Source organism: Chroicocephalus ridibundus, chromosome 7, assembly GCF_963924245.1.
Source record: "Chroicocephalus ridibundus chromosome 7, bChrRid1.1, whole genome shotgun sequence".
Taxonomy (NCBI): domain Eukaryota; kingdom Metazoa; phylum Chordata; class Aves; order Charadriiformes; family Laridae; genus Chroicocephalus; species Chroicocephalus ridibundus.
The window spans coordinates 50,041,525-50,292,630 of NC_086290.1; the positions used below are offsets into that span (position 1 = coordinate 50,041,525).

A 251,106-nucleotide genomic window follows, 5' to 3' on the forward strand; every position below is an offset into this window, starting at 1 on the left:
CCTATGACTGGCTCCATTTCAGCAAAAGCGCTCGGAGTTGGGTTTAATTAGAAGCTGATAATGGCCGTTGAAAGGCAGCCTGGTTTAAAAGGCTTTCGGCAATCTTGGGAAATGTGCACTGTTCCGTTTTTTCCCTTTGATAATTAACTAGCCTGAGTCATATAATTTTATATATAATGATTGTTATTTGCCACATGCACGAGAAGAATTAAGCAGCGCTGGCTGTAAAGTGCTGCTGCCGCCGCATCGCCCGCGGCCCCGGCCGAGGGCTCCGCTCCCTCGCCGACGCTGAGGAGCGAACAGTGTCTCTTTGTCGTTCTTGTCTATCGTCTGTCTTGGAACACTTCTTTTTAGGTGTGGCTTCTGTGCCGCAGACATCCATTTGGTGTGGAAAACCGTTTTCTAACCACAGTGAGACATCCTTGTCAATAATTGGTGGTGGTGCCGGGTTTTCAGGTGTTACCGTGGAGGCGTGTGTGGCAGGAGGACGAGCAGCTTCACGTGCCTTGAGTTTCTGTTCACACGATGGGTGTGCCATAGCACACTGACCAGCCTTGTTTTAAAATACACTTCTAATGTCTTACCGGAGCTGTCTGCTGGATGGCGGCGCTGCTGACGCTGCCTGAAGATCATCCCTGGCTTTACAGCACACAGGAGCAATTAAGTTTTATAGAGTGCCTCGTGCTTCGTAGTTAAACTCAGCGTCACCCTGAGATGTGCAGGAGTCGGGGCTGGTGGCGGTGGGCCGTAATGTCAGAGGGGATATTTGCGTTTCCCTGGCGAAGCACCTGGCAGGCGGCGTGTCCTGAACACGGTTTGCGGCTCCCCTTGGGCAGCTGGTGCCGTGGCTGCTCCAGCGGCCGCGCCGGGCAGCCCTTGGGGTTCCTCCCGCTCAGCTGCGGTTGGGCAGCGGCCTTGGGGACAGCCTGGTGTCACCTGCGGCCAGAGGCGCCGGCACTGAGGGCCGGGCGAGGACGGGCACTGGCTGCCCAGGGACACCGGCCGCGGCGGTTCCCCCTCCGGGTTCCGCGGCAGCGCAGGGCTGGAGCGATGCCGAGCGGCCGCAGGCTCACGCTGCCAGATTTCTCCGAACAAACACTACATTACGTGTCATAAACAAGGTTACTGAACATTTTTTTAACTAAAAGCATGCAATATATAGGTTTTAAGTTGTTTAACGAAGCATGATAGTTGAATGGTAATAGCTGTTCTTTGAAAGTCCTGGAAATAGATGGAAATCTGTTAGGATCAATGTATCGTCTACAGGGAACTAATCTATCTCTGAAAGAAGCTGGTGATTTGTTCTTGTTGTTCTGTGAAATTAGAAAATATTGCTATTTATGAAGCACATTTATAAAACTTGCTCTCTACTTTTAAAGAGTTGGCTTTAGGGCATTTACTATGATTCACATTTATCAAATAACGCACATGCAGCTGCATTACGAAACCAACTTCAATTAAAAACAGATTTGGAAAGTAATGTAGTATGTAGGCTGTACAGCTCTGGTGGAAGGAAAAATGTACCTGATTAAAGAATCAAACGCGGCTCTTCAAGCCTGGACTGGTGGCTTTTTAGCCTGTAACACAGTTGCGTCCCCATAAAAGCTTTCCTTGGCGTGCTGCTGGTCCTGGAGACGGCTGCCAAAGTCATCCTGCCAGTGACTCTGCAGCATTCCGTCTGCTTACAAGGGAACAGCAATGCATGAGTAACTAAGCAAGAACGTGCATTTTTTTTATGAGCGTTCAGACTAGATCTATATCCTAAGAGGAAATCAATGTTTGGGTCACAAGGTGGGACAGGAGGACGGGAATCTTAAATCCCATGGGAAATAAAAAATAAAAGTAACGTTGACTATTAGGATGTACATCAGTTTTCTGCAGTCAGAGGTGTTGTATCTTAAAAACCACTCGCCGCTGTCGTATGTTATCAAAATCCATTCCAAGCTCTTACGCGTGCAGTTGACTTCTATGAAGAGAAGAGTAAAAAGAAAATGTTGTCGTGGATTAGAGAAAGCTAAACAAGCCAGCGCCTTTCAGTGGGAGCCTGTGACATGTCAGAACAGGCAAAATATTTCACTGTGCCAGTTATTAAAAACGAGGAAACTGTATACGGTGTAAAGTTTGATCTTGATTGATTGTGTATGCTTAGAGCTAAGTCGGGTCAATCCGAGCCGCTGCATTAAAAAAGCAGTGACTTGACAAGAATTGCACAGATTGCTAACACGCTCAAAACTATTTTCACTACTTTGCTAAAATAAATACCTCAGTCCTGCCAAAACATATTAAAGGCAAAATGAGTCACCACTAAGGCAAACGAAAAGAGATCCGCCCTTGCAGGGAGGACCTAGTGAGGTCCATCGGGGGGGTGAGGTCCGTCAAGGAGGGTGGAGTGGTGGCATGATCTGGGCTTCAGCCTGGGGCCGGCTGAGCTGGGAAGACTGGCTGAGCTGGGAAGACTGGCTGAGCTGGCTGACAATGCAAAATGTCATTGCGACGTGCCTGGGTCTTGGATGCTTTCCGTCAGGGCTTGCTGCAGCATGGGAGATGTCATAAAATAGCTCTTTCTCAGACTGGACGCTGATGAAAACATCCAGCTCCTAGGACAGTTCGAGAGTCTCTGGGACAGTTGATGTTGCCCCCTTTTATTCTTTTAAATTCCATTTGTGGATGATATTTGGGGAATTTGCCCCCGGTTGCTGTGCTAGGTGTTCACCCCGAGGACAGCGAGTGCCTGTGGCTGTCGGTGCCGTGTGGAGGCCAGGTGGCAAAATTATTGAGCTTTCTCCTTCCCAGGGCAATTTGCTGGTTTGCTTGTGGAGGTTTTTTCTCTTTTTTTTTTTTTCTTTTACTGAGTTGAGGCATCTGCGGCAAAACAATCCCCTCTTAAGAGTTTGTTGAATTTGCCTCAGCTGCAGCTCCCGTGGGGAAATCACAGCTGCTCATACACGCGCGTGGCGACATAAAAAATAACAGCAGTATTGAGACGAGGCAGTGGAACCTTCATTCGCTCGGGCGGAACCAGGGTCGGCCTGTGTCTGTCTGACCCCCCCGGTGTCTGACACCCCCCCCCCCCCCCGCGGTGTATGTGTGTGCACCCAGTGGGAGGAGAAGCCTGCAGGGAACAGTTTCTTGGCTGGGCGCCGGGCTGAGCAGAGCAGACCGAGGGGCGCAGCCTTCGCCGGGTGCCGACCGTCAGCGCTGCTGTGGGCGGAGGGTCGTGTCCGTCCCCTGCAGACGGGGTCTGTGCCGGGCTGGCCCCCGCCGTGCTGAACGCGGCTCCCCTGCCCATGGCAGCGAGCGGGGTGCAGGCAGGGGGTGCAGGCAGGACGGATCCCGCAGCCGGGGCTGGCGGGTGTCCATCCAGTTGTCGGCTCCCAGAGCAGCTTCCCAAACACCGCCAGGGCAGGGAAGAGCCTCCCGAGATCGAATGTCTTCAAATAGCCTTCTTCCCTCGGTGACAGGGAAAAGAAAAAACCCTCATTTTTAGAAAACCCGATGAGCAGAAATTAGCTCGGGGTATGTGCCTGCGCTGAGACTAAATCTGAACCAACTATAAAGACCTGCAAGTCCTCAGGAAAAGAGAAGGATGTGGAGCTCCCTGAATGTCTCTAACAAGCAGAGGAGTTTGAAAAGGTCTTTTTTGTCTTTCAAGTTCTTTCCCCATATCAAATCAAGGAGAATTGAGAATGAATCCCTAAATCTCTAATCTCTGCTTTGTGAATATATTATCTCCATGTCTGAAAAGTTCAGCTGTTTCCATTTTTTGAGCTGGCCGCAAACATAACTAAAAGCTGTACATGAAAGATTGAAATACAAAGTTAAATTGCAGATGAGGAGCAAACTTTTTCTTAGTATTTTTTTTCAGAGGAAGAGCATTTCTATTGTGTTGCTCACTGTGCAATCTGCTTTCTCCTGGCAGGCTGAGGAGCGTTGGTCCCGCAGCAGGAGGCGGCTCCACGGCTCCCACGGGACACCCCAGCGCGTTTCCCCTCCTCTCATCCCGGGTCAGGGACGCGGGGGGACCATGGGACCTTCTCCTGGATGGGTTCGGGGTTGGTTCCAGGTGGGAGATGGTGCTTATGTTGCACAGCCCAAATGCGGGGCCGTGCTCGGCGCCCCCAGCCGGCCCAGCACGGCCAAGCTGCGCCCACCAGCCACCGGCACCGGGAACACGGCGTCTGGCCCATCCTGCAGCGGACCCTCTGGAGCTGAGGTCTCGATTCCTGATCCCGACCTGCCCTGGCGGGAATGGAGTAGCCAAACCTGCCCTTGGCCGCCTCCGGACTCGGGGCTGGCGTTTGTTCGGGCTCCCCCAGGCCACTGTGAACAAATCGTGTAACTCCTCCTTGGTTTAGCTCCCTGGCTCTGGAAGGGGAATAATCGTGTCCCTGCCAGGCGTTCGGGGATGCTGATCCCAAGTGGCAGTGACCCCCCCGCCCCTCGCTGCTTCATCTTAAACTTCTCTCAGTCGTGTCCCAATGCTGGAAGCCCAAAACCCCACAAAAAGTGGTTATTTACCAGCCACGCGGGGAGGGGATGGGGCTGAGCACTCGCACAGTCGCCGCATGGCCGGTGCGGGAGGTCGAGACCATTGTAAGGGGCGGCCACAGCTGCTGTGGGCGAGGACAATCATTCCTGGGGCTTTTTAAAGCCATCAGGATGCAATCAATGGTTGCTTGGGCCGTTTTAATGAGGAAGCAGAATTTTATAGAATAGGCTGCAGATACAGCCCGTGCGTTGCGTGGTGAGTTGCATGAAACTGTTAGTGGGCTTTTTTTCCTCTGGTAAGTACAAATTGTGCAGGGGACTAAGCAGGGGAAGAGCTTTCTGGTCTCCTGCATTAAAGTTTAAGCGGCTCTGAGCCACTGCGAGACTCCAGCAAATGGGAGAGATGCGGAGAGGCCCGAGCCCATGGGGCTGGCCACTAGCCCAGCGGCCGGGACGTGTCTTCAAAAGGTGTTTTGCAAGAGCAAATAGCCAGAGACGCCTTGCTCGTCTGCCGGGGAGCGCAGGAGGGGACAAGTCCCTGGAGCCAGGGGCACCTGGTGGCCCCGGAGACGACCCGCCGCAGCCAGGACCAGCTTCTCGGGAGCAGAAATTGCCAGTTCATGTGTTCACTGAAAAGAAACGCAGGGCCAAGGTGTCAGTTTGGCTTGAGTGCACCGAGAGTTTCTGTCAGAAAGTTCAAAGTGCAAAAAGGTCCGTGTAACGGTTCCTGTTGATGTTTTACAGGCAGCGGAGCACAGAGGGCCGGGGGCCGGCGGCTGCGCTCGCCGTGGGGCTCTTCAGGAGGAGCCGCTCGAGGGAACTGCTGCAGGCCCAGGTTTGGTTACAAACAGAGCACCAAGAGCTACCGAGGCCTGGAAAAATAATATTACACCTTAAACCAGCTAAACTTTGTCCAAAAGGACATCCTGTAATGAATTTTAAATTAATTTACGCAGGCTCGAAACACGGTTTAAAGCGTTGGAAAGGACATGTGCAATCTCAGGACTTGGACAGCCAGATGCCACAATCCAATAATTTAATATAGTCTTAATTAAGTTTTGGTGTTGGGTTTTTTTTATAAAGCAATCTGTCCTTTGCTGTTCGGAAACCTCCTTCACGCAAACTGTGTGGCCATTACGACGAGCCGAGCCTGCGGCTGCCGCTCGGCTTCTTGCTCGAGAGACGGGAACGGAGCGTTGTGGGTGCGGCGACCAGAGCCCTCCCGTCCCTCGTAGCTGTGGGTGAGCGAGCAGAAGGCAAATTACTTGAAATAGTGCTAGGAACAGGGGTATCCCTACAGCTGAGAAAGGGGCAGCAGCGGGTGGGATTTTCCCCCATCTCCAGAGCTCCTGAGGCCGCGCTGGATGAAGAAAAGGAGCTTTTTCTTCAGCCCTAGAAGCCCGCCTGCATTTGTGAGCGTCTGGAGGTGCCCGGGAATGGAAAAGCCACAAGCTAAAGCTCGAAAGAAAAATGGTCAGCTATCTGTAATTGTCAGTGCTGGCCAAGAAAGCAGAAATGGCTCTTTTTATAGAGCTGTAGAGGTCCGGCAGTAATAAATCACTGCTGCAGCCTGGTGCTCGGGTTGTGGTGACCTGTCACCAAGGGTGCATGACAAAGTGACTTTGTGAAAGGGAGAACACAAGTGGCATGTAAACATTGGGGGGTGTTGGGGGGGAAAGCGAGAGTGCTGGGGGTCGGAGCATCCCCAGCCGAGGGTTGCTCGTGGGGAGGGAGGGAGGGGGGCTGCCCCCTCGGCGTGGGACCCCCAGCCCGGGGACAGGCAGCTGGGGCTAAGCTGAGTTTATGCACAGGGACTGGAAACCAGTTTGGGGAACAGGAGAGCTGAAAAGCTTCATTTGTTGCCAGATGTGGAAGAGTTTTGGTGCTCGTGTGGCTGGCAGGGGCAAGAGCAGGTGGCCTGTTTTGGTACGAGGATTGGTATGAGGCTGCCCTTGTTTTGGGTGACACGAAGATGACAGTTTGGGCTGGGCATGAGTTTTACGAAAGAAAGGCTGAAGAGCCTCAGCAATTTCTGCTTTCCAAAGGACTGCAGACAGTCCCGTCCTCGTCCAGAAGTGCTGGTGAAGTGTCAGTTTAGGAAGAGAGCCAGGGACCGGGGAAGTGTTGGGGAATTTATGTGGCACCCCTTGAGATGAATTAAACAGAGGGTTGCGCGGGTACCACATAAATTCCCCCAGGAGAGGCGCAGAGCCATGGGTCAGGCATAACGCTATGCCTTAGGTTTTGAAATCACGTACAGCCGCAGCTCCCCACTCATTTCCGACTGGCTTTCAGCATCAGATCATCGCTGCAGTTCAATTTGTTGTAACGAGTAATAAATATGATGTATTCCCTGTTTTATCTGTGGCACGGTCTTTTATGGATGTCCCACGCCTTCATTAAAACGTCTGCCGTGTCGGGGTTGTCCAGGAGGATTACAGCGGAAATCGGTTCACAAAGGAAAGAACGTTAAGTGTTCGTTAGAAAGAGACGAAGCGCTGGCGCCGGTCGGCCCTGCCCGGGAGCTGCGGCTGGGCACGGCCAGGGCCACCTGCCATGGGCCACCGGGGGCCATATATGAAGGGCCACTGTGGCTGCAGGGCGGTGGCACCAGCTCCCTCCCCGAGAGCTCAGCGTGCTCTGCGGACGGTATTTAAGCAAACTCCAGCGGGGTGCCCCGGTGGGTGGCTGTAGTGCAACGCTCAGCACTTCTGGAGCCCATTGGCATCGTGTAGTGGTTTTGCGAACACCGATGGAGCCGCACAGATGCAGCGTTCCCTGGTGTGGGAGCGGGTGGCCAGCCGGGGGCCGGCTCCCGGGGCTCCCGGGGCCAGCGCTGCTGCTGGAAATGGCTTTCCTGGTTCCTTGCGACAGACAGTTTTCCGCAGAGGGTGGAAGTCCCCGCTTCACACAGCCAGCTTTTTTATTTCCGTAGCTGATGAAGAAATTACATTTGTTCGTATTTTAAAACCGGTCAAAGAATTATGTGCGTATTTTCCACCCCGTGGCTTAAAAGCCCTTATCTGCGCTTTTTTTCTGTACTTGTTCTAAAATGTGTTGGCTTTGGCAATTGATTACTTTAATTTCCCCAGGCAGGCATTCATTATACGGCACCACTCACATCGTTATGAAATAAGATGCTTTATGCAGCAAAATGACTCCGGTACAATTAGCAAGAGATTGTTTCTAAAGGAGCCCTACACTCCTGCGCAGGTAGAGGGGCAGCCAGAGCGATCATTTAAAATAAAGGGTGATAAATCACTGAGGAATCGATGCCTTTCCCATAATATTTGCTCCTTGGCACTGATGGTCCCAAGCGTTTAAAAAACATGAGTCAGGCTTCAAAAAATAATCATGAGATTTCCTTCATAACGGGGGGGGGGGGGAGTTGAAAGGGAGCGGACGGGGCGCTGCGAGCACCAGGTTCTGCGGGCTGCGCGCCACGGCCACCCCCCACGAGGTAGTGTGTGGAGGGTTTCATCGCCGGAAGGACACCTTTTCTTGCAGAATTAACCCCGGGACTTGCCCCGAGCCCGCAGGCAGGTGCCGCGGTGGCGTGGCTCAACCAACCGGTGCCCGCGGCGCGTTTGGCATCGCCGGGGCGGCCGGTGCCCCCAGGACGCTTCGCAGCCAGCCCTTGGGTGATCTGTTTGCTAATCAAATGCAGAGAATGAAGAAAAACCTTTTATTTTCCCTCTGTCTTGCTGGGGAAACAAGAGAAATTAATAATAGAAATTCTAAATAGAGGCCTGTTCTTCGGTCTGTCTCATGCAAGGATTGTTACGTGGTGATTGTGATGAAGAAAAGTAATTTTCTTCTTTGCAGACTGTAACGGATAATGGCCAAAACAAGGCCCTTTACAGTCCCCATTTTTTTGTGTGTATTCACCCTGGAAGGAAACCCTCCACCCAGGGCTGCCTGGTGGCACGGGGCAGCCACCACCCCGGGGGCTGCAGGGTCCCCCGGGCAGTCGGGACCCCGACGGTCTCCATCACGGGGGTGTGCTGGGGGCTCGGTTGCAGCACCCCCAGGAGAAGGTAGAAAAGCTCAATTGGTTTTTCTTTATTTGTTGAAACCCATTTGTTGGCAAGAGCTTCGGTCCGCCCCGGGTGGGGGGGGGGGCTCGTCCCATTCCCCCACACGCAGGTGAGAGGCGATGGCCGAGCGATGGCGGGCGCAGCCGCGGGGGACGGGTGGCGACAGCCCGCTCCTGCCCTGCCACGGGCCCCCCAGCGACGGGGTGGGGGGCTGCCCCCGGCCGGCACCTTCACCTGCCCGCGGCGTAAGGGATGCACGGCTGGCTGCTCCCATTTGAACAATAAATACTACACTTCTTAATTAAAATAAATTAATTAAAATTAAGTTAAAAGGAAAAATTTATTTAAAATAAGAATTTAGCAGGGAATTTTACAGCCCCGGCCCAGCTTTGTGCCAGGGGCGACGCTGGGGCACAGGAACCAGCACAAAGCCCCCACCCAGCGCAGGGGTCCCTGCTCCCACCCTGCGGGGCTGCTGCCGGGGGGGCTCCCCCAGAGCCGGGGGGTGTGGGGGTGTGTGAGCCCCCTGCCCCCCCGCCCCCCGCAACCCCAACCGAGGAGCTCTCTGTCCGTACGGCTGCTGGGGTGTCATTAGGATCTTTTCTGCTGATGCTGCCGTAATTAAAAGATTGCTAAATGTGAGCTTCACACCCCGCCCCCCCCCCCCCCCCCCCAATAAAGAGTTATTTTTTTGCTAGCCAACAGTTGTGCTGTAGCCTTCATTCCAGTAACACTGGTGCTTGAACGCAGCGAGTGGAGGGATGGGGGGAGACCTGCAGCCCCGGGACGGGACGGTGACAGCGATGGGACGGTCACCTGGCGGCACTGGGACCCGCCTTGGCCGGCTGGGGGGGCGGGGGGGGCAGCTGCCAAACCCACTTATCCCTCAGCACGGCGGCAGCGGCTGCGGTCTCGCTAATGCCATCCTGCTTGAGAGGCTCCATATGCTGAGTCACTCCTTTCTGGGTAAATATCATGGTAAAAAGACATGACATTTTCTGGGCCATTCTTCGGTATTAATAAGATCCCAAGTACAGGGTGACCTTTTCACAAAGGATTTGTAAATGCCAAAAAGCGCATAAAAATCTCTCTTTCTCAGGCAGACAGAGGCGTCATAACTTTGCATTTATTTCTTAAATGGTGTCTTCCTGCCTTTCCCCTTTGGTTTTTATCATCTCTTTCCGCTGAATGCATGTCATGAAATCTGTACCTCCAATAACGGCCACAAAAGAGAATGAGGGGGAAAAAAAAAAAATAATCCAGCAATAAAATAATTGCGGGCCCAGGAGCTGAATGAATTCAAACAGCCCATCCAGCCCGAGGGGCCGAGCCCCGGCTGGGCGGCGCGAGCCCCAATGGGCGCAGGGACCGCAGGCACCGCGCTGTGCCTGGCACCCCCCCGGGTTTCTCCTGCATTCGGGAGCGGACGATCGCTGCCTGCGAGGGGGGAGGTTTGGCTGGGGCTTGTGGGGGCGCGAGCTGCCGCTTGCAGTTTGGGTGTAACAGGGGCATAGGCTGTTTCTTGCCACTGAACCGTAGGCACACAACAGAGAACAGGAAATCAGCACAAAATAACCACTTGAGGTTTTTCTATTACATTTCATTTGGGCTATTTTACTTATTCCTGCCTTTACGGCAGGCTTTGTTATTCTCGGTACGTGTATGTCAAACAGGCCGCAGCAGAGCTACAGATGTCTACTTTAAAAATAATTAAAAAAAAAAACCCAAACAAACCGACAAACCAGAAGGTTTATAATTTTACCAATGAATAGCTGAGGCTTCCTATAAGAGGACAATGCCATTCCAGCCCCAGCAGAGCCAGCGGGGCAGGGGCTGCTCCCCCTTGGCTCCCCCGGCCCCTCGCCGCTCTGCCGTCACCTCCAGGGACTAGTGAGTGGTTTGAGGCAAAAATCCCGCACAGCAGCGAACGCCCCCGGCCCCGGCGCTGTGCCTGGCAGCCGCTGCCAGCCGTGGGCCGCTCCTCGTGCTAAGCCATCCCCGGCAGCCGTTGGTACAGCATACCCTCCCGGGGGGGGGAATGCAGCTCCTTTTCTGTTATTTGCAGAGAAACACAGACACTGTTTTACACACATACACCCCCCCATCCCATCGAAGGCAGACTCCAGGGCACGGACCTTCCCCGACCTCTGGCCAACCTTCAGGTGAGCTTTGCTCCACGGGAAGCTGGAGGATGGGGGGAGGACTTGTGCTGCTCATTTTTTGCAAGCTGAAGAGCTTCCAATTGAAGGCAGCCACCAGCCATGCTGAAGCCATGCTGGGTGTCTCACATCACCACGGCTCTCCAGCTGGTGGGGCGGCAGCAGAACCACCGAAGCTGCACCGTGAAGGCTTTGTCTCTTCTCAAGGGTTGTCTCTGGCCACCGCGTTTGTGCGCGGCAGCGGCAGGCGGCCCAGCAGAATTCATCATCCGAGAGGCGACGGCTGTCCCCCTGCCTCCGCCTCGCTCAGTGACCCTCACCAAAGGGATGGCTGCAGCTGCATTGCCTTAACTAACACCCCATGTAAGTAGGCCCGCCGGCTTTTTGTTTCAACTACATGGCCACCACCTCTGCCCTTTGACCTGTGCCTGCATTTCTCCTTTCATTTCATCAGGGCTTCACCGAGACGCCCAGCTCTAACACCATTTAATTCATTCTCCCGTCTGCCTTTTGCAATCGCCCAAAGACTTCACTCGTTACTGGCACGGGCTCAAGCTTTTCATAAGCTACAGCTTGAAAAGGAAAAATTAAGCCTGGATCTGACTCAAATGCAAGTTTCATATTTTAATGTTTTATCACCTCAAAATACCATCCTCCTTTTAATTTCCTGAGTGATTCCTTCGCCCGGCTCACCAAATGCTAATACACTCCCTGTGATTCCCACTCAGATTTCTCCCAGGTTTTTCTCGTTTTCACTCTCCATTTCAACGAGACGCATGCGGTCAGAAGGAGCAGGAGCAACAACCTGTAGGTTGGTACCTAATGCATCACTTCAAATAACGAGGATGTACACAAGAACAGGAAAAATGTCCACGGTTGAATAGGGACCACGAGCTACATGAAGCCAGCAAAACATCACCTCTAATGTACTGGTAAATTATCTGGAGTCCGGCCAGATGCTTGCATTTTTCAGTTGTCTGAACTCCACCAGGTTCTTCAGTCAAGGCCACTGGAATCTGAATAGTTGCTTGCTTGGTAGGCTTATCATGTAATGATGCTTGGCAGGTTTAATTTTCTTCTTAAAAGCTGCATATTATGGCAAAAGAAACACTATACAGTGGTGACACAAGTTAATTGCTCAGTGGTCAGAGAACGAAGTGCTTCTACTGGGCGCGTTTCAAAGGTGTTGGGGCACTTTCAGCTTTCATCAGGCTCCACGGCGTGGGTTCGGCAGCAGGACCTGCAGCTCCTGCTGGCAGGGAGGACAGCCGGGGGCAGTGAGGACAGCCGGCGGCTGGCAGGACATTGGGAGAGGGGGCTGTGTCCCGGCTGCGGCAGCTGCGAGCCTCAGGCAAGTTCGGCGATGGCTCCAACCCAGCGCCCGCCACCCACAACAGGGTCCGTGCTCCGGCCCGGTCTCCTCCCCAGCGCTGTTGGCAGCACAGGCCGAGGGATCAGCTGCCCCGGGGCTCGCTGCAGGGAAAGGATTTAAACAGAGCAGCTTCCACGGTTGGGCAAAACCGCAAGGGTCCCTGTACCAGCAGTGGGGGGGGGTCTGAGCATGCACAACCAACGTTCACCAACTTACGGACGCAAGTTGCTGTTTCTGGGCAAGTTGGGCATCTGCCATGCACAAGCACTTGAGAGCCCTCCAAGAACTGAAGCACCTCTGAAATCCACCCCCCGCCCCGGGGCAGCAGGACCACCGCCTTCCCCTGGCAGTCCCTTTTGTCCTGTTATTCTTCAAGCTTTTCCATCATAATCGACGTTTCCCTTTTGCAGCATAAAGCATTACTTCTTGTTCAGTTCGCACTGACTAATGAGAGTAATTGGTCCCTGTCCTCTTTATTATGTCCCTCTAAGTATTTGTAAAGAGTTATCATGGCTCCCTCCAGTCCTCTTTTCTCTTCACTTAAAGATCCCCAATTCATTTTAATCTGTCCTCCCTGACCCTCCCTCCCACTCCCACTTTATACATCAAATAACTGAGCCTAATTACTTTGCGGGCGTAGCACATTAGTATGAGGAAATTAAGGAGGGGGACAGGAAAGTGCACTCGAAAAGCAATTGTTTGACTTCCTGACTGACCAAAAGCTGCCACCGCGGGCGAAGGGCAGCTCGGCTCTGGCAGCTCAGCTCCGGGTGCAGGAGCCCTGCAGCAGCTTCCACAGCTCTGATGTCCCCCCATGCCAGCAGCTGAGGCCACACCGGGCATTGCCAGGCATCACTGAGCATTGCTGGGCATCACCAGGCATTGCTGGGCATCACTGGGCATCACCAGGCATTGTCAGGCATCGCCAGGCATCACTGGGCATCACCGGGCATTGCTGGGCATCACTGGGCACCACTGGCATCGCCAGGCATTGCTAGGCATTCCCAGGCATCGCCAGGCACCACTGGGCATTGCTGGGCATTGCCAGGCATCACCAGGCATCGCTGGGCATCAGTGGGCATCACCGGGCATCACCAGGGATCACCAGGCATCTCCGGGCATTGCCAGGCACCATCAGGCATTGCCGGACATCACCAGAGACCACTGGGCATCGCTGGGCATTGCCAGGCATCTCCGGGCATCACCGGGCATTGCCAGGCATGGCAGGACACGCAGCACCATGGGAGATGCAGCGACATGAGCAGGGGCGCAGCATCCCCCTTCCTGCGCTCCAGACCATTAAGACGGGGGTTAATTTGGATTTACCAAGCGAAAATGTCAAGCTTCATTTCTATTCTGGCGCCCAGCGTTAATTACCTTTCCCTTTTTTTAGCAACCATTCTTGTGTTCTGTTTCTTCACTTAAAGCTGATAATAAGCTGTCCGTCTCTATAACCATTCTGCTGACACAAATCATGATGGATATGAAAAGCAATAAAAAGCAAATCTAATGAGACATTGCTCAGAATGAGACAAAAAAAAAAAAATTGAACCACGTTCTTTAATCATCAATGTGCAAAGCCAACCGGAATAAATTTGTTTCAAGGAGGCCTCATTTCTATTTAAATGTAAAATACACTGGAATGCTTTAAGAACCACGGAAAACCATGCATTTCTGATAAAGTAGGATCCTTGTAATCCCAGCCAAAAAAAAACCCCCACCAACCAACAAATCCACCCACCACCGCCCCGGCATTGCAAAGAGGCCGATGGCATCTCTTGCTTAAATTTTTCCAGAGCAAAGTGCAGAAAACTGTAGCTACAACAAGGTCACGGAAAACTTTAATCACTCATTTGCTCTAGAGGACAAGGACTCACAGAATTGCCAGCATCATCATAAACACTGGTGGAAAAAGCCCAATTCTGACCTGATGAAGTCATGAATATCATTGCATAAAATCAGTACGAGATCACGAGCAACTTGAAAGGTTTAGTCCTTTGCCCTTCTTTTGGGAAAACAAACAAACAAACAAACAAACCCAAAAAAAAGGTATTTCCATCCACAAGCAAGAGGAGGATGAGGACGCATCACTGCCACCTGCCGGTGACCCCCCAAGCAGATCCTGAACCCCCCAAATCCGCACATCTTCCCTTCCTCAGGAGGAGCGCGGGAGCCAGCCCAAGGGGGTGAGAGCTCAGCAGAGCCCCGGGGCCGTGGCTGCGACACCCCCGCAGCAAAGGGGGCATTGAAAACCCCAGACAGACCCATCGGGTACCACACCGGGTTTCATCCTGATGAACTAGCCATGAACCCTTTTCTCCTTATCTATGCCGAATCAGCTTCTCGGCAATATTTTTTCTCTTCTCCCTTTTGCACTTCCTCCCCCCGCCCCCCGCAGTCATATTTTCCCACATTTTCCTTTCAAGCTGTATCTCTAATTGCACCCGTTGCAGAGTAAAACATAATGGCTGGCCGTAACACCCAGCTCCACTGTAATGATCCAAATGTTTCAGAGCAATATTCCAAATGCTGGGATTCCAAAGCGAGCTCTATATGGGGACGAATTATGAAATTTAGAGTAATAACGCCAATCTTTCAGAACAGAGAGTCAATTATAGAGCTCGAGGGTACCTAAAAATAAATCACATATTGCCAAACTGTGTGCTATTTGCTTCTTCCCCCTTCTCCCCCCACCCCGACGCAGTCTATCTTGGCTCAGTTTCAAAGGCTGTGTCGCCCTTTGTGTGGGGTGGGCAGGCCGGGGATCGCCCCCTGCCCTGCGCTTTCTCATCCCCGGCTTCTCCGTTGTCAAAGAATTGTTTGCCACGCGCCGTCGCCGAAGCTGTTGGCTTTGATCCGCGTTACCGCTCTCCGCTGCACACTGCCGAAGATCAGGGCGAACAACTTCTAAGGTCGAACCCGCACAGGAGAATACAATTAGGGGTGACGTTGAGGTTAACTCCCAGACACGGGCTGGACGCGTGGATGGGGCTGGAGCTGAGCCGAGGAGCTTCTCGCGGCAGAGAGCGAGTGGCTGCAGCCCCTCAAACCCGGCACCCGCCTCGCTGAGCTCCGGCTCCCGCCGTCTCTCACGCACTACTGCACGTGCTTCACAAATACAGATAAACTGCAATATACGGAACAGTTCCTAACACCCCTCCCGTCGGACGGAGAGGTCTCCTCTAGCAGCACCCCGGGCTGCTGAAGCACGAGGGAACCCCAACGCTCTCCAGCCCCATCCCTATGCTTTCGCACGGGGAAAGCTCCACAGAGCCCACATTCTGCTTCACCATCTACTAAATAAATACACAACATCGCGATGAACCAGTTCCTCCTCTCTGCCACAAATGTGAGATTGGCTTAAAAATCCTAAGGCCTCAAAATAGAAATTCACTTGAGGGTCTTTGTTTGCCTTCTGGATAGAGATTTCAGAACTTCCTCAGTTGTCATCCCTCCCTTCTCTATGCACCGATAACATCATTACGAAAAAGAAAACAGACTCCCCGTCCAGTGACTTCAGAAAGTGAGACATTAATAAGCATCAGATGTTGCTTGTGAGATTTTGGATAAATGGTGTGAAGAAGGTGAGAGTACGAATGTCTGTTCCTTATGTTCGGTACAACGGGAAAGGGGCACCCAGTTAAATTGTCAGGCACTGTGTAATTAAACTGTGAGATGCATGACGGCCAGAAGGATAAATGGGTTCAAAAAGGGATTCAATTAATTCAGAGGAGAAACCTATCTGTGGCTATTAAGCCCCTTGGTCCCAATGCAACTTCTGGCTCAGGAAGTCTCTAATCTGCTAATTACTAGAAACTGGGAGGCTGATTTGTAGGCACGGATCACTTGGTCTTTGTCCAGTTTCTGCTGGAGACAGGGTACTGGCAAGATGATTTTGGCTGCTCCAATGTACCTAGTCTTTTGTTTGGGTCTTTTAAAGTACCGGACACTCCGTGGTACTCACAGCCTCCAGCATCCTTCGTCCCTGCGGTGGCTTTCCCCCTGAAGCGAGGGCCAGCGCTCCCCTGCCAGCGAAGCCCTCACAGCCAGGGTCTGCACGGGGGCTTCAACCACGGAGGCTCGGGCCTCAGTTATTGTCACGCCGGAAATCGCAGTGGCACGGTGAGCACCGAGAGCAGTGCGGGCAGGGCGGGGTGGTGGGTCTGTGAGCAGTGCAGGCAGGGCAGGGTGGTGGCTTCCGCACACTGCCCACCTCCTCGGGTCCCAGGCTCTGCATCCTGCCCGCAGGCAGACACCACACTTCCACAAGGCCCTCTCACTCCGTCCGCAAGCCCCAGGCGCTGAGGAGCAGAGGTGCCGGTGGGCAGCAGCAGCACCAGCACATCGGAGGTGCTCTGGGACCTTCCATGGGTGAGCCCAGGACCTTGCCTGCATCTCTAACGCCACCGGTGAATGACGAGGGCAAACCCCCCCAGACGCAATGGCCGGTAACTCCCTTGGGGGTCCGACCACAACGCAGTGCTCAGTGCGTCCCAGTTCAAATGGGAGAATTCATGGTTACCAGTAAAAAACATCCCATGACCTAGGTCTTTAGTCCCAGATAGACCCCCAGCTCTCTTCCAGCCTCGGAGCAAACCCCTGAGACCACAATCTCCTGTAAAAACACAGAGACGTTCATACTATGGCTATTTTTAAAGCCACTCCTGAATCGCAGGCTGTCTCCTGGCACGGCGTGTTTGCAGCAGCCCCAGCAGCCGCCTCTCCCCAGGGATATCCCTGCTCTCTCCGGGCTCTGCTCCTTACGGCCAAGCCTCCGCAGCCGTGTGTCAAACGCCCCAGAAGATCCCAGCGTCGTTTCGTGTTTCCACTTTCCCATTCAGCTGCCCTTTAGGTTTTTGAGGGCTCTTTTTCCCTTCATGTTTCTTAAATTATTTAGATGATATTTTATTATTGCAATAAAGTGATTGCACTGGCACAAGCTGAACAGTAACATTTGCAGTGTGGGTTGAGAAAAAAAACCACTGTCTTTAAGCCTCCACACCAAAAATGATGCCCACCAACAAATGATGGTGTCACAGCAAAAGTTCCCCCTGCGACAGGAATCCCCGCTTCTCCTTCAGGTCTCTTGAACTTGAAGGCCTCCACTGCGAAGGGCACTAACAAACAACAAAATCAAACCTTTTTTTCCCCAACAGACACCCCGTCCTCGTGATTTCAGATGCATTTTTGTTTTCTTGTTTTATCTGCATGAACAGTTTGAATGGTTTTATAATTTGCCTGTGCTTCCATCTTATCCTGAACAGCCTTCCATCTGTTATTTTTACGGTTTGTGTTGCCATTCTCCCCTCACTAATGCCAGTGGCTCTACTCTAAAACCGATGTCGCATCCTAGAAACTTATCACCTCACTCGAAAAACACATCTGTCTTGTGCGCGATGGTATAAGAACCGCCTGGAGAAGAACGAATGGATCTTTTATTAATGATTTTCTCGCAGGACGAGCCCACGCGATAGTCGTCCTTGGTGCGAATGCGCCTTCTCTTCTCACTGCAAAAGTCACGCTGGACGACGTGGAGCTCACTCACCAAATGTAAAGAAAAGCCCAATTACGCAGACTCCATCCTTTGGATGAGGGATGGCAGCCCGTCCCACGTGTTTAGGGAGCAGGCTGTGGTGAGGGGAGCCCTCGCCGCGTACCGCAGCCAGTGGGAACAGAAAGATCCCGGAGCGCTGCCCGGCTCCTTCCCAGCGCCGTCCTGGCACTATGGGCTCATCCCGGCCGGCGGGGATGCGCCGGCACAGAGCCGGCCCCGGGGACGCTCCAGGATCCCCGCTTCTAAGGATTTCTGCGGGTCATCGGCCAGGGATCTTCCAACAAAACACTTTTTAATCAGAGTTAATCCATGGAAGCCGCACGGTCTCACAACGTGACCTGTTAGGCCGTGCCGGGCAGGCGTCCCGGGGCCGCAGAGCCAGGGACGGGGAAGCCCAGGGGCCCGGCCCCCCACTGCCACGCGGGACACGCACAACCTCGGAACAATCCTCGAACGTGCAAAATAAATATGGATTCCCTTCATATCGCCTCCAATGCTCAATTCTCAACCTCGGACAGACAACAGATGAGTCCCGCACGTGCCGCGGTCTTAGGCCAGTTAAAATTTTCACTTATTTGTGGCACCACACAGTTTTTCTCCTTGTTTTATAATTTTCCAAGCACAAGTATAATTGGCTCTGGCCTGCTACCAAGAGGTTTATTAAAACGGCGAGGGATGAAACTAATGATTGTTAAGCAGATCTAATTCCAAGGATAGCGAGTTGTTCATTACACTTTTATGGCTACTAACCAGCAGCGCTCGAATAAAGGCCTGTGGATTTGTTTACCTTGCCAAGGCACGAAGATGCATCCCGTCACAAGAATTGAAAGATTGAGGCAGAAATCAATACGGAGCCACTAAACACCCTACTGCGCAGCTGGGAGAGACTAATTTGATGATGAACCTATGAGTCCAATAAAAATGTGCATAATTTAAAATGTATTAAAACCATAAGCTGCTAAAGCATCAATATTTAAACACCATCGCCTGCAGTGCCACCAGAGATTTTGTGGGAAGAGCAGATATTGTTGAATGTGAAGGTGACAAAGATGCAAGAATTGCCTGAAATACTTCTTTGGACAAATTCCTGATGCGGATTTGAATAAAACTGTCTTGGGGATAAATTTGGCCCCAGGTGTTCTCCCTCTCGGCATTAAGAACTACTTGGATTGTGAACAGCAGTGAAGAACTACTGGAAAATGGGTTTCTCGTCTCTGTGAGGGCAAAGTGAAAGCTGGGGGGATGCACGGGGTTAATTTTCAGCTGGAGCGAGCACACGCTGCTGCTCCCACCTTGGTGCAGCCGCTGGACCTGCCTGGGTGCCGCTGGGTGCTGCCAGGTGGGACTATCCTGAGGCAGGTCTTGGATCAGCCAGCCCCGGAGCCCGGGCAGAATAGCCAGGTTTCAACACGGTCAGTGGAGGGGGGGCTGACCTGCGTGCTGGAACGGCCCTTTTTCCATGGGATACCTACTGGGAGCCTAAAGGTGAGGGATGCTCCAATCACTTCAAGTCACTATGAGCGCAATCAGGGCCGGGTCACAAGTGACTCAAGAGCTCCCAAGCCCTGCTGATGCTCCCGTTCAAACGCTGCTTCAGAGAATCGAGGGCTGCTTGAGAGGGTGTTTTCAGCTGCCGATCCTAAATCATTTATCGTCTGCTTTCCAGCATCGCTTCATCCCAAGCGCTTCAAACCACCAAGATTATTGGACGATGCAAAAGAAAATCTCGTGCAGGGGACAGATGTCACCGCTGAGGAATGTGTCTGGGGACGGCGCGAGCCTGAGCGCAAGCAGAACTCCACCTGTCATTTGGGGTGAGGGAGGCACGTTTGCTTCTCGGGAGGCTTCTCTGCCAAGGATGGAGCTCCGGGGCTTGCAAAGGATGAAGGTCCCCAGCTCAAAACCGCCAGGTCCCTGCTCCCAGCCTGGGACCCCGGTCCTGGCCGGAGCACTCCCACGCCAAGCAGCGGTGCTGCACTGGCTCATTTGCACGTTAACTAGCTTGCTGTTAAAGAGCTCCTTGCATTAGTTAATCCAGAGGCCATCTGCTGAGGAGAATGCATTTATTACTAAGAATCTACCTATCGGTATTGTACGAGGCATGCACATGGTGAATCTCAATCATTTTAACTTAGACACTCTATTATACATACCATGAAATTTAACAAGGTATGTCCTATATGGGGGCTGTAACATTGCAGCTGTGTGGACTAATTAGATAACACTCATTATTGTTCATTCAATTTGCGTTTGCAGACGCAGGGAGCTGAGTGCCGACTGCTCTCGGGGCTCTGATTGATTGCTCCCACTTCGCATTCATTAGGAAGGTGGCCTCAGCACAGTAGTTTTACAACATGTGTTTGCTACCACTTAACTGGATGTGCCAGTCAAATGCCTTGAACTGTGTCTCTTGATTAACAATATTTTGCAAATATGGCGCAGTCTATTTTAGTCGCTTGACAGGCGGATCGCGGAGCCGGCCGAGCGCCGCTCCCTGCAAAACCTTCCCCTTCCCGCACGCCGAGCGGGAAGAAATACAGCTGTGACAGTAAGGGCTGATGACAGCTCGCCAATCCGTCAGGTTCAGAGGTGGCAGCGTCCATCGCTCATCTCCTCCAGTCAGACGTGACTTACAGAAATAAATGGGCCTGTCAGAGGCTTTGACTTTGTCAGATGAATACCAAGCCCATAAAACTAGGGCAAATACGGTTCACATTGACCTCTGTGGCTTTTTCCCTGATGTCCCTGTGCAGCTACAGCCCGGGGTTCGCTCCATCCCTCTGGCATGGCCCTGCCCCGCGCCAGGCGGGTCCCCGGGGGGACAGGGGCTGCAGGGGCTCTTTCTGCAGCAGCAAACCCCAGCCCAGGAGCGCCTGGGGGTCCCAGGGTCCCAACCCCCCCCACCCTCCCCATCTCAGCCCTTTGCTGGGGGTCACACAGATGGTGACGGCAGGGCCGTGCCACAGGGAGAGGTGCGGGGTGAGCGCACCAGGAGCTCCAGCCCTTCCCAAAGGAGGCTTTTCTTCAGCTCATGCTTTAAATCAGCTCGGCAATCAAAACCTGTTAGAGAATCGGACGTGTTCCCGTAGGGCTGAGTTTGAAATGATGCCCCTCTGTAAATTCTTCAAGAATAGATTATGTCTTGGCAAAGCCCATGGTCAAAATAATAAAGAAACAGTGCAAAAAGGCAACTGCTATTCGTGAAAAATAAGTATTGTCAGAGCCTAACTCCGGGGCCAGGTTGGCAAGCAGACCGAACTGCCAGACTGGAGCGTCTCTGAACGCTGGCTCCGGCCAAAGCGGACGCCACGAGTCCTGCTGCGGTGCCGCAGGCTGCGCCGGCGGCGTCCCAGTGTGGGCACTGCAGGGCACCACCGGCAACCACCTCCCGGCTCTCCTGCGGAGGAGACGCTCCGGGGTCCCTGACCCACAGCACACCCGGCGGGGACGCGGGCGCTGCTGGGGGGGAAGGACCGGCTGTCAACAGGAGGATGCTGGGTCTGCAGGGGAATCTCTCCATGGGCACCTCCCCGTGACGTCTCCCAGCCTGCTTCCAGTGGGGGCGAGTGCACTGTAACGGCACGAGGATGTTCAGAGCTGAACTGATTGCGGGGGATTTTTTTTTTTTTCCATTCAACTCGGTGTTGCTAGGCTGCTAACACAAGGCAGCCCCGCTGCCGTCGTGTCGGGCAGATGAACTGTCGCTTCAGCTCATTTCAGTGTGAAACACTGTCACTTTTTTCCATTTTGCATATGCAATACTCACTGGGTAGTTCAGGTCTACGCACAACATATTTATTCAACAGTAATCGTTTCATTTCTGCAAAGGAAATATGTTCCACTTCTCCTGCAGCTGAGAGGCTCTGGCATAAGTTGGAAGCTGAGGCTCCAAAAGGAGGGAGAATATGTTTACGGGATGAACCACAGCTGTTTGCAGTATTCCTCTGCCCTGGCAATTATTTTAATAGGGAGAATTCCTGGAGGGTTATTTGGCTTCTGCACGGCGTGTGCTGTGTTCACAGTCACTAGTTCGGGTATCAGACGAGTGAACCTCTGAAGACATTTCTGTTCTCGTAAAGCATTTTTTAAAAAGGAAGAGGGCTCAATTCGGCAGCCTGCTCACACACCGGAAAATACTTGCTGCCATGGGGAGCGCAAGAAATGGTAGCAAAACTGGTACATTTCCATACTCTGCACTATAGTAACATTGCTCACGCGCATTGCTGAAGGGCCCCAGATCTCCCCCAAGGTGTAAGAAGAGATCGCCACCCAACTTAAAGATGCAGAGCAAGGTGAGGAAGACACATTCCTACAGAAAAGGTGAATTACCTGGCTCCATAGGTTTTTGCCTCAGGAAATCAAGGTGGGACCGTTAGAACCTGCTCCCGTGGCACTGTGGAGTCTGCCCGTGCCTTAGAATCATAGAATTGTCAGGGTTGGAAGGGACCTTGAAGATCATCTAGTTCCAACCCCCCTGCCCTGGGCAGGGACATCTCCCACTAGATCAGCTTGCTCAGAGCCCCATCCAGCCTGGCCTTAAAAACTTCCAGGGATGGGGCTTCCACCACCTCTCTGGGCAACCTGCTCCAGGGTCTCACCACCCTCACGGTGAAGAGCTTCTTCCTAACATCCAGTCTGAATCGACCCATCTCTAGTTTTAATCCATTCCCTCTGGTCCTACCATTACCCGACACCCTAAAAAGTCCCTCCCCAGCTTTCAGAGCAGTTTCTGGAGGCAGAGTCCCGGGCCGGGCTCGCTGCAGCGGTGCTACGGGGGCGGGGGGGGGGTTGCTCCATTGCTGCGTTTCATCGATAAACTGGAGTCTATTTAAAATTCAGCAGCGCCTTGTGAATGCGTTGCTGCTTTGCTTCAGAAATAATCTCTGTCAGGACAGTCCTCAGACAGCACTGCTCACTAAATAAAAACCCCAAATTCCTCTCTGAGGGGCAAAGCTCCCTAGGGACTAGCAATATTTTAGCCTGCTTGTCATCCAAGGGTTTCCGAGTGCTTCAGAAGCATTAATTAAGTCTGGCGGCACGCCTGTAACGTGGAGGTTTAATGTTCCCTACAGCGGGTAGCTCCGGGGTCTGCATGCTTGCGCAGTGGCTGGGACCGCGGAGGTTTGGCTCAGGCGTTGTGAAGCCCAGAACGTCACCCGGTGCCACCAGAGAGGGGGAACCTCCAAAGCGCCAGTGAACCACCCGCCACCTACCGCGGTGTGTGCCCTCGCCCGAGCGCAGGGGCCCGGCTGATGCGGGTGTGGGTGCAGGGGAAGGGTCTGGTCCCCAGGGGCTGGGTGGGTGCAGGAGAAGCTTTTGGTCCCCAGGGCACAGGTGTGGGTGCAGGGGAAGGTTTCGGTCCCCAGGCCGGGAGATGCTCCGCTGCCGCAGCCCTGCGTGCCCCGAGGCAACGAGGACCCAGGACGGCGCTGGCTCTGGCTGCCATCCCCGCGACTCCGCCAGCGCAGCGCTCCCAGCCCGAGCCGTTTTGATTAGCACTGGCAAAAGTCCCTGTCCTTCAATGAAAGCATCTTGCGCAGCCATTGTGATTTGTTTCAGGTGGCTTAATGAGAAAATGAGTAAATCCCTGCCTGGATTTTCACTTTCAAATCAGCTGTCCAAAATGTTAAATATGGGAATTGCTTACAGCTTTAAAATGTTATACTCTCATTTTTCTATGTAGAAATGCGCGTGCTTTTTGTGCACAGGAAAGCCCTAGCAGTTCATCCCACCAACAGGACTTTATTGGCAAATTTATGAGTACGTAAGGCTGAATATCCAGGTGGAGGGATTCATTTAAGGGACCTGGTTACCAGTGGGATCAAAGAGCAGCTGAATGGCATTTGCACGGCGCAGCATCTGGCAGGACTCGAGCCACTACAGAAATGAATGCCGGGATGAGCCCCTTCAGAAGCTGCACTGGGGAGGGAGAGATGGATGGAGGGATGGACATCACCTTCCTCAGAAGACCGGCTCCTGATGGGCTCCGCTCAGGACGGCCGATGGCAACCCATTAGTCTAATCCATCAGCTGCCGGGTGCCCCCGGGAAGTTTATTACTGTTGACATTTCGGTTAATAACAGTCTATTGTGAAGAGACCGTCTCCATCATTTCTACTAATTAATATGCTTCAGAAGTCCACCACTATGTGCGGAAATCACACTACTCTTCTTACCCCAAAATTGCCCCTCCGCCCTCCGGTAACAAAGCTGAGGAAGACAGAGGATTTCTTTGGCCACAACGCCCGGGTGCCACCAGCAGCAGCAATTCGTCTGCAGAGAGACCCTCCACTCCCCCTCCCACGCAGGGTCTGCTCTGTGAAACTCTGGGCCATTTGCACCACGGGGAGAAAATCCTCTGCCCACCCCCAGAGCCTGCAAACCACTTCACACCCGCGTTCAAAGGGAGTTCTCGTCTTCGCAGGGAGCAAGGGCGCATCGCGAATAGGGAAAGGCAATGGGAAAACAAACTCCAAAAAGGCTTTACCCTGAAATGAGCCTTTTAGCTCACTGCAGTGGAGGAAGACAGAAGCAAACACACCTAAGCCTGTGATTATGAACTCCGGGTCACAGGCTGGGTGTTCCTAAAAATCATGAGTTGTGCACGCCATGCTCAAAGAAGCTTAAAGCATCCGACAAGAACTAGGTTACTTACTCTTCACGTGCCTTGAACATCTAAGCCTTTATGATCACATGTAACATAAAATTAAGCCTCACCTCAAGTCCAAACCCATTTTCGGGTAAAGAATCATAGAAAAGAATCATAGAATAGAATCATAGAATTGCTGAGGTTGGAAGGGACCTTTAAGATCATCAAGTCCAACCTTTAACCTACCCTGACAAAAGCCACTTCTAAACCATGTCCCTAAGTGCCCCATCTACCCTTTTTTTAAACACCTCCAGGGATGGTGAATCCACCACCTCCCTGGGCAGCCTATTCCAATGTTTAATAACCCTTTCAGTGAAAAAATGTTTCCTAATATCCAATCTAAATCTCCCCTGATGTAACTTGAACCTGTTTCCTCTCGTCCTATCACTTGTCACCAGGGAGAAGAGGTCAGCCCCCATCAGCCCCCATAAAGGCTGCATCCGGCTTTCGACTGCGCTTCATCTCTCCGAAAGGATTTGCTTGGGAGGATTTGCAAATCGCACCCAAGACCAGAGGTCCTGGCGTCGGCATCCTCAGCACCACGGGCGGGCTGCGGAGCGACGCCGTCGGCAGTGACGGCAGCTCGCGGCCCCCGCTCCGCCCAGGTATCAGACATGTTATTTCTAGTTAAAGTCGTGGGAATCGGTGGCCTAAATGACAGTTAAACGCTTGAATACTTCAGTGGAAAAAGATGTAAGAGAGCAAAGCACGAGTAAATAACATCTGCCAAAACAGGTTTCAGAAAGTTGGCCAGCAAAAAGAAAAAAACCTAACAAATACCCTGTAAATCACAGAAGGGAAAACAGATAATGGTTTGCTATCACCAAAAATGCTTCTCGCATACAGAAAATGCCATCTTTTATCTAGATATTTAGATGAGAACAGAAGTTCAGTGATTTTTGTCAGTGCCATTAGTTTCTCTGGAGAGAATATTAGCACGCTGCTACCGACAGAACATCAATAACAGGGGAGATAAATTCTTCTGAAGCGTTAATTTTCTCAGCGTTGTGAAATCTAACTTATGCATCATCAGTATACATCAGTGAGGGATAATGCGAGCAGGCACTGTAAACACTGTGCTACAAATAAAACAATATAATTCGAGTGAAATCTGTTTCCGAAAGAGATTTCCATTTGGTAACGGAGACGGGGTTTCAACAGTTTCCAATAACAACACTGCAGCCCGGCACGGCTCCTGTGCCGGTACCTGCCTTTGCACAAAACAGCTTTGCAATAAACACAAATGAAAACAAGGGCCAGATCTTCCAGGTATGAATTGGCAGAGCCCCATGAATCCAGCAACACCGTAATCACGGGAAAAGGCAAGGCAGGAGCAAACGGGGAAAGTAAACGTCATTTCGTCATTATGGGTAGTTAGACGCAAACTGACCCTTAGTTGCGCTGAGCGCAACACCACGGGAAAAGGCAATTTTCTCCGTATTTCCAGGGCAGGCGTGATTTTGATCTGCAGTCTGGATGCCCTAATCATTTGGACCTTGTGAATATTTAATTCCCACCTAATTGCTTCAGTGACAAGCCATTTTCTCGTACTGCACCTTCTTCACCCCGTAACGGGGTTAAAGAAGGAAGAAGGGCCTCCCGGACGATGCAGCGCCTGTGACCGCGGGACACGGGCTCCTTCTGGGACCAGAGCTGGGCACCCGGCGCTCTAACGAGAACTGTGGAAGAGACTGAGCTACTCTTTTCTTTTCATCTGCCTTCCCATGTGTTTACTTTACCCAAGCCATCACTAAAACTGGGCAAATACCGCAAATGCTTATGCACAAACGTTCCTTGTGATTCTTTTAATTAATTAGTCTTGACCATTTTCTCACTCCTTTTATGTGGGGTTTTCACTCCTGTGACTTTACTCCACCAGCTCTGTTTATTATCAGGGTATTCACTGAAGCAGCAAATTGTACATGATTATTGGAGATTATTCACTGAGAGTAAAGTGATAAATTAATTATTAATTCTCATTATTAGCACTGCTGTCCTGTTGCCTGGAGGCCTCACTGAAATCAGGACCCCGTTGCTCCAGGTTCTGTATAAGCAAATAGGGAGAGACAGTTCTTGCACCCAAAGGGCTTTCAGCCTAAAGAGGTGACATGGTGCGGGGGGGAAAGGATGCAAAGAGACAAGATGACGGGCTCAGCATCCCACCCAGCCCCGCGGCGGCAGAGCTGAGGACAGGGCTGTCCCCCGGCAGGAGGGAACCTCGGGGTACAGTTTCTTCTCACTCCCTTTGTGCATTTAGACTCTCCTCGAGGCGGGCCGATCCTCCACAGGGAGACCACGTCTCTCTTCCCCCATTTGTGCATCCTTTTTAACAGAAATGTGCACAGAGAGACGGGATTAACACCAGGGAAGGCAGCTCCTACGGGCTCTGAACCAGCCCCACAAGAGGCCGGCTCTCACTGGGCTGAAGGCACGCTTGCCGTCTCTGCTGGGTGGGGGTCCCAGCCCCTCCCAAACCCCCTACATGCCCCTCCACGCACAACGGCTACCCCAACTGCTCAGCTAGCTCCCTGCATCCCCACGTCCATGGCCTCCTCCGAGGGGAGGCACCGCGGCTCCTTCCTGCAGCCCGTCCCGTGGGCTGCTGCCGGCAATGCCCCTGCACCACGAAACCAGCCTCGCGTTTGCGAGACAAGGCGTCACCTCAAAAGACATTACTTCACCGCTACCCTAGTGCACTCCTCCAGCAGAGGCAGGTCCCTCAAACCCAACGCCTTCTGACCAACATACAGCTGAACTTCTAGAGACAGACCCCCGGACCCGGGCTGAAGAGCACTCAAGGTTTATCTCCCCCGTTGGAGATCAGCTCCAGCCCAGCGCGATTACTGCTGGCCTATCGTTACGTCAGCCTGACTATTGCAGGAATACTCAGGCTCGGATAAATCCAAGTGCCCAAGTGGGGGTGAAATTAAAGATGGGCTGGAGCTGGACCCTGGGTAGGAGAGCAGCCCCACGGCTGCATTTCCACCGCTCTGGGTCCGGGCAATTCACATCCCTGAAGGAAGGGGGAGCCCGGGCAAGTATTGACAGGATGAAACATGGTGCAGTCACACTCTCTCCCTTCTTGAGGAATGCTGCATTAGCCATTAATTTTATTTAAGTGCTTTCTAGTATGGTGGTGTTGAACTAAATTGAAGCTGTCCACTGGAACAACGCCCTAGGAACAACGCAACAAGCATGCGGAGCGCGTGGGACCGCTCATAAACCCAATCCATATTCCTCTAGCGAAGATGTGTTGTGAGACAGGCCTAGATCCTTCATTTAGATTGACAGGAGGAGACCCGGTAAAGTGGCGGAACATCATCTCCGAACTACTGTCTCTTCCTCTGGGGAAGACATGTCACCAGTCCCCAGAAAATAATATTTTAATTCATAAGTGTCTAGAAATGCCCAAGCAGCAGACCATTCCACTGCAGTTTTGTGAGCCTTCATTAGCACACTCCTCATTCCAAATTTGTAACAAGCTCTCTGATGAGTTTTTTTCTGCCTTTCACGCCCATTGTAAACGCCCTGGAAGCTCAAGAATTCACATTTAAATCCCATTTAAAAATATCTTTTAGCCTAGAGCTACACCTAAGGCATAAACCAGGCCCGGTGAAATGCTGATGTTGATTTTCCAGGTCGTCTGTGCAGCAAATCCGCAGGTATTGAGCACGTAACTGCTGCAGCCCGTCCCGCCGAGGCGACCGCAGCCCTCCGAAGGATGCGGGGCACAGCCTGCCACCGAGACAGACCTGCTGCTGCTCGGGGTCTGCCTGCCACCGAGACAGACCTGCTGCTGCTTGGGGTCTGCCACCGAGACAGACCTGCTGCTGCTCCTGGTCACGCAGGTTTTCCTCACATACAGCAGCAAGGAGAAAGGCACTGCCCGCCCACGGTATATTCTTATCATTATAGCGCTGATTGATAGCAGTAATGATACTTTAATCAATATTAATAACATTTAATATGAGCACTAAAAGGCCCCATTATTTTTTCAGTGTAGAGAGCTATGAGAAATAAATACCCTTTTCCGCAGAGTTTGCTGTTCTACACTCAAAGCAAAAGGCAGACAAAATAAGTGGCCTGAAAACCCCAAGAAAAGAATAAGAAAATATAATGAAGGAAAAGTTTTTGTTCTGTTTTGAATTAAGCCTGGGGTTCAGCTATTCCCTTACCATCCCTTGCACCAGGCATCTGAACTATTCCTAGCGCAGTCAGAGTCTTGCTGAACAGACAAGATGATTTTAACCTTTCTGGGCAAAAGCTTTGTGCAATACGTGCAGTTCCTGCTGAGACAGACATAAATTCCAGGCAGGACAAGCTTGCATATTTTAGGAGCCCTGGGTTTTAACATCACTATCTGCAAACGTAAAAAAAAAAAAAAAAAAAAAAAATCACACTTTTCCACTCCCTAGGGGTAAACTGTAGGAATGAAACAACATCTCTACGCAATGCGCAAGTACGTTCAAACCAGCACCGCCACTGCCGACGTCCTTCGCTAGCGGTCAGCCGGGCTGGCGCTCCTGCTAATCTCCAAACAAGAGTAAGTCTAGGTGTCTGCTCCTTTACGGCAACCCTCAAGCTACCAACAGACAAGTCTCCGGTTTTGAGCAAGATACTGCATTTTAAGGCACAAACCTTAAACGGCTGGTGGTGTGTGTTCGGGCTAGGACAGGATTTCAAAGCCTGGGGGATTCTGCACTGAAAGGGTGCCCGGAGGTTTCCTCGTTTATTGTGTCTGTCGGGTTGAAAGAACCTGGAGAGCACCTCACCCTGATTCAACACTTCCACAGTGACAAAACCCCAGCGACCACCCGCAGCACCTCTGCCGCTAACGAACGCCTCTCGCAGCTCTACAGGTTTATCCCTGGTCATTTCATTACTTTGGCATTTTCTGATCTTTGGCTCAGAGGCTTTCTTGAGCCTCACCTCCAACTTCCAAGTCAGGATCCCGAAGCGCGGATGCTGAAGCCGCTGGGGAGGAGGAGGGAGGGGAGAAAAACCCCAGGGAGGAACAGTTTCTCCAACTCCTACCCGGACTGAAGCTTGCAAAATGCGATCGATATGATGTATAACTGTGGAAACCCACACACGCGCGCATAAAACAAGAAAGGCGCTGTAAAATGTGTTGGGGCAGGAAAATGAATGATCTCTCTGTCAACTATTTAAAAGCAATCCAGTAATGCGAACAATCAGAAGTGAAGAAAAATCAATACGCTTCTCATGGTACAGAAATGGAAAACAAGCTGGATTTTACTCCTGCAAAATCCATGCAAACAAAACCCAACAGATTAATCCTGCTTGTCAGTAAATGTGGCCGTTCCTCCAGAAACGGAACCACCTCCAGAAGAGCGCGCTCTTTAGACACAACGCCATGTTTATCGACGTCCATTATAAATCCCCACTGGTGTCAGTGGTACACGATTCAGTCTTTACACGGTCATTACGAACAACCGTGTTTTGTTCCCGATACATCTGTTTAATAAAAAAAAAATCCACCAGGAAGACCTCAAGCAAAGCAAAGAGGGGGGAAACAGAGCATGCCAAATTCAGCCCAATCTCTGCTTCTCCACCTGACGTGCAGGAAGGGCAGCAGAGGAGAGCAATACTGTCCCTGTTAGAGAAAACAGACAATTAGAGGCATGATTAGAGTGTCCCAAAGCGGCTATTTCTACACTCCAAATCACAGCAGCTCCTGCCTGCAGGTACCAGAGGGGAAATGGCACCAGGAGGTTAAAGGAAGAAATTTCTGTAGCAGCTCAGGAGGTCGGGGGGGTCCTTCCCAGGAAGAGGTTGATGGGAACGGCGTGGGGGGAGTGCAATATGGGAGGGGGGCAATCAAAGGGGAGATGGATGAGCGGACAGAGTGCGATGTGGCAGTACAATTTATCACGCTGCCCAGCACTCTACAGAGCTACATAATTTGTCTCGCGGGTCTCAGTGCCACGCGTGCACAGAAAGACACATCTATTAGTTTCCCTCTCCCAACTTTCCTCTCCTATTGGACATATGAAATATAGCCCGAAACATCACGGAAATTAAAGACCGTGGCAGTGGCTGTAAGACGATGGGAACTGCCAGATGTTTAGTCAGCTCTTGAGCCTTGGCCAAGCCTGTGTTTGTCATTATTGGAAGTACACAACTATTCAATGATCTTCTCTCCGTGTCTTCCAGCGGCAAACACAACGGCCATCTCCACCTGGCATTTGGCTCCTCCGCTCTTCCGAACATCCCCACAGGTGTCACCCAGGAACGCAGAACTCGGGAAACCTGGACACGTAACAGCCCGGGCTGTACTCTAGCTTGGGTACCCAACGTGGACAGTGCACGTGGCAAGGCCTTTAAATGGAACCGGCCACCTCCACCAAGATCAGGAGCAGAGGGGCCGGCGGGGGGGCTGGCAGACACACCATGGTCCCCGCGGCGGCTCCTCGGCCTCCGCTCGGCCCCCGGGGACCGGGATGTCCTCAGCAGCGCTGCAGGTCCGACTGCCGGCGTGAGCTCCTCAGCATGATCCCGTTCTCCAGAACCTCAGCTCTCACTAACAACAACTCAGTCACCGGTTCCTAAAGCGGGAGAAGAAAACTCCCCCAAAAGGCCCATTTTGTTTTCAAAACACCCTGCAGATGCGCACGGGGCACTCGGATGCAGGCAGGACGCTCTCGCTACAGGCAAAGCACGGCTCCTAAGTGGAAAATTATGATGCTGTGAAAATCTTAACTACAAAAAATACCCAATTTTTCCTGGAAATATGTTCCCTAAATCCATTCTCATGGCAGGACTGCCTTCCCCTCATCACCCTTCCTTTTTGCTGAGCTGCTTACGGGATTAACCTCCAAATCAAACTCCTGAGAAAAAACAAAGTTCATGGGAATCTGTCACCAATCCCCTTCCAAACTTGGGGAGGAAAGGCTTCGCAAAACCGCAAAGGCTTCAGCTCAGTGAATTGTCAGACCACGAAGACAAACGCAAGGGAGCAGGCTCCGAAAGGCTGTTCCCAGAGAACAAACCAGCCCGTAGCGCAGCCCGTGCGACCCCTCTGCTGGGAGCAGACGTCTCCGGGGACCCAGGGGTCTCCTGGGACCCCCTGGGTGAGGTGCAGGCTCGGGGTGTCCCCCGGCAGCGGCTGGGTGGGGGCGCGGGGACCCCACAGCGAGGGGTGACAGCGGGCGGTGGGGACCAGCACCCCCCCTCCCCCCCCCACGGGGTGAACGCTGAGCCCCTGCAGCCGCCTGCGGGTAACGTGGAGAGCCAGGTCACGCTGGAAGAATTTCAAGCAAGCCTAATCTGTTTCTTCTAATTAGGACAAAAAAATTGTTTGAAATTGTAGCATTTGGTAAAGTTGTAGAGGAAACTTCATTAACGCGATGAAAACAACCCTGCCCTTCGCAGCTCGCTGCACGCCGTGGCTGCTGAACTGTTCCGAATAGCTGCTCTTCCCTTTCGGAGAAGTTGCAATTTTTGAGGTGTCTCGCAGCATCTCCAACATTTGGGGGGAAAAAGAGAAAGAGAGAAAGATCTTCCCATTTTAGTCAAGCATGCGAGCTCTGAGCTCCTACAACTAAAATGATTTATTTTTATTTTATCTTCAGCATCTACATTCCGTGGTGCGCTTGGATTTTGTTTCTGGAGTTGGGAGGAATGGCAGGCGGCGGCGAAGCCCGTCTCTGCCGAGGCGATGCTGCCGCTCCGTGGCTCCCGCGCGGCCGGACCAGCCTCCCCCCACGCATCCCAGGGACTCCGGGGGCTGCGTCCCCTTTCACACAAAGCACTTAGTCCTTATCCCCTTTGCAGCACTCCGGCTGTTCGCGTAGTTCAGGTTAGCTTGGAAGAGCTTTTCGTCCTCTCCCTGGGAAGCTGGGGTCCCTGTTAGCTGCACGTGGGGTTAGGAAATGAGCCATCACAGTCGGGGGGGGGGGGCAGCTCTCGGCCGCGCAGCGGGGGCACCCACGCACCCGCTGCACCATTAACGCAAACGCAGCCACCCAAAGGGCAGCTCCCTCCTCCCCAGCACTAAGAGGAGTTGGAAAGAAGATGGCACGCGTCACCTGTCAGCGTAAAGGACAGTGCTGCACAGGCCAGGCAAATCCTTGGCCACCGGCAGCTTTTCACTCAAGGCACCCTTTCCACACACGGCCTCCGCTCCCCCAAAAACACTTAAATTCGGTTTAATGCAGGAATACAAATCTCTGCCCTCTGTTCCAAGCAGATCAGCTTCTCAGAGCAATTGCTCCAGGCCTCTCGGGATCCGTGGCCCATCACACGCACCTGCTGGTGCCCCTGGTCACGGTAACAGATTGGCTCTCGTTTGCTTTTTGGCCAGCAGTTGCCTTTTCCCAAGCAGGCTGTGAGCTTGCAGAGCCCATCCGCCACCACAGCAAAACACCCATCCTTGGTTACAGCGCGCCAGACGGGCTCTCCGGGCTCTGGTAGGTCTCCTTCAGGCAATCCGAAGTGAAAAGCCGCTCGTACCCGCGGGCTGCAGGTGGAGTCAGACACCCCTCGCTATTTGCCAAGAGCTGCGGCGGCCGCCTCAGCCCGTACAGCAATAGCCAGCACAGACACAGGCAAACGCCAGCAAATTTGAGATGCAGAGTACAAGTTTCAGAGTCTTTCGGCAAATGTTTTTTGATTTCCCTTCTTCATTCATCCCTTTTTCTTTTTATGGCTCGGCTTCTTTGCTGTCTCCTATCCTCAAGTAGCAAATTGAGATTAGAGAGAAGACATCTGACCAGCTCCTTCTGCCTTCCAAACTAAACACTAAAGGTCTTAAAAGTAGCTCTAAATACATTGTTTTAGGATAGCGCGTGCCAAGGGATAAACTACAGCGGTGCCATTTAAGGCACTTTTGATAATAGGGATCAATTCATGAAAACGCTTTTGCAAACCCTGTGGCTTGTCTCCAGCCGCGGGCAGGGCAGCAGGAATTACTCCTTCACTCCTCCCTCCTGCAAGAGAGGAGAGGGGGAGTATGCACCAAGAGCATCATCTCCATGGAGACAGCAGGGAAGCAGCGGGAGCTTTCCTAGAAAACGTTGGGTTTGGTCCGAACTGGTGCAGAAAATAAAGCGGCTGCAGAAAAACCTTTTCAATTATTCAGCTGGAAGAAACAGTGGAAAGCGATGTTTCTAAACCGACGGGCAACCACAGGATCTTCCCTGGACATCTAGATAAGCCACTATCTGCCCAGGGCTGGCTGTGCCATAAGCAATCGAGACCTGAGTCCGTTTTAAAGCAAAGGGCATCCGTCCTTAGGCTAATGGCATCAGCAGAAAGTACAGTGACACGTCCACAAGCGCACGATTTCCAAACCCACTTTGCTGCCCCCCCCACCTATCCCCACCCCAACGGCATTCTGAAGCAGCAGAGGCCACAGAAACGGCACCACCGTTTCTAGGAATAGAGCCAAAGTCATTAAACTAATAAAGTAACGTAACTGGCATAACAACTGCTTTTTCAGCATACGGCACCAAACTCCGTAACTACTCACCCCAAAACTGCCCTGCTTAGTGCCTGTCACGACACCGCAGTCTTACCGGGGTGGAAACCTCACCTCCGTTATTAAAGCTGAAAAATTCTACAGCTAAGTATAGCTGCCAGCGTGCTCTTGCTATCCAGCAATGTAATAACGAGAACGTCGCTATTTCTCTCTTTCTCTTGCATTGCTTAAATTACTCATTGTATTGTCATCTCTAATTTTGCTGCAGCTTTCTGCAGAAGGAGCCCCGTCTCATACCTAGAAAGTATAACGCATAGGAAAAGCACTGTTTAAATAAGACAACTGATGCATGGCAAGAGAGACATCAAATTACCACTTAAATGCTGCCTATGCAAACACCCCAGCGGGTGCTGATGAACTGCAGCCACTTCTGCCTCCGTCTTCCTACGCTGAGCTTTCGGGGCTATGACAATTTACATTGGATGCTAATTCATCTGTGGAGCTCAGACATGTTTTTAGTATGTTCTGCGGTAACTTCCATTAGCTCTGTAGTTTGCTCAAAAGCTCTGTGGGTACAGACTGGAAAAAACCCCGCATTTCCCAGAGCCAGCTGTGCCGCTGGCGGGGATGGGACCCCCATGGGAGCACATACTGGACATCTCAGGAATTCCCTCCCAAGCCAGTACAAGTCACCTGGTAAATTAATCCTCTGCAAGAGGCTGAGCTCTTTTTTTTTTTGTTGTTGAAGGTGAGAATAACCCTCTGACAAGATGTTATTCAGAGGCAAGCCTGTTTCGTAGAAGCAAGCGGAGGGTTATGCTTTCATTCCTGTGTTCCCAGTGCCACCTGCTGCACAGAAGGGGAAACTTTTGAGTTTCAGGCGCTCCAAGGAACGGAACTGGAAAATTCTTCCCCACCCACGTGGGAACACAGTCACTGCTGAAATTAAATGCTGGAAGATTTACATTTTCAGCAGCTCAACAGCATATTGAGTTGTGTGCTTAAGACACCCACATGTGCCAAAACCTTCTAATTTTACAAAGAAAGTACATCAGCTTCACTTTGTGTTTTCCATAAATTCATGCAGCTTATGGGATGACATGTAACAGATGAGAGAAATAAACACCCATTATAATTTAAAAAATCGAACTGAAGTATGAATCTGGCTATAAATATCAAACCCTCTTGTTAAATGAATGCACAGGACCAGAATTAGAGTATGTGAACAGGGATAGCTGGTTTTCCCCTCTGTGTGGTCCCAAGCCTTTCCCCAGGGAAGAGGTTTGACGTGATGCTAAGTTCCACAAGCCCGACGGCACATCGCCGCCGCACAGCCCTCGCCGGCCGCAACGCACTGCCCGGGCTTGAGGAACGCACACCTCCTCCTCCAACACTCCAGCCAACAGCCTGCACAAACCACAGCTCTAAACATTTGCTGTCAATAATTTTTCCATATTGTATCCAGAGCTCAGTCTTAAAAAACATCCTGTAAATTGGATTTTCTTGTCCCCGGTTCCAAATTTAAATATTAAGACCAAACCTGCTTTTTATTAGCAATTGCCTTGGTTGCTTCTTGAGCCAGACAAAGCCATCCATCAGAGCTGGGTCTGGACCAGTGACCCATCATTGGCAGCGTTCAAAGTCAGGCTGGGGCTCTGAGCAACCTGGTGTAGTGACAGACGTCCCTGCCCAGGGCAGGGGGGTTGGGGTAGATGATCTTTAAACGTTCCCTTCCAACTCAAACCATTCTGTGGTTTCGTTCTTCGTTCTACTTTCCAACGGTGGCTAGAAAATCACTTGATAAATTACATTTAGGAGGTTTTCCAATGAGTACTATTCAGCATGCTTATCTGGTACATATAGACTTCCATTAAAAAGCCAGACAAGGTCTTATCAGCTTCCCTAATAGAGGTACCGCGCTGTTCTGCCAGACCCGATAAGCTCTGAAGATAATTTGGAACAGCCTTAACATGTTCAACCACCTTTAATTGAGGTTGGAGCGAGACGGTGCGCTCAGCTCTGGCTCCGCGCGTTCATGCAATTCCTTCGCGAAGGCGACTTCAGTAGTCACTCTTGGTTCTGTGGTCTGAGCTTCAAGGAACATGTAAAGACTGAATTTTTCAGCTGAGTTTTTAAGCTATTTACCTATTTGAGGGAGGTTGCTGACAGGAATATTTAGACAATTATCCGCCAAGACAAGTGAGCATCTGTGGAACTAGGAAAATGCACAGGGAGGTGATCACCACCTGGGAGAGGCTGCCAAGGCACAAGGTAAGTTACTCACTGTGTTGCTGATATTTTCACACTTCCTGACTGATTTTCTCAAGTCAAGCCCGAATCACTTGACTCCATGCGACACCTGAACCCTTAGGACACTGCGTAGATGTCACTCCAGACATTGCCAGCAGTCTATTCCTGCTGACACGGTAGTACAGAACAGTAATACTTCACAAAAAGAGCACGAGGAAGCTTGGACAACTACACCGTGTCTTAAAATAGGCCTGTAAAGTGGGAACTCCGAAGTGCACAGGTCTGGTACCACGCAGTATCGTTAACAATTGCTGTAAGTTTACAACACGAGGTACTTCAAAGGCAGTGGCTCATGTACGGTTACATGAAACTGGGCTGTGTAGAGGGTATTCCCGGGTTTGGAGGAGCAGGAGTTTTCCTGGCCGGTGTTAATGATGAGTTGCGCTACAACACCAAGGCAGAGCGGGAACTGAAGGAATTAAAGACTCAAAGCAAACTCCTAAAGCCTTCTGGAGCACAGAACAATCACCTCCAAGGAATAAAACGACTCAAGCCTATAGACAGATGCGTGTCCAAAGAAAGTATCTTAATTCAGTAAGTAATCCAGTAATAAACCTCTAGGAGGTAAATGCTGTAATGATTATATATATTTTCCTCTTACGCCTGGATTCATGCTTGATTGGATTCTCCGTAGTTCGTAAGAAAAGGAAAAGCAGCAGAGTTTCAAAGTGCCACTCATCATGCGTATCTGTCTATAGACAGAGCCCAGAAAATTAGGATCCTGATTGGAGCATCTCAAGTTCAAAATTATATGGAATAAGACTGAGCTGTAAAATTGTGTACACAGCATATCATAATTGCAGCTACTGCTGGAATAAATTATGGCGAGTGTCTTAAATATTCTAGGGCTGAACTGAAGAAGGTTCTTCAGCTAAAACTAGAAGAGCTTCCTGTCCAGAAGACGTAGATCCAAAGGAGAGATCGGCCCGAGCTCAGGGACCTCCTGGGAAAAGGATCTGCAACGGGTGGGTTTGTGTTTCACCCGATGAAGACGACTCCCAGCAGACGAGCCCTCTCAAGCCCATTATTTAAGGATTTGGTCAATCTCAGCTATAAAAGTGAACAATTTAGCTCAATTACTATCCTCCAAATCCTCTGAAACCTGGATTTAGGCAGTTGTTTCCATAACACTCACAGTTTGTTTAAATGATAAGAGTGAGTGAAGCAACCCTCGCTGAGCAGTCTGTTTTGAGGAGTTTTTCAGGAGCGCCTGCAGAATTACAGTTTCCTTCCCACCCTCTTTTATAGTCCAGATTCATTACACAACTTTCCAAATTCTGGCTGGAATATTCAAACATTAATTCCCAGCTTGCCCATCTGCTAGCTCTAGGAAAGATTTCTGTCCCTTTAAAACGTGCATCTGAAGCGCTTGTTCAAGTGTCAACACTGTCTCACACCGTTTTAATTCTAAAGCTTAATTTTTAAGCCTCTCGAGGTTGATACTGCTCTGTATATGAGGAACTGTCAAGAATTCTGCATCCTGTTTTCACTTGCTGTCTGGATTAATGACAAAGCCGAGTATTTGATGTCCTGTGTGCTACATAAATACGTATCGTTTTTTACAGACCAATAAAAGCTAAATTATGAAGGAAAAAAAAAAAAGAAAGTTTTGCTTTTACGGTATACACTCTTGCCACTGAAAATGCAAGAGGAAAACCCAGAACCCCCCCCCCCCAACATGCACTTTTTGCTCAAGCCAGTCACAAGCGCGCCCGGAGCGGGGAGGGCCCCGGCCGCAGCCAGGCTCAGGGCACGGACGGGCCCCGCGGGGGCGCAGTTCCACCCCCACCCCCCCCGTTCCAGGGGAGCCCTTGTCCCCGATCCTCGCCACCTCCCGCACGACGAGGTTTTCCAGCGGCCCCCCCCACCCCAGACATCAGTTCTACATCTTTTTCCAGACCCCTTCTCGGCCTCTGACGGTCCCGCACCCCCCGGCTCACCCCGCACCGCCCCCCCCACCCCCACCCCCCCGGCCCGGGACGGGCCAAAGCGAAACCGAAAGCGGCGCCGCGGGGCCGGGGCAGCCCCGCCATGAGCCGCCGCGGGGGCTCCGCCGCAGCCTGTTGCCTCCTCTGCATCGGTACGTGCCCCGGGGGGTGCGGGACGGGGCGGGGGGGGGCGGCTGCGGGACCCCGGGGCTTTTCGGGAGGGAGGGGGCTGGCGCGTGTTCCCGGCTGGAAGCGTTCCCCGCCGGGAGCGGGCGGTGACCGAGAGGCTGGGAAGGGCTTGGGGCAGCCCCGGGGCTAACGAACCGCCTCGGCGTTGCCGGGAGTGAAGCGGGCCCAAAAGTCGCACGGTTAAGAAGCCGCGCGGGGTTCCGCAGCCGGTCGCGACGGGCTGTGGCGGCGCGTTTCGGGCTGGGGACGAGGTGGCTCGGTTTCGGAAGGGGATTTGGTGAGGGTGAGCCCAGCCGCCGTCCAAGAGCGGCACCTTCCACCGCGCTGGCCCGTTTCACCGGGCAGCGGCGTCCGCTTCCAGCACGGAGGGACTGTGGGCACAGCCGGCGACATCCCACCGCGTGTCACCGCTCCCTTCCCATGTAGTCAATGGGTGCGTCTCCCCAGTCTGCCGTCCAGTAAGGTTTCACCTCCTCTCCTCTATTCCCCAGCTAACTTAACAGCCCCTCCACGGCACAGCGGTAGGGTTTCCTCACTCCAGCAGGTTCCCCATCCCTAAGGGCCTGTCCTGCTTCCGCCAGTTGCAGAAAGTCTTGTTAAGCAAAAAATCACCGCGGTTACGGAGAGCCCCGCTGCAGGGCGGAATAAGTCAACGTTCACACATCTCTATTCCTGCTGCTTCAAACAGCTCTCCCCAAGAAACCCACAGTAATTAAGAACACCTAAAATCAACGGTCTTAGTAACAGGGCTTGTACCATTATCATCCAGGCTGTACTGCGCCTCTACTCTTGAATTCCATGGAAAAAATGCTGCCCTTACAGCAACGGGATTGACAATGCATTTTCTGTAATTAGGAAGTATTTTGCAGTTTCAAATGACTTTTGCTGTGCCGTACCGAGGAGAAAAGTAACCTCTGCACCAAAAGTAGCACTGCGTTTCAGAGCCCTCCCTACCAGCTGTCCAGATGGGACAAGGTCTGGCTCTGGAACTCGCTAACGCCCATCTCTGACCACTTGCCCCAGCCTGAGGAGCTGTGTCACCCCGGTCCCTAATTCTCCCCACCACCCTGTGGGGAGGGTCTGTGGCTGGGCTTCCCCAGCTGGTGCTCCCCGAGCTCCTGGGAGCAGCAGGGGGGCAAAGGGCAGGGTGTTGCTGGCTGCGCAGCTCCTTCAGAGCACCCCGGCACCCGGAGACCCCCACCCAGATAAAAATGCTTCACCCATTCAGCAGATTTCCCTGCAGTGCTCTTCACAGCATTATTCTTCCCTTTCGACTCTTGGAAGAAATGTTATTTTAAAATAATAGTCATTAAAAAGTTATATTTTTATGAAAGGAAGATTGGGTATGAAGTTTAAGTTTTTTTTATAAAAGCGTTCCCCGACATAACCGGCCTGCTGTGAGCTAAATGCATGCATTGCACGCGTAGGGTACTGGCTACACAGTTTTTCTGCTGTTAGCAGGCTTCATTTCGTTACTCTTTCAAGATCAGCCATGACATTTTAAAAATATCTTATGTATGCGTGGCCATGTCTTTTAGGACTCGTGGGGAACCTAAATGGAATCGCTACAGCGGGCCCAGGTTTCAGCAGGCAGCTTCCCTGCGTGTTTGAGACGAGCAAGTTCATTCCCTTGTCAAAAGAGACCGAGATCATCAGGCTCAACGTGCGGCTCCTGCTGAGCGGGACGGGATCAAAAGGTGGCCAAAGGCCTCAGCCAGAAAACCTTCCTCCAGACAAAATCCCCTCATTTATTGTGCAAGGTGAGGTATTTGCTGAAGCCAAGTGAGCAGGTCGCGCTCCTCGTCAACGCGAGGGGTCACAGACAGCATCCTGCGCAAGGGGCGACAGCTCTCCCGGCTGGCAGGGCAGCTGCCGCGCTGCTGGAGCCGAGCGCTGAGGAAGAGCAGAGGTGCCCCCTCCCCTTTTTGTGGGGCCCGGGAGCAGGCTCCGGTTTGATGCCCGGCCTGAGGCGATGCTAATTGCATCCACAGTGGGAAAAGAACCTGCGATGCTCTGAAAGATTCAGAGGAGACTTTTTTTTTTTTTTACCCAAGATTCACTGTGGTTTGGGTACTAAAAATACAAAAAAAAAACCCAAACCAACCACCTAGCATTTCAAAGCTCAGTGCCTGGCTCGATCTCACATTCCTGTGAGGACTTGTCCTTGGATCACCTTGTGAGAGCCTGGTTTCGGGTGACACACAGCTTGCCCCGACTACACACCGAATAAAACGGGAGTCGGGCGTCCCCTCCTCCGGGGGAAGCCCCCGGACCCTCCGCGCTGGGTCAGGGGGATGCTACACCCTGCGGGGGTGGGACGGAGGGTCAGGGTTAGCTCCTGGAGGAGCTGTTAACTGGTGGTGAGACCGACCACCTGCGGAGCAAGGCCGGGCTGCGCCAGGAGCTGCGCGTAGAGGCGGGCTGGGTTTGCCGCACGTTCAGATGGGCTGGGATCAAAACAAGCCCTTACTTGCTTTTTCCCTTAGAGTCCTCAGCGGATATTCTTCCGTACGCCAATGAGGATATCGAGATGCTTGACTGTAGGATCAGCCCTTACTATACAGCGGGCACCCAGATCGTCTGGCCTGGGAGGGACATCAGAGCCAGCAGTTCCGACGCCTGGTTCACGTGCACCATAACACACACAGCGGGGAAATACACCACTACGGTCTTCCTTGTGCAGGAGCGGAAAGAAAAAGAGGACCCAAATCCTGGACAGCTTCTCCCAGGCATTGGAGAGCAACTGCATGTTTCAGGTAACAGAAAAAGCACCATTCCCCTCGGGACTTTTGTGCACTCAAAGCGTGGGAGGGACGCGGAGCCGGCCAGGGCATTGCAGCCATCCCAGGAGTTCACTGGTGAACAGCCACCACTGCGGCGTTTCAGCTGCATCCCAAATTCCAGACCTGAGACCTTTTCAGAAGGATGATTACGTAGATAAAACCTACATTTTCCTCCCCATCTACGCTAGGGTGTTACAAAGTCATACTCTGGTTTTACACATTGCAACATCTCCATGTTGTCATCTCCGTGTCACTTCCCCATACTAAGCTTCTGGACTTCTGGGATTATGCACCCCAGCCTATTTTTAAAAGCATCCCGAGTTTACAAATAGCTTTACAGATAGCTTTTTAACATACTGTAAGACAAAATGCTTTTATTAAAAAGCATATGTTCCCCCTTGTGTTGAGGATTATGCACACGTTGCAGAAGTTAATAACTTCAAAACAGCTTCTCAAAAGTGTAATTGTTTCCTGTTTATATACTTCCATACCATCATGGCTAGAAGCCCTGACAGCAAATACTTAAATCACCAAAGCTTTAACATAGCCATACCCATTAAGCCTTATCTTAGTTTTTCAGCAGACTGGGCGCTCGGTGTTTGCACAGAGAGCAAACTGCTGTGTGAGACTGTTAGGGGCAGGGAGGAGTTTCGGGTGAAGAAACCGAAAGGAGCTGGTGAGCTGGCATGTGCAGAAGGGCTGAAGGTGCCCTGCCAGTCCGGGTCAGAACAAGAGCACAAGGCTCTCCTTCCCACCTCCAGACCACAAACTTGCGTTGCGTAAACACCATTCCCCAGGACCTGGTGTTATCTGGTCAAGAGACGCACAGCTGCGGTCTTTAGAACCGGCAGGATGAAGCCCCTGAGGTGGAGCAGCCTGGGATGTGGTGGCTAGGCCATAGCAGCAGGGAAGCTCTGGGCACAGACCCATGGCCCCAGCCCCTGGCAGGGCTCCGGCAGCCGCAGCAGCTCCCGGCATCACTGCAGGAGCTGCAGAGCCCATCACCAGCACCTACAAAGCCCCACCTGCACACCGAGCTTCTCCGGTCCTCCCACTCCCCTTGGCCCACATCAGCCTTTCCCCCATCCCATGTTAAAAAAAAATAGATAGATTTAAATTGGTTGCTTACCACATCAGGAGCACTTTACCGAGGCTATAGAGCCTCGCTACATCCAGGCAGGTAAAACACAGCAGAACCTCAGCCAAGGGAAGGACAGCCTCACAGGACCCTCTTGCAGGCAGCTGCCTAACCCTACTGCTGCCACCCAGCTGCTTTTTATTGCCCCCCCCGCCCCCGCAGGTTAATTAGCCATTAACCTGGCCATTGGCTGGCTGGGTTAATCAGCTCGATTCTATTTGCCACCCCAAAGTGTCGGGATGCTCTTCGGCACTTCCCAGTGCCGGGGTCACACCTGGTCACCTGTGCACCTTCCCTGGCGGCTTTTAGGTTTGCAGTGGCTCCCGAAGCAACGGGTCAGGGTGGTTGGGAAAGAAACGCTGCTTCGTTACCGCGTCCCTCGCAGCAAGGGTTACGGAGGAGCCACCGCAGCTCTTACTCTGCACGTAAAATAAGGCCAGAACAAAGTGTAACGCGGCAGCGGCTCAGGGACAGAGGAAGAGAGTTATAAACATGCCTTTGGGGCAGCGTTAGGCTGTGCCTTCCCGACTAACAGGGGTTAACAGGGACTGGCACCGGGGGGGCCGGGTGGGCTGGGGCTGCAGTACAGCGTCGGGGCACTAGATGGCAACTGGTCCTCACTGGTGCCGCCCCAGTCCCCGCGGCAGCCCCCAGCCCCTCCCCGTGTCCCCCCAGCCCTCGCCCTGTCTCCCCCACCCCTCCCCGTGTCCCCCCAACACCCCACCGTGTCCCCCCAGCCCCTCGCCCTGTCCCCCCAGCCCCTTCTGGTGTCTCCCCAACACCCCACCCTGTCCCCCCAGCCCCTCCTGGTGTCTCCCCCACCCCTCACCCTCTGCCCCCTATCGCCCCTTGCCCCCAGCCCCTCCCCATGTACCTCCAGCCCCTTGCCGTGTCCCACCGTGTCTCCCCAGCCCCTCACGCCCAGCCCCTCACCGTGTCTCCCCAGCCCCTCGCCGTGTCCCACTGTGTCTCCCCAGCCCCTCACGCCCAGTCCCTCACCGTGTCTCCCCCCAGCCCCTCGCTGTGTCTCCCCAGCCCCTTGCCATGTCCCACCGTGTCCCCCCACCCCTCACCCTGTCTCCCAGCCCCTCACCCCAGCCTCTCGCTGTGTCTCCCCAGCCCCTTGCCGTGTCCCACCGTGTCCCCCCAACCCCTCACCCTGTCTCCCCCAGCCCCACTGCTGGTGCACAGCTCGCCCACCCTCCGCCGCTCCGGGCTGGCCCAGGACGTCTGGCTGCACTGCGCCTTCTCCACCGCACACCGGGCAGAGGCCACCGTCCAGTGGGTGCTGCAGCAGAAAGGGGGGCACCGAAAGCGCCTGATGGCTTACAGCGGGTCCAGCAAGCGGGTGGAAGGCCTGGCTGGGCGAGCTGAGATGGTCCTGGAGGAAATCCCCAAAGGAAACGCCTCCCTGTTGCTGAGAAATACAGAAGTGAGAGATGAAGGAACCTACTCGTGCTCGGTGTCAGTGGCCTCGCTCACTGCGGAACAGGCGATCCAGCTGCAAATAGAAGGTAACAGCATGGGCTTGGGCGTTTATTGTTTTTAAGACTGCCGGGAAGTCCTCAGACACAAGGCGTGTAAAACCATATTTGGTTTTGTTTAATGATGGAGGCAGACTTTATGAGTTGAGAGACTTAGCAGCATAATAAATTTTCGCTCACCAGAAAAACCCACAGTGACCGTCAACGTTAACTCCCTGTCGCTGGTGGAAGGAGAGCAGCACAAGCTGGTCTGCAATATCAGGCACTACTACCCACACGACATCCAGGTCCAGTGGCTCCGGGAGCCGAAGGACTCCTGGAAGGTCCCCGATGTCGTGAAGAACGTTCTTTCCAGCAGCCACCGGCAGAGCAGCAATGGCACCTACAGCTCCTCCAGATACTTCCTGCTCACGGCGTCCCTGAGGGACAATGGCCATCGGTACACGTGCCGGGTAGACCACCCGAGCCTGCGGTCCCCCATCAGGAGAAGCGTGACTGTGGAGGTGAGAGGTATGCTGCTCGCCTGGGGACGTTGTCCCCGCACACCGGACCCCTGGCATTGCCTGGGGGGGTAACTTTCTACTGATCTATCCCCTTTCAGCCAGTTCCCAGCCAGTTCTGGCCCATAATTAACAGTCTTTTTGATAAGCGAGAGCTGGGTGTCTTTTGAAGCATCTCCCAGGTGCCCTTGGCAAAACAGAGAACTCCCTCAAACAGCTTTGAAATGTGAGGTGGTCCTTTTTTTGTCTTGGGCCACATGAAAGAGAAACTGCAGTGAGGATAGAATGGGGACGTCATTTCAGACCAAATGTGAGTGGAAACCTCATGCCAGGGTATTTGGGGTAAATCTAAATTTGGCCTTTCGTTCAGTGGGACCAGTGGACTCCAGTGAAAGTCCTGCAGCCCGACTGCGGTCGCAGGCCACCGCCTGCCCACTGGGACGCGTTCTCCCCCCGATCCCTGCAGTCGCCCTGTGGGAGCTGCTGCTCCCGTCCCTGTCCCTGTCCCCATCCCCTGCGCGCGATGGCAGCGTGACCGGGGCCGGGCACCACAGCCGTTGTGTGTCTCTGCCATCGGCCTTTCTTTTGTTCATGAGCAGAAGCCACCTCCTCCGCCTGGCTGCTGCTGCTGCTCCTTGGCCTGGCCGTGAGCCTCCTGGGCGCCCTTTGGTACCATCACAGAGGTAAGACGACCTCCAGGCTACCAAATGTGGGCTGTGGGGAGGGGAGGACGCTGCTGCGCTAGCTGTCCCCGCGGTGGGTGGCCATGGCTCTCCCCAGGGAGGTGGAAGCCGTGCTTCATCCTTCTTTTACTCACAATCTCTTTTTTTTCCCTTTTCCCCTGCCCTAGTGAGGAGCACTGCTAAGGTAGGTGTGGGTTTTGCTGTCCGTTTTCTACCCAAAACACATTTGGTGCTTTCCATCCGACTCTCTGCTAATTCATCGCTGTTTTACCCCCCCAGACCAAACCTTACTAGAGACGGGACCTCCGGTGCCTGCCAGGTGAGCAGAGCTGCTCCGAAGAGCGCACAAAAGATGCTGGGTGCTGAATCTGGAAGGGGGAGGGTGGGAAACGGCAGCGGGAAAGGCTGCTGTCTGCCAAGGACACGCAGGCAGCGCCAGCCGGACGCTGCCAGAAGCGATGGCGGCGGGCAGCACGCTGCCTGCGGGACGCACGCTACGGGGACTCCGCACCTTGCCAAAGCTGCGGCACTCCTGCAAGGCATCCCGGAGCAAAGGGCAGCAGGACACTTGGGACAACGTTTTTTTTCTGGAGTCTGTGTTACCACGGCAGTAGGACGGGGGCTCTCAGATGCGCTAGGCACGTACAGCAGGGAAGAGAAGGCAGTAAAACCGAGACAGCATTCAGTACCGTGCATTGCAGGGCAAGATGCGCACTTGGCCTGCATCCTTATGCCATCCATTGTTGTGCAGTCTTTTCTTCTTCTGAAACTTCTTTTCCTTTGGTAATTATTGCCCCCAGGTTGAGCACATAAAGCTGTCATGAGCATATCCCAAGAGCAATCAGTGGAGGTAGCCAGCAAAGGACCTCTTTGTACCAGGCACGGCATGTCGTCCTTGGCCAAAAATAGGCTAAGAGTGGGAGGAAAGAACCCATATCCCTGTCTGACATGTGGAAAATGTCAAAGGTTGCTCAGTGTCGGGGTAGGCTCCGCTCCTCTCCTGATTTCGGAGGACGGGGGATGCTCAGAGCTCTCCTGTAACTGCTGGCTGTGTGCTCCGAAGGTGGCGAGCTGCTTCCTCCATGGCTGGTGTGGCTGGTCCAGACCACCCCAGATGGCTCACCCAAAGTCTTTTGTTCTCCCGATTTATGAAGGCCAGTCTGGCACTTCACTGATGACCTGGAAAGTCATGGAAATTGCTCAGTTGCCATATATTTAAATTCTGGCAGGAAGCAACCACAAACCCAGCCAGTCCGGTTGGATCTTTTGGAAGAGCCAAATTGCCTGAGCAGTGTACGTTTCCATCTTTTTTTCCGATAACATGCTTGGATTTTAGAATATTTTCTTATCAAAAATGAACCCCAGTTGGCTAATTTTGACAAAGGGATACAATTCTCAGATATAGTGAAGTTCCTGGCAAGAGCATTTGTTTTCTTTGAAACAGAAGTCCATGCAGAGGAAGAAGGCCTTGGCACGGGAAAGGATACAGCCTGGCTCGGGTGTTGTCACAGGGTGAGGGGAGAAAAGAGCTGACCAATGAAGGGGAAAAAAAAGTGATAAAAAGACGGATGTGTTTATTCTGATTCAACAAAAAAAAAAAAAAAAAAGCATGGGTGAAGAATTCAAGAGAGGATAAATATCTCCAGCAGATTGCCAAAACCCCTACAGCTTACTTGCCTACCAAATGCCAGTAGCGGTCAGTCCCCGGCCGTGCGTGTGCGGGGCAGGGCGGATGAGTTGCCCGTTGCCAGCCCTCGGAAGCACTCGCCGCTGCTTCAGTTCTGCTGTTCTCCTCACGACTCCGGAGCCTGGCCACGGCCGGCGAAAGAACCAGCTTCATCTTGGGCTGGGCTCGCTTTGTTTCAGCCAGAGACGGGATTTGGCGACACAAAGATTCAGCACTGGCTCATCATCCTCTGGAACAAGGGGAGAATCTGGGTTTGGTAACTGGGAATAATTTTTACAATAAAGATCCGTTAAGAGAAACAAAACTTTTTTAGGTTTTAGGTTCTTCATCTGCTATTCCTGGTGGAAGCCGGCGGCTCCGATGGACGCATCCCCGTAGCTCAGGCTCTGCTGTAGGGGGGTCTGCAGAGCCCGAAGCAAAGTCCTCGCTCTTTGATTTAAGGGAGGCTGGCGTGACCCCCCCCAGGCGCTGCCCCAGCCCCTTTCCCGGGCAGTTTGTGCTTGGCTTTGCTGCACCTGGGTGAGAGCAGCCCCAGCCACAGCGCGTCCCCCACCGCTGCAGCCGGCATCCCCCTGAAACCCCCCCTGAAACCCTGGCACCTACTCAACAGCACCCCGGGACCCTGTCCCAGCCCTCCCGAGCATCCCTGCGCCACCGAGCTGGGGCTGCCACAGGGTCCACAGGCACCCGAGCCGGGCGGCCGCGCTACGGAGGGCGAGCAACATGCTCCTCGTGGTGGAATTTTTTTCCCTGGCAAAGGCAAGTATTTTATTCTCACATGTACAAATTAATGCATCCATTCCCCTCGTCACAAAATGTAAAAAAAAAAACTAACGCCGGCTAATAGCTTTGTGCTTCATTCAGCCTGAGCCGTGGGGAAAACATACCAGACACGCCGCCTCCAAACAATAACAGCTTTTTTCTGAGCGTCCTGGGAGGAAGCGATCTGGGAAATTAGGGGGATTTGAAAGGAGCCTGAGGAGCTGGAGAGAGAAAATCCAATTTCATAGTTAGCTCACAGAGGACATCCAAAGGCAGCCAAGATGCCAGAGACCGATGGCCCAAGGTAAACTCGGCTGGTTTAGACTAACTGAATTGCTGCCTGTTTATTTTCTTTGCCTCGTGTGGGCTGGCTGCTGCCAGGGGCCGGTTTATACTGAGGGGCCGGTTTATACTGAGCTTTACGTGGCACTAATTCCAGTTCAAACGGAACGGTTCACTTGATTAAAATTGCTAAGCGTTTGTAAAAGAGAAGCCGGGTCCTCCTCTCTCCATCCGCTCCCAGCGTTAGGAACATCAGCAGAGGTGTCCCGATTTACACCCTCTTGCCCTGGGGTGTAAATCGGTGTAGGAACTGACGCTCCTCTGCGTCAGTTTGTGCCTTTGTGAGCTCAGCCGCACTCACACCAGGAACGGCTCAGCCCCGGCCTCCGCCATCGCGTGGCTTTTGCAGGGACGTAAAGATCAATGTCTGTTCCCCAAAGAGCTCGGTCACTTCATGGACATACACAACGTAGTACGCATACGGACACAAAATATGTTATTTATTGTGAATTTTGCAAAGACACATTTAAGCAACAAAATATACATTTGTGAACCTTTAGTTTTATACATAACAAATACAATCTGCTACCATAGCAATAAATTAAATGTACATTATTTACAACAGACATAGGCCACCAGGAACTACAAAGCACCGCCTCTCTACATAAAAAATAAACTTTGTCAGATACATTTCTTCAAGATTTCTTTTCACTCTATAAACTCTCTTCACATTCTAATGATATAAATTCAGCATTTCCCTTTGCAGGATATACGCAGTGCTACATTCATTAAAACATAATGAAAGCATGCCCTAGGCGCGGGGGGGGGGGACAGGCTCCGCCAGCCGGAGGGGACAGAAGCCGGAGCGCGGGCGAAGCGGCGCGAGCACGGGGTGCTGCGCGGGGGTGCCGAGCACGGCCCCGCCGACGGGGTCTGGCAGCGGCTCTCGGCGCGGAGCACCTCCGGCAGCCGAGCCGAAAACAGCCCAGAAACCTCAACCTGGGTTAACAACCCATCCGTGCCAGCGGCGCGCCCTGGCTCCTTCACCTGCCGTTCCTGAAGACCCTCAAAACTCTGGGAAGAAACGGAGTTTGTGCTTAGGATCCCCCTTCCCGCTCAGAAACAAAAGCACTGTCGCGTTGTGCTTCGGTGTAACCCTGTGCTTGACTCCGGGGGGGTTCGGGAGGGCGCAAGTACATGCCCCAGTGCTTTCCGGAATGGCAGCCCGGAGGGAGCAGCAGCTCCGCACCCCAGTCCCCAGGACTGCATCGCCGGGGCCGCAGCAGGGGGAGCAGGGCCCCCCCGGCTCCACTGCCAGGACACAGGGACGGGGACCTGCCTCTGCCGCACACCAAGGTCAGGGACGGGTCCGAGCCGGGCATCAGCCGGGTGCAGCAGGAGCAAGCAAACCCTGGGGAGAAGGGGGGCAAACCCCGGGAGAGGAGAGAACCCCCCCATGCAGCCAGGGGCTCCCCCATTCCCCCCCAGCCGTGTTTCCAAGCCCCCTCGGCTCCCTGTGCAAATCACTTGGAGAGTGGTACATGTTCTGTGCGTGGAAACGGTGGGGATCAGAAAGAAAAATGCACTGCCCAGTAATTTTAGTGTCAGTTAAGGATCCTTTCTTTTTTATATATATATAAAAATCCCTTTTATATATGTATATATATGTGCATATGTGTCACTTACAAGCACAAAACATTTTGCAGTATATATACAGATACAGGGACACCTTCACCCGCTGCTGGAAGTGGAAATGCCTCCGAGGTTTCAGGCCACCGGTGCTGGTCCCTCCCCAGTGCCGGAGGGGACAGCTGGGGACAGTTTGGGGGCTGAAAGGGGTACGGCACACACGGCGCAAGGCAGCGCGGGCAGAAACCACGCTACAGCCTGGCTGGGACAGGAGCTTCAAAAGCCCAGTTGCTATTTAGGATGCTGCAGTGGGTGGGATTTCACGACCCAGCGTGAGGAGCGCTGCTGGAAACGTCCCAGAGGATGGAGGAGCCGCTGGCAAACCCTCTGCCAGCCTCGGCTCCTTCGCCCAGGCTGGCGCGGGCAGACACACATCCCAACGCGTGGCATCGCTCTCCCTGAAGCGACACACGTGTCCTGCCTGCCTCTTAATGCCATTCAAATAATTCTACAAATCAACCTAGGTCAAAAAGCAAAGTCACGGTTTCAAGTGAGAGAAGAAAAAAAAAAAAAAAAAAAAAAAAAAGGCAACACCGAAAATGACACCCCAGCTGACAGTAGCCACTGCATCTTCTGCTGAAAGATCTCACGGAGATCAACACCCATGCGAATGACAACGTCTATAGAATCAAGCGACTTCTCAGGGAAAGCAAGCCGAGCCAGGAGCAGACCCTCAAAGCAAGTCGTTGCACCAGTCAGTATTTCTCTGTGCGGCGTAAGAAAACCAGAGCAAAAGCTTCTAAGAGGAGGAAGCGGGGATGGGGTTGAAAGTGCTACTGAAGCATCATCGACAGAAGTGCTGAACAGCAAAGTATGTGGAACCTGAGAACATCTAGAGCTAGCTAAGGACCGGGCTAAGCACACCGTGCCCTTCCTCTTTCAAAGAAAGCCTTAAGATTGAAACTCTATTTAAATGCAACTCACGGAAAGCAGGAGGGAGCGTCCCCACGGGTGGTTAGTGGTATTTCCTAGTCCTACACAGTGCACCTGGCGCTTGTGAAACTGCTCACCTTTCCCACAACGTCTTTTCCTCCTTTCATCCGGTTCATCTCCCGTTAGGGCTACAGCCTTTTCCTTTCCAATGGAGAAGTTACACGCGCAGGCGGGAGCACCTGTATGAACCCGAGGGCGTCAGGACCAGGCAGCCCCCCAGAGCGGAGCCGGTTGGGTTTGCCTTGGCTCTGCTCTGGCCCAGGGGCGGTGGGGAGGCGATGGTTGGCTTCTACGAGCCCTTTCCCTCCAGGGGCAAGGAGCTTCCCCGGGGAGCAGCCGCAGCCCCCCCGGGACCGCCCCGCACATGCTTCTGGGTGCGATTCTGCCCGCACCTCCTGACACCAGCTGCCGGGCCCTTTGGTGCCCTCGCGGCTCCAACCGTGGGAAGTTAACTTTGGCACTCACAGCTCTGCTTTCATTAGGAATCACGAACCCAAAGAATTGCTTCCACTAGAGATTGAGAACCTTGTTTCATGGAGGGGAGGTTGCACAGGTCACAGATCGTGGTATGGGGGAGGGAGCATCTCTGCAGCATTGCAGCGTGTCTTTCCAAAACCTGACACGGGAAACCTATGAGCAACGTGAAATTCATGGACAGACTTCAGTAAACTTTAGAGAAAATTCCATTAAAAGAGCAAAAGCGTTTCTTGGCATGTTGAGAGAGGTATTTTTTGGATAAAGGTCACGACAGGGAAATCACCTTGCAGAATTCATAATCCTCGTCTTTCAAAACAAACAAAAGCAGACTGAAAAGCAGCGGGACAGATTCTGCGAGGGGCGGAGCAGCCTAATGCCACCCAAATCACTGCCGTGTCCTGCATTTGCTCCCCCAGCGATCCAGCCCACAGGGTAAAGCAGAGCCGAGTCCCTGTTCTGGTATTTCGATACACTACAGCTTTAGCTTTGGTTAATCTTTCCCAGGACCTGCGCTCAGAGTTTCAGGCAGGGAAAAAGCGGGGAGTCCACATAAACCAATTCCCGGGCTGCTGCGGGAGGGTGAGTCGGCCCCGGTCACCGGCTCTGCCCCCCTGGGACCGGTGCCCTCACCCTCCTCTCCTGCCAGAAGCCGAGTGAGCAAGGAGTGAGGGGCTGCATCTGCCCCGGAGGTTCGCAGCGGGGGACGAGCTGGAGGGGAGGCAGCGGGGGCGGCGGGAGGGCTGCTGCAGCCCCCGCCATGCCGGCAAGGGCCGCGGGGCAGGATTTGCCCCGTTGCCTCCAAACAGCGAAGAGCGACAGAAACACTGGGGCAGCGGAACTGCCCCGCAGCCAAGCAAACACGGAATCTTGCCCTGACCACCGACCCTTCCAAAAAACAAACACAAGACCCCTGTTTCCCCACTAGTAACTTGCACATAAAGCAGGGAGGCACCCGAACCGCGCCAGGGTCCGTCCTGCTTCCCCCCTGCCCAGGAGGAGATGGACGGCGCCCGCCCAGCACCCAGCACCGCAGCACGCACGGGCACCCGCGGGGTGACGCAGCACGGCACGGCAGCGCGGAGGGGACACGGCAGCGTGGAGGGGACACAGCCTCCGGCCACACACGTGTGCCAGGCGGTCAGAGCCACGTCTCCTCCCACGGCGCAGAGAAGGGTGCGGGGCGCGGGGGTGTTTGCTGCGAGGGGTTCACCCGGTGGGAAGGCGGCGGGGTCCCTGTCGGGGCAGAGATGGCGGCAAGGTGGGAGCTCCGTCCCGGCACGGGGATGCAGCCGGGAAGGGAGGGCCCCCCGCCGCCACGGCCGGGGCACGCATCTTCCCACGGGGTGTTGAAGAGTTTTCCCTTTGTTGAAACAAAAATTCTCTGCGAAGAAGAAACGGATAAAAAAGCGTCAGAGACGGTGGAAGGAGAATATTCTCACTCCTGCAGGGATGGCCATGAAGTGCTGGTCCCAGGGAGGGGGCCAAAGCCAGAGCTGTGCCCCTCCTGCGGACACCAACCCGTCCCCGGCCGGGAGAGGAGCAAACTCAGTGAGGGGCTGAAAATCATGGCTTTTTGAGAACCCACGCTCTCAGAAACGGAGATTTCTCTCATTTCAAGTTTTATGGGCTCTTCTGCTCAGGTAAGAACTTCCTAATGAAAACCCTGATTTCGTTACATAGAAAGACTCCGGGAACTGGAGCCTGTGAGAAAACCAGTAAATGCATTCCTCGTGGCTTGCCAACACCTCCTGTGTGAAAGCACCCGCTCGGGCTGGTGGCCCCACGTGTGGGCAAAAGCCGCTGCCGGACGGAGGGTCCCGCAGCCCCCAGAGCCCAGGCTAATCTGCGCTCCCTCCACCTCTGCCCAGAAAATCCACCTCTAAATTGACCGTTTCCATCTGGTTTTCGGAAGGCGGAGGAACACCTGGCTCTGCTTCTCCACCCCCAGCGCTGCCCTCGTCTTACGAAAGCATTTAGGATGCTTTAAGATACATTATTGATCGCATATCTAACAATAATCAGTGCAATTAGCCAACGTCAGCTGTCTCTGAAGGGGACACACTTGTTCAAAGCAGCACAGACAGGTCATTTTGCCCAGCACCGTATCACAGACACTCACCTTTTACAAGTTCATGACGACTTCTTCCTGCTAGTGGCTCTAAATGAGAAACAGAGTATGTGTTGGGTTGCAAATAAAGGGGCAAGAAGTGGTGAAATCCCTTCTCTTTCCCCTTCCCCTCCCTTCCCACTGCCCCTCACGGGCTCTGCCTCCTGCTCCGCAGCCCCCCAAGCCCCGTCGCCCGCCGTGTCCCCCTTTCCCCGCGCCGCCTGCCCCGAGAGCCGCCGGCACCCACCGTGCTGGAGCTGCCGTGGCTGAGCTTGTCGAAGCGAAACTTCAGGTTTGACCTCGGAGAGTTTCTGTTCTTTATATCTGCTGGAGGGAGGGGAAAAACAAAGGAGAAAAATAATAATCTCTGAAGAAAAATATTTGCTGAATCCCTAGCGCTGACTGCCGCTGGACCAGCCTGACAGCCAGGCGCCTCAATAGACTGTCACGAGCGCTACCAATATTTAGTCTATCTTGGCTGAATGTTTGGCAAAATCTGTACATTAAATGTTTTTGATGGAACAAATTGAGGCTTAATTACATTTCACAGCCTTTCTATTGGAAATGCCACTGAAAAGGCTGCAAGAAATGACTGATCCGTATAATGCATGGGTGGATTTCCATGTTCTTGGCAGGAAAAATACAAAATAAACACTTTAAAGATTAGAAGGGGCTGGTTTAATAGTTCAGAAAATCGCTAGTGAAATAAGGAGGAGGAGGACCGTGGGGTGCTGAGATACGAAAAGCCGGCGCCGCGCAGCCCCGCGTTCCCCCGCGCTGCTCCCAGTGACGGAGCTGTTGAGGGTGGGCTGTGCCTCCCTGGCTCTCCCACAAACACCTCCTGAGCTCATCTTGTCTGTTTGCATTCGGATGGCGGTGCTTCCCGGCAGGCAGGGGAGACGAGAGCCGCGGGCGTGGGGCGAGCGCTGCAGACATCCCCCAGCCCCGGCACCGCCGCGGGATGCACCAGCAAAGGGCTCGTTTCTGCCGATTTTACCCCCGTTGAATTGCAGCTCGTTCTGCAAATCGTCCGACTGAAACGGACGGGGTCGGCGGCAGAGCGAGTTAGCAGCAGGGGCAACGGAGCCGAGTCCGAGGGAAGCTGCTTGTTTATTAAATAATTTGTGAGTCGTGGCTGGGTCCTTGGAGACAGCGAGTTTCCACGACTACTGCACACGGCTGTCAGGGGAGCAGGGAGGAAACAAAGCCACAGCAAGAGCCACCTCCGCGCACTAATTTAGAAGGGAAACAAATTCCCCGTGGAAATACAGAAATAAAGCAATGCGGGGCTGTCTCTCGGGAACAGCCCCGTTGGGATGAGGGTTTCGGGAGAAGCAAGGGCTCACCCCGCATCCGGCGGGACGCCCGTCCTGCCAGGGCACACACGGCTGCTGCTTCGCCCCCTGACCTCCGGCAGCCGCCTGCAGCCCGGGCAAGGCTGGGAGGGGGCTTCTCCATCCCAGACCCCATCCCCACCTGCCCCTGTGGGACCCCAGGGGCTTCCAGGGGCTCCAGGAACCACAGCAGAGGTTGTGCCCCCCCCGGCCCTCCTGCCACCCACCTGTGGGGCTCCTGCTCATGATGACGGGGGTGGCTGTGGCCCCCATGCTCGGGCTCTCACTGCCGGGCGAGGCGCCGTAGACAAAGACGTCCTGCTTGAACGGCGACGCCGTGGACGGCTGGCTTCCCTACACGGGGAGAGACCGGGACATGGCTTTCCCTTCTGCAGCCACCTTTCCTCTCCACGCCCTGCTGATGCCTCCGTACATCCCTGCCCATCACAGCCCCCCCCACGTGCCCATACCAAGGAGAACTCCTGACGGAGCAACCTCCTGCCCCGGTGTGTCCAGCACTGTCCCCCATGCACACCAGGGCTCACAGGGGTGTCCCACCGGGCACCATGACCCTCCTCCTCCCGCACCCGGGGCTAAGCCCCTGGATGTCAGCAGGGAGAAGGCACCTGGGGGTCTGCGGGACTTTTCCCCCATGCAGAGCCTGCCCGGGGGCAGCCGTGGGCGTGCGGAGCCATGGGTCCCACAGGTGCCACGGGGCGGTTTGGTGCCTACCACGCTGTCGTACTCCTCCAGGGTCTCGCTCTCCCCCGCCGTGCTGCTGAAGCTGCTGGTGCTCGAGGAGGAACGGGAGATGTTTGACCTCCCATTCTCTTTCAGCTTAATGAAGGGCCTGGGAAGGGAGGCGAAGCAAAATGAAGGGCACGTGGTTGTCACTCGGGAAGCCGTGTCCTTCGGGCTATGACAGCAGACAGGAACAGACAGGGACAGGGACAGACCCTCCCGCCCACCCCGGAGCAAAGCAGCTGCCACAGGGACAAAGCTGGGGGTGTTTCTGGGAGGAACCATTTCCAAGAGCACGGGACAAAGCAGCCGGTGGGTGCCACCAGCAGAAACCCGTGGGCCAGGCTGACTCCCCAGTGGCAGGAGGGATGGGCACCATCGGCCTCCCCAGCTCCTGTGCCGCAAGGGTTTGGGCAACTTCTGTCAAATACTGCTCTTTGCTCTTCCTCTTCTTTTTAAAGATGGCTATTTTCAGACCATAAAGGAGCTGTGCTCGTGAATCACCAGAATCTTTTTTTTTCCACCCTTAATATCAAACTTATTTATAGCAAAACCTGGGGATGGTTTTGTTTGACAAAGCTCCTGATGGTCTCTCGGCTACAGGGTGACTTGAGCTCCAGTTGGAGGAGGACGGGGCTCCTCCCGGCTCACCTGTCCTTGTTGGGGCATATTTCAGGGGAGCTGGGGTTGGAGGAGGTTTCAGATTTCATCTCTTGAGAAGAATGTCCCAAATCTGGTGTCTTCTGGGCTCCAGAAACGCTGTCACTGAGGGCACAAAGAGACAGGTTGCGCAAGTTACACAAGAGACTTGAAAAGGATGGTCAAATTATACTCCCTAACACCAAATGCTAAACTGTAAGAGCAACAGATGCTCTCTGGATACCACCACTCCGATTTAAAACAGAGGGAAGGGATCCAAGGCACCATTCCCTCCAACACGGCAAAAGCAGCTCTCGCTGCTGGCTCGTTGTGGCTGCGCCCCAGGCAAGGTCTCCAGCACCCACCGACAGCTTCCCTGATGTTTAACGGGCAATCGGGGTTTTTAACCTCAGTGACCAGGGCGATGCCCAACTTACCACCTGGTCCTGCTCTCCGCCTGGCTCTCAGAGCCCGTGTGCAGGCGAGGGAACAGCCCCGAACGGCGCTTGATGGGGCTCCTGGACTGGTTCTTGGCAGCAGCTGCTGGTACAGGGGGCTGAAAGCACAGATCAGTCCAGGTTGGAGAGCAAAGCTCCATCCTACAAGCTCCTATGACTAAACATCCCACGAGGAATTATGCTGCCCGCAATTCTCAGCCTGCACATCTAGAATACACGTAATGCCAGAATTTCTGTCATATCTCCCTTGTGCTTTGGGGCTGAAAACCCCAGGAAGCCAAGCTTCAGTTCTTTCCCTAAACAAACCCAACTCAAACGCAGCACTCGTAAAATCACGCTCTGCACAAATCTCCTCACCTCTGCATTCGCTGCCCGCGCAGGGGACTGCCAGGCTCCGTCAGCCCCTGCCAGGCTGGGGAGGGAGGGAGGGACAGAGGGAGGGAAGGACCGGGGGGACGCATGGCCGCGCTCACCGAGAAGGTGGTCTTGGTCACCTCGCTGCTGTTGTGTGCGATGCCCCCGCTGAGGCTGCCCGGGATGCCGCCGCCGTGGTGCTTCTTCTGGCTGCCCACCATCGTCTCCATGGAGTGGCTGCGCACCCGGATGGCTCTCTACGGTCGGAGGGGACAGGGGACAGCAGGTCATCACCACCCTGTGGGACACCCACCCCAAACTGCCCCCAGCTCTCCCGGGCACACCGGAGCGTGACCTGCCTGGTATCCCCTCCCAAGAGCCGGCGCACACCAACAACGCCATGAGTACCAGCAGCAGCCATGGTTCTGCACAGACCGAGGACGAGCCACCCCTCAGGGAGCCCCATGGCCACGACAAGGTCAGGTTTTCCCCCCACAACACCGGGTGCGAGGGCTGAGGACTGCAGCTATGGGACCGGAGCAACAGATGTGAGCCCCAGAGCCTGCCTCCTGGCCCAGCGCCTGGCCGACCTCCCAAAACCCCCAGCAGGAACGGGGACCACAGCCGAGCCGTTAGCCAGTGTCTGGATGCACACATCCCCGCGATCGTCCCTGGCTGCAGAGAAGACGGGTCCTGCATGGAGCCTCCTGCCCTGTCTGCACCTCTCCTGCGTGCCAACCGACCTCTCCAACCCACCCCGGAACATCCCCACAGCTGGAGGCTTCACCGCCTCTTCCCAACAGCACTTCTGTTCTTCAGCGTGCTTATGCCCGAAAGCACGCTTAGCCTGGAGCTCTGCTGCTGCTGGGCCTGGCCCATCCACCTCTGTGAGACCCGGAGACAAGCTGCGCAGCACCGTCCCCACGGCAGCTGCGGATTCTCCCTGCTCCCTTCGGTCTTCATTTCTCCCAACCAGGCAGCCCCTTCCTTCACTCCACGTCAGCCATGATCCCCCGGGCTCTGGACACGCTTTCCTCCGGATCACCCTTGCCTGAGCCGTGTCACCGAGTCTGGGTGCAGCTTCCAGCTGAGAGCCCAGTGCCCCGTGCCGTGCTGTGTGCCAGCGCTGCAGCCCGGCGCAGCTTCTCCTGCTGAACCCCCGCTGCTGGACGTAGTGATCAACGACCGGGACCACTGCTGTGCCAAGCTCCTGCCACCCAACCCCTGCGCCAAAGCGCCCACGGCCTCCCAGCCCCAGCTGAGGGCTGCTTTTCCCGCTCAGCCTTCGGCACTGCAAACCACAGCCTGTTCGTTCCCAGCTGCCCTGAAACATCCCTGTCCGCTTTGGCCCAGCCTGGTTTTTATGGGAGCGAGATGCCCAGTGCAAGGCCTCCTGCCCTCGCTCCCTCTGTCCGCCCGCAGAGCTGGAGCAGTGCCGCAGCTCCGCACGCCGAGGGATGCCCTGCCCGGGCACGGAGCAATGACGCCGGGTCCAACCCACCTCCACGGCAGAGCCCAGAGGTGTGCCATGCCACGTCTGGACACGACAGGACTCGCAGCCCCCACGGAGCCCTCCACATCCCCTGGGAAGGGACCAAGGGCCAGGCTCTGCGAACGTCGGCGGCACAAGCCAGGCAAGAGGAACTGCCGTAAGCTGTTTGACTTCGAGTGCTGCAGGCAGAGCCATGCACAGCGGAGGCAGAGACCTTCTGCAGATCCGAACTCTCGTCTGGGTGCTTAAACAGGACCCGACTTTTTATTTTTAATGTCTTCTCGCAGTTGTTGTCCCAAGCACTTACAAATACAACCATGAGATCTTTTGAAAGTCTGGCACACGCTATGAAAAGCAGCAGTGAAATGCACAAGTTAAAAAAAAAAAAAAACAACAACAAATCTATACCCATATTTTAATTACTGTAGTCACCATGGTAACGGGAGCCCAAACTGGACTGTGATGCCAGCGTGCCAATTACAGGAAAGTTTCTCTTCGCAGCTATTCCCTCCCAATCGCTGCCGCACCGCCCGCCGCGCCACGGCTGCCTCCGCTCCGGCCCCCTGAGTCCCCCCGCACAGTAAAGACATTTCAGAGGAAACGCGCCATCCAGGGCCAGACTTCTGGAGGTGTCCGGCACCGTATCCATGGGTTATCCATGGTTTATGGAGCTGCAGGCGGACCTGCACCGGGGTAAGTGGGAGCTGCAGCCCGAGTCCCAGCCGGTGCCGGGACCGTGGCCACCCCGGCAGCCCCGCGCTGTCCCCTCCTGCCCACCCAGTAACAAACACCAAGCGAGAGTCCGTCAGACCGCATTTATTAGGGTCAGCAATTCATACAAAATTTGACAGCGTTTGCAGATAAAAGGAACCGGTTGCTGGCCTTGCTGCCAGCAGCTCGGGCGGGCGCTTGTGCTGCGCAGCAGGAAGGGTCCTGCCCGGGGCTGCCGAGGACACGGGGCTCTGCAGGGACCCCCGACAGCCCCTCACAGAGAGGGGCAGGGCTCCTCTCCCCGCAGGGGGAGGCGAAGGCGCCCTTCTGGCTTGCTCAGAGCCCAGCACAAACGCGCTCCGGTTTGCCCAGGTGGCACGGTCGGGGAGGAGGGGGCTGCAGGCTGGGTCGGGGCGTGAGGCACCAGGCAAAAAGAAAGGGTGGGGAGGAGGTCTCACCCCCTCCCAGGCCCCTTATGGACCGTCTCTCCTCTCCCGGTCACTCCGACAGCGCGCGGTGCAGGACATAGGCCAGGAGGCAGCCCAGCAGCGCGGTCCCCAGGCGGCTGGGCAAACACAGCCCGGCCCAGGCCAGGGAGCTCACCGCCTGCCCCAGCACACCCTGCAACGCCGAGAGAGCAAAGTCCACCTTCTCGTACACAAAAAGCATGCAAAAAAATGATAATTTAACATCATTGCCTCAGACCCTGAAGTGAACGCTGTGACGTACGACTGCACAGCATCTCCATTTCTGCGTGTCTCATTCCTAAACAGGACACACCTGAGCCTCCACCCATGCCCCCCGTGGGGGCCACTGCTCACCCCTCCTCTTGCAGCCTTGGGTGCGGGATGAGGTGACTCACCCACCGGTGCCTGGCTCTCTGCACCATAGAGAAAACCGTGCCTACACGGTAACGGCAGGAGCCGTTTCCATACAGCCGCGGCCCAGGCAGCTCCCCTCAGTCAGGACGGTGACGGCGACCCCGCACCAGCACCCGTCCCCGCTGCAGACCCAGCTAAAACTGCCTCTGCCCGGCAGAGCCGACGCGCCGGGAGCAGGATGAGGAGAGGGGTGCGTGAGCTGCACGGCATGAAGCACAGCCACAGGCGTCACCCCAGGCAGGGACGCGGTGCCCTGGCTCAGGGGACTCCACTGAACATCCACGCAGGGGCGCAGCCTGGGTTGACACGTGCCAGCCCTTCCCAGACGCGTCCCCACCGCCGCGGGGGAGCCTCACCAGAGACTTCTGGCAACGGCTCATCCCCCCAGAGACAAGTGCTGACCCTGCATTTCGAGGGACGTCCCCACTGCCCGCCTTGTCTTGTCCCTGCCTCCCATGGTGGCTCAGTTTCGCCCACCTCTTGTTGTCACCCGTTTAACACGACAACCAACTCCCGCCCGCTTGCTGCCACAGCTGCCCCCAGCGTCCTGCCCCCAGCCCCATCCCGCAGCCAGGATGGCACAGCGGGGACAGCCAGCTGCCCGGGGACACGAGCAGGACTCGCCCTGCCGCAGCGGAGCCCAACTGCAGGCACAGCCCGTGCCGGGGTGCTGGCCCTGGACCGAGACCCCAGTTGGAGACACAACGAATGCCCAAGCACTCTGGCAGGAGAGAAGGTGCTCCAGGCCTCTGGGGAGGTCACCCCGATGGTGGCACTCACCAACACCACAAACATGTCAGCCTGTGCCTGCTCCCACTGGGACCAGCTCGGGTGTCCGCTGGCTGACCGAGCACTGGTGGTGGTGAGCTCCTACCTCCTCCCACCGCGCTGCCCTCTGGGGACACCTCTCACCCCCAATACTGCTCAACCACATCTTCCACCAAAACATGCTTTGCCAGCCCCGGATGGATTTTAACTTTGCTGTTGGCAAGGGACGGAGGTTTACCTTGAAAGACTCCAGAAAGCCTCCGTGACCCCCGTTCTCCAGCTTGTCCTCCTCGGGCCCCAGCCCCAGCATGGTCTGCGTGTGGCTGTGGAGCTCGTCATGAAGGTTGTCCAACAAGGCAGCCCGTGTTCGGTCCTGCGGGAGCGAGAACGGGCTCAGCTGCGGGCCCCGAAGGAGGGGGCAGCAGCACTGACTCATGGGACACCCATCTCATCCCCCCACCAAGATCACAGTGGCCCCACAGGACTCCATGGCCACCGAGCGCACTGAGACACAACGCACGCTTTGGTCACTCATCCCTGCAAGCGCTGACCCAGCCCAGCCGAGGAGACGCGGCTCAGAGGAGGAATGCGAGAGCCTCCCCGCGCCGGCCGCGGCGCCGGGCAGCGTTACCTCCAGCTTGGCAAACTTGTCGGACTTGCAGCAGGCGTTCTCGGCGTTGATGAGCTTGGTGAGCAGGAACTCCCGGAACTCGGGGCTCTGCGGGAGAGAGGCATGGTGGAAAACACCGGTCAAAGTCTCTGCGTATCTCTGGTACCGGAGTTGTTCTGAGCCGAAACCGAGCTCACGGCACCCTACAGCCCCCTCCAGATGTGGGAGCATCGTGACAGTGCACGGCCTCCTGCCCCACCATAGACCCCCTCTGGCCTCATCAGAAATCAAAATAAGTGCATATAAAGTCCAGAAGTCACAATTTCCCTAAGCAGGCGTGCTTGGAAACATCTCAGACATACACATATACTTTTTTTTATGGCTTAGAACACGCTCCCCCCGTCTCAGCTCTTACTTTCTGGAACACTGGCGGGCTGGGCAGGGGTGGGCCGAAGGAGGGGACGTCTTCCCGGGCCGTGACGGACACCTGCGGAGCCAAGAGAAACGTGATTCCCGCGGGTGCGGCAGGGCAGCCCCCAGCGCAGGGATGTCCCTCTCCCGCCGGGCAGCAGGCACGGGGCGGGTGATGCTCTCCCCAGCCCCGCCCTGCCACGCCCGGCCACACCCAGCCCCGCTCCCGCCCAGCCCTGCAGCCATCACTCCTGCTCTCACGAGCACGTTCACCATGCGCAGCCTTCCCCCTTTTTCTCCTAAGAATCCTGTTTTCATCCGTGGCTCTAAGCGACCCGCTTTCGGTTTGAAAAATTCTGCCTTACTGAATCTCCTCGCAGGAAACAGAGGGAGAAGGGGGTTTATGGGGCCTGCGCTCGAGCGATGCGCTAGACGGGTGTCAGCTGCTCTGAGGCTCATTCAAACACTGAGCAGCATCAAAAGTCTTTAGTAAATGAGTGTGCTATTATACATGCACATATTTTAGATACCTCTGTATGTATACACACACACAATGTAACAGCGCGTACATAAATACGCGTGTGTGTGTGTGTATGCACATATGTTTAATATACACACCCCTATTCCAGTCAGGCTCAGCATCACCGAGCCCACGGGCAGGGCAGGCGCTGGCCACCCGCCCCCGGACCTCGGCCTGAGACACCGAAGCAAGAATCGGCACGTGCAAGCCGCGATTCCCCTCACCTTGTACGCTGCGTTGTCTGCCTCGGGGTTCTCCACCTGCACCACAATGTAGGCGTGCAAGAAGTTGGAGGCGATCATGTCTGGGACAAACGGCGTGTTCTCTTCTTGGAAGATAATGGCCACAATGTCATTGCCGATGTGCCTCTTCCGCTGGAGCTAAGCGGAGAGGGAAGGCACTTGGTGGGTGAAGCCAGGCAGGTTCTGCTCCCTTGGGAGCAAACACCGGCTGCCGCGCGCCGGGGAGCCCCCGCGGCTGCTGCCACCGCTGCCACCAGCCGAGGCCACCGCGGTGCCGGGCTGGGCAGCGGCAGTGCATCCCGGCTCAGACACTGCCGTGCAGGGAAGCTCATCTCTTACTTGTTGTGTGTCTCCTTCTGTAAAAGGCAGCTTTGTGGAGACGTGAAACATTATCTCCCTGTCCCTGAACACCGTGTACACAGACTCTGCTCCCGTCTGCCCGTGGCTGACATCCAGACCTCCTCGAAAACTGGAGACGAAGGGAAAGGCGGGGAGAAACGAAGAAATATTAATTGAAGGCTTAGCAGAGACCGCCGGCGGCTGTCGGGGCGATAGAACAAACCAGCTCATTTATCTTTATCTAGCAGCGCGCAAATGGGAAAGAACAAACTGTGCGTCACGTATTGTAACCAGCATCGCCATCCCCAGTCTGAAACTGGGGTGTGTGGCCAGGCAGTGCCGGCGGCCGGGGCCGACCACAGCTGTGGTGCCAGCCACAGGAGCAGCGGTGCCGAGCGGTGCCAGCCCACGGCCCGTGCCACCACCGGGGGTCTCTGCCCACGCCTGAGCCCCCAACACCGGACAGGGTACGTTTTCATACAAGTTCCTTCCATCTATGGCTGAATATAGCCAGACTTTCTCACAACCTCAGAACTGCAGGGAAGGAAGTTTTTCTCTCTTGGCAGCTCCAATTTTTTTTCGGAAAACTCCCCCAGCTTTGAAAAACAAGCCAAAGCTATATTTGCTTCTGCTCTGTACATCCCGCTTAGGAGTGAGATGACTTCTGTTCTCGCGCAGTAGTTATTTTTACATATGACATGGTCTCTTGTTAAATGTATTTGTAAAATCATTCTTTTTATTTAACTTACCCTTTGAAGTCCTGGAGCGTTATGGTGTCTCCCAGAAAGCTTAAGAAGTTCTTGAAGGCAGTGCTCTCTTCATTATTGCCAAACAACTCCTCCTCTTGGGTCTATAAAACACAGGGTACATCTTTTGTCCCTACGGCCGCCACGCACCAGGACAGCCCTGCACCCTTGGGGACATGCCAGCACCGCTCCTCGGTCATGCTGTGGGTGCTACGGACACAGTGACCACAGAAACACGCCTTCTCCTCGTCACCCTGCTCTGAGCGTCTTCTTAAAAGCAAGCGTTGCTGTCGGTAAAAGTGCCACAGCAGCAGGGAAAGGAACCCGAAAGCAGCCCCAGCTCTGATGGTGATTTCTGCTCGTGTCACCTCTCCCTGCCCGTCTCCTGCCACCTCCTGCCCCGAGCTCCGGGTCCCCGGGGCCACGACCAGCCCCTGGTCCCGGGGTGCTGCACGGCCGCAGGCTGCTCCCCGCTGGCACCACCGCGCTCACTGCCCGCACCCGCTCAGCCCCCGCGGCACCCGAAGGCGCCGAGAGCGACGTCTGACCAACAGCGAGGACCTTGGGATAACGTACAGGGAATACCAAAACGGCATCGAGTCCTTCATGGGAAAATCCAAGTCTTAATCATCCCCCCTGTGCTATATTTCAAAACAATGAGGCCTTAATTATGGTCTCGCACGAGTTAATCCAAAATAAAATGCAATATGTAAAGATAATTAGAGTGCCTGTCAGAATAATCTTGGGTGAGTTATAAGACTCCGCCTCTGCGCTCCCCAGCTGAGGCCCTCGGCTAACGACAGCATTCTCAGCAGACACGTGTCTCCATAGCCCACAGTCCTCCAAGACAAACGTAACTGTTTCACTGTCTAAACATATATCTGATCAAAACACCCCGCCTGCTAAAATCCATTTGCACATCCACTTTTCCCTCCAGCAGCCTGTGGGCTGATTTCCATACTGAATTTTTTCAGTCGCATCATTTCTTAATGAGCTGGGGAAACATCCAAGCAATAAGAAATGCGTTATTAGGGAGGACACCCAGCAACACAACGTGGTGCACGTGACAGAGTCAACCGTGGGGCCGGATTTCAGCTCCAGGGACCCGCACTTGCGGAGCAGAGCTCTGGCGGCAGGGATGCGTCCCTGGAGAACGGCACGGGCACCACTCACCTGCCTGAACTTCTGATAGATCACCCCAAACTTGAACGTGTTGTTGACCTCATGTTCATCATAAGACACTATCATCTGGGAAGCCTGCAGTGCAATAAAATACGAATTATTTAATTCGGGAGTTCAAAACGCGATGCCCAGAAGAGCAAACCCTGCTCGGCCCGTGCTGCTGGCTGGGCTCACAGCCCCGCTGGCATGCTTGCCATCGCCTGCCGGCCACGTTGCGGCTCCTTGTGGCCAGCAGCGGGGTACGGCCAGGGCCAGGCAGTGCCCAAGGGAGCGGGAAGGGCATCAGAAGCTAAAATTCCACATAATTAGGCCAAAAGTTTTCAACCGTGGCCCCAGTTTTGGTTATCAGCATTCCTGCAGCCCCCACTGCCGACAGTCCGCCAGGATGCCCATAGGCTCCTGCTGCGCACGAGCTGTGGCCCCAGCACCCAGGTGTGGGGGGGTGTGCGGGGAGCCCCAAACTCTCGCAGGTTTTCTGGGGGAAGTTTGGGGCCCTTTGGGTGCAAATAACAGCAGTTCCCGCAGCGCCCCAGGTCCATGGTCCCAGCCCCGCTCTGCAGGGACCGAGTCGGAGGCACTTTTCATCCCCAACTGGGCATCGGCTGCTCTCAAACTTCCAGCTGAGGGTTTGATAGCAACACCAACCCCCACAACGGAGGAACAAAACCGGTTTGACCTTGGCTACATCAAAGGCCGGTGAAACTGCCTTATAACTCACTGCTGTGCCTGCCACAGAAAAGGTACTTGAAAATGATTGATTTGCTTTGTAGCTTCCCAGGAGCGGGTCTCTATGGCAGCACAAGAGCGCACAGGAGAAGCGATCCCGGAGCGGGCAATGAGTCAGTCCTGGTACGTCACCAGTGGGGACTGCCACCCGGAGGAAACACTGTCCCCCACAGCGACCCACCCACTTCTGCATCTTCCTGCAGGGCTTCTCGAGCACCGGCTCAACCCATCTCACCGGGTTTCAAACAAGCCTTAAGGCACCAGACCAAGATCCAGGTTGGTTTTATACCCCACAGACCTTTCCCTCCTTCCCCATGATCCAAGGGCAGATTAATACCAAAGTGCCATCAATCCTTGGTGACCATTTGACAGACGAGACGGTGGCACGCACATGCCATCAGATGGCCGGTAGCCACCCTGCTGCCCAGACACACGCACGGCCCGCCGCCGCTGCACTGCTTGCATCCCCTTTGCAGCCGGGTACAAAGGCAGAGAGCTGGAAGGATGCAGTGCAAATACCCATGCTCTGTATCAGAGTAGCCGCTGGATCTTGGAGAAGAGGGGAGAGTTAACCCTATCTGACCTCCTCTGCCGAATACGCGACCGGCCTGGGGTAAGTTACCTCACCTTGGGGTACAGAACCGGGTTGAACTTCAGCCCGGAGGCATCGTCGCAGAAGGCCTGTGGGCAAGGAAGAGCAGTCAGTGCCGGGTCCCTGCGCGCGCGGAGCAGACACCCCTGTCCTGCCGGAACTCCACAGCAAGGCTGTGAATGTCTTGTAAAGGAGCCAAATCCAGCCTCCGATTGCAGGAGATGCCCCGTGGCCTGGCTGGTACCCAACTGAGGATGCAGCGAGACAAGTCCCAGGTCTCTCCATGGGTCAAAGGTGCTGCCACTTCCTTACCTCTTCCCCCAGGTATCAACCAGTGACCTGACCGGGATCAGCAGGAAACCAACAGCGGGGCCAGCACATGCCACCCTCCACCAAGCGCCCCTGGACCCCTGAGCCCAGGCACTATTGCCCAATGCCACCCAACGCCATCCATTGCCACCCAACACTGCCCAACGCTGCCAATGCCACCCAACGCCACCCAACACTGCCCAAGGCGCCGGGCGCAGCGGCACAGGCTTTGCTGCAGGTATCCCAGCCCGGCCCGGCATTTCACCTTTGCAATCTGGGGGATGCTGGGGAGCTTGCTAAATCCTGCCAGGGGGATCCTTTCATGCAACGTCTTCACTTTGGACCTAGCAAAGAAAAAGAAAGGAGCAGACATCAGGGAGCGTCTAAGGCAAGGAGATGTGGCTGCAGCCCCCCGCTTGCCAGCCCCATGGCGTGCACGCAGCGATGCTCTGCCGGCTGCTGGGAAACAATGTTCTGCAGAATTTGTTGGGCCTGGTTAGTAAGCAAAGCCTCGTTTTTTCTTCTCATCTCTGCAGCTCTTAAAATATTCATAGTTCGGAGAGAAATGACACAACGGTTCAGACACGCTAGGTCTTGTCAGCTTACAGAGGTATGGCGATAGATGTGACTGGCATTATCCCATGCCACAGAGAGGTTTACACTCAGTTTTCAGCGGGTTTAGCGACAGATCAAAGTCTCGTGTTCATTATCGGGGTCAGGCAGTCCCAGTGCCGAAGCAGTAAAAGGATGAGCCGCTGCTTCCCACCGCACCCCAAGCCCCTCCGTGTGCGACAGCCTGCGTGCTGCCAGCCCGGCTCTACCGTTTATGGTAGAAACAAAACAAGGGACTCCCAAAGAGAAAATATTTTGTTAAACAAAGCTTTTTTTTTCCATACCTGAGTATAATCCTTAAATATTCCGTGCCATCTGCCTCCTCACACTTAATAGAAAGAATCAGATTTCCTAGGCTGCTGGCTGTACAATAAAAATTTAAATGATCCTAAAAATAGAAAACAGGGCGTTAGGGGCAGGGGAGGCAGCTCGCCGATGGTGAGGACGCTGCCCCGCGCCCCGGCGGGGAGCAGAGGACTCTCCGTCACCCTGACACCCTCCCGCCCCGCGGGGACGCACACTCCCACTCGCACCCCCTCCTCGCGGGGACCAGGGCTTTAATCCCTCTGCCTTTAGCACCCTGCGCTCAGCTGTGCTCAGAGGGAGGATTACGCGACTGCGAGCAAGCCAGGGGGGCAGGTGGCGGCCATGCCGTGTCCCCCGAGTCCGGCTGAGCCCCGTGTCCCCGCAGACGGGCAGCTGAGAGCCGGCGTGGCCACCCGGAGCCCTGCTCTGTGCATGGCCTTCGCTGCCACGGCTGGGCACCCGCCGGTCCCCTCCCCTCCTTGCAAAGAGGCAAAATTTGCCCGTTTTGCTCCCAATTTTAGAATTTCTATTTTTCTCTTGGGGGGTGTGCAACTGTCAGCTGACGGCTCGTCCCCGGCGGCGGCAGCGGCACCCACCTTCCCCAGGAAATGCTTCCTGTAGGCTCTGGCCTCTCCTTTGCACTCCAGCCTGTAGCCGTAGGTGCTGGGGCTGAGGTTCTCCTCCTCCTCCTCGCAGATGCTGCTGTCAGATGAGGTGGGCGTGCCGAGGTTCTCCGGGTCTTCAATCCAGTATCCCCCGAACTGGGGCAGGATGATCAGCGGGTAGGGGCTGCCCTTCTCTAGGATCTGGAGGGACACACACCCGAGGTGGGTCAGGCAGGACCGGGGTGCAGATGGGGGGTGCAGGGGCTTGTCACCCTGTGTCCTGCCCCCCAGTTGCCCCCAGCCCTGGCACCGCAGGGGGCAAATCCAGCCCCTCTCTGAAACCTCTTCCTCTCTCCTACAAGAGGGCACGTGCTACCGAGGAAAAGCAGCAGCCGCAAAGGTGGGGAGGGGGGACGTGCTTTGTGCAGCTCCTCTCGGAAACAGGATCACCACCAATTCCCCTGTTATGGGCAATTTTGGGAAGGCATTCACCAGAAAGCGTTCAAGGGTGGTTCAGGGCACCCACCTCATCGATGCTGGGGTACGGGATGTAGTCTTCCTGGAAAAAGGAATCAAAACACGGCGTGTGACCATCTGTTCCCCACCAGCTGTCCCCCAGAACCACAGCCCTGCACCACCCAGCCCGGGGAGCTGCGCTGCTCCCGAGCGCCCTGCACCGAGCGCCCGGCGCTGGCGCAGAGCAATGCTCACAAGCCCCGGGAACGGTGCCACCGCGCTGCCCGGGGACACGGCCCCGGGACCCCTCCCCGCTCGGGGTCTGCAGGGAAGCTCTGCAGCAGGGCAAGTCCCTTTCCAAAGGGGTCCCCGGTACCGCTGGAAGCTTCTCAGCTCTGCGGCAGAACCCGACTGTTTTACACAGCTCACTGCTGAAATACACAGGTTTGGACATAAAGCCGGATTAGGGATTTACAGGCACCACTCTCTCATCTTTGCAATTCAATCAGTGCCTTCTTTTTAGATAGCATTTAAATCCTTTTTAGTCCTCTGAGTGACTGTCTTTGACTATACACATTAAAGCCCTGAAATAAGGGGCGGACACTTGAAGAGATCCGCGCAAGAAACAAAATTCAACCAACCTTATGTTTTTGGCTTCCAGTCCTCTGTTCTTCAAGTTTTGGTGCCTGTTTGGAACAAAAAGAATACATTGAATAATTAAGATGTTTTCAACTACACGGATGAAACCACAAGGGTATTTTGCTACCCGGAAACCACTCTGACACGAGTGGCACGAAAAGAGGGGGTTTCTGCCCCAGGCGAGCTGGGCAGAGCTGCCGGCGTGCCAGGACAGACCCCGTGGCGTGGTTTGGGCTGGGCCAAACAGCTAATTTGCGGTTAACACGACATGTGGCAGGGCAACGGCCCCGGCTGCCTGACAGAGCCTGGCCCAGGCAGGAGCTCAGGGACAGCAAACCCTGCTGGCACCCGCCTGTGCCGCGCAGGGGGAGCACCGCGAGAACCGCACCAGGGGAGCACCGCGCCGGGGGAGCACCGCGCAAACCACGCCAGGGGAGCACCACGAGCACTGCATCGGGGGCGCACCATGTGTCCCGGCACTGGGGGCAAGCACCACCTGCCTGCACCCCTCCTGCAGGCACAATGCACGTGCCAGGGGACACCCCGGTCCCCCGACCCTCCTCATCCGGGCAGATCCTGACGTGTTTTAGTGCAGGACAAGAGAACGCCTTGCCCTGACCCAAGGGGTACAGGGACAGTGCTAGACACCGCCGCGCACGAGCCTGCCATCTGCAAAGATGGGCATCAGTGTGCCGACTTCACCAGGGAGCCACGGGACCGCGTCCCAGCATGTCCCCCTAAACCTCCTTTTGCAAAACTGCTCGGGGCAACGCGGAATAACCTCGGAGGAAGATGCTGCTGAAACCACCGCTCTTCCCCCTGCGCAATGGGGTATTTCTGTGCAGCTCTCTGCTGCCCGGTTTGGGCTGGGACGCGCAGCCGTGCCCCCTCTCAGTGGGGCTCGCGCCGCGCCGGGGACCGCAGCGGCAATTCACAACCCGTTAGGATCCCACAAGGCCTCCCAGCACATTAACATAGGAGGTGCTGGGGGATCTCTGTCCTTGCAGCCTCTGCCACGTGGGGAACGTCCCGCGTTACTGGCATGCAACGCTGCTGCTCACCTGCATTTTTTCCAGCATTTCGAAGAATTCTGCAGACTGAAAAAGAAAAGAAGGAAATCTCCTGTTCAATTAAAGGAGACGCGAGGTGAGCCAGCCCAAGCCGCGTGGAGGTAGGGACACCGGACCCCCCACCCCGTACCGGGCACTCTGGCTCTGGCCCTCAGCACAAAGGAGAGAAGAGACTCTGTCCGTAACCGCTGCAGGGCCCCGGCAGCAGCGGGTCTGCGCACGCGAACAGCAGCAACAAACCTTCCTTTGGAAATGAAACAAGCCCAGACTGATCCATCCAAAAAAGCAACTAAACACTCCAGAAAGTGAGGCACCTACGGCAGCCCTCCCCAGCCCCTTACCTCACACGGTGCAAGCCCCGGGCCCCGCGTTTCGCCGGCTGCGGGAACGCCGGCCATGCTGCTGCCCGCAGCGCTGGGCTGCCTAGGGCAGGGTTAATGCCCAAACGAACTAAAGAGATTAGCGAGCCCCGGGCTCCAATTAAAATCCCGGTGTAGGTCCCCTGGAGCGCAGCCGGACCCCGCAGCCAGGGCGCTCGTCCTGCTCCCCAGCGCCTGCTGCCTCCCGCCCCTGCCGTGCCCACGGCTCTGCACCCCGTGAGCACCCCCCAAGCCGCTGCAGCGCCCGCAGGGCACGCGGCTCCTGCACCTTTGGAAATCCTTCGGGACAAGAACCAAAACCAGACCAGTAGAGCCCGTCACCCACCACGTCTCCAGGAGAGGTGCTAAAGCCCCGTCCGTCCCGCTCAGCCACGCTTTCTCCCGGGCAGGGGGGACTCGGGGAGCCCCGTCCCTGCCCTCACGCACCTGCGCTGCCCGAAGGGGCCCCGGCAGCAGCCAGCTGTGGGGTCACCCCTTCGGCACAGCAGCCACCCAGCCTCAGCTGGAGTATCCTGATCCCTCATCCAGCTTCTCCTGCTCTCAAGTACATGCAAATAAATTATCTAGTCAAACTACGGCTGTAAATGTCGGGGCACTCCCAGTAAACTCGAGTCGTCGTTTCAGTTGGGATATAGTTAACTTATTTATTAGCAGCTGGTATAGTGCTATGGTTTGGATTTGGGATGAGAAATACTTTTGATAGTACACTTTGGGTTTGGGTTGTTCCTACTCTCTCAAGGTCTTTTCTGCTCCTCACGCCACCCCGCCAGCGCTGGGCTGGGCAGGGAGCTGGGAGGGGACGTGGCCGGGAGAGCTGATCCCAACTGACCCAAGGGATATTCCATACCATGGGACGTCATGCTCAGTATATAAAGCTGGGGGAGAAGAAGGAAGGGGGGGACATTTGGAGTGATGACGTTTGTCATCATGTGTAAGTCACCGTTACACATGATGGAGCCCAGCTTTCCCGGGGATGGCTGGACACCCACCTGCAATGGGGAGCAGGGAATTAATTCCTTGTTTTGCTTTGCTTGTGTGTGTGTGGCTTTCGCTCTACCGATTAAACTGCCTTTATCTTCACCCATGAGTTTTCTCACTTTTACTGTTCTGATTCTCTCCCCTGTCCCACCAAGGGGGTGAGCGAGCAGCTGTGTGGTCCTGATCGTCGGCTGGGGTTAACCCACGACAACTAGTAAGTGGCTTTTCTGGAGACACGACACAGCAGCCCCGTCCCTCCGCTCCCCCATCCTCGTGCCACATCTCGAACCCGTGTTTGCTCCCAGCCACCTGCCGCAGATGGGCTCCTGGCTCATGCGGCCGCGGAGAGGCTGCGGCCAGGGCAGATGCTGATGGTCCAGGAGGGAGAGCAGAAAGTGGGATCCGCAGCTCCAATGCTGCTGGATATCAGGAAGGGTTTGCAGAGGAGGGATGTGAGATCTGGGGCAGAAGGGGTCACAGCACCAAGGAGAAAGGCACGGGGCGGGGGGGTGATCTTTGGCGAGCTCTTAGAATAGGCTGAACTTTCTCAAAAGACAAAAAAGAGAGAAAAAACAAAAAAAGAGGGGAGGAGACGAAGAAATGAAAATCAAAGACCAAATGAAAACCTCAGAGAGATTTTCTTTTCATAAATGTGGCGAGCAAAGGTTAGTTTTATGGCACGGGCAGCCCAGTGACTGCTCTCGGTTACACCAGCTGGGATGGGGGAAAGCCGCCACCAACACAGGCGGGGACTGCCGTGCCTTGGGAGCAGCCCTGCCCCTGCTGCCAGTTTCAGACTATGCCCCGTTTTTATCTACTGCACCCACATCAGGAAAAACAAACCCTGGGCTCAGAAGAGCTCTGCGCCCAAAGCCGGGAGCAGTTTAAAAAGGCTTTTCCTTATTTTGAGCTTAGTTTAGATTCCGTTTGTCTTCAGGTCTCCGTGATGGACAAACGCTCTTTGAGTCAATTAAAATAGTTCCCGGGTCCCACTCTGCCGGCAGCCAGACCCGGAGAGGCGGAGGCACAGCAGTGCTGCATCCACCTGCTACAGAAAACCGGAGCGCGTATTCCGTGAAGCAGACAGCAGTCTGTGCCCTGCAGGGATTTATGCATACTTGAGGCCAAGCTTTACAGGGCCACAAATATTTTGGTAATTATAGCGGAGACAATCGCAGCTTTGTGACGCCTGGCAGGAAGCAGTGTCGAAGCAATGTCACTGGCCAAGCAGTGTCACCGGCCGCGGGCCCAGCGCGGGAACAGGGACGCTCGCCCCGCTGGGGTCGCCCAGACCGGCCGCCCCAACCTAAACCTGCTTCTGCCTCTCAACTGCAACCAAAGCACTGCCAGAGCGGGTGGCCGCGTCCCCGCCGCCTTTGGCGGGACAAACCTGCCCGGTAGCTCGGCCTGATAACCTCAGAAATGCAAAATACTTAATAGCAACTATACCACTCCTTTTCTGCTCTTTCTTTCCTGCTCGCACATCCTCATCCCTCACCACTGAGCACACCACACCTGCAGCATGAGGGGGGACATGCAGCCACATCCCGGTGCTTCAGCACAGAGAAGTAGAGGATTCCTCTCCACTAGCACCAGGCAAGACTCCAGGTCCGAAGGGGACCAGCTGGGGCGCACAGTGTCCATCCAACCGCCCCAGCACCCCGGGGTGAGTTTAGGGAGCCGGGACCTGCGACCGAGGAGCGCTTGGAGCAGAAGCCGCAGCGAGTGCCCGCTTTGGAGGTTTCCTAAGAAAATGACACCCAGAAGGAAAACCCCGCAGTGGGCAGGAGCCGCCAAGGATGGATTGCGGGGGAGCCGAGCCCTGCCCAGCGCCCGCCCCAGCGGTCGCACAGCACTCACCAACAAACCCCGCAAGAAATCCATCATCCGCCTGTGTCACCCCCCGCAGCAGCGCGGCCATCCCGCCCCACCTCCGTTCGTTAATGTTTCTCCAAGGCAGAGGCACGGCGGGACCGCGGCTTTGTTATTTCAAAGGGTGGCTCCCGGGGAGGCCCAGGGCCCCAAACTGGTTGGGCAGGAAGAGGGTGAGGGTTTGCAGGGGACGGGCAGGTGTCTGCCGGGATGCACGGCCCCACCAAGGGGATGCACGGCCCCACAGAGGGAGGCACGGCCCCATGGAGGTGATGCACGGCCCGGGGCGGGGGATGCGTGGCCCCATGAAGGGGATGTGCTGCACCCCTCGGGAGGGCACCGGCATGGGAAAGCTGCAGCAGGAACCAGGCGCTGGGCAGCAGACAGAAAATCCGACCTCTCCAGCTGGAAATCCTCATGCACAAAAAAGCCACAGCCCTTCACAGAAGCTGAACGAATCCCAACCTTAAATCCTCTTGGAGTCATCTCAGGACAACCCGACCTGCTGACCCAGGACCTGCAGGCTGGGCACGGCACCAACAGCGCCTTCCTGTCCCAACAACGCCAGGGAGGAGGCAGGACACGGCTGCTTTGGCCAAAACGCCAGCATGGCTGTGCTGGAGACGGGCAGCCCCAGCTGCAGGGGACTTGCTCCTGTCCCTGCTCCCGCTGCCCGTACCTACCCCTCGCCCCTCACCGTGACCCTAAGTCTGGCACAGATCTCTGGGAAGCACCTTAAAGTCTATCGAGAGCGGGGCAGAGCAGGATGGGCACTGAGGACATGGACTCAACCCACTCATGCTGCACAGCATCTCATCACAGGCTCGGCTACGCCAGCGCGGAGCCACTGCCTGGCATCCCCTGCGCTGACCGCGACAGCCAGGGGACCCAGCCACCGTCTCCAGAAGGACCGGGTCTCTGGCTTCCAACCACAAAGTCACCCCAGGTCTCCCTTTGTCAAGCTGATGGCTCCTTAATCCCTGACATCTCCTCTCCCTGGCATCTCCGGTTCCATCTCTTAAATGTCAGCAAATACATACCAGCCCCTGCCTTTCCAGAGCCAAGGCAGCTGAGACCGAAGCGGCAGCAGGGCCACAGGGAAGCTCCAAACACGCGGACGCACAAACAAAACCCAGTGGCTCACGGACAGCCTCCAGCCTGAAGGATTTATTCCTGTTTGGCACCTCTGGAGCTCCCTGTGCCTGGCAAAGCAACGTCCAGGTAAGATGCATGATCCTCCTCTGCCGCTCCCCGGCCGGGGTGCCAGCACGGGCAGCCGCCACCGCAGCGGCTCGGCCATCGTCAGTGCCGCGAGGATGGAGGGAAGGACGGAGGGAGCACATGTCGGAGGCTCCCAGCTCTGCCTCGCCTTTCCAAAAGGACAACCTGTACCATCTGCAAAAGGTTCTGGAGCCCTTTAATCCTGCTGTAAAGCAGAACACGTCGGTAATCGCCTTTTAATTGCTTTAATTACATGATTATAAAAACAAAGAACCAGAGGTGAAACAGGCAGCCTCCAGCCTTGCCCGTGGGGGCCGGTCTCCCAGTGTGTCCTCAGCCAAAACCATCGCCAGCCTCTCCCCCCACCACAGCCCCCACCGAGAGAGGCGAGAAGGAATGGCTGTCTTTGAGATGCATGAAAAGCCAGACCTGAGTGTTTGCTTTTGTGGAGCGTACATTACCTGAAGCATACGGAGGAGCAATTACACACTTTTTCCATGCCAGGCTTTCCACAGGTCTCCGTGCCAAGTTTCCCATGCCAAGGGAAGCCTGGAGCTGAAGCTTAGACATCACTGGAGAGCCTGCCCTCCCGCTGCCCCGCATCGCCCGGCCCCAGCCGAGGAGCAGCCGCACCCCCCTGCCTGCGGCGTGCCTGGGGTCTCCCCCCATAGCCCCTCCTGCAGCAGCACCCGGGCAGGGCGCAGACCCTGGCATCGGGGTCACCTCCGCAACCTCACAGCCGGGCTCAGCCTGCTCGGCTCTCAGGCTCGTTAAAGGCAGAATTTCCATTTAAAACACAACGAGGGCAAGGGCAAAGGCAGAACCTCTCAGGACGCAGGTGCGGCTGTGACGCCTGGGAAGGCAGGAGGGAGCACGGCAGCAGGACGAGCCCCAGGGACCCTGCGGGACCGCAGCGCTCACGGTCACAAAAGTCCTGCCTGAACTCCAGCCAGGTGTTACCAAGCAATTTACCACCTCTCTGCAAGGCAAAATAAATTGCACCACCAATTTGATTCCTCCCGCAGGGGCAGAGCAGGCAGGCCAGGGCCATGGAGCTTGTCCGGGACAGCCCACGCGAGAAACACGGACACTTGCTGCTTCCCGGCACTGCACGGGCAGGAGTCTCCGGGCATCCCGCCACGGGATGCAGCAACACCCGAGGTGAAACACCCCCGAGCCCCTGGCAGGACTGTGCATCACCCCGCGCCATCCCGGGAAACTTCTTGTCCTCCGAGGCTGGGGAATGGCGCGGCGGCTTTGGCTTCCCCTCCTCAGGCACCAGCTCAAGGCCGGCCAGGAACGCTGCCGGCACGAGGACCGGGAAGCACGCTCTGCTGCTGGCACCTCCCGCACCCGTCCTGCTGCATGTCCCCGGGGACACGCCGCAGGCGGGATCCCCTCTCTTGCCCCCGTGTCCCACAGAGCCCCCAGGAAAATGCCCCGCTGACGGCAGGCTCTCCCTGGCGCCACGACCCCACTCCCTCCCATCACTCCAGGTTTCAACCTGCCCCCCCCCCGCCTCAGATCCCCCCACCTCCTCCTCTGCACCCCAACGAAGTGCCACAGCTCATGTCACCAGTGCACGGTGTCAGCTCCTGCCTGCTTTGTGCGCCAAGGTCACACACAAAACCCTAAATAAGCCGAATTATCAGAAGCCCCACTAATAAACTCCTCCGACTCAATACTCTATTTCCAAGCCCACTTGCTCTTAACAACCATTTAAGCAGGTTCTCAGCCACCTCGGAATCTTCACGCTCGTCTCATCTTCTCCAGCTTAATGAGTAATTTCCCGGGTGGCAGCATATTGAGCGCTCTGCAGCAACTCAGGGAGAAGAGCTACAACTGCCTTTGTCTGGAAACGCCAGTATCACAGAAATTTCTCGGTTTACTCTGACAGAAGGTGCTTTTGGTTGTATTTTATCCTCTTTAGCTGAATTGGCCCTGAAGCTTTGCCCCAGGTCACTGCCCCAGCTCTCCGCATCGCCCTGCTCGGCACAGGGCTGCGTGCTCCCCGCTCGCTTGAGACCGTTTGAGCGAGACACCTGCGAGCTGGAGCTGGGGAGGTGCTCGGCCAACGCCGGCTCACGCAGGACCAGCTCCCAGGTCCGGCCAGGTTGCTCCTGACCTTCTCGCATTGGCTTTGGGAAAACTGCAGGAGGGGCAGAGCCCTGTTGAGGCAGCCTGGCATGGGCAGGGAAGCGTTGTGTCCCACGACCTGCATGTCCCCCACGGCAAAAGGCAGCGGCCGAGCAGTGCCAGCAGGAACGAGCGGTGGGTTGGACCCTGCCAGCAGCGCCCGCCTGATGGGGACACGCCATCTGCCTCGTGTTGGCAAGCAGCCGCCCGCCGCGGCACCCAGGGGGGTTATCAGAAGGCTAACAGCACTGGGATTCTGCACCCTGCCTGGCATCGCCGCTGGGGATTGCGTAAGGGGAGCGGCGGTGCAGGCGGGCGCCCGCCAGCACGCACGCCCCGCCGCCGCCACGGGTGTCGGAACACGCTGCAGGCTGAACTCCAGAAACCACCTACTGCTGCTCCCTCGGGAACAGCCCCAATCCTACAGCCGCTGCGTTGGAAGTGCTGCTCCTCACCAGCTTCACTTTCCAAAACCGGCACCTCGGCTGGACTGCGCGCCCACAGCCCGGCACGGCATCGCCCGGTGTGGCGTCGCCCGCGCACTTACCTTCATGGTCGGCGGGGCGGTGAGGGGGGGGGACAGCGGCCGGTCCGGGACGGTCACATCCGTGCTGTTCAGCAGCTCCTGTTTCCTGAAAAACCAAAGGCAGGCGCGTCAGCTTCCCCCGTGCCCCGAGCAAGAGCGCGAGGTGGGAGATAAGGGCTTATCTTTGTCAAAGCCACGGGCGTGCAGGCCGCCTGTAAAATAGTATCTTGAATCTGAGAAAAAAACAGACAGACAGCACAAGATGATGATAAAAGTCATCTGTAGAGCCCGTGCCCAGGGCGGGCCGGGACCCCTCGCTGCCCCACCGAACGCCCGGTCTCCACCCCCGGGCAGCCACCGGAGCCCAGCCGCGGGGCTGGCGGTGCGGGGCTGTGCCGGACGCGGTGCGGGGACAGCAGCGATGGGTTTCTATGACAACCCGTCCCCACGGTTTCCCTCCATCTGGCACCTTCTCCCTGGGCAGGATCCGCGGCCCATCGGCCTCCCGGTAGCCCGGGCGCCATGGATGGCGGAGGAGGCTTGTGGCTCGATGATGCCGGCGTAAAACCCAGGGACGCCCCGGCACGGGTTTGGCAGCGCCCAGCCGAGGGCAGCTCCGCCACAGGGCACCTACGTGCTAAATCTGGAGGCAGTGAAAGGTGTTCTGAGGACACAGGACCCCAGGGAAGTCAGGAGCAGCCCCCATGCCGCGGACCTGCCACAAAAGTATCACACGAGAGCCTCCCAGCCTTGAAAAGGCGCGACCTCAGCCCCCCGCCGATCATCTGATAAAAACACCCTGTCCCTGTCACAGCAACGGCTTCCCAGGCAGACAACCAAGCCGCCGCTCGCAGCGGTACTGCCAGATGCTGCTCTGGGAGTCTGAAAATCTGAGATTTAATTCAGTTTCCTCTCGTCCCTGCCAGGTTAGTCCTGCAGAAACCGGGCCAAAATGTCCAACTGTTTATCTCGCAGTAACGAGGTTTGGTTCCCATAGCAGCCCGCCCCGGGATGGCACGGCACGGCACGGCTTGGCGTGCACAGCAGCCGGGTACCGATGCCCTCTGGGGCCCTCTCCAAAAAACGCGGCTCCTGCCCGAGGGTGCGCACCCCACCTCCTGCAGCGCCTGCCCTCCTCCGCCAGCCCCGGCTCTCCTGACAGCAGGTGACAACCACATGCTGGTCACGGGGGCGGCTCGGGTGCCCGCAGCCCCTCCTCGGCTGGGCCGTGCGCCGCAGGGATGCTGCAGGGGTGCAGCGGGTGTGCTGCGGGGAGGCAGCGGGGATGCCGCGGGCACTGCAGGCAAGTTTTCTCCAAGACCACTGGTGCCACAGTGGGTGCAAAACCCCAGCGTCGCCTGTGTGAGCGAAGGAGCAGCCGTTCGGCCGCGTCCCTGCTAAGGAGACTGAAGCGGAGCATGAGGAGGGCCGGCTCCTGCTCTTCCTGCCTCTCTGCACAACTGCTCCGGCTAATAGACTTCTGACCCTGATGAAACCTGACTCCATCTCGAAACACACAGATGTACATACACACACACACACACGTATGCACGTAGATAAGCATTTAGGAGAAAGCCCCCTGCACACTGCAGGTTGCAGGAGGGCACCGCAGCCTCCCGCCCGGCTACAGCCCCTCGCTGCAGGGTCCCAGCCTGCCCGCACCGGGGATTTGGCGTCCCTCCCTGTCGTTGCAGGACCGGCTTCATGGCAGAGCAGTGGTGAGCAGCCGGAGCCGGCAGTGCCATGGAGCCCCATCCCCGCGGCCGGCACGGTTAGGTTTGGTTGGGGGGCTGCCAGCTGCCCGCCCGTGCTGGGAATGTACTGCACGTCTGGGGACAGGAGCAGCAGGGAGCCACCAGCACCTGTGACCGAGGGAAGGGGAGGACCAACAGGACGCAGATCGATAGTTCTCATTAGTCAACGACCAAGGAACAAGAATTAATGGACTTCGGCTGTAGCCAGGGGAGCATCGGCTACATGTTGGGGGAAATTCAGGGCTGGAGCTCAAGCCCATAAACCTGTCCTGGAGGCATGAGACCAGCCCAGGCACGGCATGGGGGGACCAGCGCGGCACGGGGCAGGGTGACACACCGCCACGCCGGGCAGAGCCGCAGCCGAGACTGGCCACTGGCACACAGGGACCTGGCTCACAGCCCCCTCGGACCCAGCAGGGCTAATGCGGCCATCGGGACTCAGCCAATCCTGCCGGGCTCTCCCGGGGCGCGGGCAGCCGCAGGCAGCGGGAAAGGGGACTTTTTGGCCTCTGGGCTGCAACGCAATGGAGAGGGGGGAGCGGAGCCAAAACCTCCCCACAGCTGCGAGGGGCAAAGGCAAAGCGGAACCTGCAGCACCCCTCCCCATCCCCATCGCAGCCGCAGGGCACTGAGGGCTGGGCCAGCAACGCAGCCGCAGATGGAGTCACCGGGGGAAATACCCAGCAGTTTCTGACCAAGCGTGAACCCGGACCAAGGACTGATATTTTACATTACATTAAACCAATATATGTTCTTTTTTTTTTTTTGCCTTACATTATTACATCTCACTTAAGCTCTTAGCATCTTCCAGTTTTTCAATGCAAGAAATGAATTAAAACGATGCGGGACCGTGCATGGGCAATAGCAGAATTCATGTCCTGCCCACCCGCTCCTTCCCTTTCTCCTCTCCGCAAACTCACCATGACTCCTCTGCTGAAAAAAACGCCGAGGATGACAGATTTTTACTGCTTGCTCTTTGACTTTCTAGGACGCTAAAGCACAGCCTGATCTGGAGCAAACCACTCATCCTTTGCTCTCCTTGCTTTGAACCCTGAGCTCTGCCTGATTGCACTAATCTGCACAGTGGCCTCAAAGGCATAAAACGTATCAGACTTCGCAAAGATTAAAGTTACAGGGATGCACACAAATAAATTTATTTGATCTGGGATTTGTAACAGGTTGCCATAGCATCATATTCTAAGTATTATAAAATCACTCACACGACACTTAACAACATGTTCCTCTGTCACATGCTGATTGCTTCTTTGGGGCCGAACTGCTGGAACTGCTCCCGCAATTCCGGGGAGAGCAAAACAAACCCATTCACCAGCCACCGCTTGTAATTAGCCTCCGTGCACTGGAAATACGTTACGTTAAACTGCAACCACTGACTGGGGTGATTCAGTCTGCCGTCAGCTATGGGGTCAAGGGCCATCAGCCTAATTCCCAAACAGATTACCCTCACGGGATGATAAATGAATCATGAGGAAGATTAGCACATCCCTATCTGTGCGCCGGCGTGCTCGCGCGGAGAGGCAGCCCCCGGGGATCTCCCCTGAAGAGGCTGCCGGAGCCAGTGGATGCCCAGGGCAGTCCTACGCGGGACCCGGCCCCCGGCAGCCCCAGGGGTACCCCAGGGTCTGCAGAGTCCGAAAGGTCCCCAGCATTCACCCCAGCAAGGACTGGGGCCGGGGGATGCCGTGCAGCTCCCTGCGGTGCCCACACCGGCTCCCACCTACAGCAGGGGCCCCGGGAAGTGGCCCCAGGACCCTCATCCCCCCGGGGGGCTTCCCTGCGAAGCCAGTGACAGGCCTGGGGATGCCACGGCGTGCGAGCATCACTGCCTCCCTGTGCAGCAGGACGGCTCACCCCACGGCCCCCAGCGCGCTCTACGTTATCCTTCCCAAGGGGCTGACGGCTCTTGAAGAGCCACGCACCAGGACGGCACCACGCAAGAAGAAAACGCGTCACCTGCCTGAACAGCCAGAGCACAGACAGGAGGCGAGAGGACCATGAGGCAGCGGGGAGGGGACGGGGTGGGGAAGGACAGCGGGAGCAGCACGATGAGCTGAAGCCTGCCCTTGGCACGGCACCGCTCCAATGAACGGCCTCTGTGGTCACTCCCCACTCACCTCTCCCGGGCAGCGGGGCAGACGCCCGGCTCGAGGGTCGATAATGTAACCAAAGATCACAGCACGGTGCTCACGGGTCCCCCCACAGCACCCAGCACCTGGCCATGGCCGGGGGTCAGCACGGGGAATAGGCAAGAGCATCCTCCGGAGCTGCATGGCCGGGCACCCGCCTTCCCGGAAGGCAACGCGGGCATCGCTTTTGTAATTTTATTTCCTTGTTTTTCTCATTAGGCAAATTAAGAGAGAAGGAAAAGAAAGAATTAGAACCCTGCATACTTAGTAAATCTAATTAAGGAAATACCTTAATGCATTTACGCAGGCCCAACTGCAGGGTTCCCTAACGGAGACCTGAGATCAGCCCTGCCATCCCGGCATGGGTCCCCATTCCCCCTGGGGCCGGGGCTGCAGCCAGGGGGGTGCTGGGGGGGACCCCGCTGCCATGACCCCACCAGGCAGGCACTGCCCACGCTTCTCCCAAAGGGAGAGGGAGGGGGGGCAAAGAGGGATTTTCCCCCCATTTTGAGTGTGCGGGCACTGGGTTTGTAACGCTGGCGAGTTCCCAACACAGCGAGGGCAGGTGAAGTCTTTCTCTTGTCTTTAGAGCATCCCTGATCGCATCCCAAAAGCGCCTACAAATTTGTATCCTGAATTTGGTAAACCCCATTGCCATACTGAAATTCTGATTAAAACACTCTGTTCGGTACAGAGGCAGGGCTGCCGCGACCCCCGGAGGCCCCGAGCTCTCCCAGCCGACCCCCTGCCTCCGGGCACACGCTTCCCTCCCGCTTTCTCACTCTAAAGCCTAATGAAAAACTACTAATGCATCCCACCTTCTTGTTTCGTTCATCGGATTTACCAGACAGGCTCCAAATTGACACGGTACGTTCATATAAATTACGCGTGGGAAGGGGAGATGTCAACATATTATCTGACACGGCAAAGCGTCTCGCACTAAGTGGTTAGCTCTACCTTTTGTTACGCTGTGTAAATTAAACACGGAGCATTGCAGGTTACCTTTATGCCTACGCTTAATTCTGCAGATGAAACCTGGCCTGAAGAGATGCAAAACTCCCGCAGCAACAAGTTCAGCCTGTCTAGATGCTGTATCCTTGAGAAGGACAGCAAAGATCATCCTGTAAATTAACAGCCTCTATTTTTGGAGCCATCATTTTTTTGTCCTTGATGGGCATCACCTTGCCAGCTGCTCCCTTTTTAGTTTATTTAATATTCAACGCCCAGTGTCTTAAGTTTTCACAGGGGACTGTGCTTCTGTATTGCAGCTCACCCTCGCACTGCCCTGCGATAAGCCCTGTCACGGGGCGGGTGGTGGGAGCGGAGCCCCGGCTGCTCCCCGCCTTAGCGGGAGGCTCCTCTCCATCCCACGCGGCTCACGGCAGGGACCGAGCCCCCCGGGACACCCCGCTCCCGGGACGCAGCAAGTGCCTGCTGACACCCCGGGCACGCAGGCGGCCGGGAGCCCTCAGCCGGCTGCTCACAAGTTGCCATAAAAAAACCAACACAAAAACATGTTGGGGATTTTTGGGGTTCTTTTGGGGTTTTTTTTCTGCAAGAGAGCCAAGGGCACTGCGCTGAGATTTCCCACCTGGCAATCCGCAGCCAGAGCCCCAGCGAGGCACCTCGCTCTGACTTTGAAGAGCTCTGCATCCAATCCCGGGGACGCCGGGCAGGCAGGATCTCGCTGCATCATCGCTCGTCCCGGGGAGGTCGCCCGCAGAGGACACGCGCTGCTGCAGGGCCCCCCCCCCACCCTGCGCCCGGGTGCATCCCCTGCACCCAGCGCTGCGACGCTGCGGGGCGCCAAGAGGCGCAGGGCAGAGCCCCGCCTGCAACGTCTGCCCCGATGAACTGATTTACCTCGTTACGCCCCGGGCTCAGGCTGGCCCTGCCCCGCAGCGTTACCTTCTTGCACTGAGGCCTGAGAGCCGGGAAAGAAAAAGTGCAGCATTTTCTGGTCTAGATTTCTCGCAATAAATCCTGTATTTGCAAATTGCCAGCCCGCAGCGGTGTGCGCACGCAGCCTCCCCCGACCGCGCGGCTCCCGCAGGCGGGAGCCAAAGCCCCGCTCAGAGCAAGGTGACATTTAACTGCCAATGAGTTTAGCTTTAATTACTGCTCTGCACCGAGAATATTGTTGAGAACAGTTCGGAGCGTCCCGCACGGGCAGTGCTGCCCGCGCTGGCTGCATGGGTCACTGCTGCACCGCGCACTGCCCGTCCTGCTCCAGGGACATGAGGAGATGGCTCCTGCTTTGCCTCCACCTCTACAGACACTGTGTTCTTTCCAGCTGGCCAAGGATTTCCCACTTGGTCTGGCTGGGAAAGTATGGCTCAAGATGCAAATAACGGTGGAAAGCGATTTTTGTCATCTGCAGATTTGCTGCCTGATCCCACCTGCGGGAGCAGAGAGGACGCGCTGGTTTCCCGCAGCATTTGGGTAAACCAGCCAAGGCACTCACGGGCCGTTTAAAACCAGAAGGCTCGTCTGATCCGATTCCTGACAAACACAAGGCAGCGAGCCTTGGGCAGCCGTTCCTGAGCTGATTCAATAATTTGCAAATTACAGAGAACAGCTCCCAGAAACCAGCGTCTCCAACCGCAGGCGGCACTGACGCCGAAGGGCCGCTGTCCCCGCCGAGCATCCGCGGCAGGGACAGGGATGGGAGATGGAGCAGGAGGGAGAGCCCCAGAATGTGCGGGATGCTGCTCCGGTGAACATCCCACCGAAAAAAACGGGGATTAAGTCTGACTTCAGCAGTACAAAGATTTCACCCAATGGCTCCGGAGACAGGCTGTCCATGAGCAGCCCTCGCTCAACTAAACAGTAAACTTAACAGCAGCGATAAAAGATATTTGCCTTATTCCCAGTTGCCTACGCCACAGCTGAGACCGATAAGCGAGTGGAGGGGTGCACCCGCACCGAGGCACCCACCCACCAGCTTCACCCCACGAGAAGACGGCCACCACAGCATCACCTGCCTTGCACGTGGGACAATCAGGAAAATCCATTTAGACAAAAATACTCAGTTCCAGATCCTAGGTTTGTGGGGCAGGACCGGAGCTAGGAGGAGCCCTGAGCCCAGCACAGCAGCCCCCCCAGCCCCAGGTGCACGTCCCTGCCGCCCCCTCCAGCCCCAGGGCGCAGGGAGCGAGGTAAGGACCCCCGGGCTCTGCCAGGGGAGCTCGGGGATGTCCATTTGTTGTGCCGCACTTTGCTGGGTTGCTAACAAGAAAGGGACATGGGCCACCAGGGACTCGGCAGCTGCCACCGATCCTGCCAGCCTTGCATATGGCTCGTGTAAAGCAAAATCCAATTGCAAACGCAGAACAAAGACCGAATGTAGGAGGAAAAAAAGAAAATAGGAGCAGGTGGAGGAACAGAGTCCCTTTTGACGATGCCGCTAGCAGCCCCTTCCTTTTCCTGCAGATTATGTCACTTTGATGGCCCTGGCAGCTTGCATAAGATGAAGCAGCCACCGTAAAGCGCTGCTTGAATTCTTGCAATCGCTCCCATGAAGGCTCCTCAGTCCACAGCTGACAGGAGAAAAACCTCCTCTGGGTCTCGTTCTCCCCTTGAGATGTCTGTGTGACTCTCGTTGTCCTCAGTAAACCCCGCAGCAAGAGCTGCACCGTTCTTTGGTTTTGTGCTCAACATGATAGTGGGGAAAAAAAATTTTAACACCCCCCCCCCCCCCAGAGTCGCCCATCAGCGGGCAGATCTCTGTGAGAGCTGAGAGCCAGAGTCTCTCCCAGCCCTCAAGTCGCACGCTGAGCTCACTCACAGAAAGCTGGTACCTCGGGGAGAGACGGCTCTGGGAAACGTCTTGCCCGGTGTGAGTGGCAAAGGGATGGCCGACGAGTTCCAGCGGGGTTGATGTGCGCGGGAGCATTCGGGCCCCGCCGGCGGCACAGACCTCCCCAGCGCTGGGACGCTCCCCACACGCAGCATGTGAAAGCAGGAAAAGAGGCTCCAAACCACAGGGCGCTGGGGGGGTAACGGGGGCCCCAGCTGCCCCCAAGCCAGCCAGCCCCTCTGAAACATGCTGGCCCACAGCTGGAGCCTGCGGCCCACGGGCAGAGCTACAGCAGGGACAGGCCTGGGCTAAATGAGCCAAAATCCAAGGGGCAACAGCAGGGACGGGAATGGCCGAGCCCACCGGGGCACCCCAAGGCGGCCCCCACAGCCCGCATCCCAGCGGGGCAGGGGAGGAGAGCGGGCACAGCCACGGCTCCGGTGAGCATCCACCTCTGCTGCCTGCTCAGGACCACCAGGACCCGCGGGCTGGTTTGTTCCAGCTGTTCTGCTTTGGTGATCTACCTAAAAGCCCAGTAAAGGAGAAGAAAATATCCCAAACAACAACAGCCAGACACAAACTATACGGGAAGGCCACCATTAAGCCACAAAAGCATCACTAAAATCCTGCTCTCGAGGGCGCCTGTTGTCCAAGGCAAAGCACCCACGGCAGCGGCACCGAGCAATGGGGTACGGACTCTGTGACCCAAAACTGCAGGTGGAGGAAGAGCCAAAGCTTCATCCCCTTCATCTCCCTCTGGTTTTTCAGGCTCACAGACTGGGGGGCAGGGGGAAACTTTACAATAAAGATTCCGGATAATCAATTCTTCATTCATATCGTTTTGGTACAAAATTACAAATCGAACCAAAAAGGAAAAAAAAAAAAAAAAAAACCAAAACACCAAAAACCCCTCAATCCGCAGCAGTGCCCACATCGCTTCCACCCCGAACCGGAGGTATGCACGCCCCCGAGGTTTGGGTGCATATTTCTTACTATTTTTAACAACAAAGTTGCCAGAGCAGCACAGCCCTGGAGGAGAGAGAACTCCCTGACCGAGGACGCGCGGCATAAATCAGAGCAGCGTAAATCTTTGAAGCAAACAGCAACTCCCCGTAATGAGCTGGGGTGGGGGGGGGGTGGGGGGACGGGAGAGGTGGGGGAAGAAAAGCGAGAGCAGATGCCAGCTAACACAATATTGCGAACAGGCTATTTCCTCGCCACACAAAGTTGAACATAAAGTACAATCCGCGGCTTAGTCAATGAAAGATGAAACCGTTTGTCAGCTGTTCGCCGGGCGAGAAAGGGACAAAGCTGTTGAGCCGAGTTAAAGCAGTTTCTGCGGAACGCGGCGCTCCCCGAAAAAGAGAGAGAAAGAGAGAGAGAGAGAGAGAAAACGCTCCCTTTCGGGGGCTCCTACAAGGAGAAGCAGCGGGTGTCGGGGTTCACCGACTGCCCACACCACCACCCCCCCCCACGCCTATCGCACGCTTCTGGGGTACCACCACCCCTTCCCAAATCCTCATTTCCCACCCCCCCACTCCCCCCCCAACACACACACACACACACAACCTCGGGGGACAAACCTCTTCTCCTTGCTCTGCCTGCGGGAGCGGTGCAGCAGCCCGATCAGCACCACGGCCGCTCGGATTCCCGCCCGCCGGGAATGCATCCTATCGCTCGGTCGGGACATGGCAGCTATTTTTTATCCCAACCCAAGCCCCCGCCCTCCCCCCCCCCCCACCACACACACACACCCCCCTGTCGCCGCCGATTTCAGCTGCCAGCCCTCGGCGGGGCGGCGGCGGGGAGCGCGCAGGGCGGCGCGGACGGGGACGCGGGCGCGGACGCGCCCGCGTCCCCGTCCGCGCCGCCCTGCGCGCTCCCCGCCGCCGCGATGGGCACGGGTTGGGCTACGAGCCTCCCCCCCCCCGGCTCTGCAGGTCGGGTTGAGCGCAGGAAATGAAAGGGAGTTGGGGCGGGGGGAGTCGGTTTTGGTGTCGGCAGCGCTGGGGCGTGAGGCTGGGTGGGGGATTAGAGAGTCGCAGGATGCTAGAGCATCACACGGACTCCGAGGATCCCGGATTCGTGGAGTCCCGGAATTATGGAGTCTCGGAGTCCTTGAATGCTGGAATCCCAGAATCGTGGAATCATTGGAACGCTAGAAGCACGGAAGCCTAGAATCGGGGAATCACAGAAGCCTAGAATCGTAGTCACAGGGTCCTAGCATCATGGAATCCCAGAATCATGGCATCCTGGAATCATAGTCACGGAATCCTAGAATCGTGGAATCATAGAATCCTAGAATCATGGAATCACAGAATCCTAGAATCACAGAATCATAGAATCCTGGAATCATAGTCACAGGATCCTAGAATCATGGAATCACAGAATCCCAGAATCATGGCATCCTGGAACCATAGTCACAGGATCCTAGAATCATGGAATCCCAGGATCATGGCATCCTGGAATCATAGTCACAGGATCCTAGAATCATGGAATCACAGAATCATGGAATCACAGAATCATGGAATCCCAGAATCCCAGGATCATGGCATCCTGGAATCATAGTCACAGGATCCTAGAATCATGGAACCACCGAATCACGGCATCCTGGAATCATAGTTGCAGAATTCTAGAATCACGGAATCACAGAATCATGGAATCACAGAATCACAGAATCATAGTCACAGAATCATAGAATCCTGGAATCATAGTCACAGGATCCTAGAATCATGGAATCACAGAATCCCAGAATCATGGCATCCTGGAATCATAGTCACAGAATCCTAGAATCGTGGAATCCTAGAATCCTGGAATCACAGAGTCACAGAATCCTAGAATCCCAGAATCATGGAATCCTAGAATCATAGAGTCACAGAATTCTGGAATCATGGTATCCTAGAATCATGGAATCACAGAATCCTGGAGTCACAGACACAATCATAGAAGCACAGAATCCTGGAATCGTGTAATCACAGAATCCCAAAATCACAGGTTGGAAGGGACATCAAGGATCATCCGGTCCAATCTTTCTCGGCCAAAGCACAGTCTAGACAAGATGGCCCAGCACCGTGGCCAGCCAAACCTTAGAAGTGGCCAGTGATGGGGAATCCACCCCTTCTTTAGGGAGATTATTCCAATGGCTGATTGTTCTCACTGGGAAAAATCTTCCTCTTGTGCCCAATCGGAATCTCCGCAGGAATAACTTGTACCTGTTACCCCTCATCTTTTCCATGTTATTCCTTGCAAAAAGGGAGCCTCCATCTTCTTTATATCCACCCTTGAAATACTGGAACACGGTGACAAGGTCTCCCCTGAGCCTTCTTTTCTCAAGGCTGAACAAACCCAGTTCTCCCAGCCTTATTTATACATCATGCTTCCCGGTCCTTGGATCGTCTTGGTGGCCCTTCTTTAGACGTTCTCCAGCAACAGAAGGATCACAAGAAGGCTCGGGGGTGCAGCGAAGGCTGAACAGATTGGGATTTAAAATCCCTGTTCTCACAATTTCTGTGGAAGTCCAGGGGCGTGGAGTACGTGGATGGTGGAAACCCCTTGCAACCTTGGGCTGTTGGACAATCTTTAAAGGTCTCTTCCAACCCACAGAATCACAGAATGGTATGAAGATCATCAAGTTCAACTGTAAACCTAACACTGCCATGTCCTACTAAACCATGTCCCCAAGTGCCACGTCTACCCGTCTTTTAAATACCTCAAGGGATGGTGACTATGCCGAGGTTTCCATGAAAACAGCCTTTGCCGTCACCCATACACCAAGTGCTTTAAAGGGGTGAAGTTCTATCACGGCCCCTTTAAAATACAGACAGAGGGAAGGATCCGCTCCTGCCTTGCAAACGTTTTCTTCTGCCCTTTCTCAGACTTTAGCAAGCCTTTCCCGGATGGGACGGCTCAGAGCCGGGCCAAGCCAGGCACCCGCTGCGCTCGTGCCAGGGATGAGCATCCCTCCCCGCGGCAGAGCCGCAGGGAGCCAGGTCTGGGAGCGGCACGGCAGCACGAGCCCTCCGGCTCGCCTGGCGCACGGGGGAGCTGGCACACGGCTTGTTCCAGGAAACGTATATATTTATTTTTTTTTTTATTAGGTAAACTGTAAATGATCTACTTCAAACCTCAGCACCTTTCCCTGGAAGTCTTTGTTGCCATGGTGATAAAACACCCGGGACTCTCTGCCCCACTCCCGCCGCCCCCCATCTCACCTTCCTCCTCTGCAAGTTTAATTTTCACGGGAGTTAGACACAGGACTAGCGACAGCATTTTGAGCGTGTTCCTTGCTAGAGGGGTGAAAAGTCAGTCCATGCTGTAGGCATGTACGAGAACGTGAAGGTGAAACTCCATTCCTCCATCGGTTGTGCCCAGAACCCACCGATGCTCCGCGGCTTTGTGCCCAGCCTCAGAGAACTCCTAATTATCCCACCGCGGCGCCTGGTCGAGCCCATGGCAACGTTCCCCTGGCTCTGCTCTGACAGCCTGGCCTTACAGCAGGGGCAGCACAACCCCCGGCTGGCAGCAGGGTACAGGACCCCCGGCACGACTCTTCGGCAAGCTGTCACAGCCGATGGGTCAGGGCTTTTGGGGGGACCCTGCTGCAAACAGGCAGCTGGGGGAGGGGAGCACGCATGGGCTGCAGGGCCCATCCCACCGCAGCAGCTCCTGGGGAAAGACGGGGAGAATGTCCCCCCGCTCCTTGCCCACCGGGGAGGCTGGCACCCGCGGAGCAGCGGCCCCCCAGCCTCGACGGGCCACGGGGCGGGAGCTGCCTGGAAACCCCCCAGGCTGGGGCAGTCAATCATTAACAGCGCGTGGGGCTCTCCTGGAAAAGTCCATAATAAATGTGTTTGCTCGGAAGCAAACAGCTCGCCGTGGCCATGGAGCACATCTGGCACCGAGTTGCCTCCTCCTCCTGCCTGCCAGCCCCTGCCGCCACGCTCAGGGCACCCACGGAGCCCTAATTCCGGCCTTCTCCATCACAACGTTTCGGCACAATCGCTAGTCAGATGTATTCAAATTCACCAAAAACCCCATCATCACTGTAATCTCTTCACGCATTCTACTATAAATCAGATAGAAAAAAAATACGCGCGACATTATTTTTGTCAACACGCCGCATGAATTCACCCCAGCAGAACCTGACGGCAGCTCAGCCGTCACCACCCCGTCCACACTGACCCACGCCGCACACACGTAGCGCTTCAGCGAGTCAAGATCCAAACTTAAATCCCAGATTAGTGTTTTTTGTATTTCAGCAGACCTCCCTGGGAAGGCAGAGGCAGCAGAAGGGCTCTCCAGCACAGCAATTCCAGCCGACGAGTGCCGGGGTCCCCGCTCTCCCACCAGGAAAAGCCCAACCCATCCCCAAAACACCCCCAAACGCGTGTCTGCCTCCTCAGTGCGACATCGGACGCTGCCAAACCACGGGGGGGATGGTGAGAGAAGGCGAATTGGTAAGAGGAAAGAATTCTGTTAAACCGGGGTGCTCCCCTCATCCCCGCTGGCAGGGAACAGCGCTCAACTCGCGCTGCGAAGCTTTTAAACAAAGTTTTTGTTGGATCAACAAATCTCTTTGTTCTCGCAGAAAATACCTGGCTGCTTCCTTTCAAGCAGAAATCATCAGTCTGACAAATTTCTCAGGCATAGCAAAAAAAAAAAAAAAAAAAGAAAAGAAATTAGAACCCATTTCCATGCCAAGTTATACCAATTCTGCAGCACCTCATTAGCTTCCAGTTAATGGAGGGGGAGGGGTTTTAATTTTAAACCTTTTACCTCTCGCATTAAACAGGCGGCTTCGAATTTCATTGAGTCTCTCTCTCTGGAGACATTTTCCACCGTCTCTCTTCCCCTTTTCCAGACAAGTTAAGTATTAATCTCCTCTTGTTTTATGCTGAAGTGGCTTTGTATTGATTTTTAAAGATGTTCAATTCTCTCATATTTGGAAATAGAGAATCGCTTTGAGCAGACACCCTCAGCCACATTTTCTTCTCCACCCAAATACGGCAAACGAGCCCGCGCCGTGATCAATTTCTTCTGGACTTTGGTGCAGCTGATCTGTAATTTACAGGGCGAGGGCAAGACAATAAACGGCGCGGGGCCACGCGGTGGGCGCTCGGTACCCGGTTGCAGCCGTGCCATCCTGGCTTGTATTAGAGACAGTGTGACCAGCAGAAGGAGGGAGGTGATTGTCCCCCTGTGCTCAGCACTGGCGAGGCCACTCCTTGAGTATTGTGTCCGGTTTTGGGCACCTCAATACGAGAGAAATATCGAGGTGCTGGAGCGAGTGCAGAGGAGGGCAACGAAGCTGGTGAAGGGCCTGGAGAATAAATCTTATGAGGAGCGATTGAAGGAGCTGGGACTGTTTAGTGTGAGGAAGAGGAGGCTGAGGGGAGACCTCATCACTCTCTACAACTACTTGAAAGGACATTGTCAAGAGGTTGGTGCTGGTCTCTTCTCACAGGTAATTAGCGACGGAACAAGAGGGAATGGCTTCAAGCTGCAACAGGGTAGGTTTAGACCAGACATTAGGAAAAAATTCCTTACAGAAAGAGTGGTCAGACCCTGGAACAGGCTGCCCAGGGAGGTGGTGGAGTCACCATCCCTGAATGTGTTTAAGAGTCGTTTAGATGTAGTGTTAGGGGGATGTGGTGTAGGGGAGAACTTTGCAGAGTGGGGTTGATGGTTGGACTCAATGATCCCAAGAGTCTTTTCCAACCTAAATTATTCTATAGAGCCGCCCTCTCTCCTGCACAAAGGGCCACGAGGGAAGCGCCGGAGTCTCCTTTGCTCCCCTACCCCAGCACAGAGAAGGTCCCATCTGGTGATGGCAACACCTTCCCAGGAGGGGCTTCCTCAGAGATCTGGGCAAAGGGCACCAGGGACCTCCAGCTCTCGGAGACATCATCTGTGGCTGCCGTGGCTCCCCGAAGAACCTACCCTCTATTTCTTGTGTTCTGCCACAGGATCAAAGGCTCCAGGACAGGCCGGGGCAGGATGCCAGGGATGCCAAGGGAGGCAGAGGAGGTGGCAGCGCCAGTGTATCTGAACAGCCCCTGCCCCCGCCTGCCCTCCCCAGCACCTGGGGCTCTCCCCTCTTCGGCCGGCAGGTCCTCCTTGCAAAGGGACGGCACAGCCTGTTCACAGCCACAGGCTCTGCTTGACACAGGGAGGAGCAGGAGCAGGGTGGGCACGGCGAGCTGCAGCCATGGCAAGCTGCACCACATGGCCAGCACGGGCATGGCAAGCTGCATCGCGTGGCCAGCACGGGCATGGCAAGCTGCATCGCGTGGCCAGCACGGGCACGGCACTGCGGGTCGCTAAGGCACCCTGACCTGGGAGCAGAGCCAGGTCTCCTTGGCTCCTGCAGCGCATCAGCCATGGTGTGTGTCCCCAGCTCAGCCTCGACTCTCTCCACGAGAGGATCCCATCAAACGCATCCCAGCAAGGGACAAGTACTTTGCCCGTGCCCTTCTCCGTACCTCTGCAGCGCATGTCCCCAGCCCCACGCCTTGTCCCCCAGCTCCGTGGGGCTGGGGTGACTCTGGGCAGGCTCCGGTTCCCGCAGTGATGCCACCAGAGCATCCCCTTCCTGCAGGTTTGCGAGGGACACCCCGTCGGGGCCAACACCCACAAAAACCCTCCAGCGCGTGTCTGCACAGACGCGCCACAGGACGACTCCCAAGACAGAAAGCTGCAGCCTGAGAGGCTTAGACTGGAAATCGGGAAAAGCGAGGAGGTTGGGTGGGCCCTGGAAGAGGTCCCGAAGGGCTGCCAGTTCCCCATCCATGGAGGTTTTCCAGGCTCGGCTGGAGGGAGCCGCAGCCGAGCCGAGCTCAGTGGGATCAGCCCAGTCTGCGATAGAGCCTGGACCAGAGACTGTGGAGCTCCATCCCTCCCTCCACCAGCGTTCTTGGGCTCCTCAATCTCCATCCTTCCTTTAGAATTCAGTACTACCTCTGCAGTGGGATAATAACCTCCCCGTTAAGCAGCTGCCGCTGTTTTATGAAGAAATAAATATCTCTCTAAAAACGCCCTGACGTTTTTGCTTCAGAGAAAACAGTTTGGCAGCTGACTAGGAAGCCGGGTCCCCAGGGGCTGGTGAGAGCTCACGGCAGGTTAGGACAATTACACGCCATGATTAATAAATCACCTGGGTGGCTGGCTCATTTATGCAAAGCCTGGCATTTTCTTCTGGCCATTCTGCTAAGAAAGAAGGATCTGAAAATACCAGATTGTGACAAGATCAAGCCTTCATCCCCAATATTACCGAAGCTCCTGTGAATAAATGACACTTAATATTATTAAGAAGCCACACATTTATGGAATAACTTTGGCTTTTCCATTAATGCTGCAGTGAGATGAAATCACCCCCTGGGTCAGAGCAGCCCATCGACCTTCCCGAGCCGCCCACGGGTGCATTTCCCCGAGGCTCGCACCTGAGCGGCACGCACAGCCCAGCCCGGCTCCGCCGACTCAGGGCTCCTCCGGACGCAGCCGCGGCGCTGCCTCCTCAGACAGTGCAGGATGAGGCCCCGCCGCCCTCTGCGCCTCCCTTTGCGGGAGATATTTCTGGTTCCCTCGCTCACGAGGGACAGAGCCAGAAATACACGAATTATGCCAGGCATTTGCCACCGCCAAGCTGGAGGCATGGCCTCCCCGCAGCCCCGTGCCTGAGCCGTGGCGGCCGACGGGGCGACAAGAGCTCTGCCCAGGCACCCTTCCCCAACACCCCAGGGACTTTTGCCAAGCATCCCTAGGACCCTTCCCCAGCACCCCCAGGTCCCTTTCCCCACCACCCCCAGCATCACCCATAGACCCCAGTGGGTGCTTCCCCCAACCCGAGGGGGACGCGGGCGCCCACACTGCCCAGGTGGGAGAGCTGGGAGCGGGGGCGTCTGCACCAGCAACCAGGACCAGGAGCCAGAGAGGAACAAAAGGAGCTGAAGCAGCACGGACTGAGAGACAAAAATAGTAACCGATTCCCCGCAAAGGAGCGGTCACATCCCAATTTCCCTGGCATGGGAAGAAAAGGATTTGGGAGCTTGCAAACTCGGGAGAAAGCGATGATAGCGTTTCAAGCGGCGCTGCAGGAAGAGGATAAGAGTGCATCCAGTTTTAGAGAAGTATCACGAGAAATAGAGCTTTAGATTATGTTACATCCAGCCCTACGTAAGGTGATCAGAGATTTATTTTACGGCTTCGGTTAGGAAGACATAGAGGAAATACCAAGAAAGCACGAAGCCGGCTCCCCCGTATAGGCAGTGCAGAGACAGAACACAGCAGTTTTATCTCCTGAAACGGCGCGAGACAAGTGCGATACGGCACCAGCAACATTAGCACCTTGTCAATTTAGGGTGATGGGAGAGGGGCTGATGCGTCGGGGCAGACCCAGCTCTCCCGGCTCCCGCCGGCGAGGCTGCCCCACCGCACCACGCTGCCCAGGCCCCGGCAGCCCCCGCGCCCCGGCGCTGCCGCCGCACGGAACCACAGGGTTGATGACGTGCAAAAAGGAATTTATCTGCCCAGCTTGACTGGGAGCCAACGCGATGGGCTTGTCCCCCATCCAGAGCCTGTCCCCGTCACACAAGCATCGACCTTTTGCCTGAGGTGGGGCTGAGCGTGGCCCGCGATGTTCCATCTCCCTGGCGCAATTATCAGCCTTCCCAGGAAAAAAGCAGGGAAAGCAATCAAAGCCACAGCAAACGAACGAAAATTCATTATGAGCGAACGACCCCTCGCTGCAGAAGACAGCCATGGCTCAGCCAGGCCTTGCCCCCCATGAAGAAGGAGCCAGCACCGCTGGCGGGGTCTGACAGCCATCGGAAGGGCCAAAAGGGCTGGGGGGGCAAGCCAGGGGCTGGGCGGGGGGGGGCAGAGGGCAGCATGGGGGCACCCACTCTGCAGTTAGAGGGGCTCAGAGACAAGAGATCTCAGTACGTACAGCGATCACAAAAGGCGACCTAAAAATAGCGGGGGGCTTAGCGGGCCCCAGACCCCGTTTTGGCTGCACCCTCTGCCCAAGCCACCGTTTCCCTGGAGGTGGGACAGGGCTTTCGCTTCGCTGCATCTCCTGACGTCCCCTCGCTGTGTTTGCGCAGCAGAAGGGTGAGACCAGCGGGCAGCAGCACCGAAAGCACCTCCCAGCACCTCTGAGCACACACCAGTACTAAAAAAAAAATAAAATATATATATATTTAAAAAATTATAAAATTCCACAGTGAATGGATCCCAACGGATCCCAGCCCCGGCAAGTTACGCAGCCCCTTTGGGTGACCAGAGCAGACGCCCAGGAGCAGCAGCAAAGGAAGGAGCTGGCAGCACCCGCTCCCTGCACCGTCCCTGCTCAGGGTCGTACAGTCTCCAGGGTGTCATGACGAAACGGTTAATCGCTGCAGAGCACGCGGATGATGCCAAGCACCACGTCACTGCTGCTACGTTCGTGTTTGTTAATCAGGCTTTAAAATACACCTGAAGTGGGCTGACGTTTCTTAGAGCACTCAAACTGATATAATAAGAACTGGTGGAAAACCAGGGATCAGGCGTGGCTGTGTATAGGATGGGCTCTGAGGGACAGCGCGGAGCAGGATGGAAGGGTTTTGCCACGAAATCCAGCTGAACACTTCTGCACAGGGTGGTACCAGCAGCCCTTTGAGGCCGCTGTACATGGCAATAGCAGAGTATAAACCAAGGTATCTCTGTGTTAGCACAGCAATTAAACTTTGAGCACAAAAGACTGAAAGTGGATGTCACAACGGGGCTATTTGTGCCCCAGACAGGCGACCTGTACCACCGCAGGGGACCTGCCCGCCGTGCGACCGGCACGATGCCCCTTCCATCGCCCCTTCCCTTCCGCCGAGCGGCCGAGAGGAGGAAGCAGCAAATATTTGCCTACTTAACAGGCTGGCGGGAGGTCAAACGAATGGCTGTTTGCTCAAGCGCGAGAGCTGCTGGGATTTGCACAGCAGAGCCCGGGTCTCATCTCTGCCCGCTCCACCAGCCGCAGCCAGCGATGTGCCCCCGCTCCCACCATGCCCCCCGGGTCCATGGGGGCCAGTCCCTTCGCCCCCGCACTTGGCACACACCGGTACGGGGGCCTCGTCCCCAGACAGTGGCGAGCAGCTCATTCAGCGCCACTTCCCTGACCAGCCTTCGAAACCACAGCCTTTTAATTAGATGAGCTGCAAATTATCCACTCACTCATTTCCTCTGGTGGCCCCGCTCCGGGCAGGGCAGGATGGGCACACACCAGGAAAGCCAACGCCAGCCCCAGCTCCCACCGAGGGCAGGGATGCACCAGTCCCCCCCTCCCTGAGGGGACTAATAAGAAAAAAGCCTAACGAGAAGTGCCCCCCCCAGTCCCCTCCCACTTAATTAGCCTGCTCAGGATGAAGCGTCACCCAAAGTGCACATTCTGCCTTTCGGGGCTCATCAGTTGCACGCAGCTGGCAGCGCCGCGGGAGCCGCAGCGACCCGTGGCAGTGAGGGCTCACCCAGCCCGGGAGGATTATCATTACCAAAATGATAATCGTGACTTGCAAAGAAAACCTCGGCGCCTGAGCGCGGCCACGCAAACGGGAGCAGAGCTCTTCACGCAGGGCTCCTGCGGCACCGCTCGCCAGCGCAAACACCGGGGTCAGACGGGAACCTGCACTTCTCCGGTCTGTGTTCAGCATAAAACCATCGCTGATGGTCCAGGGCGCTGAGAGGGCTGGATCCGCCTTATGCAGGAGGATGTACAGGTATCTTTCTGTCTACATATCCCCAGATATCTACGTACGTGCACCTATATGTCTATCTATAGGTTCTCATGGTTTTATTTTTGGAACCATTCCTCCTTCAGCAGCCCCCAGAGAGACACAGCTTTGACAAGGAGCTCTCAGAAAGCACCTCCCCAGCACACGCACCCCGGGACCTCGGCACGAGAGTGGTGTTGTGGTGCTGAGCCGCCCCCCAGCTTCAGCGCCAGCCCGCAGAGCGGCACCCACACGGCTCCTCGGCACGCCGCGGGGCCAGCTCACTCCGTGACAAACCAAATCCATTGTGCAGACAGGAAAAAGGTGGCCGGGGGAGGCGAAGGGAGCCAGAGAAAGCCGGGCGGTGAGTCAGGGGCAGAGGGGGGAAGGCAGGCGCGTGGGGAGCCCCGGTGCAGCACCAGCCCCTGCCCAGTTTGCTCCCTTGAGAGACTGTATCACTCCTGATGGTTAAACACACTACAAGGTAGTCATGCCTGTGACAGCACCACAATTACATGGAAATCATATTCTTGATAATTTGGGGTATTTTTCCCTATGAACGAATGCTTTTTGAAGAGATGAGCTCCAAGATTTCTGCATTCAATTAAATTTGATCAAATCAGCAGAGGAAATAAGTCTTTACAGCATGAGCAGATCCTTTAAATTTTACTAGCAAATCAGTGAACTAAATGCCATCATTTATCATTAGCATCACTAACAAAGCCAGATTCAGGATGCACAGCAAACTAACATCAGCCACACGCCCAATGCTTCCAGCGCCACCAGCACCCTCCTTAGCCCCTGGTCCTTCCCCAGCTCCCTGAGCAGAACAAAGACCATCCCTGAAGCTGTTATTCCAATCAACTGCCATCAGCATCCAGCTGGTGAGCTCAGGATTAGACACAAAGTTTAACCTCAGACAAGCGATGCTCCTTCCTGAGGATGCTGTGAGGGATGTAGGAGCAGGGAGGGGACCCCTGGCAATGGAGGGGGGAGCGGGGGAGGGTCGGGCAGAAGGGTCAGGTTCCTGGGGGACCACTCACTGGAGCCCAGCATTTGCAGGAGAGCCGCCCTCCACCCTGCAGGGGCTCTTATGAGCCATAGGCAGGGCAACGCCAGGAGAGGTGCAGGACCAGCCAGCGCTGCTCCTCCTGCAGCAACAGGGGATGCCCACCCGTGTCCCTGAGCCCAGCTGCAGAAAGCCACTGCTTTGGCCCCATCCCTAGGAGAGCTGGAATAATCATCCCAAAGCATCCGCTGAAAACCGAAATCCCAGGCACGTGTGTCACGGGATGGCTGCAATTCACGCTGACACCAGGGCAGGGTTTTGCTTAACCTGTGCCTGAACAAGCGCAGCAGCCCCTGGCACCGCCGGGCATGGCGGCACCACACGGGGACCGGTGCAGGTGGGCTCCTGGCAATGCCGAATATTCTGCTGGCTGGGGAGGGACTGCTCCGGAGAAGCACTAATCGCGTTACATAGACGAGGAGCCCCAGCCAAGCGGAGGGTGCGCCTGGGCCTCGCTAATCCCCTTCGACAGGGCAGCGGCACTGCAGTCGCTCCCCCTGCCCCGAGCCCCCCTCCACTGCAGCCACAGCCCCCCCTGCCCTCCCCGGCCCAAGGAAAGCGTCAGGAGGGGCGAGTTAATCTAAAGGCATGATGGGGAGATGGCAGCCTGCAAGGACGACCAGCCTGGCACTGCTGCGGGAGTCCAGGAAAAATCTCACATTGTCTCTGGGCCTCCATTTCCCTTGATGCCGGGGTGTTTTGGTGACAGGGAGGGACTGTGGCTGCCCCTGGGTGAATCCCTGCTCCAGTGAGCTCCTGTGCCCCGCAGGAGCAGCTCCCGCGCCTGGGCAACACCGCGGATGGGTGCCGCATAGGGAGAAACACTTTCTACCTCCAGAAACCTCAAGGTGGGATCAGCACCTGCTTTGCTGCGCTCACCGGTGATGAACTGTGAGGGGTGGCCACCGGTCCCTGCAGGAAGGTGTCCCGGGGCGATGGCGGGCAGCAGCCGGACCCAGCAGCTCCCCAGCCCTCGGCGGCTCCTCCAGGAGATGCCGCCGTCTCCGTTACTCATCTCCCTCAGAGACCTTGTTTGATGTGAGAGTGTTAAAAGACATATAATTTGTGGAGCTAAAACACAGGCATTATCTCAGTGACACATCCGTACAATAGGGAATGTGCTGAAGTCAATCACATTCAGAAATGGGTTTCTATTGCTCTCTGGCTTTTTCCTCGCCTCTTGCTCCAGATCAAAAAGACAGAAAATGATGCAGTTGTTAGCTGGCAAACAGCCATCTCCCTCGTTAAGTCACCTCGCACCGTGCAACCTCATCAATGACCGGGAACAAGAGACCTGGATGAAACGCGCGGGGGCTTTGGGAAGCGGAGGGTACAACGCACGTGGGCAGGAGCGCTCGCTGTACCCACACCCGAGGGAGGACGGACAGAGGGGTACGGGCTCCCCACCGGCTCCACGAGCAGGCTGCCCGGCCCGCTGCAGGGTGTCTGGACAGTTGCTTGTCCTCTCCGGGAGGAGAGATGCCCGCAGCGACACAGCAGCGCCATGGTCAAGGGAACGTCTTTTGTACGTCCAGCCAGCAGCCGCCGTGGCCACCTTCAGCCACAGCAGCGATCCTGAGCAATGGAACACACGCAGCCGAAAGGAAAACTCTCCTTCCCACCAGCCTGGGCTGCGGAGAGCCCGTGAGGGGACTGAGGAAGCACCTCAGATGAAAGGACACAACTTCTGTGTCCCGTTCCCCAGTCTTTCACTGAGCACTGGCACCCTCAGGGAGCAGACACAGACCCCTGAGTTTGATCCTGTATTTCTTACCATCACGTTCTCACTCTCCTGCCTGTCAGCCCACCTCCCTGCCCTCCAGCTTAACGTACAAGCTAAGAGTGAATCGCTCGGCTAACACAGCTGCACCAGGATTTTGGAGCACCAATAAAGACCTGATGGAAACCCAGCCCTGCTTCCGAGCGCCTGGTGCGGCCCGACAGCTGGCTGTCACCTCACCTCACCCAGCAATGCAACCAGGGAAGAGAACATTGAGCTCTGCCTTCCAAATTGGAGAGGATTAACACCAAATTGCTTGTCGGAAGAAGCTGTCGCAATCGCCGGCTAACATTTGAGAGGAACGAGACAGGACAGTGTCTGAACGGAGTGACCTTTGAGTCTTCACAGAATGCAGCTCTGACCTATTCAAGTACCCATCAAGCCTCTCCACGTCTCTTCTGGGTGGGAGTCCGAGACGAGCCAGGCTTTTACAACAGGCTTTGGAAGATGTGAGGTTCTCAGATATCGTACGGGTCTAACGCTGACGCTGTCGTTTGCTAACCAAGCGCAGAAGCCGCTAACAGCATCCTGTGCCCCACTGGAAATAAAACATGGGAGATGGAGAGGGCCGTTTCCAGACGCATTAGGGACAGGGACCACAGGCCCCGCCGGCACTGTCAGCACCGAACCACCCCGCGGCGAGGGGCCACCAGGCACAGAGCCGGCAGCCGCCTGTCCCCACCGCACTATGGGGCTCAACCGTTGCCGGTCACCGCTGGGGAGCCGGAACCCCACTGCCTAGAAGGAAAAGCAACAGCCGGTGGGAGCAGTACAGTAATTAACAAAATTATCGTCAGGATCAAACCACGGGTTTTGGCACAGCACCGGTGCTGCCTGCGCTGCTCTGGGCTCCTGGGCTCCGCACAGCCGGGGCCCACTCGCGCTCCCCAGATCGCACCCACCCCAGCGGCAAGCGGATGCACGGCTGTGGAGGGGCGGTTAGCGGGCACCCCGAGCAGGGCAAACCCCCCCCCAAACCTCCAGCATTCGCCAGCGGCTGGGGACACTGCCCCGGGTGAGCCCCGCAGCTCCCGCGGACAGCCCCTGTCCTCTGCACACCCGGATATTCGGGAGGGCGCACCTGCAAGCAGATGGCATCTCTATCGCTCCGGCCATTAAGGAGCCCTCCCCACATCACAACAATATTTGCTTTTAGACGGCCGTTACTCTGCCGAGCAGCCGCCTTTCAATTGTCTGCAAACAGTTCCTATTTTGACAGGCTATAAATACGGCAGGAGGAAAGATATATAAACCAGCACAGTTTATTAGTTCTGAAACAGAGCTAAAAATAGACCCACGTGGGGTCGCTGAGTCCTCTGGGCAGATGTAATTGTGGATAATCTAGCTTTAAATATGTGAAGGCTGTTTTGACAGCAACAACAACATTTTAACATATGGGCCTGGGTAGCGCAGGAGCAGAACGCGCTGCTGCGCCGCCTCCAACGTCGCCGGGAAGTGGCGTTTGCATGGCCGGATCCCAGCTCACTGCCTCCGTCTATAGCTGGGCTCTCTGCAGTAATAAACCCCCAGACAAACGCAAATACCTCCAGCAAGCCACGGAGAGGAAAGTGCCCAGCCAAACACCAAGTGAAGTCTCCCAGGGCAGAAACACAGAATCATAGAACTGTTAGGGTTGGAAGGAACCTTAAAGATCACCTAGTTCCAACCCCCCTGCCCTGGGCAGGGACATCTCCCACTAGATCAGCTTGCTCAGAGCCCCATCCAGCCTGGCCTTAAAAACTTCCAGGGATGGGGCTTCCACCACCTCTCTGGGCAGCCTGTTCCAGGGTCTCACCACCCTCACGGTGAAGAGCTTCTTCCTAACATCCAGTCTGAATCGACCCATCTCTAGTTTTAATCCATTCCCTCTGGTCCTACCATTACCCGACATCCTAAAAAGTCCCTCCCCAGCTTTCAAACATCAGTGGAGCTGTGCCAGAACCCCCCCTGAAATTTTATATAGGTAAGGCTTACCAGATGAAATGGCTCAAACACCCCAAGTCCTCAAAGCTGCCAGCACCATTCTCCTGCTGGGAAAGCTTCCTCTGCCCGGGGCAGGCTTTGAAACGTGCAGCAAGGATGCTGTGCAGGACTGGGTGTCTCCGGGGGCAGCCGGGGTGATAACGGCCCTTCCACGAAGAGGGAAGCGCTCCCGCCTGCTCGCCGGAGATAGGGGGGAGACGTTGGGACTGGCTGGATTTTGTAAATCCCCAGCCAGCCCTGGGGCCGGCCAAGGCAGGGCTGACTGTGCCCCTGCCACTGCTCACCTCCCACGGCAAGCACTCCCTGCCGCTCCCCAGCCACCCATCCTCTGGCCACTGTCCTCATCTGTCACCTGCTGACCACGGCGGTTCCGCATGCAGGAGGGTGTTTTAAAACACAACGCACCGTGAGTGGCCATGTGAGGACTCGCGGAGGACCCTGGGTGCAGCACGCGCCCCGACACTGCTGGGAGCTGACGAGCCAAGAACGACCCCTCCGGCTGGTCCCGCTCCCACCGGTGCCCACGTGCCCGGGGCTGGTGCAGCACCGCTGCCCGTCCCGGCTGGCGCAGCTGGTACCAAGCAGTAGCAGCAGCCTCAGGGCTCCAAACGCTCCCCTCTTTGCACAGGGAGGGTCAGTGCCCCCAGCCCTGCCCCATCCTCGCTGCTGGGGCAACGGGAACAAGCCTTCCCCAAGCTGTGCCTCTGCTCCACCAGACCTCGCCACAGCTCCTCAGACCCTTCTCGATTTTTCTTCTTAAAATTATACGGTGCCTCAGCAAAAAGAGCAGCTCTTCTGCTCATTGAAAGTAATTTCTGTCCATAAAGAAAATAGGATATCATTAAGGCTCCCATCTCCCAGGTTTTTTTTCCCCTTCTAGAAAATAGATGTTATTTTGGGGGGTGGTTCTGCACTTGAACACCGCGTCGGCGGGATGCTGTGCTGCTTGAACTCCACCAGCCACTGACCCCAGCCCAGCAAATCGCCCCAGCACAGCTGCAATACCCAAACCCCGGTGCTGTGCCAGCCCTCCACGGGGGGAACCCCTTTCCCTTCACTCCCGAGTCCCGCTGCAGGGCAAGGGGCAGAGGCAGACCCGACCTGCCCTGGCACACACCCTGCCTGGGCTTATCTTTAGTCACGAAAGAGAGATACCAAAAAAAAACCCACCACTAAAACAAAGCAAACCCCCAAATCCATTTCTGTCCTGACAGAGGACCCCAGGTGTCACCCCCAGCATCACCCACTGCAGCCACCCCAAGCCCGTGGGCAGAAGGGCAGCGCTACCCATCGGCAGCACCAACTCATGGCCCCAGCGAGCCCCGGCAGCGGGGGCTCGGTATTTTGGGGTGTCTCTGTGCCCTGAGGCCATCCCCGGGCAGGGCAGGGCAAAGTCCCGGTGCAGTGCCTGTGTGGGATGGGACCGTCCCTATCTCGTCCCGGCAGCCAGCGCTGCCACGAGGGCAAAGCCCAGATTTCACAGAAGTGGCCAGGGCTGGGACAGGCCCTTCCCAAGGTGGCAGGATCCGCTCAGCCCAGCTCTGCGGTGACCGAGGCACCAGCACCGCAGCCCTGCGGCTGCCCACCTACCAGCACCGGCCCCCACGGCCCGGCAACGGCACAGCGCTGACCTGCTCATCCATGGGCCACCAGGCCCTAAACTGGCAACGAAAATACAGCTGACAGACTAATTTCTTTGCATAAAAAGCAAAACCAGCAGCATCAGTGAGAGCTGGCTGACGACTCACTCCAGGTGCCAGATGTGCTGCCCTACTTTCACCCCCATTCCACTGGGTTTATATTTCTCCTTTTAAATTACTGATTCCCACCTTTGCTTCCTCATGCGGAAGACCTCCGGCCCAGGGGTGCTCTGGCAGTGCGTGCCGGGATGCAGGGACCAGCCCTGCTGCTCCCCACTGCGAGGGCCCCCAGGGCACAGCACTGGGCAGGACCCCCGGCAGGAGCAGAGGCAAAGCCACTGCCCAGTCCCTGCTCCCCTGAAGGGCACTGAGCAGTGTCCCATCCCCAGAACCCCCCCCGCTCACACCAGTGCCCAGAGGAGTGACCACGGCTGTGGTGCGAGCTGGGGGACAGGACGTGGAGATGCTGGTGGATGAGAAGCTCAACACAACTCAGCAACGTGAGCTGGCAGCCCAGAAACCCCCCGCAGCCTGGGCTGCATCCCCACAGCGTGAAGTGGGGGGGGATTCTGCCCCTCTGCTCCGCTCTGTGAGACCCCCCTGCAGTGCTGCCTCCAGCTCTGGGGCACCAACAGCAGAAGGACACGGAGCTGTTGGAGCGGGGCCAGAGGAGGCCCCGGAGACGCTGGGAGGGCTGGAGCCCCTCTGCTGTGAGGACAGGCTGAGGGAGCTGGGGGGGTTCAGCCTGGAGAAGAGAAGGCTCCGGGGAGACCTTAGAGCCCCTTCCAGTCCCTAAAGGGGCTCCAGGAAAGCTGGGGAGGGACTCTGGATCAGGGAGGGGAGTCATGGGATGAGCGGGAATGGTTTTACACTGAAAGAGGGGAGATTTGGATGAGATATTAGGGAGAAATTCTTTGCTGGGAGGGTGGTGAGCCCCCAGCCCAGGTTGCCCAGAGAAGCTGTGGCTGCCCCATCCCTGGAGGTGTTCAAGGCCAGGTTGGACGGGGCTTGGAGCAACCTGGGCTGGTGGGAGGTGTCCCTGCCCAGGGCAGGGGGTGGTACGAGATGACCCTTAAGGTCCCTTCCAACCCAAACCATTCTCTAAGACTTGCAGCGGCCCGGTGACTAATAGCCAGAAGCCCCTCGCCGGGAGGGCAGCCCCCCCCGTACACCCAACGCCGCAGCCGGACCCCCCGCCGGGGCTCCCCCCGCTTCTCTCCGCTCCCCGCGGAACGAGCGGCCGCCGAAGCCAAGCGCTCGCCTGCCGACTGCCGGCGCGGCCGGGGAGAGGCGCCGCTCCCGGCTCTTCGCCTCCGCGCTGCAAATAAAGGGATTTGGAAACGCTTCCACACACGCCCATCTACCCGGGGGGGGAGATCGCACCGCCTGGCCCTGGGTACCTGAACCTGGTCAGAGTGGGGCGCTTTGGGGTTGTTTAAAATAACAACAAGCTCCAACGTACCCACCACCGCTCAAAAAAAACAAACGAAAACAAAACAAACCAACCCCAAAAAAAGCCAGCCATCACTGCAACAGCAAAGGACTTGAATCTGAATCCGACACAGGCAAAGCCCAGAGCAGCTCCAGCCGGGAGCCCAGGGGGCAGATGCTTCGTCTTCCCGCTGCCAGGCAGAGCTGTCACCTCGGGTCTGCGTTAGTGCATCACTGACACCCACCCGCGCAGCCCTCAAATCCCCCGGTGCTGCCGCGGGCTGGCCCAAACACGCTGGAGGCGGCTCTCCGGCAGCAGACGGCGAGCGGGGATGGCAGGAGCCGCAGCACCAGGGACTTGTCATCGTCCCTGGCCCATTGCCCACAGCCTCCCTGGCACTCGCGAGGGGCTTTGTCACTCCAGCCAGTGGCCAAGCCACCGCAGGGACCTGCCGCTGACACAAGGACTCGTTCTGCCTGGGATGCCATGTCCAACGGCACGGCTCCTGGCTGCCATGGCCCTGCACACCCACGGTGCAACAGGCATCTCCCAGGAGAGGAGGCAGAGCAGCAGCTTCGCTGGGGAGACATTAAACCAGGTAAACCAGGTTCACACCCTCATTTGGGAGGGACTGTGCCATCTCAGGGTGTGTGCCATCTCATGGTGCACTCTGCCTCCTCGCCGCCGCAGGAACACAAGGGAAACGCTGCGGGAACCCACCCGACACCTGGGAGGGGACAGCTGGCCTACAGCCCATCTCAGACAGTTTCAGTTTCCCAGAAAAACTTTACCAAAACTCAGAGTGAGATTAGAGTCAGGGGACGGAGAAAGATGGCGTAGGAAAAGCCCAGAAGAATTTGCCATGATTAGATGAGCCACACGTGTATCAATAAAAATTACTGTAACCGACAACAGCAACATCAGAAAGGCAGAGGCACCGCTGCAGGGCAAGAAGAGCGTCCGAGATGGCGGGGCGATGCATATTAAACAACCTTCACCGCACCTGGGAACCCAATTAACGCTCCTCTGCGCACAGACCCATTTAGAGACTCTGCCCAGCACTCAGCTGGGAGCCTGGACCGGCCCGTACCTCGCTGTGCCCCCTCCCAGCCCCAGCACTGGCTTTAACTGATTTTAAAGTTAGTTCAGAGTCCCGGGGTGTCCTTCGCGCACCGGCCCCTTTCGCTCCGTTCTTCTCTTGTGTTTCGGCCCCAGAGCCCAGGTAACGGATAATGGCCTCCCCGGCACACGGCTGGGAGGGGGTCGCTGCGGGAGGGGGTCACTGCAGGAGCCCCACAGCGGGTAGGTGCGTTAGATACTTGGACGGATGAGCAGTTACGGATCAAACGCTGTAGGAAGCCTGCCCGCCTCCCCTGTTCACCGCAGACAGCTGCTTTGCGGTAGTTTTTTAAGCAGATTCTTTGCAGCATAAGGCATATACTACTACAGCTACAGTATAATTGCAAAAGATGCATTTGCATGCAATTACCCATTGTAAAAGGTGGTGATAAAGTCACTTCGACACAATCTGCTCTCCAGAGCTTGTCCTCACAAGACCTAAGCACAAACGTCCAAGATGACTGCAATAGTCAGTGCGGCTACCGCCAAGAAGCTCAGTCATTCCCACATCTTCCCATTAACTCCGCTCTGGCCCATCAAATATTTAAGAGCCTCACGCCTGGACACAGCTCGTTTTACGAAGGTCAAGTAAATCTTTCATCTCTTCTCTTCCCGCCTTCATCTTCCCATTCCCATCAGCAGATGAGCATCACATGCTCTTTCATGTGAATTTTAGCTGAACACACACTAACTCTCAGTAATTGGGGTACAAGGCTCCTCTGTTCCACAGGGATGTGATTATTTCATTGCTATTTTTGCTTTATAAGGCTAAACCAAGAGGTGACTCTCTGCCTGTAGGAGGGACTTAATTTTTACTAATTTTTTTTTAAATTTATTTTAAATACTCAATGGTTTCTTAGTACATCCTCCTGATGATACCAAAGAGAAAACAACCAGATCACAGAGGGCTGAGGAGCCACCAGCGGGCAAAGGGCTGGGTAACATCTTGTGTGGGACATCACCCCACTAGCTCGTTCCCGAGGAGTCCGGCTGGATGGAGGAGGAGGGTCCCCATGGGTTCATCCCCATCAGAGCAAGGTCCCCGCAGGTTCATGCCCATTGCACCTTCCCACCTCCAGCATCCCCAGTACAAGGATCTCTCGAGGCAGAGGATGCTCGGGGTCCCTGCCTGGCCCCTGGGGCCCCCTGCACTTTCTTTGCTGCCCAGAGTTACCGCAGGGCGGCTGTGAGAAGCAAACAAACTCACTAGGGCAAGCTCATCGGCTGATTTTTGATATGCAAAGATCCTTTGATAGGCTGATGTTTCCAGCAGAGTGACCTCCCAGCTCGGGAAGTGGGTTTAGCTCAGCTCTTCCCTTCCCCGGCCGAAAGACCTGACCTCAAACTCCACCACGTTTCACAAGGAGCTCCAAGGAGCACCGAGGGCACCACACGAGCATGCCACAATCCCAGAGACGCTGCTGGCTTTCTGCAGAGACTTCCCACGACACAAGAAAACACCAGCACGAAGCCAACGTTTGGAGGGCTGCTTCTGGACGTGATGCCCCTTTTGCCAGCCTGGGGGCTGCAGCTGCCCCCAGCACTTTCCCATGAAGCAGGTAAGGAATAAAAAAAAAAACTTAACAGAAAAACAGAGATCTCAATGGAATCGGTCCATGCCAAAATCCTGGGTCTGCACATTCCAAATCCCATTTACTGCACGAGTGCCTGGTCTGTGTCTCACAGCACCCTGGGGCCGGCCCCATCCCAGCGTCTCTCGCCAGCCCCATCCCAGCGTCTCTCGCCAGCCCCATCCCAGCGTCTCTCGCCAGCACCCAAGCTCCTGCTGCCACCCCTGGGGACACGCACCTCCCAAAACCAGCCAGCTGAGTATTTGCAAGCCCTCTCCCAGACTCTCCACCCCCAACACACCGCCCTTGGGCACTCTGAAAGGTTTCCCAAGCGCAGCCCCCAGCCTCACAAGGTGGGAACGTGCCTGAGCTCCCCAAAGCAGCCCACAGCCCCCCACGGCACCCAGAAACTTGGCTGTCTCCTGCCCCAGAACTGAGGGCGTGAGAGCCAGGGCCGGCCTGCTGCCAGCAGCACGTTTAAAGCCAGAGCAGTGCTCCGGGCACACAAGCTCCCCGGAGGAGAGCCGACGCTTCCCAGCTCTCCTGCCCTGGGAGGGAACAGGCAGAGCTCCCAGAGCCAGATCCCAACTCACCGGAGCTTCCTGGGCATTCCGGAGGCCGAGCTGCAAAGGTGGCCGTTCAGCAGCAGCCACCCAGGGATGCTTGGTCCTTTGCAGTGCTTCTGAACACCGTCCTGGTACCTCCCCGCGGTGCCCGTCACTGAAAGGGGACAGCCAAGCCCCCGCAGTGCCAGGGCTACCCATCCATCAGCCCTCCTCGACACTCCCACTCCGCAACGTCTACTCACTCCCTCCAGTCCCGAGTCCCTCAGACATAGTCATGGTTACCATAGGAACTAACGAAACCCAAATTAAAAAAGAAAAAGGAGAAGAAAAAAAAGACAGCGGGAAAACCGCTTTGATGCTCTGGTGCCACCTGTGTGCGCAGGTTTATTATGAGGAACGACAGGCAGTCTGGTGAAGTCCCCACTCACTGGAAAAGGGGAAACATAATCCCCATTTTCAAAAAGGGAAAGAAGGTTGAACCAGGGAACTATAGGCCAGTCAGTCTCACCTCCGTGCCTGGTAAGATTATGGAGCAGATCCTCCTGGAGGCACTGCTGAGGCAGAAGAATAACGAAGAGGTGATTGGGTACAATCAACACGGCTTCACCAAGGGCAAATCGTGCCTGACAAACCTGGTGGCCTTCTATGAGAATGGGAGAGCAACTGACATCATTTACCTGGACCTGAGCAAAGCCTTTGACACTGTCCCGCATGACATCCTGGTCTCCAAGCTGATAAAATATGGGTTTGGTGGATGGACAATTCAGTGGATAAAGAACTGGCTTGATGGCTGCACCCAAAGAGTGGCTGTCAATGGGTCCATGTCCAAGTGGAGGCCAGTGACAAGTGGAGTCCCTCAAGGATCAGTACTGGGACCGGTCTTGTTTAACGTCTTCGTCAGCGACACGGACAGTGGCATTGAGTGCACCCTCAGCAAGTTTGCTGACAACACCAAGCTGTGTGGGGTGGCTGACACGCTGGAGGGAAGGGGTGCCATCCAGAGGGACCTTGACAGGCTGGAGAGGTGGGCCCATGCCAACCTCATGAAGTTCAACAAGACCAAGCGCAAGGTCCTCCATCTGGGTCGGGGCAATCCCAAGCACCGATATAGGCTGGGCAGCGACTGGCTTGAGAGCAGCCCTGAAGAAAAGGACTTGGGGGTGCTGGTGGACGAGAGGCCCCACATTGAGCCGTCAGTGTGCACTTGCAGCCCAGAAAGCCAATTGTATCCTGGGCTGCATCAGGAGAAGCGTGGCCAGCAGGTCGAGGGAGGTGATTCTCCCCCTCTGCTCCACTCTCGTGAGACCCCACCTGGAGTACTGCGTCCAGTTCTGGAGCCCCTACTACAAGAGAGAGATGGACGTGCTGGAACGTGTCCAGAGAAGGGCCACGAGGATGATCAGAGGGCTGGAGCACCTCTCCTATGAGGACAGACTGAGAGAGTTGGGGTTGTTCAGTCTGGAGAAAAGAAGGCTCCGAGGAGACCTCATAGTGGCCTACCAGTATCTTAAGGGGGCCTACAAGAAAGCTGGGGAGGGACTTTTTAGGGTGTCAGGTAATGGCAGGACCAGAGGGAATGGATTAAAACTAGAGATGGGTCAATTCAGACTGGATATTAGGAAGAAGTTCTTCACCATGAGGGTGGTGAGACAGTGGAACAGGTTGCCCAGAGAGGTGGTGGAAGCCCCATCCCTGGAAGTTTTTAAGGCCAGGCTGGATGGGGCTCTGAGCAAGCTGATCTAGTGGGAGATGTCCCTGCCCAGGGCAGGGGGGTTGGAACTAGATGATCTTTAAGGTCTCTTCCAACCCTAACAATTCTATGGTTCTACGACAGGAGCAGCAGGCAGCGGAGCATCCCACAGCCCCCCCCCCCCCCCCCCCCCCATCTCACTCGGGTGCTGTCAGTCCCACCAAACACCAACCATGCGCAGGACCCAGCCCTCGCGCCTGAGAGCCTGCTGGGACACGAGCTCACCGGTCCCCCCTGCCGTGCTACCCCGGGACGGAGGGACACGGTGCTGCCCAGTGAGCAGCTGGCCCAGGCAGGGGCTGCTGCAGCCACCCGCCGCCCTTGGACCCCCCCCTGTAGCCAAAGCTCTGGCTGCAGCCACCCCTGGACGCTGCTATTCCTCCCCTGCCAGGTTTCTGCAAGCCAATATTGATGTTTGCGGCATGCACAAGGCTTCCTGAAGTGCTCCTTGGCTTGCAGAAAGCAGCTTGTCTTTTTGTTAACAAGTTACACAGTGCAAGAGAATTGCCTACGCCTGGTATCTTAGCCAGAAAGCTGCTGCAATTATAAGAGGGCGTTAGAAAACCAAAACTAATTTTTTTTTTTCCTTAATTTTAAAAGCTTTTAGAAATATCTAATGTGGCTCTGGCTTGGCCCCAGTTACAGAACCATTTCATGAAGCAATCTGTCCACAAACCAGAGGCGTTATGAGGCTGTGGAAAGCATTAGCTGCGAATAGCGGGGACAAAACCACTCCAGTGGAGGTTCATCGAACGCCCCGAGCAAACCCCCTCCTCCGGCCGGGGCGGGAGGGAGAAATGTGGCCCCAGACCCTCACCCCCGCCCAACCAGGAGCACGGCGGCGTGCCCCACGGCACCATCGGCACAGCGCTCCCAGCACGGCACCAACTGCCCGGCATGGTGGGGAAAGGAGGATAAATGGTATTTCTGCAGCAGAATTGCTGCACGGGCCCTGGAAAAAACAATCAGGGCACAGGGTATGGCAGCATACACGGAGCACCGAAATCCTTCTCAGCTCCGCGGGAAAAGGAAAGTCTACTGAGATTTCCCTCTACTCCCAAGAGCGGTAAACATTGATTTAAACTTCTCATTAGTTCAGCAAAAACCTGAGCGACGAGCGTGGCAACAGCGTTTCTGTTGTGCTGTTTACAATGGGCATTTGCAGGCTCATTCAGGCAGCAGGTTCCCCCAAGGCTTTCCGTATACTTTTCCATTAACAAATAATTTGCACAAGCAATGATTATAGAAGGAAACCGCATGAGCCGTTACCCATACGCATTACCCTGAGCTCAAGGGAGGCTTGGCCAGAATATTTCTATATTAGCACACGGTTACGCTGACAGCACCGGAGCCGCACGTGCTTGCAGTGGAAAACCCCGGCTGCAGGAGCTTGTCTGGAAACCGGGAGAGGGGAGGATGTGCCACGGCGGGAGGGAAGGAATCGCAGACAGCCATGAGCGCTGGGAGAACAGTGAGCATTGGTGCCATCATTCCCAGCCCTTTCTTGCTTGCTCTTTCCCCATCCAGCTGATGGCATTTTCCAGCAGGGCTGATCCCGCACGCCACGCTCTTGTCACAGAGGAGGATCTGGCCCAGCACCCGCTTCGCCAGGAGCCACACAGCCCACGGCAACAGCTTTCAGCAAGTCCGGGGCAATCCCTAGATGGGCCCACCAAGCAACACCAGCAGCTCATGGACCCTCCTGGGCACCAAGAGCATCTTCACCCAGACCACCCCCTCCCCCACAGTGGCACGAGAGCAGGAGCTGGGTAACAACCACAGAAGCCACTATCCCACCAACACCCACCCCCTCTCCAGGCTGCAAGATACAAAAACAAAGCAAAAAAAAAAAAAAAAAAAAAAACAAAACAACCAACCCCAGGCTCCAGTGAATTTACAGCCAGAAGCCTGGTGGGTGCCCATCCCGCCAATTTCCCATCCCTCCCAAGGCAGAGCTGGTGCCCCATGAATTGCACCGTCCATGCCTTAACCCACCGATCATACAGCAATTGTGTCATCGCGTCTATTATAATCACCCAGTACATGAATCACATTGGGCTTCCCAGGAAAACAAGCAGCGGGACATGTACAAAACTGTCTGCAGGAATGGGGAGATACGGCTGCTCCGCCGCCGCACAGGGCAGGAACCGGGACGACAGCCCAGCTAACGGGACAGTGTCCCCCAGGCCCAAAGCCACCTCTCAGCACCGCGTCCCTCTCAAGGAAATCGCTCTACGCGAGAGAAGAGCGCAGGTACTCACTTGATCTTCAGGCTGGCGAGCATCGTCTTGTCGATCCTGGGGAGAAAGCAGAGGAGCGTGTTACTGCAGGTGCCGATGGGAGGGCTGGCCCTGCTCCGACTCTGGTACCAGGGGCTGCTGGCAAACCCATCCCCAGCATCTCTTTCGGAGGTACCATCGGTCTGGCTGACAGGACAATCACCACAGAAAGACTTGGCCAGAAAAGAAAATCAACCAAAATTTAACCCAAAGTGAAGCCTGGCAGCATGAAAAACCAAATCCCCCCAGTTATTTCCTGGTGGTGACCAGTGCGGAACCGCTGCCTCCTCACCTGCAATGCCAGAGGTGAACTGGGCAGCAGAGGAGGGCATTGCCCACGGCCAAGCTCTCTCCACCTCCCACAAAACACATTTGAAGACAACAGACCTGTGGAAAGGCCTGATACACTGGGACCATCACACCAAACCCCCCCAGCCTCGACTCAGAAGCCCCTTCCAACAGGGAAGGGTCAAGGATCCAGCGAGGTGCAGGATGTTCACACCTGGCTGGTGGCTGCCTTGCTGCGGGAGCTCAGGCTCAGCCCTGCAGGGCCACCCATCCCCACCAGGCACCAGCCACAGACTCACCCTTTTCCTTACCCCCCACCCGCTGCGACCACCCGCACACCCCCGCCGAGCGCCCCGGCCTGGGGGGGATGCAGAGCAGCCCCATCGGTCCCAGCCCCGTCCAGCTCGTGTGGGGCTGGGAGCCCCCATCGCTTCACTTATTTATTTGGCACCGTTAACGAGTGCCCGCGTCCACAGAATCAGTGTGGTTAAAGCCATATTAATATTAATTAATGCAAATCATAGTAATGTCTCAAAATGCAAAATGATGTCTTTTGGCGGTCATTGCAAATGCTCTGTTATCTGCCACATGGAATTAATTCCACATCTCTAAAAAAAGAAAAAAAAAACAAACAAAAGAACCCAAAACATCAAAACCAAACCCCACTTGTTTTGCACGGTGATCACAGAGGACGCGGCAGGGCTGCAGAAATACAGTTTCCTCTCTACTCGCAGCTTTACCTCCCCCCGCTCCCAGGCTGAACTTCTCCATGACGAGGAGGCTGCACCCACGGGTGACGCAGTGGGGCCGGGTCCCCGGCACATCATGCGCAGCAGCAGACGCAGCAGGAGCCCTGCACAGGGTGTCCCCGCTCCCCACGGACGAGGGCAAAGCCACCCCAGCTCAACCCCGGCACCTCCTGCACGCACCATCACCCTTCCCGGGTCCCTCTCTTGGGCCGACATTTCACTCGCAAAAGCCCCAGGCCACAGGAGCTCCATTCCCGGCATTTCCCCAAGCATCAGCTCCCGTGCTCCGCTCCCGGGGAGCCGGCACGCTACTGCTCCTACAGACAGAGCCAGGGCACCCGCTATTGTCACTTGATACTTAACAAGCCCGTCCACGGACTTTGTTGATCATTAAATCCAGTTGAACATTAAAGTATGCTGGTGTAAACAGCTGTTCCAGACGTGGTGACAGGCGCGCATGAGCCACAGGGACAGCGGGTGCCTGAGGCAGCTCCTGCAGAAGCCACGCTGGAGTGGGGAGCTGCACCGAGCGCCTTCACCCGGAACCGCGGGAACAAAAATCAGTTGCTGCTATTTTGCCTCTTAGAGGGAGAGAGAGAAGAAAAAAAAAAAAAAAAAAATCAACAACAAACCAAACCCCAACCACACAAGAAAGCAACCCCTCTGCCGGGGAAACCGCAGTTGCGCTATGACTGTCCTAAAGCCGCTTTGTCAGGCCCTGCCCTGCAGGAGGGTGAAGTGAAACACCCCACGCCCCGCTGCAGCCCCCTCCCTGCTGCGCCCCGATACAGCCCTGGGGCTCCCCAAGCACGGCAGCATGGCACCGGGGGTGTCTGCCCCGCTGCCACCCCGGGGAAGGAGCGGCCAGCACCGGCTGGGTGCCGATGGCCCAGGAGGAGAGGGGACAGGTGGGCACCTGCACTGGTCATTAGGCCACCCGCACCGGTCACTGCGGCCACAGCGAGCCGGGCAGGGAGTGCAGGCAGGGCTGGGGTGGCAGCTCCCAGGGCCACACACCCACGTCTGTGCATCGCCCGCGATGTGCGCCCCTACATCCACAGGCGATGGTACCACGTGTGCCACCTGCGGCCAGCACGCTCCTGCCAGGCCCCCGCTGGCAGCAGAGGCAGGCGTTAGAACGAAAACCCGCCTGCACGCCGGCAGAGGGCTGGAAGGAGCGTCCGCAGCGCGGGCGGCTGGGTGTGCCCGGACACCCCGCGCGCTCCCACAGGAAGGGTGGGTCGGCCGCGGGCCCGGGCGGCCGTGGGAAGACGCAGATGCAGGTACGGGGCTGCGGCAGGTCCCTTCCTTTCCCGTAAACACCCGCAAAGCGTCTTCCCGGCTGTGCATGGTGACATGCGACTGCCTGGGGGGGTCTGCACCAGGGCCGCCGGGGAGGTGGGCGCCGACCCCACTGGGGAACTCCCCAGGACCCCCTGCCCGCCCAAATCACAGTGCACACACCGATGCCGACATTTAAAGGAAAGCCCGCACCCTGCTCCCCCCCAGCCTGCCTGCACTGGCAGCACACACCCCCCCCCGGACAGCCAGCAGACTACGTTTTCCTGCATGGCTCTCCAGCTCCTGGTTATCTTTTCCCTGCAACCGCCGAAGCGCAGAAGGAAAACAACCGAGCAAAGCGCAGCCATCCACGAACACCCCTGCAAAGGGGGATAACGGCTCCGCTCCATCGCAGCATGAGCAGGGCAGCTCCTGGGATGTACCCGGCGCGGTCACGGCCCCAAAGCCACCGCTCCCAACGGCGGCTGCGGGACAAAGCTGCCCAAGAGCTGCGGCTTCTCTCTGCCACAAAACAAGCCCGCATTTCACAAAACTTATTTGTACAGCAGTTTATCGGAGTGCTTCCTTCCCGTTTTTACGTAAAGAAAAAAGAAATCCAGCTGAGACAAAATGCTTGGCTTCAGTAAGGTGTGCGCTTCTATTCCCAGGAGGCTTTGCCGAAACTCTTGACAAGTTCACCGCCCTCCCACAACCGTCTCGGTTACTCAGCATTTCCCCCAGCAGGTTTCAAGCAGCCCCAAGCCCATGGGCACCAGCACTCCTCCCAAAGCCCCCGCAGCCTGGTGGGGGGTGGGAGTGGGGGAAGGCAGAGCGACCCTCTGCCCCAGCACCAAACAGCCAAAGCCATTACGGAACGGCCGATTCAGCCATTGCTTCCCACCGCCTGACCACAATCACCCAGCACTGACTTGGGATGGGCATAAAACACCTTGGAGAAAGGCGAGCTGGAGGAAGGGCAGAGGGACAACAGGGCCATTTTCTTAAACTATTTCCCTATCAATCAGCACATCTCAGAGGGCAGGGGCACAAGAAGCAAATGGTCCCGCTGAACGTGGGGTGCGGGCAGCAGCTGTGGCGCTCTGCTGAGGATAGAGGGTGCAGGGACAACTTGGGGAGGTGCCAATGGCTGCAGGACCCTACCGTGGACCAGGTGGGACCTCACCGCATATGCCACAAGGTGCCAAAGGCAGCTGTAAGAGTCGCTACCCAGGCAGAGTGTCCTCGGCAGCGAGAGCAGGGAGTCAGGGGAGAGCCATGGGATGCTCTTGCAGGTGACGTGCCCACGGGAGCCCACCACGAGCACCCAGGAGGTCCCCTCACTGCTTGGCACCCACAGGGCTCACGAGGGGCTTTGCCAGAACCCAGTAGCACCCACCCGCTGAAGCTGTACCAGGCTTCCCCATGGGCACGGGGGGGGGAAGAAGGTCCTTCCCAACTTCCACGTGCCCCCGTTGGCTGGGACAGCAGGAAGGGCTCTGGCGCAAGGGCACCGCGGCACCACAGCGCTTCCTCCTTCGCAGCCCCAGAGGGAAGAAAAGCTCCTCGCGCAGCACCACGCTCCCGATAGCAAAGGGAGGGTGGAAAGGGAAGGCACCCACCAGCCGTAGCCGCCGAAGGAGACACTGCGCTTCCTCTGGAACATGGTGTCGGCTCGGTGCTGCCGGGACGCTGCGGCCATGGGGGTGGAAGCGGGGTCGGCAGCACGCGTGTGCCAGCCGTGACGGGTGCTTCCTGTGGCGTGCACGGCGCTGTGCCGGGGCGGGGGACCCAGGACTCCCGGTCAGCTGCCCCCACCACAGAAGCGCATGCACACAGGCGAAGCACATACACACACCACAAGAAGAAAAGTCATTTCCTTTTTTTTTTTTTTTTTTTTTTTTTGTGGCCTCGGGCTTTTCACAACCTTATGCTGCAAATATCGTATTTCTCCTAATGGCAGGAGCCTTGGGCAGCACGGGCGTCGGGGATGAGCCATGGGCACGGTGTCACCCACAAGCACCATGCTGTGGGACTGCCCCCATCCCGCTTGCCATCCTGGCCTGCCACCGGGGCCCGGTGCCGAGGGTCACTGGTGGCCACACACAGGTCTCCCTCCCAGGGTGGCTTTCCCCTGGCTGTCTCCAAATGGCAGGGCTGCATTCACTGCGCGAGGCTGGCTCCCTGGTAGGGCATCCTCCAACTGAGCCTCCAGTGCGCTCCCAGTTTAAACTGGAGTTTAAACATCCCACTTTAAACCCCAACAAGCAAAAATCCCGTCACCTCATCTCTCCCGGCAAACAGACCCCCGGCTGCCCCAGAGCCTGGTGAGGCGCCTCCCCCCAGCCCTGCGCAGCTGCGGCACACGGGGTTTCTCTCATCTGGGTCCTCAGCAGCTCCGTAAGGCTCAAGTGTGCAGCTGCAGCCCGACCACCACCAAAAACCCTGCGGTCATTTAAAAACCAGGCTTCAGAAATCCCATTCAAATGGAAATGCTGACCTCTAGCTGGGTATGAGCTTCCATCAGTCACAAAATCCCAAGAAAACAGGCAACCATCCTTGCACCAGCCTTCGGGCCCGTGGGGAGGTGATCCCGGTGCCAGGGGCCGCGCGTGGTGCCCCCCCGGGTGGCCACCCTCACCCCCTCCGCCCCCCACACCAGCCATCAGCGCCCGCCTGGGATGCAGTGGGGGCTCACCCTCCGCGGGTCTAAGTCTGTAGGAAGGGTGGGATCCCCGAGCACCCCTCAACAGCTGGAGGGGCTGCGCTGCCCCGTGGCCACAACGTGGGTGTCACCGGGGCGACGCTGGAGCCTCACCTCACACCGCAGCCAGGAGGGGACAAGCTGCTCGGCCGCACATCACCCACTGTGCTCACGAGGTACAGGAGCCCACAGCTCGCTTCCCAACGTCCCGGCAGTTCAAAGACCAGCAGGAAGCCTCCGACTGCCAAGGTCCTACTGGTTCGGCTACTTGAACGCTCACCTCCTGCTCCCTTGATTTACAATAACTCCCAGCACACCCAGAAACCACCCCCTCGACTCAGCACAGCCGGGCTCGCACGGCTCCTGGGAGACTCCGGGCAGTTCAGCCCAGCGCTTGGCACTTGCAGGAGCCAGACTCCCATCCAAGCACCCAAAAGCTTTAAATTGAGAGACATTTGGATTCTGTCTGATGTGTGAAAGAAGCAGTGGGGGGAATAGGGAGTTGGAGAGAGAAATCACTCAACTCCAGGGAAAAGCTTGGATTGAAATCCAGCTATTTCAACTCCTACTTTCCTGCCCACAGCCATCTCTCCTTAAAGAGATGGAAATCCTTTGCATTTTAGAGCTCTTAAGGACATTATTTAAAAAAAAAAAATCCCAAACATGATGTAGGATTGAAGGCCATAATTCAGGTACCATGAAATATCTGGAGCAGACAGTTGCTTGGAGCACATTTGTTTCTGGCCTGCACGCTCCATGTTAAAGCTGTGCATCAATAGCAGCGTGACGTTATCCCCTCGCTTCATCTTCCCCCAGGTCACGTCTTCCTTACACTCGTACCAGTTGATTTCTGCCCGGCTCTACTTAGCTGCTTATGATTTACATGCCTGAAAATAAAAGCAGGGAGCTTCCCCGCCCGGCCGAGCTCCGCAGTGCATCACAACACCCCCCCGGCTGCCGCAGCCCCCGCGCGCAGCGGTGCGGTGGCATGTAGCGACAGCAGCCGCGGCAAGCATCAACCTACGGCCGGCATCACACCAAAAACAACCTGAAGGGATGGCCGTTTTCCTGGGACTCTCCATTTAAACGTTTACCCTTGCAGTGCCGTAAGCACCAATTACTGCACCTTGCTCTGCCGCTCCAGTCCTTAGGTGAACTCTCCGGCTGAGGGCTGTCGGAGGCACCACGGCAGCAGGGAGGGCGATGGGGAGACGCGCAGCAGCGCGGGGCCGGGCTCCTCGTTAACTGCAAGTCAGTGCAGTCAGGAGGTCAAAATTACTCCAGCAGGTCTCTGTTACGCCTTGTTGGCACAACAGTTCTGCTAACACACTGAGAGCAAGTCACCTACCTCCCCCGGGATTCCGTAGCCTGGGAGGGCAGGACCTCAATGAGGCCACAGGGAAATTGTCTCCATTTCCCACTGCCCAGGAGAGGCGCGTGGCATCCCCTGCACAAAGCCCACCTCGCCCCGCGCCAGCGGGACCAGTGCCCAGGGATGCCCGTGGCTGGTGGGGACAGAAGCAGAGCCCACCCTGCTCCACATCTCCACATGCCCGGCAGCCCCGCAAAGACTGTGCCGGCCACCACAGATAGAAGTGACAAACCGCATTTGAACTGGGCAAAGGTTAAAAATATACCAAGGACCCAACTCTAAGCCCGCAGAGGCCACCAGCCTCCCTCAGCTCCAGGGTGTCGCATCAGCGCCTGCCCAGCGCCACCTCGCCCGCACGGGGGTGCGTCCAGAAACAGTTTGTCTGCAATGACATTTTCTCGCTTCCCCTCTGCCCCCCGAGGTGTTTCACGCAGTCGGGCTCCAAAACGAAAGGAAAAAAAACCCTCCTCCTGTTCAAGCAGGCACAGCCAAATCACAAGCGATCAGCCCAAATTAAGAAACAAAGGCCTGGGGGAAGATGCCTCCTTGGTACCATCTGCACCAGACAAAATTAACATTTCCCAGGGGCCCCTGTCGCCCTGACCCCCCCCGGTCGTGGGGAGCAGCCCCAGCCCACCGGTGACACCGGGGAGGGGGTGCCGCACGGCAGCGTGCCCCATTGTTTAACAAGCCAATTAATAAAACCAAACTCTCCTGGAGCACCAGGCGCTTGCATCTCCCTGGAGCAGCTCAGGGGGAGCAGCGCCCACATTTCGGCAGCTCCATCGCACCCCACAACCAGGCACAACAAAAGACGTGAGGGGAGGGCGCGCGAGGCTGCGCCGGGAGCGGCGAGCTGACAACTGCACAGCATTAAAGCTTAATGAGCACAAACTGCTGGGCTGCGATTCTGTTTACGAAAGGAAACACAGCCCAATTCCGCGCAGCCCGGCTCAGCTCTCCTGTCCCCTAATGGGGGACCACGGGGCTCCAAATCCCCTGACACGGCATCTGCGGCTGCCAGCGAGACCCCCCGCAACCGGAGCATCCAGAGGCCCGTGCACACAGCGCTGGTGAACGTAGGGACCCGCGGCGCAGGAGAAAGGAGGGTCCAAAGGCACCTTCCTCCCAGGCGGCTGAAGCTGCCAGCCCAGTCTCCTGTAGACAGACCAGCCGTGGCAAGACGGGCTAGTGAGGCCACCAGCCGCCAGGCACAGCCACACCGCTCAGCCCCCAGCAGACGGTACCTGCTGCTCCGCTCCCGCTGGCAGCCCGGCAATTTGGGCAGAAATAGAAAGATGAACTGCTCATGAGGGGCTCCGGCGCCAGCATGGGGGGGACCCTCTGCCCACACAAGCCCCCGGCACGGCCAGCACTACCCCTGCCAAGGGACGAGCAGCAGGCGCGAGCAGAGGAGGGGGTGGCACGGGTACCCGTCTCCTGGGCAGGCAGAGCTCACGCCGCAGAGCGGAATTATGCCCAGGAAGGGCAGTGTAATTCTTTCCTTTGTTACTGGGGCTAAGGGAGACTGATTGCATCATTAGTGCTTTAATATTGCATGCGGCGCGCTGAGGGTATTCATCTTTCTATTATGATTCTAAGGAAGGTTGTGGGCACCCAGAAATATTAGATTTTGTCCTGGCAGGAAGAACACGCTGTGCATATCATCAGCCTCAACGTACAAAGCAAAGGAAAACAGTGTCCGAATTAATTCTGACTCAGAGCATGGAATATTTTTAACAGCATTTTCGCCCCTTTGTGGTGCTGCTGAAGTGCAACAAAGTGAGAAACTCAATGCCTTAACCAGCAGCTTCCCACAAAACCCAGCTTGCTCCCAAATGTGGCTGCTCGGTAGCCAACAGGTCTGCAGCACTAACCCACTGCCATGGGGCTTCCTCAGCCCCCGCCACCGCACTGCAGAGCGGGAGCACAGTTTGTCACCCAAGAGATGGGCTTCAGCCGAAGGACAGTAAAGCCGAGAGCTTCCAGAGATCCCACCATACCTCTGCCAGTCCCATGGAACTCCAGGAGCACCTCCTCCCGGCAACGCAACGCACCACTTTGCTCCCAAGGGCCAGACAGCAGCTGAGCCCCCAGCCTGCTTATTTACAGCCTGCTCATTAAACTCATTAGGGAGGGCTCAATACATCTGAGCTTTAACTGGGAGGATCAGCCTGCAGAACAGAGCAAGAATTGCAAACACATGCAAACAGAAATGAAGAGCTAATTCCCAGCAAAACGCTCAGCTGGCCAGAAAAAGAGAGAAACTTCAGCATGTGAATTCTTAGCCGCCTGCTTAAGAACAGCCGACCTGCCCCAGGTGCTGCTAACCTGAGGAACAGAAAACAGGGAGAAAAAGTGTGCTGAACGTGCCCGGGGAGAAGGGCAGACCGTGCCTCCGTCCTGAGCGCCAGGGTTTTACCAGGCTGATGACCGGTCTGTGCACCAGCAGCACAGCAGAGGTGATGCCCTGGGGCACATCAGCCTCCCCGCTGCAAGTGCATGTCCGCTTCGTCCCCTGGCAGGACCCAGCAGCTGCAGTGACCCTGCGGCCAACGGCTCCGGTTCCTGCAGGCACCAGGGCTTCCACCGGACCCCCAGGGCCCACGGGTGCCAGCCACGCATCAGGCTGCGGGTCCCCACTCTGGGGATGTGGAGGGGACGCCGGGTCAGATGCCCCAAAGCAACGGAAAGCTCAGGTGCTGCGCTCGCCCCGTCCTGCTCCGCTCAGCATCGCTGTGAGCCTCTGGAGAGGGGCAGCGGGGAGCTGCCTCCTGCCCTGCCAGGGTCTGCAGAGCCCACCGGGGACATCCGAAATGTGGCAATGACAAGGGCGAACACTGGGGCCAGGGCGCCGGGGAGCTCATTTTCCGCCCACAGCGTTTGCGTGTCAGGGGCAGATCTAGTGCTGGATCAGGCCCGGAGGCCAAGGCTCGCGCAGCCCACGCTGCACACCACGCTCCGGCTCCTCTTCCACATTCCCCAGGGCACATGCCACCGCTAACGGCTCACAGACTCGCCCCTACATCCAAAGAGATCTGATCTCTCCTGCTCGGTTCTATGAAAATGGCTAAAAAACAGATCTTGGAGGAAGCCACTGCTCAACCTGTGACATGTCACATATCAGACAGCAGCGACAGAGGGATGCGCATGCCCAGACCCCGCAAGCCAGGCACTGCACCACGAGCATTCCCGGTGGCCTGAGGAGCGCCTCGCTGTGCCTTGGGGATCACAGCAGAGGAGGGGACCCCAGGAAAGCAACAGGCGCCGGCTGAGCCCCCCTGAGCACTGGCCAAGCGCCTGCCCCTCGGCCGGAGCAGAGCAGCCCCGGCTCAGCTGCAGCATCCAGGTTTGTAACGAGCTCCTGCGCTGCTGCCCCGAGCTGCACAGGGATATCGGAGACGGAAAGGTTGGGTGACTCAGCTGCACAGGGCTGCATCCAGCCCCAAGCAGCCCCGCTCCTCTCCACCCCCGGGAGCAGCTCTCGCCCTCCCCAGACGGCTCTCTGCACGCTGTGAGCTGAAGGCACTGGCAATGGCACGGCCGGCACCACAGCCACTCACCCTACCGAGGCCCTGGGGCAGGCACGGACAGCCCCAGGCTGCTCCAAGGTCACCATGAGAGGTGGAGGAACCCGCTGGCTGCAGCAACTGACTGAGCCCAGCGCAGGGGGGGATCCTGTCCCACAGCCCGTGGACCTGGGGAACCCACCGCCCCGGCAGGATAAACCCACCGTCCATCGCAGGGGAGAGGGACGGTTTCTTCCCGTGCATCTCTGCAGGCATCCCCACGCCATGCGTTCCCTGAACAGGGCAGCTCAATGACCAGCAGACACCGGCAAACTCTGATCAGCCAATTTGGGGACCACAGAAAGGGCCATCCCCGAGCCCCCCAGCACACATGTCCCAGTAAACGTTGACGGTGGGTGGGAGCAAGGCTCTGGCAGGAACGCAAACGCATCTGCGGGACCACTGTGGAGGAAGACAAGGCCAAACTCTGCCAAACCTGGGTTGGTTCAGCACAGTAACATCAGCAGAAATCAACGTGTTTAACTGTTTCTGGATCTGAAGTCCATCGATGCTAATTCATCTTCTCTTTGCAGTATTGATCTCGTTGCTCCCAGGCAGAGCAGAGGGGAGGCGAGAAGCCTGGTCTAGGCTGCGCATTCAGGAGCAAACCCCGCTCTCCTGACACATGGAGCAAGCAGCTCCCCATCCCTCTGAAGCTCACTCTGCTCGAAGCCTCGGGGAGTCGGATACAACCCTCCGCGTCCCTGGCTGCTGCCTTTGGGCCTCCCTGGGGGGTAACTGGGTTTGCCGAGGGCCAAGCACCCCACGGCACCAAGAACATCCCCAGCGTTCGCATTTTGGATACACACATGCTCTCTGGTTACCCAGCCTGACACTCATTAGCAACTGGTTTCTCCCAGCATCGCATGAGGCAGCTCTTTACTGCAGAGCGACACAGATCTTGTCTGATCACAGTGCTATGAACAGAAAGTCATCACACAGGCGTCCAGGCTCATTAAATTCTTCTCAGCCCACTATGAATTTAACATGCAGAGTTGCTTGTTTTCTCAGGTCCACCCATTTTAGAGCCCTGTCTTGCCAGCTAGGGGATGGAATTCCCTAGACAGGCTCTCTCTCTAGGACGAGCCTGCTCGAGCACACAGATTTTCTGTGTGTCTGTTTTCCCCACCTCTTCCAACCATGTCCCCATGCACGTACAGCATGGAGGATGCTTTGGACGAGCAGCAGACACCCATGTCCACACACACACACCCCCCAAGAATCCCACACGAAGGTTTCTCGGTGTGCTGCGATACACGCGCCTGTGCCTCGCTCAGGATGCTCCAGAGACAGCCTGGCCCCGGGCAGGGCCAGCACTGCTGTCCCCAGCGCGTCCCCTCCGTGGCCAGGGGCAGCCCCATGCAGGCAGGCAAGCAGGCAGGCAGCTGGGCATGGCCGGGGCCAGGTCCCTGGGCACCGTCACCATGGCTACCTGCACATCCACGGTGCATCCCACACCACGGTCCCCTGGTCCCCTGCTCTGCTGCCTGCAGGAGCTCATCGCCCACCTGCCCGGGCACCGCAGGGGCTGATGGAGGGAGGGTGCGTTAGGGCAAAAACTGACAAAACACCATTCCTGCTGGTTTTCACCTACGTGTCCAGTCACCTACAGACCCGTGGAGGGAGCCTGCTGCACACACCCCACCCCAAGAGCCAGAGGCTCCGGCCGGTGGGGGACGTGGCTGGGCCAGGGGAACCGCGGAGCATTTGGCCCAGATGACACGGGGAAGGGCTGCGACTGCAGGCTATGAAGAAATTGTGGGAAGACAGAAAAAGAACTGCTGAAACTAGAAAACAGGGCCAGCAAAACATGGGGGTGGAAGGAAAGCATGGGTATGAGATAGACCTGAACATGCTTTGGCTGGAAATTAGGAGGTTTCTAATCTTTAATACAAACAGTCTCTGGAACTGTTTCCTAATAACAGAAGTAAAGAAAACCCTCAGTGACGCCCAGCATGTTTGTGGAGACGTGGCAGGAGACGCTGCCTGCAGCAGCAGGGAGCTGGGCCGGGTGAAGCAGCCTGTGCCCTCGCACCCCGCTCTCACGGGGGGGCTGCCCCCGACAGCCCCCTCCCCAGCCCTCCCACAGCATACTGGGAAGCAGCGACTGCCCGAAGCCAAGATGTGCTGGCGCAGGATTAGATTTAGGCAGCAGCCAGGGCTCAGATTCAAGGCCAAACTTGTACATGGCTCCATCTGAATATTGCAAACAAGACACGCAGGATTTGGACCCAAGCTTTTCAAACCCCTGCTACATCTTGCCAATATCACCTGGTTTTTTCCACCATTTTGGGTGTTTTTTGCGAGAGCTGGGCTAAATTCAAATTAGAGTCAAGAAACAGCTCTTCTGGTTTGGCATCCAACTTGGAGGCAGATGTTAACTCTAAGCAGGGATTCATCTACCCCCACGAAATTGGAAAGAGGTCTGGGGAGAATGAGCTGTTTTTAGCTCCTGGAAAAAATGTCTCTTCCTACTGTTGCTGCTGAAGTCCTGTTCCTGTTTCCACAGCAGCTGCTAACGACAACCAGAGCATCTGACTTCAGGTACACGGCAGGCAACAGCAACGGAGGGACTCTCTGAGCAGCCTCCAGGACCCCGCTACCATACGGATACGCTTAGGGATGATGAGGAAGGAAGGATGATAAAACAAACATAAGCAGAGGAAAAAAAGCAGTTTTGCTGCTATGGCTATCGTGAGCTGCCCTTTGAGAGGAACCAGCAGCCGAGGGAGAAGGAAATATCTGTTAAAGCTGGTGTATGCAGAGAGCGAGCCTGCTGGCTGGTATCACGCTTCTTGTTGAATCTGAATTTAGACTCCTTGGCGTGTTTCCAACCCTCAATAAATCGTGCCGTGTGGACAGATATTATGTCCCTTGTGCTACTAAAACAACAAGCGGTCTTAAATAAAACAGCGGAGCTGTGCAGAAGATGAGGAAATAAGGCAGTACCTGGCAGGATCCATCTCACGTCCTCTACACGCCAGGGATGCAGGCGACATGCTCGCGCAGCCCTTATCAGCCCCGCGGAGCTCGCACAGCGGGTTACAACGGTGCTCTGCCCGCAGAGACGAGCGGGATAAAAAGGAATGCTCTGCCTTGTGAGCAGACATTACGCTGCCTCCCTGGCAGAGATAAGCTGCGATCTCGCTCAGAGACAGAGGGGAGGAGGGTCACCCCAGCAAACAGGGCACTCAGAACAACCTCCTTCTGTGCCCTGTTTCTGTCAAACACAAAAAAAACTGGGGCTCCTCAGCAAAGGAGGTGCCCTGCGAAGGCAGGACCGTAACCCCTGGCAGCCGTGCCGGGGAGCTGCGTAGAGCAAGCGCTAACGCCACCAACCCCCCAAAGACATGGGCGCAGAGCACCTTTTGAAGACCTTTTGAAGTTGCCTGCTTGAATTTTCAATATTTAACATGAGCGTTGGCAGTCACCACGGCGGTCACACCGGCACACGGATCCCACCTTCCCCGTCCCCAAGCCCCCGACACACAAAGCCGACATGCCTAAAGTAGTCATTGCATATTTACATGCAAACAGAGAAGCTGAAAATCGTAAAGCATTTCAACAATAGATCTCCCGGCGCTGCCTCACATTTGCATTCAGACAAGCCCATCCAGGGTAAAAACAAGGACAAATACGGACTTAAATCTCTTCTGTTAAAGGCTTACCCTGGATATTTATATTCTAGTCCCCACACGCCATGCAAATACCGCTATATATTGCAGCTGCGGTTCAGATTTAGCGAGACTGAAGAGCATCTTACCTTGCTCCCCGCGCTGCTCTCCGTGCGGAGCCGGCACTGCCTGCGCGCCGCGGGGCGCTGCGGGGCGGAGCGGCGCCCCCCAGCCCCGCACCCCCGCACCCCCGCCCCGCACCGCCGGTATCGCACCCCCAGCCCCGCACCGCCGATATCGCACCCCCGGCGGCCGGGGGGAGCGCCGGCACGGAGGGTCGCACCGCCTGCCCGCCTCCCACCGGCAGCGAGCGGGGGCTGCCGGGGCAGAGCCGCCTGCCTGAGCCCTGCCTGAGCCCTGCCTGCTCTGCCCGCAGCCCTGCCTGCTCTGCTCACACCCCCACGCTTCAGCCACGTCGCGGGAGAGGACTAAGCACCGGTCGGGTGAAGCGCATCAGCAGGCTGGAACCCCTGGGACTGGGTCCCTGGTTGGGGGGGAAAGGAAAGAATATGAAGCTCAGGACGCAACGGGCTCCTGGGCAAGGGTTAGTCACAGGGGGAGGACACCGGTAGCATCGCTGGAGCAACACCCACCAGCAAAAGCTGAGGATCCTGATCATTGAACCTGTCTGGGGCTTTTAGATTGAAAGGGCTGTTTTTTCATAGAATCATAGACCAGTCTGGGTTGGAAAGGACCTTAAAGATCATCTCGTTCCACCCCCTGCCCTGGGCAGGGACACCTCCCACCAGACCAGGTTGCTCCAAGCCCCGTCCAACCTGGCCTTCAACACCTCCAGGGCAACCCGGGCCAGGGGCTCACCACCCTCAAACCAAAGAATTTCTTCTTCAGATCTCATCTAAATCTCCCCTCTTTCAGTGTAAAACCGTTCCCCCTCGTCCCATGGCTCCCCTCCCTGATCCAGAGTCCCTCCCCAGCTTTCCTGGAGCCCCTTTAGGGACTGGAAGGGGCTCTAAGGTCTCCCCGGAGCCTTCTCTTCTCCAGGCTGAACCCCCCCAGCTCCCTCAGCCTGTCCTCACAGCAGAGGGGCTCCAGCCCTCCCAGCATCTCCGGGGCCTCCTCTGGCCCCTCCCCAACAGCTCCGTGTCCTTCTGCTGTTGGTGCCCCAGAGCTGGAGGCAGCACTGCAGGGGGGGTCTGCCCAGAGCGGAGCAGAGGGGCAGAATCCCCCCCCTCGCCCTGCTGCCCACGCTGCTGGGGATGCAGCCCAGGATTTTTTATGAAAAAGTTATCTAGAATATGGAGTTACCCTCTTTGGATTCAGCTTTGAAAGTAGATCTTAGTCTTACATGTGAGCCCCTTCATCAGTTACGGCTGAATTAAAGACAGAGTGGACCAGATAAAAGAGCTTCCAGGGCCAAAATCTGGGCCCACTGAAAGCAAAGCCAAAATTTCCATTCCCACCAATGGGCCCATCCTTTCTAGCTCACGGGGCATCTACCTCAGCCCCACGCAGAGCCCAGAGGACGAGCCCAGACCACGGAGCTCAGTCTGGCTCTCACGAGCTGCATCGCTTTGGTCCCACTGGTTCCTAAAGAGATTCAGTGAAACCAAAGCAATTCCCTTTCTTGGCAGCCCTGCCATCTGTTTAACAGCACTAAACCTCGAAGCAGGCGATTCCAGCTACCGCAGCCGCTCAGGGCTGAACTGGGCAGCCCCCCTCACCCTGCGCTGCTCCCCAGCCTTCTGCCTCCATGCTGCCCGATCCCTGCCAGTGGCCACAGGGCTTGGCCAGGCCAGGACTCGCAGGAGGTGACCGACAGCCACCGCAGCCTTTTCATAGAATCTTCATGGTTGGAAAGGACCTTTGAGATCATTGAGTCCGACCATACACACACAAAAAAACCCCCCTACAATCTCTGCCACTAGAGCATGCCCTGAAGTGCCAAATCTACATGTTTTTTAAATACCTCTAGGGATGGTGGCTCAACCACCTCCCTGGGCAGGCTGTTCCAGTGCCTGACCACTCTTTCAGTAAAGTAATTCTTCCTAATATCTAATCTAAACCTCCCCTGCCGCAGCTTCAGACCATTTCCTCTGCTCCTGTCATTATTCACCTGGGAGAAGAGGCCAACACCCACCTCTCTACACCCTCCTTTCAGGTAGTTGTAGAGGGCAATGAGGTCTCCCCTCAGCCTCCTCCTCTCCAAGCTAAACATGCCCAGCTCCCTCAGCCTCTCCTCATATGACCTGGTCTCCAGACCCCTCACCAGCCTGGTAGCTCTCCTCTGGACACGCTCCAGCACTTCAATGTCCCTCTTGTACAGAGGGGCCCAGAACTGAACACAGCACTCGAGGTGAGGCCTCACCAGTGCCGAGTACAGAGGCACGATCCCTTCCCTACTCCTGCTGGCCACGCTATTCCTGATACAAGCCAGAATGCTGTTGGCCTTCTTGGCCACCTGGGCACGCTGCTGGCTCATGTTAAGCTGGCCGTCCACCAGCACCCCCAGGTCCTTTTCTGCTGGGCAGCTTTCCAGCCACTCTTCCCCAAGCCTGTAGTGTTGCTTGGGGTTGTTGTGACCGAAATGCAGGACCTGGCACTTGGCCTTATTAAACCTCATACAGTTGGTCTTGGCCCATCGATCTAGCATGTCCGGGTCCCTCTGTAGAGCCTTCCTACCCTCAAGCAGATCAACACTCCCAACCACACCAACAACCACACCACCCTGCCTCTTACGCCCAGGTTTGCTCTGCGTTGCAAACAGCCACAGACACCGCGCTGTTCCTTGGCAGCGGCCAGCCAGGACCAGCTGCCCAAAGCCTTCCCGTGCCGAAGGAGAGGCCCATCCCAGCCGGAGCAGCTCCAGGCTGCTCAGCCTCCAGGCACCACACCACAGCTGGGGGACTGGTGTAAAGCCTGCCTGGCTGCCTGATGAGCTGTAGACAGCACCCATGCTCTCATCCTTCTAGACAGTGCTGCTCAAGTGGGACTGATGTGTACGTTAATGTGTACAAATAATAAAAATAAAATGCACCTGTTACATTAACCCACCCCCATCAGATCAGCCATCCTCTTGCTCGGCTGTGTCACTACCATTAAGCAAAGAAATAGCAACAAGTGCAAAATAGAGACACCGATCCGATTAGTGTGACAGATACATAATGTGACAGCCTGAAATGCCACAGAGCATCCCGGTGTCAGCGTGCCATCTGAGGCACTAAAATGTTCCCTACCCGAAGCCTGCGCAGGAACGTGCCGCAGCCCAGGCGAGCGTCGGCGCTGGGAGGCAGGCATGGCTGCCCGCTCGCTGTGCCCTGTCCCCCCCGCCAGCGGGGACATGCCAGGCCAGCACAGCGCAGGGCACCCCGCTGCTGCCAGTAACAAATGAGGGGCTTAAAGCCAGTAACACATCCCCTACGCGGCTCCCTCCTCACTCCCGTCCCACCGAGCCGCTGCTGGCACAAATGGCACGTCCCAGGGCAGCTCCGTGCCCTGCCCCTGGCTGCGGGCACTGCCCCGGGGGGGCTCATGGCTGCCCTGGGGTCGGAGCTGGGCAAACCCAGCACTCAGATGGAGTTTCCACCGGGGCTGGAGTTTCCACCGGGGCAACAGCCCCAGATTTTATCCCCGTAAGAGGGGTACAGGCACCATTCGTAGCTGGCCATTGATGTCCCACACACTCTCCAGGTAACTTCCCAGCCCACGGGGAAATCAAATGAATCCAGTGGAATTAACCCCAATGCTACTTAACATTAATTATAAATGATATCACACGCATTTAAGTCCCACGTGCCACATGATATATGTGCATCAGGGGTGAGATTAATGCAGCCTTTGATAGCAATTTGCAAAAATTAGTTAAAATCAATAACCAGCATGGTAATTTCAGTTTTTGGAAAGCCTCTCCGGCAGCAGGCCGGGGAATCGCCCGGCTATGGCACACGCACACACCACAGCTCCCGCCGAAGGCAGTGGGGCACCTCCTCCCTGCTCCCCACCCAGCTGGGGGATCAGCAGCACCCGGAGACCCCCCCACCCTGCGGGGAGCCCTTCCCCATCCTGGACACCCCTCCCTCCCCGGCTGTCTCCCGCTGTCCCTCTGGTACGTGAGATTCCGGGGAGATAAATACTTCAGGGCTCTAAGGGCTCTTGGAGCAAAACTGCTGCTGAAATAAAGAGGGAAAAGCTTTTAGCCGCGCAGCCACCCGGGGGCTGGGGGTGTTTCAGAGCTCTTCACAGGCAGGAAAACAGACACTGCGCGATATGTGTCTTGAGGCCCGCAAGGCTTTTATGTTAATGGCATTTTATCACCAAACGCTGGGATGCGAACCGACAGCGATGCATATGCATCAGCAGGGAGAGTCACGGCACATGCCTGGGATGTGGCTCCGAGACACGTTCTCAAGGAGCTGTGAAGGAGAGGGTTTCAGCACCAAACCAAATCGGGGTATCAGAACAAATATTTTTCCAGAGATCACTTACAGTTGGGAGATAGGTGGCCCCTGGCTCCCAGTTTGGTTTTTTATCCCAAGTGTGCCGCATGCATGAAGCAGGTCCTCAAAAGGTCGTGTGCTTGACTGAAAGCATGGGGGTTTTAAAAATAAAAGTTTGGGGGGGCAGTCAGTAATTTGCCCTTCCCACTGCTTTAAACCGGAGGGATGCTTACATGGTGTTTGCAGCTCCCAGCTGCGACCGCTGCATCTGGAGCCTTACTTTAAAGCAAAGCCCAAGATGCTCGGGTACTCACAGGGCTCCAGAGACAGGCTGAGGCTCAGGACACCCACACCAAAACCACGAGGGCTTGTGACAAGAGGATCAGACAGGTCCCACCAGCACAGCAGACCACTGGTGACACTGGCAGGGGACATGCCAGTGCTCCCCACCGCCCCTGGCCCTGCACCCACCGGCCCCCCCTTACCTGCTGGGCGAGCTCAGGTCTGCCCGGCTGACGATGCGGTGCTGGTGGGGCGAGTACAACCACTGGAAAGCCGTCAGCGTCCTCTCCTCGATCCGAAACCGGCCTTCTCTCACGTACCTAAAAATAACAGCGAGAAAGACTGAAATATTTATTAGCGCAGGATTGTGGAGAGGGAGCTGCAGGACGCGGAGAGCGGCTGGCTCAGCAGCGCTGCTCGGAGCCCTGCGCCCGGCAGCACCACCAACGCGCTCCTCAGCGGGAGCAGCAAAACGACATCACAGCCCCATCTGTCTGCATCCCTGACCGTCCCCGTCCCTCCCTGCCCATCAGATGGTGCTCCCACGGGCACACAGCCACGGCTGGGCTGGGGCATCCCTTCGAGGGCGTCCCCCAGGAGTGGGGACAGTGGCCCCTCACCACCAGAGCCACAGTCCTGACTGCCCAGCACGGGCAGCAGCCAAGCTCCCCAGCGAGCGGCTGCAGCACGGAGCCTTGCAGAGGACACGGGACCCCCCCAGGCCAGACCCACGTGCACCTGTAACCCCCACGCGCAGAAAAGCAAAGAGCAAACACTTCCGTGTAAAACCCTGGGAGGCAGAGGTACAGCACCCGCCCCCGGCTCAGCATCACACCCTGGGGCACAGCCTCCTCAAACAGCTCCCGCGCGGCCACTCCTGCGCTGGCCCCAGCCTTATCAGTGGCTCCAAGACCAGGCTAATGCCTTTCTAATGTTATTTGGAATGTCAGGCCAGCTGTTGAGGCTTATTAAGTAATATTCAAGTGATGAATCAATGGTCATTATTTTGTTTAGAGAAGTACAGTTTCCCTGTTACATGAGCAAAATGTCGGCAACAGCAGTTGTTCCCATCTTTTAGAACACAATTCTGCTGCCTGCCGCCATCCCAACAACCACTCTGAATGTGAAATTTCATCAGCAAGCAATTAATTATTTAAAGCCCCAGTAGTACTGGTTGGAGAGACACGCACGCACAGCTGCAGCATCCACGAACCTCAGGCAGGGCCAGGATGAGCTCACTGCCCGCTCCCCGGCATGTGGGCGCTCCGGGCAGTGTGTTCCCCCCATTAACCGCAGGGATCTGACCACGCTGCCTGGATGGGGCCAAGGGGACGCACCACAGTGCCACAGGCTCCCCACAGCCACCCCACAGCACTGACGAGCAGGGCCAGGGCTGGAGCCATTTGCTGCTGCTGGGTTCTGCCACCTGCCCGAACTCACCCAGGGCTGCGGGGTCCTGCTGGGGCTGGGGGGCAGCGACAGTGTGGGAGTCAGGAACTCCTGCTCTCGCCAAAAGGAAACCCTAAAGGCTCCTTGAGCGTCCCTGGTACAGACTGACCTGCTAATTTTCTTGTCATAAGCAACCAAGCACGGTGCAGTCCCAGTGCTCCCCTGCAGCTCTCGCACGTGATAATATTGCACAAAGTAGTGGCAGGCAAGCCAGAATGTCTTTTGGGAAGGAATGGCGGAGGTGGGGGGGGAGGCATCGGGGATGGCAGAACGGACAAGCCAAGTAGCCAGTGTAACAGTTTGGGTCTAAGTGTGCAAGAAAAAAAAGTGCCCCAGGCTGCTGAGGAAGGGGGGGAAATAAATAAATAAATAAATTTTTTAAAAAGGCTTCACAAGCTTAGAGTTATCCTCTGACTGTTTCTACTCTGGCTATTCACACGGGTTTGCAGGGATCCCACCCACATCTGGGAGCTCCGGCATCCAGCCCAGCTCCGCTCCTTGCCCGGCCGGTGTGGGGACACGGGACGAGCCCTGGGCCCGGGCCCAGCTCTTACATCAGCAGCTCCGCGCGTAACCGGAGTCACCCCAGTCACAGCCTGGCATCGCTACAGCGCCCTGCTCAAAAGTCACAAGCTTTGGACGTCACAAACTACACAATTAAAAATAAAAAAATACAGAGAAAGCTTGTTTCCAATGTCAGCCTGTCCCGGCTGCTCCGGTCACTGCAATCCCCCCCTCCCCAGCAGGAAGAAGGAGACCCCCGCACGCCAAAGCCCGGAGCAGCCCCAGCACCCTTCACCCCCACAGCAGCCAGGGTGCCCCCAGAGCATCCCGTGCCTGTCCCGGAGACTTCCCGGGGGCAGGAGCGAGCGCGGGACCGGGGCTCTGCTGCTCCCCCCGCTCCTCCCCAGCGGGCAGGGCCGTTTCCCACAGGCAGGATCTCGCTTTGGGATCCGGCTCTTCTACCTCCACGGGACCCCAAACGCCAAAGATCCCCCGCCGCAGCCCCGAACCGCCCTCTCACTGCCCGGGGCGGTGTGCCCCCCCCCGCGCTGGGACCCACCACAGCCCCACACCGAGACCACGCTGCGACCCTCGGAGTACCCCGGGCCGCGGGGGCTCGGTCCCCCCACCCCGGAGCTCTCCCCGCCCGGGATTCCTTCTTCCCCTGGCTCAGCAGCCGGGACTCCCCCCGCCTAGGAACCACCCCCCCGCGCCCCTCCTCATACCAAAGCCGGGAAGGACCCCCTTCCAAACTTATCCCCCCGCGCCAGGTCACCCTTCCCCGAGCCCGCCGGGACCCCCCAGCCCAGGATCGGACCCCCCCGGCGCTCCCCCCGTCCCCGCACTCACCAGCGCACCAGCTCCCAGCGCCGCTCGCCCGCCGCCTTACCCGAGGCCATCCCGGCGCCGGTGGCGGGGCCGGGGCCGGTGCGGGCGGGGAGCGCTGCCGCAGGGCGGGCGGGGCCGCGGGGAGTCCCGCGGGGGAAGGGGGGGACCCCCACCGGCAAACCCCCCCTGCCACCCGGCCCGGCGGCAGCGCCGGAGCTCGGACACGCACACCGGCCCCGCGGGGGCTGGGGCGGCTGCGGCGGCTCCTGCGCGCTCCCGCCCCCTCCGGCACCGGGAGGGAACCCGGGGGCACGGGCCGGGAAGGTGAGGGGGGATCACATCACCGTGCCGTTACGCAAAGCGTTACGCAACGGGCGCTCGGCCGCGGGCAGCCCCGAGGGCGCGGGGTCCGGGGCCGCACACGCCGCCCCGGCTCCAGCCCTGGCTGCGGGAGAGGGGGCTCCGCGCCGCCGGCTGCGGGGATGCCGGCACAGCCTCCGGGGAACGCAGGCTCCCCACCTCTCAAAGGCCTGGAGCAAGGCTGAGCCGAGTGTCACAGAGTCCCTCGGGAACAGTCACCGCTGGAAATCAACACAGAAACGGGGCTTCTGCCAGCCCGGCTCCCCTCGCCCAGCCTGAGCCCCCCCCAGCTGGAGCCCACCCCTTGGTTCTCTCGCCGGTCCTTGCTCACCCTTGAAAACAAACAAATAACCCAGCAGAACTTGCCTGCGTGAAGTCCAGGAGCGCCACGTGAAAATTACTCTCCCATAAATTCAAAGCCAAACCCTGGGATCTGCCTGCGCCGAGGCTCCGCTTGCCCCGGGAGCTGCAGGGTGTGCTCAGTTACGGATGGCCCGTAGTGCTCGGGAAACAAACTGGGGGTGTATATGGAAGTTATTTCAAGGAGCTTCAAATCACACCAAAAGCTGTTTCTCAAAAATTATGTTCTGGCCCTATATCCTTACTTTTCTGATCTTTAAGAACATAATATCACAGCTTCCCAGTCTCAGCTGTTGCACCCACAGCCCAACCAGCCGGGGGTCTCCCAAATTCCGGTCAGTGACACACCCTCTGGAGGAGCTGCCTCCTCTTGCAAGCATGGGCTGAAGGCTGTTAGGAAGCAGCCGGCCCAGAGAGGCGGTGTCCGCGCACTGCTTTGGCCGCTGGCAGCCCGCTCTGCCATGGGGTCTGGTAGCTTGGTCCTTAGCTGCGTGCTTCGGCTGAAATTATGACCAGGAAATTGTGGATACTGAAATCATCATACTTTAACAAGCCAGGCTGCGAGCGAGCTTGCCCCTCAGCGAGGCCCCATTATCAGCTGCCTGCAGCCACCAGCTCTGGCTGGGCTGGGTTGCTCGCAATCAGATTCGGAGCCAAAGGCAGATAAAAAATCCGATCCCCGCTCTGCAGAGCCTGAGAGCCGTGCTGAACTTCACATTTGTAAGCGCAGAGAGAGCCTCAGTCCTGACAGATGAATCTCAGGTGCCTGCACCCGCTGTGGGAGGTCACGGGTGGGAGGCAGCGATGGGACCCAGCGAGGATGTGGGGCCAGAGGAGCCTTGTCTGTGAGACCTGAAGAATAAAAAAACCTTTTATTAAAAAAAAAAATAAAAAAAGAAAAAAGTTGTAAAATAATAAGAAATTTCAAAAATTGGAGTGTTGACATAGCACGTGCACCCTAATGCAGCCGGCATCTCTCCTGTGCCCCTTTGTGCTGCCCGCGCTGTGCTGGTGCCGGCCGGGCGTCCCTGTGGGGCCAGAGCCGGGCTGGCAGATCTGGCCCGTTTTTTCCCAACCTTTTGCCCCGTTCAGCCGGGCGTCACGGCACCGCGCTCCCCCGACTCCTTCCCCAGCATCGTCCCCCCCGCTGGCAGCTGGGCAGAGCAACAGCTCTTTGAAGAAGGACAAATTGCATTACTTAGCTCAAGCAAATATCCTCACAAGTCTGATATTTTCAAATCCCTGTGGAAATGTTAAGCTAATGTTAAATTTATCAAAACCCTCTAGCTTTTAGCCCTCCATCACTTTAAGGAGCTTCTTATTAAGTTCTTAAAAACAATTAGAAGGCGCGTGCACACACTACATTTCAATTAGGGTGAAAAATAATATTTGAGGCAAAGCTAAATTCATTTTTAAATTAAATGCAAAAAATCCCCTAATAATTAATTTGGGAGGTGGAGGGGAAAGTAGTGGTCTAAAAGCATTCTGCATAGTTAGTCTAGAAAGGTGCTGGACGAAGGTTTAGCTTCAGTGCACACGGAGATGCGCGCTTGCTTTGGGAAGCGGCTGTTTTATCCCGTGTCAGTCACCTCTGCTATGAGCCGTCCCACCGAATGCACGGCACGTAACCACCACAGGCTCGTGGCCCTCAGCTCCTCCTGCAGCGTTGGGGGTTAACCCCAGCCGTCAACCAGGACCACGAAGCCCCTCGCTCCCTCCCCTCAGTGGGATGGGGGAGAGAATCGGAAGAGTAAAAGTGAGAAAACCCGTGGGTTGGGATAAAGGCAGTTTAATCGGTAGAGCGAAAGCCACACACACTCAAGCAAAGCAAAACAAGGAATTCATTCCCCGCTCCCCATCGCAGGTGGGTGTTCAGCCATCCCCAGGAAAGCCGGGCTCCATCATGTGTAATGGTGACTTGGGAAGACAAACACCATCACTCCAACTGTCCCCGCCTTCTTTCTTCTCCCCCCGCTTTATATACTGAGCATGAGGTCATACGGTATGGAATGTCCCTTGGGTCAGTTGGGATCAGCTCTCCCGGCTGTGTCTCCTCCCAGCATTTTGTGCCCCCCAGCCCAGCGCTGGCGGGGTGGTGTGAGGAGCAGAAAAGGCCTTGAGAGCTTAGGAACAACCCAAACCACCACTGAGCCATTAACACTACTCTCATCCCAAATCTGAAACACAGCCCCACACCAGCTGCTCGCGAGAAACTTAACTCCATCTGAGCTGAAACCATGACATGCAGCCAGAGGAAAGGGGGATGTGTGGTCCGGAGCAGCCTCAATTGCTGCCCGGGTGCAGCGAGTGGAGTGTGAGACAATTGCTGTCTTTATGTGCCCTCCCCAGACAGATGTCTCAGCTGGGATCAAAACAGTGTCACAAAACAGCCCCTGAGCAAGACAGTGACTCACAGCACAACTCCCCCCGTGCCACATTCCCTCTGCAGCCGCCGCCTCTGCAGGGCAGCACAGTCACGGCCCCCAGTCCCAGCCCTCCCGCAGCCGCCCCCCCACCTGCCCAACGCACTGGTGGGGCGCAGGGTGCCCAGCTGGGATGCTGCGGGAGGCCCTGCCTGCACCAGGGCTGCAGCCTGCGAGGGCTGGGCTCAAACACCACCCAGACAGACACACACAGACACAGCCATGTCCACCTGGGTGCTGGTGCCGCGTCCCCCCGAGCACCAGACCTGCCCCCCAGGGTCTGCGCCCATCCCTCCCCCAGCACCCCCACAGCCACCCAGGACGAGGGGCCCCAGCCTGGGCTGGCTGAGCCCAGTGGTGCTCGGCCCTGGAGGCTGGACGAGCTGCCGCTGCCTGCACTTCTGCCTGCACCGCTGCCTGCACTTCTGCCTGCACCGCTGCCTGCACTGCTGCCTGCACCACTGCCCAACTGCTGCCTGCACTGCTGCCCGCACCACTGCCTGACCGCTGCCTGCAGTGCTGCCCGCACCGCTGCCCAACTGCTGCCGGCACCGCTGCCCACACTGCTGCCCGACCGCTGCCCGCACTGCTGCCAACACTGCTGCCCGCACCACTGCCAACACTGCTGCCCGCACCGCTGCCCACACTGCTGCCCGACCGCTGCCCGCACTGCTGCCAACACTGCTGCCCGCACCGCTGCCCAACTGCTGCCCGCACCGCTGCCCACACCACTGCCTGACTGCTGCCTGCCGTGCTGCCCGCACCGCTGCCCAACTGCTGCCCGCACCGCTGCCCACACCACTGCCTGACTGCTGCCTGCAGTGCTGCCTGCACCGCTGCCCAACTGCTGCCCGCACCGCTGCCCACACCGCTGCCCGACCGCTGCCCACACTGCTGCCAACACTGCTGCCCGCACCGCTGCCCACACTGCTGCCCAACCGCTGCCCACACCGCTGCCAACACTGCTGCCCGCACCGCTGCCCGACCGCTGCCTGCACTGCTGCCAACACTGCTGCCCGACCGCTGCCCGCACTGCTGCCTGCACTGCTGCCTGCACTGCTGTCGCTAGAGGTCAGCGTGGGCCCGGAGCTGCAGTCAGCGGCAGAGCTGCTGCTGCCGCCTGCATCCCCTGCCTGTGCTATCTGCAGTCTCTGCAATCTCCACCATCCTCTCGCCAGGGCGGCTTCCAAGGGGAAAAGCCACATCTCTCTCCTGGATCCTGGGGCCCAGGCACTCGGGTGGGTCCTACTGCGACCTCGCTGCTCCCGTGCCCGCCTGCACCCACGGGGTCACCATGAGCGGTACTGTTGGTACCCTCTTTGCAGTTGGATGTGTCCCAGCTGGTGTACAACAGGCAAGGAGCAGGCTGGCTCTGCCCAACAGCCTTCTGGAGCTCGGTCACACACCCGGGCTGGCAGCAAGGAACCCCACAACCTCCTCCTGAAGCTGAAATAGCATTCCTGATATTTTTGACTGATTATATTGCTCACAAACCACCTCAGGCCCATCAGAGAAGCGGTTCCTGTCTCTCAGAGCAAGCGGGAGTGGGGAAGGGTCGCAGTGTAACTGCGGTGCAGGACATCGCAGCTGCTGGAGGCATTAGCTAAGGGACTGCCAGGTCATGTCCCAGCCAAAAAGAGCTGACAGCAGCTCTCTCAGAGCAAAGATCTGCCAGTGAAACCAGTTCAGTGTGGAACGATGAGTGCAAGCGAGAGAGGTGATGGGAAATACTAAGAGCATGGGCGCATTGTGGCTGAATCCAGGCTGCCAGGCAATCACTGCAGAGGCAGCCGGCTTTATCCTATGCCACGCTGGGTGCAGAGGATGTGCTGTGCTCCGCTGCCTTCCCTCGCAGCACAGCTCTATCCTGGAGCGATGACCTCATTTACAGAGGCGGCTCTCTGTCCCCAAATGCCTGACCTTGATTGTTTGCAGGCTTGTCTTTTATTCAGTGGAAAATCGATGAAAATTGTACAAACCTGGTGTAACATGATGCACTCAGAAATCACCCCTCCCTCTTCCCCCCACCTCCCCGTCTGTAATTCACTGCTACTCAAGTTAGCATGAGTTAAAGGAAGATACACTGAGACATTAAAAACAGCTTCCCCCCCAGCCCCAAACATAGCGAACTGCACTGAGAGGGACAAATGACACCTTGGCAAGTGTTGACCTGATGGTCACAAATGGGTGAGGTGTTCCTAGTGAGACAACACTTGTCTGAATAAGAAAGTCTACTCTCTCCTTCTTCACACAAAAAACCTTCACCTTTTAACAACTTGTCACTGCAGGAAGGACTCTTTTTTTCAGAGAAAACAAGCTGAAAGGAGGCCACACAGGAGTCAGCGTGACTGGATGAGCATTAGGAAGCACTGAGGCTCTCAACTGTGCTGGCTGGAGCCTTAAGCAGAGATGTCTGAATAATTCATTGCAAATCAGAAGTTTGTGTGTGAACGTGCAGACCATCAGACCTCACTGGTCACCTTTTCTCCAGATTTAATGATTTTTCTTTTAGTGTGAATTAAACTCACTCTCCACAGAAGAGCCCTAACCATAAGCCCGGCCTTCCTTTGCTGTCAGCCAGCACAAAGCCAGGCTGTACCGTGCCACTTTGCATCAGGTAAGGATCCATTCTTCATCTGTTACAGTGCAGGGATGTTGCAAACCCACCGTATTACACCTGGAGTATGCTCTTCTCTGCCTGCTCTCCTGCGGGCACAAGGCAGGACCATTTTCCACAGCACACCCGCGATCACTTTGCCCAGCACAGGCACTGTCAGAGGTCTGAAGCATCCAAGGGGAGGTAAGGACATGGGATGACAAAATGATACCACAAACCATACCCCCTGGGCCGCCTTACAACACATTCCCAAGCTGTTTGTGCACTGGGGATGGATATACTGAAGACTGATATAGGCAGAACAGCAGCAGCTTTCATGTGAGGATGGCAGCACAATGCAGCTGAGCATCAGACCAGGAGCACTGCACTCTCTGTGGCAGATTTTGGTTTAACAGAACGGGAGTCAGCAGACTGTCAGCTGATGGGGAGGATGCTACCATTTCTCTGTGTCTTCACTGCCATGCAAATGGAACAGGCCACCGCATCTGAGCTTCCCCTGCTGTAAAAGAGGCGCAATGAATTTAGTCGTCTTTGAAAGTAGAGCCCCAGCTGCTCTTGCATATCACACACAAAAGGGCATGAAGAATTAGTAACCACATGAGTAAACAACCATTTCTCATCCTCTCTCTGACCACAGCTTCTGGGAAGCTCTTTTTTGACTCACTCTTCCCACCGATTTCCTCGCTGAAGGGGGTTCCGCCCCACACTTGGCTCGCATTCCCCCCGTGAACCGCCTCGGCACTAAAAACCCCGCAGGGGACGCGGACGCTGCCGGTTCCCAGCCGACCCCTAGCCCTCGTCTCCACGGGCCCCGCGCTCCGCGGCCGGGCGGGCGGCTTCAGCACCGCGGACAGCGGCGGGCAGCGGCACCGCGCCGGGGCCCGGCCGGGGCGTCCCGGGGAGCCGAGCCCCGCGCGGGCGGGAGGGTCCCGGGGGAGCCGAGCCCCGGCCCGGCTGGAGGGTCCTGGGGGAGCCGAGGCCTGGCCCCGATGCGTCCCCCCCGGTGCCGGCGGAGCCCCGGCCGGGCCGCGGCGGGCCGTCCCCGGCGCTGGGGCCGGGTCCCCGCCGCCGCCCGCCCCCCGCCCCGCGGAGCTCCCCAGTTCCGGTCACGTTGCCGCCTGTTTACGGCGCGGCGGCGGCGGCGGCGGGGCCGGGCCGGGCCGGGCGAGGCGGGGCCGCCGCAGGCAGCGCGGGCAGCGCGGGAGCCCGGCGCGGCCCCGGCCCCGGCCCCGCCGCCGCCGCCCCATGACGCCCAGCGGGCGCCCCGCGGGGCCCCGCCGCTCCCCCCAGGTAAGGGACCGGGGCGGCGGGCGCGGCGGGGCCGGGCGCGGGGATGGCGGCCCCGGCGGGGCGCGGGCGGCGGGGCGGGGAGCCGGGGGGAGCCGCCGCCGCGCTGCGGGGCGAGCGGGGAGCGCGCCGGGGCAGGGCCTCCGCCGCTCCCCGGCAGAAGTTGCCCGCAGCCCGTCGTGCGCCTCTCCCGGGAGCCGGTTCCGCCGGTGCCCGCCCGGCCGGGTCTCGTTCTCCTCCCGCCGCGGGGAGCCGGTCCCGGTGCAGAGCGGCGCTGCCCCTCCGCGCCCGCAAAGTCTGCGGAAGGACCCAGGCGGGGGCCAGCAAGCGTCGCTCCAAAATTCCCCAAGTGCAAGGTGGCACCGCGGGGATCACCGACTTACGATGGTGATTGACTCAAAGCGTTGGTGGTGGGCCAAATTCTGCTCCCGACGGAGGGCTGAATCCATAGTTAATTCCCCCGGAGCCAGCGGGAGCAAACACGGCCTTGCTTTCAGCATCTGCAGCCAAATGACATGCTTCAGCTTTGGCTGTTAGTCAGGCAGTTGTGTTTAGAGAATTCCGAGAAAACGCAATAATCTGTAATCAACGTTTGTACTGATTTTATCTTTAAATAGATACTGGTAGATAATGAATAGCAAACAGGACTCTGAGTGTAATTCTGCCTCTGCTGAGACCAGGGAAGGTTTCCCACTGACTTTCCCAAGGCCAGGATTTCACCTCTAGTTTCTATTCCTGGTATTGCCACTACCTCTGTGACCTTCTGCAAGTTTCTTAGCTTCCTGATGCCTTATTTGCCTTACATTTAAAGACATACTTGCTTCGTGACATTGTTGCAAAGTTTGTGTTCATATTCTATGAGGTCATAAATACTAAGCAGTATAGATTTCTAATATGTATCAGTGTTTATTCCTGCACATGTTTTAATGCGATGGAGAGGGGGTTGCTGGCAACCACAGCAGGATAAATTATTGACCTGTTCCTGCAAACCTTGTTTGTGCCCTCTGACTCCTAGTTAATTTGCCATTTATGGGGAAAAATGATTACACGGATAAGGGCTGGATCTCCGTGTGTCAGTGTTTGTGCTGGGGTATGTGGACATGCAATACCGTATCTGCCTTTCAACTGCATCATCAGGAACTGAGGTTTTTTTTCTTGGGTCAAAGTTTGAGGATTCTGATTAGCATTAAATAACAGACTTCAGTGTAGTTTTACCCTGTAAGCAAATTCTCAAACAATCTGTCTGTGCAAAGGAAATCAGATCTTAGTAGGCTTGCAACTAAATTGGTCATTGTAGGTGCTTCAAGAGTCTTCTTCAGTCATTTTGGTTTGTGAAATAAGAATTCTGATAAATTGGGGTGAAATTGTGAATCTCACTGTGGTCTTCTGATAGCACTTTGAAACACCCAGCTGAGATCGGGACTCCCAACGTGCCTGTCCCAAAGACATGGTGAAAAGATGAGGAGTGAGGAAAAAAAAAATGTTTTAGAGGCAGGGGCAGGCCCACAGGAAGGCTCAGGAGGTGAGAGTGTGCCCATGATCACCCAGGAGACCGAGCCCAGCACTGCTGCCCCCCAAATCAGTGCTGTGGCCGGGCGCCCGCATCCCGGGCTTGGAGAGGCTCTGCCAAGGGACCGGGCAGGGGGTGGCCAAGCGTAGTGGGGAAGCTTTCTCTGCAGGGAGCAGCTCTCCAAGACCCATTTTGGAGTGTGCTCGCCTATTCCTGGTGAACATCTCCCCATGTTCGTGTTCATGGGTTGCACTCACGCAGATTCCCATGGACTGCTTGTGCTCAGCAGCCCAGAAGCCTCCTCTGACTTACCCAGCACTTTACCAGCTAAGCTTTCACAGTCTCTCTGAGTAAATTTGCCATTGAGGGTTAAGATACTAAACGTGCATTTTTAAAGCTAAAGATCCAGTCCAAGTGTCTGTCCTGGGAGTCCTGTGCTCAAAGTCTTAGATGGTCGGCAAGGGAAACTTGGTCCTGGAAAGCTCTCAGTGATGGAGCAAAGTGCCTTGGATGCCCAGTCTCCAAAACTGGAGACAGTGTTTGGCCACAGCCCTGCAGGGAGAAGGGGCCAGCTCAGACTGTAGGTGTCACCTTTGAATAGGGGCAAAATCACCATTCAGCTGACGGCTGCCTCCTTTCCAGCTCTGTGTGTGTGTATATATACAACTGTCAGAAGCACAAGGGCACAGAGCATCCTTCAAGCTAAAGAGGATTATCACTTACCCTTGGCTTTTATTGTGAATGACGTTGTTTTCTAGAGTTGTAACCTCATACTTAACTCCTCAAAGCCACAGAGTACGTGGTCGCTGCAAAGGCTTCCACCACCAGTTGCTTTGGCAAGTTAGAACTAGTCTGGAAAAGAAAAATAACAGCTACAGCAGCAAGGCAGGGATCAGAGCAGGGTCCCTTCCAACCCCATCCCTACTTGCTGCAAGACAACCATCCTTTCGGGAGCTGGGGCTCAGGGACCTGGTGCTTCTTAGCATCCCTGGGAGTCGCTGTGCTTTGGCTCTCATGCCTCTGACACAGACTGAAGGTTCCCACCTTGCTTCACCACATAGAAACATGGTCATCAGCCCTTGCTGGGTGCTTTGAAGCCCTCAAGATGGGGAGCTCTGGCATTGTTCGCTGGGAGATGCAACGGTCTAGTAAAGTGTTAAGTCAGCCGGCAGCAGCAGCTAATCCCTGCTAACTCCCAGCACCTGCCAAGTGATCGTGCTGTGTGAAATGACCAAAGCCACACATCAAACTATAGGTTCTAAAGGCTCAAAATGCTTCTGCAATCTCCACTTGACATCAGAGCAACGGAGGGAAGATATCAGTTGTTGAGCGTTTGGTTCTGGAAGCCTTTGGGGTACTGGGTGGACACAGCCTCGGCGAGGCGAGAGTTCATCCACCCTTCTGGTAATGTTAGAGATGCTGGAATGGCTCACAGATGCTCTGGAAGCCTCAGGACTAAATTGCAGCTTCGTTAATAACTCTTGGCTCTTGCATCGTTACCTGTGACACGGCTGTCTAACGGCTGGGGAGCGGAACGGCACGTTCCTGCCTTCGCCCACGGGGGCCATGGGGTGGTAGAGCAGCAGCAGCCACAGCCCGCGGCCCCCCGGGCTGCCGTTGCAGGGGCTCAGGAGGGATCCCCCCATCTCTGCTTGCAGGCAGCAGTGCCACCGTGTCCGGCCATGGCCCCGTTTCCCTGCAAAGGCAGCTCCTGCCCTTCCTGCCCCACTGTCCGTAGCGCCCACGGGGGTTCCATTCGTGGGCAAAACGAGGTGCTGTCCCCCAGACACGACACCTCGGACGTTCCTGCCACCAGCTGAGAGCTGTTTCTCGAGGGACAGGGTGAAAGTCACGTTGGGTAGGCAAAGCTGATCCAAACCCACCGAGGATTTCCCATAGCAATTGTGAAAACAGACTTTCCCCCCCTCCCCAGGTAAATTATGCAGGCTTTTTACCTTCCAAATCAGGGACAACAGATCTCAATTCCACAATATTTTTACTTTGACTTTCTTGATATTTATCAACTATTTATTTTTAAAGGAAGACATTTTTATTGGTAAAATGGGTGATTTCCCACTTAAAGGGAGGAGGGAAAGTTCAATGGAAAATTTGCAGCCATGTCTACTAAAGACATTTCAACTAGACAGAACAAAGTGCTTGAAAATAGCACTACGTATTCCCTGGGCTTCGTCCAACCTACTTTCCATCGTTTCCCAAGATGAGGTGCCACAGCTCCCATCAAGAAGCTGCTCCGGAGCCCAGCACATGGCACCCTCCGCCCCCCGCAGGCAGGGCTGGCAGCAGGGGACGTGCCGGAGGACGGTTTCTGTTCCTCGCCTACAGCAGATGCCAGATAACTTCCATAGCTGTTGCACTGGCACAAGTAAATTACCCCCCCCCCTCACTTAACGAATCCCCAGCATTGCCAGCTCTCACAGTGCAGAGGACGAATGCCAGCTCTCTTGTCTATTAATCACCGTGCCATCAGGGAAGGCCAGGTGACTTACGAGACCTAAAAATCGTCACCTTGCCACAAAGAATAGGAACGATTAGGAAGTAAAGTTTAGAGCTGGCTTTCACACACCATACCATACCACGCTCCTCCCCCCGACCCATTTTAAAATGCCACACATTAGGGGACCGCAGATCCCTGGGGTTCCTGGAAATGCCTGTGGTTTCCATACACACCTTACCTTCAGCCGGGCAGGACTCCGCAGGCTGAGCCGGGGCTGTTTTCACTCACGTGACATTGTTCCCACAGGGAAGCTTTAAGCTGGTATAAATCATACCTCCCACAATAAGCACCTTAAATGAGAAGTGGGACCTTTGTATCTGTTGCTTTTATGTATCACAGCATCCACAGGGTGAGTGTTCGGAGCGTTTCATTCCCTGAAGAGCAGAGCCATCCTCAAACTCCAAATTTCATTATTTTGCCTCCAGAAATGGCTCCCTGGGAGATGAAAAAACCCCAGTGACAATCCCCCTATATGCCAAAGCCAGCTCCCATTACTCAATATTCTTATTTTAGGCTTTATGCAGAGCCCCGGCAGGCAGACGCACCCCAGGCTGCAGAGCGCGCCCCGAGCCAGCCCTGTGTGGGGGACGGCCCCCCAGCCCCCTGGCACAGCTGGGTCTGACCCCTCGAGCAGGGGGCAACTGCAGGAGAAGACAGTTTCTATGATTTCTACTTATTCACCTGGCAGTTGGGTGTTGTAGCTGCCTCTAACTCGGCCTGTGCACCCCCAGTGTCCCTAGTCGGGGTGCCCATTCTGCCCCCCCACACCCCAGCCTGGCTGCAGGAGGGGAACAGCAGCACCGCAGCTCTCCAGCGGCCCCGACACTGGTCTGGCTCAGGGCATCGCAACTGAGACGTCCCCTGGGGAAGCCAGGCTGACGGCTGGCTGCTGGGCTTGCAGGGGGTGCAGCAAAGCAGAGCGCCCCCCCCGCCCCCCCCCCCCCAGCACCCCGGGAGGCAGAGCAGCACCAGCCCCTTGCAGGGGGGGTGACAGAGCTGGCAGGGAGGAGGGGGCCAAGGGGAGGGGTGGGTGGTGTGGAGGCAGCGTCACCTTGTGCCGTGACCCCTTCTCCCCAACTGCAGGGCCCACAGCGATCTCCTGTACGTAGGGGGGATGTCCCCCATGGGTCCCACGGTGGCCATGGCTATACAAGCTGTGTCGGCAGAGCCGCCGGGCTGGGGACAAGAAGGGTGATGCCAGTGCCAGGAGCCATGGCCGGTGAGGGCGGGCTGGGGCCGTGGGGTGATGCCACAGCAGCGGGGCACAGCAGGGAGCAGCCCGAACCCACCAGTGCTGGAACCTCGCTGCGCCCTCCCCCCTTTCACGCAACGGGAGACCTGACTGTGGGGGTTTCGCGAGTCTGGAGAGGCTTTGGCAAGAGCAAAGCTTTGAACTCGGGGCACTGCCAAGATCGCTTACTGTGGAATCGAGCTTAAATGCAGTTTGATTTGATTTAGGTTGCGGGAATTATCTTAAAATGCACTACATTAGCGAGCTGGGCATGCCGTAAACACGAGCCAAAGCGCTCGCTGCATTCTGAAGTTTCTATAGAAAGAAAACTGAAGTCAGACGTGGACGAAGGAGGGAATGGAAGCAGCTTCCCAGGGATGGGACAATGCATGCTGTCCCTCGGGCTGGATGGCAAAACATCTTCCCACTGTCACCTCGGGATGCTGCAGCTCCCCCTCCTCCTGGGCTGGGTGCGGGGAGTAAGGATGGATTCCACATTTGTATGAAATGGTGTTTCCCCGGATTAAGGGTTCTTTCAGGGGTTTATTTTTATCTCCCCGGTGCAGCGGCACAGGTAGGCAGCTCGCCCCGCTGCTTTGCCGAAGTCATTAACGCGTGGTGCCGGACCCCCACCACCGGCGGAGCCGCCCGGCGCAGGACTGACAGCAGCTCTTGTCTGCCGGGCGAATAACCGGGGAAGACGTTTCTTCTTCTGGAAGACAACATGACCCTCCTCGCCGCATAACACTGACCGGGTTAGACGGAGCCTATTGTATTTTTCATGTGTTAGATCTCTCGCTGCAGTTACTGCTTCGTAATACGTGGCTTGTCAAACGAGAGCCAAAATCATGCCTGGTGCAAGTCCCACCTGGGGACTACGGGGAGCAATCCTGTCCCAGATGTAGTCCTGCGCAGTGATAACACATTTCCTAGGGCCAAATTCAAAATAGAAACCAGCCGTTCGGATGCCAGGGTCCATGCGGCAGCATTTTCTGCTCGTGCAGGCTCTGAGCCTCCCAACCCGAGCGCGGGCAGGACGGGAGCCGGCCCGAGAGGCGCTGGGGCAGTGGGGTGGCTGGGGGCCGTTCCCTGGGGATCTGAGCAGGGCTGCTTCACCCACAGCCGCATCCCCCTGGCAAGGGTAGAGCAGAGCTGTCACCCACCCCGCACCCAGTGGGCTCTGCCCAGCATGGCCTCCGGGGACGGGGCTCACCAGCCCGGTATGCTGCTGCGTGTCTGATCACGAGCCGTCTCCACTCCCCGCAGGCCTGGACTGTGAACTTGGTTGCGATGGAGACCGTGTCCCTGGAGCACCAGATCCAGAGTGTGCAGCGGCACATCTCTTTCCTGAAGAAGGAGCAGATGGAGCTGCTCCATGACCTGCACCTGGAGATCCTCCGCTTGCAGAAGCACTGCTCAGGTGAGCATTGGGGTGGCCACGGCATGTGGGAGCTGCGTGCCCACGGGGCACCTTGGGCAGGAGAGCTCCTGCTGGCACCATGGGGCTCGCGGGAGCTCACGCTGGCGTTTGGCAGGACGCGGAGGAGGCGAGCGCCAAGGTGCAGGGCATCCTGCTTGGTGTGGGACCAGGGGATCCCCTTCAGCTTCCCGTTCGCACCGCTGGTGCGGGTGCCACCAGCCCCCCCCCAGACCACGCTACGTGGCCACCAAATCTGGTGTGGATCAGTCCCTCTAAAATGGGACACCTCTGGGAATGGGTGCCAGCAGCTTCCTCCAGCCGCCACACTGAAGAACCAGAGCGATTTTTATTCTGGGCATCAGCTGGCCGGGTGGGTGATAAGGCAGGAGTCTGTGTTGACAGTCCATCGTTAAAACCCTCTCCCTTTGTTCTCCTGCTCAGGGCGTGCTCCTGGGTGAGGGTTATCCCCAGGAGCTCAGCACCCTCCCTGGCTGCGTGCTCCTGCACCTTGCAGCGGTTTGGCTGCAGGGTAAGGAGAGGGAAAAAACCAGCATTAGCCAGCAAGACGGTCCTGCCTTCTCCTCCTTTGTTCTGTGCCCGCAGAGGTATTTTGGTCATTAAAATGTGAAAGGAGTTCATCATTTCTCCCAGATGCCAGTGGGCTAAGGGAAAGAGGAGGGTTGAACGCCATCAATGTCACCCTCCCCTTCAGCCTGGCCAGAGAGCGACGGCTCCCCGGCCTCCTGCCCGCCACCGACACATTCCAACTTGTGCCATCACTCTCATCAATAATTCAGCGGTAGCTAATTGCTCCTTGTCTTCCAGCCTCTCGTCCTCCCTGATTCCTGGGAAACAAAGACATGTCTGCATTGATAGAATTGTCTGTTTCCCCCCACCCTTACCGAGCTTTTGCTGTTCTAATTGTTTTCTTTTAATGGCTTCATCTACAGCCTCTCCAGATAGGTAAGACAGCAGAGTTCTCATGCTCTTGGACAGGCTGGGGGGTTCTGAGTCCCCAGGGGCAGAAATCAGCCCATTACGCAGCTGGTTATTAGTGATCTCCTCCCCAGTGCGGCTGAATGACAGCAGTGTCTGCTGTGAGGGGTGGGATTCTGCAACGCCTTTCTAGTAGGAGCGATGGGGGCAAAGCCCCTGGTTAGCTTTAAGATGCCTTTGCTGATGGTTTGAATGCCGTTACCTGGTGGGGCTGTTTGCAAGAGGGAAGAGGGGTCGGTATGTCGGTGCTTCCCCCGTTGTGGCCCTGCGGAGCGGCACCGCCTGCCCTGGAGCTGCTGTGTTAGACCCGAACTTCCACACCATCCCGTCGGTCTCCCCGAGGCATCGCCGTTGGAAACACCCACCCTCCTGCAGCGCTCCGTTTCTCAGCTGCCACCTACTCAGCCCCGAGAAGCTCCGTCCGCCCGCAGCGGCAGCAGTGGCAGTTCCCAGGCGCCAGAGCCCTCAGCGGCGGAGGGAGCGCCGGCTCCGAGTGGGAGCCAAGCCAGGGGAGTCCCGGGGGTGGTCATGCAGCAAGTCAGCACCTTTGGATCCGGGCTGGATCCAGCAGCAGAGCAGTGTGTCCATAAGGGACCTTATTCAAGTAAATAAATCCCCAGGTTTGCTGCCTCTGGACCCAGGGCAGTCCCTGCCGGCTGCACTCGGCATCCTCAGAGCCCCCACCATCGAGCAGCAAGGGCTGAAAGCGAGACGGAGCCCCCGGAGCCCCTGACACCCGGGCAGGAGGAGGGGGTGGCTGCTTTGGGCAAATACCACAGTCCTCGCTGCAGGGCCAGGGCAGAGCCGGCCCCAGCGAAGCCCCGCAGCCCTGTGGTCCCGGTCGGAGGCTTTGCAGGAGGGTAGTGCAGCCCAGAGCCCCGTGCTGTGATTCAGTTATTGGAACGAGCCTCGCATTACAGAGGAGAGTTGGCTTCCCTCCCACTCCCATTTTACTTGCAAGGTATAAACACAGCAGAAATAGCAATAGATTTCTCTGACTCTTCTGTTTCTCCTTTTACTGGAAGATGAGCTCGAGCCTTGTGGCAATAATTAGCCTGCTCAGCGGTGTTAGCAGAACGACGGCGGGATGGCTGGTGCCAGGAGCGGAGCGGGGTCTGGGGAGGAATCCCTGCCGTGGACGGCAAAGCTGGCCGGGCTGTCGGACGGTCCCTCTGCGCTCTCACACGGCGGGGCACCGGGACGGTCCTCCCAGGCAGCAAAGGGAAGCCCAACATGTTTACATCAGCCGTATCTTAAATGAACCCATTTCTAGCTTGCCTGCGAGCATCTGGCCCCGCCAAGGGGCACACAGCCGACTCCGAGAGCATCATAGGCCCTCGGGCAGCTGCGGTTGGGGGGCTCCTGCAGGACAGACCCCTGTGTCCTAACCCATGGCAGGGAATACAAAGCCCTTCTCGGCCGCATCCTGCACCAGGGAAGCTGAAGTGCATGTCCCTGTGCAGGGGACACCCGGAGGCACCGGGGCTGAGCAGGAATGCTGCTGGGAGCCAGCAGTGTGGGAGGCGGGATACAGAAGTGCAGAGCAGCTGCATCCCGTGGAGGCCGGGAGCACCTGAGAGCCCTGCGGCATGCTGTCCTCTGGATCTGCCCCTTGGGGGTGATGGGGACAGCACCGGGAAAGAGTCCCACCAGCCCCCGTGGCTCCAGCGCAGAAGGACCCTGGTTGTGCGTCATCCCCGTGCCCTGCACTCACTCAGCAGGGCCATGTCTTCTTTGGAAATGAGCGACTACTTTAGTTTTCATTTGAAATATATCTGAGACTCCAAACCTATTATTTTAGCTTCAGAAAAATAACACAGTCGCCATTGATTTCCAACGGGGCAGTCAGGAGTGCTGAAAGCTTTCCAGAAACTGCATTACTTTCTCAGTTACTTCTGCCTTCTCACTACAGATTTGTTTTCCAAGACAGGCAGAGCAGCCTGAGCCAAGCGTTCCGTTTCAGAAGCATGGCAGCGGTGAGGATTAGAGTCAACATGAAAGCAGATTAAAAGAAAAATGTAGGGCAAAGCTTAACCATTTGAACTCATTTTCAGGGGGGGAAAAAGCCCCAAAACAACCAAATGCTGCTGCTGCCTTTCTCCTCCTCCTTCCCTTGGATCTGCTGGCGGTTTGATGGGCCGTGGTGATACGTTCAAAAGACACTGTAGAGGAGTGCAGGTTGAAGTGAACTGCGGAATGTCCCTGAGCTCCTTCCCTCGCTGCCCTTTGTGAGCTGATTTAGTAGCCTGGGGCTAGGCAGAGTGCAGGCAGCAAGCAGGCAGAGACAGGCAGAGTGCAGGCATCGAGCAGGCAGAGACAGGCAGCGAGCAGGCAGAGAGCTGGCAGAGTGCTGGCAGAGTGCAGGCATCGAGCAGGCAGAGAGCTGGCAGAGTGCTGTCAGAGAGCAGGCAGAGAGCAGGCAGAGTGCAGGCAGAGAGCTGGCAGCGAGTAGGCAAAGTGCAGGCAGAGAGCGAGCAGGCAGCGAGCAGGCAGAGAACAGGCAGTGTGTCAGGGCAGAGCAGGCGGGCAGGGGCTGCCCAGGGTGGGCTCATGCCCGCAGGACACTGCCCTCGCCACTGCTGCTGCTCCCGGCCACAGCGTGGGCACGGGGCAGCTCTGCCCGCGGCTGTCTGTGCCCCAACCCGCAGCACTGCTGCCCTGTCCTGGGCTGGGGACACTTCAGTCGCAGGGACACTTTGCGGTGCCCGAGGTCTGCAGCCCACATCCCGCGGTGGCACGTCTGTATCCAGCAGCCTGCGGAGCCCTGTGGAGGCTGGGGGCCACGTCCCGCAAACGGCAGCTCCTCTCCAGCGCTGCTGCTGCCTTGCCCCCCTCCGCCCGGCGAGAGGAGACCCGCAGCCCCCGTGCCAGGATGAGGAGGGTTTGAAGGTTCACGTTGTCCCTGGAGCAGGGCAGCATCCTTCTGCGGGCTCCGTGCAGGGACCATGCCATCCCACTTGCAGGGGCAGAGATCAGCCTAGAAGCAGTAAATTATGAAATACTTGGGGGGGCAGCTTACACTTTGGTCTATTTTCAGTCCGTTGCTCTGCTCTTTGTCCTGATTTAAAGCTCCAAAAATGGTTAGCAACTCTCTTAGAAAAAGAAAAGGTATTGCCAGAGAAATGGAGCCTCCCACTCTGCTGTGGCAGGACCTGCAGACACTGCCTTGGCCACGTCGCAGGGGCAAGTGCCATGGCAGGTGCCAGATCCCAAGGCTGCTTAATAACATACAAATTGCTGAAATTGTCTATTTTTGGCTCATCTGAGATGGCCACGCTCACTCCGTGGGCTGGGCAGAGGCAGCGCCGCAGGCACGGTGATTGCCAGCGCCCCGGCGGGGAGCAGGGGGAGACACAGGGAGCGCACAGGATGGGTGGGATGCGCCTTCTCACTCCTGTTTGATTTCTCTTCCAGAGCTCACCCATGACCTGGAAATAAAAGAGCTGGAAGCCCGCCAGCAAGGTAAGAGCACACGTTTTTGCACGAGATAAGATAAGGGGGAGTGTGCAGGGGGGGGCGGGTGGCTGCCCAAAGAGCCTGCGGCCGGAGGGGCCCATTGGGGTGGCCCAGGGAGGGGACATGGACCTTATCGGCAGGGCACGGCTGGGCTGAAGGCAGGGCTGCGGCCGGGAGCTCACCCTGCACGTTCAGAGTCTGTTGGCAGCCCCACGAAATGCCTGGGCAGCCCCCCAGGGGAGTTTTGCTGTGAAAGGCAGCGTCCCTGGGCTGGCCTCGCTAAAGCCTGGGCAGCCCCCCGGGGGAGTTTTGCTGTGAAAGGCAGCGTCCCTGGGCTGGCCTCGCTAAAGCCCTGAGACAGCCCCCCAGGGCGGCACGCAAAGCCTGCAAACCCCCAGCCCCAGGGAAAAGCCAGCACGGACATTACCCAACCCCCCCGAACTCCCCTCACCCGCTGCAATCCAGACGCTGATTCAGAAAATCCCCCAGCACCTTTGGTTCGTCAAACACTCAGTTTTGCCCACAAAACAATCTTTCACATTCCAAAATAAGGGGGAGAAAAGTCTTGGTGCACGGAAGATGTCTGCGAGCTCCAGGCACCATCCCAGCAGCAGAGAGCTGCCCAAAAGGCACAGCACATCGCGTTGTCCCCTCCGGCCACCCAGGGGAGCAGGGGGAGCAGGGGGCTGGCTGCAGGCTGGGCTGTGCCCAGCTGCATATGGACACGCCAGTGGAGCAGGGACAGCCCGGGCAGAGCATCCCGCTGCCAGCATCCCCCCTTCCTGAGCATCCTCTGCCCTACCCGTCCTCTGGAAGCGGATGCAGCCATTCCCCGTGTCTCGCACACACCCCCGCAGCCCTGACCCGCGGAGCAGAGTCCGGCCAGCCTGGCGCCCGAGCGGGATGCATTGGGCAACTCTCTGGGCAGTGAACTGTGGCCAGCGAGGCCCACAGGCTGCGGTGCCCCCGGGCTCCCACTGACCACCTGGCTGGGGCCATGGCCCTGCTCCATCCACCGCCCGGCGGGGAGGGGGTGTGTGTCGGTGTCCCCTTTGGGGTCCGTCCTGCCTGGCCTTACCTCTGTCCTGAGGGGCACGGGCTGAGACTGCCCTTGACACACTGCTCCTGCGGGCCAGCAGATGCCACCGCACAGCTCTGGGTGACGTGTCCCCGACTCCAACAGCACCCGGGGCAGGCAGGGGCAGGCAGAGGTGCCTGCATGCCCGTGGCCGACAGAGGATGCTCTGTGAGCAGCCCGGATCCTCTTCTTCCTCCGTCCCAGGGATGAAGCTGAAACTCATCCCTGGCACTGCCCGGGCACGGTGCTTGGCACCAAGCCCCAGCCTGCGCTTCATCCTCAGAGCCAGGGCTGGCGGTGCTGGGGGCGCACGGGGCCACCCTCACCGGAGACACGAGGGTTCCTGTCCCTTGGCAGCACCGTGGCCGGCTCCAGGGGGATGTGGGGCTCCCAGCCACGGGGCCGTGCCCAGGAGGAGGATGCGCAGTGGGCATTGCCCACCCAGACCATCTCACCCCATCGCAGCCCCCAGCAGACCCCCATTTCCAGCTCACACCCCCCTTGCCAAGCCCGGGGTCCCTGCCCTGCGCGGGTGGGCTTGCTGCTGGTGGGAAGGCCTCGTGTCCAGCCCTCTGGGTGCCATCAGTGTGTCACAGACCATAATTTGCAGTGAATCCCACCCACAGGTCTCTGCTCATCCTTCAGCCTTTTAACAGCTTACGAAGAGCAGGATCATGTTTGCCACGTTTATGGGGCAACCACCTAATTTAAGATGCCATCAAATGATTGCTCTTCAAATGCCACTCGTAATAATTACCGTGTGCAACTGCCTCCCTTAAGATCTCATTATAAAGCATTTTTTCCTCTGCAGCAGACACTTAGGAGCGGAGGCCATAAAGCGGTTGCAAATCGTATCGTAAAAAGCAGAGATTATTGCAGACAATGGGAGCAGGCCTGGGCAGGCCGGGCTGAGCGCAGGCGGGTGCCAGCCTCAGCGGGCAGCTTTCGCTCCCCTCCCCGTGCCCCACCAAGGGCTGGCGCAGGAGCTCGCTGCCAGGGGCTGCCAGGGGCAGGAGCCCATGCAGGCAGGGCGGGTGCACTGGGGCGGCCGGGCCCCCTGTGAGCCTGCGCCGGGTTCACGGCGCGGCCGCACAGCCCAGCGGTCCGGGTACCCGCTGAGCCCAGCCCCTTCACCGCAGGGGTGCGAATCCCGCGCGCGGGTGCTCCAGCTGCCACCTCGCACCTGCGGGCGGGATGTGCCCCCTCCCCAGGTGTCCCCAGACACCTCCCAGGGCTGAGCGTGGGGAATGCAGCCGGTCATGAGCTCACAGCAGCTGCAACGGGAAACCTGTGCCTGGGTCAGGTCCCCGGGGTCCCATGAGAACCCCGCGCGAGCAGCATCTTTTGGAGATGGTAACGCTTTTTGGCAGAGGACAAGAGCAGTTTGAGACACTGTCCCCCACTCCCTCCCACCCAGAGGAGGTGCAGAGAGGAGGTGAAATCTGGCTGCCAGCGATGCTCCTGTCTCCTACTTCCCATTTCAGAGCATCCTTCCGATGCATCTCCTCCAAGGCAGTTTCGCTGTCCCAAGCGCTGCCCCACCAGCCGCAGAGGACTGCAGCCCCCCAGGGAGCCCAGCACACAGGGCTCCCAGCCAGGCCAGCCTGCAGTAGCTTCTCGGGGTGGGGGTGCTCAGGCCAGCCCTGCCCCTCTACGGCATGGGGACACCTTGTCTGGTGTGCAGAAGTGGGTCCCCGTGGACCTGCACATGGCCATGGGGCAGGACCTGGCTGCCCACATACAGACACACCTTCAGTGCATGTCCACAGCGGAGCTAAGGCTGCCCAGAGAAGCGGAGAGAGTCACCACGACATGAGCCTCTGTGGCTGCCACGCTTCTCCTCCACCCCTCACCTCCTCCAGCCTTTCAAGGTCGTTAGGCAGAAGCGATTGGGGAAATGCAGTTTGGTTACCCGAATTGCTGTACAGGTGTTTGCTGAATGCAGTCTCTTGACACCACCATGGTGGGTGGGATGGAGGAAGGCTGGATGGCGAGTGGGATGGATGGATGGGTGGTGGTGGGGATGTCAGGCAGGCGTTCTCCTGCAGGCAGGTAGAAGGGAGCCCACACGGTGCAGGGCGTGCAGCAGCCACGTGCAGGGCCCCACGTGAAAGTCAGGCTCTTTTGGGTGCTTGTGGTGTGACTCAGAAGGGCCGGGGCAGGCAGGGCGTCCGTCACCCACTGGGGTGTGGGAAGGGCAGGGGGGGTGGTGGGAGCCGTGGGGAACCTGCCACTCGATGCAGCACCTCTGTTTTAACAAGTCCTGTCCGCGCCCCGTCGGCTGCTGCCAGGAGCAGAAGGACGAGCAGGTCAGGCATTGGTGACCAGAGTGACGGCGTGGTGAGCACGCAGCAGCTGGGGAGGGCAGCCTGGCCATCCTGCCCCCCAGAATGCTCCCCCTGAGCCCACTCCTCCTACCCGGGGTGGGGATTCCTTCCTCGCCAGGCACCACCTGGCTCCTCCGTAATCCTGCATCAGCATCTCCATCCTTGCTAATCAGGCTGCAGAGTCCTGGGGCTTGAGGTTGATGACCTCTCCTAAATTGGGCTGATGGTTTCACTGCAGATGTTTCCTTTTCTCCCCCAGCCCATACGCTCCCCTGTGCCCTCTGCTTCCACACACTCAAAAGTCACTTTTAGGGTGAAAAACCAGTTACCTAGGGAAATTTTAAAACTGCAGCATGGGGCTGCAGCGAGGGAGAGGCAGCACGTTCCATGGCAACAGCGTCCTCCGCTGAAACCGCCTTTGCTTTCCCCCTGTGTTGGGGTGTTGGACATCGCGCTGTGCCCGCAGCCCCGCAGCTGGGGGCTGCCGGGGGCTCCCCTGCCTGCCCGCCCCACGCTCCGGCAGCTCTGGGGCCGTTCTGCAGCCCCAGCTCCCAGAGGCGCCCGAGCAGCCTCGGTGGCCCTGCTGTGACATGCCGGCAGCCACATCCACGAGCCCCCACAGCCCCGTCAGGAGCGCGCGGACGCTTTGGGAGCCACGGGCTGAGGCTGAGCCCCCACCGCCTCCTCTGACCCCCTTCTGCGCCTTGCCCCCGCAGATGTGCTGGACCGCGAGCTGGAGGAGAAGTGCCGGGCGATGGAGGCCCAGCTGCAGGAGAAGGAGAAGGACAACCTGGAGCTGCGCAAGGAGCTGCGGCACAAGGAGACGCTGGTGGCCGCGCTGCGGTCCAGCCTCCGCAACAAGGAGCGCCGGTTCCTGGAGGAGCTGAAGCGGCGGAGCCACCGGGTCACCATCCTCGACACCGAGCTGCAGAAGCAGACGGAGGCGGCCGCCTACCTCTCCCTGCAGCTGCACGCCACGGCCCAGCGCCTGCCGGGCCCCCGCCCGGCCGCGCAGCCGCCCCCAGAGCCGCCCCCGCCCGAGGGCCGGCCCCGCCGCCGCGGGCACCGCCCGCCGCCGCCGCGCCGCCCGCGGGAGCCGCCGCCCGAGGAGCAGGACGCCATGCCCGACCCGGCCCTCTTCCTCTACGCGGCGCGGCCGCCGCAGCGCCCGCCGCCCCCCGGCACGGCCGCCGCCCCCCGGGCCCAGAGGCCGCCCCGGCAGCCCGGCCCGGAGCCGGCGGGCAGGGCCAAGGCGGGCAAGGGCGAGCCCGGCAAGAGGCCGGGGCCCGGCCCCCGCGGGGCCCCCCGCGGCCGGGAGTAGGCGGCGAGGGGACGGTGCGGCCCGAGCGGGCGGGGAGGCCTGAGCCCGGCGGCACCGGGGGTGCCTGCCCTCGTTCCCCGGCGGGGAAGGGGCGGCGGGAGGCGGCTGCCCTGCCCGCGGGCAGCCCGCAGGAGCCCCCGCCCCAGGGGCCCGAGCCGGGGCGGCCGGCGGCAAGCCCGCAGCGGGCGGCGGAGGGGAACGGCTGAGCTGGAGCTCCCGAGGAATGGGAAAGGGGAAGAGAGAGGGAGAGAGAAAAATAAAAAGGAAAAGGAAGGAAGGAATGAAGAAAGAAAGGAAAGAAAAAGGAAGAAAGAAAGGGAGAACAAAAAGAAAGGAAAGAAAAAGGAAAAGGAGAAAGAATGAAAGAAGGAAAGAAAAAGGAAGAAAGGAAGAAAAAAGAAAAAAAGACGAGAAAAGAAGAAAGAAAAGAAAAGAGAAAAGAAAAAAGAAAAGAAAAGAAAAAAGAAGAGAGAAAATCTGCATTTCTGCCATGAGATCTTTCTGCTGTTGCTGCCCTTCGAGCGGACGCCGGGTGTGTTTTCCCGGCCGGGGGTGCCGGGAGGTGGGCGTGCAGCAGTGAGTGCCGGGCTGTGCGGTACACGGCTGGGCACTGCGGGATGATCTCTGCCGTGCCTCCAGCCCTGGGCATCGCCGGCAGCAGGGCTGGGCTGGAGCGAGCCCCAGACATCACCAGGAAGGTCCCCCGGGATGGAGGCAGCTGAATGACAGTCAGTCCCACAGGTGCAGGAGGGTTCCCCCTCCATGGAGACAGCGCAGCCGTGCCAGCCAAGACCCCTCTCCCCTGTCCAGCGATTCGGCTGCCTCTAACATGGATTTCTCCCTGTTACATTTAGATGCAGGACTTGGATGAGCAGCTGGCCGTGAGCTGTGACCACCAGTGCCGGACACCTCGTGTGTTTCCTCGCCCCTGCAGCCTTGCTCCACGTGCCGCTGGAGCAGGGCTGTGACCTGCACCCCCCGTGCCAGGCAGGTCTGGTGTGGGCACCGGCATCTCGGCTCTCAGCCCCATCCACAGCCAGGTCTGGGTTTCCCACAGAACTGAGCAGCCACATGAGGAATGTGCTCCTGACCGTGCACCATGGTACACGGAAACCTGCTGGGGCCACACCAGCCCCAGGTTCAGCTTCCATGAGGAGCAGAGGCTGGAAAAGCCACTTCACCTGTGTTCCTTGCCACATCCCCCAGGGTCAAATCACTGCGGGGCCGTGCAGTCCTTCTCCACTGCCTCCCAGTCCCTCCCAGCACCGCCAGGCTCTCCAGTCCTCCTCCACCACTTCCCAGTCCATCCCAGCACAGCAGCCTTCGCCCCGCCGGGGCAGCCTTGCCCAGTCTCCAAACCAAACCATCAGCTTTATACATCCATTCCCTGGGTGTTCTGAAACTGCAGAAACAGGGAGAGGCGAGGGCAACTCCGGCAGCCGGGCAGGGTGAAGGTCTCTGCAGGACCTGCAGGATGGGCAGGGTTTTTGCCCCTGTGGTCTGGCTACCAGCCCTGGCCGGCCTGGCCACGCAGCTGTGCTGGGGCAGCGGTGCCAGCCAGGAGCCCTGGCCCCTGCCCGCAGCTGGCATCCTGCCCGGCCCGTGGGCAGCAGCCTCCCGTGGGACCCCCATTGCCTCCGCGGCTGGCACGGGCTGGGGGAAGCCGCGGGCTGTGATCAGACCCTGTTTCCTTCCTTCCAATTCAGTTTGAAACCTCTTCAAAAACATCGCCCTCATAGACCAGTCGGGCTTAGCCTGCCCGAGCTCAGCCACAGCGTGCCCATGCAGTCAGAGGTGTCTATTTTTGTAGTTCAATATTTATATACTATATTAAAATGCTTTTACGAGATTCTCGGCAACAGTCCCTAGGCCAGCTCTTTGGTAAAAACAAACCCCGAAGCGCACCGGCTGCACTAGCAGGACAGAAGTTAGCAGCTTTTGTAGCTTGTCTTTGGCTGTGATGTGAATAGCCAGGCTTTGGAGGGCAAGACCCCTCCTGCTCCCCCCAGGGTAGCCTCAAGGGGCTGGGACCCCCTCTCCAGCTCCTGCCACGGTCTCTAACGCACCCCTGAGTCTGGGGAGAAGCCCAGCACCAGTGTGCCTGGGCAAGAGCAGGGAGCAAGGGCCCAGGGAGCGGACACCCTGGCTGCAGCCCTGCAGAAGTGTGCAGCTCCTGGCGGCGAAGGCAAAGCCCCAAGGGGAAATTTTGGCAGCCAGAGCTGCTGCCTCGGAAGCACAGAGCCCAGCAGAGCTCCCGCTGGCTCCTGTCTGCCCTCCCTGACTGTCATCCCCCCTGCAGAAGGCCACAAAGAGCCCTGACAGGGTGCTCACGTACCCTGTTGCCTTCTTGAGGGGGTGCGGGGGCAGCATGGGGGGCATCGGTGATGCCCAGCTGGAGGTGAGCACCTGGGTACAGTTGCACAAGGGAGAAAAGCCCTGAGCCCAGCTCTAGGTCAGGCGGCGGAGGGCTTCCTACGTCTTTCCCTTTGCAAGGCAATTTAAGGCAGCCTGTGGGTGCTGGGGGCTCTGGGGGCCCCGCTGTCGCCCACCCCCGCGGAGGCAGAGCGGGGGGCGGCGAGAAGCAGTTCCTGCTGCGTTGCACAGGCAGCACCCGGGGTGCAGCATCGCGGCCACCCCGTCCTGGTGGTGTCGCGCAAGTGAGGCGCTGTTTGGCCTCAGGTTCAGAGAGGTTCTGCTGAGGATTCGTCTCTGTTCTCTTTTAACGCGAGAGAGGGTGATACATGTCCCTGCGCTGTTTGGCTGCCCCTGCAGCTGTGGTGTGCACAGCTGCTTTCCCCTCACCTTCCTAGACAATCCTGATAGACAGAATATGTTGCATTTTTATTATAAAATCCTTGATAAGATCATGGTGTTCATGACAGACCTGAGCATTGAAGAGGGGAGGGAGAGGTATGATCCTTCTTCTGTGTAAATACCTTCCTAGCAATCATCATTTTTAGTGCCTAGTATGTAAATGAAGCAACCCTGTCTGAGCTGCAGGACCCTTTCCTCTTCACCGCTAATTAGCAGCTTGCTCAAGGAGTCGATCTCATTTCCAGTTCCCCCGATGGCTTCTCCCTCCTCCCGGTACTCCCTGGGGTCTGTGGGCAGCCGGGCAGGCCCCGAGCCCCGCGGCCCTCGGGCGTGCAGGCAGGGCTGCCTGCAGCGAGGGGGGGCCGGTTCCCAAGGAGGCGGAGAGGGAGGACCCCGATTCCCCTGCTTCGTCCCACTGCAGTGTGCTTGGAAATGAGCCGTTGGGGCGAGCCCTGCGCATTTCCCTGGGCACCCTTGCCTCGGAGCAGGAAGGATCAGCTCCTGCACGCTGTACCTGCGTCCGTCCCTGCTGCTTTTCTTGGGGGGGGGAGCTCTAGAGATACTATATATACACTGATATATATATACACACACACACACACACATATACACGCACTTGTTTTAAAGGGAAAACACTGTATGATTGTAATAGAAATGATGTTGAGATAAATTATTTTAATCTTTGTATTTATATAAACTGATCAAATAGATCAAAATGATCTGGGGGGGGGGAAAAAAGGGGGGGAACAAAAAGACAGCGATCCTATTTTCCAATGAGTGGGCCGCTGTTAGCCCCAGTGAGCCCCAGGGAGCGGGAGCAGCCGGGGCAGTGCCTGCCCTCTGCTCCCTGGGCAGGGGGCTCCTACAGACCCCCCCAGGCTCGGGCTGCAAATTAGCCCTTAGCCTGCGAGGTGTAACAGGGATCTGCAGGTGCATTTAGTCGGTGCTGCCGGACTCCGTGGGAGTCCAAAGGGCGCGCGGGGCTTGGACCTGTGCCGTGTACCTGGCGCACACGGACCGAGGAGCGTAACCGCTGACACCTACATGCTTTGTGTGGAACAAGCGATGTTTAATGTTGACTCATAAAGCTTAATGATTAGACTGGAAGTGGATGCATAGCAATAACGCTCGGTTGTTAAACAATGTCTTATGTCTATAAATCACAACTGTGCTGTGAGCTTTCTGCGTGCAGACTAACAGCCGGGCACCTCTCCCCAGCACCCCCCCGTTCCTTCTGCAGCTCTGCAGAGGCTCGTGGATTTGATGTGTTGGGTTTGCTAATCTCTCTTTTCCATACTATTATTTTTCCTAATGCTCTCTCAGAAAGCGACGACTCAAAATTGTACAGGCCTGCAAGCAGCGGTGGGGAGGAGATGCGCCTGCTCCCCCAGCTGCAGCTGCAGCCGTGGCGGGGCCGGTGGCACCGAGAGGCAGAGCTGGTGCTGGTGACTCGGGGCAGGCTCCCCTGGACGTCTTCAGCCCAGGGCAGACTGACCGGGAAGTTCTCCCTCTTCACCCTGTGAATTAAAAAGCCATATATTTCTGAATGTGTTTGCTGGGGCTCATCTAAGCGCTCCCAGCTGCATCCTTCCCGTCCCCGCTGTGAGGGTGCCATTGCGAGGGCCAGAACCGCGCAGCCGCTCCCCAAAACCCCCGCGGGGGGCTGCGTGACCCTCCCGCTGCGGCACAGCACCGCGCAGGGACCTGTCTGCAGCGGGGCACGGTCCTGCTGCCCGGGGGAAGGTTGGTCCGAGGCAGAGATCAAGGCTTTCTATAAACCACTGCAGCGAAGTGAGGGCAGGGCAGAGCCAGTGGGTGTTATGCAGGGGCCGTGGAGGGGCTGGGGTGGTCTCTCCTGGATGCCCAGGAAAGCTGCCAGCACCGCAGCAAGAAATGCCCCACCTGAGGCAGCTGGAGACCCGGAGCCAGCAGTGGTCGGGGATCACCCTGCTCCGCACAGAGCATCCCTGCACACGTGTTCCCCAAAACAAGCTCCCAGGAGGCAGAGGAGTGGCAGCACCGCAGCGCCGCCCGCCTGGCTCTCCCCCCGAGGAAAGTAAATCAGCAGCACGTTGATGGACTTTGATTTTTCAGGAGCTAGGTGAACGTTTCGGGTGCCTCGTGTGCAACATTGTGTGCTGGCTCCTGCTCCCCTGGTGAAGCCGTGGCATCCTGCCCTTCTCCAGGAACACCAGCCCCGATGAGCCGGTCTCGCTGTAGTGACGCCACAGCCGCCTCGGTGCACGTCTGTTCTTGTCACCCTCTTGCACTGTCGGTGCCTGGCTGCCAAGTCCTACAGGGAAGGCGAAGGAGGGGAGAGAAAACTCCCTCCCGTCCGTCGTTTGCCTCATGTTGTGGATAAGATCAGCGATGCTGGTGTGCCGGGGCTGGGTGAGCAGGAGAAACCTGGGATCAATGAGCACCGCAGCCGCGGAGGATCCCGCCAGACAACGCGGCCCGTCAAAGCATGAGGATAAAAGTGACACATGTCCTCGCTGGTTACAAGCTGCCCTTTGCTCGCCAAGGCCGGGTTTTTGCCTGTCTGCTCGGCTAGCGCTGCCGGCACCGGCCCTGAGTGATGCTGCCATCCCTGCTCCCTGCTGCAGCCATGCAGCCAGGGGCTGCGGGCAGGGGGAGAGGGAGCGTGACACTTGGTACCGCCACCACATCGGATCCCTTCATTTAACCCCCCCTCCCCCCACGCCTCCGGGCAGGACCGGGGTCGCGAAGCTGCCAGTGTGAGATGTGCGCCCAACGCTAGCCCAAGCGGCCCCTGGTCCTCCTCGGGGTGTGGTGATGCCTCCTGCCTCTTCCCGATAGATCTCACTGATCTTGTGGCTTCCGAAAAAGATCCCCTTTCCTGTCACTGGGATTATAGCAGGAAGGAGACTATTAGGCCATGGGAATCCCTCAAATCTTTGTATGTCTGAAAAACCAGACCCTTTCTCCGCCCAGGGACTGGGTAAGGTGCTGAGCCCTGGCCCTGCAGGGACAAGCACTGTCCGTATTCGCTTGGGTGTTCCAAGGTCACACAGAAGGTCGCTGCCATCCCAGTCCTTACCAAGGCTACAACAAGGTTCCCCAGGTGGGGACATTGCCTCTGCCCGGCTGGAGCCACGCTCGGGACCCCAGGAAGGCTCTGGCAGAGGGAAGGGGAGGGAACCACCCCTGGGTACGGCTCCTCCGGCCCCAGAGCAGCTGCGGTTTTGTGGGAGCAAAAATATTCTCCTTGGCTGAGCTTGTGAAGCTCAGCTGAGAACAATAAAAGCCTGTGCCTCGTGCTGGGGAGAGCCATTGCGGTGGGACAGATGCCAAAGGTTTGACACTGCTCTGCTTTATTTGAATGTTCTTTGACAACATGACACCATTATTCGCCAGGACGATGTTAACGTCGACTTCGCTTTTTAACCAAGTGCTTTTCAAAACGCGTTAATACCCAGAGTATGGAGCTGTACTTTAGGAGTCATTGTAATATGCCTTTTTCTTAATAAAGAGATTGAAATCTGCAGAGGGTTGTGCTGTCCTGCCCCAGCACCTCCAGTCACAAACCGTGGACATCTGCGTCTTGGTCCCCGGGACTGACTCCTGCCTCGGCACCCGGAGCCCCTTCACAGCTCCAGGGACCTTGTAGCCCCTTCCAGTACCTAAAGGGGCTACAGGAATCATAGAATCGTCTGGGTTGGAAGGGACCTTTAGATATTTGGAAGAGATTTGTTACGGTGAGGGTAACAAATGAGTGAGACGCTGGAAGAGGTTTCCCAGAGAACTTGTGGATACCCCATCCCTGGAGGTGCCCAAGACCTGGGACACCTGGGGTTGTTCAGCCTGGAGAAAAGGAGGCTGAGGGGAGACCTCATCACTCTCTACAACTACCTGAAAGGAGGGTGTAGCCAGGGTGGGGTCACGGAATCTCAGAATCAGAGGGGTTGGAAGAGACTTCGGAGATATCTAGTCCAACCCCGCTGCCAAAGGAGGTTCACCTAGAGCAGGCTGGACAGGAACGCACCCAGGTGGGTTTGGAATATCTCCAGAGAAGGAGACTCCATAGAATCATAGAATTGCCTAGGTTGAAAGGGACATTTAAGATCGAGTCCAACCATCAACCTAAAAATGACAAAAAAATCCCTAAACCATATCGCTAAGCACCACGTCTACCCGTCCTTTAAATACGTCCAGGGATGACGATTCCACCACTTCCCTAGGCAGCCCATTCCAATGCTTGACAACCCTTTCTGTGAAGAAATTTTTCCTAATATCCATCCTAAACCTCCCCTGGCACAACTTGAGGCTATTTCCTCTTGTCCTGTCACTTGTTACTTGGCAGAAGAGACTGACCCCCCTCACTAAACCCTTTGGCCCGTCAGGGAGCCCCACACCAAGCCAAGCTGGTGGCGCGGGGCCCGTGAGGCCTGTCCTGCATGGCTTTGGGGCAGGCATCTCTTGGTGGATGTAGGCTGCGGCCAGCCCCAAGGTTGATGGAATGGTTTGGGTTGTAAGGGATCTTGAAGACCACCTAGCTCCAAGCCCCTTCCAGCAGGTTGCTCAAAGGCCCGTCCAGCCTGGTCTTAGAATCATAGAATCGTCCGCGTTGGTCTCAGAATTATAGAATCATACAATTGTCTAGGTTGGTCTCAGAATTATAGAATCATAGAATCGTCTAGGTTGGATTTTTCATGGACTCCAACCACCAGATCATGGAGTCCAACCACCAACCCAATGCTCCCAAACCCACCACTAAACCACGTCCCTCAGCACCACGTCTACATGTCAGATTTGTTAGGCTGCGGGTGGTGAGACACTGGAAGAGACTTCCCAGAGAAGTTGTGGATGCCCCATCCCCGTGCCGGTGGCGCGGGGCCGAATGCTGTCGCCCGCTGCCGGTGACCTTCAAAGCGGCGCGGCCCCTTTAAGGCGTTGCCCGGCGGGGCGCGGAGGTTGGTCCCCGGCGGCTTGCCGTAGCGCCGGGGTCTGCGGGGGAACCACGTGGGGCCCTGGAACGGGCGGCGCTGTCCTTCGCGGCGGGCGGGCGGGCGCGGGGTTCGGGCGCGTCCCCCCCAAAAACCAAAATGGTGATTAAAGCGGACGAAATGCCGCCGACCGCTGTGCCGGGCGGTGAGCAGCAGCAGGAGGAACCGGGAAGCCGCGGGAGGGTGACCCAGCAGCGCTCCGGTAAGAGGGGAGGACGGGTTGTGGGGGCCTGCGGCGGAGGGTCGGGCCTAAACGGGGCCTGGTGGGGCCTGCCTGGCCGTACCGGGGGTGTCCGGTGCAGGCCCGACGCCCCCTTCCCGGGCCCTGCGGGGTGCTGGGGTAGCGGGGCGGGGGGGCTTCTGTCAACTCGTCCCGCCAAGGGGAGACCCCGCCGGAGCGCCCCGCCACGGGGGTCGGCCTCCCGTATCCCCTTCCCCGGTCCAGGCACCCCCGTTTCTTGCGGGGAAGCCGTGCCTGGGCTATGGGGCCCGCTCCGCGGATCGGGGAGGCTCCGCGCAAGCCTGTCGTGTCCCCGGGGACGGAGGCCGCGGCGCCGGCAGCGGGGCCGGGACGCGTGATTCCCGCTGCTCGTCCGCGTCCCGGCGAGGCCCGTCCCGGAGAAGCGCCCCCGGCCGGGCCCGTCCCGGCGGAGCGGGGAGCCCCGGGCCCCGGTGAAGGTCACCTTCACCGGGCCGCACCACCGCGCGGCCGCGTGGGGGGGAGCGGCCGCTCCGGGGCCCTGCTCGTTCCCCGGGTCGGCCCCGCCGCTGCCCGGGCCCCGCAGGCGGCGGAGCGCAGCGGGCCGGGGCGGGTGCTCCCCGGGGCCTGGCCCGCCCGGCTGCGAGGAGACGGGCGCCGGTGGCGGCAGGCGCGGGGCGGGCTGCGGTGGCCGAGCCCGGGGCGGGGGGCGGTTCGGAGAAGGGTCGCCGGGTGCCCGGCTCGTCGAGGGCACGGCGGGGCGCAGCCGTGTGCGGGGTGCGGGCGCTGCCCCCGGCATGGACGGTGGCCTGTCTGTTGCAGAAGGTAGGAGAGAGCTGGGTCCTCCCGGGAGTCTGGGACACCGGAGCCACTGACACGGTAGGAAATACTCAAAAGTAAGAACTTGGGTTTTTCTGGGAAGGGCAGGTGGCTTGTGCGAAACCTCAGCTGAAAATTATGCGTTTTAACTCGTTATTTGCTGGTTGCTCTTGCTTTAAATGAGAGCCTGAGTGCCTCAGGTCAGGGACGAGGCGCAGCCCCATGTGCTGACTGTCCCCAGCGCCTGCCCCAGGACTCGGGGCACAGCCCTGCAGGCTGCCCCAGCTCTGTGTTTTGCTGGATTTGGTGTGTTGTATCTTCAAGAAGTTACGGTCCTGAGCGTTCTTAACAGCCTCAGCCGCCTCCTCTGATGTTTAACGTACAAGAAAAAGGGCAGAAGCAGCGTGGTTTGTGGCCGGCCTTCGTCCTGAGGCACTTGTATCTGCTGAGCGAGTAACCCGCCACTTCCTCCCTCCCCTGGTTTTATGGCAGCGAGGTAAATTTTTGAAGTTTGTCACCTAAAGCAAAGTTCATTGGCGTTTGGTGCTGGAACAGGCTGGACGCCGTTCAAGAGTGGGGAGGGCAGTGCTGGAAGCCTCCCCCCTCGCCTCCCCGTGCTGGGTTTTAAAGCAGGCGTCAGGCCTGCAGTGCCAGCAACTGGGTTAAAAAGTTACGCCGTGTAATCCCTGCCTCTCGGGGCACAAGCTGATTGCCGAAGGAGGTAGGGAGGTGGAAAAACCCTCCCCGTGTTGCAGCACGGCATGATTGCTCAGGCACCTGGTGGGTCTGGGGAGGAGGGGGAGGAAGGCTCTTGTCCTGTCTGGCAGCCTCGGGCTGAGGCCGTGTCTCTGGCGCATGGCTCCCAGGTAGAAGTGGGGGCAGCCTGTCCGCACTGGCATTACGGGCTCTGGTTGCCAGGCCTCTCTTTCTGCCAAGGAAAATCAGCTTCTTCTCTGATGTACCCGCTGCTGCCTGCATAGCTCACGGAGCACCCATCTGGGGCACCCTGCTTTGTCTGAAGGCGAGTGTCGGTGCCGCTGGGCAGTGGGCAGGCTCCGAGGGGGCTTCTGGCTCTGCTGTGCCAGGCGTCGAGACTTGGGTGTTGTTTTTTGTCTGTCTCTAAAAGGCGAGAGGGCTGATGACTGGAGTATTGCGTCCAGTTTTGGTCTCCCCAGTTCAAGAGGGACAGGGAACTACTGGAGCGAGTCCAGCGAAGGGCAACCAAGATGATTATGGGACTGGAGCATCTCCCTTATAAGGAAAGGCTGAAAGAGCTGGGACTCTTTAGCCTGGAGAAGAGAAGGCTGAGGGGGGACCTGATTAATGTTTACAAGTATCTAAAGGGTAGGTTTAAGGAGGACGGAGTCAGGCTCTTTTCAGTGGTTCCCAGTGACAGGACAAGGGGCAATGGGCACAAGCTGGAACATAGGAAGTTCTGTTCAAATACACGGAAAAACTTCTTTACGGTGAGGGTGACGGAGCACTGGAACAGGCTGCCCAGGGAGGTTGTGGAGTCCCCTTCTCTGGAGATTTTCAAGACCCGCCTGGATGCAGCCCTGAGGGATGTGCTTTAGGCAATCCTGCTTTAGCAGGGGAGTTGGACTAGATGATCTCTAGAGGTCCCTTCCAACTCTGAAGATTCCGTGATTCCGTGACTGCTCCTGTCTGCCTCCATGCTTGACAAAACTGTTTGGGCCGCTCCATCCTTCATGTTCACAAAAACATGAACAGTTGGGGTTCCTGTAATGATTTCTGATGTGGGCAGTTATGGGTTAAGTTACCTTTCTTATTAGCTAGCACGAGATCGAGAGACAGCCATTGTGTGCAGCGTTTCTTGGATTGTTTCAGTTCCTGTAGTTGTCACTGCCTTAGAACAAGTTTATCTCACGTGCAAGTTTAGCAGTGCGTCTGGCTACCATAAAATGCTTTTCAACCTTGCCTTGCCTGAATATTTGCTTTTTCTAGATATGTCCCTCTGTCCCCGTTCTTCCAGTCCACACATATCTTCAGCCACATCTTCTGTTAAAAAAGCGGAGAATGCAGGTGTTAATGGAAAACTGCTGTGAAGGCAAGTGTAGCTGTGCATTAGTAACAAGGTCAGAAGACTGATTCCTAATCTCGGGATCTGCTATCGCTGTCTGTCGCCCGACCTTGGAGGTTCACTGGTGTTTTGTAAAGGGCTGAATTGCTGTCAGTCGGGGTTTTTTAATATGCAGTTGTAACAGGCTTCAGGGGGGGAATCGGAGGAATATTGTGCAGGAGAAATCTGGTTGCCACTGCAAGGTTAAGAAGAGGAAAGGAGTGTGATAACACAGTATCTGTGCGGCAAGACGGGGGATGGGAACCCGAGGGGATCATGTCTGGAGCGGTTCTGCTGGTGGGATAAGAGAGTCGAGCTCCCGCTGGAAGCTCGCTGCGCTGCCTGAGCAGCCTTCCTCGTGGGCTTCGCAGCTGAAAAGAGGAAGTAAGTAGGTCAGGAACATGCACCTAGATAAATCCACCCGCAGAACTGCCTCGTGCACAGTACAAACAGCGCCGTGTTGCAGAGTCCTGTGTTTGTCTTCGCCGTCTTGTAAATGACTAAACTTGGCAGCGCACCCCTCTCCTGGCACAGCTTTCCAGCGCCCCTTTTGCTTTCCCCCGTCGTGCTCTATTGGTTGTACTAGAAAGTTGTTATTTCTAGAAGCTTTAAAGGTCTGAAGTTCATGCATTTTTTTTTATTTGCACTCGAGAAGTAAAACCAGCGCACGGGGCAGCACTTGGACAGAGCACAGATGAGGACTGCGGCGTGGCTACTCCCATGGCTGTTGCTTTTTGGAAGCCGGTCAGGTTTTCGCCAGTAGTCACAGGCCTGTGTAAGAGTTAGCGTTTGGTTCGCACCTCCTGCAAGCGTGTGCTTGGTGTAGTGGAGCTCACACGTGCCCGTTTGGCAGTTGAGCTTTGCGCTGTGTTCCACCTTTTTAACGTTAGTGAGTCTGGGACGAGTGGTTGTCTGGCATTTTACTGACAATTTAACATAGATGTACTTAGACAGGCAACAGACCTTCCCTCTTAGGCTGGGAAAATAGATGTACGCTCCCAGAAGTAAGCTCTTTTCTCAAGCTGAAGAAATAACTGCTGTGGTGCTCACCAGCCACTTGACCGGCCCTGAGGGGAAGAATCCCGTGGAGCAGGCCACTAAAGTAAGGTTCCCTGCAGCTAAGTGATGTTAGAGTAATGGCATGGGTTTTTTTAAAAAATAGTTTCCTTAGTTTGCCCTTCTCTTTCTCTTTAAAGAGAGAAGCTCTACTGCAACTCTTTGACGAAGCTGCAGGCTCAGAGGAGTTTTATGTAGTTACTGTCCAATAACATAAAACTGCAGGATCGTGACTCTTGCCCTGATTGCCTGGAGCTCCCGTGGGGCGGATTAGCCTGACAGCAGCCCTCCTGCCCAGGCTCTCTGCTGGCTAACCTCCTGCCCTTGCGTTGGAGACTGGAAATGGTAACGTGGATAGCGCCTGTTAGAGATCCGTGTTGTGCAGGGTGCCCTGCGAGCAGGCACTGGGGGTAAGACTCTGTTTGTGCTGTCGGTGGCTCTGAACCCTATGAAGCCCCCACTAGCGTGGAAGCTCTGTGTGCAGGTTTGGCTGGGGTTAAGGTGGGCTCTGGTGCCAGCCTGGGGTATATGGCACTGCGTGAGGTAGGACAGGATTCTCCATGTCCCTGGCAGAGGGGTTTCCGTGGGACAGGCGAGTTTCCCAGGCTCTTGCAGAGCCACAGGAACAGCCGTCCAGCCCATTCCCCTGGCGCTGTGTGCGGCCCGGGGCAGCGGCTGGCACAGGGCTGGCCGGGTGGGAGGCTGCGGGCTAATCGGCACATCTGCGCTGCAGGATGCACCAAGGCAGTGGAAGCAATATCGCAGCTGTCCGATCTCCCCTGCAGACCCTACCCAGAGCTCGCTGCCATCGCCTCTGTGGGTCTTGGGGTTCTCAGCCACATTAAGGCTTACATAGGGCTCTCAGGACTGGCAAAGTTGGTCTTTTCAGGCTTGTGCTGTGTGTTTTCTCCGGCACTGCTGTGGTTGTGGTGACAGGCCTCAGTGGTAGTGCAGGGTGAAGCTGGAGTCTTTCCTGCAACGCTGTTTAGCTGTGGCTGTTGCCTCACAGCACGGCTGCTTCTGTCTGCGGGCCTGATGTTCTGCTGCTCCCACTGCACACGAAGTCTAACGGGATAGTTCGGTTTCAGGCTCTCGCTGTCTCAGTAGCTTTCTGAAACTAAGGTATGTGCCAGAATAAAATACACATACTTGGAGAATTATCGACTGATTTCTCGCTATCTGTCTGAAATGTGACTCCTTCATCCATCTCTCTTCTCTTCAAATTTGAGAAACATGCTCTTGTTTCTCATCATAGTTGATGTTTTTGTTGGTGTCGATCTTTGCACTTTGCCTTGGGTCCTAGTCTTTGCTCCTGATTTCTGTGATGTTTGAGTTGTACGTTGTTGTAGCAGGGTCACCAGCCAGCTAGTTTCAGGACTAAGTTTCCAAAGTTTTGGCCAGATAGATAGTTTACACATGGGTTTAAATGTAGAACCCAGGTGTGGAGAGCACAGCGGGGGTAACTCAGGGTGCCAAATGCAAAGCACGAGGCATTTCAGTGGCTTGTAAGTGCCTGAGCCAGCAGCTGTGGGACCCCGGGGGTGCCCCAGGGCACGGCTGCCATGCAAATGTCCCAGTATCAATGCGAATACAGAAAAGCCACAAACTTTTAAGTAGGCTGGAATGTGGCTTGAGTTGTTTAGGTCTATCCATCCAAATCTTACTGCGGACACAGAAGAGCTAGGAATGGATAATTTCCCCACTTGCCATCCATGGATTGTTAGTGCCGCAGGAGAGATGTCCGGACCAGTGAGCCTGGGGCCCTTGTCGAGAGCCGCCTGCTGCAGCCCCGCCGTTCTCTCCGTGCGAGTCAGTCCCCGGCGCTGTAAAGCTGCTGAGAAATAAATGCGGTGCTTATACCTCTGCCCACAGATGGGTTATAACCAATTTGAGTTTAATGACAGCAGTAGAGCAGCTCTAACGTTTCATTGTGGGCCCTTATTAAAAGAAGTGCTTGTTGCACCTAAAGTGCTGAAAGTTTCTGGGAACTGTGGTTTCCGCTGGGGAGGCAGAGGGAGGCACCTCTGTGCTGTCTCCCACCTCCCCTGATGGGATGTCCCGCAGAAATATTTACACTAGGGCCATCTCTGGAGTTAATGCCTATTCATTTAGTCAGTTTATTTACATTCATGAAACCATTTATTTTGTTTAATTTATTATTCAGGTAAAATTTAATTTGCGTTTGCTATACTGACACCAGCCTTCATGTGTCAAAGCTAGCACGTACCGCACTGCTCTGCGCTTGCTTTGTCTGGAGTTGAAGAAACGCGGCCCAGCTTCATGAGAGCTCCTGACTAGGTACTCCTCCAGGAGGAGATTCCACCTCTTCCCAGAGGTCTCTTGACAAGGAGGAAAAGTTGAAGTTGCCAACACACCTGAAGTCCTTCAGAAATCATCAGAAAAATATGAGTTACCAATGCTGATGTGATCTGGAAGTTGGTGCTGGCTCCCGAGGCCAAGGGGTGCCTTGTCTCAGGGCTCTCAGGCCCAGAGGCTTCTGCACCAAAGCGTGGGTCGCTGGGGTTCCACGCGTACTGGGGCAGGAGCTCAAACGGGTTGGAGAGGGAGAGACTTCTGATTCCTCTTCCCTTCAAAAGGACAACAGAAGCTAGCCGGGGTTTTCCGTGGAGAGCTTTTGGTCTGTTTTTCAGCTGGTTTCTGCCTTTCTCCTGGCAGGTGGCTTGCTGACACGGGGGCTCTGGGGACTGCTCCTGGCCTTCCAAGGGCCTTCTTGGTAGGAGGGATTGCTCTTCCTCTGTGTTGTGTTGGCCTTGAGCAAGGGATCACGTGTGCTGTGTGGTCTTGGCTTTGGTCTAGCTTTGAGATTTTTTGTGCTAGGGATGTGGCGCATATTTTTTCTTCTGCTCAATGCGGAGTTGTGCCCCTTCCTGTCCATGAAGTTGAGCACTGGGGAGACTTGCCGAGGAAGCCTGTGCTGAAACTTGGGCTACCCAGGAGTGGAGGGGTTGACAGCTTTGCTACCCAGACACGAAAGCTTTCCCAGGCAGGTCGTAGGCTGGTCGGTCCGGGCTGCAGTTCTTGCACCCCACATCGCGTGTTTGACAGGTCTGGCTCTTCGCTCGCGTCCCAGGAAGCTGGGACCACTGAGGGGACCCAAGCAGCTGACTGCCGAGCAGCGTGTCAGTGCTGGACATGTGCCTGTGCGCGGGGAGCCGCGGTGAAGGCGAGGAGCAGGCAGCTGTGACATGGCCTCGCCGGAGGCATGCTGTGGCCTGCTCGGCTGCAGCCTCCCGGGGCACCTGGGGCTTGCAGAAATCTCCAGCTCCGTAATCCCTGCCTCAGTTGCTGGGATTTCTTAAGTTAGCACAGAGGGAGGAGTGGCGTTAGGGGGTTGTGTGTGTGGTTTTGTGGTTTGTTTGTGTTTGACATGGCAGAGCAGGGCGAGAGGACAGAAAATTTGTCTGGGAACTACTTACTGGTTCACTGCCTGGCTGTTTTGTGCTCGCCTGCTTAGTATGGATGGCTGTGCCTGGGCCCAGGCGTGCCATAGTAACTGCCCTCGCCTTGTAATTCAATGCATCTCACTTGCTCGCAGGTTTGGCAGCGCTGAAGGGCTCCAGCACCCGTCCCAGGCTGCACTGGTGCAGCTCTCGAGGTCGGGCTATTTATAACCACCTGGGGCCGGGGCGATCGGGCCGGCATCCCTCTGCGAGCGCGCCTGAGAAACCTGTTAGATACGCGTCAGGTTTTGTTCTGGCGCGGTGGGGAGAGGAGAGGAGAACTTCGTCTGTGAGGAGCTGCTTTTGGGCTTCATGGATACCGTGGTGGTGTGAGCGTGGCGGTCGGGGAGGGGGCGAAGGCGCACGGTGGATGAAGGTCGCTGGGTGGCACGTTGGGAGAACTGCTCTGAGCCCAGCATCTGATTCTGGCGAGAACGCGGGACGTGAGCTCAGGGTGTGCAGGACACCGTGCGGAGACAGCTGCCGGTCCTCTGCCTCCCGCCAGCCTGGGGCCAAGTAGGAATTTTCTTTGGAGAAGGCGGCCGACTGCGTGAGAAGGCGAGCAGGTCTGGGCTGCGGAGGGCGAGGGCTGCCGCGTGGGAGTTTGCCTTGTGGGGACTTCAGTATATGTGTGCAAACAAATCTAACTTTTCTAATCCGGTGCTGTATGAGCCAGGCTGCTTGTGATCATGGGGAACAGCCTTTTTGCAAACTGCTGCAGGCATGTCACCGATCTAATCTTCCAGACGCGCAGCTCTAACTCGCCCGATGAGAGGTCACCCCTCTTACCAAAGCCTCCCACGAGCTGTGCCGTCTGCCCGGAGATGCCCGAAGCTGCCCAGTGTGCTGGGCCCTATCCAGACATCATCCCCAGCGAGGTGGTGACTGGAAGCCTGCAGAAGTGCACCGAATACATCCGAGACCTATCGGAGGCCAAGGACGAAGAAGGAACGGTGATGGTCTGTGATAAGAGCTGTTTGAGACCTGCTGCTGGCGCTGCCGGCCCGCTCCAGCAGGCAGAGGCATCCCGGGTGGTGGGTGTCCTTCCAGCCGACCTTGGGGAAGGGCCGGCGGGGCTGGTCGATCATGCTCAGTCGCTTGAGGCCTGCCAGAGCTGCGTGAAACCTGAGGACGGCGGCTTAGTCCATAGATCCTGCCGCCGGGAGGAGCACGTGGCGGCAGCTGACCGGGCGGATGCGGCCCCTGGAGCACGTCCCGCTGGCCAGGGCCGCGGTGAGGGACGAGCAGCTTTAGTGGGTCCGGACAGCGTGCCGAAACGGAGAGGTACCGCTGCCTCCCCAGGGAGCCCTGGGACACCTTCCCCTGCTCTGCCAGCGAGTGCAGGGAAAACCCCGCCGGCCCAAAGGACAGTTGGATCGCCTGTCCCCCTTGGCGAGGTGTCATCTAAGGCTCGGGATGCAAGTACTGGTTTTGTAGTGACAGACCCCGCTGCCTGCCCCAGTGGCAGGTCAAGCTGTGATCCTGGCTCTCCAGCGCAGGCACTGTCCTCAAAGCAGCAGCAGAAGAAGAAGAGGAAGAAAAAGAAGCTCACGCATCTAGGTGCTCAGCGACATGGCACCATGTCGTGCTTCGTGTGCCCTTAACGGGGGTGGGTGGCCGTGTGTGCCCGTGGGACGGGGCAGGAGGAAGGAGAAGGGAGGCAAGATGACATTTTAACTTCACGGCAGAAAGAAAGAGAGGAAAGTGGCGAGATATCCCACCCGGGGTGTGTACTGCAGAGGGACCTGTCTGGGCCTTGTCCATGTTAGCAAAGCAAACATAAAATTTTGCTTATTTTTTTTCTTAATTGATAAGGCAAATCCTTCTCTTGTTTGTGACTGCAAACATGGTCCTTGTAAAGGACAGGAGCGGGTCTGGCAGGCATGGCCTGCAGCAGTGCAGGCAGGAGCGGGGGGCGGCGAGGGCTTGGAGCAGCATTTGCTCGGAGCCTTTGGCCCCCTTCAGCCCTGCGCAGGTGGGAGGAGGTGCCCACGCTGCAGGGATGGAGCAGCTCCGCAGCTGCCCTGGGCGCAGGAACGGGATGTTCCTTCTCCTCTTTTGCTCTGTACATCTTCCCAGCGCTGTGGGGGCAGCGGGGCTCCAGCCAGTTGCTGCAGCATGGGAGAGCAGCAGCCGCTCGGTCCCATCCTGCTTTCCTCCTCTCCTGCTTCTCCACGGACTGGCACAGCACGGCTCCAGCATGGCACCAAGTGGTAATGGAGCTGGAGTGGCTTTTGCCTTTGCCAGAACTTCAAGGATATGAGAAACTCGGGTTATTATTTTTCAAGTCTCAAGGTCAAATTTTGCCTTTCTATCACTGTACTTGGTTTTGTTCAGTCCCTGTGCAGTGGCTGAATTTTGGTCTCAAATGCTGTCTTCTGGTGCACCTGGTGGCATGAGGGGGTGTGGAGGGTGACTGACCCAAGCTGGTTGCTTGGTTTCTGGGTTAGTGCCTTGCTTGCTCCCCGAGTGCCCGTCGGCGTGGCAGCAGCGGGTGCTGGGGCTGCAGGCACGGCTGGCTGGGAGACCGCGCGGAAACTGTCTTGTGCTGCTCAGAATTCGAAATACCTCTGAGGAGGGAAAGGCAGAGTTTGAGCCCTCAGAGTGACACTGGAGCTGATAAGAAATGCACTCCTAAACTCAGTGATGGAAAAGGTAGGGTTTTAATTTTCATTTTCTATGTCTCTGATAATCTCTATTGTTACTAAATGTGGGGAAGGAAAGGTCTCCTGTACAGGGCAGTCCGTGGGTCTGGTACTGTTGCTTCCCCCGCTCTCCAGACCAGGCTAACTTGTAGGAACACAACGTTGCCATCTCTTTGACCTGATCATTTGAAAAAAGAATTAGCGGCCAACTTTGGTTTAGAAGATTTGTTTGAACATTAACTAGTTATTAACAAACACTTCCCATGTTCTATCCTGGCTATCACTGTATGCAGGCAGCGACATTCAGGCACCCTCTTTCATGCTGGGGTCCTGACTGGTGAGCTTCGCGAAGTGCCCACCACCTGTGCAGGTCGCTGTAAGTAGGAACTGTGATTAAAGTGGGGCCTGTCACCCTGGCTTGTGTGCTTGTTGTCCAGGTGCAAGGATGAAACTTAATTCTTGTGCTGAACCTCTCTCCCAGATGTGAGCTGCTGTCAGGCAGTTGATCCTCCCGGCGAGGTGGTGCCGGAGCTGCCTCCTCCCCTCTTCCATGTTTTGCTTTGCCGGTTCTCCTGACGCTTTAGTCTTGCGTGCACTCGGGGTTTGTTCACGCTGTGCTCCGAGTAGCGATGAGAACATCGTGTTACAGCCCGGCTGCCAGCCAGCACAAGCCGGAGCTTAGCAGCCTCAGACGCGCCTGCGGGTACAAACCAAGGGCCGAGAGGAGGAGGGTTTTTGCTGGGATGCAGCTGCATTCCTTGGAATAACAGGGGAGCCTGGAGGTCACGGCATCTCGAGGCCAAGGGATCTCCTGGCTCTGTCTCCAGCAGGGCGAGCAGGGCAGTACGCGGAGGAGCGGCTCGTGGTGCCCCTGGCGTGGTGGGATCGCTTCCCCGTGACTCAGCCGCCTTCCGCAGAACCGTCCGGGGTGCATCGCATGGCGCGCTCTCCTGTGGGTGAGAGCTTGCAACTGGCCTGTCTGGGGCTTGAACTGAGAGTGAGTAAGAGAAGAGAGGTCTCTGCAGGTGTCTTCCAGGTGTCCCTGTTGCTCTTCCTGCCATCTTGAGTATGCTGAAATCAAGTGCCCGATGCTTTTTGCCTTGCTGTCCCTGCTGGCACCGCTGAGGCCGCAACACAGCCGGTCTGCAGCAGGCGGTAAGGACCGGCGAGCCACTTTGAGGCAGGTGGGAGAAGCTCCGCTTCCCCTGGGGAGAGCACAGGCGGTGAGTCAGCTCCCAGCGGGCAACACGTCCTCCAGGCATGCTCGCCTGTGCTGCCGTCAGCTGGGGTTGAAGCGAAACGCGCTGTTTCCATCAGAACGTACCCATTCTGTAAAAGCCCCCACTGGAAAGCCTTTGCTGGCCTTAAATCAGAGGGTTAACCTGCTGGACAGCCATTCTTTCTTGGTCCAGGCTTAACTTTTGTTTCTAAACTTAAGGCACTGCTGGCTGGAGCTCGATCTTCTGGCGTAAGGAGACAGAAGGTGTTGCCTCTACATGTCTCTTCTGATGCAAAGTGTAGAGCTGTACCACTCAAGTAGGGAAAGAGGGGCAGAAGGTGTGAATACGTTGTATTTCTGCAGACAAGAAACAGTTCTCTGATTTCTGAAACAACCGGCAGTTTGGGGATCTGATACCCCTGAGTAGGGAGAAGAAGCGTGGCCCTGGTTGGTGACTTTTCCTTGCAGCAGGCAAGCTTTCCCTGTCTTCCTTTGCTTTGCAGCTGAAGGTGTTTGTGCTCGAGCCCAGCGTGTGCATGGGTTGCTCAGCTCTCGTGTGAAGCCCGTCTCCTTCTGGTTTGGTTAGTCCCTATGCACTGCTTTCCTCCTCCCCGCTTCCATCTCTGAGCTGGCCAGTTAATTTCTGCTTGCTATGGAGGCACATTCTCTGCTGGATCTTGCTTAGGGAAAAAAAAAAAAGGGCAAACCAAAATCACATTTACTCAGAGATGACAGTGTCCCTTTCAGGAGTATCCTACCAACTGTTGTGGCACAGAAGTAGCTTCAATGCCCAACTCGCTGCTGCTGATGAGGTGGTTGGAAAGCATTCTTGGTCAAGCCTTTAGCATGACTACAGGAGTGTGCCTGGAGCATGGCACAGGGCAGGGTGCCGGAGCATCAGGACAGGTGACGTGGCTGGAAACTAGAGCAGAGAGACAGGAGCTGGCACATCCCGCCGGCTGCTCCTTCCACACCTCAGCTGCCAGCGCAAGTCCACTGTTCGTAAGCAGCACCTCGAGCCTGGCGTCTGTGACACTGTCAGAAAAGGTCCTTGGTCACGGATGGGTGGAGATTGTGGGTCTCGGGGTGGTGGGCAGCACCGCTGCGGCTGTGCCTGGATTTTTCCGTTGGCGGCTGCCACAGCGGGTGAAGATGGGCTACTGGGTCTTCAGACAGTGCTGCAGCCTTCCTCGTAGCCAAATTCTGCCTCCTCTTTCTGGCTGCTAGAGCAGGAGCAAAAGTTCAGTGATTCTGCGCCGTTTTGGGGGCCAGGGACTGGACTAAGCCTGGCTCGGGAGCTGGTGAGTTGTCCTCTCTGGTACTAGTAGCCCCAGGTGAAGCAGTTCTGCGGTCGCTTTTCTGCTCTCCCTCCTCGTCCCCACGTGTTCAGGCAGTCCGGTTGTGGGGTGTGACGAGGGGCTCTCCCCAGCCCTCTGGGCATGGCGTGGTTTTTCTGAAACCACGTCTCTTGGGGCACTCTTGCGTGGAGCTTTTCTTTCTCTTTTCTAGCATGATTGCAGTTCGCTAGAGCCAGGCCTCTTGTCTGGCATGCCTGTGGTTTCATCTGTCAAAGAAATGAACAGCTCGCGTTAGGGACATACGCAAAGTGACAGGGAACATGAGCAGCAGCTGCCGAGATGCTGGAGGCAGCAGAGGCTGCTAAAGGTAGCTCTGCTACCTGCTGCCTTTTGGAACGGGTGTGCTTTTCTTCCGTTTCTTGCTCTTTCACCATGTCCTGATTCAACCTTGACAGTTGTCTCTGAGGTGGGTTTGCTGTTGGCAGGCATAGTCTGGAGCAGGAGTTTGACTCTCCGGGGATGCTTCAGCAGGGCTTGTTGCTGCAGCCTCGTATTGTGCTCCAGAGGTGTGCGAGGGGATACAGCATTTCCATCCCTGTTCTTGTACGTGATGAAGGCTGAGTGACTCTTCCGGGCTGCCGGAGCAGTTGGGGCTGATAGGCAAGAACTAGGTGTGATAGCTTTAGGTCTTCAAGCCACAGCGCCAGTCTGCATTTCAGAAATGACAGAGGTTGAGCTGCCATCTCCCCTGGAGCGCAGCTGGGGCTGGGACCGATGCCTTGCTAGGAGGTGAGGAGGAGGAGGAGGAAAGAGACCTGCCAGGTGGAGCTGCCTGGAGGACCGCAGCTTGGTGCTCAGCAGCCTCCGGGCATTATCCTGGCCTTGAGCTGCCCTGACCCCATGCAGCCTTTCGGAAAGGCTGTTCCCGGTGCCCAGGAGAGCCCCCAGACCGCTCCGTCTGCGCCGCCTGTGAGTGGGTGTCTGGAAGCACCACGCCGGGAGCACCACGCCAGAGCCACCACATGTGGTGGGGGTCCAGGACAGGACACTGTGAACGCACCCCGTGTGGCGCGACGCCCCCTCCCTTCTGGCACTCGCTGCCCGGGGTGGGCGGATCGGAGCAATGCCTTGCTCCTGGCTGGGGACAAGGGGGACTCTTCCCTCTCTACAGCTGTCATCAGCAGCTCTTTCCATGACTCCAGCTTACCCTGGCAGCACCTCAGTCCAACAGTGCAGTGTATCCTCTTCAGCGCGGTCCCCAGCCCGGTTTGGTGGGTATAGGCTGCTCTAGGAGACCTGCAGCTTTCCAGATCTTATCGGCCCTCTGACACTATCTACCTTATTGGAAAAGAAAACAAACCATTGCGGGAGCAGTGAAGTAGGTGCAGAGAGCTCCCCTTCCCTGTGACGCATCTGTCTAAATGAGCACTTAAAATGTCGTCACCGTTTTCTTGAATAAAATTGCTTAGGCAAGGCCTCGCCCTGGCACCATGGGATCTCTGCGAAGTATTTGGGAAATGCAGAGGGTGGTCAGATGTGGGCAGGGCCGTGGGAGCTGTTTGTGTGCCTGTGGAGTAACCTGGCTCCCACGTGACGCGCAGCTTAGCAATGCAACTGCGTCCTCCCCTCCCTGCTCCCTGGCGGAGCAGTAGCGTACCAGGAGGTATGTTGGAGCTGTGTAACATGTTGGTGCAGAGGTTACAGCTGCCTCCGGGCCGCAAAGCACCACACACCCATCTCTTTTAATTAAGAGGCTTCTTAAGACCAAGCTGAATGTGTTGTACACTGACCCATCCTTCTTGCTTCCCTTCCCTTCCCTCCCCTCTCCGCACAGGGTTTGTGGAAGATGCAAACCCCGCAGGCGAGTGAGAGTGTGTTAATTATGCTGTGAGGCGAAGGGAGGGAAGGGCCTGGCACACCTATGTCTAGTAAACATCAAGTGCAGAATGAAACGCTTGCTGCCTTTTAACCCCTGGTTCGTTTGGGTTGGCCAGAGGACGGTGGTGTTGTCCGAACCAGTCTCTCCAGCCACTCGGAGAGGACAGTCCGTTTGCTCAAACCTTGTCTGAATCCCTCTCTTCTCGCCCAGAACACCCGTCTGGCGTGGCACTGATGAATGGCAGTGGCCCACACGAGAGCCTCAAGGGCGAGAAGGATGCCAGGCAGAACGGTCACGAAGAGGCTGACCCAGGAGAAGATGGGAACGACCAGGAGGTCATTGTCATACAGGACACGGGATTTACCGTCAAGATCTACGCGCCAGGGATAGAGCCCTTTTCCCTGCAGGTACCTCCCTTTGCCGGCTGGGGAGGGAACTGAGGAGGAGGCGGGAAGCGTTTGAGCCAGGGCACGTGCAGCACTGTCCCTTCAGCCAGGCAGGGAAGGGGACAGGGGACTGTGCCTGGCAAGGCCCCCGTTAGCCCCCACAGCCTGGACAGTACCTTCAGGCTGCTCACCGCTCCCTGACATATCTGTCCTCCAATGGGATTAAGTGGGGAAGGAGGCAGAAAAGCATGGAGGGAGGAGGAGAGAAGCTGCCTGACCAGCAGCTCCTAGAGAAAAAGGAAGGAAGAGGAGACGTGAGCAGCAGGCTGCCTGGCACAGGCCTGCTGAGGCTTTGCAAGGGTGAGGAGGGTGTCTTGCTCCGGATTCCAGGTGTGGAGCAAGGGAAGGGGGAATCAGCCGAGGTGTAGCTGCTCCTTGTCCATCACAGAAGGGCTCAGGCACGGAGCTGAGCATGGGGAAATGGCCTTCCCCGTTCTGGGCTGTTTCGAAGGAGGGGTGTGAAAATATGATTTCTGGGTCTGGCTCTCAGGAAGGGAAGATCCCTTGCTTGCCTGGCAGTTTTGGCATGATGCTCCTTCGGGCTAACGTGGGTTTGGTACAGGGACAGGCGCTAGCACAGCTCAGGGAGCTCAAGCACGAGCCTGAAGATCAAGGGAACGATGCAGTCTCCACTTCCCCTCTGCAGAGAGAGCTCTGCGTGTGTCATGTGGACAACGGCATGTGCTGCCAGACCCGGACGGGCTTTGACATGCCTAGCTGATACTCTGATTTAGCCTGATACTTCACTGAAAACCATTTGGATGAAGTATCTCTAATTTCAGGGGGAGGCGTCAGGAGTCTAAACTGAGTGGGAAGTCTTATCTCCCCAAGACTAGCAGAGAGTGCAGTGAAATTACATCCCCCATGAAACTAGCTGTATCTCAGCCTAGCTTTTTTCTCCTTTAAATCCCCTTGGCTGATAGTTTTAATAGGCTAATAATAGCAGGCCATGTTGTTTACAGCAGCTTATGTAAACTACCCTGAGCCCTCCTCGCTTGCGAGCAGTGTCAGCGGTGCCGGAGCCAGCGCAGGGAGGTAGGAGAGCAGCCCCGCTGCACGAGCCGGGGCAGTCTCTTGTGTCACGGGCTCGCAGGCGGCGTGCCCTGGAGGTGTGGCACTGGTGTGGACATGCCACACCGCCCTGCAGATACTGCGGCAGATCAAGTGGAGGAAATGGCTTGTCTTCCATGTGCATTGTTCAAAGCCTCACCACAAACACGCGGTGTGAATGGATAAGGAAAGAGACCCTGGTTTCCCCCCCCACCTTCTATTCCTTCACTGCCTTCTCTGCCATCTCTGTCCCATGCAGAGTGCTCAGAACAGTGCTGGGCTGTGACACCTCCGGGTGCCAAGCTGTGTGGGATGGAGCTGGTGCTGCCAGAGGTGGCAGCGCCCTCCCAGCAGGGACAGAAGTGATCATCCTGGGAGGGAGAGCTAGAGCCTGCCTTTCCAAGCCTGGAGAGGTATAAAAGGTGTTTGATTCTGCAGCAGAGAGACAAAGTTTGGCAAGAACATGTGTGAGGACTGAGAATAACTGTCTGGGTTCTTCCCTTCTTAAGGTCTCTCCTCAAGAGATGGTGCAAGAGATCCACCAAGTTTTAATGGACCGCGAGGATACCTGCCATCGGACTTGCTTCTCTCTGCAGCTGGATGGCAATGTCCTCGATAACTTTGCTGAGCTGAAAACTATTGAAGGACTGCAGGAGGGCTCGCTGCTGAAAGTGGTGGAAGGCAAGTTTCTTCCCACTTCGGGAGGGGATGCGTGAGGGTTTCATAGGGAGTGGTTTTGGCCACCTGGCAGCCCTTTCCTGTGGTTCCATTTTGAGACCTGTGTGCCAAAGGAGTAAGCGACTGTGTAATTCCAGTTTCTTTCCTCCCCTTTTGCTCATCAGAGCCATACACCGTGCGAGAAGCCAGGATACACGTGCGTCACATTCGGGACCTTCTGAAGAGTCTTGACCCATCAGATGCTTTCAATGGCGTGGACTGTAATTCATTGTCCTTCCTGAGTGTCTTCACTGAAGGAGACCTGGGAGGTACGGGGCAAAAAGGCTTCTCTGGTGTGGTCAGTGTTTTCATTCCCCTGACTCTTTGCTTTGTTAAAACACATCATTAACAATCAGCCGTCCCACATTATTCAAGAGTGCAGAGAAACACTCGGAGCACTTCTGCATTCCTCCTTGAGTAATTACTGGAGGAGGGAATGCTGCATTTTTCAGCACTGACATTCTATCTCTGTCCATTCTAGACAGTGGCAAACGGAAGAAGAAAGGTACCGAAATGGAACAAATTGACTGCACCCCTCCTGAACATATCCTGCCAGGTAGCAAAGAGAGACCCCTGTGTGCCCTTCAGCCCCAGAACAGAGACTGGAAGGTAGAGTTCTCCTGTGTCATTAAAACAGCTATTGGCACATTCCTTGCAGCAAACTGGTGTTCAGGGATTGAAAGCTGCACTGAAGTGGACTTTGGGATTTGCTCTGCTTGATGCTTAATGAGTGCTGGAATAGCACTGCTTAGCCAAAAGAATAAAGTCCAAGAGCTTGTGTGCAAAACACTGGACACCCCATCTGGACACCTGCGGAGTGTAAAATGGCCAGTATTGTTGGGAGGGGTGGCCGGGAAGGGAGAGCAGCATTTCTCTGCAAAGTCCTGGAGGCAGGATCTGCAGATCGCTACAAATTACCCGTAGTTTTCCCATACCCTCCCACTTGGATTCCGGTTTAGAAGCTGCCACTTGAAAACCAGTACAGCAAGAAATCCATGCCTTGTGCAGCCCAAAGGCCCAGGGTGTCTGTTTTTACCTGTGTCTTACGGTGTGAAAGGCAGCAAACTGAGACAAATTAGCGGACTGCAAATTGGCTCGAGGAAGGTTATGCTCTTGAGACCTTTTTTTTTTTTTTTTTGTAAGCTCTGTTTCTGTAAGCAAGTGAGGGCTGCAGGTAAAAGGAATCTGGCATGTATGTCGAGTGGCTCTGTAACTTAAGGGAATTAATTCTTGCTGACGGGACTTTCTTCTGTTGTGTTCTTCTGTAGCCTTTGCAGTGCCTAAAGGTATTGACGATGAGTGGCTGGAACCCTCCACCTGGTAATCGGAAAATGCATGGGGACCTCATGTATTTGTATGTCATCACGGTGGAGGATCGGCACGTCAGTATCACTGCATCCACTCGAGGATTTTACTTGAATCAGTGAGTAACTTAAGATTCCTCCTGTCCTGTCCCGCAGCAGGGAGCTTGCGATTGCTAACTGGAAAAGAACCCACGAACAAACAACTGCTACTTTTCTTTTTGTGGAAAATAGCCTATTTTAATTCACTGCTTACATGGGTTTGTCAGAGTTGCTATACTGGATTGGGCTGTTCAGTTATGCCAGGTACCATTTCTTCACAGTGGATAAATGCCTGATGCTTTAGGGAAAGTTTAAACCATCCCATAATGTCATCAGCTAATTGGAGCATTTTGAGTTGGGAGGGAATTCCTTCCTGACCATTGCGACTATCTCATTTTGCCCTAAAGCAAAAGCGCAGCCTGTCAGAACTTCCTGAGCTGGGCACGGATTTGACTAGGGGTTTTTTGGTGTTTTTTGGTTGTGGTTTTGTTTTTTTTTTTTTTTTTTTTTTTTTCCAGTAGTGCCTATGAGAGACTGTTTGAGTGGCTGCGCTGGGGGGCACTCTGCCTGTGCCCGTCAGAGTAGCTCATGAGGGAGGTGCAGGGTCCATCCAGCCCAGCAGCCTGTAACGGAGACCTATTGAGTTGGGGGTGGGCAGGAGAGAACTTCAGAACAATGAACCCTTCTGTACCTGAGCAGCCATCGGCTCAGAAACATCTCTGGGTGGCCTTCATCCCGCAGTGCAGATAATGGCCTGGGGGCAACCATAACTGCGTGTTTTAAATACCCTTATATGTGAATTATAACTGTATCTGAGTGCAGGATCCGGGAGACCAAGTGTTCATGTACCGGGTTCCTAGGGTATGGGAAGTCTCAGGTGTGACAACAGCTTGTGACTTCATGTCTCTTTTTCTCTTGCAGGTCTACTGCGTACAACTTCAATCCCAAACCTGCAAACCCCAGTTTTCTCAGTCATTCCTTGGTGGAACTACTTAACCAGATCAGCCCTACCTTCAAAAAAAACTTCTCTGCTCTCCAGAAGAAACGGTAGCAGCACTTTTTTCTCTGTAGTTGCCTCGGGTAGTCTGTTGTGAAGTTGGTTGGTGAGGCCCAGCTGCGTGGCTGGTTCTGTGGGAGCTGGATGCCTGCTTTCTCTGAGCTCCTGTAGTGGTGGGGTGGCTGGGACATGCGGGTCTGTGCAGCGAGGACCCCAAAACACCTGACTTAATGTCGTGGCAGCACCCTGATGTAACTGGTTTTCCCTTGCTCGAAACACGGAGCTGTCAGAGCTGGTGTGGCTTGTCTGCTGTTGTTCAGCACGACAGTACCAGAGGCCAGCGGAAGCCCAGAGTCCTGACCCTCATCCACCAGGTGGTACCTCTTGGCTGTAGCTCCCGATGACTCTTGCTTACAGCATGTAGACTTAGAGATTTCGGTTCTGCCTAAAGCAAAGGGCGGGGGCGTGACAGCTTTCCATTGCTGTGGGAGTATCGGTTGTGGGGCTTACGTGGAATTCAGCGCACTCTGTCCCTGCCGAGAAACTGAACGCGAGGGGCAACTTGCGCAGTGGGGAAGAAAGTCCAGAGATGGGCTGCAGCGTTTACACAAGGGAGACTGCTGGTGTGCTGACCAGCTCCTGAGATGTGGTTCCCCTCGCTGAGCCTGCACGTTGGCTACCTGCCTCCTGGGAGACTTGAAGACTTCCTAGCTAGCCAGGCAGCAAAGAGTTAACATGAAGCGTGGCCACATGCTATGGCAGCACTGGGCTGGTAACCCGATCAGTAGGTACTTCCCCCTGCATCCAAAAAGGAGACTGAACCATAAAATATCAGGGAAAGTAACACATGAGAGCTTTGCGTAGGCTTGTGGTGGAGAGAGAATAATTATTTTAAACATGTCCATGCATGTTCAGTTTCTCTAATTTCCTCTTAACTCCTATAATAATAATAAAAACCCCCAAACAATAATGCATTGTTTTATTCTCCTGCCCTTGCTGCGGGGACCATTTATTCTGCTCCAGGACAGTGGGTCCTGTGCAAAAGCCTGTCATTCTTTAGAGTTCACTTAATGAACTGCCTCGCCTCAGCAGGGTGCAAATTGACAGGCACATTGTGTGGCTTTCAGGAGCTCTGCTTCTGCTCTCATTAAGAAGATGAAAATGACACTAGACAAGGGCTGGAAATTAGCAGTGGCCTCCAGCCGCCACCGTGACTATCTGGCCATTTAAAAATTATTATTCTGTATTGCTGCTTGGGCCAGAAGTAAATACAGATGAGACTCCAGCACCTGCTGAGAGCAGACAGATTACACAAGAGGCCATTCGGTGAAGCTTGCTTTTTCGCTTCATTAGCGGCTGTGTGCTGTAGGCTGGTTTTATAATGCAACCCATATGGACTGGTGTGAAAGCCGAGAGCCAGAGGTGGCTCGCTGGGAGTGGGCACCCTCCGAATGCAGAGGGTGATGGGGATCTCCGGTGATACAACTGAGGATAACGCTGAGGAAAGGGGGATGGGGAGAGCCCAGGTAATTCTGCAGGCTGCCACTGAGAGATGCTGCCCATGCCAGTCAGCCATCATGGGCTATAGTACTTGTTAATGAAAGTCCACTGTGCTGCTCGTGAGGCCTGGTCTTGTTCTGTTGTGTGTCAGAAGCTGGTGTTGCAGCAGAGGGAAAATTCTCTTAGAATGGAAAGGAATCTTCCTTTGGAAAATGCCTAATTGCTTTCACTCCCAAACTAGGGTTCAGAGACACCCTTTTGAAAGGATAGCCACTCCTTTCCAAGTGTACAGCTGGACGGCTCCGCAAGCAGAACACGCCATGGACTGTGTCCGAGCAGAAGACGCTTATACTTCTAGACTGGGCTATGAAGAGCACATACCTGGACAGGTATTGTTCTTGCTTTGCCTGAGAATGCTGGCGAGAGTTTTGCTGCCAGCTGCACTGGGAACCAGTTAACTTTTAACCAGTAGACCTCTGGTATTTGTGGAAGAGTTTTGCTCCTCAAGGGAAAACTTGCGGGAGTCCTTGTTCTTGACAGTACCCTTGACTGTAGGGGCTGTGCTGCTCAGGCTGCAACTCCCTGAGCACGTAAAGCTCTGAGAAGAGCAACTTCTGCTCGGGTGTTTGTAAATCCCGTGTCCCTGCTCCGACAAGTGCCGCTGCACAGAAGGCAGAGCATTTCTCCATGCCAGTCAGGCCTGGAACAGCTCTTGTGTCTCTGAGCAAACTATTCCAAATGTTTCACATGCAGCTTCGTAGCATAAAATCTTGCAGGCCACGAGCAGTGCAGGGCTACCTGTGGGCGGCTGTCTGCCTGCCGTGTGACCACTTCGCAGTGTGCTGGCTAATGAAACCTGCACCGTGCCCCTCCAGCGCTGCAGAAGCTGGGCTAATGTAAGGTCTATCCCAAAGTGCTGTTGAATAAAGTCCACTCGCGAGGAGTGTTCATTCCTGCTGCTAATTCACTTCCTCTGAACTCCATGGCAGCCTGAATCCTTGCCCCTTCCCCTCCCTACTCTCACAAAATGCCTCGTAAAGCAGAAACGCTGACTTGGCAGCCCCATCCCACACAATGTATTGCTTCCCACGAGGCTTTGACTCTTTCAGACCAGAGACTGGAACGAGGAGCTGCAGACCACGCGAGAGCTGCCACGCAAGAACCTGCCCGAGAGGCTGCTGAGAGAACGAGCCATTTTCAAGGTAACTTTGGGCTCTGCAGGCATCTGCTCATGCAGCCCCTTCTCTGCTGCCTGTATCGTTTCTGGACACTTCACCTGGGCTACCCTTTAGAAACTGCAAGAGGAGGATCCCCGTTTGTAAGCTAAGGGGTCGTATTCTCTCTTGCATGTCTGCTTTCTGCTCCCAGTCCCAAGGGGAAGAATTGTGCTCCTTGACCCTGTGTCTCCTTGCTGACCCCGAGGCAGCCACTTCTTAGTCCTCTGCTGTTCTGTCTGATCCAGTCCTCCTTTGAGTGGGTGGATAAGGAAGAGGGGAGACACGCTTACACCTAAGCTCTCCTCTGCAGAGAGCTAATGAGTCTGAGCCGTGCTGATCCCTAATGTTCTGGCTCCTGGAGCTTGTAGCTAAGCCACTAGCCAGGTTCATAAAAGTAAAAGCCAGCTGATCTGCCTGCTGTCAGACTATCAGGAGCAGAGGAGTGAAGGAGAAATTTGCGGGGAGCTTTGAGAGCAAGGTGCTGGTGGGAGGGTGGGAGCCCTTCCTTACCCAGCTTTCTCTCCACCTGCCTCCAGGTTCACAGCGACTTCACTGCAGCAGCAACAAGAGGTGCTATGGCTGTCATTGATGGCAATGTCATGGCCATCAACCCCAGTGAAGAGACCAAGATGCAGATGTTCATCTGGAACAACATTTTCTTCAGCCTGGGCTTTGACGTCCGTGACCACTACAAGGACTTTGGCGGAGATGTTGCTGCTTACGTAGCTCCTACCAATGATCTCAATGGTGTGCGGACCTATAATGCTGTGGATGTAGAAGGGCTGTACACGCTGGGGACTGTAGTGGTGGATTACAGAGGTTACAGGGTGACAGCTCAGTCTATTATTCCTGGCATCTTGGAACGGGAGCAGGAACAGAGCGTCATCTATGGGTCAATAGACTTTGGCAAGACAGTTGTCTCGCATCCCAAGTACCTGGAGCTGCTGGAGAAGACCAGCAGGCCGCTTAAGATCCAGAAGCACAAAGTCCTCAACGACAAGAATGAGGAGGTGGAGCTGTGCTCCTCGGTGGAGTGCAAAGGCATTATTGGCAACGACGGGCGTCACTACATCTTGGACCTGCTCCGCACTTTCCCTCCAGATCTAAACTTCCTGCCTGTTGAAGGGGAGGAGATGCCAGAGGAATGTAAGAAAATGGGGTTCCCCAAGCAGCACAGACACAAGCTTTGCTGTCTCCGGCAAGAGCTTGTTGATGCCTTTGTAGAACACAGGTGAGCTGAGCTCCTCCCTTCCTCCACCCGCAACTGGTAATGGTTCAAGTCGGGACCACACTGCATTGTCCCAGGGACATCACAACAGAGCTCCCAGAAGTGGGCAGCTAACTTCCCCATTGCTTGGTTGTGCAGGTGCAATTACAGAAACTTAATTAATGAGAGGCGAAAACAGTAGGGATTCTGACAGGGTTACAGGGAGCCAGGGAAAGAAGTGGTTTGCATTTTAGTCTCCAGATCTGCTTTTGTTGTTTCCTGTCCAAGCGTTTAGAAGTTCCTCTTTCCTTGCAGATACCCTGCGCTCTTGATGGATAGGGAACGGGAAGGCTTTATGCTTCTTTTTAAGGCTCCAGATGTCTTGAATGCTACCTTTTTTTCCTAGAGGGTGGAAAAAAGTTACCTATGGGAACTGCTGTAGGCACTTTTGTGGTGGGATGAGTTGGTGTTTGGGTTCACCCAGTGCAGGTGAGGAAGTGGGAGCTCTGGGAGCAGGACAAGTCAAAATCGTGTGGTGCGGCCGCATGGTGCTGGTGATGCTCCTGCTTCTGATGTGAAGGGCTGCAGGTGCTCTGCTATCACAGATGGTCAGAGCCTGTGCTTCACTTGCTGGGAAGACAAGCCCTCCGGTTGCTGACGGAGGAGCCCTGCCCACTGAGCAACCAGTTCTGCAGCCAGCGCCCGTCCCAGTTGTGCCACGTGCCTGCAGGCAGGCTTTGCTGCTCCCTGGGAGAGCTTCCAGACCAGCAGCCTGCAGGACCGTGGCCGTAGGGTGCTGCTGCTCCTCCTTGGCTAGCAGAGGCTGGGCCTCTTCGCTAAGGTCTCCTGGCAAAATTGCGGCGGGTTTGTGTTGGAGGAGCCCTGTGCATCTGGCAGTGAGAGCCTTCCCGAGCTGTCTCATGATGCTGCATGTGGAAAGCAATTTGTAACCACTGCAAGGAGATTAGTTTCCCATTGTGATGGGTAATGAAAACCCACTTTTTTTTTTTTTTTTTTTTTTGCTTCTTCCAATAAACTAATGTGCACTCCTTTGATTTTTTGGAAAGCTCGTGGGAAGAGGGTGTACATCTTGCCTTTCCACAGGGAAACTGTATGGTCGATAATACTAATTTTGCAAGGTTTTTTTCTCACAGAGCAGCGGTGATCCTCTTGGATTCTCCTGCTGTGCTGAATTCTTCTTTTCCTTTACTGTAGGTATCTCTTATTCATGAAGCTGGCTGCGCTGCAGCTGATGCAGCAGAAAGCCAATAAGCAGGAGAACTCAGGTGCACTGGAAAATGGCGCCTCTCCGGAGAATGGTACTGCAGACAGCGAGAAGTCTGAGTCAGAGGATGGTAAAATAGAGGATAACGTGACTGGACTTGATCAGGTGAAAGAGCTTGCTGAGACCATCGCATCTGATGATGGAACAGGTATTTCATCCTCGGCACCAGAAGCAGCGCAGGCCACCTGCCCTTTGCTGGTGGGCTGTGTCACTGGTGGGAGCTGTGCCAGCCTGGGGGTGGTCGGGGTGATTATTTGTTGTTAAACAGGACGAGCACTGGCTGCTTCTGTCAATATTGTCTTGGCTCTTTGCACAGAGCTGCTCACACACTAATGAATTAGTCACCCTGGGGGCCGGTTGGGTCGGTGGGCAAGTGTCTCTGGCTGCAGCAAGCGCATCAGCTCTGCCGCAGGAGGGAGAGCCTGGCCAGCAGGCTGGCTTGGGGGGCAACGGGGCGGAGGGAGAGCCTGGCCAGCAGGCTGGCCTGGGGGGGCAACGGGCCTGGACCGCTGGAGTCTCAGGGCGGGTGGAGGGGAGCGGGCTGGAGCAGGGCTGGGAGCGTGCAATGCACAGACACCTTTGGGAATCCCAGGCTCGGATTTCTGAGTATCTGTGCTTGAGGGGTGGCAGTAGATGGGTTTTCTGGGTCATTTTATGTGCTCTTGTTCAGGCTTTGCATTTTGCAGCCAGCCTCCTTTCCAAACGGCTTACAATTGATTGCTTTTATAATGGATTTCTGCAGAATGTGCCATCGTTGCTGCTTTTAATAGCAAAACTTTTCTCTTCATTTAGTAGCTAGGCTTGTCATTTTCTGAAATCCACATTCATTTGTATTCTATTTTTCTTCCTGCTCCAGTGGATCCCAAAAGCAGAGAAGTGATTCGAAATGCGTGCAAGGCTGTAGGCTCCATTAGCGACACGTCATTTGACATTCGGTTTAACCCAGATATTTTCTCACCAGGTACGTGTACAAAGAGCTGGTTTTAGTCCTCCTTCAGGGGATTGCTGTGTCCAGCCAGCCACAGACAAAAAATTGTTTTCTGTAGCTAAGAATATTGCTGGCTTTTGCCTGGCTGGGCATGGCGCAGGCCTCTCCGTGAAGCACAAAGGTAGAGAAAAGAGAAAAAGCGTAATTGATTGCCATGCTCAAGCTACCAAATGCAGGCAGTAAGCTGTCTCCCACCGCTACGCTCAGGGGAGGTCTGCACATGGCTGCCAAGAATCTTCTTGTGATTCTCCGGCATCCCAGCTGCCAGACCACATGAAAAGAAGCAGAGGGAGGAAAAAAATTAAATTTGATCCTAATGTAGTAGTTTACACAAAAACCAGCAGTTGTAGGTGAATGACTAATGTTGCATCCTCAGTGAAGAAGCAGGGTTTGGTTTAGTAATGTTATGGTAAGCAGGTCACAGTGCCCTTTCAAATGCATGCATCAGTCACGGGCGTTGTATGTAGCTTTCCATGGCTGGAATCAGTATTTTCTTTTTTATTTGGAAATACGGAACAAGCTGCCAGGGAGTTTATGGGGGTGAATGCCAAGGCTGTATGCGTGCAAATTGCAGGGCAATGGCCATGTAGTTGGATTTAGCTTGGAATAAAAGTGTCAGAAGGAGCACGTGTTTTGAAACACCCAAGCATCTTCTAAGGCTGGTAAGGATTAGTGCTTTGGCACAAACTTTGCAGCTAGAACTTAAAACCTTATTTTAATTTTGGTGTGCAAAAGCAAAAGGCTCTGAGTTTCTATCACTTGCAGCATCTGCTGGTCCATCTGCTGAAATGTTCCCACTCCAGTCTAGCCAGTTGGCTCTTCTGCACTGGAAGCGTACGCAGCACTTTGCAATAGGTAGAATGGACCAGATAAAGAGCAGAATTTGGGCTTTTAAAAGCTGCGTTAAGAGTGAATGTGAGTGGGCAAGGACAGCACAGCTACTAACCAAGCAGAGCAGCTAATGGCCTTTCCGCTGAAACATGTTGTAGAGTAGACGAGTTCTTGAAGAAGCATCTTTAATTCCAGGGAGACGATCATGTCGGCTTTTTACCTGCTCTTACTACATGCTTTCTGTATATGACTTGTTTCTTCTTTGAGTTGGTTTATGTGTGGTTTATGTTTTTCTCTTTTACTCTCCTAGGTGTTCGTTTTCCCGAGTCTAGCAAAGAGGAGGTGCAGGATCAGAAGCAGCTGCTGAAGGATGCTGCTGCGTTCTTGCTGTCGTGCCAGATCCCAGGTTTGGTAAGGAACCGAGGACCAGCAGCAATGTCCCCTCTTGCCTCAAGCCTGGCCGCTCTGAGCGAGCGCTGACAGGGCGGCACGCCAGCTTCAGTGCTGAGTTCTGCTGGCAGCCGAGTTCTGGCACCCGTGGTGAAGTGCGGTGAACAGCGCAAGCATCTTTGGTGCAAGCAAAAAAAGGGGGTTTCCATTTCCCATCTTACATCATGGCCTAATTTTGTCACCTCAGTCCGACAATGAATTTTTGGCACTAGTAATTAACAGCTATTGCTAAGAGTTTGGGACACTAAAGACCACATAAGTCATCCTCCCTCGCCCTGGGCATGCCGCACAACTTACTGTATTATCTGACCCTGATTGTGACTCAATTGGTGATTAATAATTTGGAGTGAACTGAGAAATTGTTCTTACTAATATCTATTGTATAAACTCCCTCTGTAAGTCTTAAGCCTTTTGGATGCTTACCCACGCAGCTGGCTAGATAGCAAATACCGGCTTTTTTCCTTCTCAAGGTGCTCTCTAAATTGACGGCTAATGCGTGTGTTACAGCAGGCACTGTAACTGGGAGGGTAGAATTGATGATCTCCACTCCAAGAGGTTCAGGAGTTGTTGGTCTTATGTAGGAGGGGATTTTCCGTGCTGGAAAGTTTCTTCTGAACAATGAATCCACTAGTTTTGTAGTCAGCATTTAAGTCAACCTTTAAGACCAGCTCTTTAGTCTTTAAATAAAAAAAGGAGGGGGAGTGAATCAGAAGAGGGCTTGGTGACTGTTGTTTTGCAAGATAGTTGATACACTAATATATAAACCCAACATGCTGCATAAGCATGTGTGAGGGCAAGTGACAGGTCGGGTGTGTAAGCAGGCAGTCCTCCGTGCTCTGCGTATCGGAGAGTAACTGCTGTCACTCCATGATGTGGGTTGAGTGACTCTTTATCAGCCCTGCAACACAACGTAAAATGCAAGTGCCATGTCCCCTTATCAGCTAAGCGTACACAACTCCCTGTAGCCTTTTAATTGGAAATGTTTTTAGTTAGTGACTGTGAGGCCCTTAAAGAAGGGTTAGCCTGCTAGTTCCACAAGCATTAGTTAAATAAACCATGCCAAAGGGAAAGCGGTTCTCATTGCCTGCGCCAGAGTCCTCCGAGTCCCTGCTCTGCTGCTGAGTTCCTCTGTGGCCTCAGGCAAACCACTGGAAGTCTGTGCTGAACTGCGCTGAGCGCCCTCGCTGTCCCCACTGCTCTCCTCGCTCACTCCAGACGCTGCACGCTCAGCACTCGGTTACAATCCTCTGCGCTGCTCCATGGGGCCGCTGCTTGTTTTGCACAGGGAGTTCCATGAAGCCTGAGCTGGTTTAGCGTGACTGCTGATCTGTCCGCACCTCAGTTGCCCGGTGCTTGTTGGGAGTGTGTAGTGCTGCTCGTTCTCCACCGAGACATAAGAGTAGAAACGGTACAAGTGGTGAGGAACTTGCACAAACTGCTTTAAGCTCTCCTCTGCAAGTGTTCCCCTTGCCCCTGCAGTGTGGTGGTCTCTGGTATTACAGCACTCCGCCCACCGAAAGAGCCTTGCTTGGGGTCGCCGTCAGCCTTTGGGGCGACCCTGAACCCCAGGTAACAGAGGTGTGTGCGACCGGCAGAGGGGGAATAGCGGTCCTGTGCCCCATGACCCCACAGCGCTGGGCGGTTGCCATCCCATTAGCGCTGCAGAAATGGCTCTCCATGCCCCTGCGGGGCTCGAGGCTGCGGCCGCTCGGGGTTTCCTTCGTGCTGATCCCAGAGCAGCAGTCCCAGCCCAGAGGCAGAGCGGAGGCAGCACTAACCGGAGCTCCTGAGGAGACTCTCCGGGCTGAATCTATCCCTTTTGCCGGTGGTGGAGCCTCTGGCCTGAGGCAGGGAGCACTCAGCAGTCCCGGCTCCAGCTGATCAGTGCTCTGTGCTTGTGACTTAAATGTCATCCCTGGAAACGGCCTTCTCTGTCAGGCAATGCTATTTTCCCTCCTTAGTCAGATTTTTTTATTATTATTTAATTTTTTTAAAAATTGAAATTCTTTCCTTCACATTTGCTCTCTGTAACTGAAGTTTGCACATACCCTGCAGGTCAAAGACTGCCTGGATCACACGGTGCTCCCGATGGATGGGGCTACCTTAGCAGAGGCCATGCACCAGAGGGGCATCAACATGCGTTATCTGGGCAAAGTGATCAACTTCATCACCAAGACCCCTGGCCGTGCTCAGCTGGATCACATTTTTGTAAGCATCAAGCTTAACTTCAGACTGATAATTAAAAATACCTCTGGCATAATTTACCCTGTAGAGACTCCAATGTGGCCAATCGTTTTCTCTGTGTAAAAATAAACAGCTTCAAAAACAGAGGAGGGAGAAGGACCTGTAAGTGACAGATGGGGAGTTTTGCTCCCAAATTCCTAATGGCTTTCATAATGCTAGAGGGTTTGAGTGTCCTTTGTGATAGAGATGTGTTTTGGGGATTCCCAAGTGCAGTAGCAGGGAACAAACAGTTGGATTTTAAGCCATGCATTTTTTTTAAGCTTCTAAGATCCATCAGGGCTTTGGATCTATAGCACTGTTAGAGCCGAGCTGTGCTACGTGGGGTGGTCACCATGCGCAGGGGGCTCTTCCCTGGTGCCACGAGTGCTGTCAAATGCAAAGCAGTTCTGAGCTGCAGGGTAAGGACCTGGGAATGTCTTCTGCAGATCTTGATAAAAGCCCACTTCAAAAGTAAAGTGTATTTTTCATTGTTACTGCCGATTGACTCTTAATCTCTGTTCTTTATTCCTTTGGGTAGAAAATAGGAATCAGTGAATTGATCACTCGATCGGCTAAACACATCTTCAAGACGTACCTCCAGGTATGACCTGCAGTCTAACCTCTTGCCTTGTGTGTCCTCTCTAATGACTTTTTTCCCCACAAACAGAGCTGTTTGTGTCTCTTCTCTCATTAGGCAGTTCATACGGGTTGCCTAGCAACAGGAAGTACAGTCTCATTAGTGCTAAAATAGGTACAGGCCTGTGTGTAAGGGAAAACAAGTTCCCACTTGAAGATGACTTTCCCAGAGAGTAATCATTCATGTTTTTCTTCCCCAGGTTCTCACTCATTATGTTGAAGGCTTTTAAAAGTGAAATCACAGCTTGTAATACCTTTTTCCTCTGAAACAGTGTTGCTTTTGCCTTCTAAGAAGTGTTTTTAATTGCGCAACCACTAGTGCATCCATATACCTGTCCGTACATAGCGCAGCAATAGGCCTGGCTTTGTTCCAGTGTCAAAATCGTCTTTACGCGCTCTAGTGTGTCTGTCCCAGGTAGCAGCCCAAAACGGAACTATATATTTGTGTGTGTTCGTAGGTATATACTTATCTCTTATATCTACATAATTCTGTCTGTGCTAGTTCCACTTGCAAATATTGCCTTCCTCTTCCTCTCTTGGAAGACCTTCCTGTTTCTGGTAGGACTGGATGTGTGTGCGACTCGGGTCAGAGTAGTGCCTGTGTGATGGCTGGTGTCTTCCATGACTGATTTTGGTGTCTCGCCGCAGGGTGTGGAGCTGTCAGGTTTATCAGCAGCCATCAGCCACTTCCTCAATTGTTTTCTAAGCTCCTTCCCAAATCCCATTGCCCATCTTCCAGCTGATGAGCTGGTCTCCAAGAAAAAGAATAAGAAAAGGAAAAACAGGAACCTTGGAAATGCTGATAACACTGCATGGGCCAGTATGACCCCTCAGGAGCTTTGGAAGAATATTTGTTCAGAAGCAAAGAACTACTTCGATTTTAGTCTTGAATGGTAAGCAGAGCAAGTTACCCTCGCTTGTGCCTGTATCTCGCCAAATGTCCGTAGCTCTTATTGTTCTTTAGTAGGACCTGCCTTTTTGACTTCTTTTCTGTTTGAATATGTTTGTACTCTTGAGGGAGTTTTACAGGCTTATAATGGAAAGAAATCAGGCAAAGGGCAGCGGGGGGAAGCGTAACTGAAACCTGTGAGGCAAAGGCAGTTAGGAAAGCCAGAGCAGGAAGGGAAACCTCTCCTTAGTGGCGCAGAGGGGAGCAGAAGGCAAGGAGCTGAAGGAGCGTAGTCAAAAGATATATTCATCTATATAAGCAATGATTTAGGCTAAAGGGAGTTTCTGTTCCAGAAAAGGAACAGCTTCTCCTGTATCTGAAACAGAGATGGTGAATAAGGCCACTGGAAGGTGCGGATAGTGGGTGTTAAACCAGAAGGACAAGCAAAGTGGCCCAAGAGGAAAACCATGACTAGCTGGCTAAATCAGAGCTCATCCCTTACCTCAGGGACAGCTCACTCTTGCCAATGAGCTGAAGGTGTTCAGACTCTTACCTTAGCTCTGCAGTGAGCTTTGAAGAGAACACATGTAGGATTTCAGTAAAAAGTCCTGTTGTGCATCTCTCTAAGCTTTAATAGACTGTTAGGAACCACTGTAATGTCAGTCACTGGTTTCTGTTAGCGCCCAGCTGCACAGGGACCTGTGTGCCAGATGCTCCGCAATGGGGGGATGTCCTTGGGCAGATACTCACCCCAGAGCTGAAGCTGGTGTCTGCTTTTTGCAGTGAGAACGCTGACCAAGCCGCTGAAGTGTATAATCTACAGAAAATCACCCTGCTTCGTGAAATCTCCCTCAAAACTGGAGTTCAAGTAAGATCCACGTCTTCCCTCTCTTCCCCATCATGTTCTATACCGAGAAAAATGAAGAGTAAGCGCAGGCTGCTTTGCAGGGGACGACCCTTCAGCCAGACAATGCGAGCCCTTGAAGGTCTTTGTGGAGTTAATGTTGGAATAGAGGTTCCAGCCCTGGGGAAAGAGACTTCTAATCCAGTTCCCTTTTAGGGTAAACTTGCTGTGCATGTCCTTTGGAAGATTAGCCAGCCTGAATACAGCTCCTGTAGCTCACTCTGTCTGACAAACCAAACTCCCATCTTAAGTTCATGCACGCGTATTCTCCCCATCCAGAGAGAAGCCGCTCTTGGCTGAGCGGAGCGGGACTTCAGGGTTGTCCTTGCTTGAAGAACCCGGGGGTTTCCTTCCCCCCAGCACTGCTGTCTCACTCCTCTGTGGGGTGCGGGAGTTCAGCTGGATGTGGTTCCCCTGTCAGGGCTCCAGTACTGGCACGACCGTGCCGTGGCACACCTACATGGACCTTTTTTCAAAACTCTGTCCTGAGGCAGTGGTACTGGGGATGTTTGACCGTGAATCCACATGCGGAATTCAAAGCTCGCTTTCCCCTCTTTTTTTTGTCAAGTACCTGTGAAAGTGGTGACCGTGACCTCTGGTCTTTCGGTTCCTCTAGATACTGCTGAAAGAGTACAACTTTGACAACAGGCACAAGCCCACCTTCACGGAAGAGGATATTCTCAACATCTTCCCTGTAGTGAAGCACGTAAACCCCAAAGCCTCAGACGCTTTCCACTTCTTCCAGAGCGGGCAAGCAAAGGTTCAGCAAGGTACAGACCCCACATGCCTCTGCCTCTTGGGGCGACTGCTGATAAAAGGAAGAGCAGGGTATGTGTGGTGTGGCTCCCTGCCCTCCACCAGCACGCTCCCACCCACCCCCTTTTGGTAGAGAATCGTGGTCTCCAAGACCATCCGAAACGCACCCCTGCTGTAAAGTTACCAACCATGAACAAGGATGGAACCAGGGCAGCAAGTTCCTTCTCCTCGGTTTTAGTCCTTACAGAAGGTGGTGGCCTGTGGCTACGTATCGCACTACTGCTCTCGCTTCGTGGGCAACGTGCTTCTTCACTAGCATCAGGGGCTATTTAACATACACACGTGTATCAATATAACTTTTTTCAGGTTTCTTGAAGGAGGGCTGTGAGCTCATCAATGAAGCCTTAAACTTGTTCAACAATGTGTATGGTGCTATGCATGTGGAAATCTGTGCCTGCCTGAGGCTGCTAGCTCGGCTCAACTATATCATGGGAGATTATTCCGAGGTAAGCAAGGGCTCGGGCAGGGTCTGGTTATTCCTCTTATTCCTTCCCTGTGCTTGCTTGCTTCGGCGCACGGCACCGTGTGACTTGCTCACGGGCCTTCTGTTCTGTTTAGGCCTTAAGTAATCAGCAGAAAGCAGTGCTAATGAGCGAGAGGGTCCTGGGTATTGAACATCCCAACACGATTCAAGAATACGTAAGTACAGGGTGCTGGGGGAGAAGCAGCACCTCGTGTGTCCACCTGGACTCTATGAGCCTAAATTTGTGTCTGCGTCCAGAAAACAGTTGTAGTTCTTCCTTCTGCAGCGTTCTTCCAAGAATCCTCCACTTTCATCATAAGCTTTATATTTTACTATTTTGTAAACCAAATACCTAAGTGTTTGCATTATAAATGTCCTGCATGGTCAGTATTTGTCCTATTTAGTGTAGAAGTTTGGGGTTTTGTCTGCTGAGTGTTTCTTTTATGTCAAAAATGAAGAAAGAGTAAGGATCCCCTCGGAAAAGCACAATGAGAATATCATATACGTACAGGTCAATTTTGAAATATTCCTTGAGGTGCGTAAGAGAAACTGAAATGAAAGAGTTCAGCAACTTCCTCGGTACTGTGTCTCATGTGGTACCTCAGCGGAGCTGCAGATCAACCAGCAGGCTTGGACTTTTCTGAGCGGTTAATCCTTTTTAACCATAAAGGATGTTCTTTTATTTGTGTGCAGCTGAGGAAGGGAGTAGAAAGGAGAGATTAGTTTGCTTTACAGAGCGGTAAGTAAAAACCATTAATGCTGGATTACTTCTTTTGTTGCAGATGCACCTTGCTTTGTACTGCTTTGCAAACAGCCAACTCTCTACAGCATTGAACTTACTGTACCGTGCACGCTACCTCATGCTCCTGGTATTTGGGGAGGATCACCCAGAAATGGCACTCTTAGATGTAAGTAATCTTTTAGAGTCTTCAAGTTTCTAGTCTTTACGAAAACTCTTGGCCCTTAAAATGCTCGTAGTGCCGACTATTTAAAATAAACATTTAGGCACTGCTTTTTCCTCCCTGGGTTACTGCTGGTTAGCGCTGTTAGAAGGGAAGAAAGGAGTTTGACTCTTTAGCTGGGAAGGCCACCTTCTGTGGCTGGAGCTCTGCTGGAGACCTGGGTTCAAGAGCCTCTAATCCTTGGACAGATTCCTCAATTTAGCCTGTTCGTGTTGCCCTTATGTCTGACTTGTTTGGACCCAGCTCCCACAGGGGAGAACGGCCGCCTGGCTTGTGTTACATGCTCTGGAGAGATCCACTGAGGACTTGGGGCTGCCGCAGCCTTTTCATCAGTGAAACACCTCTGTGGTCTTGGTATTTCCAAAGCAATAAACGCATAGTTTGAATTTGCCTTTCTGAATGTCTGCTTGACTTCTTTGTGCAGAACAACATCGGCCTGGTGCTCCATGGGGTTATGGAGTACGACCTATCCCTCCGGTTCCTGGAGAACGCGCTGGCCATCAGCTCCAAGTATCACGGCTCCAAGTCTTTGAAAGTTGCACTAAGGTGAGGCCGGGTGGAGTGCTGGGCTAGGTCACCCAGCTGTGAAAGAGAGTGAGTACATTCACCGTGCGCTCATACGGGAGCGATCTGATCTGGCTGGGTCCAGCTGTACCCTGTGAAATCAGAGGCTCAGTCTCGTCCCAGCTGCCAGACTCCTTGGGAGTGCTGGGCTGCCCGAGTCAAGGTCATGGCGCCGCATCCAAGTTTCATCTTGAAAGACAGACATCCATTGTTCTTAAAGTTAATTGTGGGATCTGCTGTAATGCTGGTTGCCCCAAAAATCTGTCAAGATGACCCTGGTCCTTGTGGACTCTGAGTAGCAAAACCTATGTGGCAAGTGAAGGCTGGAGAGCAAGGCTAATGTAATTATACTGGGAGACTGAGATGATACATAAACACTTGTGTTTAATTGTTTCAGCCCTCAGGGAGCTATCTTTGAGAAGCGTATAATTTGCTTTTGTCCTTTACCATGAAGCCTTGTATTTGAATAAAATACTGAGCAGCTTCTGTGTGTTTCCAAGGGAGCTGTGAGTGGTCGGCACCTTTAGGATCTGTTCTGGATACCCACTGCTCTTCGGGGCTGCGTGCATTGTCCTTGAATGCAAAACTGGCTCACTATCAACCAAGCAGTGGCCCACTCCTAATTACTACTACCACATTGCAACCCATCTGTTCTTCGTCAGGGTGAAAATAAATCTTATTAAGCACCCACAAGAGTCTGGTTTGTTTTCAGCAGTTGATGGATATACATTCTGCAGAAAGCATCTTGCCTTCCCTTAGTAGCACTGGGACGCTTGATGGGCGTCATCACCTCCCACAGAGTAATACTGCCAAAACCAGGAATCTTTTTTCATTCCAGAAACACTGAGGAAGCAAAGTCCAAGCCAAGTCAGCTCTCCCAGCTGGAGAGAGCCCAGGGGACCTGGGTCCCAGCTCTGCCCCTGCTTTGCTGGCTGTTTCTGTGCCAGAAGATTTTTTTTACTTTTGGCTGTGAATAATCAAGTAATTCACACCTTTGCTTTCTAAGAAACAAAAAGACCCTTTTTGAAGGGTAAGGGCTCCTGGGTGCTTCCTTCTTCTCCAGTTAACAAATCTAGTCCCGAGGTGTTCCTGTGGATGTGCTGCCTCCATCCTGTTCACCACTGTGGCCTTCAGCTTTCCCGGCTGCAGGAGGAAAAACTCCCCAGTTCAGTCATTACTTCTGTAGGTCACTGCTCAGCATCTCAACAAAAATCCAGCCCAAAAAATCAGCCAAATCAGCCCAAATTCATCCCCAACCGGGGTGGGGAGAAGTAACTACCAGTGTCTGCCTCCTTTGACACTGATACTAAGACAGGCTTAAGGCCTAAACATTGTTAAGTTAAAGTTGTGCTCGCTATAGCGCAGGAATGTTTCTTTTTCATTGAAGTACCTTTAAACTCTTTTCCCTCCCTCAGCCACCACTTGGTAGCCCGAGTGTACGAGAGCAAAGCAGAATTCCGGTCAGCTCTGCAGCACGAGAAGGAAGGCTACACCATCTACAAGAACCAGGTGAGGGGCGTGCGTGCTGCTGTGTCCTGTCACTTTCCGGCCAGCGACAAGCGGTACCGCTGCAGAATGGTGCCGCAACTCGGAACGCGGCGAGGCCTTCTTTACGAACAGCTCTGAGCAGACGCCAGGGAATCTTCTTTCTAGGGACGGGGCAGAATTGCTGCCCTGTATGATAATTTACCAGATTTTATGCCAAAAGTCTTTCAATAGCCTTCCTGCAAGTTTGTTCTTGCTGTACCCTTGTCACTGGACAGACACTTCTGCTGGTGGCACGGCCCGTGTTCTGGCAGGGCACTGAAAGAGCTGGTCTCTTCTTTCCACTTTTTGCACGTGTCTCCCATGTACCGGATCCAGACTAGTTTGGTAGTTGAGCTGTTTCGTGGGCAATACCTTCTCCCGCTCGCAGCCCTTGCTGATGCACAGTGAAACTCCTGCCTCAGCCCGGGGTCTGTCTGAACACGTCTCAGTGGTACGGGGTGATTCAGCGCCGTCTCTGAAAGCACAGCCTGGTGGAGGGAATGCCGCGCACCCTGCGAACATGCTCCTACTTGAGGGAAATACGCAATGTTGATAATAAGGCTCCTAGAGGAATTTTTTTTGTTTGTTTTTTGAATGCCAAGGCAGGTGAAATCCAGCTCTGAGTTTCTGTAAGGATGTTGAGCTAGCAGAGACTACGAGTGCGCCCTGGTTTGGATCCTCTTGTGATTTGTAATTTTGCACCTTGTTTGTTGAGTGTTTTTTAATTCCTTTTCTGATTAGCTTGGAGAACACCATGAAAAGACCAAAGAGAGCTCTGAGTACTTGAAATACCTGACTCAGCAAGCAGTCGCTCTTCAACGCACAATGAACGAGATTTACAAGAATGGCTCCAATGCGAACATCATGCCACTCAAGGTAACCCTGTGCAGTGAGAGTAGTCAAGAGTACTTGCAGTGAAGGCAGACATTTGTGTGTAGCTGCTCCCGAAGGACACTGAGTGTCTGCGTGCAGCCGGTGCCTGGGCAGGAGGTGGGAATGGCTGTGCCGGCTGCAGGCCCTTCACAGGCAGGAGCTCCCTGCGAGGGCAGGGGTTCAGACAGACACAGCGCAGGGGAACCAACGCGGACTGAGCATTTGTCCCCTCCGCTTCCAAGTAGAGCGGCTCTGGGCTCTGGCTCTTTTTCCTGAGCTCGGGCAGAGGAGCGCAGCCGACCGTGTTGCAGGGCACCCAGGGAGCTGGGCAGGGACGCGCTGGCAGTGTGGGAGCCAGGGACACCGACGCACAAACCTGCCCCTCTGCTGACTCACTGGCTGTAGGCAGGTTGCTCAATCCAAAAGCACTTCAGTTTCCTCATCCTAAAAAATGCCGTCATCTCTCACCAGGTGCTTTGTTCTCCTTCCAAGGATTTGGTGGTGTGGGGCAGCGGCGTGGGGGCAGGAGTGGGTTGGCCCTCTTGGGGCTGCTCTTATCTGCCGGGGCACCTTGCGGCTCTCACCAGCCCCTCTGTGCCGTATCTCAGGGAGCGTGTCCTCGGACGTGTGACGGGAGCTCGCCTGGCCGTGCTGGGCACCAGCAGCTGCTGGCGGGTGGGAAAGGCTGCCAGCCGCAGAAGGGGCCGAGCAGGAGAGCGCGCTCTGGCAGTGGGTGGATTCTCTGCTCGCTGCGAAGAACTGGGTACAGAACTGAGGAGTTTATGGCAGAGTAATTTGAGCATAAGGACCTTGAATCGAGTAAACGGTCAAGTCCAAGAGATAGTGTCCAGAGGCTCAAAACCAAAAAACAGTTATAGAGATTTTACCCTTGTTACAACACTTGAAGGAGGGGGGAAAAAAACCCCAGTGCGTTTTGAAGGGACGTATACACTGCATTTAACTGAGTCCTGCCGGGTTCAGAGGGGAGGTAGCCCACAGTGACTGGCTGGGGACCTCTAGATGCTGCTTTTCAACTTCTGGATAGAAAAAAGTAGAACCTGCCACCTTACAGCTATTAGTGTATCATATGAGAACTAAGTTTTTCTGAATTGTTGGTAAATGGTGTTTAGACTTGCTTAGGAACTTTGAGTTCTTCTGTCTGGATTTTGACTTTTAAAATTCCATATTTTTTTTCTTATACTGTAGTTCACGGCTCCCAGTATGGCCAGTGTCCTGGAGCAGCTCAACATTATCAATGGAATTCTCTTCATTCCACTAAGGTACAGTGATACCTCTGTGTGCTGAACCTTTAGAAATCAAGTAGTCTTTTTTTTTTTTTTTTGTATTATCTTTGTTCCTGAGATAGCATAAACCCCATGCTTCCCTCTGCGGTAAGAGTCACTGACCCAAAATCGGGAGTTTCCAGTCAGTGTAGAGTCCTCTTCTCTTTAGGCAGCACGAGGCAAATAATGGCAGAAACTGTCACTTCTGCATAAAAACTGCTGGGTCCCCTGCAGGCACTCAGGGGTGCTCTATGGGATCTCTGGGCAATCCTTAGTGGCACTAAAAGAGCTCCCGGTTGGAGGAACATTGCATGAAATGTCAGGTGTCTCTTCCAAAGCTGTAACCCTGAGCTTGTAGCAGCAGTCTGAGCTCAGAAACCCCAAACTGTTCTGGGAAGCTGATGGAAATGGGGGAGGCGTCCTGGAGAACCGATGCATCAGTGGCCAAGACCAGTGGTGTGTGACTTACCCCACGGGTCGCTCGGCAAGCGGCCAAGAGCCTGCTCTCAGCCCATCGCCCCAGCAGCGAAGGGGTTCCTTTGTTTGGCTGCGCCTGCGGAGCAGGAGGCAGCTGAAGCACCGTCAGTGGTGTCGGCGCAGCCCTGCTCGCTGCAGGTCCTGGGGGTAGCACAGAACAGCGCTGGCTCGGCCCCAGCCACGGCTGCGTCGCGGGGCAGGGGCCGGAGGGGTTCCACCCCGGCTCCACAGGGTTTGTTTGCAAAGTACACTAGCCAAGATCATAATGCTAACCCTGATTATCGTCATCATCTTTAAGACGCCTATCAACAGCAGTACCCTTAAATATATTATTTTTTCAATTTATTATAAATCGTCTCTTAGACTTTTAGTTGAAAATTTGATTGGGGGGGTGGTGGTAAAAGATGAGCTGAGCTGGTATTCTCCTCAGGCTGTCAGTAATCACTGATGGCAAAAATTCCTCACTGCCTTGGCCCAGTGGCCACTGATGGGCCACATCCTGGTGCCTCTCGGTTCAAAACCAACCGGCAAACTAAGGCCCAGCCTCGCTCAGCTGCTGCCGAGACCTGGGCCCTGGGATCTGGCAGGAAAAGGCAAGTGCTAGGAGTGGTTCCTGGTTTGCTGAGCGCTACCTTGTCCCCGTGCTTCCCACCATTCCTAAAGCTAGGCTAACGTTTGCTACCCTTCCTGGTTTCCCCTTCAGCCAAAAAGACTTGGAGAACCTTAAAGCAGAGGTGCAGCGGCGCCAGCAGCTCCAAGAAAGCATAAAAAGTGGCGAACAGCTGGAGCCAGAGGACAAAGCTATGGAGGAGAAAGAGGCTGAGCCGAGCATGCCTTCTGCCGAGAGCCCCGTAACGCAGAGCTCTGCTTAATGTGTACCTCGCTTAAAAAAAAAAAAAAAAAAAAAAAAAGTTTAAACCACCCTTTTCTGAATCTGACCCAGGGTCTCGGACTCCCCTGGAGCAGCTCCTCCTTTTTTGACAATGTTATTGCACTGGTACAATTAATACACAATGCAAAGAACTAATCTGAGAAATGTACTCTGTCTGCCTGAGCTTGTGTCCCCCCGCGCAGGGGCAGGGCGCGGGGTGCAGCAGCGCCCGCCAGGCCGGCGCAGCCCGCGGCTGCCGCGCCTGCGTGTGTGTACGTGTCGTGTGTGTGCGCAGCTCATCACTTATTTCTACTTTGTACATATGAATTCCAAATGAACTGTCTTGAGGTATGTAACATTTCTCAGGTCATTTTTATGTTGACTAAGGACACTGCTTTGCTAAACCAGTACAAAACCAGCCCCATCCACTGCTCGGCGTTCTTGTAAAACGTGGATTCCAAGCCAAGAGATTTCTTTCCCCCCAGTCACTGTCCCAGTTTGTGCTAAGGCAAACTAAGCAGCCATATTTGTATTGCTCAGCTGAATGAAGCCTGTACCTGGGTGTGGAAGCGGGGGATGTACAGCATTTTCTACATCAGGATATAGCCATTGGGTTCCTTTCGCCATTTTTTCTACTTTTGGTTGGCAGTTTGGCAATTCAGTGGGGTTTTGTAACATTCACATTCTAATTTTCAAGGTAAAGATATAGTTAGAGAGAGAGATATATACATATATAAATATAAATATATATATATAAAAAAAGAGATACTCACAGTTCCACCTCTGCTCTGCTTGCAGCCGAGTAACTTAGGATACTGTATCCAAAGAGCGAGGGCTTGATGTCTAAAAAGCGCACAAATGTCCATTGCAATGGAAACCCCAGTGCCTCGGAGAGACTGGTCACGGCATCAAACGGGGTCTGAACTGAAGTGATTTAGCAGGAAATCGTGGCCCTATTAAAAGTGGGGGGGAGAGGGCAGAAAAAGGGACTTGGTCTCGCTTGTAACACGGAGCTGATGGACTGTCACCCGCCGGGCAAGTTGAACCAGGCTGGAATCAGACATTTCCCACAACCTGAAATTACTGGGCTTTGGGGAGGCGGTTTAAATAAATACTAAAAACTCCCACAGGACTGAAACCTATGGCTGATATCTTCTTAATTAACTCTTTTTTGCACACTGGTTTTGAGATTGTTGCCAGGGGCGCGTCCATTGCGGGCAATGGATGTTACAGACATGGCCAATGCCGCTAAACAAACCCCTACGTCCCCTCCCATCACACGTGTCCCAGGGTTGTCACTGAGGAGCGTGTGCTCCCCTGGCCACGCCGGCACCAAAGCAGGTAAGACGTGGCCACCGCAGGCCACGGTTACGCCGACAGAGTGAATGTCCATCTGCAATAGCCCGGGCTGTGGAACAAGGCCCATCCCTGGCCACAGCCGCCCTGTGCTGCCAGGGTCCCATCCCCCCGTCTCGTCTGCCCGGGATAGAACCTGTGCTAATTCGCGTTGCTGCTTTACTGACCTGCTGGAGAACAAGTGCTGTCACTGTGCTCTGTACCCTCGGGGTCCTGTACCACGCTACAGGTATCTGTAACTCCTGGTGGGGGATCAGGGAAGGGGGGGGCAGCCTCCCAGCTGCGAGAGGCAACAAAGCAGGAGGAGTCTTTACTGCAGAAGAACTTGCTCCTATAAGAAAAATCCTGAATTTCCTGGAAAGCAATCAATAAATGACTACAGTGCATCTTTCCTATAAGATTTTTCTTTTACTAGTGTCTTTCAGTCCATTAAAAAAAAATTTAAACTATTTTAGGTACCTTTATTTATTGGTTTCCCTATCACTAGATACCACTGATCTCAACACCAGCACTGGGGCCACCACTTCTGTTCCTTTGAGCAGGAGAGACCAGGTACAGCTCAGCCAGAGGCTTCCCAGCCCGCAACGCTCCTGAGCTGCCAGGCCACAGGCTTCAGGGCCCATTAAGCTCCTCTCTACCTGCAAATCCTTGTTCCCTGCGTCCAGCACACGCTTCGTGAGGCTGGGGGCTGGTGGGTGCAGCCGGGTTTCACTGCAGAGGCAGGGGCAGCGCTGGGGCCTCTTGGCCCGGTCTGGAAGGGGCTGTGGTCACCGGAGCGTGGGCTTCTGAACCGAAACGCAGGGTGACGCTGCCTCTGCTCTGGGCACCCTTTTCCTCTAACAAAGTGCCCCTGTGGACAAGGAATTGACTCCAAAAGCTCAGTAAGAAAACCAGTGCCAGACTCAAAAGCACAGTGTCCGCTCGGCTGGCAGCGGCTGCTCTGGCATCACTCCTGCCTCGCCATCGCGCTCCGGGGGCGGGCAGGGGCACAGGGGCTCCGGGGATTGTCACAAACACAACAAATGAAGCGGAAGGATGCAAATCCTGGCTAATAAGGCTACTCAGCTAAGCAGGGTGGATGCCATCATTAGTTGTTAAATAACTGCATTTAAAAACCTAAGGCCTGTAATTTTCTACCCTCTGTTTGGGGCTGGGCGCTCTCAGGCACTCGGTGCACAAGTTCTTAACACAAAACCACAGGAGACCCTAGAGGCAGCTCTGGTCCCAGTTCACAGTTACAGCAGCTCCCCGCTCTCACCAGCTGGACTCTACCCGGGCTGGCTCGGGTGGGATTTACCAGCCCAGGTGTGTCAGGCAGAAGCCCCGACGCTCAGCCGGCCCCGTGGCTGGCAGGGGACAGTGTGCCACCGCCAGAGAAAAGTAACGGCAGCAAAGGGAAATTACTTCAGGAGAAAGACAAAAACCACCCGCAATCCTGGAGGAGGCACGTTAGAAATACACTATTTTTGTCCTCCTTGCCTTCTTTCCAGAGGGATTTCTAACACTTCATGTCATCAGCCGTACCCAAGACCGTAAAAGCTGCGACTTTCCCTCAAGGCCCGCTCAGCAGTGACACCTGGCTGCGCTCAGGGCCCGGCCTGGGCAGAGCCCACGCGACTGAGCGCAGCAGCTGCCCAACAGCGACCCAAAGCCTCTACCTGTAACTCCTCCGCATAGTCAACCCTGTCTGCTGAAAAATGTTTGAATACCATCAGTGCTATAGCAAAAGAAAGCAACTGGTGGGAACCCGTCTCATACGCTTATAAAGCTGCCTTCAGTAAGGCCCACACTGCATAAACCACAAGTCACCAAGTCAAAAGGGAAAATTAAACTCTTCCAACACCCCAGACTGCTCTTCGCAACTTACATTTTGACACCCTTTATTGCTCCCTTTTGCTATGTTTGCAAACATACAGGAGGTTTTCCTCCCAAACCCGCACCTAACGGTGTCTCTGGGCCGCGTGGTCGGGCCAGCCCCTCAGCCAGCCAGGCCGGGACGTCTGACACGCGTTACCTCTGGCACCACCTGAAAGTCTGTTGGTTTTTTAAACAAAAGTCAGGCTCCTCCACAAAGCCCTCCCCGTGCTGTTCCCACTACTAGCGCCAGGCAAGACACTTACCCAGAACATAGCTGGTGGGAGCTTTGTTTTCATTCTCTCCTCACGTCAAGGTCACGGTCGCGCCCTTGCTCTGCCATCACTGAAGAGATGCACGTTCCCGTTTCCCTTCACTGACCCGTTTAGAAGCAGCGCTCCAGGCAACGAAGGCCAGACCACAGGGTAAAAAAACCACACACACACAACAACTGAAACACCACCATGGAAAGAAAACATCCAGGAGCCATTCGATGCCCCAGCCCCCGGCTCCGCTTGCCTCAGGAGGGAGAGCCCAGCTGCTCCGCGCTGAGGGTTCAGCAGCCTCCAGATACAACCGCCCCGAGTGAGGAAACAGGGAGAGGGGGCTCCTGTTAGCTCTGCTGGACAGTCATGATCAAGGTAAGGCAAAAAATACCCCAAAGACCATAACAAAGCAAAACCCGGGCAAAGGCAGCGCTGGGGCAGGGGTGATAAGGGCAGGAGCTGCCCTCCTGCACCCGCTCCCAGAGCATCACCAGCGCCCTGCACTCCAGGGGCGCAGATCCTTCCCTGCGGCACCCCCGCACCCCCTCGGGCTCTCTACCCAGCACCCTGCAGAAACACGAGTACGGGATCCTTCATGGGTGCAGGGAGCCTGAACAACACACATAATGGTTGAACTCGGTGATCTAAAAGGTCCCTTCCAGCCACGACCAACACGGCCGTTGGCTCTCCCGGCACCCGCGGGGCCAGCGCTGCGGCACCCACACCCCAGCGGCTCCAGCCCCGCACCAGGAACACCGCTCCTCCACACCAGACCCGACACCAACCTCAGAAACACACTCAAACCTCTTTATAAAAACCCCTCACTTCGCCTTATTAACCAAGAAAACCTTTGACTATTCCAACTGTAACTAACTGCCTTAACACCTTTCCTCAGGCCAGCACAATTTAAATTAAAATTAGATAAAAAGCAGGTGTGGAGCAAAATCTGAAGGGTGAAACAGCAATAGCTTTTTTCAAAATAGTTTTAATTCTTGCATCCAAGGAAACAAAAACACATCTAGTTTTATATGCATTTAATAGTTTACCAATTGGTACAATAAGATTTTTTTAATATGCAGAAAACATGAATAAATTTTGTTTTACACAGTCTGAGAGCAACAAATCTTACTGTAAAACACAGAGCAGTATTATATACATTCCTTTACTGATTTTTTTTTTTTTAATTAAATTGTGTCAATAGCTTCAGTTAACTCCTACAGTCTGGGAACTGTTTTCTCCAATTGCAACCTCTAACATCGCTCTTACGAAAAAATTTGACGTTTGCCTTCATGTCAATGTCAGGATCAACTTCTAAACTTGCCGATTTTGCTAACTTCTCTTCAGAAGGAAGGTGGGGACGCCTGAGGGGCAGGGAGGACAAGAAAGCAGCTACTTACATGACACAGTGGAAAGATAAAAAGGCCAGTTAAATCCAGTTGTGACTTGTAAATCCAACTCCACCTTCCCGGCTCCTACCGCTCATCCCGACCATTTTATGCACATGCTCAGCTAGAAGGTTCTTGGTATCCACTTCTTAAATACACTGGACTTTATGTACAACTGGACAGCAAATAACTCATTCTAAGTGCGCTTTTCCTTCACTCAACTCAGTATTTTTTTTTCAATATTCAAATCATTAAAAGGATTATCAAGCCACCACTGTCTACAAAAACAAAAGTATAATCTTTTTTTTCTTTTAAATAGCTTTCATGCGAGTCAAAAGCTATTTAAGAGTGCTATTACCAGGCAGGTCACACAGAAGGAGGCGGCGGAGGAGAAGCAGGTACTGCGGGGGGAGCAGCCGGGGCTGGGGGAGCCGCAGCCCAAGCGCTGGGACACGGCCGTGCCCCACAGCCCCCCCAACTCCCTAACAACTAGAGGCTTTTTTCTTTTTCATTAGTGCCCCGGGCACATCATTGGTCACACCATACACAAAAGCAGGACGGTTTTTTTAAATCTTCTAAAGTGCAAGATGCTACAGAACATCAACTTCCAGATTACATCTAAACCACAATAAATGTTGCACTTTCTCGAATGCATCTAAGACTTCCTGGGCACGTGACATTAGTGTGGCACTGGAATGTCTGTCTGGTTTTAAGCCAAAAAGTCTGTATTGTCTATTTGGTAACACAGTCTAAATATAAATATTACTTTTTTTAAGCAATGACAATTTTAGAAAGGAGAATGACAAAGCAGCAGTGAACCTCTTAAACCCTCTAATGAATGTATTTTGTAATCCAAACCAGTAACCTCGTTATCGTACTTCTTGTCACAGGAAAGGCACAGGATGAGGTGACAGAAACACCACAGCAAGCGGCAGCAGCTCAGCACAGCGTGGCACCACGGAGCCACGCTGCGGGAACCCTCACACACTCCTGTGCTGCAGCTTTCGCTTTTTTGTCTAAACAGGGCTTTCACTTTTGATCCCTTCAGGACCATCCCTGAGATTATTCACTGCTCCCCAGAGGAGAGGGTGGCACATCACGCTGCAGAAGTACTTAGCGGGGTGCTTGCCAAAGCCATTAAATGCTGCTTACACACTTGAGTCAGGTCAGTAGTGGGAAAAAATGCAGTAGACAACTTCCACTTCATAGGTACCTTTAATTTCTCATTCAGGTTTATGAATTATGTACACAAGTGTGGCTTACTTTATACTTAAATAGAGTTTATAGGTCCTACCAGGAATTAAACAGCCGTATTACTTTACAGTTGCAGATGCACTGAGGAATTTTAAGATGCACTACTTGTGTATCTGGAATTCTCAAATAGGACAAAGAGCAGCAAATTTTTCCAGTCCAAGCAGCTAACAAACAAAAAAAATACTTTATTTGTGCATGCTTAACTGCAGAAACACACACTGAAAATGACATCAACCACTGGATTTAAGAGATTAGCCTGAATCTGAACCTGGCTCCCCGAAGTCCCCACCTCAGAGCTCCGTCTCCCCCACCCCGTCCCAGAGGACCCAGCGTGACACCCAGCTCCAGCAGGGACCCTCCCCGGGGGCTGCAGGAGCCACCGCCGCACCCTCCCCCTTCAGTGCGTGCACCCTCCAGCCAGCCCCGTGGGGGTCAAGGACTCGTATTTTTAAAAGGGACAGTTTTAAAAGCCATGTATTAAACGAAATGAATAAAATAAAGCACAAATGCACCTGTTAAAACATCAGACTGGTACTTCATCATACTGTAAATTTTAAAGTGAATTTTTAAAAAGACCTGGTTAGTTTGATAAGTATTGTAATTTGTAGTTATCTACAACGGAATTTGTCACAAAAATGCTGATTAAAATATTAATTTGGAATATTCCCATTCACTTGGATCAAAATAGGTAACTTTCAGGATATGCGAATTAAAAATTGTATACACCAAACAACATAAATACTAATAACCAAGCTGGGCTAGCTTTGCCGATAGGATTTGGTTTTAAATGTTTATTCAATAGCATCATTCCCAGAGACGGACTTTGTTTTGTTGATGGTGTTTTGTTTTGCTTTTAGAAGCCTGTATCAATCTGTATCTGCCATTACAATCTGATTCTCAAGGTATTTAGTGCTTTCTTTAAAGCATTTAAATCCTGTATCCCAAGCTATTTCTCAATCTGCAAACCACAGGACATTTTTATTCAAGCCACATTGTCTTGTCAAGGTAAGTATAACCTCATTTTCCAAAGGGTTTCCAAGGAGGCACTAAAGAAACCAAGAAACCTTTGTATACCCCAACCTCCTGCGAGTGAGTACGAGGGAAGTGGACTTCGATACTGTTGCGTAATAGGAATTGCACATCTCTAACAAACATCGAAAGCAAACAGCAAGTTGTACCATGGCAGTCATTTGGGAGATTAAGCTCTAGTGGAAATTAGATCACTAAGTTCTAGTGGGATGGACAACTCCTCCTGGAAGTTTGTCTAGCATAAAATAAAAAACCAAACAAAAAAACCATTTAAACTTAGTTTAACAGCACAGCTTAACCATTGAATGACCAAATAAAAAATAAATACATTTATCACATCAGCTGCTACTAAGATTTGTTGTCTTACTTCAGGTTTACAGTTAGTTATATAAATATACCAACCCCTGCGTGATAGGAGGCCAAAACAAGTGTATTCTGTTGATTTGGCAAATGTTTCATGACAAATATTCCAGAGTTTAATTAATTTCCATTAATTACACATAAGGTTCAGAAGATTCTGAATTGCAGCCTTATTATCTAGTATTTAGAGAAGATTTATTAAGCACACTTAAGTGATGTTACATAGATACACATTTCTGAAAGAGCCCTACAAAACTTTTCCCAAATGAGGTCACCAATTCAGGCACCAACAGACAGCAGAAAGAAAAACAGGTATAATTATCCGACATAGAACGACACTGTCAACTATTCAGTTAAGTGCCCTATTTCAATTATCCAACTTCTGCCTTCTTAGGTCTGATGTGACCAATGCCAGCCCATGTTCTTAAACCTATGGTACTTCTAGACAACGTATGTAAATTTACAGTATACAATTTGGATTCACCATGCATGAATACTTTGTGTGTAACATTTAATAAGCTCAATCTACATCCAGAATAATTTACATGAAAGGACAATATTTATTTAAACAGAGCTCAATGGGTAACCATGGTATCTGAGTGCATCCAGAGGAAAAAGGGGTCAAATGTGAATTCAATCAACGGCACTCCCACACTTTTACTGTTTGATCTACACTTCCAGTAACCACATACGGTGCCGTCTTGTGGAAATCTGCGAGGAAAGAAAAGCTTATGTTAAGAACGAATCCAAAACTTGACTATTTTCCACTCTCACTGAATGTCACTACCTTTTCGAATAATTACACCAGCTCAAAGACTAAATTTCAAAGCTCATCATATCTGCAAATCTGAAGGCAAATCCTCTCATGCTATAATCTCATGAAGTGTGAAAATCTACTTTCAGTTCAGTTATAAAGGAGCTTTCATGGAAAACAAATCCAGATAAAGTTATAACAGAGAAGACTCCAAAACATCTCAAACTGCTCAAACCCTCAAGTACTACCAGAAGACAGAATTTCATGTATTTACATAAGAGATATTCAAAGAATCAGAAGTCAAGAAACTTGACTTTTGCTGTAGACAGTACAGGTTGTGAGCTAGCATGTAAAAAAGTGTAAAGTGTACTGTTTTCTCATGAGATTGCAAAATATTACATGTATACAAATCAATTTTGGACTGGATCAGCAGACAACACTGGGAAGTTTAACCAAGAGCAATCAAAAAAGCCTTGCTGTGTAGAAAGGCAATCTGTAAACTGAAGCAGCCAATTCCAAGGTTAGCCAATCCACGCTAATGGTTTAATGATCTTCAACTCACAACTTTTCTTTGCCCCTTTCTGATCAACTGTCTCCAACAATTTAAGAGTGCAGTGAAGTCAGAAACCCTGCCCCAAACCACAGCAACCTGCAAGTTTGATTAGGAAACCTTAGTAGCCGATTCCTGGTCCCCTGCTAACCTAACTTCCGCTAACTCACATGGCTTGGCTACCGCAGCTACGAGCTGCCAGAGCAGTACACAGAGAGAAGCAGTAGAGACAATGCCCAAGTAAAGTACCTTTGTTGACTAGGGAGGGGTTTGTTTGGTTTGGTTTTGCCAGGGCAGGGGGGAACTAAGGTCTACCAAGACCTGATAATACCAACCAGGAATGACGAGGAATTCAAAGTATATTTTTTTTCTGCCCATTTTGCTTTGCACCCCCTCCTTTTTTTTTTTTCCTGCTGGGCAAGCATTTGCAATACACCACTCCCCAAATGCCTACATGCTCAGTGGTGAAAGGTTCCAGAACACCCTGGCAGTTCATGCCTTTATCCAATGTGCAACACTGGCAACAGAAGTGGAAAAATCCAGCACACTCAAAATTCGTATCTGTCGTTATTTGATTAAAATACACATAGCACAAAACTTCACTGGAATGCAAAGCGTGAATGCCTAGCTTGGTGCTCAACTGCAGCTGGAGAAGATGCAGCAAAACAAAAGTCTGCCTCTCTGGCTCTGTACTTTGCAGTAAGCCCAATAGAACAATACATACCCAAAGAGGTAACAAAGTGTTCGTGCGCATTGAGGGTTTTCATGCATCGTTTGTTCTTGAAGTCCCAGACACGTAGAGTCTTGTCATCAGCACAGCTCAAAATAAATTTTCCCCCAGAATGGAACAGAACGCCACGTACCCAGTTATCATGGCCCACCTTGAGCATAAGGAGAAATCAGTGAGCAGATGCATGTTTTGAGGCTAAGCATTCTATAATTTATGCTATGGCAAACTAAGCAATCCTTGCCCTGTTCCCACAAGGATAGCATTTAGCTTTCTAAAGCCTATTAGAACTCAAAAGTTTATCTTCAGTTTCTATTATTACATCTCTATCAGCACTACCAACAACATAAGTTCCTGTCCTTGAAGGCAAACAAACAGAAGTCCTCATGTGATCTACACTGATCCTGCTCCCCACCCCTAGCACCAACATCCAGTCCAGCCTGGAGACAGGCTGGAAACAGCAGTCCAAAGCCTGTGGGAAGACCAACACGTCAAAAGAACATGACGTTTTACAGAAGACAAAGTTCAGGTGATTATTAGCATTTCAGTAGACAGACCAAGCTACTCATCACAAAAACTACACCATAGTACTCCTGAATTTATACTATGTATTTTGAGACTCTCAGTATTTCTTAGCAACAAGAAGACCTGAAATATAGAAGCCATTAAAACAACATATTTCCAGTGTTCGTCTTATTGAAATAATTCTGGCTTTTCTTGAAAATATGAATATGTAAGATAATTCATTCTGTTAAAACTGGTTTGACATACACAGGTATGACCACCAGAAAAACATCCGTGAACTTACAAGTGTCATAAGGCACATGCCAGTGCTGATGTCCCACATCTTAATGGTCTTGTCTCTGGATCCAGACAGCAGAAAAGGCCCAGGCTTGCCGCTCTTCTTAGTCTACAGAAAATTATGTTTTAAGTTATGGCATATATGGGGCAGGGAGGGTAGGAAAGGAGGGAGGAAGCAGATCCCTTCCAAATGCTACTTCTTAATAGCAAACTTAGATTGTATGACAGGTTACAGCTAATAAACACGCAATGCCAAAACTGAGAGTCACAGGCATTTTGTTACTAATATTAGGATAAATAAACAAAAAATGAAAGGAATTAAACAATCTGTTAAAAGAAATGATTGTATGTTCTGCTGATGCACCAAGCCAAATAATACTTTGAATCCACACCTGCCTACTGCAAGACATCCTCTTTTAATAGCAGACACAGTTAAAGCAGAGCCAGACATCTCAGGACAAAAGAGTATGAAGTTCAGACATACCTTCGTGTTCTCATTCTCCATAACAAGTAATGAAGCAAGTTTAAGAATTTTTGAAAAGTTCCTACTCTGAACTTATTTCTATTTGTAATCATGCAAAGTATGAAAGAAAAACTTAGTTCTCAGAACTTGAGATGTTTCAATTGTGAAGTTAATGTTAACTTGCTGCTCGTTCAAAGCTAAGGACTGTAATGTGTTGTACACAGGTGATCAGACCAGCAGAGGGCAGAGGAGACACCACTTCAGATAATTACCACTGCAAGAGGAAGTGAATATTTGGAATTTAGTTTTAATCATTTTTAATTAAAAGATTATAAGGATCTTTTAAGGATGCAAGTAAAATTTAATTGAATTTATCTCTAAAATCCATCACTAGACAAGTCCCTGTGTCTTCAGTGTAGCCACTTTTCCCCTTGGGTACATGTGTCCTTTTTGAGGAAGCAGGCAAGGCCAAAATGCTTGGGGTTTTTTTAACTAGAAACTGGAGTTAATTTCTAGTAATTTCTTCTACACTTTGTCATCCTAAACAAAATTTCTGTGGACCTTTAGTAAGCCTTTCTTGAAGATTTAGTAACTGAACCAGAGAAGATGCATCTGATCACACAAATGGGGCTTTATTGTGGTTAAAGAATGCTTGATCCTATCATTAGCTTTGTACACTAGAACACGGCAGTCAAAGCTTCTCCATCACAATACAGCTTCACTTCTGCATTCTTGACGCACTATTTCCCCCACACCTTTCAATTGCTGAGCATCCTTATAATCTTCCCTTTATGCCAGATAAGCTACCTTCTACATTTCTTTGCTGAAATATGTGAAAGTGGGCGCATTCTTAACCTTCTCAGAAACACAGTGTCTCTCCAAAGTTCACTTTCATTAGTGCAAGGTAGGGTCCTACTGTTAACACACAAAAGCATGGATCCTATGAAGCCAAGATGGGGGATTAACAGTACACCAAGTATACTCAGCAAAACACACTCACACACCTGCTGCGTCTGCCAAGCACTGTGAGAACAAAGCATAGTTGTTCTAAATACTATCCAGTAAGTTCTATATAGAGCGTAGTCAAAGATCTTATTCATTAGCATTGGAAACATTACCTCTGATCCTGTAGCTTCTGATATGGTGGAGTATGAGCTCTCGGGAGCCCAGGAAATGCATTCTACCACGTGCTCGTGTTCTCGGAGCTCAGCTTTGCATTCCTTTGTTGCTACCACCCAAACACGCACTGTCTGGTCATTAGAACAACTGGCAATTAAGGTGCCATCCTGGTTAGGTCGCACCATGCGCACCCATTCTCTGTGACCTGTGAAAGTCTTCACACAGTAACTATTAAAAAAAAAAAAAAACAACAACCAGAAATACAGCAGGAGTCAATTAACGTTGCAATAAAACCATTACACATGCCTTTGAAATTTAAGGACCCTTGACCAACTCTTAGAAGTTAAGATAAAATATTTTAGCATGCACATGTCCATCCTGCATGGTGATGTACAAGGCCATAAAAAAGTTCATGGAAAGGAAGCTGACATGAGAAAGACGTGACAGCTAAGAACTGGCAAATCCTTGTTAGAGTAGAAAGCAGGAAGCTTAGGGGAAAAATGAAGTTGACAGGATAGCTTGCATTAAAGGGGTATTTTAAGAACAAGCAGAGATTTACAGGTCATTCAGATAGCCTTCATCTACAACGTCTAGCAAACGGATGGATTAAAGAGACAACTGAAGAATGATACAAACAAGAGCAAAAAAAAAAAATAATATCAGGAGACATCTTGATCTATGTCAAGAAAGGTAACATATTTCTCCTCCCTCCTCTCAAGCTCCCTTTAAACTTGTGGTTAACCACCAAATTTATATTCTTACCTGGTCCTGAGTTATGGTGTTCTACTCTCATAGCTTCCAGAAAGATAAAGCCAGGTAAGTTTAAACTAGTCAGTACTAAAACCCTGTGTTTAACAGTTTAAGGCAGAATCCTTAAGTGAATTATTCTAAAGGGTACAATACCATATCTCAATTCAAATGTTTGCTGATATTCAAGATTTATGTGGCGCATTTCCTACAACCAGTGGTTTGTGCATGTTTGGAATAGGTGTGGATGTTTAGCCAGAAGCACGCTTACCCTGTTTGGACTTCCCACATTTTGATAGTTTTATCCCTTGAGGCAGAAACTATATGATCTCCATTGGGCATGATGGCTACTGAAGAAACATTATGATCATGACCTAAAAACAAAATCAAACCTTTATTAAGTGGTACTGTAAGAGTTTTTACAGAGCACACAGGACTTGCTATTCATTTATCTTAGACAAGTAGCTACAGCAGTAGTGCATGTTTTATGGAATAAGCCTTACATGTAAATTTGAGGTTTTATAAAATAATCATTTATATTTTTGGAAACCACGCAGTCCAGACATTGAGTATCCTTTAAAATGGTTTCAAAGATTTCTTTAACATGTTTTAAAAGCAGACACTCACCACTGCAAGCAACACTTCTACACAGTTACAAAAGCTGGTAGTTTAGGAGAGAGCGCTGCTACAGTGACTGTCCCCAAAATTATCAGTCAGGTCTGATTACAGTATGCTGATGCACCATGCAGATGATGTTTAAAAGGGAAACAGGTCTCCGGTGAGAGGCATGCCAAACCTCACTGCAGAAGCTTCATGCTTCAGACATCTGATATTAGGTTTTAATAAAACACTGTACTGCATTGATTCAAGAAACAAGTAAGAACCAACTGTATATACATGACAGCAACTTCTACTGCTGTTGAGAGGAAGACGATCAATGCTGAGTCAGGAAAAAGCATCTGGATCATTTCCTTAACACAAACTCCTTATGACCTCATGTGTGTTGTTTCAGCTCTTGACTCTACTCTTCCCACAAGCAATGGAACATAATATATGAAAGGGAGATAACACACACTGTAAAAATTACTCATTTCCAGTATTACAAAAAATCAGAACTTAAACTTCCCGAAGTGGCAAACATTAGAATTAACCGTTTTGAAATTTTAGTATTATCTAGAACAAGCTGTTGGGTAGGGGTTTTTTGACAAGTCCAGTCTACAAGCCTGACTATAACAGTTTGTATATAATTCATGCACTTGTCTTACGTTAAGCTCTGAAATTGTCCCTTCTAGAATTGTTGGGACTAGAAATTGGTCTTCTGAGATCAGTAGTTTAGAGTATATATAATTTCTCAACAGCTTAGAGGCATTAAACAGCTTCCTTTTTTTAATCTGGAGATCTGATGTTCTTCTTTAAAAAAAAAATTATAGTCAGTAAATTCACTAATAAGTTGCTTTTTTTCTTTTACGGGCAGCTACATTGCACCTTGCAAGCCCTGTACCTACAATGTACAGCTTTACAATTTTCATTTCCATTCTCTCCACTAAGAACTCGGAGCCCTGGTGAACTACTAAAAAGCAATCATGCCAGTGATCAAGTATCTGAAGTGTCAGAGAATACGAGTTTCAGTGGTACTTTACAAGTCCTTACTGGAAAGATTTGTTTCTTTTTACTTGAAATTGAGTTGAAAGGATGTAACTGGCAACACACGTGAAGCTAGTTCACCCACACTCATGTTACAACATCCAGTTCATAAAAATACAAGAACTGCACATATGTTCACATAGAAATCTTCAAAGACCAACACCCCTTGTAGCACTACTTTATTTTCTTGCTATCAGCCAGCTGCAATGTCTGTTCTTCCTCTACAATAGTGTTCTGTGGTGCTTAAAGAACTGTATGCACAAAAGGCAACAGCTTTCTGTTTTCTTTGGTATGTGTGTGTTTATTGTCCTAAGTCTCAAACATTCTCTGTTCCTACTTACCACTTCTACAAGAAGATATTAAAAGCAAGACAAGCAGCAGTATAAAAATGCTTTTACATCAAGACTATAAAATAAACAGTTACTCTTGATATAGAATCTTATAGTTGTGGTTGTTTTACTGTCCCATTTTTCCCTATGGCTTTTGAGCCTAATGCAAAGGGCATGTCCATTGAAACCAGGCAAAACCAAAAGCAGCAGACTGCACAGTACGTACACAACACCTTTGGCACTAATTGCTTCCTTCCTGAAGCAGCGCCCCAGTGAAACAGAGGGGTGGAGGTGGCAATCTTTTACCAATTTGAAGCCACAGTTTTATGGTCTAATAAGCATTTAATTTTTAGCACTAAACCCCTGTAACTGCTATTTCTTTTCAATAATATTAGGGGATGCTTCCCACAGCATCAAGCATAGCAGATTTGAGACACTATTGCATTCCATAGACACTAAACATATACTTTATTTACAGAGCACTCAAAACATCAGAACATTTCCCTCTCCCCCTCCTCTCCTCCCCCCCCCCCATTTTCTTTTGGGCAATACTCTCGGTTTATAACCCCTTTCCACATCAGCAGTTTTCCTGAATGAAAAAAAATAATTAAAAAAAAATCTCTTCACTTTGCAGACTAAATCAATTCCCTTTATACCTTACCATGCATAGTTCTGATGCACTCAAAGCCCTGGAAATCCCATAGCTTAATGGTCATATCAGCAGAACAGGAGGCCAATAGTTTGCCAGTGTGGTCAAAGGAAATATCTTGCACAGAGTCTGTATGCCCCTTAAGGGTTCGTTCAAAGTCTCCTGTCTCATAATCCCACACCTGACAAGTGAACAGAAAATCCGTTAACAGCAACCTATTACTCTTTGTATTCTCCAGCCTTACATTTGCACTCTGCAGGCCAGTCTGGCACCTTATTCAATAATTAATTGAGCAAGAGACATAGAAAGACAGCCCTAAAAAGCCTAACAGCATAGAAAAATAAGCGTTCTTTTTATAAGATTTTGTAACTTATAAATTAACTGAATTCATGCCTCTTGAAAACTGTTTTTCAGCTAACTTAAAGCATTGTAAACACAGCAGGAAAACAAGTTCCATTGTATCTAAAAGTCTTAACAGACAATACCCTTAAAAACAAAGAAGATCAATTTAGAAGACACTGGGCAGAACAAATCCACTTCGTATAGATTGTTTTTCTCCATCCCTTTCTATGCTAGCTCCCTAACTAGCAATACATTTTCAGTTGGTGGGGAAAGCATCATCTTTAACAACGTCCCCTCGCCCTTTTCCAAGCTTTACTGTGGCTCCAGAATTTACTTGCTGCTTCAAAACCCAATAGCAAATATTCTGAATACTGAAGAGCCATATTCCGAATGCACTGGTTTAGGGATGATAACCCAAACCACTCTGAAGAGTCTGATATGCACATGCTAGTAGATTACAGAATTTGTCAGATATAAAATAAACATTTGCCATTAATAACTGCAAGATAGCATGAAGTCCCCATTCTCACCTCCTAATTAAGTCAGTTTTCTATCATCTAGCCACAAACAAAAGCCTTTGAAACAAAGCAAGCTCCTACATATTTTTTTTGTGTCTCTCTCAAGCACAAAATTAGACATTTCATTTTAAATTATATCCTAAACAAAACAAACTCCAAAACACACCAAACAACAAAGCGAATCCATCATCCCAATAGATTGCAATCACTAGGAATGGAACCATCAGAAATTAAGCTATACAGCTTGACTTAAAGAATAAGAAAATTCATCCAGTGTATCCGTAAGAGTGAGCAAAACCAAAGCTAATTAGTCTCCTCTGTAACATCTAACACACACAGAGCTGTCACCGTTTCAGCTGGCCCTGTCTGCTTGAAAGAAAAAACACCAGGCCTCTCTGCTCAAGTCTGCTGCAGGAACAGGTTAAAGCTTTTTATGAACTAGATCTGGTTGACATCTTTTATTTCAACCTTCTCCAACAAGTAGCCACGATTAGATCAACTTGTATTTTTAAGCACATCATTTAATACGCAACTCAGTGTTTTTCACAACAGCACTTTTTCCAAATAGTTTTCAAACCAGTGTAGAAGAGAACAATGAGAAGTATCTTTTATCAGGATAATTTCCCTTAAATGGTGACATTCAAACAACAAGAAAATGCACAACAATGTCTTTATTGGAAGCTAAAATGAGAAACTACTTGCCTATTGCAACAAATCTCTCCACGCCACTGTACACTGCAATAAAGGCCTATGAAGACCATGAAAGTTACTGAAAGTCAGTGAGACTTCATGAGACTTGCATGTCCCATTTGCAGTACATAGGAATAACTAGTTTTCAGTTAAGGTTACAGCTGCATAACCACTTCAACTCAGCTTTAAAAAAATAATCACTTTTGATGAGTTGAGGCAACTGTCTTCCTGCTTCTCATCACAGCACTACCCTGTACGCTAAGCCACTCCTCCTCTACTGAGCAGCCAAAATGCATTCTTCCCCCAAAGATCCTTTTATCTCCAGCGAGACTTTATCCTCCAGTCTCTAAATCCACATTAGCTTAATTATTTTCTCCTCAAGTCAAAGGACAGTAAAATACTCTTGAAGGTACTAATTGGACCAGCATAAAACTAAAATTTGTAGATTACACAGGACACCAAACTTGAAAGAACTGTCCCCTATTGAAACTGAAGCAGAATGTGAAACAATCTTCCATCAGTACAACGTACGTCCAGCTTGAAGTACTAATGTTACATATTACACATCCTCTGACTTGCTTAGTTTAATTTTCTGTAGCACACATACCTTTATTGTGGCATCCTCTGAAGCAGAAACCATAACACTGAAAACTGGATGGAAAATCACTCGAGTGACAGGACTCCTATGTCCACTCAACGCATACTTCTCTGGAGGACGAGGAATCCACTCTTTAGGGTCTCGTTTCTGACCAAGAGGTCCACCTGATGTAAATTCTTCCTTAGCTTCATTCAGCTTTGACTCTAATTCCATTACCTAAGTTTATGAATTTTAAAGAGACTGTTAATTTCTCATTTTATACCAAGATCTAATTCACCTTCACTCATTAATAATCCAAAGACCAGCTTGCTCCCAGACTCACAGTAAAGCAAAGATTGCATGGATCCAAACTGATTACCAATGTTCAAGAGTGTTGGTATTTCTAAAAATCAAACTTAATTAATCATTTATTCTTTAATAATTCAATCATTAAATATGTTTGAGATACCATTTTGATAAACTATTGAAGGAGGTTGTGTTAACAAAAAGGAATGCTACTACTGCAATGATTTTCTGTATCCCTGAGATGGCATGCATCTTAACCAACGGCAGAGACACCCGAGGTGTAATAAAACCCTAGATATATTAACATTCACAATAGATAGGTCTCTTGTTAGCACACTGAGATTTTTTTTTTAAGCTTTTAGTACATTCTAGATCCATTGAAGCATTACTAAAAAGAGTTTTGTACCGTCCACTTGCAGTAGAATCACTTACTCTAATGCACTGGAGTTAATGGTTTCTTCCCTTTAACGTAATGGCTAAAGACAACTGGCTACACAGGATTTTACCGTCTTTCTAAACCAGTCAAGCCTTCAGGAGACAGCTATTCAATCTTTCCGCTCACAAACTGCCTTAAGGCACCTCTTTCCTTTCCAGCTTCAGAAACTGCACATGCAATCCATAAACTGAAGTCAAGAAATTTTTATAAAGAAACTGAGAGGATGCCTCTGCCAGCACCGAGATAGAGAAAACATTTGCTACAACAAGGATTTTGCTATTTTCCCTACTCAAGTCCTCAAAATGCATCTTTGAGGCATCACTTTCTAAACTCTGCATTTGTCTGACAAGGAAAATATGTAACAATGAATGTTCGCTTTCAGTCATAACTTTTTATAAGTAAATCCATTAGATCTCTACTTACCTTCTTTTGTAATCTTATAACAGATGTCCATTTTTTTTCCAGAAGTCCAGCATACTTCTTATCTAACTCTTCATTCTGCGGAGGAGAAGCATTTAAATAAATTAATAAATTCTAGTTCTAAAGCCTGTAGAAGTGTTTCTTCAAAGGCAACATAAACAGCTCGTTTTAATAAAGATCTCTTGACAACAGAAAGAAGAATTCAAGCAAAATGTTATAATCAGTTTTATTAGTGACATAGAACAACCACACTTCAAATTTTCATCCCTACAATTTACAAAGAGAAGAAAACATTCTCGAAGATAGCCTCCTTTTTCATAGTCACCAACTAGAGCATTAGGAACCAACGAAGTCGTACCTTCAGAGCAAAGTCTGTGCTAGCACCATTACTTGTTAGTACAACGCACTCTCTTACGGAAAAGCACACTGTTTGAAGGTGGGAGTACATATACTCCAGCTCACTTGAAAAGCAGTTAGCCCAAACTAACTCTGATTTTATCTTTTTAATAAAAAAACCACACAGCTAACTTGATTATAGTTAAACTCAAATTACCATCATAATATTGCATTATTTTGTGCTACCTTCTCAAAGACAAGCTTTAAGTATGCTCTCCCTGCACCTTTACCTCAGTAACCAAAGCAGAAAGGAGACCATGCACCTGCCCTACCGAACACCAGCTCGGCTACTGGAGAAATCAACACGGATTTTGCACCTCTAATGAAACTTTAATGAAGAATAATTTCCTCCACTCAATATTTCTCCTTTGGGCTCTAAGGAATAGCTAAGGAGCAACAATGAACAGCTGATGTTATTGTAAAAGCCATAGTACTACTCTTTTTTTCCTCCTCCCACCTATTAACACAAGAAAGAGGAAGACAAGCAACACAGAAAAATAAACATCAGAGGCACAGAAGAGTAATTAAATGATGCGCACTTTCTTTCCATGTACAAAATGACAATCTGATATTGGAATAATTCTAAATTAGATGGAGAATAACAGAGGCACGGGAAAAATAACAATGGCATGGCTTACTCCATAAAACCTCTGAGGACTGGCTGCCTCGGTCAGAGACCGGATGTTAACCTACTACTTCAGGGGCATTTGTAAAAACGGGAGTTATCTGCAGGAATAATCAACACAAAAAATGAAATATCTCTTTGTAAAACTACACTTGAATCCTTCCAATTTACTGAAATAATTTCAGTCTTAACCTTTTATTTTGTCATTTTAGTATAGCCCCAACCAATTTGGATTGCCTTGGAAGAAAGTCACATGGAACTTTTAGCAACTGCATTTTCTATTTCCCTCAGGACCATCTAGCCTATTTAGATCGCCTTTTTAACCTTTGGGAAGAGAAGACTTAATTAGGTTGATAGATAAGGCAGATAAGGGAATGGTATTAGGATTTTCAATTATGTTTTTCCAATTTGTCATTTCCACTTATTTATTAGATACTGGAAGCAGATTGGAGAAATTAAGTCACATTTCAACCAAGCATTTTGGAAAAAGAACAATGCAGGGTTTGTAATAGAGAAAAGGCAAGGATTTATCAAAAGTCAGCACACAGAAGTTTCCTACTCAATCCAGGTGTCTCCAGAGAAACTTAAACTCAAATGAAATCCACACCTCCTATGCTAAGAAGTGGAAAGTTTAAAAATGATACAAAGAATCACCTGTTACAAAGGCAAATCAACAGAATTCAGTTCCAAGAAATGACTGGTCTAAGACAATAGCATCCCTACAGTCTAACAAAACAGAGTTGTTTACCAGAGCTGATCAACTTCTATTAACCGTTAGGGCTTGCCCTCCAACCATACTGTTAACCAACTGGTATGTGGTTTCAGGCAATGATTTAACTACTGACCCAATTCCAATCACAAAACAGACTTCCACCATTTGCTCTATATGATAAAGGAGAGGATAAAAGCAATTCTGTTTTGCCTGGTTTCTTAAACATTACTGTTGTTTAGGCCACCAAAGCCTCCAAAGCTGCACAGTCTTACACCATGTCAAATCAGGTTACAAGAGAACAGTCTTCAGTTTTCTAATTTTGTACTGCAGAAAGTTTATGCTTTTATGCAGTATTCCGTGACAAGAATAAGCACAGTTAAGGAAATGAGCTACAGGGAAGGGAGGGGGGACGGACACAACAGCAGGAAACAGAAATTAAATGTGTTAAAATTAGACACATTCTTCTGAATATTAAGCACAGAATAGTTCAGGTCGGAAAGGACATCTTGAGATCATGAATTCCAAATTCCCTGCTCAAAGCAACGTCAGCAAGACTGCCCAGGCCTGTGTCCAGTGCAGTTTTGAGCATCTCTAGGGACAGAGACTCCACAACCTCTGGGCAACCTATTCCAGTGCTCAGTCACTCTCGCAGTAAAAAAAAGAAAAGTTCTGCATTATGTTCAGACAGAATTTCCTGTGTTTTAATTTCTGCCCGCTGGCTCTTGTCCTGTCACTGGCAGCACTGAGGAGAGTCTGGCTCTGTCATCTTCACAGCCTCCCATCAGGTATTTTATAAACAGTGATGTCGCTAAGTCTCCTCTTCTCCCAGCTAAACAATGCTAGCTCTCAGCCTCTCCCCAGACGAGAGATGCTCCAGTCCCATGTGGAGCTGCTGGAGTGAGTCCAGTGAAGGGCCATAGTTTTTGGGTTGGTTGTTTTTGTTTTGTTTCTTTGTTTGTTTAGGTTTTTAAATACCATCTTCTATCACCTTTCTTATACATTCACATTGCCTTTTGTCAGCTTTGTTTTCTAGCACCTTTCATCTTGAAGTATCTAAGCCCTCTCAGGACTTGTATCCTTAAAACATCATTACAGGAAAAACTCAGCATTGTATAGATGAGTGGTGGCTAGACACAAAAAAGATTAATATATGCCTAAGACATTAGTTGAAGATAAAGTAAGGGTTTTGCTCAGAAACTGCTGAGTTATCCAATGATTACTGAATTTTATGGCAAGGCAATAAGCTGTATGAGTTTGTCACCTCCAGTCCTGAAACTGCATGCACTGATAGGTAGGTAGTAGATGTGTATGTTCAGAATGGATGCAAATGCTATAAAATTATAAACTCTTTACGCAAAATATAGATGAAGAATCTTGCTTGAACTCACCACATCTAACTCAGCTTCCTTTTTAAAAACCGAATATGCCTCTTCATAGCCATTAGAACGAAGGTAATCTGCTATCGCTCGATTTCTAAAAAACAAAGAACAGTATCTTCAGACACAATTCTGAAGAGAAGAATAGGTGCAGAATTACATTTTAAAAAAGCACGATCAACACTTAAGTCTTCAATGCAGTACAATACCTAGGATTATTACATTAGTTAAAAGCCCAAGCAAATTTTACAAATACGTTTGGCAAACAGATTTTGCTTTGAGACGTCAACAGCAGGATACGCTTTTTATTGTAGGTTTGGTGAAGAGGTTTGTTTTTTTTTTTTTTTTTTTTTAAATTTTAAGTTAACAAACATGGGAGTAACATGAATATATTTCTCAATCTGTATCGCATATAAAACCCATAGCAGATACAAACGTCATGACCATATCTACATATTAAAGTTGTGGCTTTATCTTTGAAGGAAACTATTTTGGGTAGAATAGTTTAGAGTACAAGATTTTACTTCAGCTGAATTTGAATTAAATGCTCGGTTTAAGAGAACAAGTCTTAGCTTTGTTGTTCAGAATGATACAATAACTTCTAGTTAGATTACAGGAAGGGATACTGCCTCTAACTAAAATGTACAGTGCTTCACATTTTACATTATTCTTCAAAATATTCCACACTTCGACATAAGCCAATTACCAAATTAATCTGCCTTGACAGCATGCATTTGTTATGGACCTACTCATAAAGTTTCAATGTTATTCTAAGACTTCAACAAGCAGTCAGCGCTTTTTGTTTAAGAGAACAAGACTAAGGAAATGCTGCATTTTCAAAATTTACTTCAAATGGATAAATATTTTCAAGGTACACAACAAAGAAAAATTGCTTAATACAAGTAAGCTCAACGTTCTAAAAAGACTTAAAGGTAAAATTACTTTCAGTTACTTTATTAGCCTCCAGCAGGAAGCCTAGTTTTGTTTTCTTATTATCCCTTACTTTCCTGGGAAGGGATACATGTGTATATACAAACATATATGGGGAGACATACACATACTACTATATTTAAGTAAAATGATATACAGACACTTTTTAAAAGCAAAACTCAGAAAGTCATCTGCGTAAGGTATTTAAGAGAAAATTAAATCTTAAATTTAATCGAGGCGGGGGTTTTTTTGGTTTTTTTTTTTTTTTTTTTTTTTTTTTTTTTAAGAGTAGAGAGATCTAAACCATAATACATGATACTTGACTGGCACGTGAGCACAGCCACTCTGTAAAATCTATTTGGAAACAGAAGTTAATATTTAAAGTTTAATGAAAATGCAACACAAACGTAAAAATAACCATTCCTTACAGTTCATCTCGTTGCCTTTGTGACAGCACCATGGTGGCTGCAATGTCAGGTTAACGTGATTCAGCAGTGGCTGCCTCCTCAAGATGGAAAATCTAAGGAGCCCTGGATCCACAATTCAGTCTGCCACCGAGTGGCTTAAATCAAAAATAGTTTTCCAGATGTGAAATCCAATAGGAAATCCAGAGGCATTCAACACAGAAGATTCAATCCATCTAGAAGGTGGAGAAAGAGACACCATTAATTTCCTTTAAATAAGCATTCGGTCACTCTGGACTGACAGGAAGATTTCAGCACCCAGGCTGCAACACCACTTTGGACAGAACAAGCTGACAGAATTGTAAATGCAATTTTATTTTGCTAGTCAGGATTATGCCTTTATAGCACATCTCCAAACCAGACTGAGCAGCCTGGAGAGACTTGTACACTTTCTTTATTCCCTGTTTTCCCACCAATAGTCCTTCAAGAAGGGAGCTGAAGAAGCCACCTTCAGTCACAGCTCACTTCTAGTTTGTAGGCAACTCCACCATATTTTCTTGTGATGAGAAGTTAGGCCTACTATAAACAGCCTAGTGTTTGCACTCACTACTCCTACCAGAAAGCTACCCCTCAAAATCCTCTATCCTTAGGCTAGATTTTTTTTCTTCTGTAGATTTATCTCTTCATCAAACTAAACCCAGCAAAGTTGATTCAGTTAATTTTCAACACACACTAGAGATCAGCTAACGCTCTCCTGTATCTTTCAGGCTTTGGGGAGAGATTAAGGAGAGAAGAGAACATTCCAGAAAGGGACTATGGAAGGTGCTAGGGCACACTTCAGGCCATAAGCAACAGCATCAAGGCACACTCGGTTTGTCATGGTAGCTCATTTGAGGCATTGTATCAGGCAGTTCTCTAGGATTTACCCAAACAGCATCGTTAAAGATTATGGCTATAATTCAGCATGTGAACTTTACAGGAAAATTCTTACACAATTATCTTAGACAAATTACTTTTTCTATTCTAGTAATAGTATCAGAAGAAGTTGCAAGGAACCACATTCTAAAAGACAATATTTGCCTTCTTTTCAGTGTTGTTTCAATTCGGTTTACCTACAGTTAATTTTTCATCTCACCCATACTTGGTACAGCAAATTTTTAAACAGATCTTCAATCTTATCAGAATAGCACAATTACCACGGTGCGGAGTTGCCACAAGCCCGTCACTTCAGCTGGGTTCAGACTGTGACTCGATCAGTACACATCTGAAAACGCAAGTCAATTCAGAATATAGGTGAAATTTGACCTATTCAAGTCAGTCAGAATTAAGCCTTTCACAAATTACTTTTTTCCCCAGACACACAAATATATTTAATATCACCTTATGCAGTAACATGAACTGCAGTATTCTTAGCACACTATCTACTTCAACTGGACGGTTTTAATTCTAGCAAAGGCAACATCACCAAATCCATTTCAGCAGCACTGCCTTTTGATTTCTGCACTGCAGGTACTCTTTTGTAAGCAACGTGATTATGAAAAATGCTGATGTTAGCACTATTATCTTGCATACCTGACGAGAGTCTGTATACAACACGTAATTTACTCAAGCCGCTAAGCAAGTTTGACCAACCAGCTTTTAGCAACACGACAAACTGAATATGACAATACACAAAGACTTCGGAGACACTCATGGGTTTGTAAACTTTCTACCAGCTGCTCTAGGAAGCACGTGTTCCTGCTGCCTCTCCCCTACTGCTTCTCCACTACACATACAGCTACACCAGGCTCACTATAAAAGTTGGATAACCATGTTGGTCAGGAGCCTGTTTGAAACAAAAGCCTTTCTTATATGAAAAAATTAAAGAAAATACTAAACTCGTATCGTTGTCTACTTATCCATCACAGGGGATCAGGAGCTTGTTTGTAAAGCTATCTAGGTTCTGCTGTCTGCTTCAACATAAGCTTAAGCAGCAAGTTGCTTGTATTTCACTCTGACGGTGGATTTCCCAAATCAAATGCTCCATACCGTAACACTACACTGCAAGCCGTTTAGGACAGCAGCACACTAAACAGGCAAAACATTATTTAATTAGTTTGACCTCTTCCCTAATAGCTATTTCAGAAGCAATTCAGTCGAAAACTGATAGCACAGGCTGCATCCTTTCAGAGAGCAGAAGCAAACACTTCACTTATTCTTGTCCCACACCTCGCTTCCTGACAGGTAGAGGCACAACTGGTTTGCAATAGATGCATCTTCTTCACTACGCAGTAGGAGTACTGCATACAAATTAACAGAAATGTAGTTAATATAAAAAAATAAATCTATTAAAAAGATTAGAAGAAGTGCCCTCTAGAGGGCAATGCTGCTATAAATTTAAGTACTGAAAAACAGAGGCTTATAATGGCTGAATCTCTGCACTTCATTATGAACATAGCAACGCGTTCAGTAGTGATAAACATTGTGGAGAAGAACAAAATAAGGCACTACTTTATACACAGAAGGACTGTTCGAAGCACTAAACAGCCGAACACAAAGATCCAGACTTCCAAAATCTGCTTACAGTACTACTATGGTAAAAAATCACAGTATTAAAAACAGAAGGTGGGGTTTGTATTATGAACTACCACTAAGCAGTGAATGCCTTGTAAACCCAGCATCGCTGCAATAACTCCAGTAAAAATCATACTCCAGTATTTTGTCAATTTTGTCAATGCGTCTAGGAGATGCAACTATAGCACTTGCTAAAAATAACAGCAACTATATTTATAAGGCAATCCTTGACATGTCATCTAGTTAGAAAGGCATTTTCTTCCCCCATCAAATGTAAAGTAACCCCAAGCTTCTCCTGTATCCCTAACACTTAGCAAGACCTGTCCTGCTCCATCGCTCTAAGTCTGCAGTGTTATTCAGAACCAGATCTTAGCCCTAGATACATTTCAACAGCTACAGGGCAATGCAGCTGTTTCTGCTATAAGCAAATTACGGCTGATCCACAATAAGTTACCAATCAACTAATCTACAGTATCTCGCTTCACTGAAAAGTGTTTGTTCCAAGCACCCTTCTCTCTCACCCATTCCTGACTTTTTAACTACCAAGGCACTTGAATATAATGCAAAGCATTTTTAGGGCAGCTTCCTCCACATATACACCCTTTAACAGAAGACAAAACAGAAAGAATGAAAGTAAACGAACAGAAAAAAAAAACACCAACAAAAACCCACAAACAAAAAAAAAATCCCACACAAGCAAAACCAAAAAGCCCAAAAGGACCCAACTTGAATTATCCACCAGTGACAGTTTAAGAAAGAGCAGCAAATGGATGACTATTGTCCATGCACACTCCTTTTCTTTAGCCAGAGAGGCTTTGTGACATCCAGCACTCAGTGGAGCAAGACTAACCAGTCCTTTCCCCATCGCCTATCAGGGTTTGGAGTCACCACTGCTTACACACACCCGCAAACCACCTCACTCAGGGGAGGAAGTCAGTGTTCAAAGAGAACCCCTGGCAAAAAAAAAAAAAAAAAAAAACAACACACACACACACAAAAAAACCAAACCACTGCCTGTTCATTACACCTTGCCTGAAATCAGTCATTTTTAGTATCAGCAGCTTACTGCGACTAAGGTGGTGTCAAGACAGAGCTAGATCTCTTTGAAAGAAAAGATGTCTTTATGAAAATTTTAATTTGTTCTGTATTAAGTATGGAAAAAAAGGCTGAACCTAAACAGAGCCATCCACGGAGTAACAGCTACTAATTAAATACAAAACAGGATGTGCCTTTTATTAATAGCCCCACTTAGACCAGAAAAAGTTGTAGTTTCTAACTGAAGACCCGTTCTATTCAATATCAATAGTCTGCATATATAAAAGCACAGATTGATGGGTGATGGAGTGGCAAACCTCTGCATATGTACAAACATGCAACAAAAGTGGGTTACAAGCGTTTTGAGCAAGATCAGTTGTCTTGATAACCACTTTAAACTTGGGAACCAGACCTGGCTGATCATGTAACACCGACAGGTTGGACACAGCAAATGTTTGCCTCTTCCTTCTCCTGGCAGAGTGGTATCTGCTCCGTTTTCTAGAACGTGCAGGTACCTGGTGGGAGAAGAAACACTCCCCCACCGTGGTGCAGGTAGGCTACTTCTTTGTGAAACAACACAAACCATTTGAAACCTGTATGGGACATCCTCCTAGCTTCATTAACAGTAGCATATCCTCAACACACAACTCCATCTCATCCGAACTGCTACCTTTTAGCTAAATGGAAAGATCAGCTTTTATACTTGGGACTGGTAGAAATGTCTGAGCAATAAGGATAAAAGATCTAATTCAACCCCTGAGCGCTGTAGGACTAGAGTGGCATATTAAAGCATAATCTTTTTAAAATAATTAGCCAAGAATCATCCCAGGCCAGATTTTTTTTTCCCTAAAAAAGCTTCTAGAACATACAGAATTATTTATAAAGAGCAAAGAATTGGGCAGAAAGACCTGAAAAGCGGAAGAATCCTTCTTTGTAAGCGAAGGTGGAAACAGCACAGAACAGGTTCTTCCAACTTTCTCATAAAAAAAAAAAGAGAAGTGGAAGACCCTCTCTCTCTTTATGTCTAAGAATCATCCCCCATCTTCCCAAACTGGGATTGAGAGACCCCACCACGTACAGCCTTTAGCTGGGGCCAGCTGCGCTCACCACAGCACTCACCCACACTGCGTGAGGACACGTTTACTCCCACTGAAATTGCGCTGAGGCTCACAGATTCTGCCTGACATGCATTTAAAAACAGTCCCACCCTGATGGTGACTAAACACATACCTTTTCCAACTGGTTAGTGTCAAGGCACCCAGCTGAGTAACTTCACACTTGAAGTGGGCAGCACAGATCTGATACTGCATAGGAACCACCCTCTTCCTGAGGATGACTAAGACACCCAAGCAATTCAAAAAACAGTTGTTTCTTCCTGACATTAAACAGTAGGTCCTTACACCGATCTCTATCAGCGTGGTTCAAGTGTTTCCTAGATTACTGGAAAACTTGCAATAACTTAACAAGAGAGACCTGCTAACCATTCGTAAGACTCACAAATAGCAAAATGAAACCGGTTCAGCTATATTTGTTAGCTCTTTGAGACAGCTATGCAGTAGGTATTCAAAGCACAACAGCTAAACAGATACAGTAAAAGCTATGAGATAGGAGAAAAAAAAAAAAAGAAAATCACTTTCAGGCAAGAGACAGTCAGAATGTCCCTCAGTTCATGACATGTCATGCCAGTAAGTGATAAGCCTTGGCTCGTATGTATTTGTATGATGGTGTTCGTACTTGCTTCACAAGACATTTAAACACTATTTTCCATAAGTATTCTCCAAATATAATTGAGAAACAGGTTATGGAATCAAATTAACCCTTCAGCATTTTAGACAACCTGCCAAAAATACCTGTTCATTTACCTGAGCTAGCATCAAGACAGAGCAAAGTTACTGGAATTAAAATTCCTAAAATCGACCATTCTGTAAACATTTAAAAAAATATATATATCAAGTTTAGTCTGTAAATTAATTCAGAATTCAATATGTTTTTGCTTAGAGTACACTGGATGCCAAATAGCACTAAAATTTGGTTTGAATACATATGTCTGGTAAAGACACTGTGCCCGGAATTTGACATTAAGCTTTTATCTATTTCAAGCTGATCATCTACTTCGCAAACCTACAGCGAGACTAAATGTAAGTTTTCAAACACACTTGAAGACAGAAGTTTTCAAAATCAAAACCAGCCTGCTTTCTTATTTTTAACTACTAAAATAGTGTTTCTGGAGTTAATCCTTGACTTATTGATTACTGTGGTTAATTACCACATAGATACCCATAGATACCACAGCTCACCCAAATATTTTAGAGCGGGATGAAAAGTTTTGTTATTTTTCCTGTTTCACCTAAGCCCTTTGTTTTACTATTGTTATGACTGTTTAGCAATTTTAATAACTCACTGCTACAGCTTTAATCAGAAGGTTTTATCTGTACATGGCAAGCTACCATTCAACTCTTTCAAAGTAACACATATATTGTACTTTGACAAAATCGAAGCCATAAATATGGAGGTCAAAGAAACCATTAGCTACTAGTTATTAACTCACGATAGAACTTATACCTTCGGTAAGATGCTACATTGGACCCTGCAAGGTATTAGTACAGTTGGGGATTTAGCATCCCAGAAAGAATGAGGGCTTTTGTCCATTAAACTGCCTTACAGAAATCACGGGAAGTAACTGCACTGGGTGCCTACCAGCTGCCAGCATGCAACAACCAAGTTTATTAACTTCTCCACTAATGTTGCCATCAACAGGGTGTTTCGTACTAAGCTCTTATGAAGCCCTTCCAAATCCAAGCATTTTCATAAATGTATCCTGAGATACCAAACTCTGCCATTGCAACCAACCTTATCGTCCTCAGTATTTTATCAGCAAGACCAGTTCAAGGTTCTCCATTGTGTTTCCTCTGCTCCCATCAAGTGTGTCAAAAATACTGCTTATGGAATCAACACCATAAATAAATCACTGAAAAGACTCAACTGACTAACAACACCCATTTCTGCTCTTCAGAATAAGTCACAGTAAAAATCACTCCCAATTGAGATATGATCAATCTAAATTTCAGTTTACCAAGGTAAACAATTACATATTTTATTAGAAACAACATACACATCAGTAAACATAAAATACATAAATGGGAAATAACATTTGTCAAATTCATCTTTCATTCTGGACATACACTAGCTTTGCTGGACTCAGTTGAGTTTGGCTCCGTAGCATGAGCAAGACCCAGTCTCACAGGCAGGTGTCAGGATCTCTCCTTCCACCAGGAGTGACCATGCTACACTGCAAACCCCTCCAGATGGCTGCCTTGTGGACCCGCAGCGCTCTGCTACCATGGCAAGGTTTAACATCTACACAAACACCAAGCGCTGACATACAGACAGAGAGCAGAAAGTTATTCCAAGCTCATCATGAGCCAGTATTCCTTGCAAACAGCTGTAGGTTCTAACCAGATTTTTCAAGTAACCTCAATAAAGCTGCAAAGAATAATGTAGAGAAAGATGTATTACGTTATAATGCGAGCCTTTACAAGTTTCACAAGTTCAATTTTACAGGCTTTTTTCACGGCCTAAGTTACTCTGATTACTTAAGCCAGGGCTCCCCTTATCAAGAAAATCCCCACCAGCACCACGATGAAAGCCAGTCTCACCCACTGGAACTGCAGGCTCAAAAATCTTTCTCACTCTGGCAATTTAAGTCCTCAAGCCTACAGAAACATTTGCTTAGTGGCTACTACAAAACAGTCCATCAGCTTAATACATTCTTAAGCACTTTTTCTATCTCCCATAATTCCCACAGACACATTTTGTCCTTGCTGTATTTTATGTTTTCTCTCTTCACTTTTTAATTTTTATGAGTTTAACCAAGAAAAATCAGTTTCAACATCATTCCTTGGTTCACAACATCTGCGGCCACAGTAAACAGTTAAATAGATCAGCACTACCCCAAGTTCACCCAGCTGCTGTCTGGCTATCTACCCACCACTGCTGGCCAGTCTGTTACGGCAGATCTTGCAATTCATGCTCATAGCTCCTCCAGGAACTTAAAAATAAATCAGTTAAATTTCTGCAGTTTTAACGACCATTGCTTAGGCTCCATAAACAACCTTCCCCGCAAAACCACAAGCTACATACACTAAACACATAACTGTAGCTCATAATATATGAAATTAGAAGAAAGAGATGGCATAAATTGCAGAACAAATACATTAGCAGATAAAGAACAGACTAACACCTTTCAACTCTGAAAGCTTATCAGAGTTGTGCACTGCTGTGCTTTAAGAACAGTAAATCTTGGGGGTTTTTTTGCAGAATCCTAACACCCTACTGAACTCAACTACAAGACCACTTGTTTTCTAAGTATTATTATAACAAAATCATGTATTTAATAATATTCTACAAGAATGTTACTTTGCAAGAGACCAAATCTGAGACCATGTTCCCAGACTGGCACACCTAATACTAAGTACCTGGGTGTTAAAAAGGCATATAAGCCATTACGAACACAAGGAAGCAACAAATGCGGTCACGTAATGAAATCAATTACAAGGTTTTAGATTGCTCACATTTACCTTCAAATTTAAATCTTAACTTGCAGTATTTACAGTTCCAGCAACCCGTGTAAAACTCAAAATAGTCTTGGGTGTCCAGCTACATGCTACCAACTTTCAAGCGGTTTCACTAACACATTCTACTGTTCTTAAAAGATTTTTTACCTGGAAGAAAACTCGTGTTTTCTTCCAAGTTTGTTAATATATCTGAAATGCTAGTTCAGTTAGCTTCCTCTCTTCAGGTAATATTTCAACTGCAGTGAAAGGCAAGTCACTTATGAAGTGGTAGCAGAGACCAGAGCCATCAAAAGACTAACAGAACTGATAGAATTAAATTCCACAATTCTTTAAATTTGAGACGATCCATTTACGTATTAATGAAGTGGAAATAGTTGTTGCATTGTCACTTGCTACATGTCCGGCACATTAGCCTCACAAAGTTTTTCCACAGTGTATTTTGTTTCACAACATATTAACAAGAGGACTTAAAATGATTATTTGGGAGGATTTGCAGGCAATTAGAGCTACAGTCCTTTATGGGAGAACTAGATTAAATTAATTGTTCTCTTATACCTCTACATTATAGTGCCGAATTCTAGCAAGTATATAAGCACACTTCCTTTTAATCTAGACCAATTTTTAATGGTCTGATTTTGTTTTAAACCCAGTACGCAAAAAGATGCTTTATCAAACTCAAGCCACAGAATAGGACAACTCTTGCCACAAATGTATTGTACAAACAGATTTCATAGAAGCTGCCATTTAAATACAAATCTAATTAAAAGTGAAGTAATATCCATATTTCTTGGGCATAACTACTATGACCTGAAAAGGTTTCTTAGAAATCTGTCTCCATCTGTTGATGGGAAAGGAAAATGGTGGCAAGTAAAATAAAACACCCAGTTCCTTTTCTGCCCTTCATCTCACCCCCAGTTACAGCTGAAAAGCACATATACAGTATAATCACAAGAGAACAGCCACGCTATTCTTCTTACAGTGTGACAAACACATCCTATCCTAGAAAAATGTTAGAATTCATCACCTGCTAAGCCGGCAGGGATGAGTTGAAGAATACAAGAAAGCTACTCATTTATGAGCTGGGCTAATCTTTTTTCCACTTTTCAGCCTTCAGCAGTACAGCTAGCTGAAGGATTACGAAAAAGTCAGCTCCAACAACTATCTTATTTTGGAAAAACAAAAGAAAAAGCAAATCTGATCTGAATTACAACTCTGAACCTTATTTTTAATTCATATGTTTAGTAAGCCTGTTATTCTGCAATTAAGTGGTCTTAAAATGCCTGTAGGTCTTAAACATAAGTGCTTTGCCAAGTATATCAATATAGTATTACACATAATATAGCACTTTGTGCAGTGTTTGTTCACATTTTGCAATACATTACCAAAAATATTTTCAATTTCAGTTAAAAAAAATTTGCTTTCATAAACCTTTAACACAAAAAAACCTGAAAAATCCTATACCTGTTTTCTTAACTATTTCACCTATTTTTACAGGTTAATTGAATTGACTTTGCTAAAAACATGACACTATAGTTTACTTCTGAAAATAATTCAACAATAAATCCACAGGGAACTGGAAAGTAATCTATAGCAGATCAGATATGCTGCCTATGTTCCAAAGACCTGGAATGCAGGTTGCCATTACATCTAAAAAACAAAGTTAAGAGATGTCATCAAGATGCTATAAAACAGAAGCAAGTTAATTACTCTACACTGCATGTTACCTAATATCCTAATTAGAGATTTGTATTTTAAAATAAACTTATACGTCCATGTACTTTTCCGCATTATTTCAAGTTATAACCACTACTTAACAGATCACTGTCAGTTGCTACCTACCTTTAGGTCTGTAAAACAACAAAAGACATTCTTGGTCTCATTACCTTCCCATGCACCAACACTACATGACTTTTTGATACTTTTGGACCAAATTTGCTAGGGAAATAATTTTTTGGGAAAAGAGGTCTTTAAATTAATTCAATCTTGACATTTATTTGCCCTCTATCACTTCAGTTTTGCAATTCTGGTAGAAGTATGCTACCGCTAACTCTCAGGAGAGCATCTCAAGCACATGGTCACTACATATCATTTTAGTGCCTTTAAGCTTCTTCCCAGTCAGGGCTCCAGTCTGTAGTATACACGTAATCTTCGTTAACATCCTACTTCTAGCCTGACTGTTCGGTTCTGTGTGAAAATGCAGGTAAATTTAACTACCAATAAATGAACAATCTGGAAAAAAAGCAGGCTGCAGTAAGGAAGAAACCTTTAAGATGTGTGAAAAAGTTTTGGACATAGAACTCTTTATGCTGTTGTTTAGTATGTTGTGATAGTGATATGATAGCAAGGAATTATTTCACAAAATTAGTTTAAAATTTGTATCAACCCCCACTAGGTTTTCACTGCACTTCACTGGAAACCTGAATGACCTTCTGGTCAGATACGGGTTAGTGAAACTGGGGAGCGAGGTCCAGAACAGACTGAAAGAGAACGGAGGAGGGGGGTTAGTGTTACAGTGGGCTAAAGTATTACAAGCTGCTACGCTAAACTTGTTCAGAGAAATGCACAATGCACATCATGGTTTATCAGGATGACTTCAGCAAAAGATATTTTTCGAAATCATTTTTGCTAGGTCAAACAATACATACACAATTTGTGACAGCAATTCTAGAACACTGTGTTTTAAGCTACTTTCTCTGAACCTCTGAGAGAAGAGAGCACGTACTCAGAATAATTTCTATGGTTGGTCAGCAGTCATGCACTGGATTTGAACTTTGTTCTTTTCAGTTCTTCCCCCCATCCTTTTCTGGCTTGAAGAATTAAGTAGTAGATTTGCAACTGTCAAGCAGGTCACAGGAGTATACCCAAATATAAATATTTCAATTATTAAACTGCCTGTTATATTGGAAATGTGATGTTAACAAAAATGATGGTGAATTGATTAAATTTATATATGAACAACATTTGGAAGGAAACTTGAAGGAATGTGTATGTTAAAGCTTTAAAAACAGAAGGCTGAAACCACATAGAAATCCAAAGAAAAATTCAGCCAAAACTTCCACTCTTCAAATCATGAGAATACTGTTAGTCCTTTAGCTATTTTCAAAGCTTGATGACCAAAAATGGCTTTACTTGACAAGTAAAGAGGGGGAAAAAACCCCAACCCAACAACAAAAAAACCTGAACATCACAATTGTCATGCATACATCTTATCCTATTACAGGGAACAGAGTTTAATCTTTCTTGACACCAGTACCAAAAGTAATTAAATCAGTGTTCTTGTAGAAGGTGTCTCATCTTTCTTATGGCCCATCTTCACCTACTACACTACTGCCTCTAAAGCAGATCTGAAGTTGCGGGAACCAGTCCCTGCGAAATACCTGCCTTCCTCTTCTCAACTTTCCCAGCATCCCTTCAGCTCCCATCCACTTGCTCCCATCCACCTCGGTTGATGTATAAATTTGTGCTTGTGATATGTTGTGGTACTGGAAATCATCTATCATTAGTACTCATCCGAGCCTTATTGGTATGACAAAACCATGAAAAAAATAAATTCCAAGTTTGTTGGAAGAGTGTTAGCTCTTCACAAGATTTTATTACAAAAATGGCATACATGATGTTAGAACTTCAACCCCATCCTCACAGTCTGCTGCGGATGAATACTAGGCTCGGAGCTGCTCTGTTAAGCTTCCCCCAATCTAGTTGGTGCTTGCTGCCTACAAATCCAGTTGAGTGTGAACCAAAAACTTCCACCATTACTGATTTAATAGACACCATCTGTTTCAAAATACATATACACACTCACATTAATGACATCATTCTCTTATAGATTGTAAAGACACTTGCATTTAAATAAACCAAATTGTTTACCTGACCTTTTTCTTCACCCCAAAAACTGCTGAATCAAGCTCAAGACAAACTGCCAACATTGTTTCTTTATGGAAGAAACAGTCATTTATCTACAGATAAACAGGCTAGATGTTTTTAACTGATTTTCCTCTAGTCTTAAAGAAGGATAAACTTAACACCTTTGCTTTAGCATTAAGCTACCTCCATGCAGAAAAATAAAGCAGAGGCAATCTGCAGGGGCAGGAGGGCAAGAGACTTGTCTAATTAAGTCAGAACTTAAGACCTGTGGAGCACAATAGGAACAATTACCATTGATACAAGAGGGAAGGTATAAATAATCTCAATCACGAAGGCCACTGTGCTATCTCAGATGTAAACTAGTACGGCATCACACCATAAAACGTTTTACCTTTAGCCCTACCTCAAAGGCGGAATGCAACTGACTCACCCACACGCGCTGGAGGACAAGAGGTGCTTCAGAAAAGCGTATCTACGCACTCACTCAACAGGGACCTAGTTAACAACAGATCTGAGAAAATTACAGGACAGACATTTGATGCAGCACCACCTATAAACCTCAACCACAATGGATTGTCCCATAACTGGAAATACCTTTTGAAGACTGCAGCAAATAGTTACTGGTTAAAAATATCAGGTAAGTCTTCCAGAATCAACGGAATCACAACCACAAAGATATATTTATTACATCTATTTAATCACCATCCTTATCCAGAAGTCCATAAGCAGCCAAGTCAAACTGCTGGGCTCTCTCAGAAGCAGTACCAATAGGGAGGAAATGGCTAAGTACTCCTAAATGTATTAACACGTACTTTGAATTCATAATGTTGATTTTTTTAATATAGTTATGTATGCATCAGTGCACTTGATACGGCTTAGTATGACAATGCTGTGCACACATGATTTGCTTTGAAGAGGATTGTATGTTTATAGTACTGATGAAATGGATCACAGCATACACTTAGAAAATAAGTACCATTTTTCTTTGAAATTTCCTTAACAGTACATGTCAGCATGAAGTGGTATGATACGCGGCTTCCATGACAGTGAACTAAAAGCAAGATAGCCTAAGTCACACCAATCTAATGCCCTCAAGAGAGAGCACAAGCCTAAAAAAAGATAAAAGAATGAGCTTTTAAACATGCTGAACGAGACAAGCATTGCTTCATTCAAGTCCTGCCTCAATGAGTATTAAGAAGAAAAGGCCCTTCTTTAAACAACTAAGATAAGATGTAAGTTAGATATACACATTTGTTGGGGCTAACCTGCAGTTCCTAGCAAGTTCACCAGGTTAAAACTAGAACTAAATTATTCATCAGATAAAAATCATGGTTCTTTCAAATGTTTCTAACATGTAACACTCATCAGTAGATCTCAAGACGTGGTAGGAATGAGGAAAACCATTGTTCGAAAATAATGTAATAGAAGAAAAACAGACATTTAACTCAACCTAAGACTAAGAGCATCACAATTAAGCTGACATAATACAGCCACAGCTTAAATCACAGCACTGCATTTCCAGTAACGGCACAAGCCTACCATGCAGAAGATGACCACGTGTGCACTCCTAACTTGGACAGCATTTATAATAAAAACTCTGAAGAAAGCTAGTTTTAAACAGGTCAGGATTATGTTTTAGTGTAAATGCCTATTTTTAAAAACTTAAGTTGAGGTGTAACCTACTCTGTCAGGCAGATCAAAAGCCAAAGCAACATCATCCATTAATAAACACCTGTGCTCACAACACCCAAAAGCCACATTAGGAGCCCCATTGCCCTTGTGTCAGGTAATAAAGTAGCTGCCGAGAAAGCCATTCAACCCAGGCAAGGCTTAATCAACTGAATACATGTTTTAGCAGACAGGCTGTTCTGCCAATGATATTTAAGCTCTTACAAAAAGGAGAACGAGGAGACCAGTTGTAACTTCATTAACAGATCTGCAGTACATAACTTACTACTTCTTTATGCTAAATCTCACAGCAGAAACTCAGATCCATTTTGATTAACACCCATGGTTCTGATACTTGGGAAATATCTTCAATTGCCATCACAAATTACATGTTACAGGCTGGAAACTCCCCCACACCCCATATGAAATCTGAAATTATTATTTATTAATACTAATTACTGATTTTCACTGCCTTCTTCATTTCCTGAATTTAGGCCTAAGCAGTTCTTACTTTCAGGCTGACAAGCATTTCAGTGTTCACTTTATGGACATTTCAGCAGCCCTCCCACAGTCTTTGCCTTTAGCTTTGAAAATGGGCCTGAAGTTCACAAAAGAAGGGGAAAGCTGACCATAACAAAACTGCTCAAAAGCTGCCCCCCTTCGTACTACAGTAATTCCAACCACTCTAGTTCATGAATACCAGAAGCAGTTACAGAGGGTTGTAAATAAACTTTGTCACAAACATACACAGTGTATTTCTGAGCTATAGAGAGGCAGGGGTTTTGCAGCTATTGTTTGCCCAGAATACTTTACAAAAGGCTACAAACGCATTATAATTAGCACTGATGGGAGTTGGTTATAGAGTTCTTGAAGACAGACAAGGTTGGAGTGTTGGGCAAGACAGTCAACAGATGTTAATTCAATAGCTGTCCCATCGATAGCAAGTTGGATAGACAAAAAAGTTGAGAGTAGACAAAGAATACAAACTGAGCACTCGAGGTTGGGTGGAGCATAGGAAACAGTATAGGCAGAAGAGTCAGCAATACATGCAAGACAGACCTTGTGTACAGTCATAAAGGTAAGCATTAGTGCCTTTTTCTTTTGTAGAACAGAATTTAACAAATTATTCCTGTACAGAAAGTAACTGCCATCATTCCAAGGACAAAAACCAACCAAAGTTATGAGGAGGCAAGTGTTTTATTGTATTCTTCATCGCTCCTAGCCTGGATTCATTTTTAGACGCAAGCATTTAGCGAACACATCCACTGAATCCTGTAACATCTACTCAAACCATTCATTAATGAACTACACCTTATAAAAAAGCCACTACCGTTTAATTTAATTTTGGGCAAATTAAAACCAAACGCAGTCTCATCTGTGGCCATCTACCATGAAAAACTGGATTTCAGAAATGAGACAGACCCAAGAAAAAGCAAAACCTTAGCCTGCTTCAGAACGCTTCTTGTTCGGTGTTGGACTTGCTCTGATCAACACCGAATTCAGGCAGGAATGCCATGAGCCACATCTGGAACAGGAGATGACTTCTGTAAGCAGTCCCTCCTAGGTGGTTCATCTGATCCCTATTGTATTCCCCAAACCCTTTGTTCTAACACCTTTCCTACACAATTTTAAGTTTAACATCAGTGCTACCCCCATGTACGCAGGTGGTACAGTAATACTCTTACAGAGCCATATTGTTCACAAGGGCTTCCAAAATCTTGAGATGTTAATTTATATGAACTCAGCATTCGAAGAAGGGTAATGCAATAAAGTCCATATACTAATAGGAGTTACTCTACTGTGGGCACCAGAGAAAGCAGGAATTGTCCTCTCTGGTGTGTCCACCCATAACACAGTCTAACCAAGAAGTTGTATGAACAAATAATAGCACTAAGCAACAATACAGTGGGTTCTCTATATTTCAGTGAATCTTGTGTGTAAAATACCCCCACAAAAATTACAGTTCTTATCTACAGTGTAAATAAAATCAACAAGTGACTAAGTCAATAAATTGAAATGGTTATCAGACAAAAAAATGCTGGCTTTGCAACGGTGACTGGTCACTTCTCACTGTCAGACAAATCAAGATCCACCCTGCAGAAAAATAAGCCTCAAAACAGAATGTGAGATTTGTTTCATTTCAGAAGGTTCCTGCACCATTAGATTCTTCCCCAAAGAAGAGACTTCATTGTTACGGCAATTAGTATTCCTCCACCCCAGCAAAACGCAAGCAAAGGAAAAAAAAAAAAAAAGCTATGAAAGGGTAATCTAGCCATTTCGCAGCTTTGCCTCCTTACTCCACCCAGTCTCTTCTCTGCTCAATGGCTGCACACAGCATCCACAAACATGGTAATATCAAAAGAAACACACAAAAATGAGATCCCTGAGAACAAGCTAGAAATTTGCAATAAATCTTTCTGTTTAAAAATATTTTCTTTGTTTAGTTCGCTAACACAATTTTCTTACTTAACAAAATGACTCTAAGGGTAAATAACATTTTGATAGCAGACCCTCCCTCTTCCGAAAACCAGCCAAATGCTGCACAATCATTTACAAAATGATCATTGCTGAATGTAGGTTCTTTAACCCCCATCTCCTAATGCTATAAACAATACTGTCATAGGAATATACACTTAAAAGAATCTCCACATAAATACATAATTCAGACAGGTCAATATGCCCAAATATGTATTTACAGTAAAATAGCATTTAATAAAGATTTTTAATATAGCTTACATTAACCTTCCACCATCCCCTGGTTAGGTAATTCATTATGAATTGACTTGACCTGCAACAACCAAGCCCTCTGCTGCAGCACTATCAGCAAGGAAATTTTACCAGTAATACTATGGCAAAGAAAGGGAAGGTGTCACATTATTACTGGTATTAAAGGTCAATTTTAATTGCATCCACCTTAAACAACAACAAAAAAAAATAATCTCACACCCACAGAACTGCGTAAACCCTAAAGTTTTCAAAGGAGGCACCACTCCCACCCCCCAACTTCCATCAAAAGCCTTGCCTGCGTATAACCTCCTGCCGAAACAAAAACTCCAGAGTAGCAATAGAGGATTTTAGCAAACTCGATTGCTATTAAAAGGTTTCCAAGGAAAGTCTGTGCGACTATAGACAAGGAGGCTGCGATATGACCCCAAGAAGGAGAGATTAGACCTCCCTCCCCCGTTTTCACTGCAGCTGGTTCTGAAGGTCTGAGCCACCTTCTATCAATGCTTTCCCCGCTGGATCACCGCAGGAAGACACGCTAGATGCGAAACACATTCTTAAAATAACACCTACTCCTTTCCCCCGAATTATCAATTCTGTTTTGTTGTCTGTGCTGAGGCCGGCCCGGGAGATGGGGGCCGGGAGGGACGGCTGCCCTGCCCGGGAGAGCCCGGGGAGCGGCCAGAGGAGCCAGCAGGAGCCCGGGGAAGGGATGCTCGGTGTCCCCCCGGGCAGGCACACACCGCCCTCCTCACCCCAGACGATATTTTTATTATCATTTGCGTCCGGCCCGCCGCCTCCCCCCCAGTATCTTGCTAAGTCACCAGAAGGAATGAGGCGGCCTAAGATGAGGGGGGGGGGGCACGAAGTCCGGGAGCCCACGGCGGGGCCCTCTCCCCCACCCCACCGCTCCCTTGTCTGGCCCACTCCTCCCCCGCGCCCTCTTTTCCTGCTAAGTCACCGGCGGCGAGGACGGCGCCGGAGCCCGGCGAGGGCCCGCGGGGACGCGAGGGCACCGCGCCCGGCGGCCCCCACCCCACCCCGCCGCGCCGGGGCTTGGGGACCGTCCCCCGCCTCGCCTGCCTGCCGCCCGCCCCGCCGCCCTGCCTCCCCCGCCTCCTCCCCGGCTCCCTCCTCACCAACGGGCGCGGCCGCCATTTTGAGAGCGAGCTGGAGAGAAGGAGGGAGGGGGCAGGAGAGGGAGAGGAGGGCGGGGAGCCGGGGAGGAGAGGAGGGGGGAAGAGAGAGGGAGAGGAGAGCCGCGCCTGCCGCACGGCCCGCCGGGCCCCGCCGAGCCCGGGCCGGCCTCCTGCGGGGTTGTTAGGGGGGGAGAACGGCGACCGGGGGGGGGGTGGGGAGGAGGCAGGCGGGGCCCCGGCCTTACCCGAGCCGCCGCTTCGCTCTGCTCCGCTGGGCCGGCGCCGCCCGCCTCTCCCATTCACCGGTGCGGCGGGGCGGGGCGCGGAGGAGGGGGCCCGGGGGGTCCCGGAGGCGCTGGACGCTCGCACCGCTCCGCTCCGCGGTCTGTCAGTGGCGCCCCGGCCGCCGGGAGGGAGGGAGGGAGCGGCGCGGCCCGCCGCGCCTCTGCGCATGCGCGCGGCGGGGGGCGGTGACAGCCGCCGGGCGCCATCTTGGGCGGCTGAAGCGCAGCGCGCCGCTCCCAGCCTGCCCCGCGCCGCCCGCCTCCCGGCCTGCTCCGCGCGTCCCGCCGCGGCCTGCGGGTACGGTCCGACTCCCGCCAGGGCCCGGCGCGCCCGCACCGACCGGCCCCGGCCCCCTCCCCCTCCCCCTCCCCGGCCCCCTCCGTCCCTCCCTGGCCCTCTTCTGACACCAGGCCGGCGCCGTGTCAGCGTTCCTTCCCAGGCCCCTGCGCTCTGCACACTGCGGCTGCTGTGGCAACCTGCTGCACTGTCACACATACACACCACACACTGCCTTTCTTTTCATCAGCGTTTTAATTAGTGGTAAAGCTGCGTTAGTGGAGTCTGTGAATGTCAAAGCTGCAGATATCAGTGAAGAGACAATACTACTGGAAGGCCTTGAAAAAGAAAGAAAAGGCAGAGTAAAAGATTTATCTGTATGGTGTAGCTTGGGCGGTGGTTGTTGGACAGTCTGCATCTCTAGTGCCCACATGACATGAAACACACGATACTTCTGTGAAGTGATGGAGAGAGGGGCGAGACGGGTCCCTGCTGTGCAGCACGGTGCGTTATCAGGTGCCCATGAGGGAGCGGGTGCTGGCCTTGTCCTGACCCAGCTGCTGCCACGGCCAAGAACAGCCCGAAAGCGGAGTTACACCGCTCCTTTCTGTGGGCTGTTGCGTTCGGCCTCACCACACCAATAGGCTGCTGTGGCATGTTCTGGCTTGTGTGGAATCTGCTGCTGACGCAGCACTATTTTTAGTGAGTAACCTTGTCCTGCAGACCTAGAGTGACCAGATTTGAAAGAAGCATGCATATCATTTGTGACCGTTACCTCTGTGTGACTGGAGAGACAGGAACTTGCCATGTCCACGTGCTTCTTGCTAGTGCACGTTCACAGTATCGGTATAAAAAAATCATGCTCTACACTTGGAATAGAATGTTATCATAATCTTTTACAAACCCCACTTGGTTAAATCTCAAAATATCATTGGTTTAATATGTCAGTGTTCCTTAAGGTAAACCGAGGCACAGACCACTGATAACTGAATCCACGTGCTCACAAGAAGTGGCTGGTGGAGGAGCGTACAGAGTCCTGGAGAAATGGGCTGCCACCTCCTTCAATTGCCGTTTAACAAACATAGTCAAGCAACTGGGTACGTCAGAAGCCAAATTCTCCCCTCAGTTCTTGATTTTGCAATCCTTATGGTCTTCGGTGGTTTGTCAGTATCAGTGACAGCAGTCCTTGCCCAGGTGTTTTGCAGAATACTCCATTTGGTAAATGACGGAGATGAGCTGGCAGTGGACCCAACCAGTGTAACTGCTTAATCGCAGTAAATCCAGATGCGAAACAGAAAGAGCCCTGCTGTTACAGGAAACAGTTACATGTGTCACTATCAAAGACCGGTGACCAAAGTCACCTCTAATGTTGGCAGGCGTAACAGCATAATACAATGTTCAACGTGGGCCATAAAGTTTTCTGAAATGCTGATTTGAGGTAATAAGTAATTCCACATGTGACATTATCCCTATAGCAGAAACTTAAAGAAACTTCAAGGGACACGGAAAGTTTCATAATCAAAAGCTGTATACTTTTATCTGTTTCTCTTGCAAGTAGCAACTGAGATTACTAACATCTAAAATTTATGTAATTATTCTCTGTTTATGTAGTGAGGGCACTTGGCTGCTTTCTGTCAGCCTCACTGTTGTGCTGTGGCTTGTGGTCAGTCACTGTCTGTTTTCTTTATGTTTTTATTTTATATAGCAGTAGGCAAGAGAGGGCTATTTAAACCCAATACACAATGCAAAAGTGCAAATGCATCCAGGACAGATTTTAAACATCAACCTGCATTTAACTTTTTTTTTCAATGGACTAGATTACAAGTTTTAGATCCATTTAAGCTTTGAAAATTTCTTATCGTTCACACCCGGAGATAATGATATCACAGACATTCCCAAATATACTGGTGACATTGAAAAGGGACTAAAAGTATAGAGTAATTCAGATTCAATATACAGATTAATATAATTAACGATGAGATAAACAGTTGGATAAGTCAGTAGGCCAAGTTTCCAGTTAGGAGACAATGCAGTGTGGACCCAATCCTTTTGTTAATGAAAAACCGTCAAAACAGATCAGTGTGTGTCAGTGTCCCGTACCAACATTTCAAGGAAGAGTTCAGATACTTCACAAAAAAGAGGATCGGATCTGGCCATACTGGGTTTTTTCCCACACAGTATTTCTAAATTTCTGTGCTCACCCCAGCATTAGCACTTTTGTTCCGTGGCAGAGGTAACGTTCCTGGTTCCCACTTAAGGCACGTGTCAGTGGTATTTCATAGACACGTCAACATGAGAAACACAGTGCATCAAAACTGCACATCTGCACAACGCTTCATGCCACTCAGGTATATAGAAAAATAACGTGTCCAACTGAAGATTATTATTTCCTACATTCTAAGTCCTAGGGGGTATTAGCCATTGGTCAATTTTAGCCTCTTAAATTGTTCTCTGGCAATTAACATACTTTTAATTTTTAAATGTGCTAAGTAAATTTTCTTATCTCTTAAGATGCATACAGTCATTGGCTCGTTTGTTTTTTAATGTGCTGATTATAAATGGACAGGCCATGAAGTAGCTTAGAGCCTTCCGCTCCGACTGGAAGGTAAAGGATATGAGCCCTTTTAACACTCTGGTTAATTACCCATAAACATGTGCTCAGTTATATTGTTGTGCATGGAGCTTACATCCTCAAGTCCTGTGGACTTTGAACTGCTGATCGCAAGCCTTTGAGCCCGATGGTTCAGCCATTTTTCCCCCACCCGTACTTCTTCAGTGTATTTTTTACCATATGGGGTGGCACACACAGCTATATCGCCTATGTCAGAGATTACGTATTTCAAAATGTTACATCAAACATTGCTAAAAGGTTTCTGCTGAACACTGAAAACCTCATTCATTGATCATTCACATGTTGCCTATGAATGAAAGCTGTCGTTAATATTCTATGTGTGTACATATTTGTGTAGCAGAACATCCCTAGCAACGTACCACTGTAATCAACTAATTTACATGTTGCGAGTCCATCTCGGTGCCTGACCTACAAAAGATACAAGCTGTTAAAACTACAGAGCTTTAGGAGATAAAAAGTTGCACAAAAATGCCTCCACAGATTTGAACTGAAAGATCGACTCAGTTTTAGGTCAGGAGTAAATTCTGGTGACACAAATACTGTCATAGCTAGGTGCTAAGCACATACCAAAGGAAAATTAACTTCTGGCTGTCCCTTGCTGTTCAATTTAATGAGTCAATGGGCATGTCTACCTTTGTCATTAACCCTGTCATTGGAATAAATAACAAGAAGTGAGAATTTTCTCATCTTTTTGTTCACTAGTACATAGTGACTTCTCTGTGGCTCAAGCAAGACTTGCCTCTAAAACTGCAAAATTGTCCCCTTTATTGTTTTATAGATGGAAGTACATGCAAAAGTTTCTGCCATTGTATATTTTTGAATTGTAATGTCACTTGGCGTTTAACTTAAAGGTATTGAAAAAAATACTATTTTTTCAACCAAAACAGAGAGAAAACACCTATGTGTGGGAAAATGTTGTGTTCCCAATGCAAAGCATAGCACAAAAGCATTCAGATTCCTTTTTAATGTCTATTTGGATTTTAGAAATCCTACTTCCAGTACTCCTGTGGCCTTTCCTATATATTATCAACATAAGGAAGAGGGCGTTCTGTAACTGTATCCCTCTCTACCCGACCTTCTTAATAGCATTAAAAAGAAGAGAAGATAAACAAAGCCGGTCTCTAATGTGTTTCAGTATTGAGAACCTTGGCCTTATGCAAAGTCTTCACCCTTCACAGTAGAATTTCTAACTGAAGTGAACCCCTTTTCAAATTTATTATAGCGAAAGCGATGTGATAAAATTTTCAGCAAGTCTTGCATTTTAACTTCTAGAAGTTCACATGCCTATATTTATTCCATTTTGCTTCTCAACTTAACTGGTCATCATGCCCAGGTTATAAATGGTTTGTGCTACTAACAGTGACAATGTTGTCTTTCTACACCTTGATTCAATAGTCTGTATTTCTGTGGATGTTATTTTCACGTAAGTTCTTTAAACTCGTGTTAGTCCAGCAACTGCTTTTCCTAGAGCCAAAGGATGAAAGTCCAGGTACAAGTAGCATTTCATCAGCTTATCAGTTGTGGTTTTACTGGCTGTACCCTGACAAAGGACCTTATATAAACTTTATTGTTCACCTTTGAAGTACAGCTTTATCTGACAGCTCTAAGCCTGGCTCGCTTGTTAAGTCACAATTTATCTGCTGGCTATTTTGCGTTTCAGTGAGGGTATAATCAGTGGCTGCTGTGCCTCACATTCAACCTCCCCTGGCTCCATACAATGAGATATTAAAAGTATTATTTTTTTTTGTGATACTGTGAAAACAAGTATTGCATATAATAACCTAACAAAGTTTTTAACATAAGAGTATTAATTGCAGGTATTTATTGCCATACAAGAAGATGTCTTCTGTTCCCAAATTTTTAATATTTATATGAGAATCACACCATTTTAAAAGGATGAATATACTTATTTTAAAAACTTTTATTTAATATTTTCAGCAAATTATTCCTTATATCTTCAAAATGTTCTTATGAGTTAAAGTGAATGCTAGTAACGTACATTGCAATTAAAAGCATAGTAAAGCAATGCAGGGATAATAAAAGATCTGCCTTTCAATCTAATTGGGCATAAACTTTTGCATGCAAAAGATGCACACAGTTTTCATGCTAATTGAGAGGTGTACTACAGCTCAACATGCAGATTAGGTCGTCATAGACTCCTGTAGCTAACTCGAGTAATTTGCGTGTATAAGTACCTGATTTGCATAGAAAGGTGCTGCAAATGCACATGCAGATATTTTAGATCAGATAAATCATTCGTCAATCTTACAGATATGTTTCTAAGCATATTGCAACTGCAATTAAGCAATTTTTAACGTACTCTATAAGTGCAAGCCTTTGTTGTACCTCAGTATCACTTTTTCATTCACACCTATAACCTCTAGAAATCCCACTGCAGAATGAAAGAAAAGAAACGAAGGATACGGATTGTCAGAAGTACCTTCACAAATTAGTGTATCAAAGTAAAAAAAGCAACTATAACATAAGAGTTGGTCAGTATAAGGGTTGGGGAAAATAGTCCAAAGCATATTAGCATGAGGTAGTATTAAAGGAGGGGAGCCCAAACTAACATCAATGTATTCTTAATCCATAGTTATCCCAGATTTGGATTAAACTGCCTTCTGGAGGACTTTTTAAGGCCCTTTTTATATTGAAGTGTTTACCTTTCGGCACAGCATTTCTCCTACTAATGGGTTTATATTTTAAAAAAGACTAAGATAAACTTTTCTGCCAAGTATATCAACGGAATTGCTGCTGAGTCAAAAGCATAGTTAGAAACAAAGCAAATGTGTTGGTTTTTTAATTCTTTAAATTCCATTGCTAATTATAGTAATGGGTAATCATGGATGTTGTTACTGCTGACACTATCCACCTCCCTTCTAAATTCCTTTCACTATATTCCTTTTCACTTGAAATAATGAAGCATTGCTGGCAATGCTAAATAACATTGTTTGCATTTTATATAAGCATCAGACAGCAAAGGGTAGTCTCATTGCACTCAACCTAATATTAGAAGATGTTCTCGTGTTATTTTTCATGCTTTTATAATTTTATTGCTTATATATAACACATAAAAAATGGGAATTCAATTCTAAGAAGCAAATCTTCTAAATCATTTCCAACCATACATGTTAGTTTGTTATTGCAGAATCACCAGAAGATCTTTAAAGTTCTGCTTTTACAGCAGAAATCTGTTGCTCACAATATTGAAAAAAAATAGGGGAATACGGCCTCTGCCCTAAGATGCTGCAGCATTCTAAATACGGCTGTAATGGAACAAGTATCTTTATTTAGTTGTTCCATGAAAATGAGAGAAGATGTAATTCACAATGTCGTTTCCATTCTAGATGTGGGAAATGGACAAAGCTATATAGAAACTGTAACTTGTGTCTGCTGTGAAGGAAGTTTATCAACAGTTACTGACTGTAATGGCTGCATGTCTGTTGACATAACATCTCATTGTTCCAGCCAGGTGCAGGGTGAGCTGAGCTGCCTTGAGGACTGAGTTGCTGCTTCTCCGGAAGGATGATGGTCTTTGCAGGTGAAGTTATTAACAGGTTAGCAGAGGAGGTTTATAACATGCAGGCTCAGGTATGCAAGAAGCCTGGTCAGTAGCTACTTGAAAGATGATTTTTAATCTTACATGTCTTCTAAACAGAAATATAATCTGGAACAGAAATACTTACCTCCTACAGGCAAAATTAACGCTCTTTTCCTAACGTACAATCTATTAACTAGCAAATCTGCTCCAAACTTTAATAAACTGACAATCTATTCCCCAATAAAATCAGCAACATTTTACAAAAAAATAGAGCTATTCAGAATTGTAAATGCCATACTGATGCTTCATTGTTTTTAATTTTAGAATATTTATTATTAGCAGAAAATTGAAATTCTCTTTTAGATTAGAAAATTCATAACTATTGTTTCTCAGTAACACCACAAATGTTATTGATCTAGCTAGAAGGCTTAGGAGTTGAAATAGATGGGTGCTGAGACTGCTGTCAACTTTTAAAAAGATGGTCCAGGTTTCTTTCTAATAGGAAGGAATATTGCAGCTTCCTTACTACCAGGAGGTAGGTGGCTCATAATGCCTTATGATTCACATCCATAAGAATGTACCATGAACACCCCATGCACAGATACTCACACGCCCTAATCAAATTATATGTTTGACACATTCTTAAAATGAAACTTTCTGAATGCAATTATACTCGTTAGTTGTGCTGTGATTCAGTATTATGCTAGCTGGTAATGAAATACACCAGTGACTGTTCTTCATAGCATATCTCATAAGGAAACAGTAAGCTTAGCTTGCCTTTTTACCACTGTTTTCCTCTGGAGAACAGCTATAATTAATACTATGTAATCTAAAATGGGTTGTGAAGAAGGACCACTTAGAGACATCGACTGTCACAGTAGGTATTTTCTAGTAAATGTACTGAAAATTTTAAGTGGAAGAAAAAATCTGAGATTTAAAACTTTTTTCAGACAGCAAATACACAGAAAGAGAGAGTGGGGCAGAGTGCTCGCTTTTACTCTTGGGATGCTCCACTGCTGCCCATGTGCAAGCTCAGCAATGAAAACTGTGAATGACAGAGGCAGTAAAACGATTCATTCTGTAGTACATGAATACGTATATTTCTTTAGTTAATCCCTTCTATCTGAAGCTATAATTTTGAATAGTGAGGAAAATGGTAGAAGAAGGAACATCTGTCCGTTTTTGGAGAAGTTACAAATTCTTAACACTGATATACTGTGATGTCGTCCTGTGCTTTGTTCTCTCAATAACTCTTCTTTTATTGGGCAATCATTTACTGTCTTTTGAATACTTCTTAAAACATTTAAAATCCAGACATTATTAATTCATGTTTATGAAGTTTGTTTATATTTATCCTTCAATAAATGTCACCACAAAAATAATATTAACAAGTACTGGGAAAAAATCTCTTTCAAGACCGGTGGTAAAGCTCTAGGTGACTGTGACAGAATTAATCATCTAACTGGTCTGTAATGTTTATAGCAGAAAGTTAAAGTGCGTTCACGCTCTACTGGCTGAAGTGCTTTGTCAGACCTTTGGTTTACTTCTGTTATTTGTTCTCAGCCTAGTTTAGTGCTCTCAGTGACCCTGTTATGTTTATAGATATAATTAGAAAAAGATACATTTCAGGATATGACATTTTTGTCCGGGTTAGAACGCGCACTTAAAAATGCTTTGGAAAGGATGAATTATCCCGAAATCTCTACTGTGTTTTCTGTATTC

The 251,106-nt window shown here is 53.0% G+C and overlaps 5 protein-coding genes across 27 annotated transcripts; 3 read left to right on the forward strand and 2 right to left on the reverse strand.

The window, feature by feature from the left end:
- The first annotated feature begins 37,962 nt into the window (after positions 1 to 37,962).
- On the forward strand, positions 37,963 to 47,819 carry LOC134518101 (tapasin-related protein-like). 2 transcript variants are annotated; one of them, XM_063340344.1, is made up of 9 exons: positions 37,963 to 38,087; positions 39,663 to 39,884; positions 40,611 to 40,880; positions 43,218 to 43,559; positions 43,713 to 44,039; positions 44,629 to 44,712; positions 44,880 to 44,896; positions 44,992 to 45,031; positions 45,513 to 47,819. In XM_063340344.1, exons 1-8 carry the CDS (start codon positions 38,039 to 38,041, stop codon positions 45,004 to 45,006), a joined length of 1,326 nt encoding a protein of 441 aa, XP_063196414.1. In that variant the 5' UTR covers positions 37,963 to 38,038; the 3' UTR covers positions 45,007 to 45,031; positions 45,513 to 47,819. The 2 variants fall into 2 exon arrangements, with proteins under 2 accessions (XP_063196414.1, XP_063196413.1); XM_063340343.1 differs by having other exon boundaries at positions 46,157 to 47,819.
- On the reverse strand, positions 46,558 to 133,437 carry RAP1GAP2 (RAP1 GTPase activating protein 2). 19 transcript variants are annotated; one of them, XM_063340326.1, is made up of 26 exons: positions 132,239 to 132,438; positions 129,640 to 129,756; positions 111,109 to 111,144; positions 76,527 to 76,611; positions 69,384 to 69,419; positions 68,325 to 68,369; positions 67,754 to 67,786; positions 67,219 to 67,428; positions 66,601 to 66,704; positions 65,970 to 66,048; positions 65,431 to 65,484; positions 64,069 to 64,152; positions 62,899 to 62,999; positions 62,150 to 62,279; positions 61,793 to 61,948; positions 61,053 to 61,124; positions 60,659 to 60,745; positions 60,266 to 60,400; positions 56,295 to 56,432; positions 55,801 to 55,919; positions 55,376 to 55,489; positions 54,716 to 54,833; positions 54,211 to 54,337; positions 52,897 to 52,973; positions 52,662 to 52,700; positions 46,558 to 46,628 (listed from the first exon to the last, which is right to left on the reverse strand). In XM_063340326.1, the coding sequence occupies exons 1-25, from the start codon at positions 132,286 to 132,288 to the stop codon at positions 52,692 to 52,694; spliced, it is 2,316 nt and encodes a 771-aa protein (XP_063196396.1). In that variant the 5' UTR covers positions 132,289 to 132,438; the 3' UTR covers positions 46,558 to 46,628; positions 52,662 to 52,691. The 19 variants fall into 19 exon arrangements, with proteins under 19 accessions (XP_063196396.1, XP_063196393.1, XP_063196397.1 ...); XM_063340323.1 differs by having other exon boundaries at positions 52,897 to 52,976; XM_063340327.1 differs by lacking the exons at positions 46,558 to 46,628; positions 132,239 to 132,438 and adding exons at positions 47,927 to 51,923; positions 133,286 to 133,437 and having other exon boundaries at positions 52,897 to 52,976.
- A 5,705-nt stretch (positions 133,438 to 139,142) lies between these two features.
- On the forward strand, positions 139,143 to 161,440 carry CCDC92B (coiled-coil domain containing 92B). The gene is made up of 4 exons (XM_063341939.1): positions 139,143 to 139,267; positions 145,787 to 145,940; positions 150,351 to 150,398; positions 154,514 to 161,440. Exons 1-4 carry the CDS (start codon positions 139,223 to 139,225, stop codon positions 155,116 to 155,118), a joined length of 852 nt encoding a protein of 283 aa, XP_063198009.1. The 5' UTR covers positions 139,143 to 139,222; the 3' UTR covers positions 155,119 to 161,440.
- Positions 161,441 to 162,900: 1,460 nt separating this feature from the next.
- On the forward strand, positions 162,901 to 202,230 carry CLUH (clustered mitochondria homolog). 3 transcript variants are annotated; one of them, XM_063340566.1, is made up of 26 exons: positions 162,901 to 163,101; positions 177,766 to 177,962; positions 179,561 to 179,732; positions 179,894 to 180,037; positions 180,250 to 180,377; positions 181,037 to 181,191; positions 182,033 to 182,158; positions 183,850 to 183,997; positions 184,718 to 184,810; positions 185,362 to 186,056; positions 187,248 to 187,465; positions 188,174 to 188,278; positions 189,447 to 189,547; positions 191,642 to 191,794; positions 192,348 to 192,410; positions 193,094 to 193,338; positions 194,118 to 194,202; positions 194,855 to 195,008; positions 195,361 to 195,500; positions 195,613 to 195,693; positions 196,300 to 196,425; positions 196,904 to 197,025; positions 198,459 to 198,552; positions 199,312 to 199,446; positions 200,650 to 200,723; positions 201,907 to 202,230. In XM_063340566.1, the coding sequence occupies exons 1-26, from the start codon at positions 162,999 to 163,001 to the stop codon at positions 202,073 to 202,075; spliced, it is 4,026 nt and encodes a 1,341-aa protein (XP_063196636.1). In that variant the 5' UTR covers positions 162,901 to 162,998; the 3' UTR covers positions 202,076 to 202,230. The 3 variants fall into 3 exon arrangements, with proteins under 3 accessions (XP_063196636.1, XP_063196637.1, XP_063196635.1); XM_063340567.1 differs by lacking the exon at positions 162,901 to 163,101 and adding an exon at positions 163,845 to 163,977; XM_063340565.1 differs by lacking the exon at positions 162,901 to 163,101 and adding an exon at positions 170,723 to 172,074.
- A 4,339-nt stretch (positions 202,231 to 206,569) lies between these two features.
- PAFAH1B1 (platelet activating factor acetylhydrolase 1b regulatory subunit 1) lies at positions 206,570 to 243,095 on the reverse strand. 2 transcript variants are annotated; one of them, XM_063340965.1, is made up of 11 exons: positions 242,896 to 243,095; positions 225,118 to 225,329; positions 223,772 to 223,856; positions 220,654 to 220,728; positions 219,519 to 219,725; positions 217,374 to 217,542; positions 215,011 to 215,113; positions 213,992 to 214,220; positions 212,418 to 212,519; positions 211,607 to 211,763; positions 206,570 to 210,289 (listed from the first exon to the last, which is right to left on the reverse strand). In XM_063340965.1, exons 2-11 carry the CDS (start codon positions 225,147 to 225,149, stop codon positions 210,216 to 210,218), a joined length of 1,233 nt encoding a protein of 410 aa, XP_063197035.1. In that variant the 5' UTR covers positions 225,150 to 225,329; positions 242,896 to 243,095; the 3' UTR covers positions 206,570 to 210,215. The 2 variants fall into 2 exon arrangements, with proteins under 2 accessions (XP_063197035.1, XP_063197036.1); XM_063340966.1 differs by lacking the exon at positions 242,896 to 243,095 and adding an exon at positions 242,651 to 242,729.
- Between the last annotated feature and the right edge of the window lie 8,011 nt (positions 243,096 to 251,106).

Excerpts from the sequence above, each read along its gene's own strand:
- CCDC92B (XM_063341939.1), top strand. The coding sequence starts at position 139,223 with ATGACGCCCAGCGGGCGCCCCGCGGGGCCCCGCCGCTCCCCCCAG. Across the intron at positions 145,941-150,350 it reads CTTGCAGAAGCACTGCTCAG|AGCTCACCCATGACCTGGAA; the intron begins GTGAGCATTGGG and ends TTTCTCTTCCAG. Across the intron at positions 150,399-154,513 it reads GCTGGAAGCCCGCCAGCAAG|ATGTGCTGGACCGCGAGCTG; the intron begins GTAAGAGCACAC and ends TTGCCCCCGCAG.
- CLUH (XM_063340565.1), top strand. The coding sequence starts at position 171,204 with ATGGGGAACAGCCTTTTTGCAAACTGCTGCAGGCATGTCACCGATCTA. Across the intron at positions 196,426-196,903 it reads CAGAAATGGCACTCTTAGAT|AACAACATCGGCCTGGTGCT; the intron begins GTAAGTAATCTT and ends TTCTTTGTGCAG. Across the intron at positions 199,447-200,649 it reads CGAACATCATGCCACTCAAG|TTCACGGCTCCCAGTATGGC; the intron begins GTAACCCTGTGC and ends CTTATACTGTAG.
- LOC134518101 (XM_063340344.1), top strand. The coding sequence starts at position 38,039 with ATGAGCCGCCGCGGGGGCTCCGCCGCAGCCTGTTGCCTCCTCTGCATC. Across the intron at positions 43,560-43,712 it reads GATCCAGCTGCAAATAGAAG|AAAAACCCACAGTGACCGTC; the intron begins GTAACAGCATGG and ends TTCGCTCACCAG. Across the intron at positions 44,040-44,628 it reads CGTGACTGTGGAGGTGAGAG|AAGCCACCTCCTCCGCCTGG; the intron begins GTATGCTGCTCG and ends GTTCATGAGCAG.
- PAFAH1B1 (XM_063340965.1), bottom strand. The coding sequence starts at position 225,149 with ATGGTGCTGTCACAAAGGCAACGAGATGAACT. Across the intron at positions 217,543-219,518 it reads CAGAGGATGCCACAATAAAG|GTGTGGGATTATGAGACAGG; the intron begins GTATGTGTGCTA and ends TTCACTTGTCAG. Across the intron at positions 215,114-217,373 it reads GTGCATCAGAACTATGCATG|GTCATGATCATAATGTTTCT; the intron begins GTAAGGTATAAA and ends TTTTGTTTTTAG.
- RAP1GAP2 (XM_063340323.1), bottom strand. The coding sequence starts at position 132,288 with ATGGCCTCGGGTAAGGCGGCGGGCGAGCGGCGCTGGGAGCTGGTGCGC. Across the intron at positions 67,429-67,753 it reads CGTACCCCAGCATCGATGAG|ATCCTAGAGAAGGGCAGCCC; the intron begins GTGGGTGCCCTG and ends GTGTCCCTCCAG. Across the intron at positions 60,746-61,052 it reads GCCCGCCAGTGTTCCAGAAA|AGCCCCGAGTTCCGGGAGTT; the intron begins GTAAGAGCTGAG and ends TCTCTCCCGCAG.